The sequence below is a fragment of the Engystomops pustulosus genome, chromosome 2 (assembly GCF_040894005.1).
Source record: "Engystomops pustulosus chromosome 2, aEngPut4.maternal, whole genome shotgun sequence".
NCBI lineage: Eukaryota > Metazoa > Chordata > Amphibia > Anura > Leptodactylidae > Engystomops > Engystomops pustulosus.
The window spans coordinates 56,844,080-57,132,437 of record NC_092412.1 but is presented as its reverse complement, the minus strand read 5'-3'; the positions used below and the strand labels follow the sequence as shown (position 1 = coordinate 57,132,437).

At 40.6% G+C, this 288,358-nt stretch overlaps 1 protein-coding gene across 7 annotated transcripts; it reads left to right on the top strand.

The window, feature by feature from the left end:
- The first annotated feature begins 67,737 nt into the window (after window positions 1-67,737).
- HDAC7 (histone deacetylase 7) lies at window positions 67,738-283,778 on the top strand. Of its 7 annotated transcripts, XM_072134715.1 has the most exons (27): window positions 67,738-67,894; window positions 137,830-137,897; window positions 163,030-163,097; window positions 198,256-198,321; window positions 241,405-241,580; window positions 243,146-243,233; window positions 245,083-245,200; window positions 246,029-246,147; window positions 247,202-247,324; window positions 248,416-248,522; window positions 248,869-248,986; window positions 250,620-250,822; window positions 251,988-252,185; window positions 252,376-252,592; window positions 252,690-252,823; window positions 253,270-253,390; window positions 260,305-260,354; window positions 263,484-263,591; window positions 264,771-264,826; window positions 264,991-265,078; window positions 266,959-267,078; window positions 270,310-270,407; window positions 276,863-276,981; window positions 277,089-277,222; window positions 278,384-278,468; window positions 281,398-281,548; window positions 282,435-283,778. In XM_072134715.1, the coding sequence occupies exons 5-27, from the start codon at window positions 241,452-241,454 to the stop codon at window positions 282,484-282,486; spliced, it is 2,736 nt and encodes a 911-aa protein (XP_071990816.1). In that variant the 5' UTR covers window positions 67,738-67,894; window positions 137,830-137,897; window positions 163,030-163,097; window positions 198,256-198,321; window positions 241,405-241,451; the 3' UTR covers window positions 282,487-283,778. The 7 variants fall into 7 exon arrangements, 6 of the variants coding, with proteins under 6 accessions (XP_071990816.1, XP_071990817.1, XP_071990812.1 ...); XM_072134716.1 differs by lacking the exon at window positions 198,256-198,321; XM_072134711.1 differs by lacking the exons at window positions 67,738-67,894; window positions 137,830-137,897; window positions 163,030-163,097 and having other exon boundaries at window positions 197,948-198,321.
- The last annotated feature ends 4,580 nt before the right edge of the window (window positions 283,779-288,358 follow it).

Below are 288,358 nucleotides of genomic sequence, written 5' to 3'. Positions count from 1 at the left end.
ACCAATTAGAGTAACTGCTAAAGACCAGAAATAACAACACAACACATTTATCATGCATGTTCTCTGGTATACAAACCCTGAAATAATTGCAATTGCTATTATTTTCCCCCTTTACGCCACCTTCACCCCAAGGAAGCAGAGTGGGCTTGCGCAGGGCGTTTACTTCCATGTCTGCGCAATCACTATGGTTGCAGGTAATAGCGCAATTCTATATGCCAGAGCAGACCGGATATATCAGGAGGCCGAGAATTACTTCATGGGTGGGGTGGTGCTTACTTCATCGCTTTGCGCGCTGGCATATGATAAATGTCCCCCAATTACTGGGTAGCCCCACAATGGCACATGTAAGACATCACTGCAAATCACTTTGTATTACTGTAACACATGGAAGAATATTGTAATATCTACAATTACAGGACACATCTATATGTATCAGAGCTGCATAAAGGTTTCACATGCAGGTTGACAAGAAGTGCCCAGTTTTGCCGTCTGTTAGATATCTAGTCCAGACTTTCCATATTTGCATTCAGTTGTTGAGACATGTGCAAAGTTAACAACAGAATGTTTCCTTCTGTCATCTGTTATTTGTATACTTTTTTCTTCTATTTTTTTTAAATATTCTTTCACTTTTTTATGTGCCACACAAGAAGCATAGATGACATAGATCATTCTTTCTACTAATTTCACTCTTTTACAGTCTTTCAACATTGACATGTGAGATTCAATTCAGCAGAAATAAATAAAAACACTGAAGTTTATCAGATTTATTCAACAGTAATATCACCACACATTTCTTTTTGACATATAAGTATGCCACCCCTACATGGCAGCACAGTGGCACAGTGGTTAGCTCTAGAGCCTTGCAGCGCTGGAGTCCTGGGTTCAATATCTGCAAAGAGTTTGTATGTTCTCTCAGTGTTTGCGTGGGTTTCCTCCGGGTCATCCAGTTTCCTCCCACACTACAAAACATACTGGTAGGTTAATTAGATTGTGAGCCCCATGGGGACAGGGACTGATTTGGCAAGCTCTGTGTAGTACTGTGTAATCTGTGTGCGCTATATTAATAAAGGAATTATTATATTAAATGAAAGGAATTATTATTATTGTAAACCAAGCACACTGACATACTGGTGAGTGTCCCCTCTGAGAGGAGTTGCTCTTCTTTTAGCTTCTTTAACCCTTGTTTTTTCTAATAAAAGGTTTTAAAATTATGCAAATGAGCCCGAGGGGCTCCAACCTCCATTGGAATATATGGAGTCCAGAGCCCCTCAGGCTCATTTGCATTCCTCCCAGAGGGGCCACATAACTGCATTGTAAGTGTGCTTGGCTTACAATCCTTCACCCTGGTGGTAGATGTCCTTTAATGGTTCTTTAAGAGCAACAAAGGAGAAAGATCAGTCCCTGACAACATTTATATTATTATTATTATTATTATTACAGTTGCCCTTCAGGACTGCTTGTTGTGCTCACCTCAGTTTATTAGTAGGCCAAGTGCCTCGCACATGGAAAATGATTAAGATTGGGAAACAAGGCGTATGGCTTTGCTGCATGTTGCTAGATATCTTGTGCAGGCTTTGTATATTCGTCCTTGTTTTGTCAGTTGCAATCACAAGATGGATTTCCAGTAAACAATGATTTCATCAATAAACTTTTGGACGGGTTACTTCCTGCCAGCTAATCTGTATGCAAACAACTGTCCATAACTCATTTCCCACCTCGGTACTTTACTTTATCAAGCTCAGAGAAAACGTGTATGATCATGTTCAACTATCATGTTTTATATATTGTTGGTGAACTTCAAAGAGGATTTTCCTGAAAATATTAAAATCTCGGGATAAGGAAAATGCAAACATAACCTGAGACTCCTAGACTGAAATGCAGAATTTTTAACATGGTCCCAAATAGAGATGAGCGAACATGCTCGTCCGAGCTTGATGCTCGGTCGAGCATTAGGGTACTCGAAACTGCTCGTTACTCGGACGAATACTTCGCCCGCTCGAGAAAATGGCAGCTCCCGCCGTTTTGCTTTTTGGCGGCCAGAAACAGAGCCAATCACAAGCCAGGAGACTCTGCACTCCACCCAGCATGACGTGGTACCCTTACACGTCGATAGCAGTGGTTGGCTGGCCAGATCAGGTGACCCTGGGATAGACTAGCCGCTGGCCGCGCTGCTCGGATCATTCTGTCTCTGGATGCCGCTAGGGAGAGAGCTGCTGCTGGTCAGGGAAAGCGTTAGGGTGTTCTATTAGCTTACTGTTAGGCAGGAGTGATTCTCAAAGAACCCAACAGCCCTTCTTAGGGCTACAATAACGTTCTACTTTTTTTATTTTAATTTGCATCTTTTACCATTTTGTGAGGAATTAGCAGGGGGACTTGCTACCGTTGTGTTTAGCTCTTAGTGGCACACATATCCATAGCAAAGGCCGAAGTGGCAAAATTCAGTAGGGGTTGGATTTCTATTAGGCAATAACTCAGTGTCATCTCATCTGGCATAGTAGTGTGCTTCCTTTGATACTTGGCTAGAAAATAGCCATAGGAGAATACAAACAGCTTCTTGAAGCCTACAGTAGCGTTCTATATATTTGATTTCTGGTTGATCTGCTGGTGGCTGTAGTTTCTGCAGTGCATGTACTTGCCAATTCTGAGCAATTTGTAGTGAGACTTGCGACCGCTGTGTTCTGCGCTTAGTGGCGCACATATCCATAGCAAAGGCAGAAGTGGCAAAATTCAGTAGGGGTTGGATTTCTATTAGGCAATAACTCAGTGTCATCTCATCTGGCATAGTAGTGTGCTTCCTTTGATACTTGGCTAGAAAATAGCCATAGGAGAATACAAACAGCTTCTTGAAGCCTACAGTAGCGTTCTATATATTTGATTTCTGGTTGATCTGCTGGTGGCTGTAGTTTCTGCAGTGCATGTACTTGCCAATTCTGAGCAATTTGTAGTGAGACTTGCGACCACTGTGTTCTGCGCTTAGTGGCGCACATATCCATAGCAAAGGCCGAAGTGGCAAAATTCAGTAGGGGTTGGATTTCTATTAGGCAATAACTCAGTGTCATCTCATCTGGCATAGTAGTGTGCTTCCTTTGATACTTGGCTAGAAAATAGCCATAGGAGAATACAAACAGCTTCTTGAAGCCTACAGTAGCGTTCTATATATTTGATTTCTGGTTGATCTGCTGGTGGCTGTAGTTTCTGCAGTGCATGTACTTGCCAATTCTGAGCAATTTGTAGTGAGACTTGCGACCGCTGTGTTCTGCGCTTAGTGGCGCACATATCCATAGCAAAGGCCGAAGTGGCAAAATTCAGTAGGGGTTGGATTTCTATTAGGCAATAACTCAGTGTCATCTCATCTGGCATAGTAGTGTGCTTCCTTTGATACTTGGCTAGAAAATAGCCATAGGAGAATACAAACAGCTTCTTGAAGCCTACAGTAGCGTTCTATATATTTGATTTCTGGTTGATCTGCTGGTGGCTGTAGTTTCTGCAGTGCATGTACTTGCCAATTCTGAGCAATTTGTAGTGAGACTTGCGACCGCTGTGTTCTGCGCTTAGTGGCGCACATATCCATAGCAAAGGCCGAAGTGGCAAAATTCAGTAGGGGTTGGATTTCTATTAGGCAATAACTCAGTGTCATCTCATCTGGCATAGTAGTGTGCTTCCTTTGATACTTGGCTAGAAAATAGCCATAGGAGAATACAAACAGCTTCTTGAAGCCTACAGTAGCGTTCTATATATTTGATTTCTGGTTGATCTGCTGGTGGCTGTAGTTTCTGCAGTGCATGTACTTGCCAATTCTGAGCAATTTGTAGTGAGACTTGCGACCGCTGTGTTCTGCGCTTAGTGGCGCACATATCCATAGCAAAGGCCGAAGTGGCAAAATTCAGTAGGGGTTGGATTTCTATTAGGCAATAACTCAGTGTCATCTCATCTGGCATAGTAGTGTGCTTCCTTTGATACTTGGCTAGAAAATAGCCATAGGAGAATACAAACAGCTTCTTGAAGCCTACAGTAGCGTTCTATATATTTGATTTCTGGTTGATCTGCTGGTGGCTGTAGTTTCTGCAGTGCATGTACTTGCCAATTCTGAGCAATTTGTAGTGAGACTTGCGACCGCTGTGTTCTGCGCTTAGTGGCGCACATATCCATAGCAAAGGCCGAAGTGGCAAAATTCAGTAGGGGTTGGATTTCTATTAGGCAATAACTCAGTGTCATCTCATCTGGCATAGTAGTGTGCTTCCTTTGATACTTGGCTAGAAAATAGCCATAGGAGAATACAAACAGCTTCTTGAAGCCTACAGTAGCGTTCTATATATTTGATTTCTGGTTGATCTGCTGGTGGCTGTAGTTTCTGCAGTGCATGTACTTGCCAATTCTGAGCAATTTGTAGTGAGACTTGCGACCGCTGTGTTCTGCGCTTAGTGGCGCACATATCCATAGCAAAGGCCGAAGTGGCAAAATTCAGTAGGGGTTGGATTTCTATTAGGCAATAACTCAGTGTCATCTCATCTGGCATAGTAGTGTGCTTCCTTTGATACTTGGCTAGAAAATAGCCATAGGAGAATACAAACAGCTTCTTGAAGCCTACAGTAGCGTTCTATATATTTGATTTCTGGTTGATCTGCTGGTGGCTGTAGTTTCTGCAGTGCATGTACTTGCCAATTCTGAGCAATTTGTAGTGAGACTTGCGACCGCTGTGTTCTGCGCTTAGTGGCGCACATATCCATAGCAAAGGCCGAAGTGGCAAAATTCAGTAGGGGTTGGATTTCTATTAGGCAATAACTCAGTGTCATCTCATCTGGCATAGTAGTGTGCTTCCTTTGATACTTGGCTAGAAAATAGCCATAGCAATAGGATAGGATTGTTTGGTTTTAAAAACTCAAAAAAAAAACAAAAAACACAAAAAAAAAAAAAAACACAAAAAAACACCAAAAAAAACAAAAAGAAGTAAAAAAAAAAAAAAAAGTTATAACTCTCATTTTAAAAATGTTTAACCCGAGGGCTAGGGGTAGAGGACGAGGGCGGGGACGTGGGCGTCCAACTACTGCAGGGGTCAGAGGCCGTGGTCCTGGGCGGGGTGAGACACCACCTGCTGATGAGGGAGCAGGGGAACGCCGCAGAGCTACACTCCCTAGGTTCATGTCTGAAGTTACTGGGACTCGTGGTAGAGCACTGTTGAGGCCAGAACAGTGCGAACAGGTGATGTCGTGGATTGCTGACAATGCTTCGAGCAATTTGTCCACCACCAGTCAGTCTTCCACGCAGTCCACCCATGTCACCGAAATCCCCACTCCTCCAGCTCCTGCACCTCAGCCTCCTCCCCCCCAGTCTGCCCCCTCCCAGGAAAATTTGGCATTTGAACCGGCATACTCTGAGGAACTGTTTTCTGGACCCTTCCCACAGTCACAAACCACTTGTCCGGTTGCTGCTGAGCAATTTTCCGATGCCCAGGTTTTCCACCAGTCACAGTCTGTGGGTGATGATGACCTTCTTGACGTAGTGGAAGTGTGTAAAGAGGTGTCCGACGATGAGGAGACACGGTTGTCAGACAGTGGGGAAGTTGTTGTCAGGGCAGGAAGTCCGAGGGGGGAGCAGACTGAGGGATCGGAGGATGATGAGGTGACAGACCCAAGCTGGGTTGAGAGGCCGGGTGAACACAGTGCTTCTGAGACGGAGGAGAGTCCTCGACCTGAACAGGTTGGAAGAGGCAGTGGTGGGGCCAGACGGAGAGGCAGGGCCAGAGCTGGTGCATCAGCGCCACTGTCAACTAGTGAAGCTCCCGTGGTGAGGGCTCTTGCGGCGAGGGCTAGATCTTCAGAAGTGTGGAGGTTCTTTAAGGAAACACCGGATGACCGACGGACTGTGGTGTGCAACATTTGCCAAACCAGGCTCAGCAGGGGTTCCACCACTACTAGCTTAACTACCACCAGTATGCGCAGGCATATGAATGCTAAGCACCCCACTCAGTGGCAACAAGCCCGTTCACCTCCGGCCGTGCACACCACTGCTCCTTCCCCTGTGTCAGCTGCTAGTCAGCCCCCTGCCCAGGACCCTGGCACAAAAACCCCATCGTCGCCTCCACGATCCTCCACAGCATCCACCAGCGTTCAGCTCTCCATACCCCAGACGCTGGAGCGGAAACGCAAATATAGTGCAACCCACCCGCACGCCCAAGCCCTTAATGTGCACATCTCCAGATTGCTTAGCCTGGAGATGCTGCCCTATAGGCTAGTAGAGACCGAGGCCTTTCGCAACCTCATGGCGGCGGCCGCCCCTCGGTATTCGGTCCCCAGCCGCCACTACTTTTCCCGATGTGCCGTCCCAGCCCTGCACCAGCACGTGTCAGACAACATCATCCGTGCCCTGACCAACGCTGTTTCTGACAAGGTCCACCTGACCACGGACACGTGGACGAGTGCTGCCGGGCAGGGCCACTATATATCGCTGACGGCACATTGGGTTAACTTGGTGGAGGCTGGGACCGAGTCTGACCCTGGGGCTGCTCATATACTGCCGACGCCGAGGATTGCGGGGCCTACCTCGGTCCAGGTGTTTCAGGCCTACTATGCCTCCTCCTCCTCCCACCCCTCCTCCACCTCCTCCTCCGAACTACCATCCGTGGGCACGGCGCCATCAGTCGGTAGCTCTAGGCACAGCAGCAGTGCCGTCGCTAAGCGACAGCAGGCGGTGCTCAAACTGCTGAGCCTAGGCGACAAAAGGCACACCGCCCAAGAGCTATTACAGGGCATCACGGCGCAGACTGATCTGTGGCTGGCACCGCTGAACCTCAAGCCGGGAATGGTTGTGTGTGACAACGGCCGTAACCTGGTGGCGGCTCTGCAACTCGGCAGACTGACACATGTGCCATGCCTGGCCCATGTGTTAAATCTGATAGTGCAGCGTTTCCTCAAGACATACCCCAATCTGTCTGATTTGCTCACGAAGGTGCGCCGCATCTGTGCGCATTTCAGGAAGTCCAGCCCAGATGCTGCCACTCTCAGGGCAGCGCAGCGCCGCCTCCAACTGCCCGCTCACCGACTGTTGTGCGACGTGCCCACGAGGTGGAATTCAACACTGACCATGTTATCCAGAGTTTACCAGCAGCGCAGAGCGATTGTAGACTGCCAGATGTCAACTTCCACCAGAACTGGTAGTCAGGTCAGTCAGCTTCCTCAAGTCTACAATGAGGAGTGGACGTGGATGTCTGATATCTGTCAGGTGCTGAGTAACTTTGAGGAGTCAACACAGATGGTCAGTGGCGATGCCGCCATCATCAGCCTCACCATCCTGCTGCTTGGCCTGTTGAAAAACTCTCTGGTCAGCATGAAGTCGGAAGCTTTGCGCTCGTCACAAGAGACGGGGGAAGAATATTCCCTTGTTGATAGCCAAAGCACCCTGAGGTCTGTTTCTCAGCGCATATCGGAGGAGGTGGAGGAGGATGAGGAGGAAGAGGAGGAGAATGTTGGCGAGACACAAGAGGGGACCATTGTTGAGTCCTTCACTGTTCAGCGTGTATGGGCAGAAGAAGAGGAGTTGGAGGAGTTGGAGGAGGAGGAAATGGACAGTCAGGCCAGTGAGGGGAGTGAATTCTTACGCGTTGGTACTCTGGCGCATATGGCAGATTTCATGCTAGGCTGCCTATCCCGTGACCCTCGCGTTCAAAGAATTTATTCCAGCACCGATTACTGGGTGTTCACTCTCCTGGACCCACGGTACAAGCAAAATCTTCCCACTCTCATCCCTGGAGAGGAAAGGAGTGTGAGAATGCATGAATACCAGCAGGCCCTGGTGCACAAGCTGAAACAGTATTTCCCTTCCGACAGCGCTAGCGGCAGAGTGCGTAGTTCTGCGGGACAAGTAGCGAGGGAGAGTAGGCGAGCAGGCAGCTTGTCCAGCACTGGCAAGGGTACGCTTTACAAGGCTTTTGCCAGCTTTATGTCACCCCAGCAAGACACTGTCACCTGTCCCCAGTCTCGGCAGAGTAGGGCTGATCTTTACAGAAAGATGGTGAGGGAGTACGTAGCTGACCATACCATCGTCCTAAATGATCACACAGCTCCCTACAACTACTGGGTTTCAAAGCTGGACATGTGGCACGAACTGGCGCTGTACGCCTTGGAGGTTCTTGCCTGCCCTGCCGCTAGCGTCTTGTCCGAGCGGGTTTTCAGTGCAGCTGGTGGCATCATCACCGATAAGCGTACACGCCTGTCGACTGACAGCGCTGACAGGCTGACGCTTATTAAAATGAATAAAGGCTGGATTTCTCAGAATTTCCAATCTCCACCAGGTGAAGGAAGCTCAACCTGAATAATTGATCCACTCCTCCTCCTCCTCCTCATTTTCCTCCTTCTCCTCCTCTTTGTACAGTAAAGCAGAGGAAAATGGCTATTTTTTGACAGGGCCCACTGGCTCTTGCTATAGTACTTCATGCATTTAATTTTTCTGGAGGGCCACCTACCCGGTCCTCTGTTTGAAACAATTTTTGTGAGTGCCACATACAGGCACTCAATCTATTCCATTTTTCTGGAGGGCCACCTACCCGGTCCTCTGTTTTAAAAAATTTTTGGGACTGCCACATACAGGCACTCAATCTATTCCATTTTACTGCAGGGCCACCTACCTGCTCCTCTGGTTTGAACAATTTTTGGGACTGCCACATACAGGCACTCAATCTATTCCATTTTACTGGAGGGCCACCTACCTGCTCCTCTGGTTTGAAACATTTTTGGGACTGCCACATACAGGCACTCAATCTATCCCATTTTACTGGAGGGCCACCTACCTGCTCCTCTGGTTTGAAAAATGTTTGGGACTGCCACATACAGGCACTATCCAAATTAAATTGTCTCCATAGCAGCCTCCACACGTTGTCTCCATTGCTACCTCCAAAAGTCGTCCATATAGCTGCCTCCATACATCGTCCCTTTATCAAACGAGGTGTGTCAGGCAGAAATTTGGGTTGTTTTCATGGATTCCACATCAAAGTTGTTAACTTTGTCGCCACCCTGCTGTGTTATCCACAAAATATACTGGCAAACTTTTACCATTTAGGGATATTATTTCAGCGCTTCTTGCGCATCTGTTTACATTCCCCTCACCCGGCATATCCTAAACTTATAAGAACGCTACTACACTTGATCTTATACAAAAGGTTCTTAGAAGTGCTGTTTGGGGAGTAGCCTAGAGACAGGGGCTTGGATTGGCGAAAGCTCGCCTGGCAGCGGAACGCCAGCTCCATGCGCATCATGCGCTTCTTGCGCATCTGTTTACATTCCCCTCACCCGCCATATCCCAAACTTATAAGAACGCTACTACACTTAACTTGGTGCAGGCTGGGACCGAGTCTGACCCTGGGGCTGGTCATATACTGCCGACGCAGAGAATTGTGGGGCCTACCTCGGTCCAGGTCTCAAAGGCCTACTATACCTCCTCCCACCCCTCCTCCACCTCCTCCTCCTCCGAATTACCATCCGTGGGCATGGCGCCATCAGTCGGTAGCTCTAGGCACAGCAGCAGTGCCGTCGCTAAGCGACAGCAGGCGGTGCTGAAACTGCTGAGCCTAGGCGATAAAAGGCACACCGCCCAAGAGCTATTACAGGGCATTCCACATCAAAGTTGTTAACTTTGTCGTAACCCTGCTGTGTAATCCCCAAAATATACTTGCAAACTTTTACCATTTAGGGATATTATTTCAGCGCTTCTTGCGCATCTGTTTACATTCCCCTCACCCGCCATATCCTAAACTTATAAGAACGCTACTACACTTGATCTTATACAAAAGGTTCTTAGAAGTGCTGTTTGGGGAGTAGCCTATAGACAGGGGCTTGGATTGGCGAAAGCTCGCCTGGCAGCGGAGCGCCAGCTCCATGCCAAGATCCAACTAACATAGTTTTAACTGCAGCACCTTTAATCTACTACTAGTTCACTGCCTCCATACATGGTCCCCTTATCAAACGAGCTGTGTCAGGCAGAATTTTGGGTTGTTTTCATGGCTTCCATGTTAACTTTGTCGCCACCCTGCTGTGTAATCCACAAAATATACTGGCAAACTTTTATCATGTACCGATATTATTTGAGCGCTTCTTGCTCACCTCCTTTGGTTCCTCTCTGCCACCCATTGGTTTGAAGCCTGAGTCCATTTAGGGTATGTCGCCATGACACTCTCTAGCCTGCTGCCGCTGCCTCTGCATGCCGTCCCCTATAGTGTCAGGGTCAATTATTGGATGTTTTAGATGCTATCTAGCTTCATTCTGTCACTCTGTCATGGCCATGCTGTTGCCCATAATTTTGGCATAATGGTGCGATTATGCAGCCTCAGAGGCATCCATGCATGCTGCCCCTGCTGTTTCCTGTCCATTTCCGTGGTGTTTCCATCCTTTTCTGAGGTTCCCAGGTGTTTGGCCAAGCTTCCCTGTGCAGAGCCTTGGTCCCCTTGAAAAATGCTCGAGTCTCCCATTGACTTCAATGGGGTTCGTTATTCGAGACGAGCACTCGAGCATCGGGAAAAGTTCGTCTCGAATAACGAGTACCCGAGCATTTTAGTGTTCGCTCATCTCTAGTCCCAAACTACTCTGTGCTCTTTTTAATGCTGGGGGTTTCTTCTGTAATAAAGGGGCCTAAGGTTTCCTTGGAGTGACTGCCATCTGTGCACCCTCTCTCTATATACACTTCTCACAAGGAGTTAGGGTTATCTGGTTTTCGGGTGCCAAGTGATAGTATAATATAAAGTTAGGACATTATAGTTGAAGCAGGTAATGGTGATCTCCTCAATACAATAGAATACAATAGAAAACCAAACAATAGTGGCAGGTATACCACAAAATGTCTCAGTAGCCTTGAGCATCACAATGATGTCTCATTCTGTTCACAATTTGCTAAGTGTGATTGAGATTCAGGGCTACAGAGTTAAAGGGGTTGGACCCTGTACCTCATGTGTAAGGCCCCTTCCACACTAGCGAGTGTGATGCGATGAACTCGCATCACACTCGCAACGCAAGCTGCCGGGAACGCACGGCCCGAACGCAGCACCGCGGGAGTGAACTGACATGCTGAGTTCACTCCCGCGGTGCTGCGTTCGGGCCGTGCGTTCCCGGCAGCTTGCGTTGCGAGTGTGATGCGAGTTCATCGCATCACACTCGCTAGTGTGGAAGGGGCCTAAGTGTGGGGGAGGGTAGGATATTCCTGTCCATAAAATGGCTCCAGATGGAGGGTCATGTGATATCTATCTGTTCATAAACAATCACCCTGCAGAACCATAAGATAGTATTCATGAATATAAGATCAAGGTCCTGGCAGGGTCATTGTTCATGGACAGATAGAGATCACATGACCCTCCATCTGTGGCTGATGAGATAAAACACACGAGGTTTCACTTCACTTATAAAGAAAGCAGTGCAGAAGTTTTCACAGATGTATATTGGTAAATTACCTAATATCCTGCCCTCCACACTTACACGCACATTACAAAAAATATGCAGTAAAGTAGCCAACCCCTTTTAAGAGCCTCTTTCTGGCAACAATGTTTTTAATAGGATTTAGACCTAGAGAAAGTGCAGCACACACCATTTAGGTAACCCAATCTTCAGCAGCCATTCCCAAGTGATGAGACCTCGATAAGAAATAGCTGTTCATGAACATAAATTAAGGCCTGTGTTATTCAGGCAATGGTTAAAGGAGTATACACATAAAGACAAGACTCTTAAATATACTTAGGATAACAAAATAACTCATTCTCTAATTCACTGTTATTAACAGAAATACAGCATTTCACAGATATAATTCCAAACTATCTCTATCAGTTTTAGTGTTTACAATTTAGTTGCCCCTGGATCCAACCAATCTTGGCAACCAATCTTCAGACTATGGTCAGATTCGTTTCATGTATAGCTTCTCTTGTCTGCACACTGCAATGCTCTCTGCCACCTGTACCTCCCCCTGCATTACAAGACCAGCTCAGACACAGACTCCTTCTGCTAGCAAGCAGCAGTTTTCAGAGACTTACTCTACAAGCTACAGACAGTTAATGTCTTTATCCAGAGGGGAGACTGTGTGTGTGTTATAGTTGAGTTAGCATAACTTAGAGTCTTATTGTGTTTTATAGCCATCTCATGGATCTCATCATCTCTCATCTCTCTTTTTTTGTCAGATGCTAGTAGAATGTTCAGAAGCTAAATAAAAGTGTAGATAAATCTGTACTCTGATACTCTAAGCACATTGTCAGTATAAAGCATTTCATAGCACTAGAGGGATCATAAAATGTCTGCTTAGAGAGTCCCTGCCCACATTCTGGAACCTTACACTGACCACCACTGAGAGATTGTAGCTAAAGTTTCATGGGAAAACCCCTTTAGGGACTGTATTAATTATGTTATTCAAGTAGTATGGGCTTGTCTCTGTCCCTTTCATCAAGTGAAGGTCAGTTTTATGTGGATTAGATACACGTACCCAAAATCTTCAAGAACACAGACTGGGCTGGTGTAACAGTTCCAATGGTCTGACATGACACTTGGCTGCCTCTAACCTTGTTTAAAAGTGCTTGGAGTTGTGCGGCATTCATCATCTGATTCCTCAGGGCATTGCTCACAATAAAGGAGTTATCATTGTAGGACTTGCCAGTTGTACGGTGCTTAGTCTTGGGGTTGTGGATGTCAGTGCAACAATTATTTTTGACACACCTGATCCAAAAATAAGCAGGGTTTCGTCAGGGATTGTTGAGAAATATAGAGGTGCACTTGTTGACGTCCTGCCTGACACTTCTTGTCCAAAAATGTTTAATTCACCTGTCCACAGAAAATACAGCTATAGGGAAAAGACATGGATGTTTGTAATATTGCTTTTAATGTCTGTTATCATTTGAATCAAAGTAATTAGAACCATAATAAATGGAAGTATTTGCAAATAGCCTTGCATCTTCTGAATTAATAACAAAGAAATGTGAAAATTTGACCAACTATAGTACATACACTCACCGGCCACTTTATTAGGTACACCATGCTAGTAACGGGTTGGACCCCCTTTTGCCTTCAGAACTGCCTCAATTCTTCGTGGCATAGATTCAACAAGGTGCTGGAAGCATTCCTCAGAGATTTTGGTCCATATTGACATGATAGCATCACACAGTTGCAGATTTGTCAGCTGCACATCCATGATGCGAATCTCCCGTTCCACCACATCCCAAAGATGCTCTATTGGATTGAGATCTGGTGACTGTGGAGGCAATTTGAGTACAGTGACCTCATTGTCATGTTCAAGAAACCAGTCTGAGATGATTCCAGCTTTATGACATGGCGCATTATCCTGCTGAAAGTAGCCATCAGATGTTGGGTACATTGTGGTCATAAAGGGATGGACATGGTCAGCAACAAAGAGTGCCAAGAAAATATTCCCCACACCATGACACCACCACCACCAGCCTGAACCGTTGATACAAGGCAGGATGGATCCATGCTTTCATGTTGTTGACGCCAAATTCTGACCCTACCATCCGAATGTCGCAGCAGAAATCGAGACTCATCAGACCAGGCAACGTTTTTCCAATCTTCTACTGTCCAATTTCGATGAGCTTGTGCAAATTGTAGCCTCAGTTTCCTGTTCTTAGCTGAAAGGAGTGGCACCTGGTGTGGTCTTCTGCTGCTGTAGCCCATCTGCCTCAAAGTTCGACGTACTGTGCATTCAGAGATGCTCTTCTGCCTACCTTGGTTGTAACGGGTGGCGATTTGAGTCACTGTTGCCTTTCTATCAGCTCGAACCAGTCTGCCCATTCTCCTCTGACCTCTGGCATCAACAAGGCATTTCCGCCCACAGAACTGCCGCTCACTGGATGTTTTTTCTTTTTGGACCATTCTCTGTAAACCCTAGAGATGGTTGTGCGTGAAAATCCCAGTAGATCAGCAGTTTCTGAAATACTCAGACCAGCCCTTCTGGCACCAACAACCATGCCACGTTCAAAGGCACTCAAATCACCTTTCTTCCCCATACTGATGCTCGGTTTGAAATGCAGGAGATTGTCTTGACCATGTCTACATGCCTAAATGCACGCCTGAGTTGCCGCCATGTGATTGGCTGATTAGAAATTAAGTGTTAACGAGCAGTTGGACAGGTGTACCTTATAAAGTGGCCGGTGAGTGTATTCTTTATGCAGAAGCCAGGCTTGTCTTTCAGACCAAACTCTACACAGATGCCTCCAGTCTTTGCCAGTCACTGCACTGGTTGCCTTTCTCCTTCCGTATTCAATTTAAAATAATCAATGTCATCCACATACTATTCCATCTTTATCTCAGTCTATCGCCCAACCAGTGCTCTTCGATCTGCTAGTGAGAAATTAGATAAATCTCTTCCTTATTTCAAACTTCTCACACACATCTCCAGGGATTTTACCGAGCTGCACCAATTCTGTGGAATGCCCTTCCCTGGACTATCAGACTAAAGTCCGACCTCCAAAGCTTCAAATGTGCTCTTAAAACCCATCTCTTTAGGCAAGCCTATCACACTCGCTAACTGCATGAAAGATGGCGGCTGATGATGTTTCGAGTAGCAGTATTTTTATTTATTAACCCCTTAACGCTCTGCGCCGTAGCTCTACGGCGCAGAGGTATAGGGAGTGTATGAAGAGGGCTCACGGGCTTAGTCCTCTTCATACAAAGGTGGGGGTTGTTGCAAATTGCAGCAAACACCCACCGCTAATAACCGCGTTCGGTGCTTGCCGCCATCTTTATTACGATCAACGCGCCCCCGAATATCATCGGGGGGCGGCGATTGGTTGCCATGGTAGTCTCGGGTCTTCGTTTGACCCGAGGTTATCTGGCTTCTGCAGATTCGTTACAATGAGCCAGCGGCTCATTGTAATGAATGAGCTGCAAAAATGCCATATATTGCAATACAGAAGTATTGCAGTATATGGTAGGAACGATCTAGGCACTGGTTGCCTTTCTCCTTCCGTATTCAATTTAGAATAATCAATGTCATCCACATACTATTCCATCTTTATCTCAGTCTATCGCCCAACCAGTGCTCTTCGATCTGCTAGTGAGAAATTAGATAAATCTCTTCCTTATTTCAAACTTCTCACACACATCTCCAGGGATTTTACCGAGCTGCACCAATTCTGTGGAATGCCCTTCCCTGGACTATCAGACTAAAGTTCGACCTCCAAAGCTTCAAATGTGCTCTTAAAACCCATCTCTTTAGGCAAGCCTATCACACTCGCTAACTGCATGAAAGATGGCGGCTGATGATGTTTTGAGTAGCAGTATTTTTATTTATTAACCCCTTAACGCTCTGCGCCGTAGCTCTACGGCGCAGAGGTATAGGGAGTGTATGAAGAGGGCTCACGGGCTTAGTCCTCTTCATACAAAGGTGGGGGTTGTTGCAAATTGCAGCAAACACCCACCGCTAATAACCGCGTTCGGTGCTTGCCGCCATCTTTATTACGATCAACGCGCCCCCGAATATCATCGGGGGGCGGAGATTGGTTGCCATGGTAGTCTCGGGTCTTCGTTTGACCCGAGGTTATCTGGCTTCTGCAGATTCGTTACAATGAGCCAGCGGCTCATTGTAATGAATGAGCTGCAAAAATGCCATATATTGCAATACAGAAGTATTGCAGTATATGGTAGGAACGATCTGACCATCTAGGGTTAATGTACCCTAGATGGTCTAAGAAATAGTGGGAAAAAAAAGAAAAAAAAAGTTTAAAAAATAAAAAAAATTAATAAAATATTAAAAATTCAAATCACCCCCCTTTCGCTAGAACTGATATAAAACATAATAAACAGTAAAAATCACAGACACATTAGGTATTGCCGCGTCCCAAAATGCTCGATCTATTAAAATATATAAAAATGGTTATGGCCGGCGGTGACCTCCGAGACGGGAAATGGCGCCCAAATGTCCGAAATGCGACTTTTACACCTTTTTACATCACATAAAAAATGGAATAAAAATGATCAAAATGTCGCACAGACCTCAAAATGGTAGCAATGCAAACGTCGGCTCATTTAGCAAAAAATGACACCTCACACAGCTCCGTGCGCCAAAGTATGAAAAAGTTATTAGCTTCAGAAGATGACAAGATTTTTTTTTCTTTTTTGTACACATTCGTTTAATTTTTGAAAATGTATTAAAACACAATAAAACCTATATAAATTTGGTATCACCACGATCGCACCGAACCAAAGAATAAAGTAGGCGTGTTATTTGGAGCGAAGAGTGAAAGTCGTAAAAACTGATCCCACATTTGGAATTTTTTTTCAGCTTCGCAGTACACGGCATGTTAAAATAAATAACATTACGGGAAAGTAAAATTTGTTACGCACAAAATAAGCTCTGACACAGGTCTGTACACATAAAAATGAAAAAGTTATGGATTTTTGAAGGTGGAGAGCAAGAAATGAGCGAAAAAACCCTGCGTCCTTAAGGGGTTAAATTATTTTGTTCTGTTCCCTTAGAAAGAATGGCTGGACCATTATACAAGCTCTTATACCTCTTGTGTCACCACCTCATCCTCATAGACTGTAAGCTCTTGCATACAGGGCACGCACTCCCATTGTTCTATATAACTTTTTGTACTCTGTAATGTCTTTTTTTAATGTTCTCTATGAGTAATACACAATGCCATTAATTATACAATGTAGCTTGAATTGTTTGTTTTTATGATTCACAAAATTTTATGGGCTTTTCAAAATAGGTGGAGTTATCTCCAATATGGCCACCAAAGGAAACTGTAACTCCCATGAGCTCTCAGTTCTCATAGTTCCTCCTTCTCGTGCTCTGCTTCCATTGATCTCTGAGGTGATGATCTCAGACTGTACTGCTCTGTTACCACAGTAATGGCAGATAATAAACTACATGTGCCTCTCACCTACTATATCTGTGTAACAGAAACATTAACTCAGCCTCACTGAGATGACATCCCACAGCATAATCTGATAAGTGAAACGGTTTGTTGAAGTCCAGAGAATTTTTGATGATAGTCTGGACTGGCCGAGTCCTGGACAAATATACTTCAAAGACCTTCTAATCAGAGTTTCCCCTGTGGTCCAACAATTACCAGTGATTATATGTTTACAACATGTGTATATGAATTCTATGATACTCTTGCTTTGTTTACAAGTTTTAAGGGAGGAAAGTTTGGGAATCATTTATTTAAGCCCTGAAAACAAAAATGAACTCAAAATGAATGTAAGCAGTGACATAATAGCAAAGTAATAAGAGACCAGAAATAAAAATGCTGTACTTTTCTTAAAGTGATTGTAGTCCAAATGGTTTGACCAACAGGATAGGCTACCAACAACCATAAACAGAATGCACTTGTCCAGGAGAAGTTGACTCAGTGGTTACAGCTGCACCTATCATTGAAGTTGCCAATTCCAAGGCAACCAATGATTGCTTGAAATGGGAACATGATTTTTTTTCTCCTAATGTCGGGCACTTGGTAACATAGAGGAGTTTTTTAGCCTTCATCTGGATGAATATGGCAGGCGTATAGGTTGGACCCATATTTTTGCCTACTTTATGCCAAAATAACCAACACATTTGCAGCTGCATAACTAGAAAACCCCATTGCATCCTGGGTGGTTTGGAGCTCTACAGTGAATCATGTGCAACAACCCTGCCAATGCATAGGGTAGGTAGTTGTTGCGAATAGCACCCTCTCCATGTTAGGAGCTGCCTAGGGAGACTGATCACCTCACTAGGGGGTCTCCAAAAGTGGGAAACTTTGTAATTGCAGCTGGAACCACTGCCTGGGAGGGAAAAAGTTAACATATCAATTGTCTGTATCCAATGATATGCTCATTTGTTACTGTAAAGCAAGCTGGAAGCTGTTTGGAGAGTGCTGCCACCTCACTAGGGGAGTATAAAAACCCTTTGTGATCTTAGTCAGCATTTGAGAAGCAAGTCCAGTGTGCAGCTCCTGCCAGACACACTACCAGGAAGCAGAGGTGTCTCAGGCCAACTGCTTGACACCTTGGGCAAGGAGACTATGACCCAGAGCGGAGGTCCACTGTCCAGACTTGGCTCCATCTTACCCAGCCCAGCCAGAAGTTGCTACCAGGCTGTGAATAACCCTTCCTGCGGACCAGCTATCTTCTGTCAGCTTTCTAGCTTGCTGAACTGACTGTTGATGTTGGGCCGTTGCCTACTGTTCCAGTTCAAACAAAGAACCATGAGTTGATTTGCACAACATGCATTCGTGTGATCCCTGGATCAGACTGCTTCACCATCACAGATTCCCCATCCTCCATCACCCAGGGATTCCCATATACAGCTCAGGGGTTGCCCCATGGAGAAACCTCCTTCAGCAGCCTCTCCATTTACTTTTCTTGCATACACCACCTGCTGCAGACCTGCCAGGCTGTAGGCCTGTCCTCCGGTCTTAACACCAAGCAACATGACCATAGGGCGCCCAAGTCTTCACTAGCAAGCCACTCCAGTATTCTGGGCCTTGGCTGCCTCCAGGCCACAAGAAAAGGCTAGGCCCCAGTGGGGAATGTTGCACATGCAACTAAAGATAGTTAATTTGAATATTCACTTTGTAATACATGATTTATAATTTTACTGCCCCATTTTATAATAACATCACTGACTATTAAACGGAGGACATCATTTGACACTGCAACATTTCAAGTTGAGCTATTCAGTATTCAAGCAACTATTAGAGCACGTATCTGCTGCTTGAACCTGTATGTTGCAATATTCTTTTCTATAAAACAATATTTTATATACAAGTAAGGTTCCTTAGGTGTCCCCAAGCAAAGGGAATGTTTTTTTTTACAATAAGTTGCAGTTAAGTTCAAGACCATTAAATGTATTGGGAACTGTGTCTTAAATAGTTTTAATTCAGCTTTCAATTAGATGTTCTGCCTTTGGCCTTAGTGGAATGATGTCTGCATGCACTGAGAAAAATGAAAATTATTAACAGGTAAAAAAGCCACATCAGCTACCCACCTAATAGATCCCTAATAATTAACATAGCTGACCCAATGTATAGATGTGCAGCTTTGCTTGTGGCAGCAAAATTAAGCACATACCAGTATTTTGCTGATTTATGGTAATGTGACTTGTTTTTGTCTACTTTACACTATCATTCACAAGGTCAGGTCATGCCTGGTGGAGAAACCGATTAAAACACAAAGTATTCATTGTGGCCAATTCTTTAGCAATGATGACAAAATATGAATCATGTTGAATTTTAAAGGGGTTGACCACATTTAAGAAAACTTTGATAGGTTCACCCATATTATACATGCTCTGTTGGACCTTGCTTGAACCAGCCTGAAGCCTGGGGGAGCCGGTCAGCAGGTCAGGAACTTCCTGTGATGTCTTATTCATGGCACCCAATCACAGCAATCTCTTACTTTGTGGCAATATCATCCCTTCCTGCATTATTTTACGGGTAAGCTTAGTGAGAACGTCCTCGGATCCATACAAAAAAAGGAAGTTTCCACTTATTGTAGTTAAACATTTGAAAGCAACACATTGTATAAAAATATGGTTGGTTCTAATCTGCTGAAAATCCCATGCAAGTCCTCTGTTTTGTGCTTTATTCAAACAAAATGTATTTTACATGGCAGCTGATACTTTCTCTTTGTAACCTCCTTATGTGTTACTTATATCACACTGGATATTTTTACTATTGTGTTTGGCTTGATAACTGGAGCCTTGTTGCATATGGAGACCTTCAGGTTCCGGATATGAGAGATTAGAGGCAATCCTTGAAAAGTCATTGGGTAATACATTTTAGTTACTTTCGGATGTTTCGTGTAGAAGTTTCTAAATGTGTCTCTCATTTCACTGTTGTAGGCCTTGCCAGCATTTTTAATGAACATCAGACCAATATTTCATCTGTGTCATACACATGAGTACATGAGTATTAAATAAATGCTATACTTTACCATAAATACTGTAAGCATATTACATCTCTAGCTATACTTTTAATTTATTACCTATTTATGTTATATTTAGTCTTGGGTTGTTCACCTATTTAGCTAAAAATAGTGATACACTGATTTTGCCTATGTGGAGACAGGGAAGAAGTGCAACCCTGTGTTTCCCACAAACATCTGACCCTGCCAACTTGCCAGCAATGAGCTAAATCCCTGGTGACAACTGAGCGACAGTCTCATACACAAAATAGAAAGACAAACAAACAAAAGATACAGCTACAAAAAATGAGATAGAGTAAAGCAAGTCAAAACCCAACATGGTGACAAGGTACAAAAACGTAAGGCAATGAATGAAGGATACAGGCAAGAAAACAGGTTCAGAGACAAAGCAAAAGCATGAAAGAATATAATGAATACAAACGACAAGCCAGCCAGCATTTCAGCATTGTATATAGGCGAATAAGGAATGTATGTAGTGACTTACATGACTTTTACTGTATATCTAATAGATGGTTATGGTCCATATAGTCCTTTTTAGTTACTTGAGAGTATAAAGGGCTCATATAGTAACTCTGGTGCTTCACTCTTTCTAGCTGGCATAAGATGCCTTGGCATACTGGCATACAAGACATGATAGGTCCACTCAATTATACTTGAACTTTGGGGTGGACATGTTTGAATTATTAGGAAAACTGCAGGTTCTGGATCAATTTGGTCAATTCGAACTACCAATCAGGTATTATGTGGTTTCAAATCCCTGTGATGACACAGCTAGTGATGACCAATCATGTGTTATGAGTTTGGACATGTGACATTGTAATACCACTCTGGCTCATTTTGTAGGTTTTCTTCTCAATGGAAAGGCATTAGATCCTACCTTTTTAAAGTCCTGAATGTTGGGCAGATGATATTCGTGTATTCTTGCTAAATATTCGTCTAAACAACTAAAATAATAACATCGTTAACGATCAATGCTTTTGTCATAATAAAGCGAAACCATATAGATACTTAACTTCTTTTTAAGTCTTGCTTAATACTTCCTGTGACAGTTTTATATGAACATTTCTATGTTTCCAAAATATTCCCATCATTGGAGCCAAAACAATGCAACTACAAACTGAGACTATGTTTCCACATTACAGGAGCAGCTCGTAGTTATGATCCAAAGGATTACGTATAAAAGAACAGTTTTTTCCACATAGCTTAGCCATGTGACGCAACAAAGCCCCAACGACGCCTCAAACCTCACCAGGAGGCCCGAGCCTTGCGTCAGAGCAAAGCAAAAGCTAAGGGTGTGAATGTCCCCGGGCACGCTGGCATTTAAAAAATCATTGCCAAATTCTAAGGAGGAGCAACTCAAACACCGAGATTGTTGATCCCTCTGCAGATGTTTTCACTGGTTCTCAGCCAGACTGCACTTACTGACCAGTGTAGATCATCCAAGTAATGCAATGCTAATACCATTTCTGCTTCACAGGGTCTTGTAATAGAAATCAATGCTATCTCCTTCTCCTGAGTCGAGCTCCTCTCGTATTGTTTAATGGCCTGTGTTCTGTACGTTCATTCTAAATAATGGTCAGTTTTATTGTAGTTATTCGTGTTATTAGGCATTCTTCTATTTATACAATTGCAGATCAGTTTAAGATTTTTTGACAAAAACAGGAAAAACATTAGGAAATCTTAGAAAGTAAGTAATGTGTTCACCTCTGGATAACCTGTATAATTACTTAGTTTGACGCCAAATTACTTTTTAGTGATTCTGTAGGGGATGACTAGGGGCACAGGGAGGACAGACAGGACCCCTAAACTGAGCCCTCAAAAATTGTCAACTGCCTACTTGCCTCATGTATCCTAGGTTGATACGGGACAACCACGAAGACTGTCCATCCCTAAGATACAGTGCAGACACAAAACAAGACTCACAAACAAAGAACCCAGAAAGCAAGGTCCAGGTCACGACGAAGATATCAGATATGGTACAGAAACAAGTAGCACAAGTAAAGGTCAATATACAATAACTGAAGTCAGTAAACCGGAGATAGCAGAAGAAACTATGGCACACAACAACAGGAAGCTGAGAAAATAAATATAACCAGCAGGGTGTCATGGTACTGAGCAAGGTATATAAAGGAGTTCATGGAAACACCTCCACGCCTCGATCAGCTGTCCATGACACTAGTACCCTAGTACTAGTACTGGAGAGCTGCGTGTGTTGTACTTGGGTAGTCAAGGAGGATTTAAGGAAATCAACCACATTCACCTTGATTCCAACAATGTCCCTCACTAAAATTGACATGTCGGGATCACCTAGAAAACAAACTTATAATTAGAAGCACGGAGCACCGGGATGAGATGTCTGATGCTCCGGGCTTCTAATTATGCTGTAACACATGCTGAAAGCATGGGAGAGCAGGGTGACATCATGCAAGAGGTGTGAATACAGGTATGGGAGAGGGAGGTGGTGAGGGTGTGCATAATTAGCAGCCCAGAGCACTGGACATCTTGTCCATGCTTTTAATTATAAGTTTGTTCTATTTGTAGGTTTTTAAAGTTTTGTACATGGTTGATTTCCTTTAAGACTGCCATAGACCCTGGACACCTACGACCAGTAACTAGATATAGTACCAGAGTCAAGCTTACTTGATTGAAAAAAAAGAGGAAGGGGGTTTAGTTTAGTGCTACATTTTAAGGATTTTTTTAAGGGTCTTTCCTGTAAGAGCTGCAATGGACATATGTGTCAGGAGTTGAGTGGTACAGGGCTGGCCTCTTCTTTTCATTATAACTACAAGGTAGTTAGAGGTTGGTTTAGATAACAATGGACCCTGGGAAGCCACCTCAAATCACCCATATTATAATCCAATGCTGTTGGTTAGCAGTAAAGACAGTCTCTATTAGAAGCTAATGATGGTAGGGGTGACAGATGTTAGATACCACCTGATTTGAAATTGAACACCTACCGTAATGAGAGGTCATTGTTATTTAAATCCCATAAAACCTCTTTGGATTTAAAATCTTTAGCAGGTTTAAAAAACCTATATACCAGACTGCAGGGAACTCCACAATCTGTGCCTGGAGAGTATTAAGGGCTCTGCATAGTATAGGTTATCAATATCCGGTCATTGGGCGTCTTTGACCTGAGACCCCCACTGATCAGCTGATTCCGGCACAGAACAGCTGTGTGTAATGGCCACACCATGTAACTGCAGTTCAGCTCCAAGTCTTTAGTGTGTGTCCTAGGTTTTATGGCACTTTTCACTCAAAAGCCTGTAAAATAAGGTCTTTGTGCTCTCCATTATGGAAACATTATATGTTACACAAACTAATATTTGGCGCTGATGTGAATAGGACAACAATAGCATTAATTTTTCAGGTAAACATTGTTCAACAAACATTTGGGCATGATCTGAAGGGACCTGGCTGCTGGATTAAGAATGAATTGTAGAGTAGAGAGTTTAGTAAATGGAAGACCCTTTAGTATGGAGTCACAGTAGCCTAGATGATAGTGAATCAGAGGTTTCCATTGTAAGAAATGGTTGGATTCTAGAAACTATTAATGCTTCTACATCAACTCAGGTCAGGAAGTAAGAACTCTTCTTAGGCTCTCATTAGGCTTCTTGAAAGTCATGCTTGATGCTAAGGGGATGACCTTACAAGCTATCTAAGTGGCCTGTATCCGACCTATCCTGGAAAAGGTACTTTCATATTTCGCAGAATTCCAAAATCTTGTGGCAGCAAGGAGTATCAGCAGAACATCAATGGCATATTTCATATTTCATTTCAATACTGCTAGTACTATTATCCTACTATTGTACTACTTCTACTACTACTTCTACGTCTTGATTACTACTAGTACTATTATTGTGCTATTGTACTACTCTGACCGTATTACTATTACAATATACACTCACCATCCACTTTATTAGGTACACCTGTCCAACTGCTCGTTAACACTTAATTTCTAATCAGCCAATCACATGGTGGTAACTCAGTGCATTTAGGCATGTAGACATGGTCAAGACAATCTCCTGCAGTTCAAACCGAGCATCAGTATGGGGAAGAAAGGTGATTTGAGTGCCCTTGAACGTGGCATGGTTGTTGGTGCCAGAAGGGCTGGTCTGAGTATTTCAGAAACTGCTGATCTACTGGGATTTTCACGCACAACCATCTCTAGGGTTTACAGAGAATGGTCCGAAAAAAGAAAAAACATTAAGTGAGCGGCAGTTCTGTGGGCAGAAATGCCTTGTTGATGCCAGAGGTCAGAGGAGAATGGGCAGACTGGTTCGAGCTGATAGAAAGGCAACAGTGACTCAAATCGCCACCCGTTACAACCAAGGTAGGCAGAAGAGCATCTCTGAATGCACAGTACGTCGAACTTTGAGGCAGATGGGCTACAGCAGCAGAAGACCACACCGGGTGCCACTCCTTTCAGCTAAGAACAGGAAACTGAGGCTACAATTTTCACAAGCTCATCGAAATTGGACAGTAGAAGATTGGAAAAACGTTGCCTGGTCTGATGAGTCTCGATTTCTGCTGTGACATTCGGATGGTAGGGTCAGAATTTGGTGTCAACAACATGAAAGCATGGATCCATCCTGCCTTGTATCAACGGCTCAGGCTGGTGGTGGTGATGTCATGGTGTGGGGAATATTTTCTTGGCACTCTTTGGGCCCCTTGGTAACAATTGAGCATCGTTGCAACGCCACAGCCTACCTGAGTATTGTTGCTGACCATGTCCATCCCTTTATGACCACAATATACCCAACATCTGATGGCTACTTTCAGCAGGATAATGCGCCATGTCATAAAGCTGGAATCATCTCAGACTGGTTTCTTGAACATGACAATGAGTTCACTGTACTCAAATGGCCTCCACAGTCACCAGATCTCAATCCAATAGAGCATCTTTGGGATGTGGTGGAACGGGAGATTCGCATCATGGATGTGCAGCCGACAAATCTGCGGCAACTGTGTGATGCCATCATGTCAATATGGACCAAAATCTCTGAGGAATGCTTCCAGCACCTTGTTGAATCTATGCCACGAAGAATTGAGGCAGTTTTGAAGGCAAAAGGGGGTCATATAGTACTACTAATGCTACGCTACCACATTTACTACTATTGTACTACTTCTACTACTACTGCTACGTCTGGATTACTACTAGTACTATTATTGTGCTATTGTACTACTCTGACCGTACTACTACAATTACTACTGTACTACTACATATACTAATATTGTCATATAGTACAACTAATGCTACTCTACCACATTTTCTATTATTGTCCATTACTACCACTGTCCTGCTACTATTATACTACTAGTATTACTACTACTCTTACTATTACACTATCAAAATCTAAGAGACCGTTTCTTTGCCAGCATTGGACTCTTTCTACAGCCAAGAAATTCACATTTTCCTACCAAGTCCATAAATCTATGTTCGCATTTGTTTCTCAGTTTTAGTAACAAGAAAATTATCATAGCATTTCCCTGAAGGTTATGTTTGTATTCACTCTACACATATACAACGTTAAAGCAAACCATATGCTCGAAAGTTATTGGCCTCTAGGAGGGTGGAGGCATAATACTGAGATTAAATGGAAATGCCTCAGTGATCTATTATGTATTTGTTGCCTTATATTTTTAGACAATATGTTTAACCTCCTCTTAGAATTCTAGGCACATTGTCAGTTCTCACATACTTGATCGTATGGGCGTATAGAGTAGGTCGTAAAGTTCTCAATAAAAGAAACAAAGTCAACTAAGTAAAATGATCTAAATGTACAATTTTATGGTAAATACATTTCATGTAATTACAGCTACCACAACTCACGAGCGTTGCCGTTCTGATGGGCTGGTGTGGCAGCATAACTAAGGCGGGTTGCAAGGATTGATGGACTTGTAAAGTGTCTATGTGCTTTTTCTACAATAAAAAATGTGCTGTACTCTACATTGAATTTTATGGGAAGACTAAACTAATAATTTCCATCTATGATCTAAAATTATACACTGATAAGTAGAATGGTGGCATGAATATTGCAGCTCTCATCACATCAACCTTGGGAAATATTATGCCCTATATGCTTCTCTGTACAAGGGCATTGTTGAGTAAGCCTTTTTCCAGATGGATGCAACCCCTTTCAAAATATTTCCTTAGGAAGGCAAAGTCAAGGAGATACATTTTAAGAACATGCAGTACTGTGCAAAAATGTATGTAGGCATGGAAAAAAATAAAGCAAACATAATTTTAAGAAGGGAACATAGGTGTTAGAAATGTATTCAGTAACAGAACAACAAGCAATATATAGTCAATAGAATAAAGAACCCTCTTCAGTGTAGAAGAAAAACAATGGTATGACCCCAGTGTTTGGCTAGAGTTCCTTGGGCCCACCAGTTAAAATTATTCATGGGGGCCCACCCTTCATCTTTCCCTACATAATAGACCTTGTCGACCTTCAAATTAGGTTGTCTTCTTCTTTATCATTAAGGTCCAGTATTAGGTTAGATCCTTGGCCCACCAGAGAATACAATGGTTCTCGAATGGGCTAGTCCAATGCTGGATAGCTCCCCCGGAGCTCTAATGTGTACAAATCTAGGTTTGCTTGGGATTACATGAAGTGACTAAAGGATTTGATCAAGCCTACATCAGCAGAAGATCTGTGGTGAGCTCTCCAAGATGTTTGGAACAACCTCCCTACAGAAATCCTTTGGCAAGGGTAGTCAAATAATAATTCTTCTTTTTGTTAATTCACTTGCATTTTGTTAGTTGCAAAATAAATATCTATTTTTAGAAGCATGTTTAGAATGTAACACATTTGCCAAGCTTCCCACCTTTGCTCAGTACTAAAGTAAGTAAGCTGTAGTAATCTAGTCTGGCTTGAATCGGCCTAGTGTTATACCAGAGGAAACTCTGATGTGCTAAGGCTCTACTTCAATAATGAACCCCAGAAGTTAAGCAAAAGACAACCCGATTTGAAGGTTGGTAGGTTCCTGATTGAAGAAAAGCCCCTAGCATGCCAATGAGCTCAGTACAGACAAGCAGAAGTCAGGAAGGGTAATACAGCAGACTCACAAGCTACGATTCCCGCTGCAAATAGGACTGTCTGAATAGGCCTTAAAAGCATTAAAAGGTTGATTGTGATGGTTTTGTTGAATCATTGTTTCAATATTTATCTTGAAATGAAGATTATGATTAAAAATGAAACAAAAATATAAACCGCAGAATCAGGAAATGTAATTCATAAGAAACATAGGGCCAAGACAACAACATAAACCTAAAAACAAAACCCTAAAAGTTGCAAAGTTGTAACAATACAATGAGTTGGAAGCTTTCTTGTCAAGTGTATTTTCAAGAAAATGGGGCAGGTTTATCAAAGTCTAAAACTTAATCGAGCTTTAACTGAGTGCACTCAGTTCAACTGGCATGTACCACAATTATCTTGTGCTTATAAGTTTTATGAATGTGGCCCAATGTGGTCCAAAGCCCCTTTCCACATGGCCACACCCCTTTGTCATACTAGTTGTGTAAGCATCTAAAACTTTTATTATTCTAAAGGCAGTTTTTTAACAGTAATTTTGGAAAAATTTTGGGTAGATTGACAAATTTTAAATGCATTGCCTTTAGCCTATTCCTACTGTTACCCCCTTACTAAATTAAACGGTGGTTCTTTAACCTTCCAAAGTTGAAGCTGACTATAGTTTCTTTTTGCCGTGTCATGCCTGCATAGTTCGTCCAGGTTACCAAGACCGCCTTGTGATTGTCTCCAACTACCATCTCCATCTTCTCCTTCCTAGTACAGGCAGTCCCCGGGTTACGTACAAGATAGGGTCTGGAGGTTTGTTCTTAAGTTGAATTTGTATGTAACTCGAAACTGTATATTTTATAATTGTAGATCCAGACAAAAAAAATTTTGGCCCCAGTGACAATTGGAGTTTAAACATTTTTTGGTGTAATAGGACCAAGGATTTACAACAAAGTTTCATTACAGACACCTTACAGCTGATTTTTGCAATCTGGGACTATAGTAAAGCATTAAGAAAGCTTCACCAGAGGTCAGAGGGGTCTGTCTGTAACTATGGGTTGTCTGTAAGTCGGGTGTCCTTAAGTAGGGGACCGCCTGTACTGCAATACTTGACAGTATAAACACAGTAACATAATACTGCCATAATGCAGCTTCACCATTACACATTACACAGCTCCGGGCCCTGTGTTCATTCCAATGCTGAAATCCCCAACCTTCCTCCTAGAAAAATATAAATGACCTATCCTATGGGTCAAAATATAAATGAGCTGGAAACCCCCTTTACTAAAACATGATTATGCACTGTATGCGATATAATTAAATGTCTTCTATCTAATCTAATCCTAAATCTAATCCTACTTTTTTTAGATACTTGCTTTTTTAGTATTTTATTTTCCACTGCTAATTCTAACACATGGTTCTCTTTGAACTATGCACCTCTTTTATTTTCAATACAATCAAAGATTGGAAATACCATTCATATCTTGGATATGAAGATCCAATCTTATTAAATTGCTGAGAATACCCAAGATAACATACCTATTTAAGCTTTACCAACCTATCTTTCTACCCATTTATTCCACACGGTAAGACACATATATAAATATATAAATACATATTTGAATATGTTTGGTGGGGGTAAGGACATAGGATTGCATACTGCACTTTGATCAGACCAAAACAGAAGGATGGGATACATTTTCTGATTTACTTACCTCTTATAAAGCCATCCAAATCAGCCAAGTGGTGGATTGGCATAAACACTCCACCTCCAAATAGTAATATCCTAATTGAAGAAGCTGTGATTAAAATCTCTCAAACTCAGCTGTTGCTCCTCCCCTTCAAAAACTTGACACATCTTTATTCTATGAACATATTAATAAAAGGTCCTGTGAAAACATAGAATACCCAACGCACCCCTCAACCCTTACAAAGCTAAGAGATCTACTAGGCTTGAAATATCCCCTTTTACATCTTGGTCCCCCAATCTAATAATTTAGAAAAAGGTTATAGGATTCTCTCTAGGTGTTGGAGCCTTCCCTTCCATAGAGCAACTAAAAAAAAATAGTTCCTACACTCCTCCATTAATTCTCTCACCCACTCTCAGTTATTAGAAAACTGAAAGGACAGAAATTTTCTTTCAGAAATTTTTGAAACTTTACCAAACTTTTTAAAGGCCTGGGAAACGGAATTGGGATCTTAATTCTCTGATCAAGAGGTAGCACAAATACTTTACACTGTGTATCACGTTGCAGGAGACCAGCTATAAACTTATGAGTAGGTGGTACTGGTGGTCCCAGGTGGTCCCATCTGTACTTTGTCATCATGTTGCTATTACTTTGTAGAGTATAATACATTTGCCATATTATCTGTATTTTTACTAGCATTTTATATAGATGTTTGTTGATATACTTGTTATTGTTAAATGAGTTAAAAAAAAAAACTATAAAAGGATATTTGAAAAGAAAAGATCTTATGTTGGTCCTAGTGTTTTATGGAGCCCCATTTAAAAATGAGTAATAGCAGAGGGGTGTATGCCTATCATGCTGAGCTATTTTGCCTGGTCTGGGTATTTCATTATAGAGATAGTAAAGCAATCTGAACCTTTCCCCAATTTGCAAGAAGGCCTAACTCCAGCTCTGGTTATATATCTGGGAACCCACATACTGCTACTATATAGCTGAACAAAAAACTTGTGCAACCTAAAAACAATGTTGCCCATAATTTAACTCAAGTAATTACGTGGGGTCCTGGACATCCGGTTGGCTTCATCACCTCCACCATCTTCAGATATGTGTTTCCCTTAGATCTTGCTCTACTGAGTTTGTCACAGTTGGATTTTTTTCTTTAGCTCCTGCCATTGCCAAGCCATCAATGCCAATAGTTGCAGCATTCCATATACTAATAAGGCTCTTTACTATCAGACGGGCAGTATTGAACAGACAGCCTGGTACCTCCCTCACTGCCCAACATATTGGCCAATTAACACTGATTGCATGGGAACATGGAGGCTAGAACACCAGGACAGCAATCCAGTTAAAAGTTTTGGCAGAATAGATTGTTTTTGTAAGAAAAAACACAGTGGAGCTGTGCAATGATGTGGTTCCCAGGCAAAGCCTTGCTTCAGGCTCAAGAAGCACCATTCCTACCACTGACTACACCCATAAATGGAACAATATTTTTGAACCTAACCTACATTCTCCAGGTCCCATTTCTGCTGCTACTTTATGTTAACTTACCTGTATTGTACATTAATGACCATTCGGATCAGAATCTATGAAAAAGGGTCTTTTCCCCTCGACTTGTATTCCAGCATTTCTCAGGATTTGACTTTCTTTTCTGAAGTAAATGCTTTTTTAATATGAACCATACCGCGGTTAAGCATATTGAAGTAATTCAAAATCCCTTCAAGCAAAAGGAAAAGCAACACAGTCTTGTAAACTTGTGCTGATTTTTATTGTATCTACATGACAGGAGTCGATAAATTTCCATTAAAATACCAGCTTTGTTTGGATTACATGACGAACAAATTTGACTAGTTTGCTTTCTAAGTCATTTATTTTAATATTAATGGCCAGGCATGTACTGGAAATGTTAAAAATGTGTACACTGTGGTTATTATTAATTGTAAACTGAAGTCTGTCATCCTTAGTCTATGCAGCTCTTCCAGTAGTGGGTCCTATATCAACTTCACTTTGCTCCATTCAAACAATTTAGCCTTAAACTCTTCTCAGTGGTCATATAACCCAGGTGTCCTACATGGGTTCTCTTTGAAGCTACCGGGAACCGTTGAAGTGTACAGCATGTGAGTTAAGAGTATAAAATGTGTACCTCCTGATGATATATTTCTTTGTGATAAAACAGACCTTCTGCATAATTGTACTATAATTGTTCAAGAAAACCATTTCTTGAAGACCATTTACTCCAGAATATATTGTCCTGCTACATAACATATATAAGGTAGATGTAATGTACTAGACTCAAAGACAAAATACAGGACAGTGAACCCTAAAACTCCAGCCCGCACAGTGCTGTCTGCTTGTCGCCACATATCCTAGGCGATATGGTACAGACAAAGACAGACAAACAAATTAACACAAAAACGGAGCTCAACAATCTGGGTCACAACTGAAAAAGCCTATAACGTACAGAATCATATACACAGAAGAATAGTCAAGGACATAAGCCAAAGATTGAAAAACCAGTATTACAAACAGATAACAAATGAGAGAAAGCTGAAAAAACAAACTTTTTAACCAGCAATGGAAGATAGAACACACAGGTTTTTACCAAGGTCTGACGTATGCTCCAGGTGAGAGGGTCAGAACTCTGAAAATGTGAAAGTGTTAACTCTTTCTGGTTCAGAGTAAGGATTGCAGAGTGCCAGCAATCTAGCCAATAAAGCACTGTTCAGACCGCTGACTAAACGCACCAGATGAATTCATCATCTTCTCTGCTTGACAGTACGAACTGCGGACAAACTAGACAGAGATGTAACAGTAGACTTCTAGAGTTTACAAAATAATAATTAAAAAAAAGATTTTGGAGGATTTGGATATGTACAATAAAAAATAATGTCCAACTTATTCATTGAATGAGTATTCTGATGGCTCAATTGCTAACAAATTTTTAGTTGGACTGCCAAGAGTGGAACTTATGCAAAGGTTTTGATTCTTTGGTTCATCAAAAAGGTCTATAATTGACAACTATTGGTGGCTGTATTTGTAAATTATCTGCTCTCTTTTGATCCTCAGTTATGTAACGTGTAATAAAGCTCTGTAGTTGACAGGTCCCAGGCCTCTGGGTTAATTCCCAAGGTGTCTCTTGCATTTCCTACCTGATAAATGGTTCATAAGTGGTTCATTTTTGGTGTCTAACAGACCAGAAATGGATTGGGAACTGTAATTGGGATTATGGATTCATCGTAGTCTCTGTCTAGGTTATTTTTGTTTTATCAATACCTTGTCCGCTCTCTCCCTCCGACACTTAGTAGAACAAGCAGTCCCTCCTGCAGACATGTTTTTAACTTGTCTGTGGAAGGCCGAGTGCACATAAACACATGCCCACTGGGTCATAGCTGGGGGGGGGGGCATACATTTGGGGTGACGGAGAGAAGGAGGGGTAACCCCTTCCCTCTCCATAGAGATGCACAATGCATACATGGAAAGTTAGGACATGTCCTATATTTTCCCATTGTACAGAGTGGTCCGGTGCCACACGTATGCCCTCCAAGCGGCTATTGCCGTCTATGGGGGACATACATGTATGGCTGCAAGCTTGTAGCCATACATACATCCCTAAACGGTTGTGTGAATTTGGCCCAACACTCATTTCTTTACTAGCCTGTTGGGGTGAACGAAGTTTGGGGGGGGTGAAGGCTCGAGGTTAGCTTCTCTTTTTCTTTTTTGGTTGCTACAGATTCCCCTGGCAACAGGACTACATTTCAGCAATCAGGACTACAATTCAGGATCAGGTGCTGTGTGCAGCCAGGCTCCGGCGCTCTAATGCACCTGAACCTTGCGCTCCAAAGAAGCATGGTGACCAGTGAGTCAATCATGCATCATTGATGCCCATTGGCGCACCCACAGCCGTTGGCGCTCAGTCAGGAACGAGTTGGCAGAGTTGCAGAGAGGCTCTGAGAGAAGCAGGCACCAAGCTATCCTAGGTCCACGTGGTGCTGCAGCGATCTTACTGCCAGGCTGCCACAATCAAGCCGTGCCCCGGCTACCATGTGCTCCCTTTGCTGCCCACACTGATGCTACAGTAAGGGATCCTGATGCTGTTGTCAGGCCGCGACTCGCACATAACCTCCCTGCACCAGAGATCCGCTGCTCCCACCCCAACCAACGGACAAAACATGCTGGATGACACCAGTGGAGCTGCTGTGTGAGGAGGCACCGAGTTGCAGATTGCTGAGAGGCCGCCGGAGATAGAGAGAGATGGGGAGAGATGGAGGAGCTGCTGTGGTGCCTCTATGCCAAATCTAGAGCTCAGGTCCCTGGTCCTCATCTGTTGGCGGGAAGCCCAGGTCATCAGCTACTCGGGCCAGTTGGTGGATCTTCGGCCACTGGAGTGAGATGGCTGGCATGATCCTCATCTGTTGACGGCATCCAACTCGCGGAGTCCCTCGCCAAGTTGGTAGGATGGCAGGTTCTCAACTGGTGGAACTCTGGGAAGCCTCCGGACACATGCCACTGATGGGCCTTCTCCCACCGCCAGTAGTTGATCCTCTGCCACATTGCTCAGGTCCTCAAGTTGTCGGGGTTAGCCATGCAAGGATTCCGTAGAGGTTGGGGGATAGGAGCGGAAAGGAGTGGGGGAAGAAAGGGAAACAGGAGAAAGTGCCGGAGCACAGCACACAGGCCGCCACCTAACATGGCGCAATTTGGGGGTTGTCTGGTTTAAGAAAGAATTTTCTCATCCGCTGTTATAAGGCAAATTAAAGGAATTAAAGGAAATCTACCATTTGTTTTTATGCATCATCATGAACGAAACATACTTTGAGAATTCTGTAGCTACACTGATGCAGAAACATATATTGTTTAATCCCTGATCCTAATGGTTTTGCTAAAAAAAACAAGGAGCTTGGGAAAGCTGGGTTCATACTGGCTGCTGTGTTTCACTGACCTTCCTGAACTGTTCAGACAGGACTAATAAACCTGAGGTGGATGGCTCATACACAGAAGCTTGTGGATGGTGCAGCAATTGAATACTTCTGCCTATCAGGGACAACAAAATAAATACAGGCAGTGCCCATGTTACGTACAAGATAGTTTCTATAGGTTTGTTCTGTTGAAACAGTCGGAACTGTTTATTTTAAAATTGTAACCCCAGACACATTTTTTTTGGTGACAACAGGATTTTAAAAATGTTGGATTGTCATAAGAACCAGGAATAACAATAAAGCTTGATTGCAGACACCTGTGATAACTGTTACAGCTGTTTATTGTAGCCTAGGGCTAAAGATCAATAAATTACAAACATCCAGAGGTCCCTTTGTAACCATGGGTTGTCTCTAAGTCGGGTGTCCTTAAGCAGGCAACCGCCTGTACAGTGTTCTCTGGAGTAGTGCATAATTAGGGTGATGAGAAGCGCCAGAGCAGCCACGGCATCAACAGAGCTTCATTATCATAATTTTATAATAGTTTTTTCAGCAAAACCACTCAGCTAAGGGATTAAAGAAGATATGTTTCTGCATCAGTGTAGCTACAGCATTCTCAAGGTATGTTTGGTTCACAAGGCATGAAAGAAAATTGTAGATTTCCTTTAATTAACAGCTAATATCCCCAGTTTAGGACTGTCATGTCTTAGTCAAGGTGAATGGTGGGGCACTATGTATATCTCTCATCTTTATGTAATGTATGTGAACTTTTCTTCAGATGTACAGCACCATGGAATTAATAGTCCTCCATAAATTATAATAATCCATGAATTTTAGCAACACTCCATTGACTTTAATTACCAGTAGTATTTGCCTAATTATTTTCCTTACTCATGTTTGGTTTGTGTTCAGATGGAGAGTAACTCTCCGTGGTGGCAACATAAAAGATATCCCCCCTTCCATCCTGTACTCTTCTTTCATCATGAGGCCGTTATAGAATCTGGTAAAACATTGAAGTGGGTAATTAAGTAGAACTTTAATGTGGTATTTCTCAGAAACCATAAGAAACCGGTAAACCTGCTGACACGGTAGACACTGAACTAATAAGTAACAAAGTGACAGGTGGCCTAATACTTCAGAAAGCAAATTCTTAGTTTTTTTCCCGAAAAGCAGTGAAGTTTCAATTAATTGCAAGACGTCCTGTAGCGTATGTAGTCTGCTCCCAGGGCTGGTCTTTCAAAATTAGTGTCCATGCATTGTCTGTGGTGGTTATTGCTACGTAATGGATAGATGGAGGGGCCCATTTTCCTATTAAAGTAAGAGCTCTTTTACATTGGCTTTGTTTTTCACGTTCGTAGTTTCTATGGGTGTTTTCACATTGGCTTGTATTTTCACTTGTCTGTAATTTTGAAACCAGTCACGAAAAGCAATAGAAGTCTATGGGTACGCAAAAATAACGGACGAAACATCTGTTTTTTTCACTGATGAGGTTGCAAAAACAGGTGTGATGTTTACAAAGCAATGTCAAACCTTCACTTTTTTTGCAGACATGGAGACAAAACGGAAGAAAAACTGAGACACAACGGAGACAAAATGCAACACATGCACAACTGAAGCTGAGCACCAACGCCAATGTGGAAGATCCCTAATAATGCATGCTTGTAGTAAGAAGCCCCATTCAGATATCTCTTTATAGCACACCATGGGGCTTATTTACTAAGGGTCCTCAGAAGCACTGTCGGCAGATTTTCCGGCATTTTCAGGGATTGCAGGGTTGTGACAGGTATTATGGGATTGTGTTGCACGCGATCAGATTTTGACGCAGCTGCGTTGGCTTTCATGTGACAGAAATTGGGGGTGTGGGTCGTCGGACGATCCAACTGATTCAGACTTAGCGCGGGATTTAATTTTCAAATTCTGTCACAAGACAATGCACTTACATGCACCAGGAAGAAGTAGGTGAACTCTGTCGGACCTGAGCGAGAAAGCGACACATGCAGGATATCGGGTGCACGATCTTAGTGAATCGCGGCATAGTGCATTATCGTTGGAACAATGCACTTTGGGTGAACTTCTCGGATAGGTAAGTAAATGTGCCCCCATGTTTTGTCTGGTGTGGCATTCCACCAATGAAGTGAGCTATCCCGTTGTGCAGCGAATTAGTAATCTTTAATATTAGAGAGGTTTAGGCCTCCAGCAGATTGATGTTTAGTCTGTGTCAGCCCAAATAAATTTACAAGGAATTGGGGATGTGGGTAGGCAATGTCCTAAACAAATATAGGAGCTTCAAGAGTATCATCATCTTGTAAGTCGCTGTACGCCAAACTAGGATAGGATATGCTGGGCATGCTCTCTTAGTTCATACTCAATATTAGACAATAATGGAAAGAAATTTTTTTCATATTTGTCCTTGATTGGGTAAACTTAGTCTAAAGAGTATGTTTTTTTCAGTTCTTGTAATTGTGGAATATGCAATTTGGTATTGTTAACTGTCTTGTACTTATGTTTGAGATGTGCAATAAAAATATTTGAAATAAAAAAAAATAATAATAAAATGAACTATGAAAATATGTAGGGGACCTAGCACAACCAAAACTGTATATAATGTCTATCGGCACATATATAGCAATATATGAACTAGAAAGAAAGAAGAGGAATGTGACGTATGACAATACTAGAGTAAACCTTTTTACATTACAGTAAGTCAGTAACACAGGTCAGGAGGTTGTGTGGGACAAAGTCCCATGCTGTCCACAGGTCAGGGGTGAGGAAGTCTCCATTTGGGGACGGAACGCGTGGGGAGCCCTCCCTTTCCAATCCACCAACCAAACCACCCTGACTGTGGACAGCATGGGACTTTGTCCCACACAGCCCCCTGACCTGTCTTACTGACTTACTGTAATGTATGGACACTTCATACATACGCTCTCTCTGACTTACTTCTAGATACAATAGGGATAGCACACTGCTTTTTAGACCATTGTTATATTTCTACTACTGTATTATCTATATTAGAGCTTGTATTGTGTGCCTACTTAGATATTATTTGTTTGACTTATATACCATCAAGGGTGGTTCTTATACCTCCTTTTTGTCGGTGGAGGAAATGGTTTGTTGGACTGCCTTACCTGGCAGTACCAACTATATGGTTTGATATGTACTTGGTACATTTTTAAATGTTTTTATGTTTTCTATCATCCCTATGCCGGGAGATTTGCTTTGTTTTGTATTTGAATAAAGGTTTACTCTAGTATTGTCATACGGCACATTCCTCTTCTTTCTTTCTAGTTCCAATAAAATGAACTATATTTTAGATTTGTGGTACTTAGCAGTATTTGACAGATCGATGTAAATTTTTTTTCTTTTCAGACTATTACAATAATACTAATAATTAAAAAAGAATTTCCACATTCCCTGAAACACAAGGAAGTTGCTGCCATTCATATATGCGAATATTCCCTTGTGGGTGGGCAGAGAGGCAGGGAGGTATTTTTGCACTGCGGGTGTGATGGGCTTTTACAATCTGTCTTTAGTGAAAAATGAGGTCCCTGGTGACAGGTTCCCTTTAATTAACCTTGGGGGGATAATTTGGGGGCCCAGAGTACTATGTGTGCACCTCTGATGGTCACTTTCTGAAGCCCAATGCCCTGTGGGACCAAACTGGTTGCACACAGCTAACCCCGGTTATATATGCTACAACATGTGCCATAGAATTTATTCTAACCATATATATTGGATGCTGTGACATTTAAACAAAGAGGTTGTACTTGCAGTCTCACCATAGAATTCCGATCATTTACTAAAATATGAAGTGCATATTGATGTTTTGAAGGATTCTCTGGATTAACTATGTGAATTTATTTAAGTAAGCACATGACATACTTGTGATTGTCTGACTGCTGGGAGACCCTGATACCTTCTGTAACATCCAAGCTCAAATACCATGTATTACAATACTCTACAGACATTACAATAGATCTGAATAACGCTTGTTTAATGTATTATGAAATGTATGAATATCAGTCTCCAATATATTTTCTTTATGAAATATTTATGGATTTTTTTTAAGAACTGTGCATTTATTCAACAGGAAACTTCAGAAAGTAAAAATACATCCTGATGCGGTGGCTATCACATGCCCAGGACAGATTTTGGAGATATGTGGCCTTGAAGATATGTGTGTTAAATTAATTGAATTCAAATTGCAGCACGCTGATTACACGATAAATATGGTTTATTTGGGGAAAAGCTTGGAGGGATGTGGTATATTCACTCATGTGTCACCCACCTATTTTTACATGTTACTATTTATATTTCATATAACATGCCAATCTATACAATAGAGTGCTTAATGTTAATTTGTAGGAGTTTTACTTGCAAAAGTCAGCTAATTTACAGCACAGACAGGATTATAGGAGAAAATGGAAGACCAATATAGAAAATACCTTCTTTATATCAGTACCGGAATATATTATGTCGCCGTTTATATACACCTCCTGTCTGAACAGAGCAAACCTAGAAAATGCTTCATAAAACTCAATGGCGCACATTTATTAAAGCATTTGCGTAAATTTTCTGACTTTGCACTGAAAAGAAAGTGCAAACTGCGCAAGTATTTACTGCGCCAGTTGTGTGTCCGCCGTTCCACAAAATTCTGCACCTTAAGGGGCGTTCCGGTGCAGAGTTGGATTGTACACCACATTTATTACTGGGACATTACAGAATTTTGTAGCGTTCTATGTTAAAGGTGCACCAAAAAAAAAGTTGGTGCGCATTTCCCGTTGTTTTTTGTCTTGTTAATAAGCTAAACAAATGGAAGATCCTCCAGTGGGCCCAGCTTTGTATCCCCGCTGCAGAAACAGAGAGGAGAAAGCCCCCGTCTACCAGCTTGGACCTTGTGCAGAGCGAGGACTGATGTTGCTGTGCTGGAATGCAGTGTAGTATCCGTCTCCACTCTTTCTCCTGAACTGCTCTGCTATGTATAGTATGAAGTCGTCAGTGACAGGAAGGAGAAGACCGCTTGTGAACAGTATGTAAGTATTTCATGTATTCCAGCTCCTGCTTCCTCCTGCACTGTGCATCTTCCCTCCTAACTCCACTAAATTCTCTTTCCGACCCCTTCCCAATCCAGCTACTAAAAATAATAATAATTCCTTTATTTATATAGCGCACACAGATTACACAGTGCTGCACAGATCTTGCCAAATCAGTCCCTGTCCCCAATGGGGCTCACAGTCTAATCAACCTACCAGTATGTTTTGGAGTGTGGGAGGAAACTGGAGGACCCGGAGGAAAACCCACAAAAACACTACTACACTAATACAAATACTGCACACTGGATACATTTTATCATGTACAATTCTGTATAATACAGCATACTTTACTGGGTTATACCAAATGTAGAAAGAATCCTGACCTCCATATTTTTTTACTACAGTTGGTCTTGTAATGGTAGCATTATTAAAAGGGACAATGTATAGCTGTATATATTTATATATGTCCACTGTATCTTGTGTGGACCGTTGTCTGGCCTTTTCTGGTACAGTCAATACACATAAGATACCTCTCCTTTTTGAAATGTATGGCCCTATTAAGTCCCCCTTACACATTAGATGAGAATGATCCTAATTCTTAACCCATCATTTGTACCAGGTTAGGATGACCATTTAGTGAGTATCTTCCCTTCCCCCTCATAGCAGGGAGAAGATAAGTAATGAGTACATTTGTTAACTCCTTTTTTGCTGCTACTCCACTCTCCTCTTCATTAAAGAGGTTTCTCGAGACAGGTTTGGAAAATAAGAATACTTTCTAGGGTCCCAGTTCAGTGTTTTCAGGTTTTTGGTAATGTGTCCGGCAAGATGTTTTCAGGCATGACACTATCTGCTGTGGGCAATAAGTAGCCTCCTTGGACCACAGGACATCACTTGCATTCCTCATGGGAGGTCACATCCTTTGTTGTCCTCAGGACACTAATTGAATGAAGTAGGTCCTCTGATCACCCTCTGAATGTCTGGCCTGGTGCAGTACTGAGCAATGTGAGAGTCACAGCGGGATAGGTATGTATAAAGAACTGAACATACATTGTATCATATAAAGAAGGTGGGCCCCAAAACTATTTCCTCTACACCCCAGACCATCACTGATTCATCTAAAAGCAGGTACATTTCAATGAGGGGGGGTAAAGTATTGTGTAAGCAAAGCCTTTAGTACCAATACATTAAATTTCAGTAAACTGCACAAAAGATGATTTGTAGAATATCCAGTTTATATACTAAGGTATATGTAGAGATCACTGTGGTTGTCAGGTGTTTAAAACAGAAGGTACAAAACTGAATGCTAATGGATAGGTAACCATCGGACAGAGGATGTTTGGAGCAAAAAAACCTAATTCTTCTAGTCATGAACACATTTCGTGACCACACGGTCACTTTGAGGTTTTATGGTTACACATCCTGATATGTGAATGAAAGTATAACATGACCACATACACATAAATATCTACAGTGATTCCAGTTTTATAACCTTGGAGTTCTGTGTCTATTAGTCTTGTCATGTAATACCTGCTATAACATGTCTACTGGAAGGACATCACAGCGGTGGGAAAATCACTCTGGTTATGCTCCGTGTTTCCAGTGGCTCTCCTCAAACCTCTAATTGTGTCGGCTTGTACTTTGGTTTTGGAATTTTTACTGTAACTTCTGTTGTATTATACAACCCAAAATGTCAACTAGCTTCATATATGTCTTGCAGTAGGATCATAGTCAATGTGGCTTCTTATCCCAGGGAATGTGCTTGGTATTTTGAAGCAGCTGTCCTCAGAATACTTAGCACAGAGCGTATTAGTCACACAAGTTTTTACATGTGTTCAACCAGGCAGTTCTTACACAAATATCATGTTCTTTTTTTCTATGTCTATAATATTGATGGCCTATCTATAGTATAAGTCATCAGAATGGCATGGGGGTCAGGATGGGGGGGGCAGCTTTTAGCCCTGCGTCCAGCCACTACACAGCAAACGGTAATGGATTTCTGGCTCTACGGAGGAACAGCCTGTGCCATGGATGTAGGCCCCCATAAAACTGTGAAACTTTTGAGACCATTCTGTAGGGTCAATGAAAATATGTATTTCACATAACTGGGCCAGAAGAGTAATGACCTCAACATGTGAACGTTATAGCACACCGTACAACATAGAGTAAAATATGGCTTTCTACAAAACTGGAGGACCATGTAATGTGTATAACGCGCTCCATTCTATATGTCCACATAAAGGATAGCTTTTGATAGAAAATTATTCAGCAGTATAGGGCAATGATAGGCTTTGAGGTTGTATGTGATATGCTGAAATGTTTACGAGAACCAATGGGCTGAGAGGTTGTATACACTGTGATGGGCTGTGAGATTGAATGGGCAGTGATGGGCTGGGAGGTAGTACATTATGAGTGTTGATCTTCTCAGAGGTTGTACAATATGGGCAGGTTGGGCTTGAGAGGTTGTATGAGCCCTGATAGGTTGAGAAGTTGTATGAAAAGTGATGGGTTGAGAGGTTGCATTGGTTGTGATGGGATGAGAGGTGGTATATATACAGTAATGGGCTATTAGATTGAATGGGCAGGGATGGGCTCAGAGGTTGTACAGTATGGGTTTTGATGTTTTGAGAGGTTGCACGATATGGATAGTGATGGGATGTAAGGTTGTATGGGCAGGTTAGGCTGAAAGCTTGAATGGAAAGGGATGGCTTAAGAGGTTGTATGAGCCCTGATAGGCTGAGAAGTTGTATGAAAAGTGATGGGTTGAGAGGTTGCATCGGCAGTGATGGGATGAGAGGTGGTATATATCCAGTAATGGGTTATTGGAATGAATGGGCAGGGATGGGATCAGAGGTTGTACAGTATGGGTGTTGATGTTTTCAGAGGTTGTACAATATGGACAGTGATGGGATGTGAGGTTAAATTGGCAGCTTATAATTATAATTACCCTAATTATATGAGCATGACAGGCTGAGGGCTTGTATGAAAATGGATGGGTTGAGAGGTTGTATGAGCGCTGATAGGCTTGAAGGTTCAAAATGAAGCACAATATAATCACCTAATCAAACATAACATTTATGACTTCCTTTAATAGAAGTAATAAATGTTACATTTTATTAGGTGATTATATCGTGCTTCATTTTGGACTATTTCACATCTGTATTCATTGCTCCTGTTGGTGACGAAGGGGTTAACCTCATTTAGCTTTTTTGATAGGTTGAGAGAATGCCTTGGCGCTGATGGGATGAGTTTTTTTATGGGCAGTGCTACACCAGATGGTAACTAATATCCTTGAAGCTCACACTGGATCTGGTTTGAAACTTGATACATGGAAAAAAGTAACTACCTATCACATGCAAAATATTGGAATATAAATTATATAACAAAATAGTATGGAAGTGATTAGAAGGGAGAACACGGAAGTGATTAGGACTACCCTGTAAGACGCTTATCGGAATGGACTTTTTATAAATTGTCCCATTTTCCCATAAGTCAATTGCAGAGCCTTAGGCATCTCTAGAAAAAATAGACCCGGAAATATTTTCTTATTTTGGAAGCAGATTGGTATGAGCTGGGTGCAAAGGTTAAGAACTGAGGGCACAAAACAAGCTCCAAAATTATATTCAAAAACAAAACAGAAAGTGCTTGTGCCCAGTGAGAACCCTAGAGAAAGACAAAGAAGGATTGCTTTAACCCTACGACTGCCAAGCATTGCCCTCAAGCAGATTGAAAACAAGAGCAGATTCTTAGAAATTGGAAACAATAGGCCCCTTCATTCTCCTCTCAGCATGTGTTGCATTTGGATATCTAAAAATATAATCTTTTTTTTTCTCATAAAAAAGTCATACAAATAGATTCAAACCATGTTTAGGGCAATATCATTGAACTGTTATATGGTACATATTTATCAGTCAAGATTAGATGTTCCAGGAAAATAACTGTATTTGTTTTCCTAGCAAACCGCATTGTAACTTTTGGACTCAGTGTAACTATAGTGGAGGAAGTTGTATTTCAAAGAGGCGTACAATGCAGATTACCAAGGTTCACATACTGGACGTGGTTATACTTTTGGCGGAAGGTTATTTGTTGTCCAATTCCTCCCACTGTCTTATCCCACGTTCTGGGTCGGCTCCAGATTTCAGTAGGCCCCTGGGTGACAGAGCCTCAGTGGGCTCCTTTGCAGTAAACTCACATGACAGCATTAAAAACTCTACCAAAACTGTCCTAAAATATTCCCTAGTTTATCATACCAAACAGCCTCCTCATGGGTATTTTATAAAAAGCCCCCTCATCCCCTATGGGTTTATTAGATACAGCCCCCCTCTCCCTTATGGATTCCTTATGTACAGCCTTATGTGGCCCCTCCAGCAGCTCTGAGCCCCGGCATTTGCCCACGTATGCCCAGAGCTGGCACAGGCCCTGTCCACATACATGCACACTCAGGTGAGCATCCATGTCTTCTCAGTAGGGAAAGGGAGTATACGTCACATCCAGACATGCAAAACTCGCACTACACAACATTGGCTTTCAAAAGAAAGGCAAGTAGATGGTCATTTTCCCACACCAAAACCAATGGGCGTCCTGGAAGAACCGAGGTTGGTGAAATCCAGTGTCGGGCAGACATGTGAGGCTGGCGTCCCATTTCCTATTTTATATGTGCATTTTTACAATATTGTTTTGTGAATATATTTTATACTAATAAATTCCAATTTTAAAGAACATACTAGGCTATCCGTGTGTGTATCTATTCCATCGATCTACTATGGTGAATGGTGGAATGGAAGGTGGACAAATCGCACTAATGATGTTCTGAACAGTGGTCTATTCTTGTTGGAAGATCTTTCTATTTAAGCTACGGAGTAGAGAATCATACTATTGAAAGAAAATGTGCGGAACATTTTAGAAAGAGAAGCAGTCAGAATATGAGGAGCTCCGGTCAGAGTAAAACAACTTTTCTCTTTTTTTCATATTTTAATTGTGGGACTTTTTGGTTCAGTCCTGGGACTTTTGTAGCTCCCTTAATTGGAAGTGTGAGGTCAAAGGATCAGCCATATTGAGTTTCAACATGCCTGATCCTTTGCAGTCAGTGGATTTGTGTCTAAAATTAGCTTATTTCTCGTTCTACATTCAGAAAGTATGTGCCAAATAGGTAGCCACACCAACCATTCATATGTATGAAGAATGAATGTAAGGAAAGGTACAGTTAGGGAATACTACACATAGGGGCACATTTACTTACCCGTCCTGCGCACTATCCCCGATTCGGACTGTCTGACGATCCTGCATTGTGGCGTGATTCACATAGCTTGTATGCCCGATTTCCTGCATGTGTCACTTTCCCGCTGAGGTTCGCCAAAGTTCACCTTCTTCTTCCCGGTGCTTGTAAGTGCATGTCTTGCGACACAATTTGACTTGTTAAATCCCGCTCGTAGTCCGAATCCGTCGGATCGTCAATCAGCCACGCCCCCTGATTTGTGTCAGGTGAAAGCCGTCGCGATTGTGACATAATCCGATCACGTGTGCCAAAAACCCCTTCTAAATGAGCCGCACATCGTCGGATATTCTGACAATAGTGCGGACCGCGGACCCTTAGTAAATGAGCCCCAGAGTCTACAGAAATTTGTGAAGCAATGAATAAAATAGATTCACAATGCAAAATAAATTTAGAAACATGTTCTGCTAAATGTAAAAAATACCCTGAACCCTATATATGATTCCCCTCAGTGCATGTAGAAATGTGAGGTGGGGGATACAGGAGATATGCCCCCCTACCACCAGTCACTACCACTACCAGTCAGTGACATAGTGATTGGCTTAGGAAGCAGTTTGGTTAGAAATGATGCAGATGTATCCCCTTGCGCTAGTCTTTCCCTGGCCGCAGTGATATCTGATATAACAAGATAAGAGCCTCATTTTGTGTTCTTGATAATGTTATACTGGGTTTACTAATGAAGGCCGAAAGATAAATTGAGTAATAGTTTTATTTTTGTCATCAACTTTAATCACTACTGAAATGCAGGCGTCGCTAGGATCTCACTGGTGGAGCTGTGAGATGGTTGAAAATGAGTCCAGCACATCAATACTGCACGTGGGATCAAACGGACCTCAGTGCTCGGTACTGAACTGCTGGAGCTTGTAGCGCAGCATGGTATTATTGCTGTTAGTATTATTTTCTCTGATTGAAGATTTGATATGGGCATACACAATGGGGCAGTTTAATTAAAAACAGGGCAGTCTGTACTTTGTGCAGTTTTCCTGTGTAATGTGTAGGGTGTTTATGATTTCTGGCGCCTCTGTTCTGCATATATCTGGTGCCCTCAGCATTGCCCCAACAGAGTGCAGCACTTTTTTTGGCGCACTTTTAACATGTGGCGTGCAACACATTTCTTTGCATGATAAATGTGGCGCACGGTCCGACTCAGCACCGGAACACCCATTTCAGTACAGAAATTTGTGTTGCATGAAGAATAGTGCAGCCGGGCCACAAAACGTCACCTGCAACACAAATGGCAATATGTCCGGGACACATGGAACATTCCAGAACCATGGATCCGAACTTAGGCTACATTCACACTGCCTTATGGGGGACGTATATATACGGCCGACACATATTCGGTGTATATACGTCCCCCATAGATGGCTATGGGCGCACGGTGCCGAATAGGAGCGGTACGGTGCTGCACAAGTGCGGCACCCTACAATTCCGTAGCCAGAAGAAAGAAAGGACATGTCCTATCTTTCCCCGGAATGCGGCCCCATGTCCCATGTTTCTCTATGAAGAGGGGCCGAGGTGAGCGGCGCTCACCCCCCTCCTCTCATCGGCACCTGTTAGTGTGAGTATAGCCTTAAAGTTTGGATCCTCTCTTCTCTACTTACAATCTATAAGCAGGAAGGGTATTTAAAATTTTGAGCTTACTGACAACGCAACCCCCTCCAGATGTATGGAATTGATAATCTGTAGAATTTTCCACAGCCAATATGATTCATGTGAATGCATCCTTGTTTCATAGGTTCTAAGACAAAATAACAACATATGTATGTTATTTGCTGTTAACTCAATTCCTCTGCCACTGAAAAAGGCAACCATGTTGCCGAATTTCCATAGGGGCACCGGAATTTCACTTTACATCCAGCAGATTTCTTCTGGAAACTCTTATGACTGTCCCATTTTTCTGAACAGGGTTTTGTAACGATCCATTAGCTCGGTGCCAAAACAAACCCATTCAGATGCGATGAATGAAACTGATTTCCAGTTTCAGAAATTTCTGAAATAGATTTAGATCACATGAAAAAGACGCAGAAACGGGGTAAAACAGAAAAGAGAATTGAAAGGTTTTCCCAAAATAAAAGTCATGAAGTTACATCTATACAGCTCCATCTTCATCCATGCCTATCCAACCCAACAGCGGTTACTTAACAAACTGTCCTGCCAAGCTATTTCCTCAACGTATAAACTCACATACTGGCTTCAATAAAATCAATGTATAAATATGACTTCAATGTCAATGTTATTACACTTTCCTAGGTATCCACACAGAAAAGATAGATCCAGACTGTTCTACATCTCCGTTATTTGCTTAGTCTGTACAAGCTGTGAGCACGTCTAGATGTCTGCAATGGCCTCACCCACAATGCAACTGTTCTAAGTATTATCATATTACATTAGGAGAGACATTTCTAAAAATTCCTGTAGATCTGGTAGGCTAACCAAATTATTCAGTGTTATCTGAGATGGTCTAGTAATAGCATGGCAATGCTATTCAGATGTTAGCAAAAATCAGAATGATGATTTTCAGTAGTGGGGCCCCTTTGCTGGTGGTGGGATCTGAATATTCTGGGAAAGAGGGATCAGCCATAATTCTCCTTGTACGTGATGGAAAAGTGGCTCTTTGTCTTGTTCGGTATAACCCTCCCATACTAGGTCCTGACTGTGAGAGAAGAAGTTGTGTACAGGTTCATGGTGAACATCAGTAAGCGAATTTCATCCACCCTGAGATGGACTCTAATCCTTACCCACTCCACATAATATTACCCCATTACCTTGGATAATATTTTCTTGGATGGATATGTTTGATGGAGCCGAATGTATATTTTTTAAGCCACCATCTCCCGATGCCAGAAAATGTGTCACAACCTCATCCATTTATGATGAACTGGGAGCTTTACGAATGCCCCATGGGCTGAAACACCAGTTCTGTGAATGATTTCATTTGCAGACCTGCATCATAAATGTCTTGCCATGAGGTGTGGTGTTAGATGAGGATCTCTCCAAGGACAACAAGTGAATGGCCCATGGCAGAAAAGCTTCCCACATTTTATAATGTGATTATATGGAAAAATAAGGCCGATTTTAATGTTTGTTAAGGTCTGAGGTCTCATCATTCTGATGAGGAGTTTCTATACATTGGGGAAATCTGGGATATTTTGGAAACTTAGTTTGCATCAAAGTAAAAGAAAAAAAATGTAAGTTAGGGAAAGTGTTATCATATATTGAGTTTACTTAGTAAACTCCTATTAGAATATCGCTTATAGGGGTATTTTGGGAATATGAACGTCTGACACAAAAACCGATAATGCTATAAATACATGAATAAAACAAAACTCAATGTCATTAGTCACAAAACGGAGCTTAAATAGTTTGATTTCATGATTTACAAAATTTATGGCCTCTCTAAAGTAGGTGGAGTTATCACTAAAATGGCCGCTACTGGAAACTACAAGTTCCATGATCCTTTAGTTCTCAGTAACTCCTCCTCCCTCTTATACTCTGCTCCCAGTGATGATATAACAGACTGTCCTGCTCTGTTACCATAGTAATGATGTGTAACTGCCAATACCACAAAACTGGCCATACTGGATGCACTTTAACCAACCGACTACAGCCAAACTTAGTGGTGATCACATAACCATCCCAGGCAGGTGCAGGACATGTGATGTGGACATGTGACCAGCGGCCATCTTCTGTCCTGTGTCTTCTCCGCAATGGACCGCGCGGAGGAAATTAACGGACTGATTAAAGGGCCAGTAGCATTTTAATTCTTCATTACAGTCTATGTCATCAGCATTTCTATTTCTGCTAACGGGAACAAAATTTTAAATAACAACTAATTACGGGTATTCCCACTAATAATAATAATAATTCTTTATTTATTTAGCGCACACAGATTATGCAGCGCTGCACATAGCATGTCAAATCTAAACAACCTAACAGTATGTTACAAAGAGAAGTTTCTTATACATACTCAGAATAACAAAATAACACATTGTGTAATTCACTGTCATCTATCAGTCCTGCTGTACACAATTTCAGTTTCAGACACGACCCAGTAACTTCTGAGTTTCCATCTTTGATTTCTTTGTGAGATCGTGCAGATTAGATTTCTGTTTCTCTCTGCTATGTGCCTGTAGCCACGCCCCCTGCACGGAGCTCTGAGACACTCACTGATCACTTTTGCCAGCAGATCATGAGCAGAGAGAAGCTGTAAACTACAAGGAGATAAGTGATCCGGGGGAAGGGGGAGGCAGGCACATATCTGTTAGATGTTGCAGAGCTCACAGTGTAACGCTAGTGTAAATGTCTGTCAGCTTGTGTCTGTCAGCCTCTGTGTAATCTCATGCATCTCACCATCTGTGATCCGTCCCATCTCTCTTTCTATATGTCAGTGTATTAGTAGAATGTCAGAAGCCAGATGAAAGTGTATTTACACCTGTGCCCTGATAATGTAACCACATTGTCACCCCATAGAACTAAATGGATAATACAGTAATGTGTCTGCTTAGAGAGGCCCCGCCCCCAGCCCGGAAATTTGCACTGAGAAGCCTACGGAGAGAAACTAGCTAAAACAGCAATAAAACTGAGTAAAATTGTAAAGTACAGGGTTAAAATGATATTTATTGTGTAAACATCACTAGGGGATTGAGATGTGAGAATTTTCTTTTGTGGGAAAACCCCTTTATGGATGCTGCCTTTTTTTAAAATACATTTTTCAATCCCCATCATTTTAGTGTGGCATCGGTTTTTATGACTTTCACATTGCGCTTCAAATAACACCTGTATTTTATTATTTAGTTCGGTACGGTAACAAGTACAAAATTTATACAGGTTTTACTGTGTTTTAATACATTTAAAAAAATGAAAACCTTGTGTACAAAAAAAATTGTTTCTCCATAACTTTTACATAATTCCATATGCAAAGCTGTGTAAGATTTCATTTTGGCTCCCATTTTCATTGCTCCCATCATGAGGACTGTCTAACCTTTTTATCACTTTTTGTAAAAAATGTTATATGTTAGGAAGTGACGATTGTAACAGATCTGCAGAAACGAGACAACCTGGGACTTTATAAAGACCCAAGGCTGTCATGGCAAGAGATACAAAATACAAAAGCAAAGATGGCGGCGCCCATGCAATCAAAAGGTTAACACACGGCAGTTAGTGGTGGGTGTTTGCTGCAAATGTCACCCTGTGAGTCCTCTTTATACATCCTGAACAGGTACGCACAGTAAGGTACAGGTACTACAGGTACATCAAGGAGCGTTAAGGAGTTAACTGTAGCAATTCAATGTTCTAACAATGATGATATTCTGAAACAGAAGGACAACTAGTTACAATTTTAATTCTCTAAAGTAAAACATTCATTAATTAAAAACATTTTTGAAAATGGGTTTTGCAAAAAAAGAAAAATCTGGCTGCCTTTGCAGAGACAGCACCAAACCTTTACTCAGGTTGAGTGTGGTATTACACCTAAGCTCTATTGAATAATGTCAAGCTACAATATAACAAACAACATCCATGTTTTTCTAATCCTGTTCTAACCCTTTAAAGGACATCTACCACCAGGATGAAGGATTGTAAATTAAGACCACTGACAGACTGGTGTGTGCCCCCTGGGGCAGGATCTGCTATTATTTTAGCTTTCTATTCCCTTGTTTTAACAAAAAAAAGCTCCCAAAATTGTGCAAATGAGCCTGAGGCACTCTGGGGTTAATTAACAGCTATGAAGTCTAGAGCCCCTCAGGCTCATTTGCATAATTGGAAAGCCTTTTTATTCTAGAAACAAGGGCATAAGGAGAAGAGTGGATGCCACAGGGGCACACACCAGTATGTCAGTATATCCTTCATCCTGGTGATAGATGTCCTTTAAGAACTAGAAATGTCAATTTTAAAATGTCACTTTGTTCCAATTGTAAAGTGTGAAAGGGATGTGAAAGGGATGTGAAAGGGGTTGTGAAAGGGGTTGCCTGCCTTGAACGGGTTTTCCCACAAAGTAAGGATAGCGCCTAACTTGCTGATTGGTGGGAGTCTCAGTGAAGAGATCATGAGAACAGGTGGTCCGAGGTACCTCTATTGGACTCCTTGTTACTCCCCGGCCCGCCAAGTGATCTCTAAGAGAGATTAACAGATTACTGCTGTGGGAGTGTGGAGTGGAGTCGGGATGTTAGTAGGCAGTACCACTCTGTCAGGCCGACAGGAAGTAGAAAGAGTAGCCAAGTGTAAGGCTTCCCTAGCATTCGGCTAACACTATGTAAGTATGAAGTTTAAAATGAACAGTAAATGTGAAATAAAAGATATGTGTTGGTAGTTGTTTTACCCCTCCCTTATACACACAACCCTCTCATACCACCTATAGGGCCCCATCCAAAACAAATAAGGAAGGTACTTAATCAGTTGTGGATGGCATGGATAACCATGTGTTTATGGGTTTTGTATAGGGGGTCCTTAGACAGTTATGGTCCATATACATGACACATGGTCAGGTCACCAGACAATGCATAAGTGACAAGAACTTTCCTATAACCAACACATTTACACATAGGGTCCACAATGCCGCCCTAAACTAACTCCATACATTTTCTGTAGACATCTCCGTACAATTGCCCCTATCACTTGATTTATCCCCCTCACTTATGCGGAGTAATGTGCACAACAGCTTCTGGCTGCAGTCTCTATTTACCCCCTGCCTATTTATTTTCCTGTTTACAGAGCTGTGAGAGGGCTTGTTTTCTGCAGAAAATTGTACTTCCTAGTGATGGTATTTAGCATTCAATTCTGTGTACAGGGAAGCTTAAAAAAATTCTAAATGCGATGAAATTGACAAAAAAAGCATTTACAACATTTTCTTGTGGGCTCTGTTTTTAAGGATTTCACCGTGCTCTCCAAATGACAGGTTTTATTGTGTTTTAGTACGATTTTTATCAATTATAACCTTTTGTACAAAAAAAGTCTTGCTACTCCCCCTGGCCAATCAGGGGCATTACTAGTAGTAAGGGGTACTTTGCCAGATTGGATGTTCTCCCTCTTATCTGCCAATACGTCCGGGTCGCACGGCCAAACACCGAACCCCAACTAAAACTACGGGTCCTCTCACCTCTGCTCAGGTCTATTTATCAGGCATGATCACATGGAGTTCATTATTATCTAATGTCTGCTCAGGGGTCTTTATTATTATTGCTTTGTCTTGAGTCTGTGTTATTATGTGTTGTGTTCTGAAGTGGTTGTGCTGTATACTTGGTTCTGCTGGGGTGACGTATACCATTTCCGTGGTGGTATTTTGTGTTGTCCTGTGTTAGTAAGTGTGTCCCGTGGCATGATTAAAAGTGTAACCCCTTGAACTTGAATAGTAAGACAAAATGAACAAAAAAGGGTGTGCACCTTCATCTAAGATCAACACTGAGGTCAATGTTAATAAATTCTATATACTGTATTGTATAGTTGTTTGTGGAAAAATGAATAATATACAATGATGGAGTAATCTTTAACAAAAATCTAAGTTTGATTGTTTTGTTTTTTTCATTATGTCCATTCGCTTACTGTAATGTACATATTATTCATATTATCCTGTATTACCCCCTGGAGACTAATCATCATTTAAGATTCCCCTGACACCGGTTTACTAGCAGTTAATAGAAGTTAATAATAACTGTACTGTACTAGGATTAACAACAGGATTTGGGAAACACCGGCATATACAAACACAGGCACATGACTCATGGGTGTATCATATGAGCGCTTGGCAAGGGCTAGAGGAGATTACTGCCCAGGTCTCTATAAATGGGTTAAAATGCTCCTTGTGAAGATGTCAAATCTTTACAGACAAAACGCCAGGACTGTGCAAAGTCAAAGTGTCTCGGCCAAGAATCACAAGTTTTACGAGTTAAACCTCCTCAGATGGTGCATACCAAATTGGTAACATTTTTGTAACACATTGCTAACTTTTGACTCATCACATCTTGAAAAGCTGCAGAGCCCAGTGTTGGGAATCTGTCGTCTACTTTATTTTCACTTTAACCCATTACATAGTACATTCACAGCAAGAAAGTTTACCTGGGATTACTGAGTGGTATACATTAGTCTCAAGTGCTACATGACTACAGTACAAATTGGACCAGTTATATTGTAGAAGATTGAAATTAGGATGATCTAAGGTTAAAAGATGTTTTTGCCTTTTGCAAAATAAATAATAATCTAACTCCTCATTATAATATATAAAATATAATCAGAAGTAACTGCAGTGATTCATAAAGTGTCAAAACCCATCAGACTAAAGGTTTGTGGTTTTCTTTGATCGTAGACTACCTACATGACCAGTCAGACCAGAGACCTCCATGTGTGGACAGCAGAGTCCGTGTCGCACATTTTTTGTGCCAGTTTTCTGTCTGACTTTACACTGAAAAGAGCATGTAAACTGCTTGTACATGTATTTATAAAGTGTCTGTGTCAGTTTAGTGTTGCGGCCGCACTATGTCCAGCAAGACAGAAAAATGTGCACCTAAAGGGGGGTGTCATTGCTTTCTGCAGCATGAACAAAGTGCACCAAAAAACATGGTGCCCACTTCCAGAGCAGTGCAGGGGGCGCCAGATTCATGAAGACCGTGCACCAGTTTTGATGACTCTAGCATCCCCTGCAAACTCAACAGGCAAACTGCACATAGTACAGACTGCACTAGTTTTGATAAATATGGCCCAATGTTTCTTACTGATACAGAGTTGATCAGGTAAGAGTTCTCTTTCCAGAGACGTTGCCAATACAGGCCACCTTGTAAGCATGTGGAGACTTACAGCCATTGATGCTCCACTGGGGATTGTGGAAAATATGCAAATATGTTTTCCAGGATGGAATAAGAAAAACATTGGCTCTTAGCTGCCTTCTTAGGTAGCCCCCTTAACATCAAGCATGACTTTGAGGAAGCCTAACGACATAATGTGGGATAAAAGCCAAACAAGTATATCTATTCCAGATTAAACAGATTTCCAGTTGTAGACAGCACTGTTTTGATGTGTTTGAATCTCTTCAGTACAGCATAGGAAAGTGGTTTTACTTTTAACTAGGTGGGGGAAGTAAGAGACTTATAGATAGTTTTAGTAGAAAGGCCGCATATGTGTCAAGGCGCCATAAGGATAGAATGAAATACTCTTTAATGGATTAATGCTCATGGACATTATTATAACAGACCTTGGGAATGATTGCTTAAAAAGTAGAGCATGTCCTAGTCATAACTGTTTTCATGGAACACTCAAAGACTATAGTATAAGAGGATGATTGAAAAACGGAAGATGTCAGTTTTTCACTTCTAAGAAACTTTACAGTTCACAATAGAACTATAGATAGCAGACTTTTTCTTTCTGTTGGAGGAAACATATTTTGTATACTAGATCTAGATGAGGAACATCAGTACCTTTATATTGGCTTCTTCCTGTTACCTATTGTAAAGTTGCCATCTATTTTAAAGAGTTTGTTAGGTGTTATTTTATTTTGTAAAAAAGTTATCAAAAATAAATAAATACTTAGCCAATCATTGGCTGCAACAGGGACCGTCCTCAGCCAGTGATTGGCTGAATGGTATGTCTTGTGTGTCAAGAGAGACCAGGATATAGAAAGCAGAGGGTCACATAGAAAGTGAAGTGAGTAGAGGCAAAATTTATATGTAGTCAAAACAGGTTTATTTTGTAAGTGTAACCATTAGCAAAATTTGTTTGTCCTTGTGACAATTGGATTTTCAAAATTTTGGGTTAACATGAGAACATGGATTAACAATGAATCTTTTGGGCACAGAGGTCCATTTGTATGTTTGCAACTTACTGCTTATAATGTTGTTTTTTCTACTTCCTTCTGGTCCTTTTCTGCATATAAGATATAGATTGGCCCCTAGTGTGATAGAAAAATGGCACCGTCTTTTGCGTCAACATTGCGAATCCCTCATCCACAGTTGATATTTCCAACTCCCCTATGGGATTTCCATTCATATGGGATTTCCATTCATATGGGATTTCTACTCCCATATGAATGGAAGGATTGCACGTTCACCTAGAGTAGCAACCCTCAGAATATGCCTATTATGTGATCCACGGTGTTTTACCTGAGGCCCAACACCACAAGGTGAGCACCTTATTTTACGAATTCCTCATTATACATTGAATAGACATTCTATACTAGGGTATGCACTTTGTTTCTTTTATACTTTTTAACTGGTCCCTAAATGCAAAGTTTTATCCCAACAGATAATCCGTTTAATAAGGTACAAGGAATTTTCAATATTATTTTGAATGGAGCTCCATTGTCAGCAACAAGATATTGATGGTAAAAATGTATCTAATGTACAGTACAATGGTACATTGCTAAATTTAAGAGAAATATGAATACCAGTATATTTCAATTTTTTTTCACCATGTGTTTTGGTAATTTATGACATAAATATAACTTAGGGAAAGTAATAATATGTGAGCAGATTTTCCATTCATGATAGCACATAAAGGCTTAAGGTATGCTGGATCCGGTAAATGCATTCCAGTATTTATGATCAGAAGGCAAAGTGTCTACAGCTTCTTGAAGTGTCTTGCAGGCTACTCCTGAGGGTCACTGGTGGTAACGCTCTTTGCCCAAGGCTCTCTTTACATAATTATAGGACATTTTGTTCACAGCCATGGGGTGTTTTAAAAATGACAAAAATATGACAACATACCATATCCTTGGTTGTTTCAGATAAATCCAGCTAACATAAAGTGTCTACAGTCATCATCCTCAGACACAGATCTCAGGTGTTTATCCTGAGTCTTTCACCTCCAAGACTTCTGCCTTCTGTATCTACATAAACAATGTAACATAAGTCAATTATTTATTCATAGTTAGGGGCTCATAAGTAACAGCTTGCATTCATTGTTGCTTAATATAGAACTGTAAATCACGACAATGTATGACAACGAAGCTTAAGAGACATAGTTGTAGACACCGCAGTAGTTCCAATGGCTTCCTCCTAAAGGGTCCCTCTGCCACACAAGAGCATTATAAAGGCACAATATAATTGCAGTTCTTTGCCAATTTACATCGGAAGCCGAGAGCTTCTAATCTTGGCCAGTTACTTTTGTAATTGAAATAGTTTTTTCCACATATCAATAGATAGGCCCATACTGACATACTGGGCTCACTTTGCCATGATCGGGAGCCATTAAAGCCAATGGTGGCTGTGTGTGCGGTCACAAATCATGTGACCAGATCGTGACCCCCATACTGGCTGTCTGAATGAGGCCTTCTGCTGATGATACCCAGCTATGTAAGTCTGTACGTAATATCACTCCAGCCTTACTATGGTACACCAGTAACCGTCTTTCTGTTTTCTCTAGCATCATGGCCTCTCTCTTCTTGAAATGTAATATTTGCAAAGTGGTAAGTCTTTTCAGCCACTTCTAAATGACCTAATCCTGATCTCTCAATTTCCATCTGTGATGTCACCATAACCCGGAGGCTACAGGCACACTGTCTTGGGGATGTTTTGAACTCCTACCTTTTCTTTGCACCATATATTCAATCTGTACTTGCTTTTGACAGATGCACCTTAAAAACCTTTGTAGAATCTTACAATTGACACCTCTAAAACAGTGGTCCCCAATAGCCAGGCCGCGGCCCAAGACCGAGCAATGGAACTCCCAGTCTAGGGCCGCAGCCAATAGATCTTTAAAAAAACGCCTTATACTAACCTCCAACGCTCCTCTTGCCCCCGCGGCTCCATGTTCTTCTTTGCCCGCGGCTTCCCATGTGGGGCACTTCTACGTGTGCTGCCTGTGTGTGCACACTCTGACAATTACATCATAGTGTGCGGGCATGGGCTGTGCACATAGAAGAGCTTCTTGCTCTCTGCTGTGAAGCACCTGGAGCCACGGGGAGAAGAGGTACATCAGAGGTAAATTTCCATTTTTTAATTTTTAAATGGGCTGAGCAGGAGACATTACTATGGGGGCTGCGCAGGGGACATTACTGTCGGGGGGACTGTGCAGGGGGCATTACTATGGGGGCTACTTAGGGGACATTACTATGGGGACTGTGCAGGGGACATTATTATGGGGGCTGGGCCAGGGAGCATTACTATGTGGGCTGCACAGGGGACATTACTATGGGGGCTGTACAGGGGACATTACTATGGGGGCTACGCAAGGGACATTACTATGGGGGCTGTGCAGGGGACATTACTATGGGTGCTGGGGCAGGGAGCATTACTATGTGGGCTGCACAGGGGACATTACTATGAGGGCTGGGCAGGGAACATTACTATGGGGCTGCGCAGGGAACATTACTATGGGGGGCTGTGCAGTGGGCATTACTATGGGGGCTATGCAGCCGACATTATTATGAGTGCTGTGCAGGGGACATTACTATTGGGGGCTGTGCAGGGGACATTACTCTGGGGGCTGTGCAGGGGTCATTACTATTGTGGGCTATGCAGGGGAAATTATTATGGGGGCTGTGCAGGGGTCATTACTATTGGGGGCTATGCAGGGGTCATTACTATTGGGGGCTGTGCAGGGGACATTACTACGGGGGCTGTGCAAGTGTCATAACTATTGGGGGCTGTGCAGGGGTCATAACTATTGGGGGATGCGCAGGGAACATTCTTATGGGGGCTAGACAGGGGACATTACTGTGCTGACTGGGAAGGGGATATTACTATTGGGGGCTGAGCAGTGGTCATTACTATTGGGGGCTGTGCATGGGACATTACTATGGGGGCTGTGCAGTGGTCATTACTATTGTGGGCTGTGCAGGGGACATTATTATGGGGGTTGTGCAGGGGTCATAACTATTGGGGATTGTGCAGGGGTCATAACTATTGGGGGCTGCGCAGAGGACATTACTATGGGGGCAAGGCAGGGGACATTACTGTGGGGGCTGGGCAGGGGACATTACTATGGGGGATACAGAAAAGGGGACATTTTAGGTCGCAAATCATTCACAAAGCTCTGCATAATGCTGCACCTCCCTCTCCCCTCATTGCCCAACATGTGCTCTTCAATACCCAATACACCAGTGATATTAACTTCCAAAGCATCAAAGGTGCTCTTAAAACCCATTTAGGGTTAGGCCTATGATACTCCCTAACGGCATGCAATTTTAACTCTCCATTTATTAACCAATTCATCCTCCTCCAATTCAACCTCCAGACACCAAGCTCCAGACTTCGCTGCAGTCTCTAAACCTTGGACTCTGTATATAAGATGGCGGCTGATGATAGATTCAAGAAGCATCATTCTTATTCATTACGTTATTTTATTCCATTCCCTTATAAAGAATGGCTGAACCATTATACAAGCTCTTGTCTCCCCCCTTTATTCTCATAGCCTGTAAGCTCTTGCAAGCAATTTCCCACAATCTGTAAAGCGCTACAGAATATGATGGCGCTATATAAATAAAGATTATTATTATTATTTCTGTAACAAATTGCATTTGGAAGAAAAGATGGGACCCTTTTTGTTCATTAATAGGTTGTTACTAGTTTTCTTTTCAATGTACCTTATCTGGACATAGACCTGTAATGTTTTCATTATCAAATTTTTATAAATTTATTTCTACCCAATTACCATGGACTAGCATGAAGTCACCATGAAGACAATTTGATAAAAATGTTACTACTTTGTTGGCATATTTGTTTATTTGCACCAACAGTAAATTTGTGACTTTTCCACTTGCCTACCAAAGTTAGCCACACAAGATTTTTTAATTTTGCGCCTGATACATCTTTAGAATCCAGATGTGAACATATTAAAAAAAAAGTCTCCAGTCACATAGGATAAACTTTACATGGGGTTGCAGAAGAGTTGGCGACTCAGCTGCCTTATATATCAACCTCTAAGATAAATCAAACACGTCCAAAACTTAGAAACACCAAAAAAAGACACAGAAACGTCCTGACTAAATATAGTTTATATTAGTTTGTTTTACATTATCTGGCTCCCTGCCAGCAGCACGATCCCAGGGGAGTGGAGCTGCAGCCTGTGTGTGCCTGTGTCTCCTCATACATTCTTTCTCTCCTCCACACTATCCCCCTCCCTGAATGAGTGTCGAGGAAAGATGATGGAAACAGGCACACACAGGCCGCAGCTGCCCCGCAGCTTCACTTTAAAGGACACCTGTCATCAGGTCTTTGTCACTTGTCCTGTCACTACTACCTGTTGGAGCAGCTCACAAGGATCCATCACAGCCTTTATCTAGTCAATTCATACATTAATCATTATAAAATCATTGGGGGCGTGGCCAGCACCAGGAAGCATATCATTATACAGCCTCACACCATTATACAGGCTGTCAGTCATGCACTTGGGGTGTGGCTGTGCCGCCCACTCATGAATAAGCTGGACAGCTTGAATATGCTAATGACTCATTGGACATTTCACAGGTCATTTGCATACAGCTTTAGGACCTCATTGCTTAAGTTTGCAGGCATGTAGAGGGACAATGAAGGGATAGAGGCAATGCTCTCTAATGGCAGTTTATGAAAATATATTTAGTTTAGGGGGTTATTTTGCATGACGGGTTCTCTTTAAGACCTGCTCACATTTAATCTCTGAGACCATAAGGAATGGTGATCCTTTAAGACCTGTTCACATGGTAGGTACTGCATATCATCCTGCAATGCTGTGGTGTGATGTGGAGTCCTGTGGTTCAGAGCCATGTGGACTTTGCCTGTCAGCTTGGTACTGGTGGGCTGCTGGGTCTTGGTCCCTGCTGGTGTTATGTTGTGGCTGCATTGGGCACTGAAACCATTAGCTTAGGGCCCTGCTAAAGGTTAGAGGGCTAGAGGAAATACTCCATTCCCTCTTTTCATGGAACAACACTGAAGATATGACATTTTGATATAATGTAACATAGTCAGTGTACAACTTGGTGTGCCCTCCAAATAAATCAACATCATTAATGTCTAAACCACTGGCAACAAAAGTAACTATAAGTGAAAATGGCCAAATTGTACTCAGTATTTTATGTGGCCATTATTTTCCAGATGTAATTGCACTGGGTTTTATGCCTCAAGCATGTGTGATGAAGGAGAGGTGTAGTGCTTCTGCTTTATTGTAGAAATGCACATACATTGGGGTCCTGGCACATTTGAAAACCTTTAAAATCTGCCATCATAGAGCTGCAATCATCTATCTACCATTATATCTACCATTATCTCACATGACTGCATCTCTTGATGTGACTGGAGTATCAATCTGCCGTTATATCATCTCTGATACTCCAGTCACATCCAAAATAGGAGTCTTTTTGCCATTAGATCATTTCTGATACTCTGGTCACATCCAGAGATGCAGTCACCTATGTACATTTAGATCATCTCAGATAACTGCATCTCTGGATGTGACCGGAGTATCAATCTTCTGCTATATTATCTCTGATACTGCTGTCCCATTCTGTCACATCATACTTCTTGAATTCTTGCTATTAGCAGCTAAAAGCGAATTCCAGCACTACAGTGAGGACTAACACATGGGCAGAGCTTTGGGAGAAGGGGAGCATTCAGTACCTATAAGTGATAGACAGAGAGATGGCACCACTCTGCAGGAGGATGTGTACAATAATACCTCTCCCATCCGCCCGGGGACCAGCTGGGGAGGAGGGGCACTGGCGGATGGACACATGGTGGAATACACATCATGGCCCGCTTCTAAAGACCCCAATCGCTACAGCTCCAACACCAGAAGAAACAACCTGGCTACTGGACTGGGAGAAGGTAGTATGATCACATACAGGAGCAGAGCATAAGGGGGGCAAGAATATAGGTACTGTACCGCTTTCATTATATATATATTATGTATTATATTATAAATATATATATACCGCTATCATATATATACCTCTATCATTTTGTATATACCGCTATCATCTAATACATAAATCTGAGTGTGTTGTTTATCAAAGGGCCTTTGAATAAGGAGCCGTATATAATGTGCCTCACATCTGTGTTGCATATGTTGCGGTGTTGCATGTATCATGTGAAAAGCTTCTTTTACTTTACTTATCGATTTTTCATATTAACATTTCTGCCTTTTGTTTTTGATTGTTTTTGTGCAAAATATTTTTTATTCACCCATTCTATTCTTAGAGCAGTCATTTACTATCCCTAGTAATGCCGGATACTACAGCTAGTATTATAGATTATTCTATAATTGCTGTGAATTACATGTATATTCATTGCTAATGTTAGATGAGGTATGTACAAGATCTTTACTGGCAGTCAGTTTTTGCATACTATTCCCTTACATACCACCGCCTGCTGCTGTTTACTTCATGTATTGTGTGACAATTATCTCTTGCTATTAGCTGTCAGTGGAAAATTCCATAACCTATTCTGGTAAAACCATGATCAAATTTTGACCTTCATATGTGTTGTATATGTGTTTATACATTTCAGATTTTCATTTCCTTCAACTGCCTTTCTATACTTTATTGACCTTCCAGCACATACAGACATAGAAGAGAACGTATGGAAAGTATAAAATACAGTTATGGTAATCTGACACAGAGTACTATGGCCAGTTTAAGCCATTTGTTTCAGTCCATTAAAGAGGTTGAAGAAAGACATGGATGCGTGTAAAAAATAAAAGTCCTACTTGGCCTTTCACCAAACAACACCAAATGTGTTTCCCCTAGTTGCTGAGCTATATTTGGATCCCAAATCATTATATTAAAAATAAGTGATTCTGATTCAACAGACACGTACTGTTCTGGTAAAGCCTGAAGGAAAAAGTGCTAGACAATCATAATGAACCTAATTTTACAGTAATTACAATCAATAACATGACCGCTTTGTTAGTGTTATGCTGTGCATTGGGAAACTCAATTAGCTTTCTTTATCCTTGTGGTTTATACATTTCAAAGCATGAAACCAAATAGTTTGAAGTTACACAAATAAATCTCGGTCTGTCCCCTCTTCTACAATCTCCTGATAAAGCCCCTTCTGTGTCTCTTTGTGTCTTTTGAATGCACCAAATGTATTTTAGGAGGTGGAGATGATTTCATGGAGGTGGTTGTAACATAGAAGACATCAGTCACACGCTGCATATGACCCATATGACCTTTATGTTTGCTCTGACTTATAAAAAGTATTAGATCCACCCTGGCAGTAGGGGTAGGGGGTTGGTCCATTCTTATAACTGTTCATGGCATCGATGGTCTGACATCTGGACACTAAGAACTTTTACCAAATGACAACAGAAACCATACTCCTTCAATATTTATATTGGAAAGGCGTTTGCACTGGCTAAATGGCTTCCACCCCCCACCCCCAATGTGTGTATCTGTAAATTTTTGGGGTCAATTTGAATCTCAGCTTTGTATCAGTACAATCTCTCTCAGTATAAAGATCTCGTCCCTGCACATAATAGCAGGCAGGGTACCTCTGGCTAGTACATTACTGACCTACTGCCAAACCAGTTGTGCTGGAGGACGTTACAGGCAGCAGAACGTTCTCCATGGCATCTCCAGACTCATCGGTGAAAAGCACAGGGCACCAATGTCAAATCTTGGTGTTCTCTGGAAAATTACAATAGCCAGGCACAGTGTTGGGCTGTAAACACAATATTGGATGGTGAGCTTTCCAGAATACTAGTTTTCTCTCCGTCTACATGATGATATGATGTCTGGCGGAGAGAAAGCTCAGCTTACGCTTGAAAGCTCACCATCACATATACTCAGTTAGCCTCAAAACTGTATTCTCTGATTTTGTATGCTTTACGTATTATTGGAATATGTGATATGAATAAAGTATATTTACTGGAACACACATCATTAATTCAGACTGTGCAGTATTTAATGCATGATTATTTGTGGTTTTCCTCTACACTAATACCGAAGTGCTGACCAATTGCTACCAGTTGCTGTAAAATATGTAAGCATTTGGACTTCAGCGCCATCCTCTGTCCGTAAAGTATAGTTGAAGATAAGCAAGTGCATTTTGTTTCATTCTTTCCTGGTAGTCTGAATCCTGATTTACTCCTTTCCTAGCAGCCTTAATTGATTTCCAGCACACACATTGGTCTCCTGTGGAGTTTGTTCTGGTTTGCAAATAATATGATGAACAGAATCTCCCTCTGTTAATGCTTCTACCCTTTCTGTATGTCAGAGAACTGATTGAATCATCTTCTGGACAGGGGCTCTGACATCTCAAAAAGGTTTTGCAGATTATTGTTCCTTCCTTGCTTTATATTATTGTGCGCTAGCTGGCATTCCTTTTGTCTTCTGTATTTCTGTCTGCCTGTTTTCAGATGATCCATTTGACTATCGATTTTGTACTGCTTTCCCCTTTTGGTACTTACACATATCTTGTTGACTTCTCTTTGATGTCTGTATTGTGCTGTCTTTGTCTCTATGTTTGCACTTTTGTTCAGGAAAGGAAAGTCAACCAGTTGTCATTTAGAGTTGGCTGGGCAATTAAGAAGGGACAACTGGGGAGGGGTTTTAGTATTAGGGCTCACTGTACTTATCTCTTCTTCCTATCCATCTAAACCATTCCCTTACAGCAGCATAACAGTTGCATTGTCTCTGGATGATAACATGTATCCCCTAGATGTATCACAGCACATAAAGCTCATATGGGTCCATATTAAATCCTGAAGGTACAATGTCTGTATATTTAAAGGACCATTTTTAATTTATTCTGTTTATATAATATTTGATGGCAAATTGTTGTAACACTTTAAAAACAATAGACTATTTCTCCTTCCATAAAATGCCTAAGGCAAAAACAATTTGCGAACAGACTCATGGTGTGATGCTTTATAAATGTGATGGAATCTTCAAGGGAACAATTACATTTTTATAGTAAACTATTCAAAGTTTTTTTAATTAAGGAATAAAATGCCTATTTTTGTTATTTTGTGTACTGGTTAGGAAAAATAGACATTTTATAGCTATTCTCAGTTATGTTCAGACACATTTTCAGACAGTTGAGCGCTGACTCAGTCAGACAAAAATGGAAAATAGTTGCAGAAATTATTGTGTTAAAGTGATACAGACATTCAAAAGATGTGAGAGGTGCCAGGTACTCAATACTACAGAAACAATTGGAAATTTTTGGTAACTACAGTATAGAAAACTTCAGGTCGAAGACTTCAGTCTCTTAAATTGTTACATTCTTGTGCTGCCAATGAAAGAATCAATCTTAAAGATACAAATACAATAAAAGGGGTTGGCCACTTTGCCTCATGCATTTTGTAATGTGTGTGCAAGTGTGAGGTACAGGATATAAGGTAATTTGCGAATATACATCTAATAATAGTTCTGCTCTGCTTTCTTGATATGTGAAGTGAAGCCTCCTGTTTCTTTTATCTCATCAGCCAGACATTCCTGGCCATAAAATGGCTGCAGATGGAGGGTCATGTGATCTCTATCTGTCCATGAGCAATCGCCCTGCCAGGACCTTGATCTTATATTCGTGAATACTATTATAAAGTACTGGCAGGGAGATTGTTCATGGACAGATAGAGATCACATGATCCTTCATCTGCGGCAGGAATGTCTGGCTGATGAGGTAAAATACAGGAGGCTTCACTTTACATATCAAGAAAGCAGTGCAAAAATTTTAATGGATATATATTGGTAACTTAGAACATTTATAATCTTTATTAAATAGCACCATCATATTCCATAGCGCTTTACAAATCATAGGGGACATGTACACATAAAATAAGACAGTACAAACATAGTCATATGGATTATCTAATATCCTGCCCCCCACACGTACACACACAAATTACAAAAATCATGAGGTTCGGTGGACAACCACTTTTGTTACGGCAGCAGCTCAGCAGTAATATCTGTGCAGTGGCCCAGGAGATGAGGTAGCGAGGAAAGTTAATTTTATTTTTATTCTATGGGGTGGGGCTATGTATAAGTATAAACATATGAGAGGGGCAGTAAAAGAATAGATATCTAATGGTAAGAAATAATAAAGTCACTGGGGGAGATTTTTTGTTTGGCATATGTTGTATCCGGCGGCCAGGCTACACAGCGTACAATTCTACACCAGGCCATAGCAGGAATGGCCCAAGCTAGCCCATTTTGCCACTGACTGTGCCCTCTTCACTACATTTGTACTTAGAGGGGAAAATAATCACAATGCCTAGCAATCCCAGGGATTATGTGACAGAAAACTGGTGTATTAGCCTTTATAAATGGGGTGGTCCAAGGGGCTTCTTATGGGACATGTACCATATGAAGCCCCTTGGACCACCAACTGTAAAGTAGTTGCATAATAGTGCATCTTATTTTAGGGCAATTACTCTGAGGTTAGGACTGTAGGCTTAATAGTTATTTATGAACAGGGTGTAATACTGATAGATGGTGGTCTTATTATAACTACTAGACATCAACAAGCACTCCACAACATAGGCATACCCTTGTAACTGGGTCTTAACTTACCCCAACTCACATGTATCCACTCCACCCTCTCCCCGTTACCTCCTTGTGAACTTTGATTCTGACCCCAGGTGTGGACGCAACAAATGTACAGGATGTGGATCAAAAAGACCTCATAACTGCCCATAGCTGGTGTAACGTGTTTGTCCATCATCCTCTTTGAGAGGTGTCTCCATAGAAATAAAATTGGTCTGCAGCTAGGACAGTGGTCCAGTTGGTTGTCTAGCATTTACACGTTTGAAAATTTCTATGCTGAAACAAATTAAGTAAAAGTTACATTTTAAATATAAATAAGATCAGTTGTGTTTAGAATTGTATATGCAATTTAGGAGCACAGTGTGTTGCTGTTATCCAAGGGGCACAATACTGTAATTGACTGTGGTAATTGACTATGGAGTATTTTGGAGATCTGTTACAAGGAGTAATAGACATTTAGTGACTGGCAGAAGAGTTAGTGTAAGTTACTAGTTGCCACTACTAAGTCTAATTAGTTATGTAGTCAGCTCTCAACATGTATAGTGTTGTTCGTATACTGTCAGTGGGCTATGTCTGCCTTATAAATGTCAGCTAGGTGTGCCCCATGTAGGTGTTATCAGTTATAAATAATGGTATCAGCTTTTTTTAAGAATTAATAGGTAATTTAAGTGGACGGTATATAGCAGGGTTATTGGATTATGGGCCCACAATCTCTATACAGCCCAGGGAATTATAGTCTTTCCTGCCAGGGAAGGGTTGCCAGTTGAAAGCCCCTTTTTCTAAAAAAATTAAAAAAAATAAAACCGCCAACGTAAGTTTGGTTTAAGTCAGTTTTAAGTTTGAGAAGTTTTATCTGAACAAACCACAAGACTTTTAGTAGAATGTGGGAGATATATCTTCCACCAGTTACTAACATAAAATGTATTATCTAAATTGCAAGATTTCTACAAATTTTTTTAGTTTATTTTGAAGTGTTGAAGTAAGGCTAGAGATACACACAAAGTTTTTTTTTTCTTGCTTTTTAACTGCATATTTTTAGCCAAAGCAAGGAATGATTTATGCTTATCATTCCTTTCTAAGATACATTCATTGGAGGAAAGAACAAAGACAAATAAAACTATGATAAATTTCTCCTATTTTTCTATCCAAAACATCCTTTTGTTATCTGTAAAGAGCAAAGTATTTTTTCCTCATTTATTGTCATATGAAGCTGTAAACTGAAACACCCCCTGGAGCATGATAACGCAGTGTGTGTTGGGGATTTATTTCTGTTTTTTTCTTCTTTAATGTCCATCTGTGAAGGTTATTTTTATTGTATGACCTTTTAAAGGTGTAAAATGAATCACAGAATTGCCCTATCAATAACACATCTGAAATGTAGTGGTATGGATTTAATTATTTTAGTGTCAGGATCATTAACCCCTTAATACCACAGCCTTTCCCATTTTGTATTCCATGCCTTCCAGAAGCTAAAACTTTAGTATTTTTACTCTATATAGCCATATGAGGGTTTGATTTTTCAAGACAAACTGCCCATCCTAGTGGCACCACTTTTAAAATGATCATAATAAGCCTGAAAGGCTATGGAGGGTGTTACTAGAGCCTCTCTGTGCTGCAGCTTTACACTGTCTTCCACTCTGCTCCTTCTGCACCTTCCCCATCCCTCTGCCTGATGTAATCTCACAGCAGCAGAGGAAGTTTTAGCACACAGTTAGCTCCTGCAGACACTTGCAGTTAACTGCTGTGGTCAGTGGTGGCAATAGGCATGGCAGTTATCCTCTTAGTTGCCATGGTCAAAGCCGATCATTTCACATTAAAAGCAGCTTCATGCATATTACTCCCACTGGCACCTCCAACAACATTACCTCCAACAGCCGCTGGGAGGCTGCTATGGCTGCTTATTAATGCTTTCTATCATGGCATCCCAGAAGCAGGCTGTGATAGAAGATCTGTATTTTCACATTATATTGCAATACAGTTGTATTGCAGTATATTGCATGAGCAATTAGATCCCTTAGCATTCAAACCTAAAAACATAGTAAATAAAAAATCAAAAACACTTCTAAAAATATTTTTCAAAATTTAAAAACAGTATTATTCAAATCAAATGGTTGCCTGTCCGCCATCCCCCTCGAATGGAGTGTTGATGGTGGATATATTCGCTGCTGAAGCCTATGAGAGCTCCCTTAGACAAGAATGGAGTGCATCTACACACCCAGCTCTCTAGTACCAAAAAAGCACTAGTACCAAAAAAGTGATGCCACTCATTGCTCTGTGGCAATCAACCCCCAAACTTTCACAGGTGCTGAAGACCAGAAGCTCTAAAGATAGATAGAAAAATAGACCCCCTGCCCCCACAAGGTTTTCCAAAATTCCTAAAAACCCCAATAGAGTGATACTAACTGGTGCACTTTGACCACTTCAGGCACTTGCTCAACAGCCCCCCACCACATTGAAAGCAATCACTATCACTATATTGGAATACCCCATTACTAATTCTGGGGCAACTCGCAGCAGTCGACCAGATGATTATAACTAGAGATGAGCGAGCATACTCGTCCAAGCTTGATGCTCGTTCGAGTATTAGCGTACACGAAACGGCTCGTTGCTCGGATGAATATTTTGCCCGCTCGAGAACTGCTGGAGTCAATGCAAATCTTCACACATATTGTTCTTCACATACTATTGTGAAGAACACCTTTCTGCGCTAATGTCTTCTGATAAGTTAGCAGATGTACAGAAACATCTGCAATGTGTTCTTCAGTGAAGAACACATTGTAGATGTTTCCGTACATCTGCTAACTTATCAGAAGACATTATTTCTCAATAAAATTACACATTGAAAAAATGCTCGAGTCTCCCATTGACTTCATTGGGGTTCGTTATTCGAAACGAGCACTTGAGCATCGGCAAAAGTTCGTCTTGAATAACTAGCACTTGAGCATTTTAGTGCTCGCTCATCTCTAATTATGACCAATAGATAAAACTATTTAATAAATCAGCCGCTGAGTATATAAGAAAGTGACCTCTCATTACACAGTGCTCACCATTACATACAACTAGAGAATTATTTCATCTCTACTGGTAGATTCTGTAAAATTCTTCATCATTAATATCTTCCATACCCTTCACTGCCTAGATGCTGCATTGCCTGTAGATGTAGGTTTCTGAATGGATACCAGAACGTGTTCCTACTCACGTCAGCTTCTCATGTATCACAGGAGATAATCAGATGCACATTAGGAAGGTTACAACTATTTATAGCCTTTATTTATTAATACCAGACATATTTCACCCCGGCGGAGTATGCCACTACTGGAGGCGCTTCCATCGACAAGTTTTATATGATAATGTATACGGCAGGCTGACTTCAAAGCGCCTACTGAAATTGACTCCTGACACTGTTTTTCATCTTTCACTTTAGGTGAACATCTTTGGAGACCCTTCTGGTAGCACTGGGGTTAAGGGCAAGTAAAGCATTTCCTTCTATTGTCAATTGAACGGAGCCATAGATCCCTCCTGTATGACCCTCCCCTTTCCTCCTCTCTTCTCACTCTCAGTTCTTGTGGCTGCTGCAACTCTCACTCTCTCCGTCTGCATAGAGTGGATCTTGTGATGTCTCAAAGGAACTTTGCTGCAGGACAACATCCTCTCACTATGGTTTCCAAGCTGTAGGAATTGCCCGCATAGACCTATACCACTGGTGAGTCCCTCCAACTCTTCTATACCTGTCTAGCATTCTACATTTTCTGCTAGTGCACTGAATTCAATTTCCCCTCTCTTGACTCATTTCCAGTTATATTTGTTATGTTCTCGCAGAAGCCAAAAAATCTCTGTCCAACAGCCAAAATTCTGTGCAAGTGAAATGACAACCCACTTCTTTTTGCACAAACTATAAATACAATCCATATCTCTGGGAGTTTATCATGCTCCAAAAGTTTATATAATGTGCTTATCAGTTTTTATGTGTTCCCAGCTCCTCCGCAGTTCTATATATTTCCCATTACACAGGGGTTAATCTAGTTCAGATTCTGCAGCTAAGAGGCTTTCTGCAAGGAATTTGTTTATATTCCTGCAAAATAATCAAACTGTTTTTTTTTTTTACCTGCAAATGCTTTCTAGGAAAATCAGGCAGAGGAATTTCCCTAATCACTACTTGGTAAAAACCATAAACAATTAAGCCAATTTAGGGGATGATGTTTCTGAGTATATGTCTGGTACTTTCTGATGCAAGATGACGCTCTTTTACCACTGTCCATGAATTGCATGGAACTGCTTGAGGCATCAGGTTATTGCACATGACTGTCATATGTATACATTATAAACATGTACTGTATGTACTTTCATGTAACAGAACCTTGTAGTGAGAGTTGTAAAGAGAGTAACGTGGTCTTTATGCTACGTCATAGAGATGGGTGTATTGGATTCTGATTTTATAATAGATAAAGGGCTTAGAGATGTAGCTGAGATGAAATTGTCGAAATCATAATTTTATTTCGGTTTTAAGGTGCAAATAAGGAAGAGAGAAAAAATGACTTATAACTTTATTTGGTTACTGTATTTAGTTTTAGTTAAGTAGACTATATGAATCATGACTACATGGCAAGCACAGCCTTCATCACTTATCCATTTTTCTTAAAACATATATGATATATACTGTATTTGATATGGGTTAAGTCCTTAATAGTATGCATTGCCTGTTATTTATGAAGCTCCAACATATGCCATAGCGCTGCACTGGTCCAGTCCCCAAAGCTGGTCATAAACTAGATAATCTTATCTGAACGGAACAATATTAACAATATATCACTTCCATGTTTGGAGGGTAAGCCGCCAGTATTCGGATATTCCACATGTAATAAGATATGTGGCTGAGTTTGTCAGATGTATGAATGTCAAAGAGATGATCATGTCCATGTCATTATGGTAACTCTGTGTTTCATAATAGTCATGTGGAAACCTCTGATAAAATGATAGCAGAGAAGTCTATCATGGTGTATCAGCTGTGGTTTTACAGGTCACTGCATCAGTGCTGGACAGAAGACCACGCCATAACAAATCCAATAACTTTCTCAGGGATCTGTTTTGTCAAATACATTATCACACCATCAGAATTGTGCAGTAGCCGGGTCATAAAACTTTTCCTGCAGTGTTTTTGGATGTGCCTGTGGCACCCATGTGGGTACCAGATGGGTGCATCCACTACATCCAAACATGAAACTGATACATGTGATCCCACTCGGCTTGTTTTGTGTGAATATTATATATGTTTATTACCTGTTCACAGAAATGTGATGCATTCCATTGCATACATGACATTTGCCACATAGGACTACATAGGATGCTATATTTCATTTTGATAGTTTGAATGACTTTGAAGAGACTGAACCAATAAGACTGAATGTTCTGATAAATAATATAATGTAAGCATAGAGCTGTATGCTATCTCACCCAATTCATTCTCTTCCCTGGTTGAACTTGATGGATATGTGTCTTTTTTTCAATTGTATAAACTATGTAACTATGTATAGAGGATTCAGATTTGGTCCTTAATTCTCCATGTCTGTGTCTTGTATGTGTTCAGAATCTGCACTAGGTAACTCTAAAAAAAAAAAAAATATTTCAGGGACGCTGGGAAGTGGGGTGAGGTAATTAACGTCTGTTTGTGGAAATGTCTTGCTAGCCCTCTGGCATTACACATGAGAGAGTCATAACCCAGGACTGTGGCTCTCAAGCATCTCTGACTCATTTGTGCTGAGGAAGCAGACAATACTTATGTCAGCGAGGCGGAGTCTGTAAGAAAAACACTTGTATCCATGGTCTATTTTTCATTTTAATATCGGAAACACAGGTCTCACTGTCTGTGATCCCGATGACCAATGCTACTTAGGACTGTGATGAAAAAAATGTCTAATTATGTCAGAATTATAGCAGAGGCAGCAGACTTAGGTATCTGGTCCCACACAAACAAACGACAACGATAATACTAAACAAGTTTCCAAACTTTATTATGTGCCATATCGGAGAAGGTTGGATTCAGATCTTTAACCCTTTTTAGAGATAGTGCCACTTTCTATTGATGCCAGACAGTTTAGGGCAGGTACACCAAAATGTGTGACAGTGTGAACTGAAGTCTTCTCTAACTGTGCATGATGAAAGATGTAAAAGCCTTTAAGTCATTTATGAAAAAGTATCCTGCATTCAAACTAAACTCTACACAAGCCCCTGTATTCTTACAATTGTGGTGCACTTTGTACTAGTGGGGCTGATGATTAAAACCAGAAAACTCATGAAAAGTTGGGTGGCATGGTGGCTGAGTGGGTAGCACTTCTGCCTTGCAGCGCTGGGGTCCTGGGTTCAAATCCCACCCAGGTGTATGTTCTCTCCGTGTTTGCGTGGGTTTACTTCGGGTACTCTGGCTACCTCCCACACTCTAAATCATACTGGTAGGTTGATTAGATTGTGAGCCCCATGGGGACAGGGACCAATTTGACATGCTTTGTCCAGCGCTGCGTAATCTGTGTGCGCTATATAAATAAAGAATTATTATTATTTAAAGTAGGGAACAGGGCAGGATTAAGGCACATCAAGGACACCATTAGATTTACTAATGTTTGCACCAAAAAACTAATGTAGATTATGGCTAAAATCTAGACCAGCCTACTGGATAGGAATACTGGGTTGCTTCTTTATAATAATGGTGCATCTCAAGTCCAAGTGCTAGATGACAGCACACAGCTCCATGTGTATTAGACGGAAAAGTGTCCTGTACTGGGTCAAAAATAAAGAGCAGTCTTCAGTTAGCTGTGTCCAAACATGGCGGCTCTATACACCCCAAGGATACATTAGAAAATTTGCTTGACGTAAGTTCACTTTAATAAATTTATAAAATAAAATAAAGCGTGCTGTATGTCTTTAGACAAATGCATGGACAAATTTGGCAGAAAATGTGAAAATATAAACCACCCCTCAGCTGTAATCTCTGTGGAGATGGAGATAAAGCTGTAGGATTTCATTATTTTAAATCCAGAGGGGCATTGTTCCCTTTCCCCATGGTGTAAACATGTAAATCAGGGGCAGAATGGCACTTGTTTGGCCAACAGTCAGGAGCATATTTACCCCCGTTGCTTGGAGGTGCCCCACAATGTGATTGGTTGATAGTAAAACAACCAAATCAAGGAGCTATTGAGAAGCAAGAGACAAGCCTGCCTCCTCTATAAATGGTTTACATTGTATCAGCTCCAATGGTTGCCAATACACTGTAAAGCTTTGAAAGACCACTTGCCCTGCCTGTAAGATTGGAGGGGAGACTACAAGCCGCAGATTTTCTTGAGGCCCCTGTGATGCCAAATCCAGCCATGCCATCGGCTCCCAAATGTTTCAGCCAACCTTCAAGGCTAAAACCATAAAAATAAAAATGATATGATATATAACCATTTTCCTGTTAATCTGTTATACAGGCGGCTCTTCCTCTCTGAACATATAGTGCTGTTTCTGCTACTTCACTTTTTAAAGGACACCTGTCATCAGGTCTGTGTCACTTGTCCTGTCACTACTACCTGTTGGAGCAGCTCACAAGGATCCCATCCCAGCCTTTATCTAGTTATTTCATACATTATTCATTGTAAAATCATCTATTTTTTATCATGTAAATGAGGCTGGTCACATGGTCAGAGGCAGTGATGTCACCCCTGTTCCCCCTCCCCTCTCCTCCCCCTGCTCATGTCTGTGTGTAATGTATAGTAAAGTATTGCTGGTATCTGTGCTGCATCTGCTGACATGCTGCATCCTCACAGACACAGACATCAGCTACACATGAATCTGACATGTTCTGCTGTAACATGGCTGCAGCCTGGCGTGGCCACCAGGAAGCACATCATTATACAGCCTCACATCATTATACAGGCTGTCAGTCATGCACTGGTGGTGTGGCTGTGCCTCCCACTCATGAATAGAGTGGACAGCTTGAATATGCTAATGCTTCATTGGACATTTCACAGGTCATTTGCATACAGCTTTAGGACCTCATTGCTTATGTTTACAGGCATGTAGAGGAACAATGAAGGGATAGAGGCAATGCTCTCTAATGGCAGTTTATGAAAATATATTTAGTTTAGGGGGGTTATTTTGCATGACGGGTTCTCTTTAAGTATATAATTGTGAATAATCGTCTATGCTACATGTTTCCATTAAAAATTATTTTTCACTGACATGAAGCTAGCGCTGCCCCTCCACCTGTTTACTATGTTCCCTGCCACTGAGGGATTAGTCACCGTATATTGGTATAATCAGATTTATTTAATCATAAAAATAGAAAAGTCAAGTATTTTGCTCCTCTCGACAAATCTTTCCCGGAATCTGAGATGCCCCTGAGATTTCTTAACTAGATGATCCAGTTCCCTATTCCCTTCTTTACAGGGGTCTATATCACTCAAACGTTAAATGCAAACCAGATGGGCTTGAAAAGTGCAACAAACACTGCAAGGGGCCACGACTTACCTCAAGGCCATGCTGTGTGCATTCTTTATATTCCTGCCAGCCACTGCTGAAAGTTATATAATACACATTTCATCTGTAATCTCCACAAAAGCATATAACTCATGTTTTCTTAATATGCAGCTAATTTCTTCCCTTAGACGAGTTCATACATCATATTGCAAGGGATTCTCGTTTGTGGGTATAGTAAATGTTCATTAGACTCTATACTTATTTCCACTTGCCTTTTATACAGGACCATAATAAAACCACATAGTTGAGCTTAAGCTGATTTCTATGTTTCTCCTTAAGTCAGCAAGTAATCCGCAAGATGGATTGACTGAAGGAAAACACGGAAAATTTGAAAAAAAAATTTAAACACTTTCCCATCTTTGAAAATTATGGTGAAGTTTAGTTATAGAATCAATTTATGTACAAATTCAAGTGACCATAGCTCTAAGGTTCAGTAATAGATGATACCCTGGGCCGTCTAGAGGACACCGTATTGGGCCATTTTGAAATTGGTTAGACATCTACTAAGTGATTTTTTTCTGACCACCTTCTCATCTCAATTGGGAAATGGTAAAAACTTCAGAAAGTTACCTATGACAAAAACTTATTTCCCAGAGAACAAAGTAATTGGTCATGTAGAAATCAAACATGCCTAAAACTTATTTTCCAAAAGGAAAAGCGAAGAAAAAGTACTCATAAGGAATAGATGTCCGTCATTCCATTCAAAATGAATAGGCTTGATTGACCTCCATCTATATGGCAGTAACTAGTTACATTCTGCATTATAAGGGTCCGTTCCTATATTTCAGATGTCATTAGTTTTTTACCTTCTGAACCGCTCCATTGGCTCAGTTTTAGCATAAGTTGTGCTGTCTTAAGTTTAAAAATTCTGATCATCTGATACATGTGAATGTACCCTTCAGAGCGGCACTCATTACAAGTTTGTGTCCAGGTTTGGCTCAACCTCCCATCCCCTACCCCCTCATAGTTAACTCCCACGTTCAGTAATGGACCCATCGTGGGCATAAACTGCTGGCAAAGTTTCAAAGCATTTAAATTGCGCAGTCCATGTAAGCTTACACTAACATTATCCTCCCCTAAATGGTGGGGGTGGAGGTTCAGGTCCAGGCACCCACAACCGAATAGATTTGTAAAATTTGGGTGTGGTCGAACTAGTGATGAGCAGACCCAGGGATGCGGGACTGGCAGATTACCCAAAACTGTACCAAAAGTCCAGGTTCATGTACCCGGACCAATCAAGGGCATTAAGCCTTTAAATGCCTTTTATCTTACATTATGCAAATCAAAGTGCTGACTCCACACTGGGTCCCTGTAAATGTCATTATTTACTCTTCTATTTACCGTAAATTTCCATTCTTCATATTTGTTTAGCTTTTCTGCACAGAGCACAAGATTGATTATTATACAATGATTTTAGTAATAACTCATTACATAAGAATCGCTGATGAATGAACTTTCTAGAATTGTTTGAAAGCCAACCAAGGGCTTATTTAGCTTCTCTGTATGACTTTTGCCTACAAGTGGTACCAATTATATTTGTTAAAAGAAGCATCAGCAGTGGAGTATATGAGTATGTATAATTCACAGATGGTGATAAATTACTTAAATGGATACACATTAGAAAGTGATTGATTCTGCATGGCTTGCTTAATACAATGGCTTAAAGTCAATGTGGAACCTAATCTATGATGCCATAGTCCATAGCAATCAGGCAGACACTTGCTTTCATCAGTCTTCGTAGTACTTGATAGAGCAAGCCTAAATACTGATTGTTTTTATGGGTCATTGTATTGTGCTAATCTTCATCAAGTTCCAATTATGCCCCAACCATCTTATATATGTGTCAAGGCACCAATGAAGCTCCTAAATTCCTTACAGATATGATGTAATATTATCATATATACACACCTGGGGATACTGTACCTTGGTATATGGTTTCTATTAAACTATGGTTTGATATTGGTATTATATGGCATATGATATTATGTATGTATATATAATCTGTTTAAAGACAGGACTTAACAGTAACATTGACTGCAATACTCATACGAAAAGTAACAAATCACCACAAATGCAGTAAAATTTTGATTAAAAATGTCATCAGTTTCAGACATTTTTTCAACATCAAGTTGTGTTTAGACCACATTCCCAGTTTATCAGATCCTATGAACATGGAGATTCCCAAAGGAGTACCATGGTACCATGGTCAAAGTTGGCAGTGTAGTGCTAGGCCAGTGATGGAAAACCTATGGCATGGGTGCCTGAGGTGTCACTCAGAGTCCTCTCTATGGGCACCCTTGCCATCATCCCAGGGCAGGGTTCGCCAGACAGGACTTACAGGCTCTTGCAGTCCCAGGCAGCCTAGGACCCTAGAAGGAAGCAGCAATGATAATCCAAACTTCTTTCTACTGTATTCGTGTCCTCAGGTGCCTATACAATTTTAACCTGTGAAAGAGCAGGGAGTAATAAGTTACTGCTTAAATTGTCGCATTGGTACTTTGCAAAAAATATGTGGGTTTTGGTTGTAGTTTGGGCACTCAGTGTCTTAAAGGTTTGCCATCACTGTCCTAGGCTAATAGTTGTGTTTTAATACAAGTAAATCAGTTAGATCTCATTTATTTTTAATAATTTTTGGAGCATGTAGTAAGTAGAATTGGATGTTTCATTAAAATATAGCTAGAGGTTTGTCAAAGAACAAATTGACATTTTGTTACTATTTTGGAGTAGGAAATATATGACTGTTTAGCTTCAAGAAGATAAAGGACCCTGTTCTTGATGGCAGGAAAAATACATATGAACTTCTAAAATCTGGCACTCTGATGTCTTTGTAAAATCGTCATCCAGCTTGCTGTGTACCTCTTTTAATGCAAAGACGTCTGAGGTGTTGTTCATCTATTATTGTGGGACATGGAGAGGGCTGTCACTTCAGTACGTGCACCTTGGGGAGATTATATTTTCTGGTGTGCAAATTTGGTCTGGTATATATTTATATTGCCATCTTCTTTTTTGAATAGGATGATACTTTCTGATGGGCACAAATAACCTTTTCTAAAGCCTTTGGAACCTGAAGTCCTGGAAGTGATGAGGGGCCTTCTTAGGCTTCCAGTAAACATCTGTTGTGTATGAGTATATACCATTTCATAGAAAGCAGAATGAACAAAACACTGAACTGATTTTATAGTGTACACCCATTTTTCTTACTGTTATATCTTTATACTGTATAGAACACAGATTTTTCTGTATATTTCATAGATATCTGTGTATAGCCCATTGTAATCTCTCTTATGCCCTGTAGCACTAATGCTGTAACATGACAGTATACAGCATATCTTTACATCTCTGATCTGCTAAGATTTCTGGCAAGAGCCAATACTTGCGTATCAATTTTAGCTTTTGTCTACAAGACTGCAAGTTTAGAAAGAATTGGGAGGATACCGATAAAGCACAAAAGAATCTTTCAAGTTCATCCAGGCATTTCATGAGATAGAAGATTGGCAGAGAAAGCTAGAGCAGGGGTCAGGTTCTGAAAGCAGAAAGATATAAAGAAGTATGGGAATACACAGAAGCAAATAAATGTTGTTTAGAAGAAATACAAGCAATATATATATATATATATATATATATATATATATATTATATAATCTGGCAAAATATATGACATTTGTCCCATACTTTGCATGGCGGCCACCCGAATCAGTCAGACGCAGCACAAAATTATGCATAGTCGGACCGTGAGACACATTTATCATGCAGAATCGTGTTGCACGCCCCATGTTAAAGGTGCACTAAATAAAATTTGGTGCACTCTGTTGGAGCAGTGCAGAGGGGAGACCGCATGAAGAACATGCGCCACAATTCATGAATCTGGCGCACCCTGCACACATAGTGCTGTTTTTGATAAATTTGGCCCACTATTTGCTTACCACACCGTGGCAGGTGCCATAGACCTCTATGGGGTGATACAGGTAATAATTTTGGTTTGTGTGAATAAATCAGTATTTGGAACTTATATTTTAAGCATCTATCATTATTCACATCAACATTGTTCATATTAAATAATAATATCTATGCAAATATCTTTCACAGAGACCCAGAATATGGTAACTGTAGTTGTCAGCTCTGGCGCTCTATCCTATTCTGAGTCCATGTTTATCACAAAGAACAAAGGCTTATGTGCCTAACGACACACAACAAGGGATTTCTTGTTGACTATAATGGGGTCCATCAGGTATTCATTATGGAAGCTGTCATTTTCCAAGTTTAATTTTGAGTGCAATTGTAGGCTCAGCTCACACTTTGTAGGCTTAGTTCAGCATGTTTTTGGACTTTCTTCCATTATCAAACTGTGGTAATTTTAGCACAGCAGCCTATGCCTTTTTTATATTATAACAGAAGTGTAACGGAAGGTAACCTTCCATATATTGAAGTCAATGGGCAGGGAAGGTGAACGTAGACCTCTGTCACCTTCCATTCGTAGTTTCCGTTACGCTCTCCTAAAACAGAATGTACTGGAAACCCTCAATGCTGGTGTGAACTGAGTCTTAGACAGACTATAAGAAGGAGGCTTCTATTACTAACCCTCCGATCAGTATGGTGGAACAGAAGTGAACACTCATTTGACCAGACCATTTTTTTCCATTTCTTAGTAACTCCATTGTTATAGCCTTGCCTTTCTGTTTCCCTTGGACAGCACTGGTACTTCTACTAGTCATCTACTGCTATACCCATATGTGTAAAGAATGGTAAGTTATTTACTCCTATGGGTTAGTTGTAATAATTTTTGACATTATTCTCTACCATTATTTGTTGATTGGTGATCTAGGGCAAACAGAATTCCCCTTCACAAGATTTTAGCAATATTTGTAATCCTGCCCCCGACTACTCCATAACCAATGACTAATGACTGATTTGAAGTTTTTGAGATCTCTTGAATTCTCCTATTTTGATGAGGATTCATATTGAAAATGATCTATGAAATACTTGCTGCACACCAGGGCCCTATGTCTTACAACAAAGCTCCAATTGTCTCTAATGATGAGGCTAATCATTGTATATGACCATATGAACATATCCTATTCTGCTAAAGAAGGGAGGGAACCAAACCGATTTTATATGAAGAGGTTATGTAAGGTTCTTCTAGTTTTGGGATGCTCATTTGGGCAGCTATAGTATAAGTAATTCTGACTGCAACCGCTGTGTTGTGTATTCAGGCTAGTTTTTGCATATCTCACTGGGATCCTATCTCCTGGCCAAACAAAGCTTATGCATATTTTTTTTTGCTCTTTCGCAGTTATTTGGGAACTGGATTTTTAAACATACCTCAAATGGGTGTATTACAATATAACTTAATTCCTCAGTCTCTGGCATTTGAATGATGTTAATGTTCCACCAAATTACATATTGTGCCTAAAAAAATATGAAATCACTAGGACTAATGCTATGAAAAAGCCAATGCGACAGGAAAACACAGCACACAGTGGTCCTGGTGGTTGAGCTGTGGCTGCATCTCATCCAGCTGTTTCCAGGGGTTTAATTTTGTGCAGCTGGGGTGACCTCACCACTCTCGGAATCCCTGGAGGGCTCGAAAAAGTCATAATCTACCCGTACAGAGCCAGCAGCATCAAAATGCGTAAATGAACATCCAGAAATGTACGCACACATTTCCCAGCCCTTGACACATGCCCTAAAAGTTTCTCCAGGTTGTGCGTTACTTTGTGGAAGACACTTAACCCATTACCCTTCTATTAAGCTACGTAAGATGTTTAATTGCCCTACACTGTATATATTCCTTTTCATCCCCAAACTAAGCAACATTTCTCCATCCAAAATTGACACTTTTTTATTTTATACTGTGTATTTCAATTAGAAAAACTTTATAATATGAATTTCAATTAGAAAAAACTTTATACAGGCAGTCCCTGGGTTACGTACAGGTTCTGTAGGTTTGTTCTTAAGTTGATGTTATATCTAAGTCGGAACTGTATATTTTATCATTGTAACCCCAGACAAAATTTTTTAGTTTCTGTAAAAATTGGATTTTTAAAATGTTAGATTGTCATAAGAACTGCAGACCCCTTTAATAACTGTTATAGCTGTTTATTGTAGCCTAGGGCTAAAGTACAGTAAATTACCAACATCCAGAGGTCCGTTTGTAACTAGAGGTCGTCTGTAAGTCAGGTGTTCTTAAGTAGGGGACTGCCTGTACTGTGCATTTCAATTACATAAAAACACAATGGTGTATCTGGACTAACCAAAATGTCCATGTCATGTTTTAAGACTAACCAATATGTCATAAATCAAGCAATTCAAGAGTCAAGAGTATAGGTGTAATAGGAGTTTCGGTAGTAATAAGGGAGGTGAATGCCGCTGATGTGTGTGATGTTAATAGGGTTGCATCCTTCCCTTTAATTAAACCCAAAGAACAACTTAAGGGGTCTTAGAAATGGACCTGGCTGAGAAGTGGACAGTAAGAAGATGCAGAGTTTATTGCAACATGTTTTGATATCATAGAGGCGCCTAAATCTGGTTACAAATTCAATTGGATCTGGTGTGGTCCGCTGAATCCCTTTCAGTCCTGATTAAATTTGTGGCATGATTTATCTTGACAATTATGATTTATGACAGACATGTGGGGTTTATGACAGCACTGCTTCTTCACAGTGAAACTTTCCTGTCCTGGTTTATTGTAATACATTAAGTACACAGGGCTATAATATAGATTTACTAGAGGATCTAAATACAAAATACAAATCCTGGATTGTGACGGTCTATTCCTTAGGGGTTGATAAAGAGTGTGTCCTTAGGATATTTTTCTCCGGTGGGATACAGAACTTTATTCTGACACTGATCTTTACCACAGAAGGGCTTGAGGGACATCCCCAATTCTCTAGTACTACTTTGTGCTCTATGTTATGATTTCTTTATTTAAAAAAACTGAGGAGTGGAATGGCCCAATGCATTGACCAGGTGTAGGATTACATCACTGCTAAATGTTTCTCCAGCTCCTTGTAATTTTGCCGTTCTGGTGATGTCCTCTTGAAACAATGTAATCATTACAAAAATATGTTAAGTACATTTTGAGCACAATTTTTGAGCTTTTTGATTTATTTGTGAACTTTCTGAGCCCTTAAAGGGAAGCAATTTTAACTTACTCACACCCTTATTTTAGCTAAAAATTGTTTCCCTTATATCAACATAAATCAACTTTATATTATATTCCCTGGAATCAGAAAAGGCTTGTTCTGCTCAGCCAGCCGCTCCTGTCTACTCCTCTCCATGTCCCATGCTTCTTCTCAACATGTCATCTGACCAGAGTGACATCATAACAGGTTCTTTAACCTCCTAACATTAGCAAACTGTACACCGTGCATACATCTACTCACATAATATCACAGCAGCCTCAATACATTTTTACTCCTCCTCATCCTCCATTGATTTCTACTTCTCTCCATCCTCCATGGAGGCTGCTATGATTTCATGTGATCAGATACATACATAGGGGATTCTGGTAAATATACAAATACATTTTCCAGGAAGCTTAATGACATGATGTTGGATTAAAGCCAAACCAGTATAACTATTCCAAAAAGAACTGATTTTTAACTGTAGACAGTACTGTTTCAACCTGGTTGCATCTCTTCAGTAAAGTGTAAGAAAGTGGTTTGACTGAGTGAGAGGCTTTTCACTGGGGTCAGGAAGTAAGAACCCTCCTTACGTAGACTTTGTGTTAGAGGAGGCATAAACAATAGCTGTCAACAAATATGGCCTCTTTCTTTAGCACCCCCTCACCATCATACATGAGTCGCTTGTGACTCATCCAAGAGAAACTGCGTCACTATTATCCATGGCTATGTGTGGTATTGCAAAGTACTAGTAAACAAAGAATTTGCTGAACTTTTTCTCCCCAATTTCGTGTAATGCCTAGAATCTAGAATATCAAATGCACATGCAATATTATAAAAGAAACGTATCTTTATAGGTCTAGAAGATTTACTCTCTTGTTGTTCTGTTCTTGCAAGAAAGTGCAAACCTGTACTAATTCAACGATTTGCAAAACAGGGTAAATTCCACTAAAGTTCGCTGAGTAGTAAGTCTGTTTCTTCCTTACTAATTAATTTCTACAAGACGATGGCTATACATTAACAGCGGAGAGGCTTCTCCCAGGGGGGAGATATAGGAGGGATTGTGCACATGGCTGCTCAGACATGCCAAAGTACTAATTGTGTTTATATCATTCCAGCCTTGTTTCCTTTGTTTTTCAAAACTATTGTCTACATGAGATATACAAGGGTAAGGTCTGGACAAGAGGAGGAAGGAATGGAGAGTTCAAAAGTACAAGACGAGTGCTCGTGCTGATGAAGCATTTGTTACCTTAAAATTGGATCATTGTGTTGCGCTATGTACAGTGAGTTCTGATTATGAGCCGCTCATAACGCTGCAAATGCGATAATGGACTCACTTCTGTAGACAATAAGAATATAATATATGGTCATAGTAAGTCTAGTAAACATATCTCATCTTCACATATAACATGTAACATGTTTTTAAATATGCTGCACTCTCTCATTAAATTCAACGGGTGGACATTCATTTTGAAAATATAATTTTGCTAATTTTTTTGTTTACATCAAAATAACATTGATGTTGGGTTATAATAGAATTGTATTTATTTACAACCCTAGCAACCTTACAACCCTACAACAAACTAGCTGATCTATTGGGGTCCGACTGCTGGGACTCTCACCGGTCACAAGAAAGGGGGTTCCATTCACACTAAATGATAGAGCAGCAATTCGATCATGTGTCTTGTCACTGCTTTCTCTACTAATGGAGTGTTGAAAATTGTCAGGCATAGCACTTGAGTATTTCTAGCACTCCTATTCACTGCCTATAACAGCATTCAAGATAGCCGAATATTCAAAGCACCTATTGCATTGAATAGAGTAAGGACACGTGCTTAGTGTCAATGGGTCCCCTGTTCTTGGGATTGGTAGGTTGTATAATAGTTGGACCCCTGTCAGTTAGATTCTATAATCTGTGGGTAGAGGATAACAATCCGACTAGGTACAGCCCTATTAGGGTGAAAGGTATACAAAGTATACAGTATAAATGTATATTACCTGCTTTGATCTCTCTCTGTGAACCAAACTTGAGGTTCTGATGAGACATTGCTGCATGGTAAGGTCTTGCTCATTATACACATACATAAATGGACATGTATAATTGTATTACTCTGTACTACACAAGCATCTAAAATAATAATTATATAGTCTGCATTTTTCGGCATTCCTATTTTCAAATAGTATAGTAAAATACAGTAGAACTTGTAGAAGGAATGTATATCATGTGGTATATGCTTCCTTTTTTATCCCTGGTGACTGTGGGTGTCATATGCTACTATGTACAATGCTTCTTTATACAGAGGAATACAACAAAGCCTAATATTGGAAGTTTATGTCCTCAAATACAAGATAAGACAAGATAAGAAAAGGGTCTTAGAAAGTCTTCTTTCCTGTCCATGCAGTTTATCATGACAAAATACAATAATACCATTATAATAAAATACCAATAAAAACAAAGACATTATAAGGTAATAAAATGTGTTCTTTTAAAGAGAATGGAACTAATCTAATGTTTTGTACTGATTTTTTATTGTTGGGTTCATTAATAGAAATCACATTGTGTCATGTTCATTACATAAAACCATTGGCTTCAGTCTAACCATTGTTGAGCATGAATGCCTCAGCTTCGGCATCAAATATAGTTTCATGGCTTAGGACAAATTCTGCAATATATTAGGGAGATCACATGTTGACAGAATTGTCTCTTGCAGTAAGCAGAGAACACTTAGACTCTGCTCCTAAGTAATGAGGATCATCAATCAGCCTCAGTGACATCTCACCACACTGTATCCTTTAAGAGGCACAGCATGTGGTGAGATCCCTGCTCGGTGTGAAGACTGTACAGAACTACATGGTTGTCGTCTTTGCACCTACTGTTTGTAAAATGTCTTCATTTTGATTTAACGGGAAGAACATATTTAGCTTCAGACTTTATTCTATGCTGTATGCAGGTGTTTTCCATAAAAAATATGCCATGGGGGTCCACTGACTCGTCATCAAGATAGTTTTTAGTCTAAATAATTTGAAGCACTAGTCTAGTAGACTGGATCTTGGAAAATAAGATGACTAAGGCTTTGTGCAGGGCCGGCTCCAGGTTTCAGTAGTCTCCTGGGCAACAGAGCCTCAGTTGGCTCCTTTACCACTCATGTGGCGCATTTAAAATTCATAAACTATTATTTTATATACAGCCCCCTCATTTTTCTATTACATACAGCCCGCTTAATGTTCCATTATATACAGCCCCCTCATTGTTCTATTATATACAGTCCCCTCATTGTTCTATTATATGCCCCCTTCCCTCACCAGATGCTACCGAGGACTGAGATTCGGCCTTGTGGTCCATCCAAGCAGCCCTGAGCCCCGGCACTTGCCCCTGTATGCCTGGCGTTGGCGCCGGCCCTGGTTGTGTGAACATCACATCTGTGTGCAGGACTTATTGGTCCAGCAAAATAATGAACATAGGAAAGAAATCCCAATTGTAATCAATTAATTTTGGGTGGGGTGATAATACTTCATACATGTGACACTACTTTATTTCCATTGTACTGCTCCTATTACAGAACAACAAAAACAAGAAAAGCCTAACTTAGAACTAACCTAATAAAGGTACATAGATAGCATCAAGTAATATTATCTACAAGAGACAACTGGAGCAGACAATTGCAGGAAAAATGAGTAGTCACCCAAAACATAATTTACTGGGAGATTTATCGAGACTTGTTAGGCAGTTTTCTGGTGTACAAACCCTGAAATAATCGCAATTCTTAATGCACCACCAGGCGTTGCAAGTATTTCACCACCTCTCACGCCAGGTGGTGGAGATCAGGTGTATGAAGAAGCAGCCGGTCGCCAGATACATGAGGAGAACACATCCTCTTGATATAGCTGGTGCAGCAGAGGGTGCGATTATATCATACTCTGGCGTACCTAGCGCCAGAGTATGGTAAAATCCCCCATATGAGTTCCTGATGGAACACTCCCTCTAACTAGAAATTTGTGAGAATGGGATCCCCTTTCTGGAGATCACTGGTGGTTCATTTTTGAAATTACTGGGGATCTCAGCAGTCAGATCTTTCACTTATCACATTGTTATCCCTTATCCACATGCAGCCTTGGTACAACCCCTTTAAATAAGTCCTTGTTTGCTCATATCACAACTCTATGCCACTTATAGGAAATGGCTGGCTACACATAAGGTACCTGTGAAGACCAGCATTACTGCTTGAGATTTATCCCAGTAAATAGCAGCATAAATAGATTTAAGAATACTGAAATATGAAATGATGTAATTGCTTTCGTCCCCCTGTGTATTTTGGTTTATTTTTGTTGGACACTGACAGGACATGTTCATGAAACGTACGTGTTGTGTTTTACTGTAAGGCCAAATTTTCTACACAATTGATTTAATGCAATAAAGGAAATGTCATATTTAGTCTACAGAGACCCCCGGGGACATAGAAACATGGCACAAGGTCAGTAGTAGGAGACAAGGGATGAAAGTATTTTGTGAAGAAGGGTCAGCTTCATTAACCTTCCCAGAGACACAGAGATGTGGACTATGAAAGACGTGCAGACAGCTGGAAGTCCCGACCATTAAAGGAACAAGTCTTTGCATGTTCACAGAAGTAGTAGTGTGCTTGAGCTTCATTGAAAGAGTTCCATAGATCACCATTGCCAAAGGAGTATTTGTCAGTTGTGATCTACAGTATGTTAGCCCGCACACGCGGCTTCTATGAGGAGGTATGGACTGGACATGGGGGAGGCTGTGGATGTTGTGTAACTGGATGCTTCCAAGGCATTTGATACAGTGCCGCATAAAAGTTTGGTACATAAAATGAGGCTGCTTGGACTAGGGAAATTTGCATTAGCTAATGGCTTAGTTTAGAAAAAAGAGTGTTGTAATTAATGGCACATTAATTGGGTTGAAGTTACCAGTGGAGTGCCACAGGGGTCAGTATTGGGGTCATTCTTTTTAATATTTTTTATTAATGACCTCATAGTGGGTTTACACAGTCAAGTTTCAATTTTTGCATATGATACTAAGCTCTGTAAAGTAATTAATACCGAAGCTGATAGTATAGCATTACAGTGGGATTTGTGCAATGGGCAGAGAAATGGCTGATGAGGTTTAATGTAGATAAATGTAAGGTTATGCATTCGGGGCCGTGGAAACAAAAAGTACAATTATGTTCTAAACTGAAAATGACTTGGGGGTATGGATGGTTTAGAATACAATGATAGATTACTAACTTTGGGATTATTCAGTTTAGAAAAAGTTGTCGGAGGGGAGACCTGATTACAATGTACAAATACCTGAACGGGCAGTACAAGGATCTCTCCAAAGATCTTTTTATACCTAGGCCTGTGACCAGGACAAGGGGGCATCCTCTACGCCTAGAGGAGAGGCGATTCTATCATCGACATAGACAAAGGTTCTTTACTGTAAGAGCCGTGAGACTGTGGATGTTGTGATGGCTGCTCATTTTTAAGAGAGGCCTGGATGCCTCTGCAAAGCAATCACACTGTATGGGAATAAAGCTTTCTGTAAGTAGGTTCTGTTGATCCAGGGAGTTATTCTGACTGCCATATTGGTGATTGGGAAGGAAATTTCCCCCTGCCAGTTGACATCAGCATTGCAGGGTTTTTGCCTTCTGGATCAGCGTGGTATGATTTGATCGGGTGGCTTGATGTTTTTTTCTATCCTTATTTACTATGACAAATACAGTAGACTGTCCAATTTAACAATGGTTTAATGTAAAATACACAAAATATACATATATATAATAATTATTACATTATATCTTGAAATTATTCTATTATTTGAATTTTGGGCATATGGACAATTCCCTGCAAGCCACGCCCATCTTTCAAAGGCAACGTGTCTTAACCGGTTAAGTCGGGAAAATGCCCCAAAAATATCTAAAAGCCTTGATAACTGTGGTGCAAGGCATTTTAGACAGTGTTTTTGGCACAAAACCACCAAATTGTGGCGCAAGTCTGTTTATAGATCCCTCCCAATGCCTTGAACATTTTGTCAAAAAAGGTCAATACTCAGCCTTAATCCTCTTCTTCAAAATATACTTTCTAATTAATATTTTCTAATGGTAGCATTGTATATTGTTTATTCATGTCCCATACAGTCAGATCTTTTAATGCATATAATTAAGTCTATACACAACAGTGACTGTTCAAATAGCATGTAACAATATATCACAATGTACTAAAAGCCTGGACATTTCATAAAGATACCACCCTTATATTTGATGGAAGTTAAGACTGTTACAAATGGAATAATTGCTGTTAGGTTTAGATCCATACAGGGAGAAAACAAAGATGTTCTAAATACTTACATTCCCATAGGGATAACATCTGTCTTCTGTGTTTGGAGACAACGGCCCAGGATAAATGATATTTTGTTTGCTTCTTTGTTTTCATATTGTATGTACATGTTTTCCAGATCATACAAAATAATATAACATAATAGAAATAAATTATTCTATGGGCTAAATAAGTGTTCCCCAACCACCGGTCCATGGCCCAAGACCGGGCCATGGAACACCTGGTTCCAGGCCGCGCTGGACCTCTGTAAAAACAAACAAAAGAAAATATACTCACCTTCCCCGTTCCCCTGCAGCAGTCTTCTCTTCCATCACTTAATTTCCATGTAAATGCACTGTTCTATTGACGGTGAGCGAAGAGAAGACTGCTGCAGGGGAACAGGGAAGGTGAGTATTTTTTGGTTTTTAGTTCAGCTGGGATAGTAGAAGGTGGTGGGGCTTCTTCTGGAAATTGGACAATATAAGCTAGGCACACAGGGAGTTATGTGGGGCATACAAACTTACATTTTTGGCTATGAAACAGAAACCAGACTGTATCCCCCCCACCTACTGGTCCCTGGAGAAAATATATGTTTACAGCCGGTCCCTGGGCAAAAAAGGGCTGGGGTAAAGAACACAAGTGCGATTCCTGGACTATCTGGTGGCCACATTTCACAGACCAAATACTAGAGTCTAAGTATCATAGTTATACATGATCCAGGGTTAGATGGTGGCTCCTTTTCTATGACAATACCTCATTATAGTCATGATTTCAGGGTAGCCTGGCTGTTCTGCAGGGGAGCAGGGACTCCTTGCATCACGTATAACTAATATGCTTGGAGTCCAATCATTTGAGAAGTGTTTAGTCAATGAAATGGGGCCACCACATGGTCCAGGGATCTAAGGACTGAGCACGTTCATATGTGTTATTTTAACTACTACCACTACTACTACCAATTCTAATAATAGTATGATTATTAACAAAATGAAAAATTGTATTAAAATTTTAATACTTAAAAGTATATCACATATGCCTTGGAAGTCTATGGGTGATGTTTGCCTTTAAATGGGAAATGTTGGAACCTGCAAAGAGAGGAAATCCCTTAAAGTATATGTTCAATTGAAGGCTCAAACACCATGAGAGGATTCCTGATCAACTAGTAAAAAAGTTAGTAAAAATAACTTGATGGCAGCCACAGAACTTCATACTCCTGCCATAAAATATGGCTTCCTCGGACTTCCTGGAATTGTTTATTCTCTGGGTTTCCTAGCTATAAATTTTAAACATGTCCTTAAGCCTCTGTAAACAGATGTTGGAAGAGTTCTCATGTGAGTACACAAAACAATTTGGTTTTCATTTAAGGAAATGCAGATACCGAGTATAAACTCTTTGATAATGTGAAATAACACCGTACATCTATGGCACAAATGACCAATGTGTAGCCTTCGGAAAATCTCAATGCATTTAAAGTGCATCCTTCTTCCAACAAAATTCTGTCTCGAAGTCCAAATTTACATGCAGATTCATTTTCAAATTCCTTAAAAATTCCTCCATGAAATAGCAACTCTGTGTCATCCTTTCTTTGAACACCAAATTGTTCTTTTTGAAATTTACATGATCTTCTTTTTTTCAAAGGGGAGTGTCCATTCATAGGCCAGTTGGACAGTGTCACACTATGTATGAAGAGACCTATAATTTAAAACTCCCACTTGGCAGTTATATGAAAAGATGATCGAGAATTTGTATTTACTGACAGTTTTTATCATATAAAACTGCAGCAAAACTGTGAAAATACTTACATTTATATTGCAGTATTGTAGCTGGACTTGGAGCCCTCTGGTGCACTGGTGTGTAAGATCCCTTCATTGAAATGCTACAGAGCCTCACACCTCTTCTTTAGGTGAGAGCTGTAGAAGTTTTCTGTAGGGAACTGCCCCCAAGAGCTTTCTCTCTGCTGTAATAATCATCCAGATGGCTGCTGGCTATATACTGATTGCAGGGGCTGCTGGCTATATACTATAGGGCATGTTCTCCTGGCAATATACTGGAGGCAAGGCTGCTGGCTATATACTGGGTGCAGGGGCTGCTGGCTATATACTACAGGGCATGTTCTCCTGGCAATATACTGGAGGCAAGGCTGCTGGCTATATACTGGGTGCAGGGGCTGCTGGCTATATAATAAGGGCAGGGGCTAGCTGGCTATATACTAGGGGCAGGGTCTAGCTGGTTATATACTGGGGCAGGGGTTGCTGGCTATATACTGGAAGCAGTAGCTAGCTGGCTATATACTGGGGGGCTGCTGGCTATTTCCTGGGGCGTACAGGCTGGCTAGCTATATACTAGAGGGAATGGGTTGGCTATATACTGGGGAAAAGGGGACTGGCTAGTTATTTAATGGGGAGGCTGTGACCAATGCATTTCACACCCTAGGCTTATACTCAAGTCAATAGGTGTTTATATAGTTTATACTCGGGTCAGCTTATACTCGAGTATAAATGGTAATAATGCAAAATGTTATAACCATTTGAAATAGTTTTTGAAATAAATAAAATATGGTTTGTCCTCTGTAACTGTAACTGCCAGGATACAATATTATAATGTGCGCTTTATGGATTGTATGAAGATATAGATTACTTTTCTACTAGCAGTGAGTGAAGTTGCTCAGATTTAGCATGTGTAATCGTGTAGCCTCCTGCTGAGTGCATGAAATCTGATGTGGCCCAATTATTATGTGTAAAGCCAAGTTAAAGGAAGTCATAGAAGTGCAGCACTCATCAAAGGCAGAATGATGGAGCTCCAGGAGAGACCACAGAGATACACATATTGAATATTCCTATTTTTCCAATGAGTGATATATGAACTATTTAATAAGCTTCCTCCAATACACATACAAAATTGTAAAAATGATTCCAGTGCCAACAAATCCAACTTGGCCATATGTTATCATTTTAAATAAAAACATTTAAAATTTTAAAAAATTAAGACGATGAATATGTTAAAGTGGAAAGAGGAGGAACCGATGCCGTGCTGAGGAGGCGGCTGCTTGACTCAAGCATGGGTATATGCCCAGTCCGACTCACTGGATTCTCTGCCTGGTTACCAGGCAGATAATCAAAGTTCATTTTCTACATTTGTGACCATCCATCAACTTGGTTAAAAAGGGTGCCCTGAGGGATATAAGGCTCTATGGGAGCCAGTCTAATGCCTATTTTTTTTCAAACAACGGTGACAGGTTCCCTTTAACAAGTACCTAACACTCGGGATTAGACTACAAATACAATTTTGTCCACGGGTGTTGCTGCTGGATTCGGGTCTTCCGGCGATTCACTAAGGCAGTTCCTGCTGCGCTGAAGTCCGCCCAGGTCCGCCGGAGTTCACAATCCATTGCTGGGTGCAGGTAAGCGCGTGTCCAGCGACACTTTTTTTTTTTAAAATGCGGCGGTTTCTCCAAATCAGTCGGGTTTTCATTCAGCCACGCCCCCAATTTCCATCGCGTACACACCGGCGACGATACGCCGCAATCTGATCGTGTGCGGCAAAAACCCGGGGCAATTCAGGGAAAATCGGCACAAATTGGAAATATTCGGGTAACCCGCCGTAAAAACGCGATTTGGGTCCTTAGTAAATGACCCCCAAAACTGAGGATATTTTGTTAAAGGGTATGTCTAATGAATGCAACCTCTGTCAATAGAGGTCAAAAATAATGGTAAGAATACCGTATAATTATTGGTACAAACTGCTATTAAGCAGAAATAATTCTTGTGGATCAGTGTAAGGGTTCATTCACACGGTGGAAAGCCTGCCAAGCGGGCATAGTGCCGTGTGCTGGAGAGGAGGAGGTGACCCCTCCATAGGAAATAGAGACGCATGGGCGCTGACACAGGAAAGAAAGAGCATGTTCAATCTTTTCCCCATGTTCGGCGCAAATCGGTGCCACACTGCCGCCGTGAAACCATTGCAAATTTGCGACCATATATACATCCCCACAGACGGGCATCTGAATAAGCCCTTATACTGGATCCCTAATCTTTCATGTAAAGAACCAATATACACCCATAGAGTTTGAATGCATTGGCAGCACAACTCCGCTGACACTGTGGGCCCCATAGCAGCTGCTACGGCTGCTACCTCTATAGTTACGCCCCTAGGTAGGCCTTAGTTTGTGGACAGAGGCATTGCTAAGTACAATCTGTGTAATCTGTGGATGCAGTTATATTCCTTTATATCTACATGGAAGAGGAAGACCAAACTGAAATGCAGTATACAAAAACACAGTCCTCTGCACCCGCCCCCTCAGTTAGGAGCTATGCAAAACCAGCCAAAAATTCCATCAACACACAGACAAATTAAAGAATTTAACAGACAAGTAAAGACATCAGTAAAGACAATAGGCTAACTCTGTGGAATGTGCTCACTCCTAAATTTACTTCATCTGATTTATTTTGCTTAGGATTTTCTGGAATCAGTGAAATGACACGCCAAATTATATTTTTGGAGCTAATACTTGAATCAGTATTCACTGGTGTGTTACATTATATACTGCTGGATAGCCGTGCGCCATGTCCCCAGGCGTCTGTCTACTTTTATCTCCTGACTCTGGAGATTACATATTTAATTATGTGGATTGCGCCATCACCTCTGATGATACCTTAATTAACATCTGTTCCCCTAAGTCGTGTCTATGAACTCTCACTAAACCTCTGTGGAGCTGGATATCATCCAAGGCAATTACATAAATATGCAGTATGTACAGGCAGTCCCCGGGTTACATACAAGATAGGGTCTGGAGGTTTGTTCTTAAGTTGAATTTGTATGCAAGTCGAAACTGTATATTTTATAATGGAAGTTCTAGACAATTTTTTTTCTTTTGCCCCAGTGACAATTGGAGTTTCAAAATTTTTGGTGTAATTGGACCAAGGATTATCAATAAAGCTTCATTACAGACACCTTACAGCTGATCATTGCAGTCTGGGACTATAGTAAAGCATCCAGAGAGCTTCACCAGAGATCACATGGGGCAGAGGGGTCCGTCTGTAACTATGGGTTGTCTGTAAGTCGGGTGTCCTTAAGTAGGGGACCGCCTGTATGTACAATGTACATAAGTATATTTACATGTAGAAAGGGAACACGTTAACACATGGTGCTAATTTTTGTGTCCATTAAGGTAGGAGACGCACTGGATAAAATGAACACGGGTTATCCACTGTAGAATCACTAACCCCCAGCAATTTACAGAGGCAGAAGTATATTAAATCTATAGTCTGATTCATTCCTTATAAAGCAGCGTCACTGACTGAATCTACTTTACTCTTTTTCCTAAAAATGATGTTTTAAAAATATAATAATGAGCTGCAAGTGCTCCAGGGAGGATTACACCTGCAGCACTTAAAGGGAACCTGTCACCAGGAGACCCATTTTTAGCACTCCCCCAGTCCCCACAGAGCATAGTACATACACTGCCAAAGTGTTTTTGCATAAAAAATAGGTTTTACAGAAAAAAAGATTTGTTATATTGTACCTTTCATTAGAATCTACTGTGTGACTAGGCAGTTGCTGGAAATATTTAATACAAAAACACTTTGGCAGTATATGTACTATGCTCTGTGGGGACTGGGGGAGTGCTAAAAATGGGTCTCCTGGTGACAGGTTCCCTTTAAGCCTCATTAGCATATTTTTAAAAAATCACCATAAAAAGGATTACAAGCCCAGATCCTGCATTATAGGGTGCAAGAGTGACACTGCTTTGTACGGATCAGATATGTAGATATCCTTTAAATAAAAAAACTCCATGAAGTATTTAAAGGAAACCTACCACTTGAAGTGGCAGGTTTCAGAAGAAAACACCGAGCACCAGCTCAGGCTGAGCTGGTGCCGGTGCTTATTTTTGTTAGTGTTTTAAACCGCGGTATCGCGGTTTAAAACACTATTTAAACTTTATAGCCGGCGCAGGGAGGTACGCGCTCGGCGCTTACCATTCGCGCGGCTCTCCTTCACTTCCTATGTAGCCGCGTGCATGGTAAGCGCCGAGCGCGTACCTCCCTGCGCCGGCTATAAAGTTTAAAAAGTGTTTTATACCGCGGTTTAAAACACTAACAAAAATAAGCACCGGCACCAGCTCAGCCTGAGCTGGTGCTCGGTGTTTTCTTCTGAAACCTGCCACTTCAAGTGGTAGGTTTCCTTTAATGATTGTTAAAACAAAGTCAAGATAAAATTACAAAAATACAAAACAAAAATACACAAACCTTGAGTGAAAAATATCAAATCATAGGTTGAATTATAACTCCGTGTAACCAGCAAAATTGCATAGCTATTAGAGCGCAGGTAGAAAGCTAATTTTTGACTGTATACAGTTGTCGCACTGTGGTGTTATTATACACCAGCCAAAATATCATTGCTATTCCATAGAATGTGATGTAATTGCAGTTTTGGCTAATACAGATGTAACAGGTGAGAATTCTCATGTTACAGCATCATAACCTGTTAGGGCAGTGTACACCTGCAGTGATACACACTGTCACTATAACGAATGACATATCTAACTAAATGACAAATTGCTATATTTGTACATACACTAATGATCACGTAAAGTTTTACCTTTCTTGCTCCCGAAAGGTTAATAGGCCTTATAAGAGAGTCTAAATCCCTCTGATGAACTGTGGGAAAGATGTTGTAAGCTTGCGAAGAAGGGAGTGGTGGGATTGGATTTAATTGTGGTTCCCAGAAATCTTTCCAGATAGACTGATGATTATTTAATGCAGAATGAAATAGTAATCAGCATTTTGGGTGTGTGTGTGAGGTGTCTTGGAGACCGGCTGCCTCTCAGCCCTCCTCATTGCCAGGGCATCCCGTTTATTCATATGCATTAGGAAAAAAAAGTCACATCTGCTTTACTGTTTAAACAAATACTTTATTAAGTCTGACTGCAGTAAAGGACAAGGAACAAAGAGCGTTTTCCGAAAGTTCCTCATACGCACACCGTCCAATAACGTCCTCCTGACGGCGCTAATATCACTCAAGCAAATGTTTCCCTGGAAAACCATCACTGCCAAAATGCACGTTAGCTCTCCTTGTATTACAATGGGTTTCTTATGCCAAATGTCGTAAGCCATTTCATACACTGCCATGTTATATGGGAACGCAGAGTAGTTTATCCATAATAAATTCTCAATTATGTGTGATTTTTTTATGTTTTTAAGCAAAGCAATATTAATATGTATTTAATTCATGAGATATTCTCATGAGAAAGTTATTATTTTGCTGGTGAATGTTTTCTGCAGGAGTTGGACCTCTCATACAGCTCCATGGCAGAGTGACTACCAGTGTGTATCAGGACCTTCTGTGGTTCCTTATACAATCAGCTGGCAATTTTCATGCATGACAATGCCCCTTGTTACACAGCAAATGGGTAAAGCAGTTCCTTGAAACAGAAAACATTGAAACAATAAAATGGCCAGCGCCGTGGTCCTGACCTAAACCCAATAGAAAACCTCTGGAAAATCCTTGCTGAGAAAGTTATGGCCAAGAAACTTAAAGGGGTATTCAGGGAATATGAATGTCTAATACAAAACCCCATAATGGTGATGGTGCTAGTTTGTTTGTCGTTACGTTTTATGTAAAAATGTACATTGCTGTGCAAAAACAAGCTATGTAATACTTCTTGTGCAATTGTGTTTAATGAAAACAGTTTTAAAACAAAACAAAAACACATGATACTATAAATAAATGAATATTTGTAACAAAACTCAATGTCATTAGTCACAAAATGGAGCTTAAATAGTTTGATTTTATGATTCACAAAATGTTATGGGCTTTCTAAAGTAGGCAGAGTTATCACCAAGATGGCCGTCACTGGAAACTACAAGTCCCATGATCCCTCAGTAACAGCTCCTCCCTCTTGTGCTCTGCTTCCAGCAATGATGTAACAGACTGTCCTGCTCTGTTACCATAGTAATGATCTGTAACTGCCATCACTGCACATTCCCTCACTGAGATGACGTCTCACCACAACACTGAGACCATAGTGAATGCACTACATCCAACCCAATACAGCCAAACATAGTGGTGATCACATGATCTGCCCAGGCAGGTGCGGGACATGCGATGTGGACATGTGATCAGCGGCCATCTTCTATCCTTTGTCTGCTCTGTGCAGAGGAAATCAATGGACTGATTAAAGGGCCAGTAGCATTTTATTTCTCCATTACAGTGTCTGTCCACTGAATATTTCTGCTAAGGGGAGCAAAATTTTAAATAACAACTAATTACATATTAACTCATATTTGTGACTCTCTTGTGACTTAGCACTCAGCGTCCCATATATCGGACACAGAGCTGATGCCGGTTCAGCTCAAGATCTGAGCTGAATCGGTATCCAGATATACGGGGTGCCGGCCGTAACTAATAGCCAACACCCCAGTGGGCTTTGATCTTAACCCGTTAAATGCCGCAGTCAGTGCATTGGCATTTAACTTGCCTTTGTTGGTCTTTCCCCCACAATCAGCCCCCCACACCATCTTTGGGGGGGTGTCGATCATTGCTATGGCAGCCCTGAGAGAGCTGCCTCATGACAGTGCCTGAAAGATGGCATCTAAAAGTTGAAAACAAATGCTGAGCAGTGTGAGGGACTAGTAATGTCCAGTGGCCACAGATGTGCTGAAGTCCCTAAATGCAAAGGCCTATACACTCCCTACTAATAGGGTACTTCAGAAAATGTAGTTATAATCATGTTTTTTGCAAAATAAAGGTTTATTTTGCAAAACACTGTTTTAGTTGCGTGGTGTAACCCTTACTGGAAATCCGTCAAATGTTCATCAAGGTAAATTGCATTATATCTGAAAAAATCAAGTTATCATACATTATTCTCTAATTTTGCTCTCCGGTGTATATGGGGCATGCAGGGCCAAAAATAATGAAAATCTGCAGCCTATGTACACATGGAGCATTCATCGCCAAGGTATCTATTGTAATAGGAGAGTTTAGAGTTCACAAGGATTAGAGGGGTGTAGTGAGCATCTGTCTAACGTCTGAATCCTGACAATGTTTAGAAACGAAACGCGGGACAATGTAAATCCTACTTCCAAACCTTTGAGACAATGCTTCATTGAAAAAGCTCTGTGTCTGTTGTAACCAGTGGATTATTTTAGCCATTTTCATCCACGTCTCCCATTGTGTCACGTCGATTTTGTTTCTGTTTCTCACTGCACACAAAACATTTTAATGCCAGGAATTAGACATGAATATGGCCTCCTATAGTTCTCTGTAATACACAGAGGCATAGACTGGAAAGTTTCACAAGCTCCAAGCCTCTAAGTTGCTGCTGTGCTCTTACTAGACAGCTAATGGAAACTGGCTCGTGACATGGAGGGGGATCCCAGTCATATTTCAATGCAGACCTATGAGGGTAGTGAGGTAGAGAAACCTTCTGCGGCTATAACAGGCAGTTCCCCCGGTTATGTACAAGATAGGTTCTTTATGTTTGTATTTAAGTTTAATTTATGTGTAAGTCGGAACAGGTATATTTTATGATTGTAATTCCAGAAAAAAAAACCTTTTTTGTCCCTGTAACTGGGGGTCATCTGTAAGTTGGGTGTCCTTAAAGGGGTTGTTTGAAAGTTTTCAAAAAACCCTTGGGTGGTCAGGATGGGGCAAGTAAAAAAAAAATAAACATGTACTTACCTCAGCGGTCCCTCTCAGCGTCCAAAGCTGCTACCTTTCCAGTCTGTGAACCATGTAAACAAACAGGGGCACGGAAGCCGCACTGGGTTCGGCCTCCGGCCGGCTGACGTGGCTGGCCACGCCCACCCGGCCACGCATGATACAATGCTGGAATGGGGACGGGTAGGTGTGGCCATCCACCTCGGCTGGCTGGTAGCTGATCACAGTGCAGCTTCCGTGCCAATGTTTGTTTACATGGGGCACGGGCCAGAGAGATTGCAGCGCTGGATCACGGGAGGGACTGTAGAGGTAAGTACATGTTTATTTTTTTAACCTGCCCCACTCCATAGAGAGCTATTTTTACTACAGCCTAGCCCTGTGTGTTTGCACATTCACAAAGCTAGATACCCGCATACACGCAGTTTGGGTAGGAGAGCACTACACACCAACAAACAGGCACTTAAGAGACTACAGGTTGTAACAAGCTGGGATAAGTTCTATTTGCCAGCCTCCTATTTTCTTCGGCCATTCTTCAAAAAGAATACTACTGGCTGCAAAAAATGGCCAATAGTGCTGTATTTTGCGTCTATAGGATATACATGTTTGTGCACAGGAGGTCTAAGGCCACATTCACACAGCTATATATTCGCTTACACACAACCGAATGGAGAAGGGAGGGGAGGTGAGCACTCCTTACCCTTTACCTTTCCAGTGCATTTATTATTGGCTTGGCACCAGTATTTTATTTTTAAAGCATATATAGCATATGTCGGCAACACAATTTAGTTTATATTTCAACAAATATGGTTGTGTGAATGGGATCTAATCTTAGAGTTTACTAAATAAATTCATTAGTTTGACAGAAGGCCTTCTCAAGGACCTGTGACCTGACCCAAGCAATGACAATTGCAAAGTTTTCCCAAAACCATAGGAACCAGTGAAGATTTTTTGTTATCTGTAGGAAATGAGAGGGAATGTTGATTTGCTTATTTCCTTGTGGCTTTACTTCAAACTCCTGCACGAAACTAAACTTTCCCTTTCTTAGGGTCTTCTACTATATTGGATGAGTTGACGGTAGAAGAGTAGGGCTTATCACTCTGATATGATTAGGACACCAGGCCTGTGAGTTATTATTATTTGCTCCTCGTGTTCCCATTTGGAAATATGTGTTAATGTGATATGAACGTGTGTGATATAAGTCCCAGGCACCCATCTGTGGACCTGAGAGCTTATCTATCTTCCTCTGCAAGCAGGAAATCCTAGAGATAGCTCAGAAAACAATGTTTGTCCGCAGCCCCTTTCCCTGCTGGCTGTTACTGAGGAGTATTTTGCAGAAACACAAAGATAACAGATAATGTTAGATCACATTGTACCTTTTGGCTGAATCCCATGGCTTGTGTGCCTATAAGCATGTGTCTATGGAAAAAGAGTGAAGCTGCTGTTCTCTGCTTCCTGGGTCCTAAAGCCAGCTTAGATACAAGACATCAAGTCATGAAATTCTTAGTCACATATTTGTGCTGTCATTTTTATCTTTTACTGTGCCTTGTCTAATGATGGAACACATTTTGTCATATAAAGCACTAAAACATTAGGAACTTATGATCTAAATAACCAGCAATGTTTCCCACATCTGTTGAGCAACTGAGAATGTGAAGAACCTAGAGAAGGGAAAAACAAGGGCAAACTGTAATATCAGGTCTACTCTATTACACAGACATCAGCACAATGCATTGGGACTCCAGACCACACCCCATTATTATTTTAGACTCCATAAATAATTCACACCAGATGACTGCTACATTTCGGATTGCTGGCATTTGCGTTCTTGATATCGTCAGTCGGCCCCTCACTGATCATCTTGTTATTCTCTATCATATGGATAGGAGATTACTTAATAACTTGAGACAACCTCTTTAAACTCATGCTATTTCAGAGCTAAACACTCCAATACCTGGCCTCATCTAGTGACTAGGACTGCCTATTAAACTCCTAGGCATGAAAAACCATAGCCCTGATGATTGAAATACTGCAGCATTTCCCCCTAAATTTCAATCTACTCATTTATCTTAGGCTTTTCTTGGGCTTTTTGGGCAAAAATTTGCGACTTTTCCACTCGCTTAGCAAAGTAAGACGTGCAAGAATTTTTCAGTGTTGCACCTCATATAAATTTAAAATCCAGATGTGGACGTAATTAAATGTCGCAATTTTGGCACAACCAAACTCCAGTTTCTAGCAGAAAGCAAAAGTTTAGAATTTGTGACTTTTGTGCTGCCTGGTCAATTTACCCGATTTGTAATGATGTGCTGTCTTTACATATCCGATAGGCTTGGTTGGGTGTAAGATGTTGAGGAAGAAGAGAAGGTAGGAATTGTTTAGAATTTTACACTTGGACAGTCTTACAACAACAATTAACCCTTTACACAAAACCACTTGTGTAATCGCACTTCACCTTCTCTTCACCTGCCCTGTCTTATAGTACTGCTTGTTCAGTTTGACAGGTTCTCTTTAAAAAGTTTTGGAGTACCCGTGAATTTATTGTGCAAAAAAATGTATTAATAATATTATTATATCTCTCCTTTTATTCTTTATGCTTAGAAACTAAATCTATCATACATGTACATTATATATAGTCCCTTATAGGAAATCTACCACTATTTATTAACCATTAACACCGCTGAATAAGGTGAGAGAGAAGTTCTTTAAGGGGGGGGGGTGTAATAGCCAGAGACCCTGGAACCTGGGGGCTCTATTGACCCCTCTCAAAGCACCTGTGCTTTATATAACTAAAGTTAAAGTTCATTTTTATAAGAGCTCCTAATAAACATATAGTTCTAACTGTATGTAAAACTAAATATAATTCAAAATATTTCATTTTAAAACACATAGGGGCAGATTTACTTACCCGATCCTTTCGCGATCCAGCGGCGCGTTCTCTGCGGTGGATTTGGGTCCGACCGGGATTCACTAAGGTAGTTCCTCCGCCGTCCACCAGGTGGCGCTGCTGCGCTGAAGTTCCCCGGAGGCGCGCTGGAATGCCCTGAAATTCACCGGCCTATACCTGGTGAAGGTAAGTGTCATTTTCGCGACACATTTTTTTTCTTAAATGTGGCGGTTTTTCCGAATCCGTCGGGTTTTCGTTTGGACACGCCCCCCGATTTCCGTTGCGTGCATGCCAGCGCCGATGCGCCACAATCCGATCGCATGCGCCAAAATCCCAGGGCAATTCAGGTACAATCGGCGCAAATCGGAAATATTCGGGTAACACGTCGGGAAACCGCGAATCGGGCCCTTAGTAAATGACCCCCATAGAGAACACAGAGAACACCACCATTCTTGTTGATAGTAATGCATTGCAGCTTAATAATAATGAAGTTAATGGGACTGCAATACCAAAAGTTCATGAACAAGAATGATGTTATTTCTGAAAAAAAAGGGGTTTTTTACATTTATTGTAACAAGAAAAAAGTGTTCAAACTTCAAAAACGGCCTCAACAGACAAAGCAGGAAAGAAAAGTACCGGTATATGAAAAATTTTCCCCCCAAAGGTTTAAATACACACTTAGTAGTTACAATGTGGAATTAAAATAAAATATACTAATTTTCCAGTAGGACACATTGGAGCACATGTATCATAGTTTGGTCTCTCTGAGGTGCATTTTAGAGACATTTGGCGGCTAGTTTTTGCACCTTATGTATGATCCTGTCTTTTTACTTGTGATACATGTTCAGTTTTTCCTATCCTGGCAGGCGCAAATTTTGGCTTCTTTTTGAGATTTTTTGTTGCAAATATCTCAAATCCACATTGACACAAGCCACGTGAGGGGGTTATATACAGGATTGGACATAAGTCTCATAAGGGGGTTATATGCAGGAGTGGACACTACTGTCAATTTGGGATTTAACATTTTTAATGCATTTTGAAACCTATTACAACAATTGAGGAGAGTTGATTTTCCCAATTACATTACTGTTAATATTTGAATGTACAAAACGCATTGTAAACTCAATGTTAACAAATGTGTCGTTTATATTGTCGTAAACGCAAATGTTAACAGTAATGAAATAAGGCAAATCCCCTCTCCTCAGTTGTTGTAATTAGTTTCAAAATGCATTAAAAATGCAATTAAACCGCTACGTGTGACATCACCCTTAGAAGTAACCAATAAAAAGAAATCAAAAATTTTAAAATTTTGACAAAAGCAGGTTACTGTGCAAAATGTTAAACAGTTAAAGCATGTGAAATAATTCCAATTTACATGTTAAAATCAGGTCCATGAAAAAAAGACTTCCTTTGCACCTGCCCTGGACCAGGTGCAGAATTGTGCCAAAAATGGTGCAAAAACAGTGCAAAAACGGCAAAAGTCGCACGGAACATCTGGAAAACAATGATACATGAGGCACACTGCACAAAGGTGCAGACAAGGTGTAATTGAAAAAGAACAGAGTTAAAAGTCGCAAATATGGCGCAAAAAACGGCAAAAATTTTACAATTTGCCTAGCTGAAACTATGATACATGTGCCCCATTGAGACCGAAGTATCATGCCATTTTGGGGCATACAAGGCCTGATAAAGGTTGTAATTTCATGGTGTGCTGCTTGGAAATTGGAACTTTTCAGCTTTTTTACACAACATGCGCACTTTGTTATGTTATGTTGGTTAGCCAAATTTACTATAACCTGTACAAAAGAAATGGAGCAGGTTATAGGTGAAATCTACACCGGCCTGGGCATTACATACAGTAGAGTTCAATTCCAGCATGAGTGCTCCAAGAGATCAAAAGCTGCTAGTAATTCTGGCATGTGGCACAGGTACAACTATTATTAAGACGTGCTCACAATTACATCTGTTTTGTACTAGTCAAACAACTAGGTTTTGATTGACTCTTCTACACCACAATGAATTAAACAATTAACCCCTCTTCTACTCTCTAGACCACTAGTGAATAACAGTATATATCCACTTCTCCATCTAAACTGGATCACCATGGAAACAGTCATTATATTAAAATATAGGGAACCATATCATTATCATCATGGTGCAAGGTAATTTGCAGGTTTTATTTCTCCATTTTCCAAAACTTTTCCCATGGGTTGTCTATGACAGATCTCATTTGTAGCAGGAGACTTCACTAGAAGACTCACACTTTCTGGCCATGTGTCACCAATTTTCACTTGATGTGACCTTACCATCCTATGCCTCTAGGCTCTTTCAGGCTTCCCTTACTTAAACATGGCAATTAGTACTCTTGTTAGTAAAGCTAAGGGCGGGTCACTCACTTTATCAGTATTTTAAGCACATGAGGAACATTATTAATGCAGACTATTCAGTCCATTCGTTAGTTCACGGTTTTAGGGCTAGGTCTTATTTCTTACAATTGTCTTGTACAGTTAATGGGGTTGGCCACTATTACAAAACTTTACGAGGGTAATTAACAGACCCCAACAGTGTCACCTATATATTACCTTCCCTCGTAAAAATTTGTGTAAATCCACCACGATCCGTGATGTCCTGCTGTCTTCCAGCAGATGGAGGGGGCCATGTAGTCAATACTGTCTGCACACCCACTCCATTATAGCCTCTCCCATAGCAATGGTTAAAGGGGTGTGACTGCACGGCCCTCCCCATACCCCGGAAAATAATAAGACACAGGTCCTCACAGGAAGTCCCGTCAGCTTTACACAAACTTTACCAGGGTACTGTATGGGTGACCCTATTTGTAATAATGTCCAATCCATTTAATAAGACATCTCCCTGTAATAAACTAATTGGCAGCTATCAGTTATAATCGGCGGAAGCTACATTGACTGCAGGCGAAATGTAACCTTTAAGTGTCCATGATCATAATAACTCAATGAACATGTAATATGGTAGACAGATGGGCTGAGCTTGACAAAACATATAGTTTTGTCAAGCTCAGCCCATCTGTCTACCATATTACATGTTCATTGAGTTATTATGATCAGAATATCTTATAAATGCTAAGATAGAATATCTTATAAATTCTATCTTAGAATATGTTAAAAACTCTTGCCCCATCTTGCCGCAGAGTCCAGGCCCGAAATATGTCCAAAACACGCACAACTGCCCAGATATTGAGTAGCCCTCTTGTGTAGAGCCAACCAGTGGGATCATTTCCCATAGATCTCTAATGCTTAAAGCCTTGGCTATCTACAAAAGGTGCCACAGTCAAAATATGTATATGATTTTTCATATAGCATACCCTTGATGTTTTTTTTATTCCGACTAATATGGTATTAGGACAGGGTCTTCTTTAAACAAAAATATTTCAATGTAATTGCCAGCAAAAAAGTGGTTGTTATTTTACAGTATATAGACTATATTCACTCTCATGCCAGAACCATATTCACTTACTACCTGGCCCCAGTTCTGGGTCCAGCTGAGTTAGAATTGGCTGGCTATTCTTTATTCTCCTGGGCTATTTTCTTGGTTTCTTACTCAAGACATTCCAAGTATTATCAATCTCAGAAAATCTCAAAAACCCATTTATTTTCACATTTTCGCTTTTTTAAGGGAGGCCATCATTATATTGTATTCTACTGGTTCTTGTATTATTGTGTCTAACCCCTAATTCATAGTGTCTCTACACCGAATGACACAGAAGTTCCTATTCAGTGGATAATCAGAACCTGATGTTCCTGCGCTAACATATCTAGCACATGGATGTGATGCTATATGGATTGATTGGCGCTACTACCCTACCAATGTGACCAGATGGCTTTTACCATAGGGGACTGCAAAACAAATTACAATCTAAACATCTCTGATAATTTGCATCATTAACCTCTTGTACTTAATGTCTGATTGAAGCGCGGCAATCTGAAACACAAATATCCTGTCATTACGCAATAGAAGCCCTAGAGACAATGGTCATCTGTTAAATGGTTTCACTGGCTCATTCGTTTTTCCCACATCTCTAGAGGAAGCTTTCATGAATGACTATGAAATAGTCAGGGATCAGTGCAGGATTTTATTTGACATAGTCATGGATTTAGCACTGATTTAGATAGATAAGGATAGGTGCACCTCCAAGACTCCAACTCTGGGGAGTTGCTATGGGCAACTATGACAGTTTTGAAAAATGTTCTCAATTGTGTTTGATAATAAGAACTGACTTTGTAAGAGCGGCACAGATATGTTTACTATATGGAAGCTGACCGGCATATGGGATCCATTGCCTTTCACAGACACACTTCCATATGTGATGCAAAAACCAGTTGTAAAAATGCAGACATTATAGTGAACGCAGGTATAGACAACAGCACACTGTGGGACAATAAGCCTTTAGAGATGTGTAATATGGCAGTCCGTCTTTGGGTGAGATGTTATATGAATTCTTGTCTCTAGGTGATGTGTAACATGGCTGCCAGTCTTTGATAAGCTGTTATATGGCTGCTTCTTGTCTCTATGTGATGTGTAACATGGCTGCCTGTCTTTGGGGATCTGTTTTATAGCTTCCTGTTTCTAGGTGATTTGTAATATCGATGCCTGTCTCTAGGTGAGATGTTATATGAATGCTTGTCTCTTGGGAATGTGTAACATGGCTGCCTGTCTTTGGTGTTCTCTTATGTAGCTTCCTATCTCTAGGTGATCTGTGACATAGCTTCCTGTCTCTAGGTGATCTGTGACATAGCTTCCTGTCTCTAGGTGATCTGTGACATAGCTTCCTGTCTCTAGGTGATCTGTGACATAGCTTCCTGTCTCTAGGTGATCTGTGACATAGCTTCCTGTCTCTAGGTGATCTGTGACATAGCTTCCTGTCTTTGGTGATCTGTTACATAGCTTCCTGTCTTTGGTGATATGTTATATAGCTTCCTGTTTCTAGGTGATGTGTAATATCGGTGCCTGTCTCTAGGTGAGATGTTATATGGATGCTCGTCTCTTGGGGATATGTAACATGGCTGCCAGTCTTTGGTGATCTGTTGTATAGCTTCCTATTTCTAGGTGATCTGTAACATGGCTTCCTGTCTTTGGAGATTTTGCAAATGTTAGGGTTCCTAAATACTGGAACTATGGAGGCAGGGCAGTGCAGTGAACACTGCATATGCAGGACTCCATTATTATTATTGGCATCACCTCAGATGAGTTGCATATACGTTTACAAACTGATTTTTTTAACATTGCACCCATGGAAAGGAACCATTTGGGGATAAGGGCAATGCTTTTTAGTCATAGTTTTTATTAAATATATTTTAGGTTTAATTTGAAAGACGGGTTCCCTTTAAATGGATAATTCTATTCTTTAAAATGACAATTATATTCCAATGATATCATAGCATAATAATAGCATAACAGAACTACAACAATTAAGCTGGACATTCAGGTACCATTGATCTGTGGTCACGAAAGGGTTAAAAAAAAACAGTAGGCCAATGGTGGTGTAAGTTACAGTTTTTTTATATTGTGGTTAATGGCAAGTTTACCTGCTGAATAATTATAATTATCTTTTCCGTTCTAAAACGAATTTTATGAGCCATGACATATTGTACATTTATTAAATGTCATAGTTATTAATCTCCTATCATGCTGGAACGTGTCTTCCAATTAAGATTGCAGTTATTTACCGACATAATAAATGATTTTGGCTATAAACCAGATAAATATGATAATTGTAGTAGAATTGTTTGGTTGTTTGATTATTACTGGGCTATGATATTCATATAAATATTAACTGATTATAGCTAATTATAAAGATGCTGATACAAATGAATATGCAACATTTAACATTGCTAAAAAACACCTTCTCACAGCCTGAAATTTCACAAAAAGCTACAACTCTATTAATCTCATTACTGTGAGAAGCCTTCAAGCAAGTGTGAACCAGAACCAGATTTTAAGGGGTTCTCCATAGTATAAAACATTTTCCTCGGGTCTTTTATGACTTCATGGGGAACATACAAAGTAGAAAAACACATTAAAAAACATTTCTATACTTGTACGGTTTGCCTGAGACTTTACATATTATATATCAAAACAACTGTCAAACTCTATGGAATTCATTTATAATGGTAATTTGAAAAGTGAAATACACCATACAGTACAGAAAAAAAATCTTTTTTCTCTTTTGTAAATGTAATCTCAAAAAAGCTAAAAATGAAAAAGAGGTTCTTTAACATTGTTTTAACTAGCCCTATGGTCACGATAAAAACCGCTCACTTGTGGGGGGAAGAATATTAGGTAATTTACTAATAATAACATACAACGTACAATGGATGTATATTGGTAAATTACCTAATATCATGCACCGCAAACTCACAGGCAGGCACAGGGGTATCACAATGTACAGGAGTGAGGGTATAGGGGTATCACAATGTACAGGAGTGAGGGCACAGGGGTATCACAATGTACAGGAGTGAGGGTATAGGGGTATCACAATGTACAGGAGTGAGGGCACAGGGGTATCACAATGTACAGGAGTGAGGGTATAGGGGTATCACAATGTACAGGAGTGAGGGCACAGGGGTATCACAATGTACAGGAGTGAGGGTATAGGGGTATCACAATGTACAGGAGTGAGGGCACAGGGGTATCACAATGTACAGGAGTGAGGGTATAGGGGTATCACAATGTACAGGAGTGAGGGCACAGGGGTATCACAATGTACAGGAGTGAGGGTATAGGGGTATCACAATGTACAGGAGTGAGGGCATAGGGGTATCACAATGTACAGGAGTGAGGGTATAGGGGTATCACAATGTACAGGAGTGAGAGCACAGGGGTATCACAATGTACAGGAGTGAGGGCATAGGGGTATCACAATGTACAGGAGTGAGGGCATAGGGGTATCACAATGTACAGGAGTGAGGGCATAGGGGTATCACAATGTACAGGAGTGAGAGCACAGGGGTATCACAATGTACAGGAGTGAGGGCATAGGGGTATCACAATGTACAGGAGTGAGGGCATAGGGGTATCACAATGTACAGGAGTGAGGGCATAGGGGTATCACAATGTACAGGAGTGAGGGCATAGGGGTATCACAATGTACAGGAGTGAGGGCATAGGGGTATCACAATGTACAGGAGTGAGGGTATAGGGGTATCACAATGTACAGGAGTGAGGGTATAGGGGTATCACAATGTACGGGAGTGGAGGCAGCATGGGGTCACAGTGTAGCGCTCCTCCCTTCATTACTGTGTTTCATCCTGGTAAACCACTTTGTCAGCACAGCTACTTCCGTTTAGATATAATACAAATTAATGTTTGACATTTTAAGAATATATTTCATTGTTTATTCTTTTGCAACAACTTTTATTGACGCTGTATAACGTGGGAAGATTCTTATGATATATGAAACTTTTGTGGAATTCTTTGAAGGGAGTTCACACCACGCTGAGCTAAGCAGCTGGAGCAAGTACTCAAGTATCCAGTGAAGTCATTATGGCCATGCATACCATAACTTACACTGAACAAATCGGAAGCATGTGGCCACATCATTCATTACATGATAGTAATATTACAACATGACAGCATTAATATACTTATCAAAAACAGGATAACAGCTTAAAGGGTTCTTCCACCTTAAAGATTTGGATAACAAAACCCTGGGTTAGATTGTCAGTATCAGCTCAGTGGGGTCTGCTATTATAACCCCTGCTGGTCAGCTGTCCCTGACACAAGAAGAAGAGACACCAGTCCAGCTCCAATCTCTGTGAATTGGCCAAGGGGCAAGGACTGCAGTTCAGCTCTTATTTACTTGCATAGGAGCATAGTCACTACATAGACAACCAAGCTGCCTTCCGACTACATTTTCGATTTGCTGGAATAGCTGAACAGTGAGAATCCTGGTGTTTCACCTATCCTATGAATAGATCATCTTAACCACTTCGCACTCAGCAATGGATATATCTGTCATTGAGCTTGATAAGTTAAAGGGAACCTGTCACCAGGGACCTCATTTTCACTAATGACAGGTTTCAAAAGCCCATTACACCTGCACTGCACACATGCCTTTCTGCTTTCTGTAAGCATTTGTATTACAATATAATTGTGAGTTATAACTTACCTTGCACCCTGAAAGAATCCTCTGTGTAGTCCCAGGGGTTGAGCTTTGGTTTGGATGCATTTCAAAAAACAACATGTAACTTGTCTATCCTGCAGACTTCTCAGCTCTCAGCCCCCAACTTTGTGCACCTGTATAGCTTTTCCCTATCCCACTGATGACAGCTCACCAGGCTGTGTGAAGGAGCAGGGGGGAGGAGCTGTACAGAAGCACAAAGCCAAGAGCCAAGGGGCCAAGAGCTAAGGAGTCTGAGACAAGTCACATGTTGTTTTTTTAAAAAAATGCATCAAAACCAAAGCCCAACCCCTGGGACTACACAGAGGATTCTGTCAGGGTGCAAGGAAAGTTATAACATACACAAATTTTAATGCAAATGCTTTCAGAAAGACATATGTGCAATGCAGCTGTAATGGGCTTCTGTAAACTGGCTTTAGTGAAAATGAGGTCCCTGGTGGCAGGTTCCCTTTAACGCTCAGTAACAGACATATCTCTGTCTCCGATGGTGATGCCATCCGGGAATGGCCCTATCAAGGGCTAAGAGGACTAGAGGGGTTTATATACCAACTAACTGGACAACTAGAGAAACAACTTAAGGCTGATTTGGGCGTGAACCAAATCTTTTGAGAAATTTGATTATTAGGTTTATTAGTGAGAATCTGGTGACAGATTCTTTTTAAGCAGCCAATGTTAAGTGTATTGCTGATTTCATAAGAAATTGCCATTTACTTTTCTTCTACATTTGTTATCAGAATCTCCATATATATATATATATTATGAAAATTTCCTGACGCTGCCATATTTCATTATTCTCTCATTAATGTAATATGGCATAGAAGGCGTACTAGCAAAACACTTCGAAGTCATTTCTGTCTCTTTTAAATCCACAATACAGGCCTCTTCTTCCTTTCATCTCAGTAAAGCATTGTTTCTCACCATAAATAAGGAAATAGACATGTCTGCATTGTTCTAGAGAACACAAATGTGGCGCGCAGATGTGACCACATAACTGCCCATGAAAAATGTTACACATGACAAACGCCTCTCACACAGCAACATGTTTAAAGGCTCCATCTGCTGGACCAACGCAGACTAACGGCTTCCAACTGGGATCTGCGGAGTGCAGTGAGCAGCGTACAGGAGGACTTTACAACTTTTTTACACACAGCTCAAGTTATTTGTTCCCCATCTGTTTAGCATCATCAGAGATAAAGAAGAACAGATCTGAGTCATGCAGCAGAAGCTCAATGGCAACATTTCTCAAGAAGTAAAAAAAATTCCATAAATATGACATTGTATCTTTATGATTAAGAATACATATTCATCTATTTAAACTATCTCATCTGAAAAACCTCTTTACATTTGACATAAATAAGACATATGGTTCCCTACTTTAGACCCCCTATAAATGGCCAAAGTGAGAATTAAATGGGTTCCCCACAATAACCTTATCAAGGTAAAACTTAACCAGAGTTAGTATAAGACCCCCATGGAGGCACCCATATCATAGTTACCCGGGTAAAGTTTCCTTCTGTGACAACTTGTGACCTGCTGAGTTTTGGCAGATGTAGTGTGCTCGTTGGCACACTCCTCCAACCACTCAGATGGGAATGGTTATCACGGAGGGGGGGATGGGGTGCATGCAGTAACGACTGCAAGGCCCCCTCCATCTGCTGGAGGCCATCCAACCCAGGAAGTCCCAAATCCTGTTGCCGGCATGTCACATGACCCACCCAGGACCGGCTCCAGGTTTTAGTGGGCCCCTGGGCGATAGAGCCTCAGTCGGCCCCTTCACACACACTGTATCCCCTCCCTCGAGCTGCACTGCCCCTCCCACCACCCTGCAGCTACACTGCCCCCCTCCGGGAAAAAAAAACCTCACCTTTCCTCGTTCTCCCACCATCTTTCTTTGGCGTGCGCCCGCTGTACGCACCGGCTCTGAAGCCGTCACACGTGATCCGATGGCGTCATCATGTGCCATCGCATACAGTGGGGATCACCACTTCGGGAGTGGACAGGTGAGTTTCAGATTCTGCTTCTATGCTGCGCCCATGTTGAGTGCAGCATAGAGGCAGAAAACAACACCAGCCGGAAGGGGATCATTTGTACCAGTGTCTTAAAGCGACACTGGTACAATTGATCCGGGGGCCCGAGTGGGCCCTCCAGCACCCCATGGCCCCGGCACTCACCCGGGTAAGCCTGGTGCTGGCACCGGGCCTGGACCCACCTGTCCTGACAATTACAAGCAACCATACCAGGGGGTGTGATAGAGGTGACCCTATTAGGGTATTGGTAGACAATAAACTTACTTTTGGTGACCAGAGCCAGGCAACTGCTGCCAAGGCAAATACAATTTTGGTCTATTTTAAGACATAGATGCTCATGATTTTGGGCACCAGTGTACAAAAAGGACATAGTAGAACTGGAACGGGTTCAGAAGAGAGCAACCAAGATTATTAAGGGTATGCTCAGACTAGTATAAAGTGAAAGACTGCAAAATGTGGAGGCAGTTTAGAAAGAAGATGGCTGAGGGGAGACCTCATTACAATGTACAAATACCTGAACAGACAGTACCTAGGCCTGTGACCAGGACAAGGGGGCATCCTCTACTTCTTGAAGAGAGGAGGTTCTACCATCACCATAGACAATGGGCATCCTCTACGCCTGGAGGAGAGGCGATTCTACCATCACCATAGACAAAGGTTCTTTACTGTAAAAGCAGTGAGACTATGGAACTCTCTGCCACAGGAGGTTGTTATGTCTCAAACTTTGTAGTTTGCACATGTTTCAGTAAGGTTAGGTTGTCTAATGTGTTGTATATTTTGTGTGTCGTTTATTTTGTGCATAGTATAATAATATAAGTTCTGCAGAATGTATGTGTCAGTCCTGGAAATGACTTTACTACTAGAAACTTTTTACATACCATAAACACATTTATTTATTGAGAAGTGGAGGTTTTTAAGAAGATGTTCTTTATTCTATTTATGTGTTGATCAGTGCTGTGCTGTAGTATAAGCTTACAAGATGTGATATTTTATTTATTAGCAGGAATGAAATATGTAATGGTTGTTTCCCATTGTTCATACCAAATCACCATATTCACTGGTGCTCAATAGAGATTGATATCATATCAACCCTTGTTGCTAATGGGACATAGTATTACATTTCTTCTCAGATATACACACAAGGGACTCTGTCATAGGAAAGGTATCAGTAGGTTTTCGGAGAACCAGTAGTTTCTGAAAATACAAACCTGGTCACATTATCACCAAAGATACCACCACCATGACATTCAAAGTCAACACCAGGATTTGACCTCAAAAATGCTTTTCTGGGTGTTCTGAAATTCCACTTCTGAAAGTGGAATTTTCAGAGTACACGGCCCCTATAGCTTTCTCTTGGCTTGCTTTCATAGAATATTGCCAATATTTACAGTTATATATATTTTTTTTTTATTTCTATATGAGCTTTTAGCACAGAGAATAGGAATGTTTCATAATTGTAACCATTAAGGAAAGAATGGCCCATTTGGTTAAAATTGTTTAAAACAAATAAAACTTTGAAAACAACTAGTGGTAATAATTATCAGTGGATGACCATGTTCCGGTCATGCGTTGTATGGATATCTGAGAGCCGTGTCACTCAGGCTCCTTATGTGGAGATATTTCTTTTGTTTTGTTTACTGGAGGCCTGAAATGATTCACATTATGGCAAAAGAAAGTTTTTGGTACAAAAAAAAATAACAGGAAGGACAAAGGTGACAAGATGACTTAATGTTTTTCTTTCTTCTACTTATATTTCTATCAATTTCCTCTAAAGAAAAGTCAACATTTTACATCTCCTATCTTGCTTCTTTATCTCGGCTTTAGTATCCCTTATACTTCTCCCCCTCCTAACAATTTCTTTGTATTTTCCCACTATGGTGGCCTATGTCTGCTTAAAGCCAGTGATGTTTGTTTTCGGATGGCAGGCGCGACGCAGGGGCACTTCCTGTGCTAGCAGGAAGCAGCCGTTTCCCGTCAATTTCCTGTTTCTATAGCAACCAGAATTCAGAAGCAGGAAACTTTGACCCTGCTCAATTGGTTGGCTTTCTAAGGAAGATTTTCTTTTTTGGAATCCATAAATCAAATTTCAATATATGGTGTTCTTGTGGTTAGGTAGTAAATTTCTATTCCTATTTTTTGAAAACTGAAGACATTAAAGAAACAAAATGTCTTAAACCCTATATCAACTGTAAATTTATACTCTTGATATCGAATTATTAACATTGATTTGTGTAATTTACAAAATTATGTATAACATAAAAACATTGATAAAATATATATAACTGGTGTTACATATATATTACTGCCATGGTTTGTTGATGTCACTCTGGGATGAGGTGGATCAAATTGCATACACTGGCCCAGATTTATCAAAGGTCGGGCAAATTAACCTAAGTGCAGTTTGACTGCCAGATGTGCAGGGTTCACCAGATTATTGAATACTGGCGCACGGTCTTCAGTTATTAGGCGCACCCTGCACTGCTCGGGAAGTGTGCACCATCTTTTTTTGGTGCACCTTTAACATACAGTGTGCGACACAATTCTGTTGAGTCACTGTATTAAATGTAGCGCAAACTCTGACCCAAGCACTTACACTCTCATGCACCTTTTTCTGTCTGCAGCCGCAACACACAAACGCTTCTTAAATATATGTGCAAGCTCCAAAGACCTTCTTTCTAGGACCATGTCAGACAGAAAACTGGTATAGCCAGAATAATAGATCTGACCCACTAAATATACACACTACTCTGAATACAGTCAAAAAAGAGCATCTAAGAAAAAAGAGATACATGATATATATGTAAGCCAATGGGGAAGATTTACTATAGTTGAATGCCATTTATTTGTTAACAGAACAGTAATGGTAATAAGACATCTTAATCTTGGATTTTTCTTTCGGTCACCATTTCGAAGTATTTTGGGACACAAGTATTTGGCCAAAGCTATCAAATGGGAGTACTAAAATGTGTGCCCCATGCTTTTTAACTCGACAAAGTATATGTACAGTAGATTCTGGCATCATCGGGGGATATAGGGCTTTTCTACTTGATGACTCCAGAGTTCCGGTGAAGCATGTTAGGGGGGCTTTATGGTCCTGCTTTTAATATTATAAAAGCAGTAGCGCCTGCTTCGGAGCCAAGACCACGCAGCAGTTCTACGCATGTGCAGAACTCGGCTTCGCAGACAAGTGCATGCAGCTACGAGGATGGTGGGCAAATCACAAGAGCCTACATGGAGTAGCCGTGCCGTGTAGCCTCAGCTCTGACTTCTCCATGCCCTAGTAGCCTTTTTAGTAAATTTGCATATTAGAGCAATAAAAAACTATAAAAGATATGGGGGACTAAAGGATTAGCCGTAGCAAGGGCTATCCTACTATTTGATAATAGGGCTATCCTACTATAGATAATAGGTAGATCCGTGGTGGTAGGTTTCCTTTAAAGAAAGGATCAAGGATTGAGGTAATATATATATATATATATATATATATATATACATTTTTTTTTTTTTTTAATGAACACTTCATTACACAATGTAGTAGGGAAAGTCCACTCTCTATTTTTAGCTGATAATTAATGGAAAATTCCAGGTTATCCAGGAAAAAGAATTAGGAATTTCTTTATTACTCAGGAAACATGAAAAATATTGACTGGAAAACATTATAATCTATTGTGTAATTATTTGTGATATTGAACAATAGAACTTAGGAAGACAAAGGAATTTGATTTCATCATGTATGTAAGGGAAGAATCTAAACAAAACAGAGTATTTCTTTGAATGTTGAATGCCTTGACAAACTAATTTGTTAATTTGTAATATGTCACACTGGAGCAGATTAAGTTTGTTACTGACTAAGATTTAAATTTAGACTAGCCTGTCTTAAAATTGCACCAGATTTCACCCAAGGGCCAACTCTAGATGATACATTTGGTGGATACTTACACATTTACTTATCTGTTCGAGGAGTTCATACAAAGTGCATTGTTCCGACGATAATGCACTGTGCCGCGATTCACTGAGATTGTGTTCCTGATATCCTGCATGTTTCGCTTCCCCGCTCAGGTCCGCCGGAGTTCACCTTCTTCTAACTGGTGCATGTAAGTGCTTGATCTTGCGAAACAATTTGAAAGTTAATTCCCGTGCTCAGTCCGAACCAGTCGGATTGTCCAACGGCTTGCCCCCCATTTCTGTTGCATGAAAACCAGCGTTGCCGCGCAACAATCCCCAGTTACATACCTGTCCCAGCGGCGCAAATCCCGAAAACATCGGAAAACATAACAAAAGTGCTGCCACAGGCCCTTAGTAAAGAAGCCCCTCTGTCCTTTATCCCACACTGACCCAACTTAAGCCACATTCTCTATACAAGAAATCAGAAGCCACATACCCTAGTCATATGAGGGTCTAAACACATACAAGATATGCAAAAAACACAGCATTTAACACTGGTCTTAGTAAAAATTAGCCAACATTTTAGTTTACAATCTTAGAAAATCCAGGCTGTTATCTATAGAGTTGAATATATTTTGTTGATCTGTATGGTATATGGATTTATTAATTGTCGTCTTGCAGACAGAAAATCAATATTTACAGCTCTTTTTTATTTAGCATTTTTGAGAATGATATATAGGTAGCTTCTTCAAGATCCTCACCTTTCAGACAGACTATATGTAAGTGGTGTCTTCATCTCTTAGACAGACTGTGTAACCAATATTGCAGTCTTATGGCTACCTTGCTTTCTTACTGTCATACTTGCAACAAATTTGCATATACTATAGACTTCTCCAGATATGGTTTAAAACCAATAAAATCATTTATGAAAAACTGATGGACCAGATATAATATGACTTACATTAATCCACCATTAATGTTGACAAGACAGCAAGAAGAATAGTTAGATCTATCATAGTAGTTAGTATCGGAATGGGATACTTAGGGTGCACTAATAAACTCTGTGCTTAGGGCCCATTAATTATCTTTTTAACCCAATATTCTAAACCTAATTAAGATGGGTCTCTTGAAGGGGACACTTTTTGGTCTACTTAATGACAAGGGAACCTACAAAAAAGTAGAGATTTGTCCAACTTAGAGAGCCCCTTTAAAGAACATCTACCATCAGTCTTGCTGATGGAAGACTAGTCCTACTAACCAGTTCCTGTGGAATTGTTCTTCTCAGGGCTCCTTTTATTATAACTCTATATGCTGCCATTTCGGGAATGTAGCGTGATAAAAATTATGCTTAACAGTCGGTGGAGCTCCTTACAACTCCTTATCTTATAATTTACTCATTCCCCCTGTAATTTTTCCAGTCACGGGAGTGAATAAATTGTAAAATAACACCCTGATAAGGACTGATTAGCATAATTTTTAAAACTCATTTTTAAAACATAGGCATATGGAAAGAATAGGAGTAAGGGCTCTGCTCACAAGAGCTTACAGTCTGAGGGTGGCTACAGCATGATAAAACCTCTGTAAGAAGTGGTAACTAATGTACGTGCCTTACAAGAATCATACCTCCTTAGTCTATTGACTATATCAGACATTGCAGATCAGTTCTTTCAAGCAGACAGTCTATAGGCAAAAGTAGGGCCTTGTCTTGGAAAAAGTCTGACCTCCGTTTCTTTGCAAATCACATGAAACCCACTTAAAACTGAAATAAAAACTTCTATGTGAAATGTTACCACATGAAATAAAGTAAGAATTGACTGGACATGACTTACACACTAAAAGGAAAAATAAGTTATCAAAATAAATGTAAGTACCGTAACCTGATCTAAGTCTGAATGCTTAAAAACCAGATGATATAGCGATATTCTGTAATATGAAATAAAGTAGGTGGTTTGGAGAGAAATGACAATTTATCTGAAACAAATCTTTTTCACAGTATTCATAGAATATCACTCATGTCCGCAGACATTCCTGAGATTACCCCTTTCAGGATTCAGCCAAGGTTAACATTACAGACCCCCGGGAATCACATGGTTGAGAAATATGTTTAAGTCTGCCAATATCTGGTGATTGGAGTACACTGTGGGACCCATGCAGCGGAAATGACAGCCGTGCCAAAAAGTCTCCCACACTGTGATACAAATTTAGAAAATAAATGAAGCACAAATAAATGATTAAAACACACAGAGAATGTGCGGTTTCTATATGTTTATTTATATAGAAGTCATTTTGAAATGTTCGAGTAACTCAGGATTCCCCACAATCTCCACATACTCTGAGTAAAACCAGCAAATATATGGAGTTCATCACATTACAGCAAGAAACTAAATACCCAGGGAGAAAAAGTGAACATAAAGAACATTTCCTTTAAGTACTTTACATAATGGTTTCTGTTATTTGATTTAATTATACCTTAAAAAGATCAAAAGTGTCCTATAAACATAACTAATAGACAAGGACATATAAGAGGTGCATAGGTAATAAGTGCATCCTGACCTGGGTCCTCAGGGAGATTAAAGAGACTTCTTTCAACTACAATAAAATAAGGCCAAGATGGAAAATTTAAATAAGGAGGTTATAGATTTTGCACTGTCATTAAGGAGACTCACTTTATAACACTTTTATAAAAAGGATATAACACCCGCTCCATCGACATCCTTCAATTAGTGCATTGGAATTTTTTTCCTCCCCCCATGGTTTTAAGTAATCAATGCTGCAACATTTAGCATGGGATGTGTTAATTACTGTAGGATCCCTACTGCCCGACACCTCCTGGTAGAGAACTAACTGTGCCAATACTAACAACAATCCAGAGAGAGGGGAACGTGTGATTAAAAACAAATTCCAACTCAACCATAGTCAGTGGTTATCACCTATGGATGCCAAGAGATTGAATTTGAGAAAGTTACAAAGTTTGTAGAGTAAAGTACATGGTTGGAAGCCAAATCACAGGAAGCAGAAAAATTACTCTAGGTGGTCCCATACTGAAGGACACCCGACTTACAGATGACCCCTAATTACAGACAGACCCCTCTGCCCCCTGTAACCTCTGGTGAAGCTCTCTGGATGCTTTACTTTAGTCCTAAGATGCAAGGTGTCTGTAATGAAGCTTTATTGATAAACCATGGTCCCAATACAGCAAAAAAATTAGAAAATCCAATTATCATTGGGACAAAAAAATTTTTTGTCTGGATCTACAATTATAAAATATACATTTCCGACTTACATACAAATTCAACTTAAGGAACCTATCTTGTACGTAACCCGTACCCGTGCCTGCATTAGTTATAGTACCAATTAAGGAACATTTCTTTAATGGGGGTATTCCAATAACTTATGTCCAATTTACTGCATAAGTGACAACTTGAAGATTGGCAGTGGTGTGACCTGTGAGATCTGGGGTTCCTTGCATTACAATGTAATTGGAGCTTTACATGCACACAGCCATCGTATTAACCATGGGCGGAATTTATCATTACAATTTGTCTATGACTTGGTTGTCTATTTTCAATTCCATTTTCGTTTTATCTGAATTCATCAAGTCTATGTATGTTTTTGTATTAGTTTTTTTTCTTTGTTTTAGAATATTGGGGTTTTTTTTGCATTTGTCTCAAAATGTTCTCTTTTGGCGCACATATCCCTCGAGCAATTGGTCTTGATAAATTTGGTAGTGGTTTTTGTCCTCTTTCTACGCCAGGTGGAGTCATTTTGCGCCAAAACATGCACCTACACATAAATGTATGCCAAATCGCAATTAATTAATTAATTAGTATTGTAAAAACCAGTCTATGCAAATAATGAATTTGGCACAAGCAGGGAACTGCAACAAAACAAGGCCAAACATAGACAACCCCCCCCCCCCAATGATAAATTCCCCCTATGAATTTAATCGCAAACAAGACAAAACCAGAATCAGCAGCATAGTACATGTATATCAGAAAGTTGAATGGTGTCCTATTCTTTAGATAAATGTAATCAAATAAAATTAGAATGCCACATTAACGCCTTAGTGAACAAGCTCATTTGTGCCTTGATAACCAATGCCTATTTTTCAAAACCAGCATGTGTCACTTTATGTGGTAATAACTTTACAATGCTTAACCAACCCAAATGTTTTTGGTTGATATATTTAGCATTTATTTATAGGGCTGGATTGAGTAGGCTCTGCCTTGGACAGACCAAGGGACCTTCAGCCTGGTCAGTGCTCTTCCCCGTGCAGAACTTGGGCTAGGCTGACGGAGAAAACCGTATGGGTGGTCACTAAGGGGTTAAAGCAGATCTGCCTCCATAATATGTTATCTAACACTAAAGCAAAGCACAGCAGAACTGTATTCATGATTAGAATGATTATACCACATGTAGGAATAACCTTGAATGAAAGCTGCGTAGAGGTCTCTATTACTGAAAGTCTGGTTCAACATTTGAAGCAAAACATCAATAGTAATGGACAAATAAAGTGGTGGTGTGTATCCTCACCTGCACTTTATATGCTAGGATATTGCCATCCCAGAAGTCCCATAGCAGTGAGTGGGGCCCTGACTGAGTATACACATAAGCAGTGCATTTATTTGGGGCCCTTCCACCCTCCCGTTGTCTTGGGAATATGGATTCTATAGTGGAAAAAACAGTTTAAAAGGGTATTCCCATCTGGGCATTTACATTTAATTGAATTCATTTGCCATATGTTAACATTTCTTCAATTGGATGTTATTAAAAAAAATGTTCCTGTGTGAAGATAATTTCTCATAAATGTAGTCATTCTGTCCCTTAGAAACTAAATGGCTTCCTCGGATACGACCACCTCACATTTTGGAAGCGGTGGCCAGACTTGTGCTAAAGAGTCCTGCCTGACCACCTGGATTCAGCAATCATTACCACATGAATAAATGTCCATGAGTTACTGCAGGTCCTACAGCCATCCTATGTAAAAACCTTTTGTTTATTTGTGCAATCTCTCCAGTAGAGGTGGTCGTATCCGAGGAAGCCATCTCGTTTCTAAGGGATCATATCACTACATTTATGAGAAATTATCTTCACACAGGAACATTTTTTTAAATAACATCTAATTGAAGAAATGTTTCCAGATGGCAAATGAATCCAATTAAATGTAAATGCCAAGATGGGAATTTCCCTTTAAGTACCAGCGGAATCTTCTACTTTTTACCCTTTGACCTTCCTTTTAGGTTATATTCAGACGAACGTATGGGGGACGTATACACGGCCGACGTATATACGGCCCATATAGGTCCCCCATAGATGGCAATGGGTGCGCAGCGCACGTGTGTGGCACCGTACCGCTCCGTACCCCGTAGAAAGATAGGACATGTCCTATCCTTTGATGGAATACAGCGCAGTGCGCCATATATTCCTATGGAGAGGGGCTGCGCTTACCTCCTCCTCTCCCCGAGCGATACCATGTGCCCACCGTGCTACGGTACGGCGGGCAATGGCCGTCTGAATGTAGCCTTAGACTGCATCTCAATATCTCATTAATATCTAATTATGTATATTTTAAAGCAAATCGATGAATAGTGTCCAACAATTTAGACCATAGACAAAGTTATTTTCTTTAATCAAATTCTTCAATGCTAAATTGTTGGACACTATTCATCGATGTGTTTATATGAGGCCATGGAGATCCTCTAGTCCTAGACCATCTGTCAACTTGTTTCCCTCTATGCTTCTTTGTCTATTTTTACATTTTATTTTAAAGCAAATTCACAATTTGATCTATTCTTTTTACAAAAAAAGACTATGTGTGACATTCAGGCCCCTCATTTTTAAATGATGTTTTTGTTATGCTCATTATATCTACTATGTATTTCTTACCTCATACTAAGCCATGTGTAATCATGATGTTTTATTAAAATAATAACATTTCATAAATGCAGAATTTACTAGATGAACCATAGACAATATATGGTCTTTTCATCCCTGGGTTCCTTTCTCACCATTCTGTCTTTATGACCTCCATGACTTGTCATGGGAAAAATCATTTGTCACAACACCAGCTTGTGACCTAATGCTGAGACAGGGGAGGAAACAATAGTTAAATATTGCTCAGTTTCACCGGCATGAGATAGCGTTGCCAAAGGAAACAAAAGAGATAAGAGAAGGTAGTGAGAAACGGAAAGATTGTATGAAAAAGCTTACTTTCACCGATAGAGTGACGTGAGGGCAGTAGGTAAAATCTGATGACGGTAATTTCTCTACTTATACTGGATCAGAAACTTTACTATGGGATCTTGTATTCATACAGTACAGCAAAATGGATTGCATGTAAAGAACAATAGTCCAGGTTTAGCATGTTATCTCCAAGTTAACCCCTCCCACTATTTGTTTGGGAATGTTAAAATACATTGACAATGGGGTGTTAACCTCATCAAGGAGATGAGTCTCTCCTCAGTCTAAATTCACACTAACGTGTGCCCATCGTACCGTACCACAGCGGGCACACAATGGCACTGGGAAGAGGAGGAGGGGATGAGCGATGCTAACCCCCAAACTCTCTCCGTAGATAAATATGGGTCACACCGCCATATTCTGGGGAAAGATAGTACATGTCCTATTTTCTTCAGGCTACAGAACGGTACAGTGCCGCACGTGTGCTGCATCGTACCACTCCATACGGTGCTGTGCGCCCATTGCCGGGGTATGGGGAACGTATATCCGACGTATATAAGTCGGCCGTATACACGTCCCCCAACGGCCGTGTGAATGAGGCGTAATGATGTAAACTCTGTGATGATGGTTTTGAATTCTATAGATATTTACCCAATTGGCAAAAGTAATTGTTATAAAAGATCTGTTTATATAAGTCGATTGTAGTGGGTTTTTGTGCAATTTAAAGCTACAACTGCTGAACTAAACAGACATGCTGAGTTCAGTCCAGCTTTTCTAGGTTCAGTCCAATGAATCCCGGAGACACACAAAGTGCGTTTGTTGGAATTAACCTGTTTGTGTACACCAGCCTTAGTCATACATTTCCAAGAGGAATAGCACGAATACGAGTTCTAAGAAAATATTATCCAACATTTTTTTCACTATGGTAAATGTACGTTTTTTCTGAAATAGACTGGAAGGTGTTTTGAAGACGTTGGAAATATGTAGCTATGAACGTCAAAGTATACACAGTTAAATTTAGACTTCAAAGGACTCTGGAAACAGTATGGATTCAAGTCTCAACTACTAAATAGTCCAGGGTGAAAAATGTTTCCATCTAAGACTGGAGACACATAAGGAGTAACCATAACACATTTGCCATTGCGACATTGCTGGGAGGCTAACCCACTGTGATGTATACTAGCAGAATCCACATGCTGTGAAGAAAACCTACAGCGTGACAACTAGAGAGCTGCAGCAAAAGACTCATTTTGGGCTATTTGAGTTTTCTGCAGCAATGATGAATTTCTCTGATGAAAATTCTTCAGCACTTTCATCACAATGTTTAATAAATGAATATAATGAATGTTGGTGTATAACTTCAACTAATAAATATTTTCCCCAATTTACTGCCTTGAAAAATGAAGACTGTAGTTGGAATCTCATTTAAACATCTACTAATGTTTGCACATTGTGCGTGACTATTATGAGGAACTTCTCTCCAAGCTATGGAAGACTAGTCTCCTATGCAATTCATTATGAATAAGACTGAATAAGATGGTAGTCGTATACTAGCCATAAGAATGGAAGCAACCTGATCTGATGCCATATGTACAGCCTGGCAGCACACATCCCTAAGGAGAGGCAAGGGGTGAGCAGCATTCACCCCTCCACCTCTCCAGCCAAAAAAATGCTATGCCGGGGTCCATATGATAGCATCATTGCAGTTTTTTTAGTTAGGAGCCAGAAGTTAAACTGACCCAAAAAGTGGTAGAAGATTATTTGGTAGGCACCATTATGACCCCAGGGTTCCAGGACAGTCCTTTAAAACCAAACTTGGAGCTAATTGCTTAATTATGACCTCAATGCACAACTGTTTTGTAATTCTGGATGTAATAAAGGGTGGGGATGCACATGTTCGTTAAAGATTGTTGCTTGACCCTCAGAATTCCTTATTAAATTTGGGTATCAAGGATGGACAATTTTTTTATGGTAAACGTGGACCTTTCCCAGGTTGGTAGGCGTATACAGTATGAATTTTCATAAAAAGTTAACACAGCAAAAATTCTACTTACATCAACCCTTGGACACATGCCCTATTGGATATGAAAAAGCTGGGGTTGAGACAATGTACAAATATGGACAACCACTGTCAAGACCAAGCTTAGTCAACCTACATCTGTTTAAATCTAAGGACTATGGCTGATAACCCTATTGTGTGGATCTTATATTTTTAGCACAATTCAGCTCCTTGCCACTTTGATGAGGTTGCTAATTATGTCATCCCTTTGATGTTTCTGAAACTTGAGGGACTCTCCCACAGTTGCATATACGGGAAACTATGTTTGCACTTCAGAAGCCTCTCGTACGTTTCTTCTGAAAGCAGAGAACAATCTCTTGCTTTTGGTCATCAAGAGAAGCTTAAATTTGATGGGCACAAAGCCACAATATGATCCTAGGATGTAAACACTAACCCACGCCAGCCCTGATTCGGAAACTAATCTGGTAATTGCAAGGCAAACAGATAGAAGCCGCCCACAACGCACAGCGTGTGTTCTTCATTTTACTGTGGGAGGGTTATAAATAGTCTGTGAATTTCAGTTAATGATTGCGTGGGTAGAGGAGAAGAACTGTGTTTGTCAGCGTCAGTCTCGTATCCTCATATTACACAAATGGGTTTTAGCAGGGCCTCTTGTTCAGGCTTGTACCAACTCCAGAATATGTCATCTTAAGTGGCGTAACCAGTGTCTGTGAACCTGAAAAAGGATTTTTGTTCCTTTGTACACCTGTTACAGTTGTAGAATAGGTATCAGCATTTTTTAGACTAAAGGGGTACTCAAGTGCGTAAATTTCTTCTTCGAAAAGCCTGAAAATGAGTTAAAAATGTAAAAGAAAACATTACTTAACTCCCCGATCCCCTACCACTCCCATTTTGACACTATACGGGAAATGCCTACTCAGCCAATCACTGACATTTACTGTGTGTCAAGAGGAACTAGGAAGAAAGGACAATCTGGGGTCCAGTTAAGGGCATTTGGAGGATGAAATTTATTCTTTTAATTAAACTTGTAATATTTTATACAAAATAAAATATACCGCCAGACAACTTTTCAAAGACTCCAGAGAAAGTGTTTTATATTTTAAAAGTTAAAAAGAAACCTGGTTTAACTCAAATTGTAACAATTGAGATTTCTATCCACCGGTACTTTCTGAATGACTCAACTTTAATTTTCTTTAAAGGGGAACTCCAGTCAAAATAGTTTTCTGATGTCATATGCGAAGATGGTAAATCGGCAGAGGTAGTTAGTAAGAGCAGGTACTTTACAGAGTGTCTGTTACTTAGATTTTGTTATTGTCATGAGTTTGTGTGTCCTTTTAACTCCAATTTTGCCTTAAATTTCTAATAGCACAAATCTCTGATCACCGCAAAGGAGAGTTTGTACGTATTTACATAAAATCATTAAGACTTCATCACATACTGATTATATATCCTCCCAAATAATAAAAATATTGTCTACCTATGTGTTATCTGTCCCTATCTAGGATATAATTACAGGCTGTGCACCCGCTGCTGTCCCACTGGGATGTGGGGCCTGAGGGAGGCCTATGATCAAGCTAAGGATCTCCAGGTTACTTGTCTGGTGTCCAGCTTAGCTCATAGTTTCAGCCAGTGAAAATAATGAGAATACAATGACACAGAAGGTTATTAACTATGTAAATTACAAATGAGTCAGTGTGACTTTTTGAAGTGTTGAAATACATATTTGGGGGTTTGGCAACAGTGGAACTATCAAGGGAGCACTTGACTTTATTTAAGCTCTAGTGGTGGCCTTAGTGCTATATTCTATTCCTTGACAAAATTGTATATTTTTTGTAGGATTAGGTTCGAAATAGACGTTCGAAAAGTCAGCTACTTCATAGTGCAATACTCCGCTAGCTCTACATATGGATTATTTCGCACTTGATGTGCTTATAGGAGACTCATCTTGCTCCCCAGTTTGACCAGTATTAATCTGTGTTCACATAGTAATAAGCTTATATTGTGCAAAGTGCATCCATACACCGCCAATTTAGCTTATCCTACGACTGCAATAGCAGACCTAGACCACACTTAGAGGAAATGCCATAGCCTCATTGTACAAGACAGGAGTTCTTTTCTGTGAGACCGATGATGTTGTCACAGGATATTGTGATGGTTGGAATCAGACATTGATAAAGTACTGTATATTTTCCCTAATACCAAATTAAAGACACCTGCCTGATGTGTTTTACCTTTCTCTATAAGATTATCGGTGGGACTTAATAGACCTCCATCTTTATGTAAAGGTCATTAGTAGTTGATGGTAGGGGGTGCAGCTCCTCATATGCCCACTGATCCTGGAAAACGCAATTGAATGTTGGCAGATAACGGTCACACGGCTTTGCAGGATTACCCTGAAGTGAATGTCCTTAAACATGGACACTCACATCCATGTTAATAGATAGAATAATATACTTCTGTTTTGGGAATGTTTTCTTGTCCATGCAAATACAACATTTTTTTACTTTAAAGGGGTTGAATTTTGTAATGTATGTAAGTGGAGGGGCATGATAATAGATAATCACCAATATCCATCTATTGATAGTCCTGCACTGCTTTCTTGAGATGTAAAGTGAAGCCTACGGTCTTTACCTCATCAGCCAGACATTCCTGTCCATAAAATGGCTGAAGATGGAGGGTCATGTGTTCTTATCTGTCCGTGAACAATTGCCGTGCCAGGACCTTATGATAGTATATATGAATACAAGACCAAGGTCTTGGCAGGGTTATTGTCCATTTTATGGACAGGAATGTCTGGCTGATGAGGTAAAAGACAGGAGGAGATTTACATATAAAGAAAGCGGAGCAGAACTATTAATAGAAGTATATTGGTAAATTACCTAATATCCTGCCCTCCACACTTACACTCACATTACAAAAAACAGGAGGTAAAGTGGCCAACACCTTTAAGAGTGAGATTCACTAAAGAAGTAGGTCATGTTCCCTTGTTTCACATTATTCATATGGAAAGTGTTCTTTGGTGAATTTTTTAGATTTAGATTTCTTTTTAACACTGTGAATAATGTGAAGACAAATGTGAGTCTGAACATATAGCCACAGTGATACCTAATATTTGCCACATCTTGTTATGGTGCCAACAAGGAGAATTTATAGTCAACAGCTAAATATACTCAGTACATTCAGCCTTACAAAAGTAAATCTACCCCAGGATTTCATCAGGTTGTATGTAAGTTGAGCATTTAGAGATTATACTGCCAATGCAATGAAACTCCTACTCCGTCAGTGACATTGTACTTACATACTTCATGCATGCTAAGCCTTGTACTTTACGGGGTACTAATGCTAATAAATACCCAGATTTGCTATCATAGCATGGTCTGCTGGTCATCTCTTAGTAAAGCTAGATGTAAAGCATCATCTATGGTCACACTTAACTCTTGGAAAATATTACACGGATATATAGAAGCTTGTTGTGGTGGGTGATCAGCACTTAGGGATGACAGATAGGACAGTGAGCCCTGAACTAAGCCACCCGAACTGTCACTTGTATACTTACTGGGCGCCACCCTAAGTGGTGATCTGTAACTGGCTGATAATCCATCCCAACACAAAAGTGAGGACACAAAACAAGTAACATAAAAGGGGTCAGGGTCAGTAGGACAGTGAGAACAGTACAGAATCGGTATGTCTAAAAGGGAAAGTCAAAATTCAAACCAGAGCTATCAGAAGTAAATAGCGAGCACAGAAAACAATATTTAAATCAGAGTATAACCAGCAAGGTACAATAAAACTGGACAGATATATAAAGGAGTTCCTGGATGCCACCCCCCAGCAGCTGGTTGGAATGTCCATCCATCACTCATTTTAACCTTTTCTCGGACAGAGCTGAGCAGAAATCAAAGTTCACACACACACACAAACCACAGAAGAAAATGAACGCCATATAAGTGCCATTCTGTGGAAAGAAGACGGTGAAGACATGGATGTTATACCCATCTTAGATAATTCTGAGTTAATACATAAAGGACCTTAGTTTAGCATCCTCTTCTCTTAGCCAGAGTATTGATTTAGAGGGGCTGTAGCAAGTATTATTGTTACACCCTATCCATGGGACATCCCCTGCAATTCAAGAGAACAATGAACACTGCTCTGCAATTTCCATTTACTTACATAGAATTGAACTGACTGGATAGGCAGGTCTTGTGCTCTATTAGCAAGAGGGGGACCACATTTTAGGAACATTCTTGTAATCGAAGGAGTACCTGCAGTTGATTTATAGGATAGGCGATAACAATAACACTCTGTATTATCTGACTAACCTCTATAACTAGTCATAAGCAATGCTTCCCCAATAGTGGTGCTGTGGGAAAACTGTGGGAAGTCCCCGGTTTACGTACGAAATAGATTCTGCAGGTTTGTTCTTAAGTTGGAACTGTATATTTAATAATTGTACCACCAGCCAAATTTCTTTTGGTCCCTGTGACAATTGGATTGACAAAAATGTTGGATTGTTATCAGAACCAGGACGAACAGTAAAGCTCAATTGCAGACACATTTGATAACTGTTATAACTGTTTATTGTAGCCTAGGGCTAAAGTACAGGAAATTATCAACATCCATATGTCCGTTTGTAACTAGGGGTCGGGTGTTCTTAAGTAGGGGACTACCTGTATAGTAGAAATGGTTCAAAACAGAGACCTACTATAAGGCAATGTGTGTAATTGTTGTAGAGTAGGCCATCGCAGATATATATGCAAAATTGAATTTTAAGATCTACAAAAAGAGTGCACCAAATGTGATGTAGGAAACTCCCTTTCTCAGCATATCAGACCAAGTGGTGAAACGACCCTGTTTGTGGTTCCCGCATTACACCTACAGAGCACAATTGTTCACAGCACTGGAGATACATGAATGCTATGGAGTAACTGTGTGTGTAGCAAATACTACTAACACAATAGCATTATGCTAAAACTAATTGACATCAAAAGATGATCTTATCCTAACAGCTGACTGCATGCATATAACTTCTAAAATCTAAAGTAATATGGCAAACCCTCAAGATAGCGACTTACTGTTTATTTTTAGCTCATTAAACAATACTTACATTGTAAAATAGGCCACCTATGTGCCTCAGTCTTCTTTAAGTAAGAGTTCAGTTTCATTTCCTGTTTGACTCAGGCCCGACACCTTTCTTGAGTCATTTCGGGTATGTTCCGTCTATGTACCTCACGCACAACCTGTTTACAACTCGCTTGTACTGGGATTCCCAGAAAGAGTCACCAGCTCTGCAAATCACACCCGGACATCCTTAAGATGTGTGACACAGGTGCCCAGGGCTAAAATTAAGGGGCCTTTCTGCATGAAGTGGTTAAGTTATGAAATGAAACTTCTAGAGCTCTGATGGAAGGAAATCCAGTCAATGCATAGTCCTACAGGGGTAATTAATGATAATAATAATTCCTTTATATATCCCACAGATTACGCAGTGCTATACAGAGCTTGCAAAATCAGTCCCTGTCGCCATGGGGCTCATAATCTAATCAATCTAATAGTATGTTTGGGAGTGTGGGAGGAAACCGGAGTACCCGGAGGAAACCCACGAAAACACAGAGAGAATATTCTCGTACTTTGCACATTCTTTTAGGTATGCAAACACGGAGAGAATTAAAAAAAAGTCTTTGCAGATATTGACCTGGATGGGACCCCAGCGCTGCAAGGCTGCAGTGCTAACCACGGAGCCACCGTGTTGCCCCAAGTTGTATATTGAGGGACTTAGGACAAACAAGGCATGAACCTTAAACTCTAGCCCCCCCCCCCCCAATGGCCCTGCCTCATTGCCTCAGTATATCCAAGTTGATATGGGACAACCACAAAGACATTCCCTACCTAGGCCAAAGAGAAACACAAAACATGACAAACAAATGAACAAGTAAGAGAGGTCGCCAAAGAAAGAGGGAGAGGGAATAGCAGCACAGAATCACTAGACAGGCGGGAGAACCAAGAAAACAAGTCTGGCGCCCCCTGCACTGCTCAGGAAGTGGGCACCATATTTTTGTGCACTTTGTTCATGCTGCAGAATTGTGGTGCGGACAGAATTGTGGAGCACATCAGTAATAAATGCACATTTGGTGCACATTTTTTCTGTCTTGTCTGACACAGTGCAGCAGCGACACAAAACTGGCGCAGACACTTCATAAGTACATGTAATAGCAGTTTGCACATTCTTTTTAGTGCAAAGTCAGCCAGAAAACTGGTGCAAACGCTTTAATAAATGTGGCCCATTATTTTTGCATTTTCAATCAAACACCTTTACAAATGTGAAAAGTCCCTGTCACTTTTTGTCTTTAAAAAAACTTTTAAAAAGTCTGAAGGAGACCTTATGGCACTTGATCGATGCCCTACTTAAAAAGTTATGGGTGACAGATTCTCTTTAAGCTGCACCTTTGAGCAAGAAAAAAAAATATGGGAGAAAATAATGCACAGTTTTTTTCAGCTTTGTTTGTGTTCTGTGCGCTTTTTGTTTCATAGAGTACACTCAATATGTTCCAGATGTACCCTGCAACACATCGCTGACACTGATGAGGGGCCCAGGGTGTTCTATTCTGGTCATTTATAGATATGACAATGTTGTTATTGACCTACTTTAGTTTCCGGCTATAGACATTGTGCTCCAGCTTGTACCTTTTCAGTAAATCTATACAAGAACACTCAATACTGTTATAAAACATTTTATCTGCTCTTGGAACAGTTTTTATTTGTCTTGTTAAAAACTAACAGCTTTCACATCTTGTTGTTGCCAGAGTTGCAGAGAAACTAGAAAATGGCTGCTCTCACGGATTCAGCTTTTCAAGAGGTTGTAGAAAATATTACTAACCGTCAGTCTATCTGTTACACCCCATTCACACTATTGTCAGGGGAACCTCTCCTGTCTAGAAAAGGGCTGATTAAAGTTGTATTTATACACAGTGGTAATAATATATCAAACCTTTACTATTCTGCTGTTGCAAATTTTGGCCATTATTTGGATAAAGAGTTTATGGGTTTTTTTTTTTTTTTTGCATTTTTACGTTACACCTTCTAGTTTGAAAAGGAAAATGCTGTGGTTAGTTACTGTATATCAAATAAATTAATATAACTTAAAGGGAAAAAAAACTATAAAATTCCTAGGACAGACTTACAGATGCAAAAACAATCATTAACTGTCATGCACCATTTCATGACTTTGCCCCAGATGACAGCAATGCAGACTTAGTAAAAAAAAGACTTCAAAAATGACCCTCATAATATATAGCCCACAATGTTTTTCTTAATTATAAAGGACATGTGCATGTAGGGAAATGGGAATACAGTACTCGTGTTGTATCTAGATCCCCTCGGGTACTGGAGTAATTTGCGCCTGATGTGCCTATGTCTTGGAATCACTTTAGTACATCCCTTGCCTTATCAGAAAACAAATGGTAAAATAGTTATTTACTAAGGACCAACAATGTGGCACCATGGGGCACATTTACTATAAACCTTGCGCCAATCTTCTGTAATAATAATTCCTTTATTGATATAGCTCACACCGATTCCTTTGCGCTTCACAGAGTTTGCCAAATCAGTCCCTGTCCCCATGGGGTTCACAATCTAATCAACCTACCAGTATGTTTTGGAGTGTGGGAGGAAACTGGAAGACCCAGAGGAAACCTAGGAAACACAGAGAGAACACTTTCAAACTTTGCACACTCTTTTAGGTGCAAACTGCTTGCATGTGTATTCACGAAGTGTCCACACCACATACTTCATACGACACAAATTTTGTCATTGAAAATCGTTACTCCGGTGCACAATCACACCATGCGCCACATTTATCATGCAAAGTCTGTCAGAAGTCACATGTTAAAGGTGCACCCAAAAAAGTTGCTGCACTCTGTGGGGGAAGTGTAGACCCTGGCTAATTATGCATGCACTCTTCAGAAGGTAATGCAAATCTCATGCAAGAAGCATGAATTCAAGCCTCTCGCGTGATGTCAGCAGCATGGGAGAGGGAGGTGCAGGGGTGTGCATAATAAGCAGCCCGGAGCAGCGGACATCTTGTCCCCGCTCTCCAGCCTGCTAATTATAAGTCTTTTTTTTAGGCAATCCCAGCGTTTCAACAATAAAGAAGACCAGTGCCAGGTCACTAAACTGAAGCTACAATATCAGGCATAGGTACATCTTAATATATGATGCTGGCTATTACTGGAGGATTGGATTGCTGGTGTAAACATTTATGCTCAAGAAACATCCAATATGTGATTTTGCCCGGAACATGTTACCAATTGTCTTTTTAAACTTTTTTAATACTTTCATGGATTGAATATAAGTTTGTCATTTTTTACTCGTATTGCCAGTGTGGATACTTCTTAATCATTCTAACCTTGGATCCAGACCAAGCATCTCTCCTGGCTGCACTTTGGGGATATGCAAATTATGGGTGTAAATTGTATTTTTCCTTTTTATTGTAATATTTATGGACTACCAAAGAATATACCATCACACAATACCCTTAAGCTGTGGACATGTAGAGCAGATTTTGCTGCAAAAAATCTGCAGAGGACATTCCCCACTAATTCCATCTGCAGCAGAAATCATATTACAACATCTTATAGGTGTGAATTGCCTACATTTTAAGCAACAAATTCTAACAATTGCAAAGGTTGAATTCAACAATTAGAATCCACAGCAATATTGGACATGGTTTTCACACCAAAGTTACTCCCTCTTAAACAATGATTTCATTTTTGCATTTCTTTCCCCTTTTTTTCCTTCATAGTCCCTGGGCTGATAACATTATGTTCAATGTCAACAAACGTCTCATAACTTATCATGACAATATGAAAACTTTGTTTCCTAAGACATATTGATGGAAGAGTAAGGGCAGAGGCAACATCCCCCTCGAATATTTGGCCGATAGTAAGGCGAGTCATTATAAAATAAGTCTATTTTCTTGATCCAATTAGTAAAGTGCATGGTGCATTGTGTCTGGGAACATTACATTCATTGAGAACTTCAATAATATCACTTTATTTTCCTTGGCTCAAGTAAATGTAGTGCATCTGGCCTGCAAATGGAATCAATTCCACATTTTAAATCTGTTTAAAAAGACCACACCAAAAACAATAGAAATATGCTACAAAAACATTCCTTTAAACTCCATACAAGCTGTATTTATTTTCCAGTTGTTATAGGTCACTTGGTTTCTTTAGCTGTTCAATTCACCAGCTCTCCTAGTTGTAAGGGAACCATTCTCATCCGTGTCATGGTTACGTCAGTATTTTTTTAAATTTACACTGCATGTGTTTGCTTCATGTACAAGTTTAAAGAAAATCTAACATCAGATTTACTGATGGAAGACGACTTACACTGTCATGCGTAGCCAGCTCCAGAACCTCCCTTATTATATCCTTGGATCCTTGTGTTTTTCTAAAAAGAAGCTTTTAAAAATATGCCAATAAGCTTTAAGGGCTTAAGGGGTGCATCAGAGCCCCTGCGGGTTCTACAGTGTCTAAGTTATGCCCAAACCCACTCTACTCAATGTCCGCCTATCCCTGCACCTATCCCAAGCAGAGAACCTGCGTCTGTCACTGGATTTTTGCCAGGGATAGGTGGGCACAGAGCAAAGTGGAAAGGGTGGAGCCTCCAGGGGCTCTGATGACACCCCTTGAGCCCTGCAGACTTATTAAAGTATTTCTAAAAGCTTCTTTTAGATAAACACAACGATCCAAGGATATAAGAAGAATGGTTCTGGAGAGGAGATAAAAAGGGCTAGGCATAAATGTGTTCTAATATGTATATTTTTTAAGTGGAAACCTCCTATAGCCCTATACAGAAGCTCGCTATGGGGCCCTGCCTCTCCTGGTTATGCCCCTGAGACTATCCATAACTGCATGTCACATTATGCCTGGACACTATGTACAGAAGAATTCCTCCCCAGCCCCTCCGGGATTAATAAATTTGTATTGTATTGTATATTAAAAGTAAGCATTAGAAAAACATACAGTGACTACTGGGACCCTCACAGGTTACAAGACAGGGGTCCAAAAAACAGAGTGGCTGGTTGCAATTGCACACTTGCTGTTTATATATAGGACTTCGGTGATAACTTGGGGTTTTACTTGGCTATTGCCAGCAGTTCTTTAAAAAATTAAGGAAAGACTCAACATAAACCTAACCAGATGTGCCAATATTTCATAGGTTCTTTTTAACCCCAGCATAACAGAAAAGCTTCCCCTATCCTGTAATTTCATGAAGAAAATGGCAGATGCATTGCATAGAAAATCGCGTCAAACATGTTTCACCCACGGTGTGAAGACCCCTACTTAAAGACAATCATTGGTGGAGATAAGCAGCAAGATATCTTTGTTAATAATACGGGCACAAATATAAATGAGATCCTTGCTTCCTGAACACTTCTGGCTTTCTAGATTTGCCCTTTGAAACTGCATTAAGCAAATTATGATGTAAAGTCCAACCGAGTTAAACGTTTGCTAAATCCAATCCTATTTTTGAGTCATGTTGTTGATCCATACAGATAAGGCCAGGGATGTGCTAAAGACATCAACTATAGAGAACTCCACATGTATGACAGCAGGGATATGGGGGGTCAACATAGCGCATGAAAAGAATACAAGGAGGGTCATTGTTAGTGGAGATGGAGAAGACCTTTTCTGCAATAGCAAATATAGTGAGAGAAGTGTAAAAACCACCATGTTACAACAAAAGTTAATTTTTATTTTAATTTTGAGCAGTTAAAGAAACTTGGTGGGAAACATATTAAAGCATATACATTTTTATATGGGACCTAATTCCAATTTACCAATTATTTCCCTTTTCCACAATTGTGAAATAAAAGGCTATGGGTGTGTTATCAGAGCCCCTCTGTGCTGTAGCTACACAGGCTGTTACATTCTGAAGGGGCACTTCCCCCTCTCAGTGTGTGCTCCCTGCTGCCGAGATTACAGTTAGTGCAGAGGGAAAGGTAAGACTAAGACAGTGTAACAGTCTGTGAAGCCAAAGCACTGTAATACGCCAATAGCCCTTCAGGCCCATTAGCATAATTTTAAAAGTTGATGGGATAACAAATATATGCAGATTTCCCCAGTCATGGTGCCTGGATCTATGTGTAAGGGCTCCTGGTTTATCCATGATTTCTTGATTTTTATGGTAGATTCCCTTTAAGCAGGTCCAGAGAGTTTAATCACTCATGAAACTTAGAAGGGCCCATACAGTCTCTTCCCCAAATTATAGTTGGGGGATCTGGTAAATATTTTAAACACCTTTCTGATGAGACCACATTTTATATGAAACATATAAAGCTGTAATTGTAGTTTGTTTGTCCTAAATTGATTTGGAATCAAAGTACTAACACATTAAACAGGGAAGGTGGTTTTCTATGTAATAATGTCTTTCATCCAGAAGGTGCTTTCAATAATCCTCTGTAAAAGGAAACCAAATCAACCAACTTATGACTGTGATGTCTGAGGTTTCCTTACAGACGCATAGCATCTGCAGCATTAAAGAGCCTAGCCACACAAAATACCCCTGAAAAAGACCCTAGCTAATGACAATGAGTATGTCACCTTTATTTTTATGTGACAAGCTCTTTTGCAGTACCTTAGCTTGTTACATTATACTATATTTTCGTTGTAGTGGACATGTGCAGTCATAGCTCCATTAAAATGATGTTTTATCCCCTTATTTCTGGATGTAGAAAGTCACAGCCTCCTATCTTCATGTTACTTCCTCTTATATATCTGATTAATATGTTAACGAAGACTTATTTTTAAGGATACTCAAATATGTGACAACTCCACAAAATAACAGCCATGTGGTGTTATACTCTACTTTTCCATATAAATGCTACATAGAGCACAGCCTTTGAAAAGCCCCTTCTTGACTTAGTCTTTATTTGTCTTTATTATCCTAGCTAGGAGGTTACCGTTTTATCTGTCTTTATTTTTATAGCTAGGAGGATACAGTATATGGTGTTTAAAGGGGAATTCCCATTTCAGAAAATTAATGTTATTGTTTTTATGATAAATAGTTATACAATTTTCTTTACAGGAAGACAGGTTACCTCCAACTCCCCTCCAAAAGGGTTTGATTACAGGGCATTCCCAAAAAATATGTACAATTGTGCCTCTATGGCTACAGTTCCTCCAGATGATCCTGGGTATATACGAGCCAAGTGTGCTGGTGTATACTACCATCTGGAGAGGACTTTCTAATGGACTTCAGTGAGATTGGAGCATTAAGAGGCTTTTCAGCACCAATAATTCGCCTCTTTCCATTTTAGCATGGAGAATTCCTGTCTAGGTTTTTTCCCACTTACTCTGCTGCACCGCCTTGGAAGGTCCCCCTCCCTCCATTAATATATCATAAAAATATCTGGAATTTTGCAAGAGACAAATTCTACGCTATTAGGCCTAGGCACGAACAAAATTTCTGCAAACTCTAGGAAACTAACTGGTCATATACTCCAGACATCTAAATTTTGGATTGCAAGATCTTGGAAGTCACCAGCCTCCCCCTCAATATCAGAACTCTTTGCCTCTGTAAACTTACATTGTTTGCTAGAAAAAACGTATGCCATTAGACAAGGTACCCTGAATACTTTCCACAACATGTGGGACCCTTGGATCAAAGTTTCCAACAGGAGAGACCCCTCCCTCAACATCACACCAGATGACGGAACCTTTATTCATTCAAATTTCTCTTAGGCTACATTCACACAAATGTATTGGGGACATATATACAGCCGATGTATATAGGGCGTAAATACGTCCCCCATACATGGCAATGGGCGCACGGCAGCCTACGTGTGCGGCACCGTACCATTTCGTAGCCGGGAGAAAGATAGCACATGTCGTGTGCCCGACATGTGCCCGGCGTGTGCCTGCTGTGCTACGGTACGGCGGGCACACGTCAATTTCAATGTAGCCGTACCCTGGTAGAACCTTCCTCCCTCCCGTAAACCCCCCCTCCTTTTCCCCCTTTATAATAATAAAGAGTAATGATATTAATAATAATATAATAATAATAATAATAATAATAATAATAATAATAATAATAATAAAAGAATAATAACAATCAAAGCTTTGTGATATAACGAGCTGTGCACCTGTGTGACCATTTTTGTCCACTGGAAGTAAACAAGACAGCAAGCAGAGATCTAGAAAACCATTAGGAAATAATACAAAAACTATATTGGAAAATTGTATAACTTTTTATAATACAAGCGATTACATTTTCCATAGCTGGAATCTCCCTTTAAGTGCCTTGAAATAGTTCAGTAATAGTCAGGAATATCATTCACAGAAGAAATAGTAGAAAACGGATGGCCCTCACCAATTCTCTGTTTGGAGGCTTCTTTATTATTAAAAAAAATAATTACAAATAAAGCATTTCACGTTGACGGGAGGCAGTGCAGGGCTAAATGTGACATGCTTTATTTGTATATATGTAACTTTTTACTAATTAAGAAGCCTCCAAAAAGAGAATTGGTGAGGGCCATCCCTTTTCTATAGTTTTATTTATCCTTGGAAAAACTCCCATGCAAATACAAAAGTAAAGGAGAAATTGAAGATTTGTTTTTTCCCAAATATATTTCTTTAACATTGATAAATGCCTGACCAAGTTTCAAAATGAAGTGTTTTGTTAACAACTTGTTATACCTACTTCATACATGCTTAGTTGTAACTCACATGATGTCCTTGATGCAATATGAATAAAGACCAATAACAAGTAAGAGAGCTGGATCTTTTTGTTCTTTGGGCTACTTCATAAGTAGCCTAGAATCTTATTAACATCTCATTAAATCACGGCAATGTAGTGTCATCTCCAACCTACTAGAGAAGCTGAATCATTTTCTATGTTGGTTGCACCTGTCTGATCTCATAATCGTTTATCCTAATGTAACCTGGAATTCTATGTAACAAAGCTCTCTTTTTACAGAATTTTTTTTAAATGTATTTCTTTTTAGTTAACTGCTGTCATATACCCAATACATACCCTGTTTCCCTGTAAACAAGACACCCTCGAATATATGACGTAGTACAATTTTGTTCAAACTTAAATATATAAGGCTTCCCCTGAAAATAAGACCTAGCGTCAGTCATTGCAGCAGCTTCCTCCAGGCCATACGTTAGTATTACCATATTTTTCGGACTATAAGGCGCATCTTTTATAAGGCACACCATCAATAAATGCCTGCTAAAACATCTAGGTTTATATATAAGGCGCACTGGATTATAAGGTGCACCGGATTATAAGGATGAATGACCAGCAGGTGGCAGACCTGTACACAGTTTAAGGCAGCTGTTGTCTGTAAGTATGGTTCATATATAAGGCACACTGGACTATAAGGCGCACCTTTGATTTCTGAGAAAATCAAAGGATTTTTTGTGCGCCTTATAGTCCAAAAAAATACGGTAGTAGATCATTTAGATACTACAAGAGGTTGAGACATGGGTGGAGAATTCATCAGTTAAAATCACTGACTGTTGCATTGCAAGTGCTACGAGCAGCTACCTGAACAAGAATGGGTCATTGCATGAAAGAGCTAAAGAGATTGGGGCCAATGATTCAAATAGAAATCATTAATATTATTATAATTAGAAATGGATTCACAAATTCAGCCTGAAATTCAGAGTTCGGAGAGTTGTAAGGATGTTAGAGAAGTTCTTGACATAATGATCCTTAAAAAAAATGTTGCTTTTTTTGTGCATAAATTAGGATTGAAAATGTACCGGAGATTGTTGTCCACGGACAGAGAGTAACAAGACTTTCTTGATGGAATTCAGAATTATATGCTGATGTATGTGATGGCAGGACTACAGGATATTAATACATGTAGATTTTTTTTCAACAATAATTGTGAATTCTTGTTCATGGAAAAATAAGACATCCCCTGAAAATAAGACCTAGTGCCACTTTAGGAGCAAAAATTGATATAAGACACTCGGGCACATTTACTTACCTGGTCCCTGCGTGATCCCCGAGGTGCGTTGTCCACCGGAATCCGCATCTGCTACGATTTATAAATATCCCGCGCATTGTCCAAATCCGTCGGATCGTCCGAAGGGCCATCCCCCAATTTGGGTCGCGTGAAAGCTGACATCGATGCACCAAAATCCGTTCGCGTGCGGCAAAAACCCCTGTTAAATGCGTCTCTAATCGGAAATCGCCGGGAAACCCGACGAAAATGAACTCCGCGGACCCTTATTAAATGGGCCACACTGTCTTGTTTTTGGGGAAACAGTGTACATGCATGAATATTGAAAACCCACAGATGACAGGGGCGGGTTATAAAAAAACTCATATATTTACTGCTTTCCAGTTCATGGATCACTTCCGGCTTTGGACCTGCACCAGACTTTAAGTTTTGAGGAGGTAGGTTCACTGGACCAGGGGGGTTTCCTCTGGACACGTTTCACCAATGAGTGGCCTCTTCAATCCAGGAGATAACACAGGAAGTGAAGTCCCCCCTGGAAAACTGAAGTGATGTTGCATGTCCCTGGAGGCCAGTCATTGGATGAGATGGGCTGCAGGGCCAAAACAAGAAGTACCAGAGCTACACGGGAACCAGGAGCAGGAGATCCACTTTAAAGTTTGATGGCACACTTTCATGTAAATCTAACAGGAGTAGAGCAGCATCTGATACTGACCTCTGTAGCACCCCTACAAAAACCTGGATCTGTCTTTAGTAACAGCCCTTTGCCAACTATACAACCATATACACACATAATGTTCTCATTTTAGGAATCAGTTATTTTGAGGAACTGTAGCAAATTATTCTGAAAAATTCAAATATACCATATCATCTGGTTTACCAAGAGCCAGGGTAATAGAAACCTCCTCAAAAACGTAGAATTGGCATGCAAAGCTGTATTACAAAAATTGTTCCACAAAGCCGCTGTGTGTGCAGTCACATGTGAAAAGATTATGGGAACCTATGGAGGACAAGGGAGACCTGTTCTGACCGTGGAAAACAGGTCAGGTATGAAAGCATTCAAGGCGGACCAGTAGAGACATCTTTATAAGCGCTATGGAATATGATGGCGCTATATAAATAGTAGCAAAGAGAACTCATAAGTGTCCTTATCCTTAGCCCTACATTTACTAGATAGGTGTTGGCGGAACATTTGTGAGCATTTGGGAACGTGCAAGAACGACTAAGCCAAAAGTGCATCTTTAATAAATATGAAGAACTGGATCAGGCAGCAATTGCAATTTGGCCAGTTTTACTCTTCCCTGAGGTCAAATATTCATAAGGACCAATACACATTAAATGGTTGGTTAAAGCTTAAAAAAACAGTGTGGTTGGACCAATTTCAGCTAATGTATGGACTGTATGGACTTAACTATCATTTAGATGACAATTTCCCATAAACTCAAAATGATTCCACATCACAACATTCTGACCAACCCTTGACTGCGTTATATTCATGGCTAAGTCTCCATTCATATAGTAGATACCTATAGGATATCACTTTGTGTTATAGCATTAAAGCTCACAGCTTGACGTCCTTGACTACATAGTATGTCATTGAAAATGTAGATGAAGAGGACCATCACAGAGCACCCCAAGCTAGCTCATTCTGTAATTGGTCATGTAATGCTGTGCTGAGGCATTATGATATTGTTAGCACAGTAGAGAGAAGAGAGAGTAAGGGAATTTAAAAAATCGAGATGGCATCTTTTTTAAGCAAAGAGGATGCACTGCAAAAAGTAAGTGCATTATATAAAACAGAAGTACAGAGCATGATATATATAGGCAGATATAGAACATTAAATGTATCGCCATCTAGTGCATTCTGTGACTTGAATTACGGTTTAATAAAGTGATTTTAATGTTTTTGGTTTAGTTCTTCATGACTGAAGAGGAACACACATAACAAAGACAGAAATCAATGGAATAAAGTTTCACATCACGGTATGTAAATGTTACGTTATTACAAATAAGGATAATAAGGATAATATAATAATGTATGCCATGTTAAAATCGCATTTACTTTTTTACCAAAACCTATCGGCTTTGTAAATAGGTAGATGTGTTCAGCCTTGTTAAGTAAATGATAATGAATAACATGCGGAAAAACACATGTTCATATTTTCACAATTTACACAATTTCATATGTATTTTTGCCTGATGTGTTTTAAAAGGTAGTGCAAAAGCTTTGTGTGAAACCATTGTTAGGAAGTGAGGCCTACTATAGGTGATGCAAATTACAGGGATCCATTGTACCCCCACTGCACCCCAAAAGAAGGGAGAAGTTGGTCACTCGGGCACACTGCCACTCCATTTACTGTTAATGGAACTGGTAGAGATAGGATCTCCATCAGTGCCATAGAGAGGAATAGAGCAGAAGGGTGCATGTGCGACCAATGGGGTCACAACATCTCATGATTTGTGGGGGTACCACCATTGAGACCCCCACTGGTCAGCAAGTAGCCCCTATCCTGTGGGTAAGTACTAACTCATCAATTTCTCAATCTTTTGGACTTCTATCCGGATTGGGATACCCCATCCGTAATCCTGCAGTCATTCCACAAGAGTCAAAGGTGTTTCTGGAATGGATCTTTTCTGCAATTTGTGTATGGGATTGCCACCATTCTTATACATTACAATGCTACTGTATTACACTGCAGATTTGCACTGTGGAAATTCTAAATAAATTCTAAATGCATCTTTATTGTGTTATTGTGAGCCAAAACCAGGAGTAGATAGAAGACAGATCCAAATGTTTCCATTTTAACTAATCTTTGTATAGTCTCCTCTTAGTTCTGGCTCACAATAACTGAGATATGAACTGGCCCTTAAAATAGTTTTCCTGTAATTTTGTCAAAACCACTTGGGAGCTGATGCATGGGATGCCAAAATACCCTGGCCTGGCTTCTGGCTTCCACGTTGAGTTGTCACTCCGATCTAGGCCACCTGCAAGGGGTCATGGGATGTGCCTTAACCAATAACCGGCCTCCTGATGTCATTCTTCTTGTCATAGTAAAGAGAGTGGTATTGTTTGGTTTGTGGAGGCCATAGATTGGGCAAAGTGGAACAGTCACTGGGGCCTAAGACAAGGAGTACCCGCATAAGTCAGGAAGCAGGAGCACGGTAAGTTTGTTTTTGCCACCCACTTCCCAAGTATTTGCAGCTATTAACCAACAGCATAGACTTCTACACTCATCATGAGACGTATGAGGATGTGATGTGTGTTTTTTAGATGTAGAGATCCCCTTAAAGGACATCTACCACCAGGATGAAAGCCTGAGGGGCTTCAGGCTCCATTAACACCAAGGGAGCCTGGAGCCCCTCTGGCTTATTTGCAGATAGTCTTTCATCCTGGTGGTAGATGCCCTTTATTGTAGACAGATGGATGGACTATGATAACTAAAGGGCCTGCGTACTTTTTTTACTACAAGACAATGTGATGGTAGATACCTCCTTTCAAGCTATGAAGGCTAAAAGACATCAGGTCATGTAATAGATCATTTCGAAACCGATCACGGAAATTATACTAAGAAAGAAAACCAAGAAAAAAAAAACTTACATGAGAAAAAAAGAAGGTGCATTCAGGTTGAAGACGTGTATGCCAAACCACAACCTGCTTAAAAAGACTTACTCTCACAAAGACTTGGGTTAGATTGATCCAGATTGAAACAGATAGACATACAGTAAGAGCTCACCAAGATTGTGAGAACCAGGCTTGAAGCAAGCTGACGCACAGACCCAGCAGAGGTAAAGCAATATACTAGTATGTTATGTCTAATCGAGCCAGAACCTTCCTCTGCCATATGTTACGTTATCTGGAGAATTACTTCATTGAATGATTTTCTTTGGGATATGATGGAAAGTTACAATTATAACTTCAGATATACAGACAAAACTTACTTGGTTCTTCTACTACTTAGCGTTTAGGGTTAAAAATAGAGTCAATGGATAATCTGCCTTTCTCTGTCATTTTCCACTATGGAACGAGATCCTTGGTGAGCGTGGACATAATTAGGTTTATGGCATATAAAATGAATCCACATGTGCAGTTACAAAGGGCATTGCTTTCAGGGTCAGAGAACTACTAAGTGTATATTATCTATGTCCCCTAAAATATAGATTCATGATGAGAGTTGTTGTTTTTGGTTGTGAAGAATCAAATTTATATGTTACTTTTGTATAGGCATAGAAAATCTATCCACATTAGTCACCAAAGCAGTAGGGGCATTGTCTACATAAATGAGCGCATTATGCTACTGCATGGCATGAATATCATACCATGTAACAGATACACTACACCCACATTACTGCATTATGTATATGCTTAGCTACTTCTTATACTGTCTTGTTAAGGATCTGTTTTGCCTTATTTTGACTTTCTTACTTTCTAAATCTACACAGTGTACAACGTAGAGTATGTAAACTACACAGAAAGTACATAAAATGTATCCGATAGTATAATCCAGAAGAAAGAAACTGGGTATTATAAGGGTAAAACTGCCTCCAAGCTCTGACAGATGTCCCATGTTCAGTATTGCTAGGCTGAGTTATGGGGTAACGTCTTCCGCACGTGGATGTATTATGTAAGTGAAGTCTTCCAGGAAGAGAGGAAATGGCTTTGTACATAATATTTATGGTGAACATAGGTCTGAGCGGCTGGAAACTTGTGTTTGTTTTAGGGTTCAGGATTTTACATTATCACTAAAATATTATTTATAAAATTCTCCCTTTTAAAAAAAAAATTAAGTTTCCAAGCTGTGGCTAGTCCCTTTATTATGGCACTGGAGTATATTTACTTACTTAACATATGATTAAAATTAGATTATTTACATTTTATTGCTACAATCAGTTGTACCCTTTGCACGTGAGGGCAACCTGTGGGCCTATAGGTGAATTGTCCTATATCCTAAGCTTTATGTTGATAAATGTTTCCGTTGTTTATAGTCAAAGGAGAATTTGGGTACATTATTGCTTTGCCCGTACCCGTTTCATTGTCCAGCACTTCCCATTTGACTTTTTATGTCCAGATCCCTTGTGAAACAGGGAGAGTAGGAGAACAGGAACTTACAGCCATGCCCATGGTGCACCAAAATTATATATATATATATACATAATACATATATAAATTTATGGTGCCTCTTGTACTATAGATTGAAGTACCCTGAGGCCACCGGCACACACCGGATTACATGACGCTGCTGTTTTAATAAGAAGAAAGAGCTCGATACAGGACATATCACTACAATGCTCAAAGTTTTGTCCGCTACACTGTGGTCAGTCCGTGAAATCCGGCCAGTGCACAGTACTGTATGATGTTGGTCTGTAGATAAAGCTGTTGCAATATTTGGAGTTTGTGAGCTCTTAAAGTTTAATTTATGTCTACTTTAGTTGTATTTATTCTCCGCTTGAAAAATTTGAGAATGAATGTCTTGAGAGTACTGGTTCTGCTAGCAGATATAGCTGGTGAAGAGTTTCTTACAGATTGTACATATAGAATTTTTTTCTCCTCCAAATAATAAAAAACAACCCATTTCACTAGCGTTTCCTATGGGTAGGTACTGGAAGCCAGATGGATGTCTCTATTTTGGCTGATATCAAGATCAAGACTCTACTCCAAACTGTAGGTGGCACTAGAGATGCAATTTACCTCCCTCTGGAGGAGAGCTTATTTGCATTCTTATTCCCAACATCCAACGAGACATAAACTTGTTTCTTATTCTTTTCCTTATTGACTTCTGAAAAAGTCACTTATCTACAATATTCCTTTGCTTGGCAGCAGATCTGCATATTAGGCAAGAGATTGCTTATGAAACACAGCTGCTTCATGTCAATATATTAATCATTTCTTATGAACATCTTTTGTAGTTGGGGAATAATCTATTTCCTGTGTTTTTAGATTACAATGACTGAAATAGCCATAGCCTTTACATAACCAGATAAACAAGTTCCTGGTGTCAGCGCAGTCACCTTACTAATTTGCCACCACATGGGCATTTATGTCTTATTTGTGGGGCATTTTGTTCATTGGTAAAGAGACAGTCATGGGTGAAACAAGTGGTGACTGTTCAAGATAACAGAGTAAGATGCCATTCTAAGCTTTGCCAGCCACATTGTTGCCTGTTGTGTCCCAGATATTTAGTTTCCTGTTATAACTACCTATTGTGGTAGAACAATTCATAGTTTAGCTTCTCTAACTGTAAAAAAAAATCTTCTTATGTAGAAGTTTAAACTTCTGGCGCAAATGTATCAGAAGTGTCTGAGAGCAGAACTGTTCTAATTGCCCATGGAAACCAATCAGAGCTCAGAAAATGTAAGCTGAGCTCTGATTGGTTGCTCTGCAACACTTCTGATAAATCTCCCTAATGTATGTTCTCCGGTCCTCTCCACAGTTCATTGAAAGAATAATTTATGTGCTAGGTATTTGTTCTGATAACAGCAGTCACTCAAAGCAGAGGTAAGGTGCAGTGGAAAATTTCATTGCAAAGAGCAGAAAGCTCATCAGGCTGAAAGACCCACCCAAAGCACTTGCAGGAGCAGCAAAGATTAAAAGTTCACTTTTCACTTTTATCAGGCTGCTACTTACTACACGCACAGGTATGGTTACACAGATCTCCAGGGCCTATATCAGTGATGGGCAACCTTTTGAACTTGGTGTGTCAAAAATTTGCCAAAAAACCATCCATAACTCGGGTGGTGTGTCACCTTTAGAAAAAAAACCTTATTTTGTGATATTTAGAGTTTAAATAACAAATATGTATAGTTCTTTAACTTACCTGCTTAGTGACTTCTGTGTTAATTGGTCAGTTGGTTTCTATTGTTGGTCTTGTTGGCACAGGCTCCAACGACACGGACCTCCGTTACTCCTCTTCAGGCCGCTTCAGCTCCTGTGTAGATGTTCCCGCGGAGGCACAGCATAGGTTTCATCTTTGCAAGCTGGGACTGCTCCACTCTAGAGTCATTGCGCGGCCTCCGCAGAGCAGGACTGGAGGACAGGAGCAGCAGCTGCGATCTCTCTGACTGAGATGCAGCCGCTCGCTGCAGACCACATCACCGACCGACGGCCTGACTGGCCCCAGGAAACTGCACTACAGCAATTTTTCTCCAGCAGCCTTGTGTCACTGAAAATGGCTACGTGTGTCAGTGCTGACACGCGTGTCATAGGTTGGCCATCACTGGCCTATACCTTGCACTGTCTGCAGTTTATCATAGTCAAAACTGATGATGGATTCCCTTTAATCCCTTACCGACGAGTGACTTATTAGTACATCACATCTCGGCTGCAGCTATATGGAGAGGGCTCACGGGCTAAGCCCTATTCATACAAGGTGAGCGTTTGCTGCATATTGCAACAAACACCCACCGGTAACCCCTACGATTGGTGGTAGCACATTGTTATACACGATGTGTAAAATCCCCATATACTACCATACTGTAGTATGGCAGTATATGTAGGATCAATCAGACAAGCTAGGGCTAAAGTACCCTAGGTCTGAAATATAGTAAAAAAAAAAAAAGTAAAAAATAAATGAAAAAACCTAATAATTCAAATGACCCCCTTTCCCTAGAACTGATATAAAAATAAATAAACAGTAAAAATCATAAACATGTTAGGTATCGTCGCGGCCCAAAATGTCTGATCTATCAAAATATAAAGATGGTTATTCCGTATTCTCGCAAAAAAATTAGATTTCACACAGCTCCATACACCAAAATATAAAATAGTTATTAGCGGCGGATGATGGACAAATAAAGAATTTTTTTGTGTACACAATGGGGCAGATTAACTTACCCGGTCCTGTCACGATCCAGCGGCGCGTTCTCTGTGGAGGATTCGGGTCTTTGGCAATTCTCTAAGGTTTTTCCGAATCCGTCGGGTTTTCTTAACCCCCCATTTCCGTCGCGTGCATGCTTGCGCCGATGCGTCACAATCCGATCGTGTGCGCCAAAATCCCGGGGCATTTCAGGGAAAATCACCGCAAAACGGAAATATTCGGGTAACGCAACGGAAAAACGCGATTCGGACCCTTAGTAAATGTTTTAATTCATGCCAGGCCAAATAATAAAGAAGAGCGGTCATTTGCAAAGGCATAAAAAACCAAGCACACAAGAAAATGTCGCAAATTTTTTCACCAATTTTACTGCATTTGGAATTTTTTTCCCGCTTCCCAGTATATGGTATGGAATATTAAACATTGTCTCTATGAAGTCCAGAAAACAAGCCCCTTCACAGCGCTACAGACAGCAGGGTAGTAATGTATGCACACTCCCACAATCAATATGAACTCGTACTGTCCACCTGTTTTATGAAAAAAACAACATGTTTTTGGTGAAATTATATATAATTGTGATATGTGACCATAGATGTTCTATGGGGTTATCCAGGCCCGGCACCAGCACCTGGCTTACCTGGGCAAGTGCCGGGGCCCCGGGTGCTGGAGAGGCCCACTCGGGTGCCGAAAAAAAAATTTGGCCGGATCAATTGTGCCAATTGTACTTCCGCTTTATGTAGTTTACTGCCTCTATGCTGCGCTTGTTGGGACTGCAGAATAGAGGCAGAATCCAAAACTCAACTTTCTTCGTTCCCCCAAAGTGGTGCTCAGCACTGTACTCAACAGCGCTGAAGCCGCCGCACATCATGATGTCATCAGATCACGTGTGCTGGCTCCAGAGACGACGCGTACAGCGGTCGCATGACGAAGAAAGAAGGCGGCTGCAGGTGGAAAGGTGAGGCTTTTTTTCTTTCCTAGAGTGGTGGTGGTGGGGGGATTGTGGCTACAGAGGGTGGGGTAGTGTTTCTTATGGGTGGGGGGGAACAGTGGGGCTATGAGGGGGGGGCAGTGTGCCTTATGGGTGGGGGGAAAGAAGTGTGTGTTATGGGTGGTGGGGGGACAGTGTGGCTATGTAGGGGGCAACATTGTGGCTTATGGAATGTGGGTTATGGGGTAAAGTGTGGCTACGTAGGGGTTGACAGTGTGGCTTATGGAATGTGTCTTTTGGGGGGGCAGTATGGCTACGTAGGGGGAGGCAGTGTGGCTTGTGGGTGGTTGGACAGTGTGACTATGTAGGGGGCACAGTGGCTACGTATGGGGGGGACAGTGTGGCTAATGGAATGTGGCTTGTAAAGCGACAGTGTGGCTATGTAGGGGAGATAGTGTGGCTACGGGGGGCAGGACAGTGTGGTGTGGGGTGGTGGGACAGTCTTGCTACTGGGGGGAGCCCCACTAAGGTGCCCACTAAGGCTCTGTCACCCAAGGGCCTACTTAAACCTAGAGCTGGCCCTGGGGTTATCCTCCTCAGGGTCGGCTCCAGGTTTCAGTAGGCCCTTGGGCGACACAGACTCAGTAGGCCCCTTTGCAGTGAACGTGGTAGCATTCAAAATTCAGAAACTAAAATATTCCCTAGTTTATCATACCAAACTGCGCCCTCATGGTTATTTTATATAAGCCCTCACGCCCTATAGATTCATGACATAAATCCCCCAAACCCCTGTGGATTCATTACGAACAGCCTTATGTGGGCTCCCCAGGAACCCTGGGCACCGGCACTTGCCCAAGTATGCCCAGTGTTTGTTCCAGCCCTGATCCTCCTGACCTGTTGGGGGGCTGAAATTGTAGAGTTGAGCAATTTACTGCATGAGTTTCAATCCCTTAGGCGCTGCAGTAAAAGCAAGTAACATCATAGCTACACATCACAAACAGACCGTCCTCAGCGAACAGCTGGAAGGGAGGGGTGCAATCTGAAGAGAGGTTGTCAAGGTTAGCCAATCTCTTTAATGTAGTTCCCTACTTGTCAGATCCATCACCGGTCTTTACTTGATGCTACCCATGGATGGCACAGTCATCCCTCATACTGAAAGAGGACGTCACTCACTGTCGCCGCCCTGTGAAATATATAAAACCTGGTGGAGGTGAATCTATACCTCGTTCATCTGGAAGAACAGAGCGTGAGAGTGTTGTGCTGCGGCTACACTACAATTTTATGGATGATGAATGTTGATGTTCCAGATCGTATTATCATGTGCAATCTGTGTGAAGTGTTCTGCTTAGAATAGCATTTTCCAGCCGGCATATCAGGCTCTGCAGCCAAAGTCACTTATTTCAGTATTTTTCTAGTTTATGTTTTCATAATTAAAGGGCAAGTGCCATGAGGATTATGTTCTCTGCCAAAGTGGCATTGTAAAGCCTATCTGCAAACTGGTGATTGCACTGTGGCAGCTTCTTACCCTGGGACCCAATCATGCACAGAGGTATCATTTTCTATATTTATTTCCTAGTGCTTGGATTGCATAAGTTTCCTATCTCAAGTACATGTATACTGGGTCATTTTCATAGGAAACTCCATTTCAGCTGCAGCCACATCAGCCCTATGGTTGCCCTAAAAGGTGCATTAGTACAATATGCGCATAATGATGTCAGTTTAATTATTGACAAACCAGGTGATCTCAAATATTCCCTTTGCTTGCCTGTTTCCTGTATTGTTACCTTTTATCCTGCGTGATGCAGTTCTGCTCAGGAAAGATGGTGGCACCGCGCCTCCGTGGGACTTAAAATCCCATCATGCACTGCTGTTTTCTGCAGCTCCAGCTCGTCTCCACACTGATCAGCTATGAGCCACGAGCGGCCCTCCATTACACCGTGGGGGGGGGGGGGGGTAGGGGTTCTTTGTGTGACGTTGTTTTGGTGCAGTTGTGGTACAAATGCTGTTTTGCTACTTTCCATTGCGCCAAATGAACATAGGACAGGGCAAAGTCACTTTGATATATCCTGTATTTTGACTGTGCCAAATTCATTATTTGTATAGTGTAGTTTTCACCATACGATTGAATTCATGATTTGTAATTTGGCGCAAATTTCTTTTTAGGTGCAAGTTTTGGCGCAAATTTAGGCCAGTCCACACCCTGGTCTATGTTGCCACTTTTGTTGGGGTTTTTTCAACTTTTCGTGCGACATTGAGCTATTCCCCCTACCGTAAATTTGTGCATGCGCTTCAAAAACAAGAAATAACTACGTTTCTTAACTTTGGAGATAAAGCTTAACAGCAAGAGTGGTAGTATAAATGATTTTTATAACCCGAGAATGGTTATTATTTGATTGCTACAGCCAATTAACATTTTGTCTTTTTAAGTAAAAGTTTACTAGTTTATTAGGGCTGATCTTAACGGCTGGAGAACCCCTTTAAGCACTGGTCACTGGGGCAAAAAGAATATTTGTCTGGATCTACAATTATAAAAAATACAGTTTCGACTTCCATACAAATTCAACTTATGAACAAACCTATGGAACCTATCTTGTACGTAACCCGGGGACTGCCTGTATCCACAATTACTCCCAAAAACTATTGTACTCTTGCCATTGTTACACATTTAACTAGTTTCTTCATTTATTAACCCAAAATGTATGACCCAACACTATCCCATTTAGTCACTTCCTTTTTTCTATGTCACTCAGTGGAATTGGATATTCTGTACAGTATCTATAACTATAAGTACTACACTTATCGGCTTTTCCTATGTCACTATGTCAGTAAACATACATTCTGTATATATTAAATGACTAATTCCGTTATTTATGGAGCAATAGAGGCAGCCGAAAACAAATTGTAATTGGTAAGAAAATTTCTTCCAAATGCATTGCAGCACATTCTACATATATGAGATATTTTACTAGTGAGGAAATCCTGTTGTAAATGATCTTTTAATGTACTTTTTGCTAATAAAATGCATACAGTGTAAATATAAGGCTGATCAATGTGAAGGAAACAAATGTTTTTTCAGCTTTGGTTCATTTATCCATTTCTGAGAAGCTATTTCCACCATGTATATTAAGTGGATTAGATTCTGGGCCAGTGCTTCTTTGAACAGGAAAAAAAAACATTACAATGGTCTGGGTTGTTACACCGATTGTCTAAGAAATACAGAGTTGGGGATTAATCCGTCTGTCATCAGCTTAGAGGACATAATATCACTTAATGAGTCTTGGTCTATAGTAAATCTGGCTGAGTCATTCTATTAAGGTTCTGTAAATGGGTATGAAGAATGAAACCAAGGTGGATCATGGTGGATGCTCTATGATCCTAAGGATAATTGTTTCTTCCAAAGGCATATTTCTGTTTAAAGTGTACCTTAAAATTGCATAAACCAATAGTGCCAAAAATAGTAACATTTGCAAAATGACTTTTTTTTCATCCTTTGCCTATCTTCCTTATTTAAAGGAAATCCATTTGATTTTATGCATTTTGAACCAAACATACCTTGAGAATGCTGTAGCTACACTGATGCAGAAACATATCTTGTTTAATCCCTGAACTGAGTGGTTTTGCTGAAAAAAACTATTTTAAAATGATGATAATGAGGCTCTGGCACTCCTGTGGCTGCCCCAGTGATTCTCCTCTTAGGGTGCATTTACATGGGCGTCTGGGGGGATGTATATATACGTCCCCATAGATGGCAATTGTGTTCCATGCTGTACTCCAGGAAAAGATAGAGCATGCTGTTTCCAATGGAGGGGTCAATTCCTCCACTCCAGCGCACGGAAAATGTACCCTTTCCCTATTTATGCACTGCTTTAGAGAATGCTGCATTCACTGTGTTGGGATTGCTAGGCAGAAGCAATCACTATGCACCATCCCCCAACTGTTTTGTATGAGTCATCCAGCTCAGGTTGCTTAGTCCTGTCTGGACAGTTTAGGAAGCTCCATGTAATGTGTTTATGTAGGCAGCCTGCATGCAACCCAGCTTCCCCAAGGTCCTGAATTTTATAATTGTTTTTGAGCCAAACCACTTACACAAGATATGATTCTGCATCAGTGTAGCTACAGCATCCTCAAGGTATGTTTGATTCACAATGAATAAAAACAAATGGTAGTTTTCCTTTAAGCAGTATGCGTAGATCAGCTTTCTGTCCTGTTTCCACTGACAGCTGAGAGATAAAAGAACCTGATAAAGTGTCTAATAACTAGCGGCATAACCAGATGCCAGAGGGGACGATAACTCTTGCTGCCACCCCCACCCCGCACATTAAACCTGCTAATACTACATATATATGTAGCATACTAATGCTACACAGACATATACACACAGCACCATGAGCCTACCTCATTTATGTAATGTCCAACCTTCAAATGGTCAGCCTTCCTTGACCAGGTCAATTTCGCTTTTTCATTTTCATTCCTCGTCTTTAAAAACCTGTAACTCTTTTTATCCACACAGCTATTTAAGGGCTTGTTTTTTACGTAACAAATTGTCGTTTCTAGTGGCAGTATTCCATAATCCATGGCGGGTATAGGGAACCTGGGAAAAAATGTCAAATGCAATGAAATTGTAGAAAAAAACGTATTGGAGCACATTTATTAACGGCCCGATTCATGGTTTTCCGTCGGGTTTTGGTATATTTTCCGTTTTGCATGTGACGGGAATCGGCGGGCGTGGCCGTCGGAAAACCTGACGGATTCTGAAAAACCACCGTATTTTAAAATAAAAAATTGGTTGCATGCACCAGGAAGAGATCAGTGAACTCCGACGCAACTCGGCGTAGCAGCGACACCTGGTGGACATCGGGCGCAGGACCTTCATGAACGCTCATCGGAGAAGCCGCTGCTGGAACGCGAATGGACCGGGTAAGTAAATGTGCCCCATTCTGTTTTATGTGGCTTTTACTGTGCACTCCAAATGACACATCTCATGTATTCTTCGGGTTCATACGATCACAAGGATACTACATTTATATAGGTTTTATTAGATTTTTAAAAATTCAAAACTTTAGTACAAAAAATATGTTCTTCAACTTGCCCTATTCTGACGCTAATAACTTTTGCATACTTCAGTGTACAGAGCTCTGGAAGGTATAATTTTTTCAAGATGAGCTGACATTTTCACTGGTACCATTTTGGAGGCATCAGACTTGGTCACTTAAAACTTAACTTTTACTTAGTCCCTTTAAAAACCACTTCTATCTATGTAAATGCAGTAAATTATATAAACACATAAAAATTGGAGCAGTCTTACCAGGTGGAGTTTTGGGCTTCAGGATAGGTATCCTTGAGAGACCTAAAGGGGGAATGTGTTCTCTCCCTATATACTTAGTAGTCCCTACTGCCCCAGATGCTCCCGTCCTGACAAGGACAGTACCGAAGTCATCCCACGACCGGTGTACTGTTATGCCCTAAAGGTACAACCAAAAAAGTGCTCCCCATCCCTCCCTTCCCTACGCGTTTCATCACCGTTCACGGTGAATCATCAGGGGATTAGTGAGGACTGACCAAGAGTCCAGGAGGGGGAGAAAATAATAGTAAATCTGGGGTTCCAGGAATTCTGGATAAAGGTCACACGCAGGCCTTCCTGGATGCTTCCCCAGAGGGGTCGGGTCCACCTTTTTTCCAGTGGTATACCTTGGCTAGTGAGCTCACTGATTGGTGGGGGTCTCAGTGATGAGACCCCCACAGATCACAAGAACATCAGACCCCTCGTCGCTCCCTGAGATGAGCGGAGCAGACAGATACACATGTCCGTTCTGCTCCATTCATCTCTATGGAGCTGACTGAGATTGCCGAGACATTGGATGGTGAGCACCGCTCACCCCATTGACGTAGTTTGGAAGTGGCGCTGCAAACAAGGGCAGGAATAAGACCTGCCTTATCTTTTGTTGTACGGACTTACTGCAATAGAAAACAATGGCCCGTAAGTTACCACTATTTGCACATGTAGCTCATGGCCACAGTACACATTCGTGTCTATGAGGCCTACTCAAAACTTTCCTATATGAGTGAACATGACATTGGTGTAGGCTGGAGAATAGGTTATCCTGCTTTGTGTCCAATTTCATCTACCCTTCATCTACATCTATCTGTTCATTCAATGATTGGGATATACAGCACATCAAAAGGATTTCCCAATGCATACCTCCAGTGCTTTGATTCTGTGTCACTGTATATTCACAGACATTTCATGTTAAAATTATGCAGTCTATTGTGATCTTCTATACATTATAAAAAAAACACATAAGTTATATAAAAATTGAATGTAAACTAACCCATCTGAGGCCAAAAGGACACTCATCTGATCTCCTCGATGTCATGCACTGTTTGCGGGTATGTTTGACTCATCCCTTTTGTAAGAAGAAATTTGCATATGGCTAATAAGTTATTCTAAAATATACTACCGCCTACATGATTCTAACCTGCTGATGTCTACTCTTTGTGATGATGTGGGGGTGAGTGTGGTGACCTCTTGATCTTTGTCTCTAACATCTAGAAGAACTTTTCGCATACAGGACAACACAAATACAAACCAGCAGGTGGAACCTTGGCCATAAACGCTGTTTGTTGAGATATTATTTTTCAAGAGAATCATTTCACATAGATTGTAAGTTCTTGGGAGCTAGGTCCTCATTCATATCCTTCCATCTGACCATCTTATTGTAGATGTACCACATGATCTGTAAAGTGCTGCAGAATATACCGGTAACACCATAGAAATAAAGATGAATTAGCCTGGAGGCAGCCGAGGCTCAGAAAACCTGAGTATCTGGCAATTGCAGCCTAGGGCTCGCTGATGTCATGGTGCTTGGTATGGGGACCAAAGGGCTGTCCTACAAACTGGCAGGTCTCCAGCAGGAGGTGTGTGCAAGAAATATAGAGGGAGAGGCTGAAGTACTGGTTCTCCATGGGGCAGCCCCTGAGTGTCTGCAAGATAAGTCCCTGGGTAATGGATGGGGAAGCTCATGGTGGTAGACAGCCGTATCAGGGATCAGACAGAGGAAATGTTGTGCAAATCAACTCACAGTTCTTTATTGAACAACAGGTAGCAGACAACGGCCAAAACGGTAAAAAAACAGATCTAGATTCTAGTACTGGAGTGGTCGTGGAGAGGGGTCCTCAGGAATAAAGCACTGGCCTGGTAGTAGATGCAGGCTGCGATAATTGAGACGGAGCTGTGTCCAAACTGTGGAAGCTGCGGCTCTGGATTAGAGTCTCCTGACTCAGTTCCTGGGATTGGTTTCTATGCCAGCACTAAAGGTGTGCTGAACACTGACTCTGTTCACTCTGTCCATGTGCTCAAAAGGCCATGTGCTCCCACTGCACAGGGGTTTATACTCCCCCTTGTCAGGTGGTAGCATCTCTCCAATCACACTCCAGTTTACAATAATTGTAACATAATTGGATAACAGCTTACACCCATTTAACTGCTGCCTTCCCAAGCAGAGGCTACAGCTGCTATTGCATAATCTCCCAGTGCTAGAAACTTACTAGAGGGCTCATGACTCCCTCTGACAGCTCCTAACCTGGAGAGGGTGCTATTCGCAACTACCAGCCTGCCTATGTATTGGCAGGGGTGTTGCAGATATTATATTATATATATAATATATAACCTCATTATATGGCACCATATGAAGCACCATACATTAGCACATGTAGAGGACAGAACGCACGGCACAGAGCTGCGGGGACAGTACTCCTTTTATCTGTGTCTCTGTTCTATCAACAATGGTGGGAATTTTTTCAATATTTTCTTTTACGGTATTTTTAGAAATGTATTTCTGTTAATGCCAGCATTGATTTCAATTAGATTTTTTGTCATAATTTGGCATCAGTTACATTCTGCTCTATAAAGTTTCTGTTGCTTTTCATGGGCACAATAGGCTGCTATGTTATCCTACCCAGAAAAGAAAGACACCAGACATCATTGCCATGGTTATAAAATGCTGCATCACCCAGCCGGGGCCACTATCAGGGGGGATTTAGTTTGACTGTGTTCAGGGGGCCCGGACTAGGGGAATGAGCCCCGAGTCATAGAAAACCCACCCCCCTTCCTAGTTGCAGGGAACTCAGGGTCGGATTATCATTGTGTTGGGGACCCACAAAATTTGGCAGTCAAAGGCCCCAAGCTTCCTAGTGGTGGCCCTGCACCCAGCCCCATGCTTCTGGTGATGGATGATGTATTGATGCCAACAAGCCACTTGGCCTTGACCAGGCAGATAGTAGCCAATTGAAACCTCACCCTAGGTGTAGAAATCCCACAATCATAATCAACGGATTAACTTATAGAAACATCTCCAGAATATTTTACTATACTGTGACTTACAGTATATTGGTACATTGATGCATTACTTCATGCCATGTGACATCATTCTGTATGTACCAGGGTCGCGAAGCAAGAGCTCTCCTTATGCAGATTTTGCCAAGTAATGCCACCTTCCAGCCGTGTGGACACTTACATTAATGCTCCACTGGTGGATTCTGGGAAACGTGCAAATGCATTTTCCAGGATGTGATAAAGAATACATTTCCCTCTTTGCTACTTTGTAAGGCAGCCCCCTAAACATTGAGCATGACAGGAAGCCTATTCAGGAAGCCTAATGACATGATGTGGATTAAAGGCAAACCAATATAACTAATTTAGCAGGAACCGATTACTAACTGTAGACAGAACTGTTACAACGTGGTTGCATCTCTTTAGCACGGTGAAGGGAACTGGTTTGGCTGAGGTGATATTACTAAGGGTCTATGACTAAGGGTTTGTTTGACCAGAAACGCGTTCATGGACTACGTGATATGACTTTACTTTACCAAAAATATTGTTACGTCAATACAGTATACAGGGTGCCTACACAGAGTATATGTATTGCAGATTTCCATATAAGTTCCATACATACTGCTTTGCATTACAGGTTCATAGTAAATCCATTAAAGGCATAAACAAAATATAACATGTAAAACCAAAGGTAAACTCCACGTTCTATATTTTCTATCCAATGTTGATTAAACTCTGAGATTATGGATCTTATCTGTACATTTCTATAGTAACAGACTACACAAAGCCTGCAGTCATTATCTCAGCCATCTATCAGAAACCTTTTGCTAACAGGTTCGATAGCAGTAGGTAAGTAAGGCAGGGTTGGTAACTATGGATATGTATAGGTCTACTTACGATGAATATTTTCTTGCAGGTTGCCTGGTTTTTCGTTGTGGATGTGTTGGAACAATACACATCATGGTTACGAAATTGAACACAGTTCTTAACATCCATTCTTAAACCCAAGTGTCAGGGATATATACAGTTATATATAACCTTGTGTCATTGCCAAAATCCATTTCATTACTCGGCTATTATATTAGATGTGTGTGTTTTGTAGGCGGCCAACGCTTGCCAATCAGATAAAATGTCTATTTACGGAAGTCAGCAAAAGGCGGCAAGTGAAGTAATGATAAGCAGTGTTTTGCTGGTGTACTTTTAATAAGGGTTACTCAATAACAGCGGGCAGGAAACAGACTCTCCACAGTGTTTGGGTAAATGGCTGGAGGAAATGCCAGGCTACAAGTGACATAGGTGGGAGTCATTTTCCTAAAGTAGTGGATCGTGTGCACAGCTACTATGTATACAGTGTCTCCTGCACTGGTATATAGTCCATGCTCCACATTGGTGTCTGCTTCACTAGTGTTGTCTGAACGGAACAGCTGGGGTTTTAAGTGAAGCCCACATGACACTGATCACTAAGCAGAAATTTGAGTACCATGCCAGCAGATTAATAACTTCTAAAATATTCTGTTATAGCCATGTGAATCATCTAGCAGTCAGTTAATAGCAAATATCCGAACGTAGCCCTTATAGTAGCATTCAGTATAAGCTTCCTACACTGGCAGCTTTGTAGTTAAAAACTGGTGATATGTAGGCAATTAATATAGTGGCAAGCATTGCTCAGCATTGTGTGTATTGGGAATATAGAAGAAAGGGATTGGCAATTAATGACTCCTCTATTCTGTTATTAAAGGGAACCTTTCACCACAATAACCCCACCGTACCTTTGTCCTCCGTTTATGAGTCTACAGGAGTTTTTTTTTTTATATATCTTTTTAATGTTGCAACATGTTCAAAAAAAGTGCTTTAATTATTTCCTGCAGTCAAGGAGGTGGAAAGTTTGACCTGGCAGTCAGGCAACCCCGCCTCCTGACCGCCACTAGCACTGCCCACTCCGCTTCCGGCCATCATCGGGCACTTCCCACTGCAGACTATTCTTGTTGACTTCAGGATTTGGCTTCAGGATCTCGAGTTCTCACATATGCGCGATTATAAACCTCACAGGAGTGCCTCTCGGATTACTAACTGCAAGCTGAGAGCACTGTGCATGCACAAGAACTCCGGATAGCTGGAGCGTGACATTGGAGAGAGGAGGCTGCAGTGGGAAGTGCCAGACAATGGCCGGAGGCGGAGTGGACAGTGAAAATGGCAGTCAGGAGGCGCGGTTGCCCGACTGCTTGGTTGAGCTCCCCACCTTCTTGACTGCATCTTAAGAAGGAATAAAAGAACTATTTTTGGACATGCCACAACATTAAAAAGATATAAAAAGACTTAAAACAGTAGGAACAGGGTATTGCTTGTGGGATTGAAGGGTTTAATGTGGTGACAGGTTCCCTTCAAAAGTTGTAGCAGGTTATGATATGGGTGGTTTGGGCAGCAGGCCAGGACCCAAGGCTTCTTGGTAGTCCACGGCCATCTTAACTAGCCATAAAGTTTAATACTGCCCTGTAGACATAAATAGGAGGGGTTCCTACAGCCCTGAAATCCAGCTCTCAACACACATGTATGCAAGAGTACCTTGAGGTCCTTTAAAGGGCATCAAAAGGTTCTTAAACTCCAGAACTGAAATCCAACTGAAAGGACCCCCCTCCTTTCCTAAGAAGCTTGGTTCTTGTACTCTATGTAGACAATAAATATGAAAACATCAAAAATGACACAACCCAGGGCCTGTTGCAGTCATAATCCACTCCTAATTAAAAGGTATCAGCTGGATGCTGGTATGGTAAACTGCAGGTCCTCAGAGGTTACCGGTATATCACAGAAAAAAAGAGAAAGTGTTATAGGAGAGGTACAATTTCATTTTATAATGAGGTTATACAATATTCTAATAGTTTTTTTATATTGCTTGGTTCGTAAGATATCTTCTTGATGTCATTACATGAAATTTCACTATTTTCTTAATGAAAATCTGTCATGGCACACTAGAGTTGTCAGAGCATCACCTTGCTTCACCAGAGTTCACCATGGGCAGATTAAGACTTTAAAGGGCCTGGGCTGTATGAATATTATATCCCCTACAAGTCTGGGATTCACTTTCTACATATAGTACTAGAATCAGCTTCTTGGGAGGGAGAATGTGTCCCTCCTGCCTGCTTTCAATGAGCTGCTTCAGGACCATTGTAGGACCTTCAAAGTTCCTGAAATGGCTCTTGTATACATGTCTAATGAGAGCAGGAACAGATGTAGGAGGATTTCATTGGTGAAGGTCCTTGTGGGTATAAAATTTGGTGGGTGGTTTGGACGGCCAAGGGCCCTTTAGAAAGCTACCGCCCAAACCACCTTTATTAAATCCAATACTATGTGGAGTATGTTCCGATTATGATTGTCATCTTTGGCCTCGCCACGTCTGACAGCGCAGAGAGAGGTGAGTATAAGCAGTTTATTATTTTCACAGCCATATTAAAACATTTTCATTACCGGACAACCCTTTTTCATACTAAAGACATCAAACAGAGCAGGTGGGAGAAGCTGTAGAGCAACTAAAAGCAGTGATCTAAGAGCACAAAAGTGTATGGAGAATCTATAGTCTGGGAATCTATAATTGGCTGTGGAGTTATGGCTCATGGGAATGCACCCAGTTTGCACTTCTGCTGATTTAGGGAACATTTAGTGAAGCGGGGATTGGCTTGTACACCTCGCACTTGTGGCTCCTCCATGTCTGTTTGCAACGAGTTATGTCAGATGTTAGGTTGTTTTCCTAGAGCTTATGTTCTATCCAAACTAGTGAAACAGAAGGAAGAAGGATTAGACTTTCTCCTTGGAGGAAGCTGCTGCACGCTGCTTTTCTGTTAATGGAACAATGTGGAGTAATAAACAAAGAATGAAATTCCTCAATCTTTGCTCCGGGGCACTGCTCACAGGTATTTGTTAAAGCTGTAGTGTAATATACCCACTCATAATCACAAGTAAATATATACTGCATCCTTCACCCTGAGTAGGCCAAAGTGGAGAAGAAATTCTCAAGGCATCTGCGTATACAGGTATACTCGAGTATAAGCCTAGTTTTTTAGCACAAAAAATTGTGATGAAAACCATAACTTGGCTTATACTCGAGTAAAAAAAAAATAGGTTTTACCAGGTTTTTGCGGTAAAATTAGGGGCCTCGGCTTATACTTGGGTCAGCTTATACTCGAGTAGATACAGTATTTGTTATCAGAGAGGTTAGTAGCTACGGATCTGTAGTACGAACACCTTATTCCTTTTTTTTTATAGAAGTCCATGATACTTTGTAATCATCCCTGTAGCAGATCTACCGTAAATCCAAATTGAAATCCAAATGTACACCCATGGAGTATAAATAGATGAGAACATAGAAACAAAGAATAGCTCTCCACAGTAGCCGCCCACTGGGGATTTCCAGTGCCCATACAGTAATTATTATATACAGTAAATGTCTATACAACAGATACAGCTATAAACTAATCATACAGGTATGGCCTTGCCCAGTTTAAAAGGAGGAGCAGAAAACTGTCAATAAGACATAAGTGCGAGAAAGTGGATGGTAAAATCAGGAAAGAAAGTGCGCACCCTACTTCTGACCACACCCATGATGCACCTAAGGGTATTTTTTAACAGTAGAAAGTAAGTCTGGCATCAATGTTTTAGACAAATCCCACAGCAGGAGCCCAAGGCGCAACATTAGGATTCTGCAAAGATTTTTGAAAATGGATCTGCATTCTGTAAAGCCAGTTTTCAAAGGAACAATGGCCTAGAAGTATCAATAGTGAGGTAAACAAGTGCACAAATGTAAAGGGTGTACCAGATTATTGAATACTGACGCATGGTCTTCAATTATCTGGCGCCCCCTGCACTGCTCTGGAAGAGTGCACCATTTTATTTTTGGTGCACCTTTAACTTACTGCGTGCAACAAAATTTGCTGTATTAAATGTGTCGCAAACTCTGACTAAGAACTAACATGTCCCTTTAGATGCACATTTGTCGGACATAGTGCAGCCATGACACAAAATGGGAGCAGACACTTCATAAATACATGTGCAAGTAAATCATTTTTTGGACATTGCAGGGTCTTTTACCATTGAATAAAAAGTTTACTCTTAAAAGTACAAAAGAGTTGAACACTTTTTATAAGACACAGAGAGACCACCCAAGCGTGACTTTGTTCAGTAGTAATCATGACTTGTACCCGATTCAATAACTACAAGACCTTGTTAAACTCACTTTAAAGAGAGTTGAGATTAAGACCTTATAAAGTTGTTGAAAACAAGAAAACCACATATGTGCTATGTTTGTCTCTGGTATCAAGAGAAATAAAGAAATAAAGAACACTAAATTAATAAAAAGATGGCACTTTATCCATACATGTAATCAATTCCATGAAAAAAACTGAAGAATAATGAATCACTGTAAAATGGATGACAACAGATGACATAAAAATTTACATTGATTTCAATGGGATTTAAAACTGATCCGTCCTATTTCAGTTTTTTACTTTTCTAGGCGGATACTAGAAACGGAAATCACAATCGGAGTGTGAACTGAGCCTAACCCACTGGGACCAATCATAGACTGGAATTCATCGTCTAGAACGTCCAATGTATTGAATGGACAAGAATAAAAGAGGCTCTGCAGATAGCTGGATAGATTAATCCTGATATTTGCTATGTGAGGGTATCTGTTCCTCAATAATAGTAGCTTATACAACTTGTGCAACTGTAATAACAGGGTATGTTAGCTACGGTAGACACATTTCGGAGCTAACGGTTCTTCTACAGTGTCTGAAGAATTACAACTATACTGTGTTATTATTAGAAAACAGGCATGAGAAATGAATTCTCCATTGACTTGGTGGTGACCTGATTTTGTATACTGAAGACCTACTGAAGACAGGTTTGTGATCGATTGGGGTCCGACATCCAGAATCTGGATTATACAGCTGTTCTAGCTGCCTCTGGGCACCACGAACTGTACAATGGACTGTAACTCACTTCCTATTCAATAGGTACCTGCACCCAGAGGCAGCCTTAACAACTGATCAGTGCAGAGTCCGGTTGATGAACCAACCATATACTGATGACCATTTATGGAGATAGGTCATAAGTATAAAGACCCCATTAAGATCCAAAAATACCACTATTTCAATTCTGAATGTGAATCACATTTTTTTAATTTTTAAAGTTGTAGAATTCTCAAGTTTAAAATGCATTGGGGCACATTTAATAACAACAGTGCAAACTTCACTAAACATAGTTTTCCTGTGTATCATGCAGGATGTGCTCCCTGCACTTTTTTTTGGTGCACCTTTAAATAGGGCATGCAAAACAATTCTGTCAGACTTTGCATGTTTAATTTGGTGCATAGTCCGACTGAGCAACGAAACGCCCCCCTAATTTGTGTCACATGAAGCCTAATGCAGCCGCGCCACATAAGGGTCGCTTTTGACAAGAATGTAGTGCAGACCCTTCTTAAATACCTGTGCAAGCAGTTTGCGCTAAAAAGAACGTGCAAAGTCTGACACAAAACTGGCGCAAGGCCCTTAGTAAATTTGCCCCATTGTGAAACTAATGTTATGGGAATACAGGCAGTCCCCAATTTACGGACACCTGACTTACAGATGATCCCTAGTTACAAACAGACCTTTGGATGATGGTAATTTAATGAACTTTAGTCTAAGGCTGAAATGACTAAACATAAGATTTATCAAAGATGTCTGCAATTAAGTTGTAATTTTTGTAATAAAACATTTTGTGCCCCACAACTAAATAAAACTTTAATTTTTATGTATATGCAAATTTTCTTAAGAGGCTACTTGGGTATGGATGGCACCTCCACTGAGAAGCTGGAGCTACTGCGCAAGCACAGAACTATGGCTTCTAAGACGAGTGCGTGCGTAGAACTATGGCTTCTGAGATTTATTTGTGCTAAAGACTGTGATAGGTGTATCAAAAGAGGCTACTGATCCTTGGAGTAGCCGTAGCACCCGCTCCATGGCATGGCTACTCTGCCGCCTAATAGACTCTTCAGAAAATTTGCATATACATCAGATTAAACTTTTATTACAAAAAGCATTAGGCTACACTACATTACAGTAACCTGCCACCAGATCTACCTTAGTAGGTAGGTCCGTGATGGTAGGTTTCCTTTAAATATAAATTCAACTTAAGAACAAACCAACAGAACCTAATTTGTATGTAACACAAGGACTGCCTGTCTTGCCTTTGGAACAGGCATCTACTGTATGTTGAGAAGTCAGATTTACATGCTCCCAGCTCTCCCAATACATTTCAATGGGAGAAGTAACTCAGAAAGCTTGGCACCTATTCATCCATACAGTACCCCTCTGGGTGCATTGGTGCGAGGTGTCCTGGGCAGGATAGGAGGTCCAGGACTTCTATTGTCCACAAGGCACAGGTCCCAGAGCGAAATATGAAGTATATTAAAAAGTTGCAGAAACATATAAGTCACCAAGTTAAGCAATTTTTAAATAAAACATAAAAGACATAAAAGAACATTAACATTAAAAAAAACCCTTAGAATCCTATTGATCATTTTTGTTTATTTCCTTCTTTTTTTTGCTGTGTATAAAATACTTGTATTGACTCCGTAGACATGATTAAGATGAGTCGCAACATAATCAACATTGTTCTAGATCAAATGGTCGTCTGATTGTATTTCAGTCATTACTTAGAGACTGTCTGAAACTAAAGGTTACGATACAAATAAACCACAATGCAAGTCCGTGGAGGATAAGTTTCCTTTCTCCCAGCCCACTGCATTGTTCAATGGATATATTATATACAGAGACTCAGGCGGGAGTCGCACAACCAGGAAGTGAAGTGTTTACAAGGCGCACTAAAAATAAATACCCCGAGAATGCTTCCAAGATGATGTATCCAGCAAGTCTTTTAATCAGCGTGTATGTGAATAGTTAGATTGTTCTTTTACATCCATGTCATTTGTAACTAATAAACACAGCCATATAGCTTCTCTTTATGCAGGCGGGCAAGGCTCTTAAAGTAACAGGGTATCATTATGGTGAAAGTAGCTAAACATCCTACATGTGAGGTTGGCCACACGATAGGAAATGTAACCAAAATTGCCCAGAAACTTGTACTTAAGATTTCTGGTTTAAAATGACCTATGTGATTATATGCGGGTGATACTGCCCCTATAACTACCTCTCATAATGCTACTACCAAAGGAGTAGGTAAAGCTAAAAGCTTATAACGGCTGATAAACATCGTATCACCATATATCCAGCACAGTATATATCCAGCACAGTATATATCCAGCACATTATATTTCCAGCACATTATATATCCAGCACAGTATATATTCACATCTCGTCTTTTGTATACATCAAGAAAGTTTCCAACGTATATACTCTGAGCATATCCCTAGAGTTATACCGGCAGGATAGAGGACTTTATATGCTCCCTCCTGTTGAGCGACACATCCACGCCCGGCCTCTGCTGAGCCTACACTCATGGAGGTCCCCAGTGATGTCACTGTCTATATAAGGACAATTACATCACCTGGGGAAACACTCTGAAAATCAGCAGCAGCCAATCACTGGCTTCAGCTTTGGTTAACTCCTCCCACTTTCAGAGGGGAAGGGAAGGATGTGCATACATCCGGATACACCTTAGCCCTTCACTGAAAGGACAAATTGGAAATTCATCCAATGTATACCTACAACAGAGGATAGAAATGAGGTATGAATGCAACCTAAGTAGTAGGGGATAATTTCTTAATATAGAAATATACCCATACCTCTGCAGGTGCAATAAGTATATAATTATACTTATAAGTATTTAGTAAATATGGTTGGCAGGATTCCTACCATGTGAACAAGTACATAGATGACCAACTGGGTGTTATACCATGAGCTCTACAAATTATTGACATATCATTGGAAAGTATCCTATCCAAAAGGCCACCTCTTTCAGACCAACCCCCTTATCCAGACCATCCATTTCTCCAGATCAAATACAGATTTTCTGAAATAATATGGATATTTTAACGTTTTAAAAGTCATTTTTCAAAACCACCTTTTAATGCAATTGTGGAATAAAGTATCCAAGAGGTTTTGTCCTTTCTTAAAAACACTACTTTTTATCAAATCATTTTGGAGTTACAGTTATGCTTGTTAAGAATTTATTGACTATTCACATTAGTACCCACCAATTTCTGTGGGTCCATCCAGACTATGGGTCCACCAGGTGTTGGAGGAGATATAGATCGGTCTGTTTGATATGAACACGTCCAATTGATTGATTCCTAAGGGTGTCTGTCAGCTGCTTATTCCTCTATCCCTATTCAGGACTGGCGCATAGTTGGCCATGCCTAGCATGCATGTGGACTTCACTGTTGTAAGGACTAGCCTTCGGTCAACAGTGTTTAACATGTGTTTAACAAGCTATAACTTTAATATTTGAAAAAAGTAACCTCATTCAAAAACCTTTTGCATCATCCTTTTCACAATCCTATAACCAGTGTACAATACTAACATTAGGTCAGTCCAGAGAACATGTTCATAATCCATGCAGAACACTCTTCTATGTATTCAAGCCCATAAATGGGGGTTTGTTGGTCCCAAATAAAGAGTAATTATGATAGATATTTCCATTGTGTACTTACTCATGTGAACAAATACTGTCACCTTTATTTTCTCCCTGTCTTAGATCTGTGCAGCAGTATGAGGATTAGCGGGTGGAATGTTGGCTCCTTCCCGTAGTTCCATTCCTATGAGAAAAGATTTGTGTTATTAATACAGCTGTCAATGTCTATCATATCCCTGTATGGTTCTTAACTATGTGACTGCTTCTACAATACTACAATCGGAAAGCTGGAAATGTTAACGCAGTGCATGAGAATTACTATACTTTTAGATTTCTATGTAGGATTTTTCTTTTGGATTTATTAAATAAAAAATCATTAGGAGCAGAATGTTTTAATGGCCAAAGTCTTGGGTGAATTCTTGGCTTGTCTATACTGTAATTGCAGCTGTATTGTATTGTATTATAATGTAATGTATTATATTCCAGATATATTCCAGAAGATGGAACACATCTGCAGACTGTGACTGTCGAGGTGAAGGCAACATCATTAACAGGTGGATAGTACATAAAATTCTGTAAACTTGTTAAATGCACATTGGGTTCTATTGTATGAGCAGAGAGGGTGATAGCTATTTTTGGCATGATATATGTTATGGAGTTTAAGAAATTACTGGGATGTTGCAGAGCAAAGAGTAGGGGGCACTTACTTGAGAGAACATAGGTTCCAATAAGAACATAGTCTGGTATTTTGTCACCAGACTATGCTGCTGGATGTAGTGACGGTGTAGCATGGGACAGCTCTGTTCTCCTATTAGCCACAAGAGCTCAAAATATTATATTATTTGGTTAATAGGATAAATAACAAAAATATAGCGGTCTGTGGGTCACAGGTATCATAAATCTGGCTTTGTCCATCTGTTTTGGGGACTTTTCTTGCCTTTTCTGCTGGTCAGATGTATCTTAGCGTTTTTTACCATATTGATAAATTTGGCGTTTGGCATTCAATGAATTTGCAAAAAGTCTACAAAAGTCACAATGAGTTATAAGCTAATTTCAAAGCCTAGTTAGGGGTAACTGTAGATTTGTGCCAAAATTTACAACTTTGTAAAAAAAAGTTCCAACTTTCCTATCTGGATTCAGTGATAACTCTGCAGAAAACTAGACAAGTCTCAAAAATTAAAGGAACAGGCAAGCCAAAAGTTCCTCTATGAATCCAGTGTATTCATGAGTATAATGCTCCTCCTGTTTCCTTAAAGGAAACCTACCATGAGGAATCTACTATTAGGGGGTACATCTGATTCTGGATTCCTCCTGCCTGCCTCTGCCCTAATCTGTAATTTAATAATCCTGGAACCTAACCTAACTTGTTAAAAACTTTATTTAGTAATATGTATATTAACTGCAGAGGCTACTGGGGTGTGGAGTAACCTTGGCTTCCAGTGCCCGGCCAGGCAAGTACACCTAGTACTCCTAGTACTTGTAGAGAAGGAATCTACCATCAGATCTACTTCTTATAGTAGTTTTCTCATAATAGGTTTCCTTTAAACTTTCCTCAAAGTAATTTTCGGGGTGATGTGTATGTATAAAAACAGAAGCAAGTCACTGTGAGAAGCATTCTGCTCAAGGTTACATCAGACTCATTACTGTGTCTTCAATATATTTTCTGATTATTCAATGATAAAGCAGTAAATCTGTGATAGATCTTTCTGATTATGTAAGATCACATCGCTGCGAACCACATCCAAGCATTTTGTATAGAAGCCATTTGGATCTTGGTCAAGGTCATGGATCTCCTAGGCTTCTATTATAATTTGTCAATGAAATTTGCTGGTTAGCATGGTTGAATTAAGACAATGTATTTTCAGTATAGAGATTATACACTATCCACAACCAGAATATATATCTGAACATAATCTATTTATCTATAGAACTTTCTGTTCCGTTCACTATGATCTATATACTAATAAGCAAATGTCAGGCACTAGTCATCATCCCATTGAATCCACACATCTCCATGTTCTATGCCACTTGGTCCACTTCATGTGTAATTTTCCTACTAATCACCTTTGGTAAACAGTTTGTTCCAAAAATTGTACATTACTAATGAATCAGACGGTTAGAACAGGAAATGAGGAAAAAACGCCACTCAGTTACATTACACAATCACACCCATAAGGTTTCAGTGCACTTGGCTTTAGTCCAGCTAGTAAGAAGTTATAGACCATGATTTGTTTTACTACATTGTATCAGAGTTTACATTTAAGCCTCAAATCAGGGCTCAACAACCAAGGGTGCAATCTCCGCTCAGATGACGCGTTTTGTAATGACTTATAATTTCTTTATAATTTCTCCCCCAATACTTTAGCATAATTACGTTTCGTGACATCACATACCCATTATAGCAGTATGTGACATCACATTTCATTTCCTGGACGGGCAACCTTTTATTCCTGCACTCCTACACAAACTGTGATATCACTGTGACTTCACATTGTGCTGTGACATCACTGTCTATTTGTCTCTGTTATGATTAGATAATTGTGACATCACTGAATACATTATTGTTACATCACTGTGTGCATTATCCCTTCTGTAAAATGAATATATACATTATTGTGATATCACAAGTACTTTATTGTGAGATCACTGTGTGCATTATTGTGCCATCATTGAGTATATTCATGTGACATCACTGTGTGCATTATTGCCACATCACTGAATACATTATTGTTATATCACTGTGTGCATTATACCTTAATAAATGAATACATACATTATTGTGATATCACAAGTACTTTATTGTGAGATCACTGTGTGCATTATTGTGCCATCATTGAGTATATTCATGTGACATCACTGTGTGCATTATTGCCACATCACTGAATACATTATTGTTATATCACTGTGTGCATTATACCTTAATAAATGAATACATACATTATTGTGATATCACAAGTACTTTATTGTGAGATCACTGTGTGCATTATTGTGCCATCATTGAGTATATTCATGTGACATCACTGTGCGCATTATTGCCACATCACTGAATACATTATTGAGACATTACTTTGCATATTATCCCATTCTGTGACATCATTGAATACATAATTGTGACATTACTGCGTGTATTATCCCTTTCTATGAAATCAATCAATACATTATTGTGATATAACTGTGTGCATTATTGTTACATTCCCAAATTCATTATTGCAACATTACTGTGTGCATTACCCCCTTCAATGACAACACTGAGTACATTATTGTGACACTACTGTGTGCATTATCCCCTTCTATGACAACGCTGAATACATTACAGGCAGTCCCCGGGTTACTTACAACATAGGTTCCATAGGTTTGTTCTTAAGTTGAATTTGTATGTAAGTCGAAACTGTATATTTTATAATTGAAGGTCCAGACAATTTTTTTTTTTCGCCCCAGGAACAATTGGAGTTTAAAAATTTTTTGTGGGACTAAAATAAAGCAACCACAGAGGTGCATCAGAGATCACACTGGGCAGAGGGGTCCGTCTTTAACTATGAGTCATCTGTAAGTCAGGTGTTCTTAAGTAGGGGACCTCCTGTATTGTGACACTACCGTGTGCATTATTGTGACATCTGACAGACGATAACTGGGACTGGCCCGCCGCCTGCCCTGATAAATTCCCAGCCCCTTCCTGTGTCTCCTGATGGATCTTTGTACTCTATGCCTGAGAGAAAACTTTGTTCCATGCCCTCTGATCACGTGCTCCCTGTCTCGACCTCCTGCCTGTCCCTGACCATGAGCTTGCCTTACTTTTCTGTACCTCGCCTTGGCCGCCACCTGGTGGTACCACGCCGCAGCAGCCCAACCCACTTTTTCGGCGGGCTCTGATGAAAACCGGGTGCCACTTAGACTCCGGTCCCAGGTGTCAGCTTATATCATCGTCCGCAGTGGTCCAGAGGATTCACTACCTCCGCTCCTGACAACATTACTGAATACATTATTGTGACATCACCATGTGCCTTATACTTCTATGACCTCTCTAATATTACTGTGATATTACTGTGTGCATTTTTGCATCATCACTGTGTGCATTCTACCTGTGCTGGAGATGGAGATGCCCAGGTCCATTATGGATGGAGGAAGGTCCCTCATTACTATAACCTTTGGTGTGTACATAGCACTGCAGTCCAACATTAAGCAAGGTTTATTGCCACAGAAAACACAACGCTACATGAGATGTATCCACCTCATAATAGCGTCACTTCCACTGGGAGCAACCATCCAGGCAAATATTTGAGACAATGATTTACTTACAGGAAATCAGTGGAAGCGACAGTAGTATGGTAACTGAGGTCAGGTCACTGAGTTCTCCAGAATGATTCATTTTATTAATATTGTTTGTGTATAGAACTTTTATGAACTTTTATGGCTCCGTGAGTCATTTTATGTACCCAGTAATGATATGCGTGGCTGATATTGTCAAATCCACTCATTAGTATGAGAGTTCACATACTGTATAATACATTTACATAATATATTGCATTAAAGAAAAATTCTAGCAAAAGTATTTTCTATCCATGTACTGCTATCTTTAATACAGTGTACATGAAAGAAGTGTAGAGGTAGTTGCAGTGCAGCTTTCCATCTGCTCTTCAGACATCATCAAGACTGTAACCCATGATGCCTCAGCAAAGTATCACATGGGCAGCTAGAGCCAGCCCTATTTCTGTTTGCAATGTAATTATTTTACAAATACTCTTATATATCTAACAGTCCTTAAGCTTATAGTCAGAGAGGTTGTCTAAATTTGTTGTATAAAGTCATAAAGGCAGAGAGTTTAGTATTAAAGTCAAGTTCTCTTCTCCACAGAAGCATCGACTTTCCAACTCTCTAGAAATCTGGTGCATCATGTCAATCACAGCACATCCTGAGGTTAATTTTCTTAGTGATTCCACCACACCGGGCCATGAAATGAACATGATCTGGAAGGTTTTAAGCTGCTAGACAACAAACTGGTAGTGGCTTATTAGTTCAGTTTCTGCTGACAGGTTCCCTTTAATGCTAGTCGCTAAGACATCTCATTGTTCTCATTACATCAAACACTGTGATGCCTGATTTCTATTCCAATGACGCCATATTTGTAAGGAATATCTGCAACATGATTTCAGTGTTAAATCTGGCAAATAATCTCTGGCTTCAAGTTCTCATTTACCATATGGAAAAGCAAGAAAAATGCTGGTGGAGTCCAGTCAAGATGTTATTAGTTGGCAAGAGAGACCATGAGGTTTATGCTGAGAAAGAAGCCAGTGTGTTGAATCATAAGGCATCATGACTCTAATGTGTGGTGCCAGGGCTGATCATTATGTGCGTAAATGAGGGAAAAAAGTATTGGCATTGTACCCAACAACCATGGCTCTAGAACTGACAGAGCTGAAGAACCTAAAGGGGTTGTCTGAGACTAAGTAAAAAAAACAAGGCGTAAAAAAATAAATAGAAATTACCTCATCCAGGGCTCCTGGTGTCCCGTGCTGCTGTTCGTTTACAGGGGCATGAAAGCTCCGGCCTTGAACCGCCCACCCGACCACTGTCCTAGTGCTGTATCAGGCGCTGGGACATGGTAACGAGTGGGCGTGCCTGGCCTGACCGGAGCTGCAAGAGCGGAGCTTCCAGGCCCCTGTAATCAAACAGGGACATGGCCCGGAGAGAGCACACGAGGGTCACTGGGAGCCCCGCATAAAGTAAGAATTCTTTAAGTCATTATCCTTCATTACGTACACTTTGCTGTACATAGGAACACTGCATACATTTAAGGATGTGGAATTGTCCACACAAATTAGTTGAAGCCTCAATAACCAATAGGATATTGTTCTTCTTGGACTTGATTTCTTTTTCTCTTCCAAAGCCATTGCCAAGTCCATTGACATTTTCCTGTTTGTGAAAAACAGAGCAAGTCAGAAAATACTATCCTGTGCCGAATGCTTACTCTACTGGAGATGGTTGCCAGCCAGCTTGTTTTCATAGAGCAGGAGTCAATTGCATGGAACTGTTTATTTCCTGAACTTGCTTCCTCTGGTAAATAGTGCAATTAAAGAAAGTCATGAGAACAATCCTCAGACTCTGGAACTGTGTGTGATTTTTATTGTATGATCGGAAATATGTTTACTTGTTTGTAGATCTGTCATTCCCGTCAAGGGCGTGCTCAACAATAACATTTTAGTAGAATCTTACCCTGGCATAAAACCCTCAGGGTGCTCCAAAATCTCTGTTGCAGATCAGAGTCCTAATTAAACAGAACCTGTCACCAGAAATGTCATTTTTAGCTAGGGACAGGATCCAATAGCCTATTCTATGCTAATTTTAAAAATTCCTTTGTGAGCAATCTGACATCATTTGTGTAGTTTATATAAGTTTAATTTCTATTACCTGGCTCCTTGCCAGCAGTGTGTGGTGAGTCCCCTGGGTGGGGGCAGCTGCAGCCTGTCTGTGCCTGTGTCAGTCTCCTCTCATACACACTCCTCCAGCTCCCTGTCCACTTCCTGTCATGTGCATTGAGCAGGCAGGGGAGGGAGGGGGATGGTGAGGAGAATGTATGAGGAGACACAAGAACACACAGGCTGCAGCTGCCCCCTCCCCAGGACTCCCCACATGCAGTAATGTAAATTAAACTACATTATATTAATTATATGTAATTAAACTACCAATATAATATTTGAAACTACTGAAATGATTCAGAATACTGACATAGGCAGTTTTAAAATCAGCATAACGTAGGCTATTGGTACCTGTCACCAGCTAAAAATGACGTTCCTGGTGACTGATTCACTTTAAAAAGTAGTCCACAGACATTTTTTCTTAGTTTTCATATTTCTTAATTGTACAGGTTTTAGATAAGTGATCCAAACATGTAATGACTAAGATAATGACCATGTGTGATGGACTTAAGCCCCTTCCACACTGGCGTTTTTCACGCGCGAGTTCTGCACGTGCATTTGACGCGCAGAACTTGCATTGCACTCTGTCCCATTGTATTCAATGGGTCTTTCTTCATTAGCGTTGGTTTTCACGCGCGTCAAAATCGCAGCATGCTCTACTTTTGCATGTCACGCGCGTTTTTCACGCCCCATTCAAGTCTATGGAGATGCATCAAGAACGCATTGCACTCGCAATCATTGCGAGTGCAATGCGTTTTAAACGTAAGGGTTGCTAGGTGACCAGAATAACAGTATTTCCCCTGCTCGAGAACGATCATTTAATTTAAAAAACACAATGAAGAACAGTGAAGAATAGAATAAAAACAGTGAACACAGTGAACACAGGATCATTTAAGAGAAAAACACAGTGCAGAACACAGTGCAGAATAGATTACAGATGTTCGGCACATCTGCTTACTTGTCGGGAGATACGCGCGAAACGGTGCGCCCAAAATAGCATGTGAAGAACAATATATATGTGTGAAGAACACATTGCAGATGTATTTAAACATACGCACCGTTCCGCGCGTATCTCCCGACAAGTAAGCAGATGTGCCGAACATCTGTAATCTATTCTGCACTGTGTTCTGCACTGTGTTTTTCTCTTAAATGATCCTGTGTTCACTGTGTTCACTGTGTTCACAGTTTTTATTCTATTCTTCACTGTTCTTCACATCTGCTTACTTGTCGGGAGATAATATACACGGGGAACAGTGAAGAATAGATCGCAGATGTTTGCAACTTATCAGAAGACATTATTTTTCAATTAAATAACACATTTTAATCCCAAACCATGGTCCCTTTGAAAAATGCTCGAGTCTCCCATTGACTCGCGCGTGAAAAATGCGCCGAAAACGCAAAAAAAACGCTAACAACACGCGCGTGAAAAACGCAAAACCGCTAATTACTCCAAGGAAAAATGGAACAAAAACGCAGCCAAAAACGTCAGTTTTTCACGCATTGCACCCTGACGTGAAATGCAACGCTAGTGTGGAAGGGGCCTTAGAGCTGGAAGTGACAAATGAGACACCACAGGACCCATCAAGAAATACATCTTAATAACTACTATTAAATTAGGATTTTTGAAGCCATAATTTTCAAGCCATAATATCATATGAAATAGGATAGCATACACATACAGTTATATGAAGTTATACAGTTATACAGTGATAGCTATCATCTGGATCATATCACTTTAATGTGCAGAGGCTGATTGACTCATGTGATCAACCTCTTCTTACAATTCATCTCCACAGTTCCAGATCCTCTTGCCGATCCACTGCTTATAGTGTAAGTTCCTGTAAGTTTTTAATTATTGTATTACAGGGCTTAATATGTAATCATGTTTAGTCTGTCACAGAGGGATCTGCTCCAACAGTACATTCCCTATAACTGTATATACATATCCCATGAATGAATATGTAGTGGTGCAGTCACACGGAGGCCCAAAATCTTAAGCAACCCATCTTTTTCTTATAATACAAAACCAGTTCCTATGTTTATAATGATAACAGGTTTAATGTTACCTCTATATTAGAGAACCTGTCATCGGCCTTTCACATTTTGACAAGTTCCCATAGTCTTTTTAGAAAACAATTCTCATTCTGCTTTTATAACTAACATTACTGGTTCCACTCACTTTAAAAGTTGATAAAAGAATATCTGGCTCCCTGCTGACAAACTGCATTGATTCACAAATCATCATTATTTGCACACTGCTCTTACTACTCTACATCCTGCTTCCCCTCTCTTCATGCAAACATGAGCTGACCCTATGGTGCAGGCAAATCTCGCTCACATCTGCATGATGGGAGGAGGGAGCAAGAAGCATATTTGTAAGAGCAGTGAGCAGATAATGGTGATGACTCATCACTCAATCCAATTTGCTAGCAGAGAGCCACATATACTTTTTATAATCTTTCAAAAGTGAGTGGAACCTTTATGTTAATTATAAAAACAGATTGGTAATTAGTATTAAAATAATATGGGAACCGCTGGTAGGTGAAAATGTGAAATCCTGATGACGGGTTCCCTTTGAAAAGACATTTACCATAAAAATCAAGCACTTTCTCATAAATTAGGTAATTTTCTTATACGTGTTTGCCTCCTTCCTTTTAAAATCAACTTTAAAAATTATTCATATGAACCAGAAGGGCTATGTGTGTGTTACAGAAGCCCTCTGTGCTCTGGCATCTCAAGTTGTTGTTACACTGCAGCAGCACATCTCAGTTTCACCCTCCCCCCTGCACGTTCTGTAATTTTTGCAGCAGTGAGCACACGGTGGGGAGAAGTGTTCCTTCAGTAACAGCCTGAGAATCTGCAGCACTGAGGGGCTCTGCTAACAACCCTATAGCCTTTCAAGCTCATTATTATAATTTTAAAAGTCGATTCTAAAGAAAGGAGGCAACGGATAACAAACAAACAAAAAGAAAACTTCCATAGTCCTGGATCTATGAATAAGTGTCCCTTGTGCCGCACACTATTGGATTTTGGTGCAGCTGCGTTGGCTTTCATGTGTAAGAAATGGGGGGGGGGCGCACGTTGGACGGACCAACTGATTCGGACTGAGTGCAGGATTTAACATTCAAATTGTGTTGCAATACAATGCACTTTATACACCAGTAAGAAGAAGTTAAACTCCGTCAGACCTGAGCGTGGAAGCGACACATGCAGGATATCGGGTGCATGATCTTAGTGAATCGTGGCACAGTGCATTATCATTGGACAATGCACTTTGTGTGAACTTTGTCGGATAGGTAAGTCAATGTGCCCCATTGTGTGAAAGTAAAACACACTATACAAATTTCTGTAGCTATTACCATACTATATAATAAAGCAGCACATACATAGGGTTAACATATTCCAGTTAATAGACACAAAGTTCGAGGAAACCAAAATGAGTCATAGATAAATCAAGCCCCAAAAATCAGCCCTACAGCACGAACATGCGGCAGCAACTGCACACCTTGAGAATGTATGTCGCTTGCTTAGAGCCCAGTAGTAAAATCTATTGCTTCCAGTAAATGTGATCTTTGAGCGCACCCCCTTCCTCTCTTGTCTCAAGCTCATATTCTTGTACTGGATATGTTACAGGAAAAGATTCAAGTTTCACAGACAAAATATGAGATACAATGTTTATATTATGAATGTTACATCCATTTACTCAATTAAACTTTCAAATGAAAATCTTTTCTAGTCATGAGGAGGCGGATATGTACTTAAAAAAGGATTACCAGAGGCTGATATCAGATTTGAAGCCCATGCAAAGTATTTTGACTTAATTTTAGGGAATTCTATCTATCCTTTTCTTGGGGTCTGGAGGAAGCCAGGGCCCAGAATACCGGAGTGGCTGGCGGTTGCGGCCTAGGCACACTAGTGTCACAGTGCTTGGTATGGGGACCGGAGGACTGTCCTACAGCCTGGCAGGTCTCCAGCAGGTGGTGTGTGCAAGAAATATGGAGGGAGAGGTTGATGCAGTGGTTTCTCCTTGGGGCAACCCCTGAGTGTCTGTAAGATAAGTCCCTGGGTAATGGATGGGGAAGCCTATGGTGGTAGACAGCCATATCCAGGGATCAGATGGAGGCAACATTGTGCACATCAACTCACGGTCCTTTATTGAACAACAGGTAGCAGGCAACAGGTCTAAACGGTCAAACAGCAAATTCACATTCTGGCACTGGAGGGGTCCTTGGGAATAAAACACCAGATCTTTATCTGGGCTTCAACGGCCCTGCAGTTGTAAGATATTTTCAAATTACCCCTTTTATGGTTCCCGGTACTGGGATGACAACAGAAACCAAGACACACCTGTCTCTTAGAAAATGCAGAATCACACCGTTTATTATTGCTCTGCCACATATATAAAACACATAAAATCATCTTCATGGGGGGGTGAAAAGGTGATAGAATACTGCAATGCTATAGGCCGGCTTGAATCTCCCCATAAATTCACTTTCCCAAAACATGTAGATGAACTTTACATATTTTTTCTCACACAGAGCACTGTCTCCAGGGAGACAGAATGTTTTTACTAAAAGTCCAGAGAAGAAGACTCTGATGGCTCCTCGGTTTGGCCAAAACATAAGAGAAGCAGTTGCTAAAGCAAAAATATAGGACAAGAGTCAAGCACAGAACTGTCTTTCATCAAAAATGATGTTTGAATCAGATGAGTAGTATAGACATTTTACAATATAGCTGACAGTGGTGAGCATGACCCCTGGCTATAGACCAAAATGGCGTCTACTTGGCATCTGTAGAGGAAAGCTGCAGCTCTAGATTAGAGTCTCCTGAGAGTCCCTGGGATTGGTTTCTGTGACAGCACTGAAGGCAGTGGCGTAACTAGGAGAGGCAGGGCCCCATAGCAGATTTTTGCATGAGGCCCCCCTTAAAAATATTCATACATACACACACATTTATACACTTAAATACACAACATAACATTCTACACTCACTTTTATATACTCGTCCACACATACATACATATACACTCATATGTACACATTTATGTACTCATATATACATCTATACACTAATACATACAGTATATACAAACTCACTGTATATACATACAGTATATATGCATCAAAGTCGCATGCATACTGTTTATGCATATACATACATATAGCATACATACATCATATTCTTTTACATATGGTTTACACCCAATGTCTATACACAAGCATGCAGTATAAAGACACCATATGCAGACATACTGAATCTATATACAGTATATACACACAAAATGCATATACATACAGCATATAGTCACACATACAGTATATACAGCATATACACACATACATACAGTATATACAGCATATACACACATACATACAGTATATACAGCATACACACACATACAGTATATACAGCATACACACACATACATACAGTATATACAGCATACACACACATACAGCAAATACATACATACATACAGCATATACACACATACAGCAAATACACACATACATACAACATATACACACATACAGCAAATACACGCATACATACAGCATATACACACATACATACAGCATATACACACACAGCAAATACACACATACATACAGCATATACACACACATCAAATACACACATACATACAGCATATACACACACATCAAATACACACATACATACAGCATATACACACACATCAAATACACACACATACAGCAAATACACACATACATATAGCATATACACACATACAGCAAATACACACATACATATAGCAAATACACACATACATACAGCATATACACACATACATACAGCATATACACACATACATACAGCAAATACACACACACATACAGCAAATACACACACACATACAGCATATACACACACACATACAGCAAATACACAAATACAGCAAACACAAACATACATACAGCATATACTGTAAGCAAATACACACATGTAGCATACATTCATTAACTATACACATATATATAGGGACTTACATATCTTGTAGTGGGGTGGGTCGGTTAGGAGGCATACTGCGAGCCTAGGAAGTTCGCCGGCCGGGCAGCAACTTTGTGGGCGGCCGCGGGAGTAGTGTAGAGAGCCAGCGGCCGCGGGACCAGGAGGCGTGCCGGGCGGCCGCGGGACCAGGAGGCGTGCCGGGCGGCCGCGGGACCAGGAGGCATGGGGGCGGCCGCGGGACCAGGAGGCGTGCCGGGCGGCCGCGGGACCAGGAGGCATGGGGGTGGCCGCGGGACCAGGAGGCATGGGGGGTGGCCACGGGACCAGGAGGCACGCCGGGCGGCCACGGGACCAGGAGGCATAGGGGGTGGCCGCGGGACCAGGAGGCACGCCGGGCAGCCGCGGGACCAGGAGGCATGGTGGACAGCCGCGGGACCAGGACGGAGGCATGCCGGGCGGCCGCGGGACCAGGAGGCATGCCGGGCGGCCGCGGGACCAGGAGGCATGCCGGGCGGCCGCGGGACCAGGAGGCATGCCGGGCGGCCGCGGGACCAGGAGGCATGCAGGGCGGCCGCGGGACCAGGAGGCATGCAGGGCTGCCGCGGGACCAGGAGGCCTGCCGTGCGGCCGCGGTACCGGGAAGCCTGCCGGGCTGCTGCGGCTCCAGGAAGCCTGCCAGACGGCCGCGGGTCCAGGGAGCCTGCCAGACGGCCGCGGGTCCAGGGAGCCTGCCAGACGGCCGCGGGTCCAGGGAGCCTGCCGGGTGGCCACGGGAGCAGCGCTGAGGACGGGTGGGTAGCTGCGGGACCTGGCAGCCTCGGTAGAAGTGTGGAGGTTGGGGGGGGGGGCGCAGATGTGGGACCAGCCGCGGGAGCAACATGCTGGCTAGGCGGTCTGTGCGCTGGGGACGGAACAGAAACACGGGGGCCGGCTATTGTATTGACCTTAATGCGCCGTATAGCAGGGCCCGGGCGGTGGTCGGACCGGGTACACAAATACATCGCAGTCTCCAGACATTGTGATTGTGCCGTGGCCGGGCCCCTGGCGCTCACGGGCCCCGTAGCAACCGCTACGTCTGCTACGGCGGTAGTTACGCCACTGACTGAAGGTGTGCTCCACACTCTCTCTCTATCTTCACTCTGACAGCAGGTCTGACTCTCTTCTGTGGGGAAAGACCATAAGGTCTCAGACTGCTGACAGACACTGTCATTTTTTATGGGTTTTATACTCCCCCTGGTGAGGTGGCAGCTTTTTAATCACACTCCAGTTTACAATACAGCCACATAATTGGATAACATCTTACACCCATTTAACTATTGCCTTTCCAGGCAGAGGCTACAGCTGCTATTAGATAATGACCAGGTTCTAGAACCTTGATAGAGGGTTTGCGAGTCCCCCTTAGGCCCCTTCTCCACTGGCGTTTTTCACGCGCGAGTTCTGCGCGTGCATTTGACGCTCAGAACTCGCATTGCACTCTGTCCCATTGTATTCAATGGGTCTTTCTCCATTTGCGTGGTTTTCAACGCGCGTGCTTGCGTTCGTTTGCACGCGCGTCAAAATCGCAGCATGCTCTATTTTTGCGATTCACGCGCATTTTTCACGCCCCATTCAAGTCTATGGGGACGTATCAAAAACGCATTGCACTCGCAAACATTGCAAGTGCAATGCGAGTGCAATGCGTTTTAAACGTAAGGGTTGCTAGGTGACCAGTATAACAGTATTTCCCCTGCTCGAGAACGATCATTTAATTAAAAAAACACAATGAAGAACAGTGAAGAATAGAATTAAAACAGTGAACACAGTGAACACAGGATCATTTAAGAAAAAAACACAGTGCAGAACACAGTGCAGAATAGATTACAGATGTTCGGCACATCTGCTTACTTGTCGGGAGATACGCGCGGAGCGGTGCGAACAAAATAGCATGTGAAGAACAATATATATGTGTGAAGAAGACATTGCAGATGTATGGAAACATCTGCAATGTCTTCTTCACACATATATATTGTTCTTCACATGCTATTTTGTTCGCACCGCTCCGCGCGTATCTCCCGACAAGTAAGCAGATGTGCCGAACATCTGTAATCTATTCTGCACTGTGTTCTGCACTGTGTTTTTATCTTAAATGATCCTGTGTTCACTGTGTTCACTGTGTTCACTGTTTTTATTCTATTCTTCACTGTTCTTCACATCTGCTAACTTGTCGGGAGATAATATACGCGCGCGGAACAGTGAAGAATAGATCGCAGATGTTTGCAACTTATCAGAAGACATTATTTTTCAATTAAATAAAACATTTTATTCCCGAACCTTGGTCCCTTTGAAAAAGTCCCATTGACTTAAAAAAACGCGCGTGAAAAACGCACCGAAAACGCAAAAAAACGCGAACAAAAATGAAACAAAAACGCAGCAAAAACGTCAGTTTTTCACGCATTGCACCCTGACGTGAAACGCAACGCTAGTGTGCAAGAGGCCTTAGGCCCCTTTCACACTTGCGTTTTTCATGCACGTTTTCTGCGCGTGCTTTTATCAATGTAATCAATGGGTCTTTTCAGACTTGCATTTTTTTTCACGCACACACGCGCGTTTTTTTTAACGCGCGTTTAAATCTTGACATGCTCTACTTTTGCAAGTCACGCGTGTGAACAACGCACCATACAAGTCTATGAAAACGCATCAAAAACGCATTGCACTCTGAGACACTTGCAAGTGCAATGCGTTTTCACGCATCAATTGCCATAGAAAAGATAGAGCTCAGTCCTGAGTCCATTTCACGCGCATTTTCTGCGCGTGAAAAACGCATTGAAATTGCATTGAAATTGCATCAAAAACGCACGTGAAAAACTGAGACACTGCACAAACACTGACTGAAAACTGATTGCACTCTGATGCAAAATGTGCGTTTTTTCACTGACCAAAAACTGATCGCACCCTGATCAAACTCTGACGTGATCTGCAACGCAAGTGTGGAAGGGGCCTTACAGCTCCTGACCTGGAGAGGGCGCTATTCGCAACTAACAGCCTGCCTATGTATTGGCAGGGGTGTTGCACACTATGTTGGATACTGGCACTAGAAGCACTCAGCTCTGAGTACACTGTGTGTTATAACAAACCGTGCACCTGTGTGACATCACATGACCATGGACCAGTGTTAATCTACAGTAAGTGAGGAATTGATATAGAAAGTACATTTGAAGATTATATTACCTTTTATTACACAAACCATATCAAATATTTGCTGGAAAGTGCTTAAAGTGGACAACCCCTTTAATTTATATAGTCAAATACTAATCCATGCAAAACCTTCTTATACACCAATGTGTTGCAATTGTTTCCTATGCAACTTCTTCGGTTACACCAGTGGTGAATGCTATTTCATAAGAAATAAACTGTGGTGAAACTTTGCTATAAATGTAATTTTAGTATACAGGGTTATAGCAGAGCACACAGAGCCCCGTTTCTTCTATTGTTTCTGTTCAATTTCAGTTTCTTTGGGTACTGGTTGCAGAAGAATACTTTACATTCACAGACAATTATTGTGTGTATGGCATGCTTGGGGCAGACTGTACTAATACTGTAAGTAGAAGACATAGAAATATCCTCTTTCCCTACAACATATATGTGTGCTGCCATGCTAAGTTTATAACATCTATCCTTAAATTATCCATTTACATTCATTTTGGTTTTATCTGCCAATTTTGCCAACCGCCACTCGGCTCTGGCCATCGCAAAATGATAAGATCAGCAGTTTTGCACACAGTGCTCACTGCCTAATTCATCATGCATTGAATAGGACAGGATTCTGGTAAGGACAGGAAGTGGATAGAGAGAGGACTTCCTGTCTGCTCCAGCTTAGATCTGAAGAGACACTGAGCTGTCAATCAAAAGAAGGAGGTGTGGTTCACTTGCAACCTGGAAGAAACCTGACTCTTCTCTACAAAATTTGACCCTTCTATAGTCATTTGCATATCAGAAAAAACGTTGTTATTAAGGTACAGAACCTCAGTGGCAGATCATCTTATGTGATATGGGGAGGACTTTTAACCCAGCAGGTAACACTGGTGTAACAGGTATAATTCTGGTGACAGGCCTTCTTTTAAGTGCTTGGGGAGGAATGAGATCTGATGGCCTACCTGAAAAGCTCTAGCTACTCTCAGTCTCCAGCACTACAGGCTTATTTACCTTTGTGCCTTATGTTTATAGGGGGCTGAACAGAAGGTGAGGGTCCAAGTGTTGTGAGTCCTGCAAATAGGCCTTATAATTACTGAACAATCTCTTTGAACACACCAATAAATATTCAGGTGACCTTACTCTGTGTACCAGTGACACTAGAGATGTTATACCATAAGTATAGTACTACAATACCATCTTCTTGATTTTGAATTCTCTGTATCTGTTATGATTTTATGATTGGGTGTCCAATTTTTCCATCATATATGACAGGTACGGCAGTTTTCCCTGGACTTTGTTACAACCTAATGCCTTGGATCCATAGTCAGTATAATTTAGAATCTATTTGTCAGTAAAACCCGCACTGTCAGAATTTCAGCTGTTCTCTTCTTCATTACAGCAAATATTAGTTTATAATAAAATCACACTGACAAACTTAGGAAACTAGCTCTGTAATCATAGCTGGATTACTTTGGATAAGAAGTTGGTTTTGCCACTTAGTTTGGGTTTTTACACACAAAAGTTTTTTATTTGGTTGTTTTCATTTTTTTAAATGTTTCTCTTGAGCTGATGCATGCCAATGTGTACAGTACAGGAGTACGGCAAACACAGGAGTGCGGATGTACTTTTACTACATAAAGCACTGAACTTATTCTGAAAGTAAAGGCACCTGAAACCTCAGTTTCTTTTATGGCATATCAAAGGTCACAGTTCACTGGCAACCATATCTCTAACCCAGCATTTAATGTGTATCATTTCAGCAGATTTGCAAAATTATCCCATAACAGTGTTAAATGACAACACAGTGGAGCAGATTTACTTACCCGGTCTATTCGCGATCCAGCGGCGCGTTCTCTGCGGTGGATTCGGTTCTTCTGGCGATTCACTGAGGCAGTTCCTCCGACGTCCACCAGGTGTCGCTGCTGCGCTGAAGTCCGCCGAGGTCCGCCGGAGTTCATGATCCATTGCTGGGTGCAGGTAAGCGTGTGTCCAGCGACAATTTTTTTTTAAATGCGGCAGTTTCTCCGAATCATTTGAGTTTTCGTTCGGCCACGCCCCACCATTTCCAACGCGTGCAACCGGCGACGATGCGCCGCAATCCGATCGCATGCGCCAAAACCCGGGGCAATTCAGGAAAAATCGGTGCAAATCGGAAATATTTGGGTAACCCACCGTAAAAACGCGATTCGGGCCCTTAGTAAATGACCCCCAGTATGGTTACATATGGAAAAGCTATAACAGTTAAAGGAAAACTGTCATAAAAATATCAGTGTAATTTGAAGGAAGTGGGTTATAGGGCAGGATGAGCTGAGAAGATTGTACATAGTGTCCTATCTGCAGGCAGCATGTTATAAAGCAGGAGGAGATGAGCAGATTGTACATTTTATTCTATCTGCAGGAAGTATATAGAGCAGGAGGAGATGAGCAGATTGTACATAGTGTCCTATCTGCAGGCAGCATGTTATAGAGCAGGAGGAGATGAGCAGATTGTACATTTTATTCTATCTGCAGGAAGTATATAGAGCAGGAGGAGATGAGCAGATTGTACATAGTGTCCTATCTGCAGGAAGCATGTTATAGAGCAGGATGAGATGAGCAGATTGTAGGAAGTATATAGAGCAGAGATAAGTTGATTGTTTGTAGTTCTCTAAATGCTAGCAGCTTGTTATAGAACAGTAGGAGCTATGTAGCGTGTACACAGTGCGGAAATGCATATATTGTATTGTAGGAAAGATTACAATTTTGAAGACATTGAATTGGCTTTGTTTTAGGCTTGGTTCCCACGTTCTATTGAATAATTTTTGTGAGGAGAAAAGCCTAAACACCAACAGAAAGCAGGTCAGAAGTTGTGTCTTTTACTGTTTGCTACATTTTAATATAGTTTTTGGGCATAAAAATGTGTACACCTCACAGAAAACCCAGGCAGGTTAGGCCTAAAATGAAGTGTGAACTTACTCTTACTTCTGTAGTTGTTAGAAATTTGTGCAGTCAAAGTAAATAGCTTTTTTTTCAATTACCCCTTACTGAGCTTCTCTCACTTCCAGGAAGTCAGTTTATTTTTAGACCAGATAAGCAGCACAAATAAACATACATTTTGTCACACTCTTTAGGAGATTCTGAGCGAGAGATTAGCATTTCTGCTGAAACAGACGCTGCCCAATAGCAGACTTGGTCATGTCCTCCAGACTATGAGGCCCAGGAAGCTGCACGGTTGACAGTTTGGTGGCATAATATCAGATATGGTCTTCTGAATGTTGTGCGTAAGTCACACATTGGGGGTCATTTACTAAGGGCCCGATTCGCGTTTTCCCGACGTGTTACCCAAATATTTCCGATTTGCACCGATTTTCCCTGTATTGCCCTGGGATTTTGGCGCACGCGATCGGATTGTGGCGCATCGGCGCCTGCATGCACACAACGGAAATGGGGGGGCGTGGCCGAGCAAAAACCCAACGGATTCGGAAAAAACGCAGCATTTAAAACAATAAAAGTGTCGCTTGGGACGCACTTACCTTCACTAGGTCCGGCTCGGTGAACTTGAGTGCATTCAGATGCTTTTCAGCGCAGCAGCGCCACCTGATGGACGGTGAAGGAACTACCTTGATGAATCCTGGCCGGACCCGAATCCACCGCAGAGAACGTGCCGCTGGATCGCGAACGGACCGGTTAAGTAAATCTGCCCCATTGAGCAGCTTCAAGGTTGAACAGCTGGACCATGAGTGGTCGGGAGGGCTGCTCTACTCTACCCCAAGCATTGCACTGATCTTCAAGTTGGGAAAGGGTTGTAGATCTTCCTCTAATTGGGGAACTAGGAACATTTCATAAGACAATGAGCTGTGTAATCTTGCTAAGAGCTCCTCAATTTTTTTTTCACTCCAAAATAGCAGTGAGGAGCACATTTCACAAACAACCGCAATAGATTTATATTAAGAAAAGGGAACTAGCTTTTGATAGCCAGAGATGAGGGAACAAATGATTTCAAAGCTTTTCCTGAAAAACCAACCGTCATGAGATATTTTTGTCACAAGAAAGATGTCGCTGCACTTTTTTTTTTCAATGTTTTGTGAGAAAAAAATGTGTTGTTGCCTAATATCTTTGTACACAGCGCTGAAGCGTTTTTTGTATATGTGGTGGAGGAGCTCAGTAATTGGGAAGTCAGTTTCAAAGGGTCCTGCTGGACAAATATGGTGTGCACCGGTCCTTACTGCTGTATATACCCAACATGTTTAGGGGGCCATACACATTACACTTATTTTGGTCTCTAACAGTGTGTAATAATGGATGGGATATTTTGTACACAAGAATCCCCCCCCCCCGAGGGGAAATTTAAAGTATTATTTATGATATGAATATTCTATGGGTTATGTGACTTTGGGGGCATTATGTAGTGGTGGATCCCTGTCACAAATAGCAGCCGTTACCCTTTGGAAATCTACTCTCGAAATGGTGTTAATTTAAGCAGTTGCACCCACTTGATATACTATTAGTATCTGTAAGGTTAGTTCTCAATTGGCATAATGGGTAATATGGGTAATATTGATAAAGAAAGCACCCCAATGAAGTACTATACTACTGCCGGACACCTATTCTCAGCATCACTGGTTCTGACCAATCAGAGTCCCAGGAACTATGCATTAATCTTTATCCTGGGGATAGAGGATATTTGACATTAGTTGTAATGGCCCTTAAAGGAACGTACCATCACGGATCTACCTAATAAGGTAGATCTGATCATAGGTTGCTGCTATAACCTTAAGACCTATAGTTTTTTGTGTATTATCATTACTTTTAATAGAAGCACATATAATCCTTATCTTTTATTTAAGAAAATTATCGACAGAGGCTACTGGGTTGTAGAGTAGCTTCTCCATAGAGCGGGTACCAAGGCTACTCAGCCTACAATAGCCTGTGTTGGTCTGTCTACCAGTGTGTCTCCTTCTAGCAGCTGTGTGCCCTTTTCTGCAAAGCCGGAGATCTGCACATGTGCCGCGCCACTATGTTTGTACGCTCTGCATAGACTGTCTATGCATATCGATGTGGCCTTGGCTGAGATTTCAAAGTGAAACTTAATCAGGAAGAGCAGGAGCTGGCACATACTGGCCCACAGGTAAACTCCCCTGTTGGCCCAAGAGCTAGAGGGCCCCACGCCCTAGCGTAAGAGGTGCATAGCTGTGTACACACACTGTACTTCATACAGATATTCAGCATACAGTACCTCATAATATATATCATATCATAATATGGAAAGATTATTTAACAAGCCCAATACTTTATTTTTATATAACACAGATGCATTGGGTCACTAAGATAATTATAATATCTCCTTGAGCTCCACTTTCTCCACTTATTCCACTTTTGTGAGGAATTAGAAAGACAGGGTGCATTGTGAGCTAGTTGTGAAACGCCCCCCACCTACACCTATTGGTGTATCATGTAACTGGTTAAATTCTACACCAGAATACTGGCGTAATGTTTGAGACTGGATTTGTCCCTGCCCTAGCCCAGTCCACTCCCCACTTGGTGTGAGGGTGATATAGGTGGAAAAATAAAAACTGGCAAACAAGCTATGAGAAATTCCTTCCATTGTGTGCCATTGATCTCCTGTTATGGGGGCATGTAAGCCTGGCTTAGGGTTCTATGTTCAAGACAAGAGCCAGTCAGCAAGTTACTGACAGGGATCCCAGTGTAGAAAGAATGCAGAAAGACTGATGTCAGTCATATTACAAAGTTACTTGTAGTCACTTTTACTATTGAGTTACGGAAAGTTTCTTGTAAAGTGCCCGACCATTGCAGGTTATCATAAAACTCTTTCTATGTAGAGGATTTTGAGATTTGCACAAGAAAAACTGACGGATCTAAAAATATACATAAAAATATCACATTATTCTAGAATAATTTAGATGAAAAATGGTTTACAAGTGTAAAATATTATAGCTATAAACAGAAGAGTAAAGAGACAATGTAGTGAAAACATGGCAAGATTCACAGCTCAGAAGTTCCCCCTCCTACACGTTTTGTAGGATATGGAATAAATTAACAGTGCAAATTTTTTTGGCGCTTGAAATCTGTTACCAGGTCAAGAAGAAAAATCACTTTAAAGGATGATATATGTTTCAGTCATGACAAATTATATATGAATACATATTGTATAAGAGCATCCATATGTTGTTGGAAATACTGTAACTACAATGCTGTAATTCTCTTGATCTGTAATAGGTTAAAGACGTCTCTGTTTTTTATCCATACATTCCCAAATAAATCCTCTTATGGCATACAATGCGAGGCATGCAAGATGGCTGATAACACAGAAAGCCTAATAGCATTTCTTACTTTGTGTACATCAAGACTGCTCTCTCTACGTTTTAATAACTCTGCATTGAGTTGTTCCTCTGTTATAGCCCCTGAAAATGTAATAAACAAATTGACAGCTGGTTGAAATGGACAGAAGCTCAGCCGAGAGCCCTCTCCGTACAGGGTTAATTAAAATGTATTGTACTTATACTGCACTAAAATGGTAAAATTGAGTCTATCAGGAGTTTTGACCATACAAAGCTGCAGACAGTGTTAGGTAGCATGCCCCGAGATCTGTGTAATCTTCCTTTTGTCTGTTGTTAGTAGCAGCAGGACTGTGAAACCAGATTGATATTCCAAGATTCTAGCTAGGCCTGGGTGGGAAACTGTAGGTTCGTCACACTACTCCCAGTTACAACTGCTAAAGGCTGGTGCTGAAGTATTATAGCAGTTACTTATAGCAGAGGGGAAGAGGTACTGCTTAATTTACTTTGGGGTGGGTGAGAATGGGAGCCTGGTAGGATTTATCAAATGCAAAAAGTTTAAAAAATTGTTGCAATCATTCTCAATTAAATTCATATATAAAATGGAGAAACATTTCAATATTGAAGTGACTGTAGTATATTGTAGTCTATAGTATTTATGGGAACCTGTCACCACACTAATTGTAATACATACATCCCTTGGAGGTCTCTTCTAGGCTGCAGTCTGAATGAAAAATCAACTTTTATTCTTTTGTACCATGCAGTCAGATAACCCCACCTCCTGCAGTCAATTTGTTCTGCCCACTCCATGTGTCTGTCTTCCCAGCCCTTCCTCCTAGAGCCGGCCCTAATTGTGATGTCATTCTCCGGCTAACTGGAGATCTTGGAGGGAGGGCCAGGACACCAGATGCAGAGAGAGCAGAGCAAACTAACTGCAGGAGGAGAGGTTACCTGACTGCAGGAGGAGGGGTTACCTGACTGCAGGAGGAGGGGTTACCTGACTGCAGGAGGAGGGGTTACCTGACTGCAGGAGGAGTCTGACTGAATCCATAAGGAGTTACGAGGTTGTATTGTATTGTATCGTATGTATTGTATGGTAATCTTATTTTGGTTTGGTGGAAACAACCCAAATATGGACGTGATCAACATACAAGCTCACCATAGGTGTATATAGATGTCCAGATAAATTGGTATTGTAATAATACAGGGCAGGTACTATACTCTTGTTAAAAATAAGAGGTAAATGTTTCACACCCTGACAGTATTGGTATGACAGCATTGTGTGGTGTAAGAGGTAATGTGTAATCTGCGCCCCGGGGATATAATGTAACACCCTGTCTGGTTTTATATGGCCATTTCATAGTGCTTTGCAGTCAGACATTAGCAGCAAAGTCTGTTCTTTTTCCACTCATAGACTTAGGAATCTGGAAGCTGTGACAAGGATGGGCAGGCATCTGTGGCAGGAAAGGGATTTGTAAGGGCTATTGCTTGCGGTAACATTACACAGAGGTCTGCGCGGCCCATGTTCTCTCCGGAGAATTGTGCAAGATCTCTGATGTCAGCTGTGAGATATTACAAGCTTCGCAATGTTACATGCAGACAATCCCCTTTCATAGGCAGAAGGAATGAAAAGATGTATTTCTGTTACCTGCAACGTATAATGAACCGATCTTCTTACAGGACGTGTTTCTAGGGCTGAGTTTACTTGGTGGAACTTTTTATGGTGTTTTGAATTCTATGTAGTGTAGTTTCACAGATAGAGGCATAAAGTGATAAAATGAACCAAAAAAACTTGGTTTATTTAGGTTTGGTCTGACCCATTAGAGATTCTTATAGTAATTTCATGATACAACACAAGGGGGCTCATTTACTTACACGGTCCTGTCACGATCCCCGATCCGGACTGTCTGATAAGGATGAAGTCCGGGGCGTTTCACCAAGATCGTGCGCCCGAGATCCTGCATGTGTCGCTTCCCCGCTGAGGTCCGCCAGAGTTCACCTTCTTCTTACCGGTGTATATGAGTGCATGTCTTGCGACACAATTTGAGACTGTTAAATCCCGCACGTTGTCCGAATCCGTCAGATCGTCCGGCGCCTCCCCCCCCCCCCCGGATTTGTGTTGCGTGAAAGCCGGCTCCAATGCGACAAAATCTGATCTTGTGCGACAAAAAGCCCTTCTAATAAATACTGAGCACATCGGAAATCGTCGGATAGTAAATGAGCCCCTAGGTCTCTAATGATCCTCCATTGTAACAATATATTAAAATCTTGGTCTAAAAAGCACACAGCAGTCACTGTAGATTACATCTGTGCCAAGGAATCTTTCTAATAGGGAGGGTGAAGGAGTAAGTAAGTGACAGCTAAGCCAATATGTAATATACCATATATGTATTTTTTGTTTACTACTCTCTTTAACCCCTAGGGGACACAGCCTATTTTGGCCTTAAGGACGCGGTCCCATTTTTCAAATCTGGCCTGTGTCACTATAAGTGGTTATAGCTTTGGAACGCTATGAGCTATCCAGAGGATTTTGAGATTGTTTTCTCGTGACACATTGTACTTCAAATTAGTTTAAAAATTTGGATGAAATCTTTTGCGTTTAGTTATGAAAAAAAACAAAATTTGGCAAAAATTTTGAAAAATTCTTTATTTTCAACGTTCTAAATTCTCTACTTTTGATGCAGACAGTCATAGCACCCAAATAAATTCATAACTTACATTTCCCAAATGTCTGCTTTATGTTGGCATGGTTTTTTAAGATTCCACATATTTTACTAGAATGTTATGAGGCTCAGAATTTGGGTGCCATTTTTCACATTTTTTGTAAAATCGCCAAAACCCGTACTTAGATGGACCTGATCAACTTCTAATTGACACTGAGAGGCCTAAATAATAGCGAGACTCGTAAATTACCCCATTGTGGAAACTACACCCCTCAACGTATGAAAAACTACTTTTAAGAAGTTTGTTAACCCTTTACGTGTTTTATAGGGGTTAAAACAAAATGGAGGTGCAGTCTGCAAATTGTAATATTTTTTCACAATACACTCATTTTGGGTGGAAAATTAAACATTTAAAATGGATTAAATTAAAAAAGGCTCCACAAAGTTTGATACCCAATTTCTCCCGAGTACACGGATACTCTATATGTGGTGGTAACTTCTGTATGGGCGCACGGCCGGGCATAGAAGGGAAGGAGGCGCCATCCAAATCAGATTTGCTATGTCACATTGTACAGGCTATAATTTTTTTCTTTTTTTTAATGAGGACCTATAGGGGCTTATTTCTTTTGCCACATGAGATGCACTTTTCTGGTATGTAATTTTGGGGCATCTACAGCTAATTGGTGAGATTTAATTAACTCTTTGTTGGTGGAGGAAATGAAAATCATCAATTTTTAGGAAAATTTATATGTGTTTTTTATTTGGCCGTTAACCATACCATAAAAATAGTATATTATTTTTATTCTATGGGTCGCCACAATTATGAAAATACTTCATTTATATATATTTTTTATTTTTTACCATTTTTACTGAATAAAAAGTAATTTGGCAAAATTGTTGTTAATTTTAGCATCACCGTCTTTCATATGTATAACTTTTTTATTTTTCACCTCACAAATCTGTTTAAGGGCTTATTTTTTGCAAGAATGATAGCTCTTTTTAGTGGTCTTATTTTAGATTGCGTAACTTTTTAAAATCACTTTTTTTAGAGCATTTTTAAAGGGCATTAATAAAAAATCATCTTTTTCAGAGAGAGTTTTTTTAGGTTGTTTTTTACGGGGTTCATTTTGCGGATCTAATAACAATTCTGTTTTATTATACAGATTGTTACGGACGCAGGGATACCAAATATGTGGGGGTTTTGTGTATTTTATTCAATTGTACTGAATAAAAACTAATTTGGAGAAAATCTTATTCATTTTAGCATCACCATCTTTTCATATGCATAACTTTTTTATTTTTTGGCTGACAAATCTGGTTAGGGGCTTATTTTTTGCGAGAACAGTTGTTCTTTTTAGTGGGCTTATTTTAGAGTGCATAAAATTTTTAAAATCACTTTTTAGAGCATTTTTTATAGGGTATTAATTAAAAATTATCTTTTTTCGGAACGTTTTTTGCGTTTTTTTCCTCCGGCGTTTACCGTGCGGGTCCAGTAACAATTCTGTTTTATTATGCAGATTGTTACGGACGCGGCAATACCAAATATGCAGGTTTTTTTTGTGTTTTTATGTTTTTTATACTTTATTAAGTTTTTTATGGGAAAGTGACATTTTAGGGGCTTATATTTTATGTATTTATTTTTTATTTATTATAATGTGTAGTGTTAACTGTTTTTGCATTTTTTTTTACTTATACATACTTGAACTTAAACCAGTGATGCTCTGATCACTGGTTTAAGTTCAATACACTGCTCTACAATACTATTTTATTGTAGAGCAGTGTAAACTGTCTGAGCAAGCTTGCGCATGCTCAGACAGTTTGCAGTCAGACCCGGAAGGGGTCTGGCTGCCATGGAGACCGGGCACATGCCAGTCCTCGGAGCTGCCCGGAAGAGCAGGAACAGCAGGAACACCCTTACACGCCGCGGTCATGCTTGACCGCGGCGTGTAAGGGGTTAACACCCGCGATCGGAGCCGGCTCCGATCGCGGGTGTTACAGCGCGGTGTCAGCTGTGATAGACAGCTGACAGCCGCTGCTTCTGGTACCGGCTCCGTTCGTGAGCCGGTCCCAGAAGCTAGACGTTATACTACGTCCCGGTGCGCTAAGCATCTAGCCCCGGGGACGTAGTATAACGTCGTGGTGCGCCTAGGGGTTAATGTGGAGCCAAGCATTACGCTATTTCTGGAGCCGGCCCTAGGCACTTGACCTAGGATTGGAGGGTTCCTCTTGTGCTGGTTGTCGTAAGTTTCAATACAAACCACTTTTAGATGCAGTTTAAGGGCAGCAAATGCAACTCTAATAGGTTTTAACTATGGATTATTACAGGATTGTGTGGCATTTATTATTTCTGGCACTAGGTGTCGTTTTTTGGAACCCCATTTTAGACATGTTTTGCACTGTGATTTGTATATTATGTATTTATGTCTTATCCATTGGAGATCCACCTCTGGGATTCACAACTATCTTGAGAATGGTGGACCCTGACCTTAATTTCACAGCCTGCTTGTAAAAAGCAGATAACTGAATTTGAAATTTCCAACAACAACCCCATGAAAAATGGCAATGGATCTCAGGAGACCTCTGTCCTTGAAGTACGTGTAGGAACAGGGGTGGGACCGCACCTATGGATATGTCAGAAATACCTTAGCACAGCATTAAGTCACTTTTACAATATATATGTAAGGTGAATACAACCCTTTTTTGTGCAAGTCAAGATTAGAAACCAAGAATATTTGAATTGAAATCTAATTTTTCAAGTCGATCAATAACAGATTCGGAATGAAACAGGAAAATATCAGAGAATAGTAATAAAAACTGCACCCAGGCCATTAAAAATATTTTATATGCAAAGTGAATATAAAAAACAAACAAAAATAAAATGTATTTGCTATGTTGTGTTTACCTGGCCCGTACACATGTGAAGGTCTGAGCAGTGTTTCTTATCAGCCTGAATTATCAGTGTTTCAATATCCTGCTGTGTCCCGCGGTGATTGAGATTTCATGAGAAACATTCCTGCTGTCACTACTCACTTGTATTTTTCAACGCTTGGTTTCTTCTCTGCAGTGTTAACATTTATTTGATTGTTAAAACGGTCCAACCAATTAAGCATTTATTTTAATATATTAGTAAAAAAATGTTTTAAAAAATATTTTTATCATCAATGTAATTTTAAACTTAACATGGCAGATGGTAGGAGACAACTACCAAGGCAAGTGATAACAGCATTGAAATGTTATGTTTGAGACACTGGGTCATTCCACATGTTTTATCTTGACTGAGGTTACAGACGTTCTCCACACACTTGAGATTTTAGAAAGCCATGATTATTTTGTAATTCAGGGTTGGCTTGTTAAAGTGAGAACTAAGATAATGATGACCGACCCATAGGATAGGTCATCAATACCAGATTTGGTAGAATCTGACACTCCATCCCCTTCTAATCAGCTGTTTAAAGGCACCAATGGATATTGATGAGCATTATGGTCAACAAGCACCATGGCGAACATTGTATAGAGGCTTAGTATAGGAGGTCAGCCTTTCCCATATGATATTTAGCATAAACCAGGCCCTTTAACCAAAGGACAAGACTACACAGATCAGCAGAAGCAGTGTTAAATTAGTATTTGTGTTTGACTTGACTCGGATCGGCAATGGTAAAAGGACTTCAAGAGACTAGACTGATAAGGCCGCGTTGAAGACTTTAGTATAAAACTCAGTAGTAGATTCCAAATGACCATGACACAACCCAATGGATCTCTATGAGGTCTATGAGGGATGTCAGACAATGTTGGTATCTATCTATAGATCAAAATCTCCCGAAATGTACTAATCCCAGTCTATCAATTTCTCAGCTGGGAACTCTAGTTACAAAGTTAAAAAAAATTTGTACAGGTTAACATTTTTTCCTTTATCTAACCCTAAGATTTAGAAAATTCTCCTTCAAGAACAAAATCCTACTTGACAAAAAACAATTATTATAGCGCCACAGGTATCTCTTACAATGAAATAGTCTTTCAGTTTTGGCTTTATGTGCATATGTGGCACTGCATATGATCTATTATTTCCATGTTTTCCTACAGGATAAAGGTAGAACAGTCTCAACTGTCTATAATTGTCACACCCAAAAAGTAAACGATTTGATGTGTAACGCATTTAGACTGTGCCATATATATAGAAAACATCTGGTGCATATAAGGCTTATTTAACGAACATGAAGCCATTAATTTGAACACTCAAAGATAAGAAATACTTTTATGCCCCATGAGCCCCATTCATATCTTCTTCAGAACACATTGCAGGATTTTTCAGTATGAGTGAAAAAGTGAAGAAAACAGTGTGCGGGTCATTTTAAAGGAATCTCTTTGTTAAAAAATTCTTTGCCAAATATAAGTGGGAATGGATGACACATCCAAGGCAAGTCCTGCAGGACCTCGGCATACTAGACACTATGTGCAGCCTGCGACATGATTACAAATAAGGCTAAAAATATGGAGCCGCATTGTAAACACCCATGAGTCAGCCTGGACAGGGCTGCGTACTACACAGTGCCAGGTGTTGTATGATTAATCCCAGAATGTTGACTATGAACATTTCAAGGTGACAACTTGTCAAACCAACAAGAATGTGGCAGAAGCCCCTAGGTCACAGATCCTCACACCCCTTTAAAAAATATATCACTCTCGGAAGACTATAGGCAAGTATAGATATAGTATCCACTGTGTAGCCGCGCCCCCTGACACCAGATCAGATGTAATATTTGCCCATTTATTTTAAGAAGGGAGAATTGAGATAACATGCTAAATCATAATAATAATCATCATATTTGCAAACCTCGTCACGCTTTTGCAGGAGAACAAGAATCTTTCGAGCTACCTAAATCCCCCTTTTCTGTGCCACAATCCGTACTTTGAGACAAATGCACTATACATATCCACCTGTAAAATGCTGTATTCATATGACAAAGCCATTTCTCATTTGTTAACGTAAATTTTTTCATGGCAAATCTACAGCCGTTTTGTATCCGTGTGATTAAAAAAAAGAGGTGTCCTAACCACCATCCATTTTTCATGGATGATACTCAGGCACCATCCGAGTGCTGTCCATTTTTTTCACTCTCCCAGTGACTTCTATTGTATACAAGGCTCTACTTTTTCATGGACCAGCGATATCTAGTGCACCTGGTTTCTCCCTGTTAAAAAATGTATTGGGAGAGTTGTATTTTTGTAAATGTTTCAGAATCGCTCCTGGGTTTGAGTAGAATACTTCTGTTTAAGTGACCATAACCTCAGACTGCTGGACATGCACACTCTGGGGCACATTTACTTCCCAGGTCCTGTCGCGATCCCCGATCCGGACTGTCCGACGAGGATAAAGTTCGGCACGTTTCACCAAGATTGTGCGCCCGGTGTATGTGAGTGCATGGCTTGCGACACAGTTTGAATTTTAAATCCCGCACTTAGTCCGAATCAGTCGTGTTGTCCGACGGCCACGCCCCCGATTTGTGTCGCATGAAAGTAGGTGCGATAGCACCAAAATCAGATCGCATGCGTCGGGAAACCCGTCAGAAATGCGGTCCGCAGACCCTTAGTAAATGTACCCCTCTATGTCAACCTGCTCAAGAACATACAATGCTCTTGGGCCACAAACAATGGATCCATGGTCCGTGTATTGCAGTCCATATGTTATCAGTGTGTAAACTTTTGCCAAGCCATATGTCCACAAAAATGGTCCGTCTGTCACCTATACTTCATCCATTTTTGTGGATTTTTCATGTTCCCACAAGAAGACCCAAGCCACAAACAAGTGTAGGAATAGGACTTGCTCTGAGCTTTTGACAGTCTTCACACAGATCATTAAAAAACACTTTAATATGCATGGGTCTACTGAAATTAATTTGTCAGTATGCTATCAGATAAAAAAAATTATAGTACATGGACCAAAACAAGATTAATGTGGTAATGTTACCACAATAATATCCAGTTCACACCGGCTAACAAGGGAAGTCTGACGGGTCTTAAAAAATCTTGTCCCAGGCATATGACACAATGACACTCCGCTGTCATCTGAGGCATCTTCATGGTATTTTGCGGCACAAGTCGGAAAAAACCCCCAACCTGTTACATAACATAATGTGAATAATGGCTCTTCACACTAAACATGGATTTTCCAACTTCAGGCAACAAGTGGTTTCACTTTTGGTTGGCCTATACTGGTGTAGTACGAGAATGACTAAAAGGCAATTTGCTAATATACAAGAATCACTGGAATGACAATGACAAAGTACTTCTGTGTAGTATTCCAATAATACCCTCATAAAACTGCAGAAAAAGTAAAGGGGTTTTCCAGTTTTACTTAAAAAACAATAAACTGGTTTGCAGTTATCATCTGAATGAACTTATAGTTTTCTAAATCTCTGCCTGCAGTTAATGGAGCAAATGTATGTAATTTTTGGCTTGGCTTTTTCTTTATTAGCAACTTTTTGGGGCACTTTTGCAACTTTTTTGGGGGCCTAAGACAATCGCACTTCAAAGTTTGCCATGGGCAAGTTATCACCCAATTCCAGATTTGAAAGTTTTTATAAAAATTCGCAAAAAAGCTTCAAATCTAGGAGCAAATCCACACCCGCCCCTACCAGACATAGAAAATAGCTTAGAGCAATCTCACTTCAAAGTTTGCCATAGTCAAGTTTTCACCCGATTCCGGATATGAACGTTTTATAAAAATTTGCAAAAAGGTGACAAATTTTGGGGCAAATCCACACATGCCCGTAGTAGGCGTAGGAGATAGCTCAGAGCTGTTTGGGACTTTTTGGAGACAAACGCCACATGTATTAATAAGATACATCTGAAGAAAAGCCAAACCAAAAAAAATAAGCAGGAAAACAAAGCCTGACTTAAGATTCATGTGCCGCACTAAATAATAAATACATTAATGGAAATCTACTGTTAGATCTTACTACTTCCACTGACATTTGGTCACCCTGATGCAGGATCTGTGCTTAAAATTCGCTTTTTTACTCTCCGTTTTTTTACCGCTTCAGAGATGCTCAATGCAGGTGCATTGGCTTCCCAGCAGAAGACGGAGTAGAGCCGGCCTAAAGTGAAACATGGCACCCCGCGTAGCACTTACAGTTAATTCACATATTTCTAAAAGTGTTTTTTTAACAAAAAAGGAGAGCAACACTGCGACATTCCCTGCACAGACAAGACTGATATAAATCTCCCATGTACAGACCTTAAGGGGTGGAAGGAATAATGAAAGTGTGTAAAACACAATTTTTTGTCTCTAAGAACCAATCACAGCCCAGCTTTCAATTTTCTGCAGAACAATAAGAAATAAAAGCTGCCCTCTGAGTGGTTACTATGGATAGCATTTATTTTAGACATTAATATGAATCTGCAGAACACAGTCATTTGTGTGTATATCGCAGTCAATCCAAGGTAGCTTATTGTTGAGACCAGGCGGCTCAGGCGCAGGCGCTAATTATATGTGAAGACATTTATCAGCTTAGTGATAAAAAGAAAGCAAAGGTTGTGTTATTTATGCAGCTTTTGTACAATGTGGGAAAAGAATGAGGAATGCAACTATAAAAATCACACACATTGGGGAAATGCTCTAAAAATCTGGTTCAGCGAGGTCCAGATAGGCAGACGGCACACGACACTGAAAATCGCCCATGTGCTTTCCGTTTTTTTAAGACTGCACTAAATGCAAAACAGATATTTTTGGCCACTTTTTTGTACAGGTAGCCTTAACCCATGCTGGCTGCATATTAATCTATGATTCCCATTTAGACTGCACTTATCTGGTTCCGCCAAAAATGTAACCATTACCCCCTGTCCTTAGAGCCAGTTAACCCATTTATCGGTCCTTTCAATGCGCACATTGATCCTACTTCCACTCCACACCAAGAATGATCTGGTTGATTATGGACGGTGTCACTCAAACGTGCTCGGCATTTGAAAAACAGACTGTGTGCTGGCTGGATTTGACAGACCAACCAAAGTGCCAGGGAGGGGGCTCTGTGCATCATAGTGTATTCAGTACTACATATATCACTGTGAGGCTTGGAGTCCCGTCTTCAGCACAGTGCGTGTTTGGCCTGTGAAATCCGGCCAGCACACAGTCCGTAATGGTAGTTTGCCGCCAGACCTCTTACTTTCTTCTTAATCAATTAACACCTTACATGCTATATTTTGAAGTGATTATCCTCTTTAAAGCTTTCTCCTGTCCAGCGGTCCCCAGATAGTGCCCTCTCTCTCAGATAATGCCCTCTACCTTGAGCAGTGGTCCCGGGAGCATTGTACTCTCCCTCCTGTGCATATGTCTGGGGGCATTGCCCTTTCACTACTGTGTAATGGTCCTGGGCAATGCCTGCTCTCCTGGCAGTACCCACTCTGTCTCCTGTGCAGAGAGTCCCCTCACTTTCCTGTGCAGTGCCCATGTTTCTCCTGTGCAGTGGTACCTGGGTAGTGCCCTCTTTCTCTGGTGCAGTGGTCCCAGGGCAGTGTTTTTTGTCTCCTGTGCTGTGGTTCAAGGCAGTGTCCTCTCTCTCCTGGGTCCCCAGGCTATGCCCCCTCTCTACCCTGTGCAGTGGTCCCCAGGTTATGCCCCCTCTCTCCTGTGCGGGGGTCCCCAGGTTATGCCCTCTCTCCCAGGCAGTGCCCTCTGTCTCTGGTGCAGGGGTCCCCAGGTTATGCCTTCTCTCTCTCTGGTGCAGGGGTCCCCAGGCTATGCCCCCTCTCTCTCTCCTGGGCAGGGGTCCCCTGGCTATGCTTCCTCTATCTCCTGTGCAGGGGTCCCCAGGTTATGCCCTCTCTCCCAGGCAGTGCCCTCTGTCTCTGGTGCAGGGGTCCCCAGGTTATGCCATCTCTCTCTCTGGTGCAGGGGTTCCCAGGCTATGCCCCCCCTCTCTCTCCTGGGCAGGGGTCCCCTGGCTATGCTTCCTCTATCTCCTGTGCAGGAGTCCCCAGGCTATGCCCTCTCTCTCTCTCTCGTGCAGGAGTCCCCAGGCTATGCCCTCTCTCTCTCTCGTGCAGGGGTCCCCAGGCTATGCCCTCTCTCTCTCTGGTGCAGGGGTCCCCAGGCTATGCCCCCTCTCTCTCTGGTGTAGGGGCCCACAGGCTATGCCCTGCACCTATCTCTGGTGCAGGGGTCCCCAGGCTATGCCCCCTCTCTCTCCTGGGCAGGGGTCCCCAGGCTATGCCCTCTCTCTCTCTCTGGTGCAGGGGTCCCCAGGCTATGCCCCCTCTCTCTCTGGTGTAGGGGTCCCCAGGCTATGCCCCCTCTCTCTCCTGGGCAGGGGTCCCCAGGCTATGCCCCCTCTCTCTCATCTGGGCAGGGGTCCCTGGCTATGCCCCCTCTATCTCCTGTGCAGGGGTCCCCAGGCTATGCCCCTCTCTCTCTGGTGTAGGGGTACCCAGGCTATGCACCCTCTCTCTCCTGGGCAGGGGTCCCCAGGCTATGCCCCCTCTCTCTCCTGTGCAGCGGTCCCCAGGCTATGCCCCCTCTGTCTCCTGTGCAGGGGTCCCCAGGCTGTGCCCTCTCTCTCTCCTGGGCAGGGGTCCCCAGGCTATGCCCCCTCTATCTCCTGTGCAGGGGTCCCCAGGCTATGCCCCCTCTATCTCCTGTGCAGGGGTCCCCAGGCTATGCCCCCTCTATCTCTGGTGCAGGGGTCCCAGGCTATGCCCTCTCTCTGGTGCAGGGGTCCCCAGGCTATGTCCCTCTATCTCCTGTGCAGTGGTCCCCAGATTATGTCCCCTCTCTCTCTGGTGCAGGGGTCCCAGGCTATGCCCCCTCTCTCTCTGGTGCGGGGGTCCCCAGGCTATGCCCCCTCTCTCTCTGGTGCAGGGGTCCCAGGCTATGCCCTCTCTCTCTCTGGTGCAGGGGTCCCCAGGCTATGCCGCCTCTATCTCCTGTGCAGGGGTCCCAGGCTATGCCCCCTCTCTCTCTGGTGAAGGGGTCCCCAGGCTATGCCCTCTCTCTCTCTGGCGCAGGGGTCCCCAGGCTATGCCCCCTCTATCTCCTGTGCAGGAGTCCCCAGGCTATGCCCCCTCTCTCTCTCTGGTGCAGGGGTCCCCAGGCTATGCCCTCTCTATCTCCTGTGCAGGGGTCCCCAGGCTATGCCCCCTCTCTCTCTCTGGCGCAGGGGTCCCCAGGCTATGCCCCCTCTATCTCCTGTGCAGGGGTCCCAGGCTATGCCCTCTCTCTCTCTCTGATGCAGGGGTCCCAGGCTATGCCCCCTCTATCTCTGGTGCAGGGGTCCCAGGCTATGCCCTCTCTCTCTCTGGTGCAGGGGTCCCCTAGCTATGCCCCCTCTATCTCCTGTGCAGGGGTCCCAGGCTATGCCCCCTCTATCTCCTGTGCAGGGGTCCCAGGCTATGCCCTCTCTCTCTCTGGTGCAGGGGTCACAGGCTATGCCCTCTCTCTCTCTGGCGCAGGGGTCCCCAGGCTATGCCCCTCTATCTCCTGTGCAGGGATCCCCAGGCTATGCCCCCTCTCTCTCTGGTGCAGGGGTCCCCAGGCTATGCCCCCTCTCTCTCTGGTGCAGGGGTCCCCAGGCTATGCCCCCTCTCTCTCTGGTGCAGGGGTCCCCAGGCTATGCCCCCTCTCTCTCTGGTGCAGGGGTCCCCAGGCTATGCCCCCTCTCTCTCTGGTGCAGGGGTCCCCAGGCTATGCCCCCTCTCTCTCTCTGGTGCAGGGGTCCCCAGGCTATGCCCCTCTCCCCAGGCTATCTCCCGGGCAGTGCCCTCTCTCTCCCGGGCAGCAGGTGGAGCCCTGGCTCTGCTCTGGCCGCCCTCTGATAGGCCCGGGCAGACAATGCAGCCTCTTTTGTGTGTGTGCACAGGCGCTGGCTTAGGATACGAGTCTATTTTTGTCCGGGCTCCTCCTCCCGCTGATCTATTTCTGTCAGTGAGAGCTCCGGGCGGTGTGTAAGATGCAGCACAGCGCTCTCCCTGCCTGCACGGCCAGTCTCTGCCAGGGCAGGTGAAGCTGCTGCACCCTCCTGCTGCTGGGCACTGTGTGCGGACATATAGGAGCTGGGCATGGACTGATCTGCTTGGATTTTGCCTTCTTGTTCTTCTTGGCACATGGATTTGTTATAAGGGTGCCCAGCACAGGAACCCTGCTGCCACCCCTTCATACACTCGCCTCCATGCCTGGATTACATCAAATGTTAAACACCATTTACGAGGCTGATCCTGCTTCTTCCACAGATGGCATCAGGAGGGGCGAGCCAGGAGTGAGGTTCGGGCATAAGAGTGGTGGTGCCAGCGGAGCAGGTAGGTCCTTCTTCACTATGTCACTGCATTATTAGAAATTGCTGTTTAAGAAAGTTTGGAAGACTTGCTAGTAGGGAGACTACAAGTCCCAGCATGCCCCCTCCATGTGCGTCCTATATCTGCAGCCATGTGCCCCTACACCTTGTGTTGGTAAACTTTGAGCCCTGACATGTTGTGTAACTTGATGTCCCCACCCTGTAGGGCACCTACCTACCTGCACTGTCCTATGTAATATGAGGTGTGACAATGATTCATAGTCAGCTCTGTGCTATTCTCAGCCCTTGCACAATGGCACTGGGACAGGAGTGGCCTATGACCCGCACAGCTTGCCCCAAGGTAACTGAAACGGGAGCAGGATGGACCCATGACCTTTCCAAATCTTGTTCTTCCTGTCCCAACAAAGACTACCGGCTGCATATGTCTCATTGCCTGAAAACTGGGTCACACTTCTCAGCTCTTACCCTTGAAGTGCCAGATCACCTTGACCTACCTGTAGTGTCAGAAGTTGGCTTCCCGTGTATACATTATCAGGTGCTGATCCAAATATTTATATCACATTGTAACATCAGAATATAAATATTACAAACAAAAATCCCATATTTTTAGATACATTATTCATACTTTATATTATTATTAGTTTTTTAGATCTGGTTTAGAGAAGTGTTTAAAGGAAATGTATAAGAACGGACACAGTACTGATCCGGTACCATCACCCTGGTCCTGTATTACACCTCTGAGACCGGTTACCGGCTGCAGCGGTCACATGCTGTGTGTATCTGCAGCCCTGTAAACAAAATAATGGCAGGGATGACCAGAGCAGCAGTGATGCTTCGTTTGTTACTTTTGTTTCTTGCTTGACCAATAGTTAATCTTGATCACACCAGACATCATATCATTAATGGATTTGCTTACAGTATGCAAATGATGACTATTACCGGACATAATTGAGATAATTGTCTCTGGATCTTGACAAAACAATGTGTGAAGTCATTTAGAAGTCACTCATGTAAAACAGAAATGCATACGTTTTTACTTGTCATTTATTGTTTGAGGTGTGTTTCCATCATAGCCTTTGATTTTGGCTTCTCTCCTTCTCTGACCATTTTGGAGAAGCGCAAAAATGTCATGTTTTGTCCCCCCCCCCCAAAAAAAAAAATATATGTTTTTGTTTAAATCACAGAATGATGGAATGTGTCAAGTGGCGCCCCCAAAGGCCTGACATCGTCCCTTTGTGATATAGAGAGGGTCGAATATTTTTACATTTTCACCATAATCACTGATGACTCCAATTGTTTTCTTTCCTGGTATGACACTTTTTTTGTAGGGGTGGGGTGGTAGAAGGGGATTTTATTTGAAAACATCCTTTAAAAAAAATTGCAGTTGTCCTTTTCCCATCCTGGAAAACTTATTTGCATATATTATTTTACTAGGAAGCAGTTAGACACAATGGGGGAGATTTATCAGACATGTCTGAGGTAAAACTGTTCTCTGGGCAACCAATCAGAGCTCAACTTTTATTTTATGAACTTCTGTGGTAAAATGAAAGCTGAGCTCTAATTGGTTGCCATGTTTTACCTCAGACACTTCTGATTACGGGTATATTTTTAGTGGAAAGTAGTGTATGACCTGTCTGTAGTGTAACCCAGCTTCAGTAGACAATTGATACAAACACCTTCAGGTTTTTGTGGAAATCCTGGCCTCAATGTTATCTCAGAACACAAAGCCAACCTGGCTGCTCTGTGCTTAGACTCTCAGGAAGCCTCACATGTGAGAAGAAGCAGATGTCTGGGGCAGGCATTTCTAAAACCCCCCCCCCCCCCATGCTTCTGCAGAATTAGGATCTTTTTACATTACGTTACTCACTAATGTAAGCAGAATGTTTGGCGTCATGGTGATCAGGAAGAGAGTCAGGGATCAGTTTTGCATCGGGCAGAAGAATTTGCATACATAAAATTGGTTGAATTCCATGAAAACGATGGCAGGAGCCTTATGGTAGAAGAAAAGTTACATGATTGAAAGAAAAGTAGCAGATGCTGGAAATGCAGTGGAAGAATGTAAACATATAAGAGGGGGCAAAGATGTTCACTCTGAAAAGAAGCCACAAGGAAACAAATATGTGCCGACCGGTTGGGCCTGTTACTCATCAGAGGCCGCATTTTAAGTGAAAAAGGCTGTTTTATAAATAGAGGGACGTTTAGTATTACTAGGTCACTCATTACTTTACTGGGGGAGGAGGGAAGAGAGCGCATTGCTGCTTTCCTTCTGGGTAGATACAGTCAAGCATTGCAGGTCCCGTGGGCCAAGAGGACAGGGGGCCAGCTTAGGGTGGTATCAACAAATGGTGAGCGCCAATATCTAAATCTAAGAGGAGTACATAGACTTGGGGCAGATGGACATGATGGGTAAAATCGGCCATGTGCTGTGACTGCACATAGGGGCACATTTATTATGAAGTGTACGCCAGAATTCTGGCAAAGACTGCACATAAATACATGTGCAAACTAGTGGTGATCCGGAAATGAGTCAGGGATCAGTTTTGCATCAGGCAGAAAAATTTGCATAATAATAATTCTTTATTTATATAGCGCCTACAGATTATGCAGCGCTGCACAAAGCATATCAAATTGGTCCCTGTCCCCAATGGGGCTCACAATCTAAACAACTTAACAGTATGTTTTTTGGTGTGTGGGAGGAAACCGGAGGACCCGGAAGAAACCCAGGCAAACTCGGAGAGAACATACAAACTCTTTGTTGACCTGGGTGGGATTCAAACCTAGGACCCCAGCGCCGCAAGGCAGAAGTGCTACCCACTCAGCCAAAGTGCCGCCACCATACATAAAATTGGTTGAATTCCATGAAAACGATGGCACAGAAAGGGGAAACCGGTGTGTACCTATCCTGGCCGCCTCATTTATGTCGATAAATGTCTGACAGAAATGTGATGCATAACACTTGAACTAAGTGCACCAGAAAAAAGTTTGGGCACTTCCGAGATCTTCTCTTCATGAATGTGTTGCTCACTGCACATAGTGGGACAAATGTGGGACAATATCTTTTAACGGATCAGTGCCTAGAATCGTTATTTTAACGGACTGTGTGATGGCCCGTTAAGAAGTAGAGCATGTCCTAGTCAGAACGGTTTCATACAGATCACTTATAGACTACGGTTCATGAGGATTTGTGAAAAACAGACAAACAGACTGATGCAAATCAGCCGTGAAAAGAGAGATGTTAACAACAATTTTTTACAGCCAGTTTTTGCAATGTTCGGGTGCAGGAAGCCTAGGTGCTTTTACTTTTTACAACAATGATCATGGCAATTATTAGGAACTTGTATTAAAGCAAAGTCCATTCACGATATTGCTTAACTATGTTGTTGATCAGCTGATCAACATGGGATATGTTGCCACAAGCGATGTGTTGTCCCAAATCAGTGGAGGACGCTAATCATTATTCTACCACCATTCACATTGCAAGGGCCTAGGTGAATAGGTAAGTGCAAGGGGTGCCCATCACTTAAAACAAAAACTAACTCTGCAATTCAAGTTGTAATCTAAACTAAGGGGATCTCCAGTCCTTTGCTTTCGTAGTATGCCTCAATTCCAGGAAACTGGACTAAAGATCTTCTAAGCCAAAAATATATTGTAAACCCGATATAACTCATCACGTTTTAGTCACTGCATACAATTTAATTAGTATTTGTATCAATATTTTTAGGTCTTAGTATCGGGTCCCTAACACAGGAGGGGTACAAGTCCTTCCATGATACGTATGTTATCTATTGCTTACACTTTTGTAGTGCCAAATAATTACTGTATATATGTGGAAGAGGCCATAAATGAAAACCAAAAAAGCCAGCGTTCTATAGAACCAGGATGTATAGTTCCCCCCTGCATTTTATTTTTAGTCAACTATGTATATCCTTAAGATTTTCAGTGTTTCTTCTACAATGGCGGGGAGAACAATTACTGTTGATATATACAATCTTACAGTTTCTAGGCACTTCCTCCTGCGGGACAATTATTTTTATTCGCACACTTCCTGTCTTGAGAGATTTATTTTGGCACATACGTACAGTTGTGTAGCTCCAGCTGAGAACATGTGATGGTCTTGTAATAACACTCATATTTACACAGCACTGATTTACATCGGATACATTATATTGATGGAAATCACATTACGTACTTAGATGTGAAAAGCCCCTTGGCATCTTCTGGCTGCAGATGACATTCATTGTTATATATCAAAGGAAACACTGACTAGATGCGAGCTGCTAAAAGCAACATGCAGACTCTTAGGCCCCTTTCACACTTGCGTTTTTCAGACTCATGCTTTTGACCTGCACAACTCTGACCCATTGTAATCAATGGGTTTATTCAGACTTGCATTTTTTTTCATGCACACACACTTTTTTTAACGCACGTTTAAATCTCAGCATGCTCTACTTTTGCAAGTCACATGCGTCAAAAATGTACCATACAAGGAGGACGCATCAAAATCACACTGCACTCTGAGACGCATGCAAGTCCATATAAATAAAGGAATTATTATTATTATTAGTTAGATGCCGGATCTGTATACAGTGGTAAGAGGCTCCAAACCATTTAGAGCAGTTGGAGAGAATAACTAATAGCTATTGAAGGTGCCTTCTACTGGATGTGAAACCTGTTCTTCTTTTGTAATCTTTCTATAGAGTATAAAGGGTCTGATTTCTGATAGCAGCTTCTGTGCAGCTGTAGTGTCTTATAATAGCGGCGTCTATTCTACTTGGAAACATACTCAAATTTCTAAATACAGTCTCTTGTGAAGAACAAAAGGTTGCCTTGAAAAAAAAAAGCAAACACAAAGGGCTTGTTTGGGCAAGTGCTCCGATTTATAGGATGTAATTTCAATGAAATAATTTGGAAAGTGAAGAAGATATAAATAGTTCCCTGATTGTGTTCTCAGACTGTTTTACTGCATTTAGGAAATCTTGTACCAAAAGCAATTATTTAGTGTTTTGGCAGAGATATGTACATGTGATCTTCAAGTCAGTGCTGGAGCTGCGCCATGTGGCAGGAAACGATGAAAGTTACTATTGACAACTACAAGCTAGCTGTCTTAGATTGTAGCCTGTGGTATTGAGAAAATTCATGGTGTTAGTGTAGTTTACTGATTTATGATTGATGGAGACCATTTTTACGGACCCACATTATGGGCAGAATTAAAGGGCATTTCCAAGTTGCAATAGATTTCAATTCTGCTGATTGGAATCTTCCAAGATGTAGTACAGGCAGTCCCCGGGTTACATACAAGATAGGGTCTGGAGGTTTGTTCTTAAGTTGAATTTGTATGTAAGTCGAAACTGTATATTTTACAATGGAAGTTTTAGACAATTTTTTTTCTTTTGCCCCAGTGACAATTGGAGTTTCAAAATTTTTGGTGTAATTGGACCAAGGATTATCAATAAAGCTTCATTACAGACTCCTTACAGCTGATCATTGCAGTCTGGGACTATAGTAAAGCATCCAGAGAGCTTCACCAGAGGTCACATGGGGCAGAGCGGTCCGTCTGTAACTATGGGTTGTCTGTAAGTCGGGTGTCCTTAAGTAGGGGACCGCCTGTACAATGAATTGGAAGTCAGATCTCATCTCATGCAGCAGAGGAATAGATTAAAGGGGTTGTCCACTTTCAGCAAATAATTGATATTGTTTGCGCAATGAGAAGTTGTACAATTTTCCAAATATATTTCTGTATCAATTCTTTTCTAGATCTCTGGTTGCTGTCATTCAATAGGACGCTTCATTGTTTACTTCCAGTGGATAGAAATATGTTCAAGGTTATGGGATGTCACATAGGAGGACGGCTCATTATAACACACAGCTCTGATTACTTTAACTAGCCGTGCACCTGTGTGATGTCACACAGGAAGTAAACAACAAAGCTTCCTGTAAAAATGACAGCAAGCAGAGATCTTGAAAACCGTAATGAATTGATGCAGAAAGTATATTGGTAAATTGTATAATTTTAAACAATATCAATTATGTAACGAAAGTAGATAACCCGTTTAATAGGAATAGGAAACCACCATGGCAAAGGAAACACCATTCTTATAAATACATTCACCCTATTGTGTGTATTGAGGGAGATCAGGAAAGAAGAGCCTGATAGGCAACCCAGGCAGCAGTAGACCTGTAATGTCAGTGGTTTGCCACATATACATTGTTCTGTTATTTTGTCCCATTTCTTCATTTTTTTTTACCACTTTTATTGTTGTTTCTTGTTTACATGAATTTGGATTCACTTTTTTTTATTTTAAAAGCAATTTTGTCCTAATGTAATTACATATGAAATGTAAGAATGCTAAAAATGACCTGAACTCTGTAAAAGGACCTATTGAAGTCACAAGAATGACAAAAATGGTAAAAGGGCAGGTGCTTGTCCTAGAAGAGAATGATTTGCTTTCTTTTAAAAATATTCACAATAGACAGGAGGAGAAATTCCTATTCGTACTAAAGGTTCTTGCACCTATTTTTGGAAACTACAGGTGTGAGGTGCAAAAAACTGTATGTGCCTCCCCTTTAAGTGCACAACACGGGCACGGAAAATATTATAATCTTCCACATAGAAAATATCATTTGAACATTACATAAGCCTTGCCTCAAATAGGATATTGTAGTGATAATGATAGGTGACCGAGGAGCTTATCTGTGCTTCTGATAGATTTTATTACAGCTGAGTACATTTCCACAATGTGCAATTTACTGTTTTGTCACTATAGTTACATAGATTATTGCTCCGCATCTGGCAAAGTGTGATACAATATGGTCTGGACAGCGCCCAAAGAGATTGATGCCCGGATTTCTCATTCCCTCTGCAAATAGGGCTCTGTTCACATTACTGTCATAGGATTCATTATATTGGTGAATCAGAAATACAGTTAGATGTCCCACCGAATTTTGGCCCTTTTTTCTGGGGCCTAAAATGGAAACTACTACCACATCCATGGTTGGTGGGGGTTAGACTGCTTTTAGGAATAGGATTTGCAGTGACTGACAGCAGATACATGTGAGGGACATTTATCGGGTTTGTATGCCAGTTTTCTGGTGCATAAGCCCTGAAATAATCGCAATGCATATCGAACCTCGGGGCATTGCGATTATTTTCTTCTTTACGCCACATCCACTGGGCATGAAGGAGTGCGATCATGGCACACTCACCTTTACTGGCGACTTATCCCGTGAACAGTCACTGGTAATAGCGCACTTGTACACCAGGCAGGGCCCTGCATAAAATGGTACACAAGTACAGGCGCCCGCCGGATACATCAGGAGGCCGGAGCTTTGGGCGCCAGCGTATGACAAATGTCTTCCATGGACCCATTTATCCCAGTGATTTTTCTTTATGCTGCTTCCTCGGTGGTAAAAGCATCACTGCTTACACAGGACTAATATTACGCGGGACACATATATATTATAAGCTTTCATGTCTTCAATACCATTCGTCCGATGTAGATAGAAATACTTCACCCGTGTTAAAGGTACAGTGCTACTTTTACTATAAACATTAACTTTGCCTTGGGTCTTATACAACGGAGCAGCACAACCTTTACACCCACTTGGATCTTTATGTGAGGAAGGCTTAGACAACTGGGTAAAGTATCAACTTACGGAGCATCAGGAATGCTGAAAACCCACTGAACTCTGCAAAACAAACAAAGGATCTTTCAACCACTTTTCAGAAATAATGAATTGGCTAATCCTATTTACCCAGGCTATAAATGACTGAGCGCTATGGCTGAATATCTATGGCTGATGTTTCCCGGCTTCCGACTTCTTTACTTTCATGTAAATTAGATGAAATGTCATAACAATTTTATATTTAAAGGAAATCTACCATCAAAATCAAGCATGATAAACCAGGAACACTTGGGCTGCATTCAGACGAATGTATGGGGGACATATGTACAGCCACAAGCTTGCGGGCATACATATGTCCCCCATAGACGGCAATGGCCGTATGGAATGATACAGTGCCGCACACGTGCAGCATGGTACCGCTCCGTACACGGGGAAAAGATAGGACCATTTCCTATGTCCTATCTTTCCCCGTGTGCACGGCCCGTACGCCTTGCATTTTTATGGAAATTGGTCACCCCTCCTCCTCTCCAGCCATAGCCGTGCAGCTATACGTTCATCTAAATGCAGCCTTACTCATAGATCAATGCACTGTGACTGTGGCAATTTTCTTATATTTATTTTACACAACCTCCTTCCTTCTACAATCGATGCTGCAGATTCAAGGGCTGTTACAATGAGCCCAACATGCTCTCTCCCATCCTCCTCTGCCTGTGTCTCACAGCAGCAGGAAATGCAGGGGGAGGGACGCTTGCTCTGTTCATTTTAACACTCTGTGAAGTTACAGCGCAGAGGGGTTCTGGAAACAATCCCAGAGCCCTTCTGACTCATTCGCATAATTATAAAAGTTGATTTCAGAAGGAAGGAGGCCATTGATAACAAATTTAAGAAGATTATCACAGTAACAGTGCCTGGAGTAAGTGTCCCTGGTTTATCATGATCTATTTTTCCTTTAATACTAAGCACAGTCATTTTACAATGTACTGGGCTGTGCTTGGTAAGGGTAAAGGGTCAAGAAGTCTGGGTTTTCGACCCTTCAAACAAAGGCAAAATGCCCATATATGATAAATCTTCTTTACTGGTTGGTTTCTAGTCTGGTTACATAAAACTATAATTATGTGAGGAGCACCTCCCTGGCGGCCTGATTTCACCCAGTATCCTTTAGAGAAGTCAGAGGATGCTGGAAGTTGTAGCCTAATTTGTTTCTTAGAATTTTTATTGGTAGGAAGGGGTTAATTGGAAGCCTTCCTCTTCTTAATGGGCAGGAGTCCATTCAGTAACCATGTCTGCTACCTGTATCAGGGTGGCGCCTCCAGTTACAAGGGCATGATTAGCATGGGAAACATTGGGAAACAATGCCCTAGAGGTGCTATAAGTATTACCTTAGCAGCTGTAGTGGTGATTGTGAAATACGAGTGTACTCACAGAATAATCCGCCCTCAATTTTCACCTTCTTACTTTTTATTTGTGTATTTATGAGTCCAATCAAATTATCAGCAAACAACCTGTAACTCTGCTCCTTTTAATGAAGCGGACTCATTGTGACTTAAATAACTTCCACAAGCTGCTTCTTGTAGCAGCCGGTAGTCTCGCTTGTGAAAGTCTATTTACACCTGCCATTAAACATTCGGTAGCTTCAGTGAAATGTAAATTTTATTTTTTTACTCCTCAAGACTTAAGAGGATATCTAATAAAAGTATAATATTATTGGATTCTTTTTTTCCTGGTAAACAGTAAAAAGAAAATTTTATCGGTTGATGAGCAACAAATGTTCCATCTGTTTGGTGACAACAATGAATCTTCTTGGTATTTCAGAAGTTTTTGCATTTTTTTGGGGTAGAACATGCCAAATCTCAGCTGTGAAAAAACATTTTCTTTTTTGTTTTCCACGACCAGTTTGTATCAGGAATCCAACTAAGAAATGTTCTATGTTTTTAACTAATTGGTTGAATGGTTAAAATAATGATTCAAACAATATTCAAACAATTCAAACAATATTCAAACAATAAGATTCATGAATATTAGATTCTGGCAGGATGATCCATGAAAAACTATTGCATTTAGGACAACCATTGTTGGGGTGTGGCCTCCTCATCCCAAAAGATTCATAATTATTAATGCCAAAAAACGGAAGTTTATTTTTCATTAAAGTGTAAGGTCATTAGGTTTTCATTTTGCATTTCAATATAAACTCAACAAATACAATTTTATCTTGTTAATGTTGTTAAAGGAGAAAAAAACGTAACAGTTTTTTCACGACTTTACAGAGGAACATGACAGTTCTCGGAGCAGGCAGCACACCATGAGGAGCTCAGCTGCTCCAGGCTGGTGTCAATATGGAGTATTTCCACTGAGCCTCGGAAGGTGCTAATTAATTTATTATTAAGGCTTTTTTCAGTTTGCTTGTTGACAAGGCTCTTTAATTAGATTAGTGGTGATGCAGCGATCGCAGATAACTTCAAGGGAGCATTTGTTCTGACTGGATAAAATACTGCAAGAACTAAATTTCCTTTGTTTCATCTAAGCCGGTGTCTATGAGCCTGGCCCTGAATATCTACATTACTACCGCACAGTCCAGCAGAGGACAGGTCTGCTAAATAACATGAATTGTGGAAAACATCAGCGTGTCTTTCATCTCCTTTACTGTTGTCTAGGAGGTATATACTGCCTAATGATGAGGGATGACATTAGTATACAGTATAATGTATGGGGGCTATATTTAGAGCTGAAAGGTGAAAATACTGAGGCAGGTCTGGTATGTATCACCTGTGATTATAGGCGGTAAGAAACAATGCCAGGTAGTATGAAATATACGCACCTCCGATTGTTATGCGTTTACCAACATTAACACTGTTAAAGGGGTTGGCCACAATACCTCATATTTTTTGTAAATGTGTGTGGGGGGGCAGGATATTAGGTAATTTACCAATATACATCTATTAATAGTTCTGCTCTGCTTTCTTGAAAGCAAAACCTCCTTTCTTTCACCTCATCAGCCAGACATTCCTGGCCATAAAATGGCTGCAGATGGAGGGTCATGTGATCTTATCTGTCCATGAACAATCGCCAGAGTCTTATGATAGTATTCATGAATATAAGATTCTGGCAGGACGATTATTAATGACCCTCCATCTGTGGCCATTTTGTGGACAGGAAGGTCTGGCAGTTGAGGTAAAAGACAGGAGGCCTCACTTTACATATCAAGAAAGTAGAGCAGAACTATTAATAGATATATAGGTAAATTACCTAATATCCTGCTCTCTACACCCCTAAAGCTCTGTTTACTTGGTCTAACTGACATCCATTTTAGGCCTGGTCACGAGTGTAGCCAATCACAGGCTTCAACATTGACCTTGGACACACACTCAACACTTACCTCTGCTTCAGCTCTACTTACTAGGCCCAACTGAAATATCCAGGCCTGGTCATGGTGCAGCCAAACAAAGGTCTCATGCTGACCATGGCATGTAACTGCACTATGTGCCAAGAGCACCAACAATCTTGTGATTGGCTGAGATTAGACCTGAAGGTTGGGAAGGTGAATACATTTTTATCTTTTTGTTTTGGCCTGCATATGATATAAAGTGGACACCCCCTTTCAGCGCCCCCATTTGCACATTATTTTGTGAATGTAGGTCATGATTTGACAAAGTCCAGGTTCCAAGTAGCCAGTGTTTTATTTGTGACAGTAGATTTTTTTGTCTCCTAGGGCCTGGCTCCTAAGTCTTAAGTAGCTACATACATCCCATGGACCATTGTGCGCCTGTGCTGATGACAATAGAAAAAGTCCAACCTGGCCTGGGCAACTGGAAACTACAGCCTTGTTAGAGCTCATAGAAAGCTACGGGGATGTGTGCTAGCTGTGGCCAGCACACATCCAAAAACAATGGCTGTGATGATAAAACCTACATCTATTTCCCCCTTCCCCCCACTAAATGTGTGTTTTCTAAAATGACTGTAAGGAAAGCTCCTCTCCCAAAATGTATCCAGCTGCAGCTGTCAAAGATGAAGCAAGCAATCTATATCAAGCGCTTTACTTAGAAGTCGTATTATACACATCCCTCCTACTTCTCTATTTTTATTCTCAAAAACATCTTTCAAAAGCCCCATGAGGGCCTCATTCCCAGAGACCCGTTTGGTTCTGTGACTTGTGACCGCTGTGCAGTTTGTCCCTGCTGTCTTAGATCATTACCAAGTGATCTGATCTGAGCTCTGGGAAAGACAAAGCTATATCTCAGGCTCCAGGGGGTCTTTTTTCAGGAGTACTTGACAGCAGAATATGTCATGTTGTTGACCCCGCTCCAGCTTTGAAGTAAAAATAGCTGCTGCTCCCTTGAGTGCTAAGTGCTATTTAATGAGATGGTCCTCATGCTCCTACGACATTACAGTGGAGCTAATCCTTTAGTGAGTGCTTTCTAGCTCCACCTGGTAAACAGGGCGTTCTGTACAATGAATGGACCTGAGATGTTAATTCACAATAATGTCGTGTTACAACTCGCATTGTGTATGGTAATAATAATGATGTGTTTGGGCATAGATATTCTGAGCTTTTCCCAGCATCTGTACTATGTTATGGTAATGTTTAGGGTGTATTTATAGTATGCTTCATGTATACCGCGTCGCTAATGTGCAGTGGCACGTATTAATCTTTGCAATCTAGAAGTTTGAGGACGTGGCTTATTTTTTCATTTAGATATTTTTCCATCTCTGCATTCAAGACACCAGCTTTTCTGTTGACGTAGTCATGTGAGGGCTTATTTTTTTTCCATTTAATTTTAAATATCAATATAATACAGTTCTAATAAATGAGTAACCATGTGAAGCTTTCCATTATCATATAGCGTAGCACATAAGCATAAAAAGTCATTAACTACGTTGTCGCCTCCACATGGAGGTTTTATGCCCACGTACTAGCGGTGCCATCCAATCCACATAGCAATAGAAGAGTAACGGGGTCCTAAGATGCTTAAGATGCATAAGAATATATGGTGGAGAATTGATGCAGGACTAGAATAGGGTATAAGATGGATCATTTTATGTGGATCGTTTAGGGGGAGGTTTAGTTTTAGGTGTTTTGCACGTTCATTTTGAACGTGTGTTCTTTCTGTTTCTGTTGTTTCTATAGCTTCACACAAACAACCATGGTTTTAACGGCTCTATGTATAAGCTGCGTGCCCAAGAAACAAATTATAGAGCAGGTCCTGTTCCCTGGTTGTGTTTTGCCCATGTATTCTTTCCCACTGTCATTGGCGCAAGAGTGGACCTCACATGCCTATGACACAAGCCCTGGAAGCAATAGACCATGAGTTTGTTGTTTGCGGCACTAGAAGGCTTAGAGTAAAGATTAAACTATGGCACAGCATTACGGAAACTGAGTACTGATGCCCTTCTGTCTCCTTCAGTTTTTATAGACATGATCACACATATAGATCCCTCCCATCACGCCTCCATATTTAGTTTTCACTTTCATAGCGCCTATATGTATATATTATATAATTATCAGTGTACAGGTGGTCCTTACTTAAAGACACCGAACTTACAGACGATCCCTAGTTACAAACGGACCTCTGGATGTTGGTAATTTACTGTACTTAAAACAAACTGCTATAACAGTTATCAAAGGCATCTGTAATGAAGCTTTATTGTTAATCGTGGCTCTTATGACAACCCAACATTTTTCAAATCCAATAAAATCCAAAATCCCCCCCAAAAAATTTCTGGAGTTACAATTATAAAATATACAGTTCCGACTTACATACAAATCCAACTTAAGAACAAACCTACAGAACCTATCTTGTATGTAATCCGGGACTGCCTGTAATTCAAAACTAAGAGCTAATCCTACTGAGAAATAGTTAAGGTTTTTCCTTCTTATGTATTTAGAATCCATTTCTGGTTTTTGCTTACAATTTCTGGTTCTAAATTCTTCTTACCGGTCCCATTTTGGTATACATAAAACTTTTTGATCCCTTTTTACTCCTTTTTAGAGAGGAGAGGTGGTAACCAAAAAAAACTACAATCCTATGCATTTATTTGCTATAGAAGTGTATACGGTAGTTCAGATTTTCAGGGAAGCAGAAATGTGCAAAAATGTTCTTTTTAGTTTTGTTTATTAAAGTTATTTTACTTTGTTCCCATTACATTTTCTAGTTTATATATTTAGCTCTGTCTGAAGATTCGTACACATCTGCTGATATATGTTGCTGCCATTCTTGCAATGTTCTGTGACCTGCAGAAATCTATATTATGACATTTGTCTACAGAAGATGTTCACAGCATTACATAAACTATGGTAATGAGATTTTTTTTTCTGCTTCAGTTTATGTGAATGAAAACATTTTTACACTTTCTTTTTGAAAAATATGTTTATTAGAATTGTCAATTGTTATATATATTTTTGTCCCCTGCAGGATGATGTCTGACAACTTGCAGTGATTTGTCATGAAATGCTCATGTACATGAAACTCGATCAAAAAAAAAAAAAAAATATTTTACAAAACTTCCCCATCAGTCAGGTTATTCCACTAGTTTTGCAAGAGTTGTTTGACAGGCGGAGTGTCACTGTGGTATAAATTGGGAGAGTTAGTACTGCCAGTCAGAGCTTGCCGGTATCCCAGCCAGGAACACACGCTGTGGCCCGCCATTGACGTTCGCATTGCCTTTTATATCTCCCAGTCTGGGGCTTGTATACGTCATAACAATAAAAAAAAAAGAAGGGCATGTTCTGCTTTCTTCCGAAAAAAGAAAACACCCTGCAGATTTTCATTAGGGAAGCAAAGCCGCCTCCTCGCTGTTAACTCTTTCCTCTCCTTACATACTGCTCACACGTCTCCTCTCGCTTTCACATTTTGATTCAGCTCTAGTTCTGGACAAGACTATCTTACTTATAAATGTGGCCTATCTTATGCAATGTGACATTAATAACCCATAACATATAGGACAAATCTGATATGTTTTATTATTTTAATAGATATACTCATATATGAATGACAAGTTGATAAGTGAGGGACTTTATCTTTCTGTGGGTTTCCTCAGGGTCCTTCGGTTTCCTTCCACACTCCAAAACATACTGGTAGGTTGATTAGATTGTGAGGCCCATTGGGAACAGGGACCGATTTGGCAAGCTCTGTGCAGCGCTATGTACATAAAGGAATTATTATTATTATTCCCCAAATGTTTAATCCTAAAGATTACAGTAAGCTTCAGAATTTTAAATGTTTAGGAATCTAAGTTTCAATGTAAATGTCAAATTATTAAATCTAGATTTTTTTGTTTGACAAGGAAAGTTCAGTATATTTAAATGTGATCAGGATATCACTGCAAATCCAGGTCATAATTGAATAATCTTTACTACCATAATTATAGTGTATATATAAACATTTCACTACTTTTTTGGGGGTGTAGTTCGCTATTGCAGGGATTAATTTTAGTATGCCATATTTTGGCACTGTAGAAATGTGGTTACGTTGATGTGTGCTGTGTTTTTGAAAATAAGCAGCCATGTTTTTCAACCGCTGGACAACACCTTTAAATCCAATGTCTATGGACAGAGCACCTTTTCTTCATAGACCTTAAATAAGTTTTTACAGTCTAAAACTTATGCCCAAGATATATATTTAATAGTTGATTCGAGGTTCAACACCCAGGACCCTACTAATCAGCTGTGATACATCATGGTCAGTGCTTGAAGCAGGCATGGACATCCATATTGTGTCAGCCATCACATAACTGTGAGATCCGCCTGCAGTGCTTTCGGATGCCCATACCCTACAGATGGAGCTCTCTTGCTTTTGGATTTGGTCGACGACATGTAAAAACCATGTAGATACCAGGTATCTTTCTGAGCTGGAAAAAACCCCTTCAACTCTTAAATTTCCTTTGTAAAATGCCCAATGTTTAGAATGACTTACAGATCCCTACAATTAAGGAAATATTCTTAATGTAAATACTAAGAGGGGATATTTATTGAAGGGGTTTTTCCCTCCAAAGAGACACATTCTTCCTGTATACAAGAGTTTATCATTGGTGTTTTCAAATACCATAAATTCTTAGAAAGATTCTTTGACAGCGGGATGTTTGCAATGTGTGAAAATAAAAAAACCCTGAAATGTCTTTTCACACCTTTATATATGTATATGTCATAAGTGTCCACTGCCGTATACCTCCTATGGGGTGGATTAGTGTATATATATATATATATATATATATATATGTAGTGTATAGTTTATGTTTCATATATGTCCTAGGTTGGGTGAAGGTCTGAGATGCACTGAAACATATAATGGGGCACAATTACTTACCCCGTCCCCGGAGTTCACCGAAAGTGCATTGTCCGACTACAATGCACAGTGCCGCGATTCACTAAGATTGTGCACCCGATATCATGAATGTGTTGCTTCCCCGCTCAGGTCCTCTCAGAGTTCACCATCTATTTATTGGTGCGTGTAAGTGCTTGGGCTTGCGACACAATTTCAAAGTTAAATCCTGCGCTTAGTCCGAATCAGTTGGATCGTCCAGCTGCGCCAAAAAAAATCGTGTTTGCCAAAATCCCAGTGCAGCCACTTGTTAAATACCTTTGCAAGCAGTGCAATCCCTGAAAAAGGCGCACGAATGTGAGCAGCGCAAACCTTAGTAAATGAGCTCCAATATTATTTAAAGTTTTCTGGCTTAAACTTATGCTAGATGCACATGAGAGTGATTAAAGGATATTTGCTATCTGTTTTTTTTTAAATAGAGGGTCCTCTACTGCACTAAATGCAACACATTTGAACGGGTCAATGTCCATATCAATTATTATAACATCTGTTCTATTAAAAAGTAGAGAATTTCCTAGTCGGAACTATTTTTCACAAATCACATATAAACTATAATTTTAGAAGGAGACGCCGAACAGATGCAAATCTGTGCAATTTATTTGTGTGCATGTAGCCTATGCTAACAATTTAGTCTAGACAAACTCAAACTATGCCAAAGTATATCATTCCGTAATACAAATGTTAAGAAATCTAGTGTAGATAGCTCTACCCCAAAAAATATAAGATGTTCTGATTGACTCGCTGTATCATCCACAGTTTATCTCTCTGTGTAAAAGACCCTAACAGAGAGGAGAGCTTTGCTTTCTTTTAGACTAGCCCCTTTGATGATAAGGTATGTTATCATTCGGAAAATAGCGGCTATAGTCTGTATCCTGACATAAAAGACGGGCTACAAGTGCCCTTATCTGGAGAATATGGGCAATTAGCAGCATTTTCTGTGTGCACGCATAACAAAGCCTCCTTTTACAAATGTTTGTACAAATTTATCAAGAAACGTGGCCAAAAACATAAAACCACATAAAGGTCTTCTTTCTTCACTTCTGCCTGTGCACTTTGCTTTGTCTTTATGTGTAATGCTGTGAGAAGTGTTAGCTCTACTGATAAGACACATATGCAAAGTTCATTTACAAGGTGCTATTCTATATATATATACTGTAATCTCCCACGTCCTTCCTAATATCCTGATGTGTACTTCTATCCCTGCAGACAGAAATAGAAAACATATCAAATTATCGACTAAAGTCCAGAGTTTAGAATGATCTTCTAGATCATGTCAGACCAGGACTGTGGTTCCTGTATCTTTTCCCGTCCTACATACTACATAAGGCCCCTGCACTTGTATGTTGGTTATGTCTGTATGCTATGGATAGCACATGGTCACATGTATTCCTATGGGCTTATACACATGGTTATGGTTTCCATTGCCCCGTGTGTGAGCCAACATGCCTGGGCTTTGGATCTCCAGCTGGGGCCATGTTTTTCTTCTGTCGTCTGTCCATAAGTGGACCTCACATGTCAATGTCACACTGGAAGATTGAATGCAGTGTGAGTGGTGACAACATAATGCTGATTCTGTAAAAGAAATAAAACGTCAGCTGCCTGGCTTAGGACTTGTCGAAGGCTAAAGCTTGTGTGCAGGTGTTGGGCATCACCGCAGCCGGGCATTGCCCTTTGCTTGCCCACGTGCCATGGAGATGGGAATAATCGCAATTACACGCTCTGTGCTAGCTTATAGTAACGCAGCTTGTCAGGATTTACTGATCGACAACCTTCTGTGTATACATTGATAAAGGGAAAGCAGTTGGGATAATCTGGACTCTTCTGGTCTCTCCTAGGAGTCCTGTCAGGATTTACTCTGCTTTTTCCCCTAAATCCTGCTCCAAGTCATATAAACCTATCTATCACAGAGCTAGGCTCATCTCCATCTATCATATCTTCTCAGATAGGTTTACATGAATAAAAGGTCAGGTTCACTTTAAGTGCAAGTACAGAATCAGACATGGAGCATTTGGTCTTCACCAGGTTTCAATGGCTAGCATCCAAGAGAATAGTGAGAAAGTTATTTCAATAAATGTGAGCAAATTGCATTGGGATAAAACAAGCACTCAGTGAAGTAGGACAACATGACATGAAAACATGTTTTGTCAGCACATTAAGTCAGACATTTTACTGGAGTTATTCAGCATTTAGTTAAAAGGTGGAATTCCTTGTAAAGTTTTGTATAAACAGCGTAACAGTCAGTATCAGTTCCTTGTTTATATAGCATTTTACAGAATATATGATTCATTCCTCTCTGATCACGTGAGAAATGGGTTCCATGTTTCCTCTGATGAGGTTCCCTTATCAGACATGGATACTCATTTTCTTCTAAAATAGAGATCTACCAAATTGTAGTGCTAAGTTTTTTAGTAATTCACTTTTAACTGGGGTATTTTCCAGTGACCTAGTAACTTCTGCATTATATGTGATGGTAATAATAAATACAGTACATCTGCTAATGTAGAGTTGCTCTACCTAGGGATTCTCGGTCTTGGCATTACGACAGCTTCTCAAGGTGGCCCATCGTTTTAGCAACGCAAACATGGTTGTGTAGAAAATATTTAAAGTCTATATACAAAGTCTACATTTTTTGGATACTTTGGCTACCTGCCAGCTAGATTTTGCCCGGCTTTGCAATAGATAGACATCTTAATCTTTCTATTCTTGTTCATCCTTCAATAGGGATAAGTGGTGCCTTCTCGCTAAAATCAACACTCCAGGTTTTGATATCTGGGACACATATCGCTAAACATACAAGAGGTCAATACAAGTATCTAAAATGTGGACAGGACTTTCAAATATATCTTTACTTTTTGTATAGCCCCATGGTACAGAAGCAATGTCGGACTGGGCTTCCATGGGCCCACCAAATAAATTATTCTGAAGGTCTACCCTCCATAAATCCTGAGAAATAGAACTCGGTAACCTCCAAATTGTTTTTATGTTGGACCGTTGGGGCTCAGTATTGGTTTAGTGTCAGGGTCTACCACAGGATCGTCTGGTACCCTAGTGGGCCAGTCTGATACTGTACAGAAGTTATTTCATGGCTCACGGACCCTTCAGTTCACTTACCCCAGACCCTCTGCTACCTTCATTACCATATGTCACTAATGTTATTAAACACATGTTCAGTAAATGGGTCAAGTTATGACAGAGGCTTCATGTCACCTCCACCTACAGGGTTTACACCAGACCCCTCTTGTCTCCGTTGGTTTCACCAATTGGGTTTAGAAACTTCTAGATTAGCTGGGAATAGGAACAATCTTCATATCTCATTGAACAGGTCATTAGTGTTCTCCAACTTTCTTTGCAGGTTACTGTATGTACTTTTTTTGGCATGTCAACCCGACTGTGAAAAGTCAGAGTAGACCTTGGACATGTCACATGCACCTCTACGTCATAACGTCACATTTTTGTTGCCTTTATTAAATGACTCCACATTGCTTTAGAAACCTGATCTTGGCATGCAGCACACATATGCTTCCTCTCATTGGGTTATACTACTTTGTTTCTCCCAGTGTTTCAGACCCGACAGTCCTGAGCTGAAGCTGGCACAAACATAACTTGCCTGAGAAACGTTTATTATACTTGACACACATAGCTGGGTAGGGGATATCAAATAAATGTCAAGCGGCATTGAAACAAATAACTTGATATTCAGCCCCCAAAGTGATTTGTCCTCAGCCACATGGAGTGCTGGCAGGACTTAGGGACTTACACCCACAATGCTGTGATTTAAAGAGCTGTGCTGTAATAAGCAGACAACATTACTTCCCAAAGAAAGCCACAAAATCTCCTATTGGCACAGGGTCAGGTTGCCAACTGCGCCTCTGATAGGTTTCATCGAGGAGCTGCCAAGTGCATTAAGGAGGAAACCGATCTTGTGTATTTAAACAAAGCAGTCATGATCCTTAAGCAATAAGTTCTAAAAGCTCCGGAATACATGTTTGCCTATCTGAATGGATTTTTTTTTTATATAGTTTCACGTTTTTTTTACTTTGCCATATGTTTAGACGCTGCCAAGCAGGTCCTTCCACTTAGAGTACTGATGTATAAGCCAAAACACTTAACCCGTTCAATAAGGAAGAGTGTTGGGGAAAGCATCAGTCAATGGAAAAATGTTTGTGTAGTTGACTAGACCATATCATGTGTTCGAATCGAAATTACTCTTCTAGCTACAGGGCTATTTTATAAGTGGTTCTGCGTCGAAGTATAATTAATATTAGGATTCACAATCAAAAAATCATACTCTCCTTACCTGACACCAAATGTATCACCCAAAGGAAATAGGTGTCTATCCAATCACTGGTTGGGGCAGGTCGCTACTGCGGCCAGAAATTGATGAGTTATCCTCGCTTCTTTGTCACCCACAAAGTAGAGACCCATTGGGAATCCAGTGAGACAAGCATTTTTTGTTGTAACACTTTTCTCATTCATTTCAAAATTATTTATTATTTTTGATATCACTTTAAGGCCCTTTTTAACTTCTATTTTGGAATTTTTTTAAAAGGTGTGTTTGTGGACAGATAAAAAACCAAGGTGCTTTAAATGATGTGTAATTTGTTGTTGGTTGGGGATGGGGGGGGGAAATTTTAGAGATTTTTTACATTAGGCCCACAAGCTTCATTTTATGCCTTTGACCTAGGGGTCAGTCCCGTAAACCAAATTGAAATTACATAGAAGCAGAGATGTGATTGTGTAAGGCTGACTGCCTCATTTATACCACTTTTCCTTTTTATTCTGCTTATAGTATATACATTATTCGGAACCCGTTTCACAAAATGTTCTCATGATAGCATTAATAGAAGTGAGATCTAGTTTATTGGATGTGAAAATTAATTATTTTATTTTAATTTATTTTTAGACTGTGGTTATCATTATTGAGTGTAATCATTGATTTTTCTGGTTAGTCCAGTGATTCCAGTTTATCCATTGACGTTATCCTAGCATCGACCTGTACATAGATGAAGGTCATCTCGGTGGCAGCATATTAATAAAACACGTAATGTACGACATGAACACATGTTTGTTAAATGAAGAGAGTTACTGCTTATGACTGGTAAGGGTTTCATTATAGAGAGGGCACCAGCTCAAATTGGGCGCATGTTTTTTAACATGGGCATTGAGAATCTTCTTAGAGGGGGATTCATAAAACATATAAGCAAACAAGAAAGGGGGCAACTGTCCAGAACATCACATGACCCTTCTAAAGGTGTTAAAATTTGCAGAAAATATCTAGAGCTGGTCTCTCCTTTTCCTTTTTTTAAGTGGTTGTTTACGTGACACATGTGTAGCCACACTTTTTGTCATGTGGTCCCCACTATCCGTTATGTCTTCCATTATCCATGCGTTTCCTTTGATGGAAAAAATGGCGGTGGCTGCAGTACTTTTCCTCCATTTAAGTAAAAGCACAAGGATAACGGACTCATGCCAAATATCGATGTCAATGGGATTTTTAACTAACATGTTAAACCTCCGTTACCTTTTTTTTAACACAGATAAGAAACGGAGATTTGAACAGTAGTGTGAATTTAGCCTTACAATGTCTAGCTGTACACAGTAAGCAGGTATCAGAATGACATGTCTTTATCTATACTTAGAAGCATTGTCAATAATATAATCCATGGATATTGTACATACAAGCCTCAGAGTACTAAACTACCAAAAATATCACTGCAGAGAGCAAAATGACTCAGATGCTTAAATTAAACTGGTGCTGTCTCCACCTTTCTGAGATTTCTGTGGGAACTTAGTTGTACAAAGGGCTTGAAGCATGGAGGTAATGATGATGATGGGTGTGTGAGGTGTTAAGCTTATCCTATAAAATAAAAGGGGAAGGTTTGGATTCGGGCACAGTTAGAGCAAATGCACACAACAGTAAATATCGTTGTTGTGCCTCCTGTTTTTTGAGAGGGCATCACTTGGCTGCACTAAATGTTATACCTTTTTATGGATCAGTGGTTAAATGGACTGTCCATGTCCCATTAAACGGTAGAGCATGTCCTGGTCAGAACCGTTTTTCATGGATCACTCATTGATACGCGGCTCCATGCCAGACTGAAGCAGATTTTCCATTTTCCCATGTGCGTGAGTGTAGGGAGCTTTATAATGGAGTCTTAAAAAGGACTTGCCTCTTAATGATAATTCTGCATCGTCTGATTCATGTGCTATTTCTAATGGGAACCATTGAGTAAATCTTTTGTTTTCTATTTTTAATTTTTTAATATGTCTAGTGGGAAGGGGGTTTGTTTGTTTTAACGCTGGTTTTCTTTATTCTTACTTTTCCATTAGGGAGTTTATAAAGTTTATATGGAGGATTTATTATGCCTTCTCCGACAGATTTGTGGAGGAGAAGACAGATAAACTTCCCCCTTCCCTGACCTGAGCTCCACCTTACGCTTTTCGATGCAGGGTGGGTGGCATGCCAGCCTGCTAGATTTACTATTGTTCAATGCCGGAAAATTGGCAGAGGCTATAGCAGAAAGCTCCGCCTGATCAAACCTGGTCTAACGCTCCGGACTGGAGGAGTTTGCATCTGATCTACTAAGAGACCAGAGCCTCTTATATGGTACGGGCTCCAGAGGAAGGGAAAGGGGGGATTTTGAAAGGATTTCCCCCAATGTGTATAACTGTTAATAAAAGTATATTTTTAGAAAATTCTTTCACTAATATTGGAGTCCACAAGATGCCAATAGAGTCATGGAGCAATGTGGAGCTGTATGATACAGGAGTATATATATAATTTTGCCTGGGGTCATGGAAATGGCAAATGCCCCTGGGGACACCATTTACCTGGGACTTACAGCAATTTCAAAATGTTTAGGGTTAAGGTTATATTCAGGATCTTTGAATAGTTTCAAAGCAAATATCCTATATAAGAGGAAGTCTGTTCCGTTCTCATGTCGGTCACATTTCTTGTATTAGCTAACATATGAGTATGCTTACCATTGCACATGACTAATATCCACATGTTGCTAAGGGAACCTTTACTTGCCGTTGGACCTTTATACTACTAGGTTTCTGTTCAAGAGAAAAAATAAGCTAATAGTCAATTTGACAGGAGTAATATATATTCCATAGTAAGTCCCATGAGCCGTGGCAGGTAGCATTAATATGACCCTGTAAGGTTATACTCTTCCTCTTATCTGTCACTGGGTTCCGGAAGAGGACAAAGTAAATATACTGCATAAGTAAAAGCATCCAGATGTTGTATAGTACATGGTATTACTATGTGTATGAGATCATATAACTGATGCAGAAGTGTTCATTGCTTACAAACCATAGGATGCTTGATATGAAGCCAACCTTTTCAGTTTTCTCATGAATCTCAGAAAACATATTGATGTGTTTATGGTAAATAGTAAAGTAGAGTTTCTAATGGAAATACAATACAACTATTCATATAAGATTTATTGAGGGCTTACATACAATTCTGAATCTGACTTCCTGTAATCCTGTACCCGCCATGGAATATGTTGATAGTCAAATAAATAAGATGCGCTCCTTTCCCAGGTTAAACTTAGCCCAACTTACTACTTTATCTGAGCTTTCTGAAATGAGGTTTTTATTTCTTTGATTTTGGTTAGTTTCTACCTCTTTTTTCGATTCGGCTTACTGCAGAGAATAAGGTTGTTAAAGGGGTCATCTGGGTTCATATTTTTTTGGAATTGGCCCCAGGTGGTGTAAATATAATAAACAACTTACCTTAATCCTTACCTCCCTACAAGTACATGACCTTCTGTCACCGCTTGTCTCTGTTGGTGTAACAAGACAGCAGTGGGCCCTAATGCACATTTTAGATAGGGGCTGCATATACTTAAAGGTACACTGCCAGCCCCATCCCACAAATTACACTTGATAATACAGATATATGCTACACAGACATATACTCACAGCACCATACTAGAGATTAAAAAAAAAAACTAATAAAGCTAGTCAACCCCTATTAATTTATTAATATTACTAAGGAAGAATGGAAAATAAATGACTGCTCATTGCCACTCATTCATTGATGATGCTGTATTATCCTAGACAATTCTATGCCAGGTCCTGCTGCTCTAGCTTTGGCAAAGGCGAGGGGCAGGATCTCCCCACAGCTACTTTGACACAATTATTGAACAGTGTCAGAGATGACTTATTTCATGCAATAAAATGGTAATTATTTAAAAATCATACTATGTGATTTACTGGATTTTTTTAGGTCCTGTGTCTCACAGTTGAAGTGTACCTCCAATAAAAATGACATACCTCTCCATGCCTGGATTTACTATAACCTGCAGGAGTGCTTACAGATCCTCTTTAATAGATAATGGTTGCATGGATGATAATAATTCCGAAAATTGTAATAATACATGGTAGAAATAGCCTCCAGAACTTGCCAGTACTGGCCTGACTCCCTACATACTATACAAACACTGGTTAAGAAAAGCAGTAATGAACAAAAAATACCTAAATGTCAACTGTTACCCACATTGTTTTACTGGAATTGAATATGTATCCCAGCATCACTATGAGTAACAAAGACACTAAAAGGAACTAAAGAGCAGGTTACTGTCTGTGGATTTCCAGCTTTGTTCAATTCAAGGTTCCCTCTTGTTATATGTATGTATGTATATGTATATATGTATGTGTGTGTGTATATATATTTATATGTCAGTTTTCCTATAACTAAGTCTTATTAAAGTTCTCTCCCCCTGCAATACTGTCCAGTATGTTAGCAATTAGTAGTAAATAAGTAACATAAAGTAGATAGACCTTGCTATCAACATCCAGTTTGTCTTGGTAAGGTTCTGTACCTGTGTGATATGGTTCTACTGTTTCTATTTTCTCTCTCTCAAGGCTTTAGAGAACTTCTATGTAGGTCACCAGTGTTGGCTTTCTACTTAGCGAAAGTCACTTCTCACTTGCGGCATATACAAGAGAATAAAGCATTGGGACTAGATTTACTAGTGTAGGTCATTGAACAAAATATATACGTAAAATACAAGGGTACCAGCCAAAAATACTCATTGTTAAAATATGTTGGCTCAACACTCGTTTATTGAAAGAACAGTTTTGACTGGCTTCATTTGAATACAAAATAAGAATTGCTTAATAACCATATATTTATTATTATTATTATTATTATTATTATTATCACTATAGTATTAATTTAATTACTTTATTAGTATCATTGTTTGCCATCTAATTAGTGTTGACTCCTGGTGTCTAGATGTAGAGTATTTTCTCCTGATTTGGGTAATCACGCATGCACATGTTGTGAAACGACCTTCTATCTGGATGCCATTAGACTATTTTCACCCTTTACGGTCTATTATATTAAATAGAATGTGCCCAATATTCAGGAAGTTTGTTTAAATGAAGGAAGTTTAGGAAAAAAATCTGTTTAGGTAATGTTTCATTTACAGTATCTAAATCCCTGCTTATTCTGTGCTTTGGAGTCTAGTGGGCGGTACTAATTAGTGACTGACATCTGTCTAGTAGGAGCAGCAGCTGGACTCTTAGGGCGATTTACCCATGTGTTGTCAGTCCGTGTCTTGTTTCACATGGAGACACATAGGGGCACATTTACTTTCCCATCACCGAAGTTCACAGAAAGTGCATTGTCCGACTCGAATGCACTGTGCCGCAATTCACTAAGATCGTGCACCCGATATCCTGCATGTGTCACTTTCCCACTCAGGTCCGACAGAGTTCACCATCTTTTTAGTGGTACGTGCTAGGGCTTGGGCGTGCGACACAATTTGAAATTGAAATCCTGCACTCGGTCCGAATCATTTGGATCGTCTGACGGCATGCCCCCCATATAGTGCTGCCTGGAAACCAGTGTAGCTGCGCCAAAAAAAGGGTTGCGCGCGACACAATCACAGCGCACCCTCTACCTAAATATCTGTGCAAGCCATTTTCCCATTAAAGATAGGGCACAGTCTGAAAAGTGTGTCGCAAAGCATAAGTAAATTTGCCTTATAGTGATATATGATGCAAGGAGTCCCTCACCTGGCAGAGTGGTCAGTCTGTGAAACGGGACACAGCACGGTTGGTGATTCATGGACCAACCACAGTTGTGTAAAATGGTCCTTAGAATGAATAGGGATTTCAATGAAGAAAGTGTAATGTATACAGAATTATTTTCCACAGACTTATATTCCGCATCTTGTGCTCTATAATATCCAGTATCCTATTCAGTATGACGGATCCCTTAAAATAAGGGATGCATTTAAGAAATTGGATGTAGTTTCACTCCTTTGTTGAAGTCTACTTCAAACCACCTTGTAGAGCTTGTTGATCAGGAAGTCTGCGCTTCCCCTATGCACCTATGTTTTTTCTTGTTTCTTTCCAAGGCACAGGCCAGGTGGATTCTGACTCCTTGCTGGGCTTGTCTAGCCAGAGAGGTGGCATGGGCTGGACCTGCGTAGGGTGCTTAAAGAAGCCTAAGGCAATGTCCCATTTTTAGTGGGTGTTACCTTTCCATAATGAAAGCATGGGAAAGCGTCTCTCAAAAACGTCCAAACTCTGAGATGAGATGGGAGGAGAAGGCATGCAGTGTCACTGGCAGGAATGATGGTATGGAAGGATCTATGGGGTTTTTATTCATCTTATAGCAGAAAAGGAAGATATTTTGGAATAACAGCAAGGTAGGTTGTCTGGTCATAAAGACCCACTGCAATATGGCATAATGTATAAGGGCATTCCTGTGTTAGATATGGAATGTATGTATGTGAGCCCTGCAGTATAGTGTTGGCTTTACCTGAAATGTTTGCACTTTTGAACTTGCTATAATTCTGATAACATAACTGAGCTTTCTTCTTTAGTATGTAATGTACACACCTATATACTATATATTGGGCAGCATGGTGACTTAGAGGTTAGCATCACAGCCTTGGGTTCAGGTCCCAGGGTCAACATCTGCAACATCTGTTTGTATGTTCTCTCCCATGTTTGCATGGGTTTTTTCTGGGTCCTCCAGTTTCCTCCCACACTGCAAAACATACTGGTAGGTAGATTAGATTGTGAGGCCCATGGGGACAGGGACTGATTTGGCAATCTCTGTGCAGCGCTGCATAATCTGTGTGCGCTATATAAATAAAGGAATTATTATTATTGTTGTAGTGTGCCTAGAGGACTATATCTTTAGTTCAGGATGTCATGTTAGCATAATAACAATGGATACTTTAGAAGTATAACCCTATTATTTCCACTCTATATAGAGATCCTCCTGACACTGATGCAGAACCTGGAGGTGTAACATGACAGCTCTGAAACAGGAGTCAGGAAACGTACCTTGATCTGACCTTTCTGGCCTTCATTTTCCACATTCTTGCTAGCCCAAAGCTCACGTAGTCAGTTCTGTTGTGTTGAACTAGTAATATGCTTTTTGTTGCTTCAGTATTGATGGTTTCTGAAAATACTTCTTGATATTGCGATACAGCGATTTAAGAAGATCTTTGTTGGTGTGAAGTCATTTCCCACATATCGTACATATATCCATATTTAAAAGGAAATATGTCAACATCCAGGTCACTTGTAAAAAAATGTGAAACCACAGCATGCCTGCATGGAGAGAAGTAAAAGAAGTACATGCAGGCTTGCTGTGATTTCACGTGATCAGATATATGCATGGTGTACAGTTTGCTAATGCTAAGAGGCTTAAGGACTTGAGATGTCACCCTGGTCATGTGACATTACTGATGCATGCTGAGAAAGCATGGGTATGATTTGCTGGATTCAGCCTGGGAAGGCCATGCCCACCTCTACTCGCTATAGATATCCCTGGATACCAGACAAAACTATAAAGTTGATATTATGGGAATCTAAGGTAAACTATTTTTAGCTAAAAGAAGGGTGTCAATTAATAGGGCTGTATGAGAACTTGCAACTAGCTGGATTTGTGAAAAATGTTGTGACAGGTTCCCTTCAAATTCAGAAATACCTGGGAAAAGGGGCTAGGAGATCATCCTTAAGCCCCCAAAGCAGGATAGTATAGATACAAGACAGACAGAAGACAAGGCACTACCCTAGTGTAGTACAGCTCAAATCAGATAAAACCAATCAACAAATCAGGACTTTCGCCTGAAATATAATAGACAAGGGCATGAGTGCAGCAGCATATACATAGCCATAGTTTCCACTTCCCTGTGTGTGAGACGCCTGCCTGATGACGCAGAGCCCATGAAAAGTGGACCACGGGTCTATTGTTTGCAGTCTGATATTGCACATGTTACTGCTAGTGCGAGAGATTATCCGACCCAATGAATAATATTATGTACCCATAAAGTAAAATGCTAAATCAAAATGTAACATACACAAATTTACAGCCCTTTATTTTAGCCATATATATTAAGAACTGGTTCTAAGGCCTACCTCCAAAGGGCCTCTCTGAGCTTGTTATAAATAAAGTTCGTTGAAATGAACACGTGATATAAATAAACGTAGTTCCTCTTGGGGAAGTGGACATTGTGAAAGTTTACATACACCCATTGCTCATCTCTATATACAGTATATTAAAGAGAGGATCCTTTGAAGTTAAATAACACTTGTCCTTTCTTAAATGTAGCACTTGGCAACCTATTTTCTCCCAGTTTTGGGCATCTGTTTCTTGTTTGCAGAGTCACCGTCCTGGTCACTGTGAGAAATGTTTGGTATTTGCCCCAGGCTAGACAGATTAAGTGTTGCCGCATGGTGTAGTAAAAGGTCAGGCCTCAAAGAAAGGCCACATATGCTGTGATATACAGTATAAAGTTGGGTATGTACTAAGGTTTCATTTTCACCTTTGCTGTGAATTTCCTTAAAAATAGAACATATATGGTTTCAGATAAGCTCTAATATACCAAGAACAGTCATTTCTATAGTATAATACAGGCGGTCCCCTACTTAAGAACACTCGACTTACATACGACCCCTAGTTACAAACGGACTTCTGGATATTGGTAATTTATTGTACTTTAGTCCTAGGCTACAATAAACAGCTGTAACAGTTATCAAAGGTGTCTGTAATGAAGATTTATTGTTACTCCTGATTCTTATGACATCCCAACATTTTTAAAATGCAATTGTCACCGAGACAAAAAAAGTTCTGGCTGGGATTACAATGATAAAATATACAGTTCCGACTTACATACAAATTCAACTTAAGAACAAACCTACAGACCCTATCTTGTATGTAACCCGGGGACTGCCTGTAGTGCTTACAGGGCGGCCATTTAGTACTTTTTCTGTATTATGATAAACTTAAAGGACTTGCGTTGTTATATGTTATTTGCTGTTGTTGTTAGACCACTAGGCCATGACGCCTTGAAGTTACACACATAGGGACAGATTTGGCATTTTTGGAGTACAAGTAAATTTATGTCAGGGTAAACCCACAAATACACAGATCCGCTTCGAGTGACAGAGCAGCAAGTCTCTGCTATAGTGTTAAACTGTGTTATTGTCCTACGGATGTGGGTCAGCATCCTGTTACTCCTCGGTGCCCTCAGCCCGCTGTCTGAGAGAACTAGCTGCCTCTCACCTCAGTGTAGGGGCTCCATCCAACTTCATAGCGTTTTGGGTAACTCCATCTCTGGTAACGCAGCATAAAATCATAGTGTTTTACTATTGCCAAAGTAGCTCTTATAATAATAATCTTTATTTATATAGCGCCACCATATTCCAAATCATAGGGGACATATTAAAGTAAAGTACTGATGACAATTGTTCACAAGTAGGAGTAGTATTTCTTATGTAATCTTTGTATTAGACAGCTGTATTGTACTGTCTTTCTTTTTTAGCCTTTACAAGTCACATTCATTTATTTTTTAATTAAAACCAGTCAGGACAGGTTTTTTTTTTTTACTGCGTTTTTGGTATTTTTGAGTTTCTAAAGAGTTAAAGGAAGTAATGTAAAGACCAAATTGGTTGGCTGTGTCATCCTCTGTGCTATTGATGCTGCTAGAGGAAATCTGAGCTGGCCTGGAGGGGAGGGGGGCACAACAGGATACACATAAATAGAATTCAAGATGCAGAAGGAAGATTCATCCCCCACCATTCCAAAATAATGCACATACCCTATGTCCTCAAAACTATCTCATCCACTTGTGTATAGCAGCTACTCTGTACAAAACCTCTGAATAGGAAGTAGAGTCCGTTCCCTGAGAAAAGATGGTCAAAGTCTCTACCTAGAACTTGGTATGGATGATGGATCAGCGACGAATTCTCAGCTCCGCCACTTATTGCCATAATTCCCCCCCCCCCCCCCCCGAATAAATAGCATCACTAGTCAATAAGAATGATGTTGAAATAATATGTGTTGCACATCTACATCAATTCTGCATGTCACATAGGATTTACTGCAAAATTCTGCTACAGGTTGTTACAGTTTCACAAAGACATATATTAGGGCTCCCAAATAACAGTGATACATCCCATATTTCTATATTGATTTATATTAGTCTATGAGATTTTAAACACATAAGATTCCTTGTTCCTTGCACTGTTGCCATGTGATGTCTACATGTAGGGTTACTCAATAATGAAGAACTTTTGAATTCTCAATGTGTCCTCAATCCATTTACATTAGATTCACTTTTTGTATAGGATAGGGATACGTGGACATTTAATGGCTGGTGCTAATATTCCTTTATTTTCTGTGGGACCACTTCTGTTATGTTACTATCTCTGGCATTCACTGAGAAATGACGGGAACTGTATCTTATTTGCACGATTGGCAGTCCATTCAATCATGGGTAGAAAGGACCCACAGTGGGGTACCCAGCAGGCAGACCCCTACTTATCTACAACCTTTGGCTATCCTGTGTACGTTTATGTAGAATGTTATGGAGTCCTTACCCCTATAGAAGCCTTGTTATGTCTCTGTACAATATGCTGTGCGTAGGAACCCTCATTGTCCTACGTTGTGTTACAATGACACACCGCTATTCACAGTTTGTATGGAATCTGCAGTGAAACCGTCTTAGAAATGCATTTGTGCGTATTGTTTATTTCACGGGGTACAATCATCCAGAATATACATAATGAGGCGTACGTAAACACTGAAAGTAACAATACACAGGGTACACGTGTATGTTTTGTGTATTGGCATGGTATAAAACATTGTCTGACGTGACGCCCAATACCATAGTCAAGAAATATTTAGAAATGTTAGCATTTGCTTTTGTTTATTAATATACATGTTGTCCATTATAGTCGGGAGGGAACATCTGACATACTTTATGGTTTTAAATAGCTCCATTGTTTGCACAGAAGACATTCTTGAGCTTTTAGCCAGCTAAAGAGTAAGAAGTTCCCACATAAATACAAAAGATGCAAACAACCACATTGCCCTTGGAATTATGGGTAAGGATGTGAAAATCGGTCTAGTCTATTTCACCCAATTTATGAAATGTTTTGCAGAATAACAAAGAAACTGTGGCATTGTGAGAAAACCGTTCTAAGGGCAGAAGCACAAATTGAGAATCATCCGTTTTTTTTGAGCAGATGACATGCGGCTGCACTAAATGCTGACCTTCTTAATGGATGGATATACATGTCCGTTATACATCTGTCCCAATAAAAAGTAGGGGATGTCCTAGATAGGCTTGAGGAGAATGCTACGATAATAACTCTGCTTTGGATACATATTATATGGGGTTTAACATCAGACCAGAAATGTCTGTTTCTAAATTGTATTTTTAAGTTTTTTCAGTCTGTATATTTTGATACTATTTTGCCTCCGTCTGAGTGGCAGTGGTTGGCACCTGCAATGCCATGTAAGGAGTCACTTTCACAAAGTAGAGTCATGAGTAGAGGCACAGAATGGCGTTGACTGGCATGTCTGTTTTTGTACAATTTTGGGTGTTATCACAAAAATGCAATAAAACCTTGTTCACACTGTTCTTTGGAGATGTTTGTTTTTTTTCATATTGAGTCATTTGTCCCTGCAGCCGGATGGCCCATGCTCTGTAAGCTGCAAACCTCTTTTTGCTCTTGTCTGTTTTCACAGAGTCTTGTCTGTTTTCACACAGTTTAAAAATTCATTAATTACAATGGATGTTAAATGGAGGATATCCAAAAATATTGGTCTGAGCTAATTGCCCACCACACTAACAAAAGGGTATGTTCACCATAAATCTAACACAATTATTGCATGTTTGCCTGGAGAACACTTTCTTATATACAATATTTTAGCCTTGGTGAAACTTTAATTATAAGAACAGTGTCTTACCCATGATGTAGTGTAAGTAGGAGCAACGCCCAGACGCCCCAACGCGCGTTTCGCCCACGCTTCTTCAGGGGGTACCTGGGCGCGTTGGGGCGTCTGGGCGTTGCTCCTACTTACACTACATCATGGGTAAGACACTGTTCTTATAATTAAAGTTTCACCAAGGCTAAAATATTGTATATAAGAAAGTGTTCTCCAGGCACACATGCACTTTACTCATCTACTGGGGAAACATGCAATAATTGTGTTAGATTTATGGTGAACATACCCTTTTGTTAGTGTGGTGGGCAATTAGCTCAGACCAATATTTTTGGATATCCTCCATTTAACATCCATTGTAATTAATGAATTTTTAATGTATTAATAAAATAAAAACTTTATGTACTTTTATTGGAGAATTGAGAGACTCCTTATTTTCTGTGGTATTTTATGCTAAATTGTTGACTGGCTGGGGACAGTCTTGACGAAATCACCAAGAAAATGGGGATTTTTTGTGATGGAAATTGGTGGTCTCCGGTAGGGATTCTATGAAAGTAAAAAAAAAACAACTTTGATTATTAATGTTCTGAGTGTCTTTTCCAATACAAATAGATCTACTTTGTAGTGACACATGTCTTTTATCACATGCTGGTTACTGTAGAACTTTGCATTCTGTCTTGTCACAGTCTTAGCGCAGTTTCCTGTCTGTCAGGAAAGTATGGGCACAGGAATTTTACTTCCTTTCTTGTGTTCAAACATTATTTTTGAAGTGTTTGAATGGTATGGAATACAGTAAGGAAGGTGGGTGGTCAATTCCCAGGGGCTGCTGTAGAGCCCATAGCGGTCCCATAAGTAATTTGTGTTCTTAAGACTTGTTATTGTCACCCCTCACTAATGATGGATTTAGATTTCTGCTTAGCTTTTTATATTCATTTTTACACTTTTTTTACGCCTAAGTTTTGGGCTATCTCTTGACCCTGGTGTGTGGTTGCTCTCAGTCATATGTTCTCTTTCATATTTCATAACCCTACAGGATTATTAATAAAATTCTCAAGAGGTTTGCGACAAGGTTGCACAAGTTAATGTTTTATTTCATAATTTTGGATAAATATCTGTGTAAGACACTGGAGTTCTGCCAGTGAATGTCAAACTAAAAGTGGCAAACGTGCTAAGTCTTGTTAGCTCCAAAGGAACTGCTAGGAAAAGGTATCCCAAAGGTAGCCTCCTTATTGAATTGTCTTTACCGGAGTACAGACGCCCAACCTCTGTCCTTTTATGTGGAAATGATCTGGTTTCCTAGTCATTTAATTCAAGGCGCACCTTAAACCCCCTCCACCCACAGTCTAAGCTCTTGAGATCCAACGCCCATGACTTTTCTCCTAGCAAATTAACATTTTGTCTTGAGAATGTTTAGACCATAGAATAGGATAATGAGGAAATACTGTTCTCTGGCTTCTGGCTTCCGTTCTACTATAACTTGTTCCTACAAATTTGTTCATAGTGAGTGTTATTTCCTTTCCTGCCTCAGATTGCCTGTTTCATGACTTTCTTGGGTATTGAGTGTGGTTGCTATCTATAAGGATATGTTGGAGCTAGGCATACCCTAGCACACATTATATTAGTGCTATGATGTCATGAATTAAAGGATATCTACGACCAGGATGAAGGATTATAAACCAAGCACACAAGGTCATTAGAAACTTAAAGAAAAGCAGATCTTGAGGGGGCACACACCAGTATGTCAGTGTACTTGGTTTACAATCCTTCATCCTGGTGATAGATGAATTTAATAAGAAATAGGAGTAACTGAGCAATAGTGCCTTATCTGCAGGCAGCATGGTATAGAGCAGTAGAAGATTAACAGATTATACATAGTTTCCTATGTGCAGACAACATGTTATAGAGAAAGAAGAGACCAGCAATATGCTATAAAGTAGGAGGAGTTTAGCAGGTTGCACATAGTGTCTAATCTATGCAGGATGTTATAGAGCAGGAGCAGCAGAGTGTACATGGTTTCCCATATGCATTTTGTTGTAAAGCTGGAGAAGCTGAGCAGATTCTACATAGTGTCCTATCTGCAGGCATCATGTTAAAGAGTAAAGGAGAAGAGCTGGTTGAACATAGTGGGGCAAATTTACTTACCTGGTCCTGTTGCGATCCCTGATCTGGATGGTCCGACGAAGATGAAGTCCGGCGTGATTCACGTAACTTGTGCTCCCGATTTCCTGCATCTGTCGTTTCCCCGCTGAGGTCCGCCGGAGTTCACCATCTTCTTCCTGCTGTATGTAAGTGCATGTCTTGCGACACAATTTGAATTTTAAATCCTGCGCGTAGTCCGAATCCGTCGGGCTGTCAGACGGCCATGCCCCCCCGATTAGCTTGTCATGAAAGTAAACGCGATTGTGCCAAAATCCGATTGCGGGCGCCAAAAGACCCTGTTAAATGCACTGCAAATCGGAAATCATCGGGAAAACCCGACGAAAATGCGGTTCTTTACTTTAGGCAGTATGTTATATAGCCAGAGGAGCTGAGCAGCTCAATGGCTAGTCTTAATAGTATTATAGTTTATACGGTTAAAAAAGACACATATCCATCAGGTTCAACCAAGGAAGGGAAGGGATTGAATGAGGAAGGGATTTAGGCGAAACAATTCTATATAACATAACCATTAATGTTATTTAGGTGTAAAAAGGCATCCAGACCCTTCTTGAATCTCTCTGCTGTCCCTGCTGTGACCAGCGCCTGAGGCAGGCTATTCCACAGTAAAAAAGCCCTATCGCCTTTGGTGAAAAATCTTGTTTTCTCCAGACGGAGAGAGTGCCCCCTCGTCTTTTGATTTTATTTAGTCTAGAACAACTTTCTACCATATTTTTTGTATGGACCATTCATATATTTATCTAAATTATTCGTCACTTTTCCAGACTAAATAAATCTAGTTGTTTGAATCTTCCCTCATAACTGAGACCCTCCATATACCTTTTCATTTTTGTTGCTCTTCATTGCACCCTCTTCAGCTGCAGTGCATCCTTTTACGCCATATTCGAGGTGAGGCCGATCCAATGCCTTGTAAAGTGGTAATATTATATCCCTATTCCGTGAGTCCATACCATGCCTTATACATGACAAGATCTTGCTGGCTTTAGAGGAGGCTGATTGACATTGCATGCTGTTATTTATGTTATTAATTTATGATCTATTAGTACACCCAGGTGCTTCTCACCAAGGGACTTTCCCAGATTTACTCCCCCCAAGGACATATGTTGCCTCTGGATTATTTTCCCAAGGTGCATAACATTACATTTATCCGCATTGAACCTCAATGCTTGGTGTGTATCACTAATATCATTAATAAATATATTAAATAGTAGTGGGCCAAGCACAGAACCCTGGGGTACACCACTCATAACTGGTGACCTATCCGAGTAGGAATCACTGACCAGAACTTTCTGGATACGATCCTTCAGCCAGTTTTCAACCCAACTGCAAATTATTCCTTCCAAACCAATAGACCTTATTTTACCCATCAGGCGTCTATGAGGGACAGTGTCAAATGTCTTTGCAAAATCCAAGAACACAATATCCACAGTAAACTAGGTTATGTGGGTGCTCTTATTAGACATTACAGTGCACAGAGAGATGGCAACATGGAGTAGCACTGCTCTCAGGACTCTTATGCCCAGAATGATCAGAGAATCTAATTAAAAAATGACAAGTTAAACTAAATATTTTCCAAAAAATCTATACATGTGTTTACTGCTTCTGCTGCTCTGTAACATTCTGCTCACAAGTTCCCTTTAAGCAGGGCTCCTAGTGTACAGGCCACTGTAAATACATTCCTGATGGTAAAATATTTATGCCACGCCTATATTCAGTGTATGACAAATGATAATGGGTATCTTTTCTATGTAAGATCTTACAACAGTGTTTATTCATCGTGCAGACTGAATAGACAGCCCTATCAAGCAGGGGCCAGGCTCTGCTACGCCTGAGATATCGGGCATTGACTACATACCAAGGTAAACAGCAGTCATGGCGTTCGCTCGGCCTCTGATCTGCCAGCCATCCTTGTTAATAGCTTTGGCCGTGGTTGTTTCTTTTACACACGACCTCGTAAAGGCTTTTTCCATGCAAAAACACATAAATAAAGTACATTGTAGACCTTCACCGTCTCCATCGATGGTCCAATAGGAGGTGAGAGAGTTCTCCATTCCTCTCCATACGTCCAGCATTATTTACTATGATATCTTTACACAATCAAGGTGCAGCCTCCAGTGATTCAGAGACCAAGGTAGGAGGAGATGAGAGATCACCGACTCACCCTGCCTAGGAGTTCCCACGGCCGCACAGAGACCTGGCACTTACCCTAGTATTTTTGGCAAGTGTCCCGAGCTGTTTGACAAGCACAGATGGGCTATATTTATTCTGGTGCCTTTAAACATTATAAATGATTAATGATTTATTATTATTTTTCTTGTTCAAGGAAAATAATTGGGGACAAAAGCTGCAAAGGCTTTCAAAGAAAAATCAGATTGTGTGAAAGTGAACTCATTGGGGCTTATTTAGTAAGGGTTGAGCTGCTCATATCAGCAGACTTTCCGACGTTTTCGGGTTATGCACAGCTGTGACAGGTATTTAACAGGGGTTTGTGCTGGGATTTGCCCCATTATGGTTAAGAAGAGGCAGGGCATGTTACCCTAGTGGTCAGTGCAGTCATAGAGCCTCAGCGCAGCGGCAGAAACCCCACAGTGATACATTGTTTTGATACAGGTACAATCATTTACACACATATTTTAGTAGACATAATAGCGTGTTGCATGCTGTAAAACACAAAGTATATGAGCACCTGCTGTTGTTTGGATAGTAGAATTAGTTGTCGCTTGGGCCTGTTCTAGGTGATAGTAAGTACTGCTTGTTTGGCCAACTGGTATTCCTTACAACCCCTATAATCAACATGCACACTGGGTTCCCTATGCTCGACTGTAACCCAGGCATAGCACACAGCTGGGAGGATGGGGGTGAGTGATCCTCACCTCTCCTCTCTCTATAGTAAGCTGAGCAACAGATACCATATTTCGGGCAGGTCACGGCCCCCAGTTTGGACGTGCGCATGCTGCCTTAAGCCAACTGCACACTGCACCGAGCTGTAACAATTCTCATGTCAAAATTCACTGTGATGCAAAGATTCCTATTCCCGATTCCCAATGTCTGCTCATGGGATCAGGTTAGCACAAGGGTCTTTTTCCACGGATTGAACACATTTGTGTGCAACTGGCCTAAGGTTCACAGATATGAGTCTGTTTTCTTTCCGTAAAAATCTAGTGATAAAAAAGCAGGACATATGCAGGCTCTGGGTCATGATGTATGCATGGAATAACGTTGTAGTTGCACCAAAAGAAGCATCAGAGTTTTTATGATGTAGTAGAACTGTGACATGTGAACTGCCTTATGGAGAATACCAATTATTACTCCATGTAGCCTCTATCAATGCTTGAGAAAGCGTGTAATGATCAGGCGAAACGTCGCATCAATGGTGGATTAAACTTTCCGTTTTCACTTGATATTGGAGTGCTGCTTCTACCTACTTTCTTTGATTATATGTAACGAGTCACGTCAGACCCGCTGAGAAGACCTGCACCCGACTTTCACACGGTGCCGTTCCAACTTGCTTTTCTTATCCAGAGTTTTTATGATGTAGTAGAACTGTGACATGTGAACTGCCTTATGGAGAATACCAATTATTACTCCATGTAGCCTCTATCAATGACATTGGTTGATTCGGTCGTGTCTGGTTTTACCGAAATTTTTATCACAATTTTTAATGATTATCATACACTACCTATGGTCTATTCTGCTATTTATAGTTCCTTCCTTCTATATAATTCTATCATTTGAGTTCTCATTTCTATCTAAAAGCATTAGCTTCCCCCCATTGTGCTCCTGTAGTCGCTCCTGTGTGCAATGTTCCTTTTTACAAGCATTTGATTCATTTAAAAAAGAACAAACTTCTCTCATCCCTTTGTTAGCGGTGAAGGGCATCTTGGGTTACAATGTCTGCTTGCCAGCTAGACTTCAGATGTGGCTGTGCTGTGCCATATGCTAGCCTGAGATGAAAATTATGTTACCCATAACTAGAAGAAAGCAGGGATCATGTTGCTGAAGGGTCCAGGTATTTGGTCACAGTTTGAATAATCCTTTCTTTGTACGACAGGTTATCCCATTACGTTCTGTTACCAAAATCCATGACCCAGTTGAAAAAAGAAAGAATGTAAACAATAGGTACATACAGATGATGGAGAATGAAATATGACTCATGGTGAGGTGGTCCTTTGTACGCTTTAAGGTCGTGAGGAAGCCGTTGATAGAGTTTCAGTGGAGAACCCCTTATAACAATAGAAGGCTATAAAAATAAACTCTGATAAGTACAGATAAAAGAAGGCTTAGTCATCGTCAGGTAGAGTGTTGACAAACATTTCTGCCCTATTCTAGCCTTCCTTTTGCACTTACAGTATCCGCATTCCTAGTGGAGGCTGTCAGTATCTTTCCTCTAAGCCCTTTGGTCATGGGATTTAACTCGACGGAGGGGGAAATTGGCCAGGATTTTTTAGGTTCTCCCTGTGTTTGCATGGATTATCTTATTATACTTTGCTTTCCTTTAACACACCAAAAATATATAGTTTCATCGGAGTGTAGATTGTAAGCGTCATTGGGAGTCAGGATATTATACACGAATCCAACAGAATATAATCACGTTACAGACAAATTTCCGACACGGTACATCTTTATTTTGGTAGTATTACCTGTAACAATCCATAGAAAAGTAAAACGTCAACGCTTTTCAAGCAGAACACCCGCCCTTAATCATGACTGCATTTCACGAGTTATATACAAATCCCTGCTTCTTCTGCTCGTAGATGAAGAAACTACACTAAAAATATAGATGATCCCAGAAAACTTTTTATTCTTTGCTTCAGAATAACAAGCGTAATAACATCCAGACCAGACGCGTTTTAGATCACCTAAACCTTTCTAAAGTGAGATATTGGATTTGATTCATTATACTCGAAGAGTCACGTGTGGCAAACAGATGTGCACCCCATTCATACAGACCCCATGTAGGTAGCTGGGCAGATATCAGGGGCAATAACTTGGCTAATGGTGGCTATACTGAGTATCTCGGCTCTGGTTCTTAGGGACAACCCTTTTTACTCCCCTGAAGAATACTTACCTTTATAGAACCTGCTATAGGTACTTTCCTCATCCTACATTTTTTTTCTTTTTATATATTACACTAAAAACCAAGTTGAATCCATCAGCACATTGGGAGGAATTCATTAAGACTTGCGGTCTTGTGCCAGTATCTACTAAGACAGTGGTGGCGTACCTATGGCACGGGTGCCGGAGGTGGCACTCAGAGCCCTCTCTATGGGCACCTGCGCCATCACCCCAGCGCAGAGTTCACCAGACAGGACTCAAGGTGTCCTGCAGTCCAAAGCATCCCAGAACCCTAGAAGGAAGCTACAATGATAATCCAAACTTCTTCTCCTTATTTCTACTGTATTGGTGTCCTCAGGTGCCTATACAATTTAAACATGTAACAGGGCAGGGAGTAATAGGTAACTGCTTAAATTGTCGAAATGGCACTTTGCGAAAAATATGTGGGTTTTGGTTGTAGTTTGGGCACTCGGTGTCTAACAGGTTTGCCATCACTGCACTAAGAGGTTCTGATCTGAACTGGCGCAGTTTATTTGTTATAGTCTCCCCAGTTGTCCAAGGTTAGTGGTTTTCCGCCACAATGGGGCTCGCCACAGACTGAGTCAAGTGTGCATGTGTAAGCTAGGGTTAGGCGAGATAGCTGTGTATGGTGAAGTTTACTTTTACCTTACACAATATCCTGCAAATGGGAAATATCCAGAAGGGGCTGAGTATAGAGCTGAGACAGGTCACTGAGCTGTGTGGGTTCTGTTCCAAATTACAGCAACTATGCACATACACAACCCATTCCAGTAGTATCACTAAATATAGACAGAAAATTCATACCATATGTTCAATCATCCTAAAATTCTTGTGTCACCCCCACCCCCTGAGACCTAGTTGCACCCCAGCCTTGCAGAAAACAGGATATATAAAAACACTTCACCTTGTTTTATTTTTAGTATGTCATTTCCTCTTTAACGCACCAACATTTTAGTTCTCGCTGGAGAATTGAAAGCAGTTATTTGCTGACAATATGAAATTGCATAAACACGAGCAGATGTATGGGAGATGTCTACATACCTTTCTCTGTGGAGAAGAATAATTGGACTTGAATGGCTGTGCGCAGCAGCTATCACACAGTGTAACAGTATTGAGGGTATATGAGTAACCACAACTGGTTTTCATGATACGAAAATAGATTGAGATCAGTTTGTTCAAAGTGCATTTCTTCTGGGCAGGAGCCCTGATAGGAGTGTGGTTAGGCACTTGCTAGCAGGCCGCTCTCCACTCCCTGTCTGGCCTGTTGTTAATCTTCAGTTACTTTGTATGCTGCAGATAATGTAGTCTCTGTGTTTATAATACCAGCTCCGTGTTTGGAAAGGAAGCCATTGACGTTACATTGTATTAGGCAGAGTTCAGGAGAGCAAAAGGGAACATTTTAGCTATGGAGGCTCGCCCTCACATACGTTTATTAATCATATATCATAAGCAACGCTATAAAGTGTTTTATTAATGGTGGTTTGGAAGTCTGTAGTACAGTTACATTGACTTGCTGACGAGCCTTTCATATATTATGGATCATGTATAGCCGTCTATTTGAGTAGTCAAAACAGGGGGTAGGATCCTAGGGTCCCTGACTGCATAGTAGCTTTCCAAGCTGACCCTTTGCAGCGTTGGTCAAAGAGAAGTAGTAGAAGTAAGAATTTCTTATTTGAGTGGACCCTTGTAGAGTCCCATTACATGTTTTTTTTACCGGCAACCTCTTTACTATTGTGTTGTTTTTTTTTTATGAATCTTCATCTGTATAAATGGTAAAAGGGTGCTACACACTCCAGTGGAGCCAGATCCATTGCTATTTCTAGTAACTGCAAGATGGATTCATTCTAGTGGCATCTAGAGACAAATGCCTAGGATCACACTGACCTACCAGAATAGCTGACCCAGACAATGATCCTACAAGTTCCAGAAAAAGATAATCCATTTTGGGGCTGTAAATGTTGTGCTTGGTTGTCTAGATGGGTATTGTCTGCCCCTCTCCACAGCCTATGCCTTGCTCCTTCTTCATGACCTTTTACATTGACTGTGATGGGTATGACGTTCTTTGATATGGTTGCAGGCCTCATTGTGTGATCTTTTCTATGCATTTTTGCACATTTTGATTTTCCAAGACTTGATCTTGTTATTGCATTTATTGGGTCACCTGATACTCTTGTTTAGGTTGTGAGATGGTAGGGGTGTAGGGCCCATGCATGCCTCAAGGCCCTAAGTAGCTTTCTACACCTACCAGGTGTATTTTTAAATGTTTTATCATTGTCCCATGAATTGTATATAGCAATATGTTTACAATAAATGATTTTTTTTTGCATTTTTGTCCTATATACGCATCCACTGTGTTCTTTCTTTTGTGGTTATAAATATTGGGGCAGATTTATCAAGCTGTCTGAAACTCAGAATATTTCTAGTTGCCCATGGGAACCAATCACAGCTTCCATTTAAAATATTCATGAGCACTGGTTAAATGAAAGCTGAGCTGTGATTGGTTGCCATGGGCAACTAGAAATATTCTGACTTTCAGACAGCTTGATAAATTCTGCCCCAGTCTTGGATGCGGGGACTTTTTTGTCCATGTGGTAGTGCCTGTGTATTTGCTAGTTTTGTTGTCTAGATCTGATACATAAGACAAATTTTAGATTTATAAATTTTGGGGGGTTATGTTCACATCTACCCTTCCTAAAAGGAAGCCCAAGTGGCCCTTATAATTCAATGACTTTTAAGAGGTTGGCCTTCTATTACATTGATTGTGAAGCCCCTTGGAAATCTTTTTTTATTTGAAAGACTATGATTTAGGTTTTATGTACTCAACTACTCGAGCGTGACCAATGTTAAGGGGCACATGTATACATTAAATAAAAATAACAAGTGTGAATCAAGTCAGGGTGTTTTCTCCAGGGTCAGGAATTACTAGAAACACCTATACCACGAATAATGACAAACAGAAGTGCATGTGGGTGGATGAGGTGTGAGTTTTCTGCATGGTTTATCTTATTGAGAGGTAAATAGTATTTGTCATACTTTGTTATTGACTAAGGAAAGTCCATTATATCTACACTTGGGAATGTAACAGTATGCAAAGTCTTTTGTCAGTAGTCTTAAATACTCAGAAACTTTCCTCTCATTTTGGCAGAAAATAACAGCACATCCCTGCTGTGTAGATAACCCTCTACCCCCCACCTCATACACCGTTAAGCAGGAATAGACACAATGCAGCTAGTACAGGTTGTAGCCGGATCGGTGACACACCAAAGAAAATACATCCCTGAATAGAACACAAACTCGCTCACAAGTGTCAATGTAATTGAAGCCCTTGAAGTGTCAATGTGCTTTGAATTATGGGATTAGGTAGTTTTGTACAAAGATATCTGGATATCGATTGACTTCTTTGTTACGTTCACTTTTGCACAGCATTCTGCAGTCTACATACAGAACTAATCCACACGTTTTCAGCATATTAGAGTCCGGAGCTGCATTCATAGTTCTGCTGTTTGTTATTAGAAAGTTTGTTAATAATCTTACTTCTAGTAGTTTTGGTAAACTCCTATAATCTAGTGAAACAGTTTGTGTGTTAGTATCTAGGATGCAAATAGCCATAGAAGACATTGAACATGTAGAAATGCTTTATATGTTTATGTTTATTCATATGAAATGTAATTTAAAATGTTAAAATAAAACTTTATTTGTTTTACAGTTGACTTGACTGTTCCCTCCAGCACAGTCCTGACGCAGCCTAGCCCTATGGAGTTTCACGTAATCCATCACATTAACCCGCGGCCGGATGCTGCCCTTCTCAACATGAAACCGTCTCAGCAAGCCCTCTTCCCAAGCATCACCTCACAGCAGCACATGGTGGAACACAAGCTTAGGGTACGTTACATCACCGACTTTCCTATCGAGCCTAAAGGTGACCATGCACACTCATTAGCTATTGTTCAGTCAACGGCTAGTCCTCTCTACCCTCCCACAGACATGCACACTCACCTGGAGAGTCCATACACATTGGATGCTGTTCATCTTAACCTGCTGATTTTGATGGCTTTGGCTGAAAATCTAGTGTGTGTGAGACCTGTCCATCTTCTCAGATGACAAATGACAGGGGAAATAAAAATTGGGCATGATGTAATTCAGCTTCCTGAACTTTTTTGTGTTTTGCGATTGATCTTCTCTGAAAGTGTTTGGCTGCAGCTTTCTCCATTAACAAAACATGTATCCAGTCGATACGGCAGCTGAACAACATGTCTTAGGCTGGCTGCACACAAATGGGTTTCAGTCCGTGGAAATGGACCTGTCTGGTGGTCCAATCCCAAGGAGTGAGCACAGTACAGTGGATAGGAGTCCCTGTCTGCTTGCCGAAACTGTTAAAATGTCAGGCTGCAGTTCGGCCGACAGATAGGCAGTCCTTGCATCATATTTCTCTATGATGCAAGGACCCCCGTTCACTGCACTGTGCTTCTTCTGTTGGATTGGACCAACATACAAGTCACATTCCATGGACCGAGCACATTTGTGTGCAGCCAGCTTAAGACCTCATGTTAAGTTGTTCAGCTATTATCTCTCATACACATACATGCACAATCAGCTCGGCTGGATACATGTTTTGTCAATGGATAAAGCTGCGACTAAACACTTTTGGAAAAGATTATCCCAAAAGAACAAAAGGTTCAGGAAGCTGAACAGGTTCGTTTGCAGCTGACTTTAAGCTACAGTAAGCTACCCCTGCTGGCTTATCTCCCATAAAAATACAGGGATAGATTTGTTGAAATTAGCCGGAGGTCCTGTGTTCCCCAAAATCATAGCCACAATTTGTCTATGCTGATATATTGTACCATGTATTTGCTTTTTGGAAATTCAGCTTCCTAAATAATGTTCTTGACAGAAAAGCTGGGTGCTTACAAGGAAGGCAAAATCTTCTTATGTTGAGTAGGAATACTACATGAATGTGTGAGTTAATTGAATTTGTTTATATACCATATTAAGTGAATTTTCTCAACTAAAATCTCTCATATTTGGTGCAACAAGAATCATGATAGAAGCATTATCCTTAGTGCAGAGAGATACAGACTCTGTCCGCCTCTTGTATGTGTGTTGGAATTTGTTTCACACTGCTGTTGAATCAGTGGTGTCTGTGACATAGACAAGAGTAGCGCATTATAGAAAGTTATCCTTGTGGACCTGGGTCTATGTCAGTGTTGTCCATTAGACACTGGGTATCTGTCATACAACAGATCCAATCCATGATCAAGATTGCCGCTGTTCCCCCAATAGTAGAACTTTACATAAAATCTCGGATATCCACTTTAAATATCCTTTTTGCACATCTCAGCCTTCAGACTTATTGCAGAGAGAATAACCATAGGTAACAACCATCTCATGTAAAGGACTGATATTCTGTCTCATTTCTCATCTAATGAACTTCACTTTTTGTCCCACAGCTAAACATGTCGGATTGTCGGAATTCTGATCACGGACGACAGGACCAAAGTCTCAGGCAACTGGTTCACAAAGACAAAAACAAATGCAGTATGACAACTTTTTGTTTTTCTTATTTTATGTTGACTTGTCTACAAGTAATTTTGGATTGTTATAGATAATGTAACATCCCCATCAGTATAATAATGTGGACCTGTCCCATTAAAAAATCCAGTGCAATCTGCAGGCAGCATGTTATAGAGCAGGAGATGCTGAGCAGGCTGATATATTGTGGGAAAACTTTCCGTATAACTTTTATGGGCAGGAAATAAAAATCGGACTTGAATGGCACCAGGTATGAGAGGTCACACACATGTTATCAAATTCACCAATTTATTAGTCTATTTATGATAAAGTGTTTTGTGGGTGAACAACCTTCATCCTTGGATCCAAAAGCCAGAGAGTCACAGTTTTGGACATTGGCTCGGCTCAGAAAACCATGCTTCTCATTTTTATTTCTTGAATATCTATCTATATATATGTATATATATATATATATATATATATATATATATATATATATAACTATATCTATTATTCCCAAAAAGGACATTGTTGCTCTATAACATGCTTCTTGTAAATAATTGTTCCTCTATATAATCTGCTCAGCTCCTCCCGCACTATATCATGCTGCCTGCTGATACTGATAGGAGACTATGTACGATCTGCTCAGCTCCTCCTGCTCTATAACATGCTATCAGCAGACAGGAGACTATGTACGATCTGCCCAGCTCATCCTGCTTTATAATATTCTGCCCACAGATATAGCATGTACAATCTGCTCTGCTGCTTCGGTTCTTTAATATGCCCGTCGGCATTTTCATGGTGTCAGGTTCCCTTTATAATGAAGCTCCTCAGTAGGATAAGGAAAAGTTTGCATACTTTAACTATGTGGACATATCCACTGGGAAACCACATTACATATGAGTTATTGACTTTTATTTAGTAACTGAAATAAAAGTATCCATGAGAAAAATACTTCCGGGGAAGGAGATCTGATCACTGGCGGCACACATGGCGCTTTGAACCCGTTTTTGGGCCGTGTTTAAGCAGTCCGTTAAAAAGCGCATGCGTTTTTGACCCATTTTAATTAAGATAATTGGTAAAACCAATTAAAAACGTCCCAAAACGGCTTCAAAACGCCACGTGTGCCGCCGGCCTTAGAAGAATTAGTACCTGCCTTTCATACTTTCTTTTGTTTTATGACATTTGCTTCAGAAACTACATGGCCTGCATGTTTGTTATGGGCGAGACATCTCTAGTAAGAATGAAAAGAAAACATTTCATTCACTTAAAACGTTGAGTAGTTGCTGAAAGAAATACAAGGTCGCCCTCTGCAGGCCATGCAAAATAACAGCAGTGCAGAAGTTTAGTAATCGGCAAAGGTTTTTACAGGTTATCAAACGGAATTTAAAATCTTTGTATGTTAAGCTAAAAAACAATACCAAAAATACAAAAGTGAAAATTAAGTTTAGCTAAAGGGCAAGTGCCATAGAGAGACAGGGCACAAATCAATATGTGACCATCTGCTCATAGAACAGACACATATTGAGCACTAATGATGAATTTTTATTCAGTACACTTTAAAAATAGAACATAGGCAAACAAAGGTGATTTCATAGCAAAAGTATATAGGTAATCAGGTATATATAATATATAGGTAACAAAGTGCATAGTACAAAACCTGAAGTACTATCATAATATCAAGAGCATTGGTAATGCACACATGAGGCAATGCATTGTAGTGTATACCTTAAATCCAGTGACAATAAGGTGCATTGGAAAGGACGCTGCCCAGAACCTCCCCAACGTGTTTCGTTCCCTACAGGACTTTGTCAAGGGGGTCCTTCTTGTCTTTATTTTGCTTTATTTCTCATACATATTTTTTGTATTGTCTTAGGTGCCAATGCCAGCCCAGCAGTCAAGCAGAAACTATTACAGATGATCCGAAACAAGCAGCAATTAGCTCCGGAACCCAATAATATCACCAATCACAGCAACGTCCCCATCCCTTACAGGTGACTGTAAATCCTTACTGCATAAGCTTGACCATGGGGAAGAAGAAAGACCAATATGGGAATCATGGGGCAATGACCTTTCCCCCTTTTCAGTCTGTAAAAATAGGGCATGAAGTTCCTTGAAAATATTCTTCTACCCAGTGGCGTAACTAGAAGCTGATGGGCCCCAGTGAAAAGTTTGTGCCAGGCCCCGACTATAATGTATGGTTTATTGTACTAGTCTTCTTCAATGGGAAATTGACACCTTATGGGCCCCCTAAACCTCTTGAGCCCGGTTGCGACCGCACCCTCTGCACCCCCTCAATTTACGCCCCCGCTTCTACCTTCTCTGGGTAGTAGACAGAAACTGTAACTGCATCTGCCATTCGCTTCAATGTCACATCCTTAGCTCAGAAGAAAGGCGAAACGTTTTTGAATGACTATAGGACATAGAATTTACATCCTCGAAATTTGTCCATTAATATAGTTATTAAAGGAAATATAACAGCAGGATCAAGGGTTGAAAACCAAGCCCACTTACATACAGGTGTGTGCCCCCTCTGGCAGGATCGGCTCTTCTTTTATCTTCTTATATCATTGTTTTTACAAAAAAAAAATGCAACTATGCAAATGAGCCTGAGGGGCTCGGGGATCATTTAACATCTATGGAACCCGGAGGCCCTCAGGCTCATTTTCATAATTTTTAAAAGCCTTTTTTTTGTAAAAACAAAGAAAAAGAAGAGTAGATCACAGTATGTAAGTAAGTGTGCTTGGTTTACAATCCTACATCCTGGTAAAATATTTCCTTTAAGATTGAGCTTTCATCTCTTTTTTTTCTTTTTCTTTTAGACCACCTGTGATGAACGAAAACAGTAACCATCTATCCAAAATCGCAAATAATTTAATTCCTCAGGCTCCACCCAACACCTCGAACACTCCTGAACATGGCCTTCCTCTCAGGAGAACAGGTAAATAACAGATGACGTGATGTGACGCCTATTTTTACACCGTTGTTGGAGTGTTATGCATATTCATAATACTTGTAGTAAATTATGTGATAGGAACACTCCTTGCAAATCTGATACGCTGTGGTATCCATAATACAGGGCAGGAGGGTCATACACCATGTTCTCAGGCCTCTGCAATAGTTATTATGCACTGGATTTGTTCTCGTAGCCATTATTGCTGTACTGTATGCAGGGGTGGACTGGAAAGAAACTTAAAAAAAACCCTATGTACAAGAACGCAACTACTATAATGCAAACAAGGAAAAAACAAAAAAGTGTGTGCTCACCCTTTGGCGCTGATCTCGTCAGGTGTTCAGTTAGCTGTTCTTGCCTGGAGAAAATAGCCTGGTCCGGTCCCAAGTAGGAAAAAGAAGAAATCCTTCGGCTTCATTTAGACCCCTTTGTCGTAATCTGTGGGCGGGCCCCCAATCACCAAGTTATCCCCTATCCCGTGCTTATGGGAAAAGCTTGATATGTTGGTGATAGTATGTTCTCAGGATATTACATTTAACCTCTCTACATATCCATAGAACGAAGGAACAATAATATCACAAGTCCCAGAAATGTGCCATTACTTTATAAGCTAAACACCCGCTGCTCTCCAGTGACATATCAATACATGCAAAATTAGGATTCTATTCTATTATCACTTATCACTTCTTCTCTGTCCTTTGCATTTATTTGCATTTTTACATCATTGATAGTGAGTGTGCAGTCATGCACATAATATAGTACTTATAACCCATTAATGTCAGAAAAGGAATACTACTGTATCCATAGCACAGGAGCGCCCCTTACACTTATGGCTGTGAATAGCTTCCATATTGTGTATAGTATGGGGATTGAAAAGCCCTTGACCCCATTAATATGTTATCCCATTAGTTCCTTTGTTGGATATATTTCCTGCACTTATGTGCTCATTCTGTTCTGGTGCTAAACATCTAGAAATGCTGGATCCAGAACTTTAGAAAGTTGCATGTGAGCTATTAACTTGTAGAACTTAATTTCCCCACAGCCTCTGAGCCAAACTTGAAGTGGCCTGTCAGACCCAAGAAGTCTGGGGAGAGGAGGAAGAACCCCCTAACGCGCAAGGAAAGCGCTCCACCAGCAGTTAGAAGAAGACCCCCAGAGACACAGGGTGGGTGACTGATGCACGGGGGGCAGGGTAACGTCCTCTTCATCCACACTAGTTTAGCAACTAGCATCACAACACAACTTCACACTAGTGATCATTCTGAGATCCATATTGGAATAGCTATCCTTGTAGCTTATAATATTGTGCCAGTAGTTAATATTATACATAGATTAATGATTTGGCAAGGTCTGTGCGTTATATAAAGAATTATATTGAGTATAAGCCGACCCAAGTATAAACCTAATTTTAACTGGGAAAACCTATTGACTTGAGTATAAGCCTAGGGTTGGAAATGCATTGGTCACAGCCTTCATCCAGTATATAGCCAGCAAGCACATTCCCCTCAGTATATAGCCAGGAGCCCCCCAGTACATAGCCATCAGCCCCTGCCACCCAGTATACAGCCATCAGCCCCTGTCCCCTAGTATATAGTCAGCCCATGCCCCGTAGTATAATGCCAGTAGCCCCCTGCCCCTAGTATGTAGCCAGCAGCCCATGTCCCCCAGTAAATACCCAGCCCCCTGCCCCCTAGTATATAGCCAGCAGCCCCTTGTATATAGCCAGTGCCTGCCACCCCTTGTATATAGCCAGTGCCTGGCCCCTTGTATTTAATCAGCATCCCCCTTGTATATAGCCAGTGCTTGCCCCCTTGTATATAACCAGCATCCCCCGTGTATATAGCCAGTGCCTGGCTCCCTTGTATATAGCCAGTGCCTGGCCCCTTGTATATAATCAGCATCCCCCTTGTATATAGCCAGTGCTTGCCCCCTTGTATATAGCCAGTGCTTGGCCCCCTAGTATATAACCAGCATCCCCCTTGTTTATAGACAGTGCCCAGCCTATAAAAGAAACCTCTGTACTCACCTTTCCGACCCCTCTTCTGGTCCTCTTCGGTCTGCTGAAGCTCTGTCTTCGGGTCCCTGCGTGCTGCCGTCACATATACCATGACGTCAGCCACTTGCTGACATCATAAATTTGAGTATATACAGTATATATTATTTACTAGTACTGCTATCTATTCAAAATTCTTTAAATTTTCGTTATACATCCCAGGCCCTTTCCTTATATCTTTACACTGTGTTGTTCTCTTTCAGATTCATCCCCCAGTAGTAGCAGTACTCCTGTCTCCGGCTGTAGCTCTCCAAATGATAGTCTGACTGACAATGGAAGCGTGACCCCACTACCTGGCGCTGGGTCAGAGGTAAGGTCATGGCATCCTTCATGTTACCAAAAAAGTAGCCCAAACTCCACTTATGACAGCATCTCTAATGGACTTTAGATATACATTGAACCCTAGCCTCATCCTATGCATCTGTATGTAACTAATAAACTCAAAGTGGTTACAAGTATACAATCCATCAGGACTTTGATTACTAGAATTCTTGTTTTACTTGATCGGAACGCTATTTATTTTTCTTCATGCTCCATATGCCCAGATATTTACCAATATAACCACTGTCTTCACAGTCTATATACTGTATAATAACAGTCCTTGTTTAACTTTAATATTTAGGAAGTTTCACAATCTTCTATCCTCCTTTATTCAGGGTCTGATTCCCAGAGTCATGTATGTGCCTGGCATGGAAGAGAATTCTCTGGCTCCTACTCGTATTCAACCTGTCATCATCCTGGATTCCTCTGGTGCCCACACTCCTTTGGTTACAGGTATGTATGTTCCTGTTATCTTCTTTTGCCTTTTGTTTGTCTCCTCACCCCTCACCATACACCCTTTAGTCAATTTCTATTCTCCTTGTTTGCTGATAAAACTGTTCCTCTGCAGTGATTGAGGTCTGCCGAGGTTCTCAAACCCAGTAGCAAAAGTTATAAGCTGGACCAGGGCTCTCACCAAGCTCCCATATTAGACCTCTATAGTATACAGGTCTTTCTAGGGTGAGAAAACCCTTCTGTGACTTCCCCCTTATAATGTCGGCGAGTAAGAGTAAGGCTACATTCACACGAACGTATGGGGGACGTATATACGGCCGACGTATATACGGCCGATATACGTCCCCCATACACTCCTATGGGCGCACGGCACCCTACGGGAGCGGTACGGTGCCGCACACGTGCGGCACCGTACCGTTCCGTACCCGGGAGAAAGATAGGACCTGTCCTATCTTTCCCCGTAATACGGCGCCGTGCGCCATAGGTTGCTATGGAGAGGGGCGGGGGTGAGCTGCGCTCACCTCCTCCTCCTCTCCCCGTACACTGCCGTTGCCCGCTACGGTACGGGCGGGCAACGGCAGTGTGAATATAGCCTTAGAGTTCTCCTTACAGATACTTTCCTAATCAAGGCCTTGCAGATGTGTACAGCTCTATAGGGGAAAATGGGAAATAGGCAAATACATTTTCCATGAAAATACTGCCTCTTAGATATCTTGCACTGCAGCGTCTTTAACATCAAGCATGACTTTCAGGAAGCCTAATGATATGATTTGGGTTAATAGCCAAACCAGTACAGCCAATCCCCGGGTTAGGTACAAGATAGGTTCCATAGGTTTGTTCTTAAGTTGAATTTGTATGTAAGTCGAAACTGTATATTTTACAATTGCAGTTCCAGACAAAATAATTTTTATGCCCCAGTGACAGTTGGAGTTTCAAAATTTTGTGCTGTTATGAGACCAAGGATTATCAATAAAGCTTCATTACAGACACCTTACAGCTGATTATTGTAGTCTGGGACTATAATAAAGCATTCAGAGAGCTTCTCCAGAGGTCACAGGGAGCGGAAAGGTCAGTCTTTAACTAGGGGTCGTCTGTAAGTCGGGTGTCCTTAAGTAGGGGACCGCCTGTATATCTATTCCTAAAGGAACAGATTCCCTCTGTTACCATCGATGTGGTTGCATCTCTTCAGTACAGTATAGGGAACTGGTCTAAGTCGTGTTTGATGTTAATGGAGCTGCCTTACAAGGTAGCTAAGAAGCAATGTTTTCCTATTTGCATCCTGGAAAGCGCATTTACATATCTCCCCTTGTAATGAACGGTATTGATTTAATGAGTAATTTTGCAATGAGGCATTATGGCTATATGATGCAAATATTGAAGTGCGTACTAGGAAGTGAATAATTATTTCTATACATCTGTATAATCATAGTTCACTAGAAATAAGAATAAACCTGCTGATATAAATATACTGCATCTTAATGTAATATATTATAAACTCTAAGCTTATGTGCTCAGGTTTGGAACCATCTGACCCAATCAAAAAAAAAAATCCAATTGCCTATACTACCCCCTTGTGGTAACTATATATATGACATGTTTTCAAATTAATATCTGTTCTTTTTCACCATTTTAGTACCGGGCCTGGGTTCTGTGCCATTACAGTTCACCCACTCTCTTATCAGCACTGACCATTTATCTCCTACGGGACACAGAACTTTAAGTCGCACACGTTCTGAACCCCTTCCTCAAAATCCCAAGACACTCCAGCAGCATCTACTATTCCAGCAGCAATATGCAGCACTCCCTAATTATTCCAAACAACTATGGGTGAACAAGGTGAGATTTAGGGTCATTTCGGCAGTTTGCATATGAACAGTGTCTTTGCGTTAAGATCACAGTCAGTAAAACTTGTGGTTTATGACTTGAGTCTTTGAATTCACTAAACTTTCAGGTGTTATTACCTCTTTCTATCACAAGACATAGATCATCCTGCAGGATCAGTAATGTAGCCCCGTGTAATAAAACATTGGTGCTGTGTCTGTACTCATAGTATACAGGAGTGTGTGAGACTACCCTGTTTCTATGCAAATAAGGAAAACATTTAGCTCCACAGTATAGGTTACAGCTTATTTTGGTTCAATAAAGGTTGGTTAGAGCTTATTTTCAGGAGATGTCATATTTTTTGTTTCATGAACAAAAATCAAAATTTATTCTTGAACATAAAAAATTCAACATTTATTTAAATATAATTATGTCTTCATCTTCTTGAACATCATCATAACTCTCTAAAATCCTGAATTCCACAGTGTATTTCTTGTGACTTTGGCATTTAGAATCATTGGTCCCAAGTTCTCATTTCTAGCAATGGCACTTTGGCACCACATTGTAACCATTGTATTCATCAGCTCCCTCTTCCCTGCAGCTCTCTCCTCCTCATTCTTTCAGCTAACAGGCTTCAGGAGGGCACCCTAATAACATTTATACAGTGGTGCATAATATTGCATAAGGATTATGTCTCTAGGTGCCACAGACATAGAGATATCCACAGTTAAAGTTACATTCAGAAATGGGGGCTGTATATGAAAATCTCATTCCCGGCTGTAACATTGCTATATTAGATTCTTTGGCACCTAAAAACACAATCCTTGTATGAAAGTTAAGGGGAACTTCCCCCTTTAAAAATTATATAAATTATACCAGAACTGTGTTTCTAGATTCCACAGTTCAGAAGGTTTAGCCAATAGAAATGTGCTTCCTAGGGCTTATTTTTAGAATAGGGCTTATATTTAAACCTCACTCCATAAGGGCTAAAAAAAATCCCACAAGGGCTTATTTTCTGGGGTAGATCTTATATTCAGGGAATCACAGTAGTATACACAGTACCTTTACCATTAAAGCAAGTCTTTCATCTGTTATGTCTACTCTTACATCAGTTGAGTATGGTTATATAGGGGTTGAGGTAAATTCTACCTAATCATCACATTTCTGTCATCTTACGCAGCGCACACAAAAAACAAGTGAAAAACCAAGATTAAGCCAGATCCCATCAGAAGAGATGGATGATAGTGTTTCTTTAAATGAGAGGCCTACAGAATTAGCAGCGAACCCTTCTCGAGTCAGGATGGAGGCTTTGCGGGTTGCTCCACCAGAGGCACACAGCAACATCCAGCCTGTGGTCCAACAGAACTTCCTTCAACAGGTAAAGGCTCCTACTTAAAGGGCTTGTTTTATTTCCGAAGCCAATTTTCATGTAAAAAGCAGCATGTGGCAGAATGAGAGAATTGCTTATATTTTATGTAATGATGTCGCCTTAGGCTAATATTATGATAATATATTGTAATATATGAAATAAAGGTCTTCATTGGTTATGTACTGATTATGTTCCTCAGGCCTATGTCTGGGAGGCAGCCCACCCTCGCACCCCGCAGCATGTGAAAAGAGGACCGCTAGATACCCTGATGATCCCACTAGTGTCGGGAGCACATCGTCCTCTATCTCGAGCAAAGTCTTCTCCGGCTTCTGCTTCTCTTCCCACTCAAGACCCTTCATCTAAAACCATGACACTTTCAGTGCCAGAACAAGCTGACAAGCCCCGCTTCACCACAGGTAAGGAATAATTTACTTAAGGGGCAATGAGCCTCACCCGGAAATTCTGAGCTGTACCCAATGTAAAACAATATAAAACTTCTTCTTTCTGCTATAGGAATTGTATATGACTCTGTAATGTTAAAGCACCAGTGCACTTGTGGAGACAACAGCAACCACCCAGAGCATGCTGGGAGAATCCAGAGTATCTGGTCACGCTTACAGGAGAGAGGATTACGGAACCATTGTGAAGTAAGTTCACATTCATATCATATGTTTTATACATAATAGTGTAATAAAATGCTTTGAATCTTTATGTATTAAAGTTGTGCCAAAAATGTGCTCATCCAATCACTGATCAGACTCTTGGGTATTCTTTGTGTTAGGCTATGCTAATACGTATGGCTAGAAAGGTGGAGGGGTGGGTGCTGCTCATTCCTTCCCCCTCACCTGTTTTCTAGCAACTGTATGGTGTCACACGTGTGCCGCGCACAATGCACTTGTATTGCGGCCGTTTGTACAGCTAGCATAGGGCCACCATATACAGTCATGTGAAAGGGGCCTAAGGAGAGGACTAGGTAATAGATAACTAAAAAAATATAGCTTAGAACATTTTTTTTTTACATTGCCTGAGATTGCTCCTTCCATTACTAAGCATTAAGAGTTAACGCTGAAATGCTTTTTTCTTTGTTCTGCAGTGTATTCGTGGTAGGAAAGCGACCTTGGAAGAGCTGCAGTCTGTACATACAGAGACCCACGTTCTTCTCTATGGCACCAATCCTCACAACAGACTGAAACTGGACAATCGCAAACTCGCAGGTACATTGTGCTTTTCCTTGTTATCAAACAAAAGCAAAGAAAACAAGAGTATGAATGAATGCATTCTACATAGAGGAGTGGTATAGTGTCATTGGAGCATGAGAATAATTCTTCTACACATTCAAAAACTAGATCTGGTAATACATTTAAGAATAATGTTATTGTCAGATTTTGGGAGGACTGTCCATCCATCTACTATTTGTTGGAGCCTCCAAATTCTCCGAAATCTTGACAAAAGTAAAAAAATATTTTTTATTTTCACACCGTTCCAAACAGCATTTTCAGGATTCCTGGAAAAAACCTATGAAGGCTGGGACAGAGGTGCCAAAAAGTGTACTTACCATTCTATAGCGCCTACATTGCACCATTGTTTCCAGTACAGACAGAATGCGGCACATTTCCTTACCTATCCGCTGGAGTTCACCGAAAGTGCACTGTCCGACGATAATTCACTCTGCCGCGATTCACTAAGATCATGCGCCCAATATCCTTCATGTGTCGCTTCCCCACTCAGGTCCGCCGGAGTTCACCATCTTTTAAGTGCCGCATGTAGAGTTCTTTGTCTGGTGACACAATTTGAAAGTTTAAATCCCGTGCTCAGTCCGAATCAGTCATATCGTCCAACCCAATTTGTGTCGCATGAAAGCCAGCCCAGCTGCGCCAAAGAACAATCATGTGCCACACAATCCCAGCGCAGACACCTGTTAAATACCTGTCCAAGCCGCACAATCCCAAAAAGTGAGCAGCGCCAAACTTAGTAAATGAGCCCCACAAAGTGATATCACAGGGTCTGAGGAGGCCAGTGAACCAGATCCTGTGACCCGAGCCATCAGTACTGAGATCAGAAGTAGCTGGAAGAAGTGGGAGCAAAGCAGGGAAAGTATCATTTCTTTTCCTTGGCATTATCTTGTCACTACCGGCACACATTACATTACAATAAATATATACAATACATACCGATATACACAAATAAATAGTAATTATGCATTGTTGTTGTATTATTTATAAGTAGACAAATACAATACAAATACAGTAAGATAATTTGATAAAATGTCAAAAAAACATCTGAAAATTTCCACAGCCGGATAACTCAATCATCGACACTTCCTGCAGTATTATTTAATTCTTGTCCAGTGTTTCAGTTCATATATTGAATCTTTCTCAAGTAATTGTCTTTTTTAGACAGGTAGATGAATAGATCTTTTCAATGTTTCTTTTGGCACTGAGTATAGAAGAGACAGACATGTTGGTGACTCTTCTGCTCTTGTCATTGTTATTATGTAGATTTAACAATAGCTAATGATACACAAGAGAAGTTTTGCAGCACAGCAGATCTGATATAATCTCCATTGCTCAGGCACGTGTAGAGGAATGTAGAGCGCTGCTGATGGCTATTTTGGTCCAGTATTAGAACAAAACAGGAAGGTAAAATAGTGCAAATAGTTCTGTTTATCTGTTTTCAGTCTATGCTCCATCCATTCACGTGGCTCTGGAATATAAATACACTGGATGTACAATAACCCGGACCCATTAGGTAGTGTGGAGTGTTTTTCACATTACCTAAAAGGCTTTCGATTAGCTAAAAGGAAAACACACTAGTAATGTAAGCAGAGACATCCAAATAAACACACCGGCTGGCCGGACAAAAACAAGCCTTTCTATTAATACTGCATAGCAGCCGCCCCATAAACCAGTGTCCTGCAGGGAAGCAAAACAAGAGTCAGAGATTCCAGACATGGAGGAAAGCAAACACTCTGCACAAACAGCATTGTGCTCGCTGCAGGAAGTACTCCATGTCCTGTGGGCACACGTGGTGAGGACACTGCCGGGCTGCCCCACTACATAGGGAGATAGGGGAACGTGGGAAATACCAGGACAACGCTCCAAATACAGAACCATTAGTCATGAACTAGTTAAAGATTGCCTAAGGATGACTGTAGGCAACAGTGGTATTTCTACCCTGCATTATACAGTGGTGTAAAAAAGTATTTGCCCCCCTTCCTGATTTCTTAATCTAATCTAAATGACAAATATTAAACAGAAGTGCAGTTTATAAAGAGGACCGCTAGATACCCTGATGATCCCACTAGTGTCGGGAGCACATCGTCCTCTATCTTGAGCAAAGTCTTCTCCGGCTTCTGCTTCTCTTCCCACTCAAAACCATGACACTTTCAGTGCCAGAACAAGCTGACAAGCCCCGCTTCACCACAGGTAAGGAATAATTTACTCAAGGGGCAATGAGCCTCACCCGGAAATTAAAGGGGTGTTCCCATTTTGGCAGATTATTGTTATTGCTTGTATGATGAAAAATTATACAATTTTCCAATATACTTTCTGTATCAACAGTTCTCTAGATCTCTGCTTGCTGTAATTCTACAGAAAGCTCCTGTGGATAGAAATCTGACCATGGTCACACAGTTGCACAGCTTGTTATTATCTCAGAGAGTAATCAGATGTATGAGATAATGAGCTCCGCACCTGTGTGACCATGGTCAGTTTTCTATCCGCAGGAAGTAAACATAGAAGCTTCCTATAGAGTGACAGCAAGCAGAGATCCAGAAAACCGTCCGCAATTAATACTGAAAGTATATAGGAAAATTGTCTAACTTGTCACTATACAAGCAATGACAAAAATGGGAATATCCCTTTAAGGGAAAGTGTAATCAAAACCTACAGTACCCCTGTGTGAAGAATAAATTACTCCCTTCCTTTAAAATATAAATTAACTGGGTTTTCTCACATCTTTGGGAAACTGAGTTAAATTTCCCTGTTCTTACCCAGGCCTGATTACTGCCACAAGTGTTCTCATGCAAGGCCATTCGTACAGCTAGTATACGGCCGCCATATAAGGTCTCCTGAAAGATTTGAGACTGAAGAGAACCACAGTGAGATGCATTATCCACAAATGGAGAAAACATAGAACTGTGGTGAACCTTCCCAGTATTGGCCGGCCGTCCAAAAGCAGACCCCTATGTCCATTATATAGTTTGGAAATCCCCCTCTGTTGGATTAGTCGGCTCTTATGTAACATGTACGGACAGAGGTTACAGTCTTACCTTCATATTTATGCATAATTTGTAAGGATAAACGAGCACAGCTTGTCGTCTATACAGATGATCCAATGTCTGGGGATGGTATCAAAAATTCAGGTGGTGCACAGGTTCAAAATACAGTCACAGTATGCAGTCTATTCATGAAAAACTAGAAAAAAACACACTTCCCAAATGAATTGTCAACTTTTAATTTCTTTTCCAATAAAAGCAAAATTAGATGGCCCGGGGGATGGGGATGTTGAAGCAGAGTGTTCCTCAGGGGGCAGCCTTTTTGTGCTGTTGTCTGAGAAACCCCATGCTCAAGGATCGCCCCTGTGGCTGCCTACTGCTTGCTTTTTTTTTAAAAAAAAAGTATATATATATATATATATATATATATATATATTTTTTTTTTTTTTTCATATTATTTGGTGAGTGTCGCCTTTTTCTTGTTCTTCATGAATAGACTTGATATTTATCCATTTCTTAAGCTGGGGAAACACAATTTACATCCATCCACCACGGCTAATGCTGCTAAAAACTTGCATGTTTGGCTTGGTCAAGGAGTGCAAGTGAAATTAATGGAAGTGGAGAGTGGCTATCAAACTTGTCAGGCCAGTGGTTTATCTCCTAGAGAAGAAAACGATAGTTAAAATCTTTTATATACCTCCTGCTGTCACATTTTATATGGTGGGCCAGGCCTGTTGATAATGATGTGTATGGCCAGCTTTAGGATTAACTGGCCTAATAGGGGCAAATATCTAGTTTGTTGCATTAGTCCAGTGTATAACTATAGAGGCCATGGCAGCATGGCACCTACACTGACCCAGTAGCCATGCTCGGACAGTTTAGGGCCAATCTAATAGATCAAAAAAAAAATAAATAAACATAATAAAAATAGAAACATGACAAACTCCAGAGCTGGCATTGGGCCACAGTGTATCTATCTAACCCCTACAGATAAATGGTTAGGTGGCAAACCTGAAAACCGAAACCATACATTCATTTCTGTCACAGCTATTATCTTGCTATTTCTTCTTTTTATGAATAGTGCAGACCAATCCTCTGTAGTATTCAGCTGTAACAAATACACATTTCTAAGTTCCCCTTAATAAGTTGTTACAAGGAATTCAGAAATGAACCATTATCTGTATTTATGACCCCACCAGTTTCTATATTGTTTTAAGCCAAATCTTTTCTGAGTACTCTGCTGCCCCCATGTGATCATTTAAAGAATTTCACCAGACATTATTTTAATGGAAAAATTAACTAAATACTCAATGACACTTCAAGAACATCATTTTGTATAGTGTTTCTGAGTCATCTTAGCATGAATTCCAGTTTAAAGGAATTATAATAAATAGATTGTTAGCCAGAGATAGACATTGGATATATATATATATTAATTTTTTATTCATGACAAATTAGCAAAATACTGTCAAATTGGACTCATGAACATTAATAATCAGTTATATTTTAATGTGTTTTGTCATGCAATAGGGTCCTTAATACCCTACTCTGTACCCTACATATAATGTTTGCAGTTCTATAGTCGCTGTGCAAAATTTTAAAAGTCCATTTATGGAACCCATAGAAATTGGGAATCTGTACTGTGTGCCTACTTTATGCAAATTCCACATGTGCCAGAGAATATATATCATCATTTTCTCAGATACATTCTCTATGCAGAATGAGATGATACATAGAGACACATTGGGGCACGTTTACTTACCCGGTCCAGTCGCGATCACGCGTCGCGTTGTCCGATGCTGATTCGGGTCTGCCAGGATTCACTAAGGTCGTGTGATATCCAGCAGGTGTCGCTGCTATGTCGAGGTCCGCCAAGGTTCACCTTCTTCTTCCCGGTGCATGTGAGTGCCGATTTTGCGACACAAATTCTTTTTTAAATTCCACGGTTTTTCCGAATCCGCCAGGTTGTCCGTCGGCCACGCCCCCGATTTCTGTCGCGTGAAAGCCGGTGTGGATGCGCCACAATCCGATTGCGTGCGCCACAATCCCGGGCCAAAACGGAAATATTCAGGAAACCCGACGAAAGTGCGCCGTTCAGACCCTTAGTAAATGAGCCCCAATGTGCTATAGGTACACCTCACATCAGACAATTCTGAGCCCCTATTCTACATTCTACATTTATCACTTATTTAACTTTTCTACAATAAACATTTAGTATTAAATTCCTAAGAATTAGCTACGACCCTGTCTACGGCAAGACATGGACCTAATCACTCTCCATCCTTCTTGACATACCTTCCGATGTAGCAGAGCTTGTGAGTGTAGTAGATATGAGTTCATGAAGTGACAGTATAACATTTCTAGTTTTCTATGGAGTCCTACTTACTGTTCCTACATAACGATCTGCTTAATTTGCATGTTTCCATAATTCAGTTGCCAATTTCTGCTGACAGGTTTCCTTTAACGTCACAGAAAATGGTCTGAATACTTATGACCATGCGATATTTGAGTTTTTCATGTTTAATAAATTAGCAAAAACATCTACATTTTTGTTTTTTTTTCTGACAAAATGGGGTGCAGAGTGCACATTAATGAGCAAAAGATGTTTTTTGGATCTTACCAATTGACTGGAATGATCTAAAGAGTGATAAATTTAAAGGGTTCTAATATTTTCCAAATCCACTGTATATAAGAGACACATTCATTTTTATAGAACCATCCATGGATTCATCAAATACTTTTCCTTATGTCTATGATGTGTCCCTCTCATAATGACCAGCGCTTTTATTAGTTGTAGATGAGAAGTTAATTATTAGCATCTGTCTTGATGTTATGACAATGTGCTCTCCAGCTGACTTCTGGGGTTTTTGCATACACAAATAAACAATCTTAAGAAGAAAAGCTGCAGGGTAGAGTATGGTGGAGGAATGACATGACACCCTGAGCCTCTAGTTATAAAGAATGTAATTATCTAACTACTGCAGATTGTCATTACACAATGCAACAAAGCAGATGCCATAGATTATAGCTGTACAGTGATGGATCCAGGCTGATGCTAAACACCCTCTTCTTTGGCACCATTCATAGTTGTGCCTTACCTAGCATCAAATCAAGATAACATTTTGGCTTAAAGGGACTTAAAGGGAACCTGTCACCAACTTTTACCTCACTTATTTACCGCCAACCTCAGGTAGGTTGTGAAATGTCCTTTCTAAAATGCCCTCTTTTATGTTAAATAACACCAGTTTACCTGCAAAAAATCTCCTTCATTATCATCTAAAAAAAGAGCATAAAACTATCACATTATAGAGAGGGAGCATTAGTTAAGACAGTTATGAACCATGCTTCCGCTATCATAATGAAGAAAATAATTTTATCTTTCAACCCACATAAGTCTTGTAGTTCTGTGAGCTGCAGAACTCGAGATATGTGTCGTCGTTGATGAAAGCTAAAGCAAAAAATTATTACCGGATGTGATGTTCACACACAAGCTTGATAAGATTTGAAAGATGAGATTTACTTCTTGAATCTGATACCATGCTTTTCGGGAAAAGGGGGGGGGGGCTACTTTTGTTTTTGTGTTTTCATATACAAAAAAACTCTAATAAAAAAAAAAATCTTATACCAGAAACATGGTTCTACTATAGAGCCCAATATATAGGCATCTGAAGTAATGCTCGCCTCCAAAAGATGATAGTTTTCGGCTCATTTTCTTTGTGGAAGATTTGTTATATGTAAAGGGTTGAGATTTCACATAAAAGAGGGAAATCTACAAAGCATATTTCATACCCTGCCTGGGGGGGCTAGTAGTTGCTAGATTCCATTTAATATACTGAATACTTCTATATAATATATATATATAGTGACCCATGTACATATGTCTATAGTGACCAGCCCCTTTGTCTTTTCCAGGCATTCTATCTCAGAGGATGTTTGTCATGCTGCCATGTGGAGGACTTGGGGTGAGTAATAATCAGTGAATATTTTCAAATGCCAAAGAATTATTGAAATGTTTAGAGAATTTAGAGAACTGGGTATTAAAGGGCAACAATCTATGATGCATATTCCTATTATAGTACAACATTGAATATTGTAAGGGTAGACCTTGATAACAGACAAAGTGGTTCAGGTCACCGAACATCTCAGGATAGGCTTCAAGAAAAAAGTAATAGTGGGAGCTACACAATGAAAAAACGAATTAGGATTCGTGGTGGGTGCAGGCTTCAAAAGGATCCGACTCTAAATCCCATAGATAACCAAAATTCAAGACAGGGAAGCAGCACTCCGTAAAAAATCAGTGTTTTATTTCGCCAGTGGGCAGATGCAACGTTTCAGCTGTCTCAATGCAGCCTTGAAAGTGCTGCTTCCCTGTCTTGAATTCAGGATAGGCTTCAAGTGCAGGGGAGAGAGATCCGGCACTCCAAAGTCTTAATAAAATTCTATTCTTTATTGTAGTTGAATATAAAATCATGACAACACACCAACATGTTTCGACGCCTGGTTTTATTTTGACAAAGACTTAGAAGTCGAAGGGTGTTTGTCGAACATCGTTCCTATGTGTACCTATTTGTTGTCAAAACTTTATATTCACATACAATAAAGCATGGATGACTTCAGAGTGCCGCATTTCTCTACCCGTATACCATAGTGTTATGAACACTGAGGATCCAACCTTAAGAACTGACACTGTTCAACAATGTGCAGGGAATTACTACACAGATGCACTGAAATGCGTAGTGAAAATTTACATACATGAAATAGTTTTAAGGTGCACTTCCCATTAAACTCTGTATAATAGGAAGGTCTGGGTAAAGATATGACTTCTTGTAGTGTCTCAGGTTTCCTCCCCACTTTTAATAATAATATAACATTCATGGTGTCAATAAGGCATAGCGGTACCTATAGCTGAAGGCGCCTTAAAGCTATATGACTCCTGAGACATTGTTTGGGAAACACTAGTCGATGGAAATATTGAGGTCCACTCTTCTTTTGGACACAGATGTCATTTAAAAATTATTATAGCAACCTTTACACCATACATTACCAAGCTCTATGTAATGTGGCCATTACATTGTCTACACTGGATTCACTTGGGTCATTTGCATTAGAATCCACAATTTGGTTGAAATAAGAAACATAATTGTTCATATGGCAGTCGTTTTCTATATGGCCGTATCACTGATACATAAGAAGAAGGGTTGTGAGCACAGCGTGATTCTCTCCTGCGCCTTGTCATCATTCTAGCGTATATTTGTATCAGATGGGGGGCACTTATATATCTCACACCCTTTGTGTTGACAGTAGGACACTTTGATGTTTGGCTCTATAACGTCACACCTCTTTATGGAGAGAGGGGCGTTCATGGTCCCAACTGTCCCCTTTGATAAGAATACAGTTAATGGTACTTTAGAAATCCTCCACCTTATCCTGCAGGGAAATATGGGATCCTTTCATCTAACACATGGAACATGTGAAGCCCTCAAGACACATTCCTTGCTTCTTGACTGTTGTAAAAGTGAGGTTACTTACAACCAGTGATGGACCTTCAGTATGTCAACTAAAAGCGCTTTTTGTGGTGTCATGGGCCATAGGACAGTATGGACATGAAGGGTGCTTGAGGACATTACAAAGATATGTCTAAAATGGGAGTCCCACCACTGATTCACCCATCGTGAACATTGTGCCAGGCCATCTAAACCTCAGGGGATGATTGAGTTAAGGCCACACATATGTCTTTGATTAGCCCAGAATCCCCCAGGTTTTTCCGTGTCTCCTTTGTTATTTCCCTGGCGCTGACGCGACTCTGATGAATACAAGATGTTTCACGGGAAATGAAAGAAGAAGAAGAAAAAAAAAAGATAAAATAAATTCCTTTCCAGTGCGTTTATTCCTAAAATCAAACCATAATTGAGATCAGAGGCATGGGCAGGCACAGACTTTCATACTCCAGCCTCACCCAAAATCATTAAGTGTTTTATTCATAAGCACTTGAAGACCCAAGTCTGTTCATCCTCCAGTAATACACTCTGGAGTTATGTTACCTGGGGAAAAACATTTTTACAAATACAAGTTTTTGAAGCAATGTAAAACTGGATGTGAAAATTGACGAAGAAGAACATTGGTGTACTATAAATACAGCTGTTACGGTCTGTTACCGACATGGTCCAGATCTTCTGGAGAGAGCACATTACACCTGTTCACACTGATACGTTCAAGAACATGACATTGTTAGTTCTTGATACAGAAAGTATTTTTGAATGCAATAGTATAGTATGAACCGTAAAACTCCATCTTATTAGATTCTTGGGCTACGCATGTTCTCTGGTAAACATTGAATGACTTTGACTTGCATGAGTGGGGTGTAGATCTTTGGTCTTCACCATATTTTGGAAGATTTTGCAAAGGCTCCATTCTAATGGTTCATATAAGGACTTCACATTTTTTTTTGCTGAAGAGCTTTTCAGAATCTGGTCTCATTGTTGGCAAGAAATCTACAGTTGTCATATTGACCATTAACATGGACCATTCTAGACATGGCTTCACATATAACAAAGAGGTCTGAAGGCTAATGGTTGAACAACTTTTGATGGAACAATCCTCTATTGAATAACTGTTACACAGCCGAACACATTTTAATCCATAGGGGCCATTACATTTAATTAAATTGACCAGACATATTCACTGACACCAAGCAAAGGATGAACAATTTCTCCTGGAACATTCTTTCCAGGAAAGATAATTTGCAGACTAATGACTATTTAATGAAAAGTTTCAAATATGAACATAGTCATATTGATTGTTCACTGTTAACGTTCACCCAAAATACAATGTTTTTTAACTTCAGGCTGTGTATGGTCCATGTCAATATGATCATATGTATGGACACTTTGTAAGCTGAATAACAATGTAGAATGGTATAAAATAATGTTCTTTCTATTAGATTCACATGTAATTCAATATATAATAGACTATTGCAGTATGCTAGTGTACTATGACCTGGTACCTAAATATAGAGTACCCCCATAGACCTTCAGGTCTCTAAGGATGACCTCATGCACCAGTTTACTCATTCCTGGTCTTCCTACACACAGGTTGACAGTGATACCATCTGGAATGATCACCATTCTTCAAATGCTGCTCGGTGGGCTGCCGGTAGTGTTATAGAGCTGGCAGTTAAAGTTGTGACCGAGGAGTTGAAGGTATGTCGAGTATATTCTTGCAAGTAATGCATATGGACGATGCCACTGTGGCTATATATGTTCCCATGTTTAATCCTGTATATATGTTCATGTGTGTTATAGTATATAATGTATGTATATGTATGTGTTTTGGGGTTTACATGTATGTTTATAAGTGTAATTAAGTATATGTACAATTTTATGTATGTATTTTGTATTTTTTATTTGATGGTTTATATGTATGTGCACGCTCTTTATAGTCTATGTTATAGTTTATAATGTGTGTAAGTTGTGTATGTATGTTTATATGGTTTGAGGATGATATGTGTGTTTAAGTATTTTAAGGTCTATATGTATGTTCCTTTATTTTATAGTGTACACTTTTCTGTGTGTATTTTGTATTTTTTTATTTTATGGTATATACAGTATGGATGTTTATATGTTGTTTGTGTATTGTGTCATGTATTTTTGAGCTTTACTTATATTAGATGATTTTTGATATTTTATGGGGGGGGGGAGGTGTTGTGAACATTTTTCTAATATATTTCATTAAGTAATTCTGTTTAGTTTGTGAAGATACAGACTGAAATGTGCCCCTTATTTACAATGTTACTTCTGCGCTAATATGGCAAATCTGTCTGGTCTGGCTCTACACTCCTGTTTGTTACACAGCTGTGCTGCTTTTATCCCTGGCTGTAGTATGCTATGAACACTATTTTCAAAGATCAAGCAGAAAGTGAAGGGGTTAATCCTCCCATCTCAAAGCTGTATAACTAAACACAGGGAGATTGGATGTGAGCTCATGCAGCCTCCATAGACACACACTGTACAGGCTGGAATACGCTTTTCTATGGGAGGGAGCAGCTTTTTTACAAATTAAGCAAAATTTGTAAATGATGTATATTAGAAATATGTTCACCACATTCCCCCACACACAATATACAAATGATCTCAAATGAAGGTTACCCTTTAAAGTACAATATTAAATACATTTTTTTAAAAATCTTACTTTTCTCACATTTTGCCATCCTTTCACCTTCACAATTTTATGTTCTCTTTGACATCTGCATGGTTGATCTCTAAAATAATATATCTCAATGTCTGCTTTATGAGGGCAAGCAAAAGTTATTCAGCCCTAGAGCTAAAATAATAAGTGGAATCCTGCAGTCAGCTCATCACAATTTCTCTTCTTGGTTACAGAATGGATTTGCCTTGGTGAGGCCCCCAGGACATCATGCCGATCCCTCCACCGCCATGTATGTACATGCTTTATTTAAACTTGTGGTAACACTCTCAGAGTATTCATGACTTTGTCTGAGGGGGTTATACCATGTTTTCTTATGTCCCCTTCATAAGCTAATATCTGCTTTTCCCAAGATCTTACTGTTCGTCCTGACACTAAGTTTATTGTCTCTTCCAGGGGGTTCTGTTTCTTCAATTCTGTAGCCATCGCAGCTAAGCAATTGCAACAAAGACTAGACGTAAGGAAGATTCTTATTGTGGACTGGGTGAGTACTATAATTTTTCGAAGTACACCCTACATTCATTTTTCTCGGTGCTAAGTTGCAGTAACTCTGAAGAGCCACTACACAAAGGATGGGAGCCATCTCCTTCTGGTCTTCTCCACTGTGGAGTTGAAAGGTTAATTGTAGGCCCCCCATCAGAAATTGATGACCAATCCTAAAGATTGCCATCATTTATCTATCACCTGGAAATCTCCACATATATTTTCAAATGTTATTAAAAACTTTTTACAGTACTATATAGGGTCTCAAATTATATATTGTTATACACCAAAGTACTGAAAGTAGTAGGTAACAAATGGATCTATCATGGGAAGGGGGAGTTGATTTAGAAATTTAAGTTGGTCCAATTAAAAAGTTAGAAAGCCATAAAAGTAATAAAAATCCTTTTTGATTTTTAGTTTCGAAAACAGTACTTGTTGAAAACATAACATCAATGGAAACACACATCATCTTTTACAATTATTAATGTGTTTTTTAGGGCTGGATAGGTTGCATTTTACTTTTACCTCATGCCTATTTTCTAGATAATGGCTTTTTCTTGCACTTAGTTACACAAACATATAATTTACTAAATTGTGTGTTGAGTTTGGCTCAGGCTTTGGCATTGAGGTGCCACTGTGTTCGTTGTGGTAATGTCGCTTAGGAGGTGATTTGTGGTTGTTTATACTTGTGGGAATATTCTTCAGTAGTGGGATCGTATCTTATGACCTAAACCTGTTTTTTCAGTTTGGTGTTGTGGCTTTCTCAGGAGCTTTGGGAATTGGGGCCTGCAAACCCTTGTTGTTTTTGTACTAGATGTACGGTCCAGCAGTTGGTTTGGTATGGAGTGGTGGGTGTCTATGTGGGAATGATGGAGTACTTGTCTTAATGTGTGTGGAGTATTTACTATATATTTTATGGTGGTTCAACTGTTCTTGGTTTGTTGAGGTGAATAATAATTCTGCAACAATTAAAATGTTTTCCACTTTGTGTAGTCTTACAGGCAGTCTTCCTGGGAAAGGTGTGTAAAGGGGCAGTCTATAGGTAGCTATCTAAAATTCATTGTCCCACCCAGCAGGATTTTGTCTCTGCTGTCAGGACAGAAGCTTTGTTGTAGCTCCTGGTAGAGTGGTCCTTTTTCTTCTTATGGAGATACCAGCTTGCAAAGGGAAATGTTGGGGGTTTTGTTTGCTCCTGGAGGAAAAGAGTGCACATTAGAGCTATATGTCTTTAACCCAGTGAACTAATACCCTTCTTTGTACTGAAAGAGGCCAGAATGGCAAAACCTAAATAGAGGTGGCCATCTCTACCTTTTGACAGAAGCTTTAGTTTGGCTGATTTCCTGTTCAAAGCTCATTTGTGGTATTGACATTGACATACAGGATAGTTAATGAATGGTAAGTGATGACATCAGAGGGGGGGGGGGGGTTGCATCTGAAGGAGAGAAAATTTGTACAGCTAAAATAAAATGTTTAGAAGGTAAAGTGGGTAGAAGAAGCTTTGGTCTCCAACCTGGGCGGCAGTAGTACAGGAATGGCTGTGTTTCCCGATTGAAAGGTGTTATAAGGTTGAGTTTTTCCATTGTGCTTCTTTCTGTAATTTCAGTTTTTGAACATGTTTGTTTTCTTCAGAAGAGTGATTGTTTTGGGTGTTCTATTTGGAGTTCCTGCTCTTGATTTATTGGACATATTAGACCAAGTTACGTCTCATTTTGGGTTCATATTTGGCACAACTATCCTCACATTTATTGGAGAGAAATCTTAGACCGATTCATGTCTGGTTTATTTTTGGTTCATATTTGACACTCTCCTTGGTTTGAGAGTCTGCCATATTGTTGTAATGGTTTTTGAGTAACCCAATGTTTACTTTCTCTTGTTTACTAGGATGTTCACCATGGCAATGGAACTCAGCGAGTATTTTATAGAGACCCCAATGTTTTGTACATCTCCCTCCATCGACACGATGATGGCAACTTCTTTCCTGGGAGCGGAGCTGCTGATGAGGTGATCAGAGTCTCGATAATGACACAAGTCTGTCAGTGGTTTCATATCCATAGCTTTACCCCAGCTTCCTGCTGGTTAACCGCTTGTCACAAGGCAGGCTTGGGCTTTGGCTTGTACAATCTTTTTAGCTCTTAATAGTAAGACTCTGCTTCATGGTATTCCAAGCCTTGCAGTTTCTTACTATAATCGCAGACAGATGACATAGTTAGATCTCCGGGATTGACATTGTTGATCACGTGCTGCCTCTACTACAGAAGGGACTCTTGGGGATGAAGGGCTGAGAGGATTTTGCATTGTAAACAGTTTATCATCATCACTTTGATATTCTAAGGAACAAAGGATTTTGCAAGAAACGGGAATGGAAGATGCAGAACAGATGGGAAATATACGTTCCTGCCCAAAATAACTCCTTTGAAAACAATGTTATAAAAGTGATAGACAGAATGCTTGCTTTTCATCATTTGAAGCTTTGCGAGAAGAAAAAAAACGTTTATCTCATGAACCGTTAACCTTTTAGCTGCACAAGGAGTCTCAAGCTTCACTTTGCCAGTCAGAATCATTTTATCTTGAGAAACTCCGGTCCACTCCTGTGTTATTTTTGGGTGGCTATCTTATCAACCTAGATGTTATTTTGACATATTCCTGACAAAGCAGCTGATAAATAGTGTTTTGTTCAAGAAAAAAGCAGCTCTGATTCTTAAGAAAATCAAACTTTTTCACTTTTGCACATACTTTATCATCTGTCAGTGTAAATATTAAATATTCTCAGTCATGTGAAGACATGCTGACTGCGTAGTTACCTTCGTTTCCCCAAGTATGGGAATTATAATACTAGTCATAATGTGTGAATTTGACTCCCCTGATATTTTAATAATATTTAGCAACATTTTTATTCAGTTGTATGCATTTCTAATAGTAATAAGATAAGATAGTACTTTATTGATCCCCTACAGGGAAATACAGAACAAGGTGTGGTTAGGATTCCGCATCACAAGGGTGGGTCCATATGTTGTAGCCATGACTATTAAATCAGGAAAGTAGGCTAGGGAAAAGAGCCCATCACCTACCAACAAATAACACAATGGGGCACATTTACTTACCCGGTCCAGTGTGTGAAACCACTGAATCGTGTTAGCCACACCTCTAAACCACTAGCCGCGAACCTCCTAGCTAAGTGGCTCAAACCAGGTGTGATCATAACAATCATCAACTTGCTTCCCAAGCACCCACCCCCAATACAAAAAGTGCATCCTGCCATTGCTGAACTCTATAGCCATTCTATACAAAAAGCTTGGAAACTACTTGTATTCCCTTCCCATGCGTGAAAAACTAATACAAAGACCAAATAAATTGGGGTATAGGGTGGGCAGGTTAATTTTCTATGCCAAAAGATGACTTTCACTCTTTACACACTCAAACCCCTGTAAACTCCACCCGCATATTTAAATACTCCTATCACCTTCCACTATTTCATCCATCTATGAAAACCAAACACCTAATTTTCTTAACCCTTCCCAACCCTGCCAGTCGTGGGCACACTCCACCCAGTCTGCAGCCTGCTCCATGCTCACATTGGACAGAGTCGTGGTGGATCAGTGGATCTCCAGCTGTGTGGCAACTACCAGCATATGTGGCCAGAGGATATGAGAGCATGCTTGAAGTTGTAGTTTTGTGATAGCTGAAATCTATAGATTGGAGACTACTGTGGAATTCCTGTGTGCAACACGCAATGGAAAGCTGATCATTCTATGAAGGTTCGAGTGTTGAGTAGATGTCATCATCTCTGCTTATCCTGAGGCAAGACAATACGTTAAGAAATTTAAAATCCAGCCGTTTCAATTAGGTGACCTGCCTTGCCCCCTTTTATGAAGGATTAATTCCCTTAGTATAATGCAGTATGTAGCACAGTGATAATCTCTTTTCCTGTACTTTATAATCATTTTATCCTATTTGTAATGGATATCAGGTGTCCATGCAATGACCTGGAGAACACTCAGTAGACCTGTGCTTATACTCAGCGGACAATCTGAAGAGGCAAAGTTGCAGGGAATAGGGTCCATCCCAAACCAATGATGATGTAGGAGCTATCTCCTAGGCCAGTGATGGGCAACCTTTTGAGCTTGGTGTGTTAAAATTCGCCAAATAAACGAGCATAACTCGGGTGGTGTGTCACCTTGACAAAAAAAAAACATAATTTTGTGATATTTATAGTTTAAATAATAAATATATATACTATTTAATTTCTAGGGTACTTTAACTGTAGGTTGTCTGATTGATTCTACCATATACTGGCATTCTGCAGTATGGCAGTATATGGGGATTTTCCCAATCATCTATTACTATGTGCAAATCACACATTGTAATAGATCGGTTACAATCAGACAGTTGTGTAAATGCTTAGTAACCTGTGAACTTTCTGTCATGAAAGTTCACAGGTTATAGCGAGAGAGCAGGTGCCACTGTCTGCATCTCCCTTATGCCCTCTTGGCATGGAGAAGGTGTGAGGAGCAAAATAATTGCAATGTCTGGCGATTTGCAATGCGTTGCAATTATTTCAGGGCTTGTACGTCACAAAACTGACACACAAGCCCTGATGACTGTCTTCTATCATACAGTGCACTGACCTTACTTACTATATGATGAGAGTGGTTGTCCTCCCTTGCCCCTGCTGTGGAAATGGTCAGTGTAGAGGAGGCAGCTGCTGGGACATCACACAAGGCAGCAGCGATGTGACCTCTGACTGTGTTGCCATCCTCCCCCCACCACAACTATCAGGAGCTGCAGAGGACTCTCCCGGGTGTAAGGGCGGGTCACCTCTCCTGCTGTGCGCCATGCTGATACCTGTTCTGACTGGAGACACTAGGCACAGCTCACACATGGGGAGAGGTCGGCCCGGGGAGGAGGAGGAGGGGGGAGTGCTGGAAGCTCAGTGCAATCTCTCAGCCTCCCGGCTACTGCACCTGGTCATGTAGGATGAAACTTAACTCTCAGGCAGCCGCGTGTCAGTGAAAATGGCTACGCGTGTCAGCACTGACACGCGTGTCATAGGTTAGCCATCACTGTCCTAGACTATCTCCTCTGAGCTTTGTAGCTATGTAGTGATAATAAATAATGACTGAACAGTTGGTTTAATGTGCCTAAAAAGATAAGCTATCAAAGAATTGGAATGAATTGTATGAAAATATATATGGTTAAAATAAAAGTTTAAACTCTTACTTATCTTGATCACAGGTTGGTGCCAACAGTGGTGAGGGCTTCAATGTGAATGTTGCATGGGCTGGAGGTTTGGATCCCCCGATGGGAGATGCAGAGTATCTTGCAGCCTTCAGGTAAGACTCCAAATGTAACCTTCTGCCCTTCCCTGGTCCTTGCCTTTTCCTCTTTTTCTAGGTTTCCTTCCTCGTCTACTCTGCTCCCACTTTTCACTCCTTTTCGTTTCTGTCTTTTCTGACCTTGTAGTGCATTTTAGTGCTGGTGGAATGTGCCGGATGAGGAGAGCTGGGGACTGAAGCCCTCTGGGTGTCCACAGTACAGGTATTATATGGGCAATATCAGTGCAGACCTCGCCCAATAAGACATCTGCATTCTCATACACTTACTGGGCACAAACAGTACGAGTGGCTGTGGATTGACTGACTCAACACACGCTGCACTATTAATCTGACAGGTTTGCCATACACATAGCCGTTCTCAAACTCGACTTGTAGATGTATTCCCATCTTATTGGTGATGGCATGTTGTCAGGATATGTAAGCACTTTATGATTGGTCAGGGTAGAACCTCTATGACCCTCATTGTTAAAACTATATCCAATATTCTATTTTTTTTCTTACACAATAGTCCCATGGTCACCCCTGTGCAGAGAGCTTCAGCATGACTCCATTCTAATAAATGGGATTGACTGCACAATAGGGTAGGAAGGAGTACCAACGTACAGGGAGAATATAGATGAGGACACAACATTGTCCCTTTATTCTCCGGATTATTAAAAGTTCCAAAGGTTGATTCCTGACCAATCATAAAGTGATTGCATATCATATATACCATCACTAGACAAGATGCAAAGAAACCCTTTAAATGGAATAAACTAAGCGTACCCAGCCACATGGGATGTTATCTGCATGGACATACTAATAAAGTTTTACACTGCTTGGAGTGTTCTGAAATTAACTCAGAGAGTGGCATGCCGCCCAATGCCAAGCAATATGGAGTGATACCGATCCTCACTACCAGCACCAGTCCACCCTGTCTCTCTGCTTTCTGACTGGCTCAGTTTCTGGTTTCCTTCTCAGTTCACTCTTTCCTTTACGTGTGATGATGTGTTGTCTAGTGGGCACAGTGTCCTCATAATGTTCCCTTTTACACAAATTACTGGTAATTAAAAGAATACATTTTTAGCTTTTGATTAATTGATTCTGTCCTGCAGTGTTTTAACTTCCATTAAATTCTTGTGAACTTATATTCAAGTACTTTTCTTTTTGTTACGGTGGACTTAAGGGTCAGTGTGACTGCATTAAAATTCAACTTTCACAAAGCGATCATTTGGCATGAAACAAAAATTTGTCTGAATATATTTATCTGTGCCATAAAATACAGGAGCAGCTGGCACAACAATACTATTTCTTTACATTTATTATGCACCACAAACTGAGATTTACTGCCACAGAATAGTAATTTTTTTTGCGTCACAACAGGGTGGCAGGGATTCAAGTCATCCATAGCGTACAAGAGAGTCACATGTCCAAACTTCTGTGCTCTGATTGGTCAATACTAGAAGTGGAAAATAAAACTCATAGAGGGTCGGGGGGACCCTCTATGAGTTTTATTTTCCACTTCTATTTTCCTTGTGCTTTTGAGACTTTTTTTTGCGGGGAAGGGGGGTGGGGTTTAGGCACAAATCATTAAAAAGTCATAACACAGGCTTTCCTATGCACGTTCAGGACTAAAGTGTTTATTGCAGGAGAAATAGAAAGATGTTCTCCAGCACACTGCGAGAAAAAGGTACAGAAAATTGCGCAAATACCGCAACATGCCCAAAAAGTCACTAAAATACAACCAACTAACATGCATCAAACTAAGATAAATATCCCCTATAGTATCTAATTAAATTGAGCCAGTACTATGCAGTGGGAAATGGGCTTTACGGATCATATCAAGAAAGTACCAGGTGCAGTTGACGCGTGGCTATATGTAGCACCTCCATTTTTCTTTGTAGTGATTCTTAAAGGGGTCTTCTACTTTAAGAAAATTATTGATTTTGTTTGTGTAAATTCTACAATTTTCCAATATACTTTCTGTATCAATTCTTCATGGTTTTCTAGATCTCTGCTTATTGTCATTCTATAGGAATCTTCAATGTTTAATTCCTGTGGTCATGTGATGTGCCTTAAGTGCACGGCTCATTAGTTCATTGAGAGTAATCAGAGCTATGTGATATAACAAGCCATGCACCTGTGTGACATCACATGACCAGGGACAGATTTTTATCCACAGGAAGTAAACAATGAAGCTTCCTATAGAATGGCAGCGAGCAGAGATGTAGAAAACCATGAGGAATTGATAATCACAGAAAGTATATTGGAACATTAATCAACTTTTCACAAATTATTTGCAGAAAAAATGAATGCAAAAAAAACACTGTACTTTTTGTGCATACTAACTTTTGTCAGAAAACAAACTATTGTTTTGACATTTTTTACATGTCTTCACAATAATGGCATATATGTCCAACCCTAAGACATGGGAGCTACAGAATTTCCATCTAGAACATTTAAGATGTCTCCAGATGACCAGTTAAACATACAGGAGCTTTGGAAAAACTTCTGCTTGTTGGGACATTTCTTGTAGATATGGTGGTCATGGGACTGGTAGACAACACCGTTAATGATGGCACCCATGATGCTACATATAATATATCCTGTGCATGGACACTACAAATATCCCTTTCATACTACCATTTGTAGGACAGCTCTACTATAGTAGTTTTTTTTATTATCATTATCATTATTATTGGGGCATTACACAGTTTATATTGTATTTAGCGAACACTACTGGAATTTTAACACAATGAAGTCGACATAATTCGGAAAGTGATAGTGTCTGTGGTTTGTTTTCTAGTAGTCTGACTCTCAGCTTCTACATCGATCAACCACTCAGCAGCCTGTTCACTGCTAATATTGGGTGCTGCCACTTCTAGTATTAAGAATATTTCTTATTCATTACTTTCATAATTGCTGTTCTAATTATAGTCACATTCAAACATAAAATGGCTCGTCCTTACTAAAAAAAATATATCCTACATCCACCTTACGAGCTCAGGGAGTAAATTATGGCCTCTTTCATTTTCACATAATTTGGGTTGCAGGGACTCCCACTGTTTAACAAAAGCTAAATTCCTCTATGAGTAAAGGATTTTTATCCTTATGACATCATATGAAAAGTGAATAGGAACTAAAATAATAGAAGATGTGAATTTATCAAAATGAAAATGACATGTTGGATATGGGAAGTCATGGAAAACCCCACTGTCCTGCGTTTATGCTGAATACACAGATGCAGTCAGTGTGGATCTAATCCAAAGAAATCCATATTGTGATGTGTTTGCATAATAGCAACCTGGAGGATGGGTAAATAATAATTTTAGTCTGGTTGCAGAAGAAGGTTGCAGTAGAAGGCCTACTAGACCCTGACAAAAAGAAACTACCCTTATTATTGTCTGATTACTTCCATCATGTGTGCGATGTGTCACCAGTCTTAATGAATAGGCACACATTATAGTTCCCCAAAGTCTTAATAACTATCACTTCTGAATGTAACTAAGGAAAGTTATGAATACAGCAATTAAAATAATCTAATTAAGATTCCAATTTTTCATATTTACCTAAATTTTCAATTGTAAAATTGGGACTAATTTTGAATACAGTATGGTACTGTGTATTCTTCTCTGTTTAGACATATAGTCACGTTCTAAAAGCTGTTACATCTATATTTATAGTGCGGTTTAGCACCCATATTATTATGTCAAATGTAAGTAGGAAGCAAATTGTACAATGGCTTGGCATTGGGATACTACAACTTGAAGTGAACGAGTTAAAGTGTAATTTTTGCTGTGACTTAAGCAGTGCCTTAATTCTCTTCCACGTTACGAGTTTGTTTCTTCCTGCCCACCAACCCCCTTCCCTCTTTTCTACATCTGGATCAGTTTTACTTGAAAGGGATTCTATAAATAGGTTTTCTCCACAAAGAAAGCATGATTCCGCTCACGGCTTCACCCACAATCCTTATTTCCTCATTGGCAGTTTTTATGGAGCGTTGCTTCTTGTGAGATTGTCAGCTCTCTGGGGTAGCTAATTAGGCTACATACAGGTTCCTTTAAATATTTCTGTGGTATATAATAAGTCAATTATGGAGTTAGACCTGATATGTGGTCTTCCTAGGTATCCTAAAGGTCATAAGCACCTGTGTCCTACGCATGATGAAGGCTGCCATTTTGTAAGCCTAACCAAAATGTCCAAACCTCAAGGGAACATAGACAACAACCAGGCCTCATATACTGTATACTTATTCTGGAAAAATAAAAAGCTATTATGGATTTTGACTGATGGCATTGGGCAACTGCTTTTTCCATCACTAGTTGATATTGCTGAAGCCCCATCTTCTGCAGAAACATTTGGGTATTGGGACAATGTTATAGTAGTCTGAACACATTAGTGATTCCCAGTTGCATCAATGATATCACCGTTCCACTACAACCAGCCATTCCTTTTTCCTGCTACATTTATTTTTTTCTAATTGTCCGTTACTGGAAGTCTCTGTTCTCTCGGGAAACCCTTTGAGGGCCTCGAAACTATTTTTTTCGTGTGAATCATCTTAGAAATGTAAAGAATGTGGCAATTTTACATGTGGTGAGGCACACATTAGGTCAAAAACATGTACCAAGTTTTCACTCCAAAGCAAGCACAGACTAAAGCACCAAAGTATAAAACAAAAGAGTAAAAAGCTAAAGCAATAATATAAAAAATGGCAGCATTTATAATGTTCTCAGCATATCCTTGCATTATGTTGGTTTATGTGTGATACTTTCTTATATAACAATTCTGGAGGATCTTTTCTAACTCTGGATATTGCTGTGTTACCATTCCTTCTGTCAGTGGTTTGTCTGATACTGGTAGCACTGATGGTACGGTATTGTTGTGCCATAACACCAAATTATCTAAATGATTAAACGCAGCTGTGAATTTATTTATATATTTTTTGGGGAAAATATGAGGAATGACACCGCACAGAAACATAGGAAACAATGCTCCAAAATTGGGAAGTAAACAATTATGAAGAGTGATAGCAGGTTAATTTAAAATTATTTAGATTGAATCTAAGCAGTACTTACAGAAGGTGACCATTCTAAGTGCATGTCCACTTACATTTAATTTAAATCTACCAAAAAAATAAATTTTTTTCATAGATCCAGGCACTATGGCTCGGGTGATTTTCTTATATTCGTTAAATCAACTTTTAAAATTTTGCTAATTAACCTTAAGGGCTCCTGCAGATGTTACTGAAGCACCTTCATGCTGCTGCTCCCTCAGTTCTTTCCCCATCCCTCATCCTGGTGTAATCCTGCAGCACAGAAGAATTCCGCTAAATGTGGGATTGGGAAAGTGCTCATGCACAGTGTAACAGCCTGTAAAGCTACAACACAAAGGGGTTCTAGTAACACACCTCAGAGACATTAGGGACTCATTAGCATTATTTAGTAGTTGATTTTATGAAGAACAAAGCCATCAGTAACAAATATAAGAAGATTATCACATTCACAGTGCCTGGATCTATGAGTAAGTGTCCCTGGTTTATCATGATGGATTTTGATTGTGGATTTCCTTTAAAGAAGTAAGACTCAATCAGGGGCAAATAGTCTGTCTTGGCAGAAGTGTTCAATTGCACCCAAAGCCCTTGGTCCCTGATGCTCAATAGTTAATTAAATAATAATCTGTTTGGTCATCCATTTTCACCTCCTCAACTTTTGGTTTTAATAATACATATTTGAAGGCTAATACAAACTTTTTTGGTGGGATTTGCTGATGAACACATATTGACATGCGGTGACTATATCCATTATAATATTTATGGCACACCATGGAAATAGCATTACCAGTACATTACACCAGTATATTATCTGGCATTAATATCTACTGTCAATCATTTAACAATTCCAGATGTAGGATATCCTTTGAAAAATGGTTTTTAAGGGGATCCTCCTGACAAAAAGTGGAGCCTTTTCCAGAAATCTGAAGAACACAAACCAGATTTCATTCAGTGCATTTATAACTCTTCTCGGACTTTTCTGAGGACTCCATGTTCTGGCACATGATCCTGGCATTATTAGCACCAATCTGGAAAATTTGCACAACTATATATTTCTAGGATCTAGGCATAGAATTTATATCTAGAGATTTTTTTTTTACAATCTGCTGTTGAAGTCCCTTGTACAATGCCATCTCATGAACAGAATTAAGGGGTATCCCGGATCTCATGATCTTAAGGATAGGCCATCAGTATCATAATTGTGGGGGTCTAAAGCCTGGCACCCCTACTGCTAAGGTATGTGAAGCAAACTCAGCACTCACTAGATGTAATAGCATGTCCATCGGTCACATGACCTGTTTGTGGTAATAATTATATAATCATCAAAAGTCCTGGAATACCCCTCCAAGTAAATTGTTCACAAAAAATATGTCCTTGATATTCTTGTTCAGGTGGTGAATTCTTCATGTCTTTCTTATAACAGGACAGTGGTGATGCCGATTGCGCATGAGTTTTCACCAGACGTGGTCTTAGTTTCTGCTGGATTTGATGCAGCCGAAGGACATCCTGCTCCACTGGGAGGCTACAAAGTCACAGCTAAGTGTAAGCACAAACTTGTAGTTTGAAGTATTTTGATATTTATTTAGTGAATTTGTATTGGTTTCAATATGAATTGAAAATTGACCCTATTTTAATGCTTTTGTCTGTAGGTTTTGGTCACATGACGCGCCAGTTGATGAGCTTGGCTGGAGGCCGTGTAGTTCTTGCCCTAGAAGGTGGTCATGATCTGACCTCAATATGTGATGCATCTGAGGCCTGTGTTTCGGCTTTGCTGGGCAATGAGGTAATTTTATCGGAAAATAAATATATTTATTGAGTAATTTTTTGCCTTGACTAACAATATTGCTATATTTTTGACACTTATTTTAAGGCCATATAGGTTAGAGAATACAGTCTGTAACATGACTTTTTGGCTGAGCTACGGCGGTTTTGCTAGATAAAAACCTTTTTAACTCATGATTTTCAGATTTTGTCATTTTATTTGCTTTTGCTGTCAGTGACCACTGCCATGGGTTTCTAATGAGCTTGGTAGTACTTTTATTTTGTTAATTATGGCGGCTTACTGGGCCACATTTACTAGCACTTAGAGTGCGCAAGATTCATCAAAAGTGGGGCACAGTTTTCATTAACCTGGTGCCCCCTGCACTGCTCTGGAAGTGTGCATGAACTTTTTTTGGTGCACTTTAAACATATACAGGCGGTCCCCTACTTAAGGACACCCGACTTACAGACAACCCATAGTTACAGACGGACCCCTCTGCCCACTGTGACCTCTGGTGAAGCTCTCTGGATGCTTTACTACAGTCCCAGACTGCAATGATCAGCTGTAAGGTGTCTGTAATGAAGCTTTATTGATAATTCTTGGTCCAATTACACCAAAAATTTTGAAACTCCAATTGTCACTGGGGCAAAAGAAAAAAAATTGTCTAGAACTTCCATTATAAAATATACAGTTTCGACTTACATACAAATTCAACTTAAGAACAAACCTCCAGACCCTATCTTGTATGTAACCCGGGGACTGCCTGTACTGTGTACCACAATTGTGGAGTCTGTTGAGTCACAGTAATAAATGTGGCGCTTGATCAAACTCTGCACCGGAACGCCCATTTAGATGCAGAATTTGTGGCGCATCAATCATAGTGCAGCCGTGACACAATACAGACACTTTATAAATAAGTTTACAAGTTCTTTTCAGTGCAAAGTCAGACAGAAAACCGGGGCACACAATTTAATAAATGTGCCCCATTGTGTGCAACACACAGGACACTCTGGCCTAAGGTCACACTAAATGTACTAAAATACTTTTGCAAGCCACAATTGATGTATTGACTTGTATCTTAACATGCAGATGGGTTCCACTCTTCATCAGTCCCAATAAGAGTTCAATTATGTTTTTAGTAATTTGGGGGAATATTTATAATGTGCTATTTTCAATTTGCAGTTGGATCCTCTCCCGGAGGAAACTTTAAGACAGCGGCCAAATCAGAATGCTGTGCGGTCACTAGAAACTGTCATTCAAGTCCAGAGTGAGTCTTGTCCTCTTCTTCTTCTGGTGCATGGGGGGTGTGGGGGTAATTTGGAATAGATAGCCCCGCAACAGTGAAAGCTGTTTGCCACGAAGTTCTCAGTATTATAATGCGTGGCAAGCACTCGCAGCTGCAAAGCACAAAAGGCCTTTCCTACACACAAATCTGGAAGACATAACTTCAAAGAGCTTGTCACAAGGCTCCCTGAGTGATAAATCAGTCGCAAATGTTGCTGAGATCTCATTTCAATTAATACCAGAATTTAATGAGAAATCAGCAGCTATAGAATGGTCTCTAAAATATGTCTTGGGTAGCCAACTTGGCTTGGACTGCTGAAAACTTTCAACAGAACCCTATAAGTATTCAAACCGCACCCCTCCCACCCTTGCAGTGATCGCTCTTGGAGACAAGGATGGTCTGGATGTTATGGTTTTTGTTTCAATGCTGCAGCTATTTATTTAGACAATGAAAGCGCCTTCTGCATTGTGCTGTGTATGCAAATAACTTCAGGCTCATTAATTAGAATTTCATTACACCCACTAATAATTGATGTCAAATGTCTGCGCTGACTTTGACTTGCATAAGCAAAAGTTCATTACTTTTTAACACCAATTTCCATTTAGAATTTTGTTAAGGATAGAAGAGAACTGTACAACAATGTGGATGAGAGTTAATACATTTGCCAGTTTTGTGCCAATCAATAATACTACCTGTGCCACATTCAAGGATGTTGTAGGCATTTCAGAATTTAGTGTTATATACTTTACAAAGAGGGACGTGTATTTTTATTTTGATCTGTTTTTCTCACTTCTTTTTGCTGTTTTTTTTGGGACTTTTGAGATGCATTTTGCGACTATACCAGGGTTTTTAAGAAGTTAGCCGATGGGTGTGTCTGTTTTCCTAATTACATCTTTCTAAGACAGAAGTTTTCTTTGTTTTGCTACTTTCTGTAAAGCAAATTAGAGAATTTTTAAGTGCAAAACGAAGTACAACTGACCCAATGCTTAGTTCCATACATACACACAAACGTATTATGTTTGCCGCGATGGAGACGAGGAGGGATGACCACTCTCCATAATGATGTGTGGTGCACGGCGCCGTAACACAGGGACCGATAGAACATGTCCTATGTTTTCCCCGTATACGGAGCGGTGTGCTGCACCGTATTGCCGTCTATGAGGGGAGGGCAAGCTTGCGGCCGTACATACGTCCCCTGGACGGTTGTGTGAATACAGCCTAAAATTTAGCAAAAAATGTAAAAAACATGCAAATCAGAGACAAAGAAAAAGAAACAGACATGTATCACAAGGGCAAATTTAGAACGATACACAGCTCTGCTAAAGTATCCCGACCTCAGCCAACTTTAAAAAGTCGCAAAGGAAAACAAATGATACATGTGCCCCTATATTTTAATTTAAATGAGCATTAAAAATCAAGGTTCTACTAAATCCCCTAAAGTTAACCATATAGTGCATGTTGCATAAAACTCATTTGCCCAAACTGCAAACAAACCCCAATTATTATCACATGTCAACACAGCATTTTAAGCATTGACTTATTTCTAAGTGCTCTGCCACAGCTTACAATTTATTTCTTTAGGACACCAATACCATTGAACGGAGGTCAAAATCTGATTATCAGTATTGTATCCCTCTAGGGTCCCCTTGAAAAAGCTGCAGAGCCCAGAGCAGGTGCTCCAATCGTAATCCAATGCTTTTCACACCTCCTCGCTCCCCTTGCAGTCCAGGAAGTGGTGCTTCAAAATAGCACCTAGTGGCACATCCTAGGCTACCCAGGACTGCAGAAAGATGCCGACAGTCCTGTCTGGTGAACTCTGTGCTGGAGCCCAAGGATTGGTCTCTGAGTGGCACCACGAGCACCCGTGCCATAGGTTCACCACTATTGTTGTAGGGCATAAGGCATGCTATATGGAAAATACTAAAAGCCCCTCTTGGTGATCTTGTGGTTGCTTTCAGCTTTTTAGCTGTTACATAAAATCTTTTTAAAAAAGAAGGGCGAGGTAACCGCTGTAAGGTCTATATAACTGACACCCTATTTTAAGCAGGAACCTTCACCTCTCTTTACATGTCTTTTCTTACTTGTATTCTTCATTATATAACACTGTTAGGGCATGGGTTCTTATAACTCTTCATTTTGCATTAATCCTCCTAAAAATTTATGAATAAATTGACAGGACCATTTGTGATCGGCAGATCATGGGGCTGTAATTATACCGACCCAACTCTATGCCTTGGGGACTTCCAGGGAACCATAGAAGTCAATAGAGCACAGAATGCAGCTTCACCTTATGGATGATTGACTTCTATGGGACTTCTGGATTGGCCTACAGGGCAGCAGAAACCCAGAATTTACCCCATTAGGAAGCGGTTCGGTGGACAGTCCATCAGTCTGCTTATAGGGGAGAGTCTCAGTTATCTTATATTCTCCCTCATGATTATATATTTCATCTAACCTGTAAATGTATAACTTCATACAATTCCTTTGAGGAGGTCTGTTACCATACAGATTTAGAAGTAAAAATTAAATGGTTTTAGGTACCTAGACAGAACTGGTAATATTGTATGATGGGGCTTGAAAATCCCTTTAAAGTCAGAATCTGAATGTTTGTACAGAAACACAAAACAAGTTTAGAAATATTCAAAAATAGTTCTTGTTCATGGGATATTTGGGACACTTCATACACTACTTAAAGGAATAAATGAGTCACTTAAAGACTTATTCAATCTCTGTCTCTAATTAGGGTATGGTAACCCAGCCCTTGACATCCTGTTCTCACTCGTTGTATTTCTTTTCTTGCACACACAAACCCGCTTCTTCTTATATCATGTTAACAAAATGTCAGCCTTTTCACTTACATTTTATATCACACTATGCTGGAACAGAGCAATAAGACATTTTCTCTTTACAGGTAAATATTGGAATTCAGTAAAAAGATTTGCCTCAAAGGTTGGATATTCTCTCCTGGAAGCACAGAAACATGATCGGGATGAAGTAGACACTGTGACCGCTCTGGCCTCATTGTCAGTGGGCAGGACTTCACTAGTGGCTGCTGGGAGCAGGTAGGTTTCCTTACAGTTCTAGGCAGTTGTTGAAGTGTCATCAGTAGAGTCTTGTGACCACAATCATTTTATATCCAATAGTGTAAAATCCATATTTGGTAGTCTTTGACCCCAAAATGTTGACCTAAAAGCAGAAATATCTAGTTATCTTTTCAACATCAAGTAGTGAATTAGGAATTTGTGTATTTTTGAAGTTTTGATGTAGCAAAATCTTTTTTTCATGACCATCTATTCCAATACTGCCTGACAGCCGAGACTAGCTGTCCAAGGTCAGGATGATGTATTTGGCTGTATTACAAAAAATGTTAACCTTTTAATTCTCTAAAAAGGAGTTGGCGGCTTTTGGGGACTTTTAAAAAGGCACAGGCATATAAGACAGAAGCACAAGTTACCACAGCTAAAACGTGCAGGGGACCTTTATTAGCCAGATTTAGCTCATGCCACCACCTCTCCTTTACTGTATACTGCCATCTTTGGCCAAAAGCTCAACTGGCTTCATGGTAGATGCAGCACTGCTAACAAGGTTGGTCATTGTTTAAAAGACAAGAAACAAATGTCCTTAAATGTTTGTGTTCTGTCTACTGCCTTGAAAAAAATCTTAACTTGGGGTTCAATTCTACTAAAATATGGAACACACTAGAGGGTATTTATTATTCCAACTCAAAAAATTCCAAAAAAATATTGCAAAATAGCATTTACAACTTTTTAGGCCCTCTTGTGCAGATGTTTACAGATGTTGACATGGTCATGCTTTAATCATAGTAGCTGGGTGGCATAGAAAGTGGAGTGATAATCTAGGAAAGACTTTAAGATGCACAGTTTTTATGCTTTAGAACCTGCAACGATAATTCTATGTCATAATGTAATATTTTGTTTCACTTCACAGCAGTGAGTCTCAAGAAGAACCAATGGAAGAAGATGGACCTATGAGTCTATGACCCAAAGAATCTGGTGGTCCTTATTGTGGTGGATATGTTTAGGGTGCTGCTGTTTCCTTGTACATGGGTGCAGTTTGCTTTATTTGTCTTAAACCAGTTTCCACGATCTTCAAGTTCATTGCTGAAGTTCATTACCGGAGTCAACTGGTCCTTCATTGAAAGTGGATTCAATATGGGATATTGCCTAAAATAATTTTCATAGCTGCCTGGGGGGAAAAGTTGTGTACAAATATATAATGTCTTACTATGACTAGGGCTATGCACAAAGAAGACACCACTAAGCTTGACCAAAGATTTCACTCAGGTGAGATGTTAGGAGCAACTAATGGAGCAAACCAGTGACGCTTCCCGTGTTGCCCATGAAACACAGTAACTTGACGGAACCCAAGGGAATGGACACACAAATCTTGTTGTAATTTGGACACTGTGGTTATGTTTTGGATTTTTATAATACATGTCTTATTGTATCCAACTGGTTGATCTATAACGCTCAGGACTGGTCGAAACTTTCTATGGTGAGCTGGAATAATGACAGTACTAATAAATGCCAAATTTGCCAATTTTGTGAAAAATGTATAACGTTTCTACAAAAGCTGCAGTAAAGGACTTAACAAGGCCACTCCTTCTTATTGAACCATTGTGTATAGGAGACCCTTCATGTAGACAATTCACTGGAGATTCATGATTTTCAACGTACAAATGAACTATAATGGAACTTAGAAGTGCCTGGCCCAGCTGGAAATGAGAAGATGCCTTTTACTTTTCCTGATGACCACTAATCCCTACTTGGATGAATGGATTTTGTGTTGTTCATTTGCACTATGGAGAACCACTCCTCACACACCATAAACATGACGGGAACATTTTAATATATATCAACTTCAAAATGGGTTTGTACAAAATACAAATGGGAATGGACGTTCTCGCTGTAAAATGTGCTTACGATGAGACGATATGATCAAACATTGTAATATCAGTGGACATTTTTACATTCCCATCCATCCCTTATAAGGGAATCTGCAGATATTACAAAAAAATGTACTATTTGTGTGTTGGTCCTTTTTCCCTGTGTGTCCAAGTCATATGACCAATCAGCAATTGTTACTAAGACTATATTTTTCACCAACAAAATTTGCGCTGTCCACATTAGATGCACTTTTTTCAGACTCTTGTATATTGTTTTGTATCTGAAGAAGGTGAATGCCTTATGGAGAGAAGCCGCTTAATGACTCTTTAAGGTTCACAAAGGTTAATTCCAGCTGAATGAAAATAAAACAATTGTGTGTCATATATTTAATTTTACAAACTGTGTAGATTATTGCTGCAAAAATCTTGACAACTGGGGCAATTCTGTTGAACCACAATCCCAGCCGCAGTGACTCATGTCTTCTTGCCTCACGCTAATTTTGCACCACTCGTATGTAGAAAAGGCATCATATAGGTTCGGCTAAGACACAAGTACTGTTAAGAATCAGTAGGATTAAGGGGTAAGCATCAGGATTTACACCGATCCAGCACTGTGATGTTTCCCTTTTATTTGCTGCCAGATTCTTTTTTTTTCCAAGCTACACTCACAATACTTGTCAATCTCATAGGTCTAAAGATCTTTGATGTGAATTCAGTGAATAAGAAAAATAATAATCTGTACCTCTCCGTGGCCACTCTTTATACCCCTGTCAGGTGTGATGACTTGCAAAGGCGTAAGCGGCTGCATTGTAAATCAAAGCAAACAGCTGGCTAAATCCTCAGCTCTCCGGGTCCAACAAATCAAAAACAAGTGTTTTTTTGTCTCCCTCGGGTTCAAGGTTCACTTTCCTCTCCCTTGATTTTCGTGTTTGTAGCCGCAGAGTCAATAGCCTCTATAATTTATCAATGTGTCAAAAAAGGGACGGCGTTGCATTTTTTTTTTTTTCAACTTAAAAATTGTAAAGATCGAGGGAAAAATGTGTTTTATCTTTCAATTTTACCGACATCTGGTGTAGATAAAGGATTGTGTTTAATCTTTAATGTCTTGGAATGCTTTGCCACATAAAGGGTTTACCCCCTGTAAATACAAGAAGGATCCTGAAACCTAATAGAAACACTGACAAATCGGCAGATAGTCAGTCCATGGGTCAGACACATGATTCCACCTCCTGTAAATAGTGTATAAATGTTATATATCCCGGTTGTATGTATTTGTTTTGTTATAGGCCATTTTTACACATAGTGTATGTGTTACGGAATTTTGGTTCTGAAATTTGCACCAAATTGTGCAAGAAGTTTAAACCATCCTTTTGAAAAAAAAAAAAAAACCTCATCCAGTTTTATGCATCAGATGCTAAATTCTGCCTTGGATTACTCCTATTACATTGCAAAGGGTATATAAAACGTGTATAATGTATGTGGATTGTGTTGCAAATTTCAAAGCAGGTTTTTAGGCAAGTTCCACTTTAAGAACAGAAACATTGAAGATAATGATGTCAATCAAGAATGTGTAAATTATCATAAAAATCTAGGACTGGGCTACACAGGGTATCTACAATTTTTAGTTCTTTAGCTTTTCAATAGTTTTTTTTTTCTTTTTACTCATTTTCTTCTTTAAATATTAGTTCTAAAATAAGTTTGGTAAAACATTCTAGTGTAAAGACTCGTATTTTTTGGAAATATGTTTTAACACTTTTTATGTCTCGTCCCATAATTAGAATTTTAAATACATTTATTAGAAAATAGCAAAGTGTCTACAAAATGATATCCTATTCGGTTGCACAAAATCGATAATATGCCTAGAAATATAAAATATTGTAAAAATCCTTATTAAATCCTGAGATTTGATGATATCTTTGTTGTAAGTTGTGCTGTACAGCAGTTACTATAGCAGATTGTTTGTTTGGTTTTATTGGGATTATATTCCTATGTAAAAAATTAATAATTTTCTATGAAACAAATCTCAAGAAATGACGATCAATGAGTCCTCATTAATTACAATAATAATCATTATTTATATAGCGCAAACATATTCTGTGGCGTTTTATAAATCATTAATTCCACAAGACTGAAAAATGTTTTTTTTATAGTAATTTAAAATATTGATATTCTGCTTTAAATTAGAATATTCTGATTAAAAGTAAGATATCAATTCTTCACCTTAACAAACCAACGATAGCAGACTAGGTACACGTATTAACCCTTCGTTACTTTCCAAAATAAGACAGGATTTTTTATTAATGAATGAAAATGAGATTACATATAAATCACATGCTTATTAGTTTTTCTCAGATTTGCTATAATTTTTTCTTAAAATATGTATTTGTCGCACACAGGATCAACAACTTAGGATTCAGAGCACACAACGTTGTAATAAGTGGACGCTTTGCTAGTCTTTAACAGGCCACTAGAGGGTGTTGTAGGGCAGTGGTTATAGAAATCCCGTATAGAAAGTGATAAGTGATCGTCAGTTTCAAGGATGAAAGCAGAATTGGTCCTCAATGTGTCCCAGGAGAATAGTGACCTCTGTGTATTATTGGTGCATCTTATACCATGATCCGAAAGTTCATTCCATAATACTGAGTTTAATTCACTCTCTTGATGCTCATTAATTTTTTGATTTAAAGGGAAATGCTTTCATTTCTTCTTCTAACCTTAATGTCAGCAGCTCAACACCAAAGACGATGACATCTACTAAAGGGCATGAGGGATTCTGTATATACAACCCGTTCACTGGTTAACAGTCAATTCTGTGTTCCTAAGGGCTTCCACTTTTGGTATTTTGTAAAATAGAAACTGTACCCCCCAAAATGAAATGTGTTTGTATTAAGAAAAAAAACTGTTTTTCAATGAAGGCTTCTTGTTTTCACCACTTTCTGATGTTCTTATAGATAGATTGGATTACAGACCTCCAGTTTTGTCTAGAAACAAATTATAAATATCTATCTTTATATATGTATTTTTTGTAAAAAAGAATTTTGAGCAATAAAATGTATTTTTTTTTCCTCGAATCTCTTGTCTGGCTATAGACGTGTGATGTGGGACTGGGAATGATCCATGTTTTATACGCTCTCAAGGTTATTCACTCGTTCTGTATAATTCTATGATAACAATAAATGTGCAGCGTTGAACCCAAAATCTCAGATAAGAAACTAAAAAGGAAGGGGGCGATTTATCATTCTCCTAGCTATTGGTTTTCTCTTAGTTTTTGCAACCTTTTGAAAAACAATCCCGGATCATTTCTTGTGTTGCGCCTTTTGACGCCTTTGAACTGTCACATGGTGTAAAAAAAATGTTGCAATTTTTGTGGAAAAGTATTTTTCTCCCAGTTTTTTGGTGCAATAACAGCAAAGAATTTACACAACTATACAACTCAAAAAGTTTAATACTGTATAAGCCGAGTTTTTCAGCACAAAAAATGTGCAGAAAAAACTCACCTCGGCTTATACACGAGTCAATTAAAAATAAAAAACTTAATACTCACCCTCCGGTGTCCGGATCATTGGCGTGGCTCCTGATCTTCGGCGCAAGGCTCCCGATCTTTGGCGCAGTTCCCGGCGGCTCCTCTTCTCTAGCCGGCAGAGTCACGTCCATGCGACCTGCCGGCGGGTGCACACTATGATGCGGCGCATCATACCACCGCATCATAGTGTCTGCCCGCCGGCAAATCGCATGGATGTGACCCTGCCGGCTAGTGAAGAGAGAAGAGGAGCCGTCGGGAACCGTGCTGTAGATAGTGAGCCTTGCGGCGAAGATCAGGAGCCACGCCAATGATCCCGACACCAGAGGGTGAGTATTAAGTTTTTTATTTTTTATGCGCTTGGCAGGGGGCTGGCTGTATACTTCATGGGGGATGGCTGTATACTATATGGGGGCTGGCTGTATACTACATGGAGGTTTGCTGTATACTACATGGGGGCTGGCTGTATATTACATGGGGGCTGGCTGTATACTATGTGGGACTGGCTTTATACTACATGGGGCTGGCTGTATACTACTTGGGGCTGGCTGTATATTACAGAAGGGCTGGCTGGCTGTATACTACATGGGGGCTGGCTAGCTGTATACTACACCCTCGGCTTATATTCGAGTCAATAGATTTTCCTAGTTTTTGGTGGTAAAATTAGGGGTCTCGGCTTGTACTCGAGTCGGCTTATACTTGAGTATTTGCGGTACATAGAATTTCCCCTGAACTAAACTACTATGTTAATTCCAATCATTTCCTCTAATGCTAAAGAAGTCCCCGAATTCCTATGTCGTCCAAGAAGAGAACTGTAATGTAATGTGGCTCCCCCAGTATTGCGCTTACATGGAACTTCCAGTAGACACAGATTTCAGCACCATATCTAGTAGATGTTGGCCATGTTTTACAGCTGACACCCACTAATAACAGATGTAAAATAGTGATTGCAACTATATAACATCATAAACAAAATCCATGTAATCTGTTGTGAAATGTTAAAAACTCCTTTTTAGCGTAGATTGGGAAAATTCAATTGCATCATTGTTTTGGTGCTGTGTTTTTACACTTTGCGGGTGATGTATCATTGTCTATATTTGGTGTTGTCTGTTTTGTGATGTTCCATTGCGTGCAAAGTCACTTTGACATAGACCCTTCGTGCACAAACTCATGAAACTTGCATGGACTAGTTTTCATAACTGGACTGAATTCATGACTTGTGACTTTTTGTTTAGGCACAAAAATTGGCGCAAATTGACTTCAGTCCATAGCATAAGAACACTGCCAAATGATTTATCAAGGGCAAAAAGACATTTTAATAAAGCTCCACACGTCAGCTATGTTTTGCTAATTATTTAATACTAAAAAAAAAAAAAAAGGTAAATACAGGCCCGTATCCACATGGGAGTGGCTGAGTCAAAAGTATGGGGGCCCACTGTTACACCA

Bases quoted from the DNA above. Each gene is read 5' to 3' on its own strand.
- HDAC7 (XM_072134711.1), top strand. From the start codon at position 198,195: ATGCCTGGATTACATCAAATGTTAAACACCATTTACGAGGCTGATCCT. The intron at 245,201-246,028 runs GTGACTGTAAAT...TTTTTCTTTTAG, and splicing joins AACGTCCCCATCCCTTACAG to ACCACCTGTGATGAACGAAA. The intron at 265,079-266,958 runs GTGAGTACTATA...CTTGTTTACTAG, and splicing joins AGATTCTTATTGTGGACTGG to GATGTTCACCATGGCAATGG.